The sequence below is a fragment of the Planococcus citri genome, chromosome 3 (assembly GCF_950023065.1).
Source record: "Planococcus citri chromosome 3, ihPlaCitr1.1, whole genome shotgun sequence".
NCBI lineage: Eukaryota > Metazoa > Arthropoda > Insecta > Hemiptera > Pseudococcidae > Planococcus > Planococcus citri.
This window is the reverse complement of record NC_088679.1, coordinates 78439487-78727844: the sequence shown is the minus strand read 5'-3', so window position 1 is coordinate 78727844 and position 288358 is coordinate 78439487. Positions and strand designations below refer to the sequence as shown.

General features: G+C 35.4%; 3 protein-coding genes across 12 annotated transcripts; 2 read left to right on the top strand and 1 right to left on the bottom strand.

The window, feature by feature from the left end:
- Window positions 1-53650: 53650 nt before the first annotated feature.
- LOC135839513 (uncharacterized) lies at window positions 53651-61769 on the top strand. 8 transcript variants are annotated; one of them, XM_065355582.1, is made up of 4 exons: window positions 53651-59643; window positions 59761-59826; window positions 59920-59986; window positions 60070-61769. In XM_065355582.1, exon 1 carries the CDS (start codon window positions 53705-53707, stop codon window positions 58577-58579), a length of 4875 nt encoding a protein of 1624 aa, XP_065211654.1. In that variant the 5' UTR covers window positions 53651-53704; the 3' UTR covers window positions 58580-59643; window positions 59761-59826; window positions 59920-59986; window positions 60070-61769. The 8 variants fall into 8 exon arrangements, with proteins under 8 accessions (XP_065211654.1, XP_065211656.1, XP_065211651.1 ...); XM_065355584.1 differs by having other exon boundaries at window positions 53651-59406; window positions 59518-59643; window positions 59761-61769; XM_065355579.1 differs by having other exon boundaries at window positions 53651-59826.
- A 101960-nt stretch (window positions 61770-163729) lies between these two features.
- On the top strand, window positions 163730-287986 carry salm (spalt major). 3 transcript variants are annotated; one of them, XM_065355573.1, is made up of 7 exons: window positions 163730-165190; window positions 257617-262482; window positions 272695-272828; window positions 279316-279757; window positions 279851-279996; window positions 280142-280321; window positions 285039-287986. In XM_065355573.1, the coding sequence occupies exons 1-7, from the start codon at window positions 165100-165102 to the stop codon at window positions 285348-285350; spliced, it is 6171 nt and encodes a 2056-aa protein (XP_065211645.1). In that variant the 5' UTR covers window positions 163730-165099; the 3' UTR covers window positions 285351-287986. The 3 variants fall into 3 exon arrangements, with proteins under 3 accessions (XP_065211645.1, XP_065211644.1, XP_065211646.1); XM_065355572.1 differs by having other exon boundaries at window positions 163731-165190; window positions 279301-279757; XM_065355574.1 differs by lacking the exon at window positions 163730-165190 and adding an exon at window positions 187573-188214 and having other exon boundaries at window positions 279301-279757.
- LOC135839509 (synaptobrevin-like) lies at window positions 253570-254881 on the bottom strand. Its single transcript, XM_065355575.1, has 5 exons — window positions 254657-254881; window positions 254477-254555; window positions 254311-254390; window positions 253797-253848; window positions 253570-253718 (listed from the first exon to the last, which is right to left on the bottom strand). The coding sequence occupies exons 1-5, from the start codon at window positions 254744-254746 to the stop codon at window positions 253699-253701; spliced, it is 321 nt and encodes a 106-aa protein (XP_065211647.1). The 5' UTR covers window positions 254747-254881; the 3' UTR covers window positions 253570-253698.
- Window positions 287987-288358: the final 372 nt, after the last annotated feature.

The window sequence follows — 288358 nt, the reverse complement described above, 5'->3', positions numbered from 1 at the left end:
GGTATTTCGTATTTCGCCAGTTTGCACTGCGTCAAATAAACGATTCCGTTTGATTATACCAGATACGTAGACTATTAATACTCAGGCGACAGCAAAGCGAATCAGTTAACGAATGAGCGAATCGATGAACGACAATATATACGTAGTCATATTTTGGAATAATAAACCAATAATCCAATATGGCGTTCTTATGGAAACCTCTCACGTACAGCAAAGCTGGTGAAATTCCAACTGGTAGATTAGCAGGTACTGTGAGAGGGTCAATTTTTAAAATCCTTCTCCAATATCTACATACGAGTTGTGCACTGAATTTCGGAAACATAGATATTAAGATGACTCGATCTGAGCAGTGAGTTTGAGGTACTCCACAAATAAAGCACCCAACACGCTAAAACTCGATTGTAAACCATCACTGACACATCGTCAGTGCTGAGCTCGTACAAATGCGCGCATAAATGCCTAATAACGTTTATAATTTATCATCGAAAGCGGTTCGCGGCGGCCGATTCGCCGACCTGAGACCTGTCCAGCAGCGTTCACCGTTCACCGACACCCCAGCCTCGTTATAGCCATAGCCCTACAACATATTTGAAACAATTCCGAAGTGCAAGAATAGTACGAAGATTTTCAGTGATAAACATCGCTCGGCGGCGCGGCCGCTTGTGAACAGCTGCTCTTTCCTACAATACTCGATAATTCTTTCTATGTCTCTCTCTCTCTCTCATATCCACACCTTTCTTCCTCTGTATTTTTTAATTCCATTTGTTTATTTATTTGTTTGTTTAATATAAACACATCTGGGAACGCGCATCAGCAGAGAGCTTCGAGCGAAAAAGCACAAAAAAATATATAAATAAAATTAGAGAAATAAAAAATGACGAAGAATAAAGAGGAAAAAAGCCCCGAAAAAATCAAACGGTTTTCATACGTATGTAACTACGTATATGCTCAATGTGATAGCCTACGAGTATACGTATCGTAACAAGTACCCGTGGTAGTGCATTTTACTTTACACACTCGAACGAGGCGGTATATAAATTTTGTTTGATAATTTCTCGGCGAGTTTATTATTTAACCATATGGGTGCTGTAGCTGTAGCCGTCGTGTATCTGTATATACAAAGTACCTACTGCGCGTATTGTATTTCATTTTATTTATCCGCAGCAATCATTTCTCAGAATCAATTATTTATGCTGCTGCTACCAACACGTTCGATATAATTAAAATTTTAATTCGGAGACTGTGACAAGACAAACCAGAGTTTGAATTCTGTACAGAACGAGTTACAAATGAGACGGAAGCGAGCAATATGATGCAATAGAACTGATACCAATTCAAATGACTTATAGATGCACGTCTATACATAATAATGTGGTGGCATAATATGTATTGATCTATGATACGTCTCGTATTAGCGACGAATCAAAGCATTCTGTGAAAATTTTCCACAAAGATACAAATTTTATTGTCTGATGAAATCTTTAAATCAGAATGAAGAATTGTTGCCTCCTGTAACAATTCATGTTTTTGGTGACGCTGAACACGAATATGACGTTAGATTCTTGATTGTACCCCATGTATGGAAATCATTAACTACATTATATTTGTCGGACTTCAACCTAATTGGGGAGGTTCGAGGAGTCATGGGTGAGGTCAATTTGAAAAACTAAGGCTATATTCTTGTTCAGCGATATTGAAAACATACTGTTTCATGTGTCACCCGAATGAAATCTGCAGTTTTGTAAACTTTTACCGCCTTTGGGGAAGTACTTGGGGGGGGGGTGGATGAGGCCCAATCCAAAATCTAATGTCATATTCGTGTTCAACGTCACCAAAAACATACAATTCGATGTATCACATGCACCAGATTTTTTTTGAAAGTTTTGCCCAAATTTGTTTATTCCTCGTCAATTGGACCAAGAAGTGGTAGGGGGTTGGGTGATTTTTTTGAAATTTTTCCTGTGAAAAGACCTTCCGAGGGGATGACTAATGACGCAAATCGCAGCCCTCTAGCTCATTTTTAAAGGCAGCCAGGGGGTGTCAAAGTTTTCAGTGACTTAAAACATCATCCATTTCAGCAGTGGATTACTCGATAACCGCGATACCTACCAAAATGGAACATTTTCCCATAGTTAGGGGTTCTGAAAGGCTTTTTGGTGATATCATAAAAATCAGTGCTGCCACTTTTTTTCGTACAAAAAATTAGCTCAAAAAGTTTCGAAACGTAGTTTTCATATCGTTCCGACTCTCCAAAATTCTGAAAAAAATATATTATGGACAACTTTTCATGCTGAACAACATATTAAAAAATTGGGATGGTAACATGTTGCAAAGTTGATTTTAAAAAGTTTAAAATTTTGCGAAAAAATGCGATTTTTTTATTTAAAACATGAAAAAAAGTTTTGATAGGTGAAGTTGACCCATTTGACCCCTATATTTACGTATCTGTTGAAAAAGTTGAAAAAACCCTTTTACTCGATGAAATGAACTCCTCACAAAAAAATCAAAATTCGAAAAGATCCAAAAAGTGAACGAATTTTTATTTTTTTGTTGTGAGTGTAATTTTTATCAACTTTTCCATGAAATACGCCAGAAAGAGTCAAAATAAGACAACTGAATAAATTTAAATTTTTTTTGATGTTTGAAATTGAAAATTGAATTTTTTTGAATTTTGATTTTTTTGTGAGGAGTTAATTTCATCGAGTAAAAGGGTTTTTTCAACTTTTTCAACAGATACGTAAAAATAGGGGTCAAGTGGGTCAGCTTTACCTATCAAAACTTTTTTTCATGTTTTAAATCAAAAAATCGCATTTTTCCGCAAACTTTACATTTTTTAAAATCAACTTTGCAACATGTTACCATCCAAATTTTTTAATATGTTGTTCAGCATGAAAAGTTGTCCATAATATATTTTTTTCAGAATTTTGGAGAGTCGGAACGATATGAAAACTACGTTTCGAAACTTTTTGAGCTAATTTTTTGTACGAAGAAAAGTGGCAACACTGATTTTTATGATATCACCAAAAAGTCTTTCAAAACCCCTAACTATGGGAAAATGTTACATTTTGGTAGGTATCGGGGTTATCGAGTAATCCACTGCTGAAATGGATGATGTTTTCAGTTGACTGAAAACTTTGACACCCCCTGGCTGCCTTTAAAAATGGGCTAGAGGGCTGCGATTTGCGCCACTGGTCATCCCTTCGAAAGGTCTTTCCACAGGAAAAATATCAAAAAAATCGCCCAACTCCCCTTCCACTTCTTGGTCCAATTGACGTGGAATGACCCATCTATATTACCTATAATAGATTTTCAAATCTATTTTATTTACTTCTTCTGTTTATTTTTATTACCGATGCGTTTTTTGCAGCAATGTCATCAGTTTTTTGTATAATTGACGATTTTGGTATTTTTTTAGCGTTTTCTTCTCATTTTAACAGCTTTTTAAATCACGTTTCAAACATTTTTGGCTAAATTTTTACAAGTTTTGGTGTGCAGTGAATTTTGTCGAATTTTTGATGAAATGTCGTCACTTTTTAGTATGTATCAAGTTTTAACCCTTTGGAGGTTCTCCAGATTTCCGTTAGGGGGGACAAATTGCTTTGAAAAGTGTACTTAATATGGCGCCTTGCCCAATTGGCCAAATCACAAAAAATTGAAGCTTTAAAGAAAAATCATTTTTAAAGATGAAAGTTTTGAAAAAGCTCAAATCCTTAATTTCTAGCAAAACAAATGAATAGAAATTGTTTTTTTTTTCAAAATAATTCAATAACACGAGTGAAAAACATTTGTCACGTCAAAAGAACTTTTTGAAAACATGTGTGATTTGAAAAGTAGAACAACCTCAATTTTGATAAAAGAATTAGGTTTTTCTGATGTCGACTTTTTAAAAATTTCATCAATGGTTTCTTACGCGTGCGAAGAAGGGAACCAAATCGAACCGAGCAAAGCGAGGGCAAAAGCGTCTCAAAATTAATTGTAGTTTCAAGAAGTAAACAGCTGTGATTTTGATGCAAAAAGTCAGTTTTTCTATACTGACATTTTTTAAAGGTTTGAACAAAAATACTTTCCGAGCGTAATTTATTTGAATTATTTGAGAAATAGAAAACAACGATCTAGTCCGAGCCAAGCGAGGACGAAAGCTTGAAAAAATAAAGAATTTTGAGGGTAGATCGGCGAATGGAGGGGGGGGGGGGGTATCTCCTCTTTGAATCCGCCTTTGCATTTCATGTGATTACTTCCAATTTTTCCTGTATTTTTTTGGAAATTTCACAAGTTTCTGGTAATTTTCAATGATTTTGAATGCTTAAACGTGTTTCTATAATGTTCTTTGCAATTTTCTCAAAATTTTGTGAAATTTTCATACAACTCAATTTCGTCAGTTTTTAATTTCTTCGAATGGTTTTATGCTATTTTGGCATGTTTTAACGACGGACACTCTATGCGATTTTTTGCGAATTCAGACACATTTTGATAAAATTTTTATTATTTTTTGATGATTTTCAATCATTTTAATAGGGTTTCAATCATGTTTTGCGCAATGTTTGCAAATGTTTTATCAAACTTTATGTTGCTGAAATTTTATAATTTTTTTTGTCCAAATTACAGGTATTCAACAATGGTCCATCAAAATCCCCCCTCCTAAATCGTGGCGACTCTACGCATTAACGATAAATTTTTAGCATTTACCTATTACTAATAAAACACATGTTGAATGAAAAATTATTCGATTGTAGATTCGATGTTAAACATTGATTCGTGATTCTAATCATCTTTTTCGTGATTTTGTACTCAACACTGTGCTTTATAGAACTGAGACTTTTCAACAAATGAATTCGGTAGGTCAATTCAAAAGTTGAAAACGACAATTTTGCAGGTCTTTTGACTCGAATTAATTTTTTGATTTTTTTTTACCAAAATTGAGCCAAAATTTTGCAGATTATCGAGTACATAATTATTTATTTGAGTTTTTGTTCTTTGCAACTTTTAAACGTTTTGTTAAGAGCCATATAAGAGTCCAAAGGGTCTCGAGTTGCTCATGAAAATTGAAAAAAATGCCGAAAAAGCAACGCGAAACTCGTTGTGTAAGTGATAATGCCACCATTTCAGCATCATCATACAGTGGACTGGAAACGATTACGACGAGCAGGATACGTTTGTAGTACGCCGATAATAGCGTAAAAATATGCAATTAAGACCTCCCATTAGGGAAATGAATTAAACTAAAGGCGCTCGTCGCTCGTCGACGCTTCGTGAACCGAGTAATGTAATCTGAGCGCGGAAAATGTTTCGTATTATGTGTCTTATTAAATATGCGAAATGTGCCCGGGGATCGGGATACGGACGGGCGTACACATAAGAGAGAAATATGCTCGAATAGCAGATATATTCAGTAAGTATTTATATGAGGGTGCGCTCGTATATGTGAGAGAGAGTGAGAGACGTTCTAAAGCCGGAATATTATTAGCATAAGGAGAAAGTGGGAGCTTTACGCGACGCGGATGACAACTCAATTTCGCGAATAGCGCTAAAATTATCAACTTAATTCGTGGCTTTAAACTGGAGATGGAGATGGAGATGTGTGCGAGATGAATCTCTCACTCAGCCTCGTCTATATTTTGCTGGGTTTTCATCGGCATCGGCATCGACGGCGCAGATATAACTGCATTGCTCGACTGCTGCCATTGCCTGTGTAACTTCACACGTTAGATTGGGTGTAGTAGGTACGAGTATAGTATGTGTAGTATAATCGTAACAAGTTTACAACAGAATCGGCATCAACAAAAAGGACATATATAAACGCAAAACGTAGCCATACGTTGTGAATAATTTATGTAGGTATACGAGAGAATGTTTGACGATGTCGTTCCCCTTCGTTCGTTGCCGAATCCAAAGTATATCTCTATGTACGATATAGGAGGAAAAGGAACGTAGCGACCGTACGTACTACATCGACGACCGTATTGCCGCGAATATCATATCGACGATGCCCGAAGGCAAGGAGGCGATGGCGGTGGGTTCTGCGTTGATGTCGTCGACGATGTCGCCCTGAAAGCTTCAGTTTTGCTTGCTCGTAGTAGTACATATACATTTATAGCGATGAAGCGAACCATCTAAGCGTATGTATGAACAGGACAGAGAATACCAATTCCAGTTTCGAGCTTGTTTTAATTATGGAAAAGGTCGATACGAGGCGAAGAGGAAATAACGAAGAAAAGCAGTAAGGACCGATGTGCTACTACTGTTTACCGATGTAACCCTTCAATTCCACACGTCCCTTTCTTATATACTCGCCACCGTCACCGTCGTTGTCGTCGTCGTCCTTTTCAACGTCGACGTATTTAAATAAGCGCCGCTTAAATCGTATTAATCCGCGTCGGCATAATGCTCACTTCAAACGCTGTTTCTACGCATCCTCAGCCTGTACGACGATGATGTACTATGTATGGGTCGTACTGTCAAGCTGCATGCTTAACTGCAAGGTGAATTCGTTGAACCATAAGTACCTACCTACGTACACTATATATGAGCTCATATACTATCTATGTATGTAATGTACCTGCCCAAGTGCCCACCTAATATTTATAGTACGTATCTATATACGTCGAACATAGTAGATATCCATGTCACATACACTCGAGCATCCTTTGATTATGTATTGCGCGCTGAATCAATACCACATTTTCCAGAATGGCTGCACTTCATCCTTTTCTGCGTCAAAGTATCGCTTTCTGCCAAAGATACCTATCAATGCAGCAAAAAATCTAGTTCTTTGTCAGAATTACCAAAATAGCCTTGTTTTTTGATGCTAAAATAATCACTTTTTTGTTTCAAAAAATTCCAAAAAAAATCGCAAAAAAGTCAGGTACATTCCCGCGTACTCCTCCTCAAATTTGGGAACGGGAGCTAAAAATCATCTAGAAGGTGATATAGTTTGTTCTGGAATTACCTAGATGGTGGGAATAGTTGTATTTTATTCCTACTGGATCGGGATAATAATTATTCCCTAAGTGGGGAATAATTACCACTTACCTGGATAGCTATAGAGACGATATGGGTAGATAATCCTTCCTAACTAATCACGTATGTACTCTAATAATAATAAAACACATTCGTGGAGACTACTAAAATGTTTTTATTAAATATTAGTTACATATAAGAAGGTACGTAGAGGGCAATTACAAACTACACAATTGAACATAATGAAATGGTCAGGCGCATTACCTGCCACTTACGACCTGGATAAATATAATTATTCCAACCATTTACGTATTAAGTGAGTACCTAATATGTAACTGATCAGAATGTCACAAATAATTGAGATGTAGTTACAATTATTACAAGTTAATTTGGGTAGGTCTCGTAAATGTAATATTCCTACTTCGACTAACTCAATTAATTAATACTAAACTATAATTAATTGAGGGAACCATCAGGTCCAAATAAGTATTTCTCAATACTTACCAAAGACACTGTACAATTGTACATATTACCTATCCAATCGATGTACTCACTAAATCCTGATACTTGATAGGTACGTACTACACGAGGTTCGATATATTGCGAGAAATGCCTTTGATGCCCGGGGTGATCAAATATGCATCCAAAAGAACCATATTGATTAAGTGGAATTAATCAATATGTTCAGGGAAACACTAATTACCACGTTAGAAGTGGGTTAAACAGGATAAATGGTACATTGTCTTAAGGACCATGCACTTTCACATTTTCCAGTGCCGAAGCGAGAATACATATTTACAACATTGACTTAGGTCCAGAGAGCTCGAGATTCCAGTGCTAAGTGAAGAGCCTTGCTCGTGATCTTGCAACAGTTGCCGGATCCACGAGCAGAGAATCCCCCACATTCCCCATACTTCCAGTATAGATATAATTTTAGAGAGAGTAAGTAACGAAGTCTCTCTCTATAAATAGATCGAGTAATATTGTGCAAAAAGGGAGTTATACTAATAATCGCCAAGGTGGTTACGGGCATCCTGCTCCTCACAAAGGATTACATTCTCGATGTCAGTGCACATCCTTTTCGCTTTTTTTTTTGAACAAAAAAAATAGAGTGGAACAGGGGAATTGCCCCCCCCCCAATTTTAGGAAGTAGGTCAACTGCCTGGCAGCGTCTAAGTGGGTCAATTTTGCTTTTTTTACAAAAAAATCGACAAAAAATCTTGCTTTTTAGCAAAATTGCAAATTATTGCTTTTTTTTGCAGAAATTGCCAAAAGTGACCAAAAAGCCTCGTTTCATAATAATTCCCATAAATTGTTGCTTCATTTCTGCTAAAACCGTCAAATTTTTGCTTTTTAACAACAATTTTGCTTTTTAGCCACTTTTGCTTCAGGTTTTCACGTTTTTCCCCAAAAAATTAATGACCGCATTGGGTGATAATCTGCCTAGCCCAGCTGGTTAATTGACGTTTCTTGATTACACGCGTGAGAAGGCGCTGTTCAGAAGGCAGATTGGTGCACCGTTTTTAAAAACACCAAAATTCAAAATTTGTAAGTATTGGGAGAACATGTTGAAATTCCTGCTTGCATGTTTATAGCCGCAGACTATTGGCAGATTTTCCTGCAATGGGGAAAAGTCTCACTTTTGCTGGAAATTGCCAAAAAATGACAATACAGTAGACTTCCGCTTATCCGGCTTCCGCTTATCCGGACAGCCGTATTATCCGGACGAAAATAAATTCTCCTTATTATCCGGACTTTTCGATTATCCGGACAAAATCCGTATTATCCGGACAAGTATACATGAATTACATACGAGTACATGCTCAAAAATTATTGTTATCTTTGTTTTTGGTTTGTTTTTCTCTATTTTGTGAAGAAATAAAATTCATTTTTTGCACCTTTCATTAAAAATTACACAAATACACCATTATCATAAAAAAAACAGCCATTTTCGGCCAAAAATTCAACCTAAAACATATTAATCCGTATTATCCGGATTTTTGCTTATCCGGACATCCAAATTCCCCAGTTAGTCCGGATAAGCGGAAGTCTACTGTAATTTAAATTTGAAAACTGTCAAAATTGATCCGTTTTTTGAAAAATTTACATAAATTTTTGCTTTTTAGCCTAATTGCTGGAAATTGTAGTTTTTTTTTTGCTGAGAATTCCAAAGATGTCTCATTTTTTTTCAAAAAGTGTCCCAAAGTTTTTTTTATATGATGTAGCAAAAATTGGCAAAAAGTCTTTTCTTTTGCCAAAGTCGTCGACGTTTTGCTTTTTGCGAAATATTGGTTTTTGTTCCAGAAATTGAAAAAATTCTTACTTGGTTGTCAAAATTTCTCCTTTTTAAATGAAAAGCAGCAAAATGAGGAGTTAAATGCTCTTAGAAAGCCAGACGACCACATAGATAACCTCAAGAAGCCAGACAAGCAGACATACTACCATGAGAGGATAGACCGGTAGATCAATGACCTTGAGAAGCCAGGCAAATGGCCACCAATGACCTTAAGATACCAGATGGGTGTACAGACGACCTTAAGAGGCTAGACAAGTTGATCAGTGACTTTCAGAAGCCGCATAGATGGACGGACAGATAAACAGACAGACAGACCACCTTAAGAGACCATACAGACGGGTCAATGACCTTCAGGAACCAGACAAGGTGACAAACGGCCTTGAGAGGCCAGCCAGACAGTCAGACATCCATTGAAAAGTTGAACAGACGACAACGAGAGACTACAGACAGGTCAATGACCTCAAGAGGCCAGTCAGATGGCCAGACGACCTTTGGAATCCATACAGGCACGCATAGACTACCTTGAGAGTCCAAACAGGTTTTTTTCCATAAATCTACCTCGTGCTAATACCATTGGCTTTAGTTGGAATAAAGCGAGATAAATAAAATGGGATTCTGCGCCAGGAGGACCAGTAATTGATTGTTTTATTCTGAAATTCCTACTTTCAATTAAAACTAGATAGTTCCAATGCATCAGTAAAAACTAGAGTTGATTCGTTCGCAAATGATTCGCTCAGAAATGATGATTTACTCGATTTGAAGTATTATTTAAATTCATCATTGAAACTGGTGGTGAATGTTGCATTCGCAAACGATTTACTCGGAGAGGAAATGACGTTCGCGAACGAGTGAATCACTAAAAAAAAAAACAAACAAACAAATTAACTATTAAGTACAGCTGTGCTGATACGGCATACCTTGACAGTTTTGCTGAAGTTTGCAAAAGTTGGACTCAATTCGTTCACGAATAATTTGTTCAAAATCAACGAATCATTTTGGGTGAGGGGGGATGCATCCAGGTCGGAACTCAAAACAGCTCTATCATTGCTAGATTCTTTAAACATGATTTTCATAGATTTTTGCTACATTGGGTATAGGGCTATCACTTCACCAGCCCTACCTGCAGATTTTTTTAAAAAAATGTGACAAGAGAGAAGGGGAAGTGTTCTATGGTCAAGATTGAGCGCTCTAATAAACATCTCTGTATCCTTTAACATGATTTTGCCTGCACAAGCGCAGATAGGGCTATCGTTTCGCCAGCCCTACCAAAGGGTTTTTTTTTCAAAAGAGGGGGGCTGGGCTGGTTTGGCGTCCGGACTATAGGTACTTCAACTTGCTCCAACGATGCTAGTATATCTCTTCAAGAAGCTACCCCCCCCCTTCCAAAAGCTGATTGGGCCGGCGAAATCCATCTAGAAATTTGCCATTTTCCAGCTAATTTTTGTGGTGTTTGGAAGGGTAGTAATTCTGATTTCTATCACATCTCCAAAAAAACGCTTCTGTACGCCCACAAACTTGCAAAGGTTGGAACCTTTGTATCAAATTGACCTCCCTCGAACTTCATGATGTCCAATTTTCCTCGTAACTCTGAGCACCCCTCCACTCCCCTATCTCTTCTGCAAATGCACTTTGAGAACTGCGGTTTGCGCCATTCGCCATCTCTCATCGAGGTCTATCCGCATAAAAAATATTGGCCCAGTCCTCGAAGTCGATCTACGTATTTCTTATCACTACCCGGGGAAAAAAGTTCAAACTTGGCCATACATGATCATGTATGGTGGATGAACTCGAGCATACATGATCATATATAAACCGAAGTTTCCATACATGCTCATGTTACAAAATTGTCCCCCACATGATCATACATGTCATATATGATCATGTATGATCAAGTATGATTCAGTGTAACCATGATCATGTGTAAATGCGGGGATTTTTTTTAACATGAACATGTATGATCATACTTAAAATTCGAGAATTTATGAATTTTTATAATAAAAATATTGTCAGTATAAAATATATGGGATAATTTGCTGAATGGTATAAGTACATACGATGTGCTAAGAATGCAAGACAAATGTGGATAAATGAATTTCAGACATTTTTCCAGATTATAGACACTTTTCTAGATTATAGAATAAAATGTATGATATAAAACATGCAATTTCATACAAATGATCCATACATGAGCATGTGGGGGACAATTTTTTAGTATGATCATGTATGAAGTCGTCATACATGATCATGTATGGCCAAGTTTGAACTTTTTTCCCCGGGTACTTACTTCATCGAATGCACTCTACATGTTCCGTTGTTCTTAATTTTGTATTACAGCGGTCAAATCAATATGAAGTTATGATTGCGACGATTTTTTTGCGTCCGTCTGTCCACACCTGTCGCATATGATGCTGATACGTATGTGTAGGACGTCAGTCAGTGCATTAGGCTTTTTCGAACATTTATCCGTAATGTATCTTCCGCAGACAGCTACTGCTCCAGTATTATGCTAAACCATGGGTAAGTCTATTTTTTACTCGAACCTAATAATTTGGAGGTTAGCGTAGGTACCATATTTTCACCTATATCAATTATCCAATCCAACCCGATCCGCGATCCGACGTAGCCTATAATTTAATTTAATAGATAACACAGTCCGGACCAAACTACTCGTATCGCTACAGAAAAACGCATGTTGAATGTTACGAAGTATGGTAGCATGGTACTTATAAGAGGGAGGCCTCATCGTTTAGATGATAAAAGATACATAATGTCAACAAATTGCTATAAGATACTTTACTGCAAGGCGTCGATATGGTAACTGGCGCGTATATTATATAGTCTGTTATACGGTATATCAGAGTATAACTCTGCAATATGCGTCTATGTTACTATGTTTATGTACGGTGCATACTGCATGCATATATAGAGGCGACGAGATGAGTTCGATGATTAATTCCCCTCGGCCAAGTGTACTTATATTACTCGTGTCCGTACAAGGGTGCTATAAACTATAATAATGTGATATACATAATATGTCAGTAACGCGACTTTGAATCGTATAACACACTGTATAATTCGCTTCTCTTTTTTTCCCTCGCTCACCCAAACCCCAAGTCGCAGTGACAGAGTGAGAGTATACAGTACATATACACACAGCATCCGTATGCATTGCTAGTGTATGTATGTATGTACTTGTTGTACAATAACCCACCCGACACAATAGCATAGCGGCGCAAACGCTTCCACCAAGATAAGGGGTGGCTGACCTCGATCCGCCAATCCGCGCATATTTTTTCCATCCAGAATTGACTCGATTATTTGACACTTCTCGTGTATAAGTTGTAGTTTTAAAAACGATTTCGCCTCCTCTCGTCCTTCCCCCTTTTTTTTTGCCATGGGTCGTCTTGTCCTCCTCCTCCTCGTCTCGTCGTCGTTGATAAGAAAATAACTCTCGCATCTCAGGGCATCGGCGTCGTCGTCGGCGCATACAGGGAGGAGAAGAAAATAATGAAATACGACGAATAAAAACCTCTCGGGATATTATAACTGCACTGCGGAGCTACTACCCTTTAACCTGTTTATATTATTTAGTTAAGTGACAATCGAAGGGGTGGAATAATAGCATCGAATAAAACTAATAAATAAAACGTCTTTTTTTCGAGTTTTTTTTTACTCCGTTTTCATAAATTTTATTTTATCGAAGTTGTCGCGCGTAGTTTTTGTGTAAACTTATTCGTCGTCGTCGTCGTCGCCTCGAAATCCATCCACGTGAAATATTGCCAAATGAATGGAGACGGGTTAATTGAATGATATTGTGTGGTGGAGGTTCGACGAGTGCGGGTGTTGGGAGTCTTTTTATAGGTGTGAGTTGCTAGGAGCTCGATATCGAGTGGAGGTAATTTTGTTGTAGGGAAGAAATGCAGAACAAATTGTAAAATTGTAGGGATGCTCAGAGGTAGGTGTGAGGGACCTATACTGCGATGATGGAGGTATGAGACAGATGTGTGTGAAAAGAGATTTTCATCGTGACGATGAGAATTTTGAGCAATCCACAGCCCCCTGTACCTTCCCAACGGGGGTAACAGTAAAAAAAAATGGGTTCATTTGTGTGACACATGATAGAGTATGTTTTCGATATCGGTGAACACGAATATAGCCTTAGTTTTTCCAATTGACCTCTACCATGGCCCCCAAAACCTCCCCAAATGGGTAAAAGTCCGAAATAAAATTAGTTTCATTTGTGTTGAGGGCCGTGCATGGTGTCTAATCAGAAATCTGACATCATATTCGTGTTCAGCGTCACCAAAAACATACTATTTCATGTGTCGCACGAACAAAACACTTTTTTGAACTTTTACCCCATTTGGGGAGGTGCTAGGGGGCCGCGGATGGGGTCCAATCAAAAATCTGACATCATATTCGTGTTCAGCGTCACCAAAAACATACATTTCGATATATCACATGCCACAGATTTTTTTTGAAAGTTTTGCCCAAATTTGGGGGAGGGGGTGCTTCCCTTCCATTAAAAGATTTCAACTCGACAATTGAATATTTCGAGAAAGCATCAGAAGGTACATCTATGGACATTTTTTTCAGAATTTTAAATGGTAGCTCCCACTTACAGCGCCATTTTGAAATTTGAACTTTTGATTTGAAAGTTCAACTTTCAACTTTTTAAAATTTCAAAATACTTGAAAAGTTCAAAATACAATGCCCTTTTAAATTGTGAAATCAGTTTTGATCCAATTATCATAGCTTTGGAGGAATGTGCTGCTGAAGTTGAGTACTTCAAGACAATGTGAAAATAATTGCAGCCCTCTCACCCGCCCCTGAGGGGGCTGGAACCACCACAAATGGCGGGTTTCTTACTGATTGGATGGGTAGACATTGTGAAGAAAATTTGAGCGAAATCGAAAGACATGAGTAACCTTTTTTTTTTCGGAAAAAATTGAGTACGAGTCCTGTAAAAAATTTCAACCCTCCTTTCCCCCCTGAGAAAATATTGGAAACCCCTGCGGCCGCTGGAAAAGTGAAAAATTCAGGTGTAAAAAATGTGCTGCCAAAAGTCCTGCTGAAATCCTGCTTTTCATTTTGAAATCTTGTTAGACATTTTGTGCTGGGGAGAAAATTAGTAGGTATTCTCAAATAACAATTTTTAAATTCTATCTTCACTTCGTTGAAATTAAAACTCATAATTCCAATCATTGACCGAAGAACCACAGCAGTCTGCTACCACCTGAAACCGATAAAAAGCCAGAACAAATTCGAACATAAGAGAGCTCACAAATAAAAGGTTTACACGTGTACTGTACAATCTTTCTCTGCTGATACTTGTACACAAGTTGGCGAAAATTGTATTATTAATACAGTAGTAGAGCAGAAGAAAATTTGCAAACAACTCTTTCGCGATGTTTACATTTGGCCAGGACAAGTTGGCGATTGGTTGACATTCATTCTTTACGCAATGTTATCCATTTCGGTAAAGATTAATCAAAGTGCCCGTGCCCTAAGGTTTGCAAAAACTCGTTACTTTATTGTAAGGTACAGAATCTCAGGGGAAAATGTATAACGCTTGACCGGTCAAACGTTTCTATTATTTGATCAGTATACCTATTACGAAATAATGATCTATTCTCATGTTAGTACACCCAGACCCAGACGCAATCGACAACTACACCACTCACTTTCAGAAAGCAGGAGTTATAACAACGACGAGGGAAAAGAAAACAAAACAAATATACGAGTATTTTAGTGACAAAATAAAAAAAAAAGAATAAAGAAAGGAATCAATTGGTTATTGATATCGATTGTCGAGTTACACTCAATTTCATTTTCTACGTACCTACATAACTATAATATGCACATTTTCCCACCAATTTCAAGTCGGAATTTAATTGTACCTACCCTTTCGGATTTTCCATACAGCAATCAAAAAAATTTGAGCTGCTTTAAAACGACTTGCACTTGTTTCACCGTATAGATTTCAGCTCACTCGATACTCTCACAATCATAACAATCGCCCACAATTGAACAAACCTGTCCGCCGCGCCTGTCAGCGCTATATTTTCATTTCGTCACTTGATAATTCAATTAATTATCATTAAAAAATAAAAATATAACGAACGGAAAGGGTGGTGTGGAAAAATTCGATTAGCTTCAGAATGTAAATTAAGCTTAGATTAAATTGGAAAAAACAGCTGCTCTTCGTATTCCAGATGATTTGTCGCTAAAAGCTAAAATGAAAACGAAAAGTAGCAGCTTCTTAATACTTTGTTATGATAAGCCTCGAAGCGTTAAAATGAACCCTCGTGTCCCTTTTTTTTTGCCTGGCCTTTCTGTCTTCTTCACCCTTCGCGCATCCTTGCTCGGTGCTTTTTTTTGAAATTATTATTATTATTAGGCATGTACTTTTTATTCAGCGATCTGTTCCGCCTCGTCAACTTGGTGAATATTGTGATTGTGTTGTTACCTACTACGTGCTATTTGAAATTATTTTATGGATTTAGAGGAGTAGGAGGAGTGATTAGGATGAATAAGGGATTTGCGAAATTAACCCTTTGAGAGCCGAGAAAAATCTGACGAATGAAAACTGAAAAATTTCATAATTATGTATGTATAGGAAGGAGTTGGTATAACTTTGAGTAGATTTTTGTAAAAAATTTAGGTTTACTCCAAATTTTTTTTTGGAAATTTGAGGAAATGCTCAAAATGGGCATTTTTTTCTATCCCAATTTCCAAAATAAATTTTTGATGTGGGGATATGAAATGTTTCTCTATAGGTAATACCAACATGAAAATCAGAAAATTTTGAATGATATCTTCTTCTTGGTGCCGTTTCACCCCTAAGGGAGGTATTGTGAAGTATGATGCAACCGCCGCCATTTTCATGATGCGATACACCAGCTCCCTCCAACTATCTCTGTTTAGAGCGCTCCTGATTAGGGTGGTTTATGTAACATTTTTTGTTTTTTTTTGAAATCTCAAGGTCTTACCCTTTAATTTTGTTCCTTTTGGTAAAAAAATGACACCATAAAATTGTTGTTGAAAAATATTAATATTTAGAGGTCGCGCACAAGCGTTGAATGTTGAGAGCTAAATGCGCGCGCAAGCACAATACTTCCCATGACAGTACCGAGGGGAACGCAACGAAGCTTGACGGGGTTTATTTGGTGCAACTATACTGAGAGCAGCATCCCATCCCCACCACAACTTATTAAGTGATACCAATTTTTCTTGGATTTTTAAAACAACCATTCCAAAGTATTGATTATGATTTTCCAGCTGTAGAATTCGTTTGAACCTGAATTATGAAATTTAGAAATTGAAAAATTCCATTTTTATATAGTAACAGCTTTAGACTTAATAATAGTCAATAAAACATCAACTTGAAGTGCTGAATCTTAGTTATAAAATATTCATATTTGAATGTAAATTTATCCTATACATTTTTTCCCTTCGGTTACCAAGTAGAATAGAATAATACAACCTCAAATTCATATGTTTTTCTTTACTTTTGAAATCTTTTTTATTTCCACCTTCAATAAGCTTCAGATTTGAAAAATTATCATTGACTCTTCGTTAACCCGCTGACTCCAACATGGTGACAATTGTCACAAACCGGTTTCTTCCTGCGATCGCTCCACAGGAACAAGTGATAGGGTAGTAAGGACTCCTGGTACACCTGTGTGTATGCTCTGCCGTTCATTTGCCATGTGGAGAAGGTTGCCTACTTTTTTATTTTATGATGCAGAATTTTTTAAAAGAATTTTGTACAGGCCAGAAGCTCAAAATTTTTCACCCTTTAAATAAGTTAAATTAAAAGGATAGGCAGATTACTGTGCACAAGCAAGTTGGACATGGACATACAATTATCAGTGGAGAGTCAAAATCATTCCACCTGTTTTTAATTTTAAAAAAAAAAATTAAAGAAATGAAGAATCGATAAATGTGAAAATTACAAATTTAAAAAAAAATGTTTTCCCCTTAAAATAAAAAAATAGGCAAAATGCTCAACATGAGAAATTAATGATGCAACCTCTATGCACCCCCTGTAGATATCCCAATGCCATACCATATTTCGTTCTGGCGCAGGAAAATTTATTAGTCAATGACATTTTTGTAAGTTGGGGAGGCGGGTTGATAACATCTTAAAAAGCCCACCATGGACTAGCCTTACTCATCATACATTGTAGAGGGGATAGCATTGTGTAATACTGCTTCAATCAAACGAGGGAACACAACGCTACATTCCTCGGCGCTCAACCATGGGAAGTTTTTGCTCAACCCGCTCCTACCTTTTCAACATTCAACTCTCCTGCGCAAACTCTAAATATTATTTTTTTGACCTGAAATTTTTTGTGAAGTTTTTTCTAACTAAATGGAACACTTCTAGGGGTAAGCTCAAAAAATGAAAACATCAAGTTTTTTCTATTGCTCTTTGAACCACGCTACTCCTGATGCATGTTGGTAGTGGTGCAAAGTTCTGGGGAAATTGGGCATTTTTACAGATGAAACAACAAAATTTGTATATTACCAGCAAAACTGCATTTTTCTTGCTGTTTTCATGAGTCAAGTACAGTACACTCTCGATAACTCAAAATCCAAGGGGAATGGTGATTCATTTGGCTTATAGAGGTTTTCAAAGGTAATTAGTTTTGAGTTATGCAGGTAAGATTTTGAGATTGTTCGAGTTATAGAGGTCTTACAAAATGAATGAATTGAGAGATATGTAAGTTCATAGAAGATAGAAGTATGGAGTGAAATATTCGAGTTATAGAGCCTAGAGGTAAACGCCCAACAATGTACGACTTATAGAGGCTTCCTCACTATTTTTGGCAAAAGTTTAGCTTCAAGTCACAACTGAGATGTGTAAGTACATAAAAGGTAGAAGTATGAATTGAAATATTTGAGTTATAAGGTAGACGCCCGACAATGTATGTCTTATAGAGGCTTTCTCGCCATTTTTGGCAAAATTTAGCTTTGAGTTATGACTGGTGTGTGTAGTCAATTTCGACTTATTGGAGTAAAGTTAACATAGAGTGTTACAGAGATTTCAAGGGGAATGGAGGTTGGTTCGGCTAATAGAGGTTTTCAAGTTGAAGAGTTTCGAGTGAGAGCTTACTGTACAATTTTTCTATAAAGATTTCTAGTTTTCATAAAATTAAGTCCAAATTGCAGTTCAAAAAACCGTTTTTTTAAACAAATTTTTGTAATTTTAATGTGCATTGATGATTGAAATGTTATGCTGGGAAGGTGCGTCCAATGGCCTGATGGAGTCCGCGCCCTCTTGTTCCCTCTACCTTGCCCTGCATGAATAGGGACTCCATCACATCTGCCCTTGTGACATACCTGAAGTATTTGAGGATTCGGTGGAGTACCACTGCTGACAACCTCTTCTGGACACTGATTTCCCCCAGGATGGACAATATATTAGTCCTTTTCTCCATCCATGGGATCCAAAGCATTTTCCTCCAGCACCACATCTTGAGCGCATCAATTTTTCTTATGTCTCCCACACTTACTGTCCGGGTTTCTGATGCATAGAGAAAAACTGAGAAAACCAGAGCGTTTACAAGCCTTATCTTCAGAGTCTTGCTCACTGCTGCATCTGACCATATCTGCTTTAGGTGAGACACAGCGCTTTATATGATTTGCACTCTGGGTCTTATTTCCGCTTCACTGCCTCCCTTGTTATCAACAGTGGATCCCAGGTACACAAATTGATTCACCACTTCAATTCCCTCAATTTCCTGGATTTCAAGGTAGTTGTTCTCGGACCAATTCACAATCATGATCTTCGTCTTTGCCTTATTTATCAGCAAACCATATTTTGCGCTAACCTTTTCCAGACATTTCAGAAAACTGGTCATATTTTAGACACTTGAGGCGATGATGGTTGTGTCATCACTCGTCAGTGTATCGAAGGTTTGACATTTGTACACCTCTGATCGATACTGCTTCCTGGGACTCATAGTCATTGGCGCTTTCTGCTACGATTAGCTGCAGTGTCTCACAAATTATATATTATTCTCCATATAGATTAAACATTAAACAGAAGGGGGGAAAGAATGTAGCCTTGTCATACTCCTCTCTCTTGTCTAAAATTTTTGAAGCCAAAATCCGAAATTTTGAGGAAAAATATCCCCACAAGTTGTGACAATTACAATTGTGGGAGCGACATGATTTTCAAATCGTAAAAATTTTTGTTTAAAAATGGAGACTGGAGAGATTGGCAGTGAGGATTTTTAAAAGTATTTTGGAAATTTGAGTTTCAAGGCCGTTCCATGAAAAATATCATTTTTTGTAAAAATGAAATTTTCACAAACATTTTCTTGATTTGAAAATCATATCACTCCCACATTATTGTGATTTGTCACAACTTGTGCGGAAAATAATTTTTTTTTCTCAAAATTTTGGATTTTGACTTCGAAATTTTTTGACAAGATATACCTATTCAAAATTTTCTGATTTTCATGTTAGTAGGTATAACATGGAAAAAATTGTTGTATCCCTGCAAACATCGAAAACATCCGTCAGATCAGTACAAATTTTCGATTAGGCTGAACTTAATTTTTTATTTCAAAATGGTCAATAAAGCTCAAAGGGAATTTAAATATTAACGAATAGCAAATTAACAGCTGAATTTGTTCATCGCCTTTCTATAAATAGTTTGAAGACATCTAGTTCATTATAAACGTATAAACAGTACAGCGTACAGGCCAACGCAGAGGCGAAGCTAGGTCGATTTACAATAAAAATGCTAATGAAGAAACGAGATTAAATTTCTAGTTATCGTTTAATAAAGTTTTTTCTTGGCCGTTTTAAAATTCGTTTTTCTTTTTCACTATTTTTTTCTGCCGTGTCTCTTGACGTTTTTCGTTTTGTAGGTTGTACGTAGCTCTAGCTACGTACCTACGGTTCGATGCGAAGTAATATAGATAGGTCGATGTAGTAGATGGGTTATGTTGCCTTTTGGCTGCGGATTTGTTTTTGTTGTGTCGTCGTCGTCGTCGTCGTTTAATGTCCTTTGACAAAAACCAATATAGTATGGTATATAACACAGTATATACAGAAGAAGAAAATGATAAAGGAAAACAAAAACACAACATATATTAACGAGACGCAGCGACGATAAAAACAGGGGGGAAAGTGAAGGGGGCGGACAGTTTGACAGGTAATATTATTATCGATGACTTTATACCGTCGCCCAATATTAAATTCTATCGACGAACGAGCGCTCGGAGCGGGGTTAAATTCGCGTGTAACTTTCAAATTCATTTATCTGTCACCGGATTTGGCAAACGATTAACTTTGCGACATCTCGGGAAAACGAAAAACGATGGTTGCTTGATTCGGGGAGGAGTCGAAGCGGGGACGCAATGAAGAGTCGTTTCTCGTAATATTGACGAAACTCGCTGGCGATCCAATTTGTTAAATTCGCAATAAAACAAAACTCTAGTTTTCCTTTCTCTTTCTCTCTGTATCTCTCTTTCTCGCAATTACGAAACAAACAAGTTTTCGAAAGAAGATATTAAAATAGGGGGACACGCAGGCCACCCGCAGCATCACTATTCGACGACTACGACGACGACGACACCGCAGACGCCTTCTTTTTATTTTTTTCTCCTTTGCGCGATATTTTCGATTCTCTTTTCGCCCATATTATACCTATTTATTATTATTATCGTGTGATTTTTTGTTTCGGATCAAATGGATTTTTTGCCCCTTAGCAGGAGAGATACGCGGACTTGGTCCATTTTTATCAGAATATCGCAATTATACAGTTTTGACGTCAAGCCCCCCCACCCCACTCAAACGATGACAATATGAAGCTGTGGCAAAGACTCTCCCTTCTTTTTTCAAAAAAGAGAAGGAAACCAGCATTATTTGGAAGAATTCTGAAACAGACATTTAAATATTTTCAAATGTTAGCGCTTTTTCATATTTTATTCAATTCTTTCAATTTTGGCTACTTTGGGGCTCCCTGAAAGATGGTAAGAATTTTTTGGGGGGGATTGTGAAAGTTTTTTTCCTTATTGAAAATAGGGGGGAAGCATTTAGAAAAATAATCTGAAACAGAAATGAAATGTAGGAAAAAAATCACTTGCTTTAATTTATTCAATTATGTATTTTGATTTTTTTCAATTTCAGAAGAGTTTTGACCAAAAATAAAAAGTTTTCAAGGACTTGAATTTTTTATTTTATTTTTATTTTTTTCATTTTTACCAATTTTGGAAAGCTTTATAAAAAGGTACCAACATTATTTTGGGAGGTAGAAGAAATTTTTTTGAAAGAGGACGGTGGAGGGCTATCTAGAAGAATTCTGACGCAGAAGTAAACATTTTCAAAAAATCCAATCTTCTATTTTATTTTAGGAATTCAATTTTTTCATTTTTTATGTATCTAACGTTTTTGGACTTGGGAAAACACTTGGAGACATCACGAACTATTTTCTCATGAAATCCAACGAATTCACCGGATGTGAACAAAAAATGCAAATCAAACTGCATACAAAATGAGAGCCAAGCAATGTCCAGGTTGCCTGCGTTGAAGGCTTGTACTCGATTTTCTGAGAAGTGACCAAAAGGAAGTGACAAAACGCGAGCTAAACATTTTGTTCTGAAATTTAATTTTAAAAGGTTAAACTTGGGCAATTTTTGGCAAAAAAATTGACGTTTGAACAATTTTAGAAAAAAGTAAGACTTTTTGGAATTCTTTACAAAAAAAAAACAACAATTTTTAGGCGATTTTGCTATGAATCCGAAGTTTTTTGACAATTATTGGCAAAACGCAAGCCTTTTTCGCTTTTCTAATGTCTTTATAGACATTCTATGAATTTTTTGAAAGGAGCATGGAGTCAAAAATACTTTTACTATTTGAATTTTCTGTGAGTGAAGCATTCTGGCAAACACTCCTGTGATTTTTTTGGAAAAGGAGAAGGGTCTAAAAATTTTACACCCAAATTTTTCACTTTTTCAGTGCTATGAGGGTTTCCAATATTTTTTCTCCGGAATAGAGGAAGATTGAGAATATTTTTACAAGGCTCGTACTGAATTTGTTTCAAAAACAGACAAAAAAGTAACTCGAATAGCCAAAAAAAAATCACATAAAAAACGTTAAGAGGTAGGCACAAATTGAAATGAAAAGTTGAACTAGCATTTTGCAATTTTGCCAACCAAGTGAAAATCTTTGTAATTTTTGGCAAAACGTAAAATTTTCTGACAAAAAATGAAACTTTTGGACAATTTATGGAAGAAAGTTGGATTTTTGAATTTTTTTTCAATGAACGGCAATTCTTAAAAATTTTACTAAAAACCGAATAAATACTTAATTTTGTTAATTCAGAAAAAACAAAAAAAAAAAAAAAAACAAAAGGTGTCTAACGCCTCTAACGGTCTTGCAAGTCCTGAAGTTGTCCTGCTTTTCATCTCTTCTTATCAAAAAGCCCTGCTTTTTTCAATCAGATTTCAAATCTTCAATTCATTTCTGCTTTTCTTTTTTTGTAATTTTGGAAAAATTTTATTGAAAAGGGCTCATTTCATTAGCCGCCGATTGTTTATAACTTAAATTACATAATTTTTGAGAGCTATTGTCTTCACTTCGTTCGGGCTGTTTTCTCTTCTTTTTCCAGCTAAACAGAATACTTATCATTCAAATTCAAGAAATCTTCAAAGTTTGAATCAGATAAATAAACTCCTCCCTCCACGAAGAAACTTTTTTTTTACGTATCAAAACATGAATTTTTTAAGGCTTTTGGCCTCGCTTCACTCGGACTCGTTTGCTTTCCTTTTTGAATTTGACCTTTTTTTTTACAATGAAGTCGTCATTCAAGCAAAAATATACAGAGTACAGAATACAGAATATTTATATTTTAAACTTCTTCATCTATCACACAAAGAAATATCGTTTTTACACCTTTCAAAAAAACTTGATGATTTTTTTTCAATTTTTAATTTTTCAAAAAAAAATCCAAAATTTTAAAATTTTGAAGTAGTTGATAAATTTGCTTTTCTTTTTTAATTTCGAATTTCGCCACAAAAATCAATATTCGAATCGAATTAAATGATGATAACCTGGGTAAGCGGCTTTACCTAAATTCCCCCCCCCCCGCTCATCTATTCATGGGACGCAACAGGGAGCTCCTAAAGTTCGACCCAATAAGTTGACGTTATGAGTGAAATTTTAAGATAAATGAAAAAATAAAACTATACTATCTTGTAGAAAATTTTATTTCCAGCAAAGAAGGCTCTTATCAATTTTCGTCCATCTTCAGGTGCGTTACTGTCGCTATTCGAAGAATTCAAAAAATGTCAGAGAAACTGCACTTTTTCCATTTTTTTCATTTCAAGCTTGCATATTTCCAGTCAATTTTTAAAAAATAAAAATAAAATGAGGTGACCATTGTGTAGGAAATTCGATTTTCTATTTTAAAAAAGTGATCCTCTTCATATTTTCGATATCCTCGAAACTCAAGCAGATAGATCGAATTGAAAAACAAACCAAAAATAAAAATGAGAGTTTTTCTTTCTTTAGTGTTCTTGTTTTGAATGATCAAATCGATCTATGTATCTGCTTCAGTTTTGAGAATACCTAAAATGTGAATAATACCTTTTTTGTATAGAAAATTGAATTCCCTACACAAGTTCACGAGCAGCTTGAGACGTTTGTTTTGAAACGTGCTCTTTCTAAAAAATCTCACATGGAAATCGAACATTTCACGTGTTTTCCTTCTGACTAATGATGTTTCATATTTGTCCGTGAAATTTGAGTGGTCTATATTGGTACGCGTCACTCGGGCGGCCACGTAACCGGTTCGACGAAATTTTTCAAATGATGAGCATACCTACATATCTGCATTCCTATCCATTATTAAAAATCTTACGCTTGTAATATTTTAAATCGTGTTTGCGATAATAAAAATGCTTGACATTTCGTGGTGTAGTCAGAATTCGATGAATTGGCTTGAAAAAAAAAGGAAAGAAAAAAAGCGCAAGCATATCATTAAAAATGAAGTAAAAAGTATTTTTAAACGAGTATACGACATACGTATTGTACATATCATACGTACACTCTAATAATACATATTGGCAGCAGTCGAGGTGCTTTAATTTATTGTATGTACTGTCCATAGTGGAATGTTTTCATTCAATCACAACTGTGGACATATGAACGGAAACAACCAAAAAAAAAAAGAAGCATTGCAGGCAGGTAGGAAGGTACACGCGTCCCAGAAAAATCAAAGATCTATACTGGTTATCGAGGAGAAAATTTTTAGCATTTTAACACGCGGTCATCTGCGGATATTTTCGATATCCATATACCAACCCGTAGACTATACTATTATTCATAATTTTACTCGTTCGTGCGCGTGTGTATTAGTAGGGTATTTTTTTTCCTCGCTGAATCTTTTTTATACCTTATGGTATTTCGTGCATCTACTTTTATATGTAGCATATTAATACGAACAGGTAAGAATTGCTATGGCGCCCGGCGCTTTCTGGCCGTCTATGTCTGTAGGTACATCTTTGTGTGGTCCGAAAACGACGACAACAACAATAACGAGTATTACGAAAAATGATAAACGTTTCTTACACAATGACGAGAATGGACTGGAGACTACCGTTTGATTAATGGTTCCGCATCCTCTTTTGGCTTTTTCTAGTTTTACATTTTTTGCCGTTTTTTAAGCAAATGACTCTAGCGCGCTATTTTTTTTTTCACCGACTCAAAACTGTTTGTTGCATTTTAATTAGACACGACTCATATACCGATCTATACGTAGTATGCTATACTATATGACTTTATTCATTCTCTTATGTCGACTTGTTTCTCGTATAGATCGATGCTAGCTGCTGCGCTACTATGGTGGTTGTTTTTTCTCCTTCTCCGCCCCTCACTCTCCCACCTGCATCCGTTCTATGCGTTGATCGCAGTAGCCTTCTAGTTGCAGTATTTTCTTTCTCGTAATGTTTCTTCGAAATTATTTTTGGTTTTACAAGGCTCGCTTATTAATTATTAATGACGATGGCACCACTTTGACGAGATTATTAATCAATGAGTAACGAGATGCGTGAAATATATCGAACACGAACGCGACCTGTCTTAATTCTTATTGATTGGTCTGTCTGTGAGTGATCTCTATTCTTCTTATGAATTGTGTAGGTCTATAGCGAGTCGTTTAATTGAAGCGGAAGTAGCGGTTTTCGAGCCATATGGTAGCGTGATTCTGGTCCTTGAAAAATTGCAGTTTTCGACGAAATATTCTACGAGTTTGTTCCATCTATAAAAAATCTTGAATGTGTACTTTTGAGAACAGAGAATTCATCAGAACTGTTATAAAGTCGATGAAATTCAACATGGTGAAAATAAGCACCTCCCCCCCCCCCGGCAGCTCATTGAGCTCCAAAAGTTGATTTTTACTAGGAAGCTTTGAAAAATCAAACTTGGACAGTGAAAATTCAATGCTTTTTACCAAAATGTTCTACGATCAGACTTGAAATTTTCAATTTAGGTATTTCTATTTTTCATGGAATTTTGTTTAGATGTTGTTGTTCTTCCTTTCTGACTGAAGACAAATTTTATGTAGCTGAATGGAAAAGTACAAAAATGTTCAAAAACTCGCTTTCTCGACAAAAATTGGTTTGAAGAAATAAATATCTACAGAAAGCTAACTTTTTCTTCAAAAATTACTTTCGTCAAAATTAGTGAAAAAGTTTCTTGTTTTTTTACCTAAAATTTCAAAGAATCTCAAAAATTGTCAAAAAATCTGGCTTTTTAGTAAAATTACTGAAACAACCTCATTTTTTCAAAAATTGCCAAAAAGCCATGTTTTATACACCAAAAAGTTATACAAAAATTTGGCAAAAAGTAACGCGAAATTTCTACCTTTTTAGCTAAATTGAAAACAAAAGTTTTGCTTTTTTACCAGAAATTACCTAAAGTTTTGCTTTCTAGCAAAAATTAACTTGTGTTTTAGCAAAATCAGGTAGTAGCAACATTTTTCCTTAGAAAAGCGACTTAGCGACTTTCAGCAGTGAAACAGTTACCAAAAAAGAGACCAATTTTTTTATTCCAGCGTTCAGGAGAGCAAAAAATCGAAAAACAAAAGCAAAAAACGTGGGAGGGTGAAAGCTTTCGAAAAATTTGTATCGGCTTTAAAACTTGATTTTTTTAATAATTTTGAAAAAGAAAAAAAACAAGCCCGAGCGAAGCGAGGGCAAATACTTTCGAAAAATGATGTTTCCAAAAGTAAAAATTTGTGTTTTTAATAAAATTCTGGAATTGTTTAATGAAGAAAATTCGCATAAAATCCGTTGAAAATGAGTAAAAAAAAGATAATTTGGATGAAAAACATAAAAAGTGACTTTTTTTGGAAGAAAAGTAACCAATAGTGACCTTTTGATGAAAAAAGTGACCCTCTACGATGCCTGCAAAATTGCTGCGGGGTCACTTTTTTACCCAAAAGTCCTGTTTATTGTCAAAAATTCTCTAAAAGGCTTGCGTTTGGCAAATAATTGTCAACAAATTTTGGATTCATAGCAAAATTGCTAAAAATTGTCGTTTTGTTTTTGCAAAGAATTCCAAAAAGTCCTACTTTTTTCAAAAATTGTTTAAACGTCAATTTTTTGCCAAAAATTTTCCAAGTTTAACATTTTAAAATCAAATTCCAGAACAAAACGTTTAGCTCGCGTTTTGTCACTTTTTTTGGCCACTTCTTAGAAAATCGAGTACAACCCTTGAACAGGCAACCTGGACATTGCTTGGCTCTCATTTTGTAGTTTTGCATTTTTTGTTCACATCCGGTGAATTCGTTGGATTTCATGAGAAAATGATTCGTGATGTTTATAACTGTTTTCCAAAGTCCAAAAACGTTACATAAAAAATGGAAAAATAAAATACCTAACTTATCTAAAATGAAATAAATTCCACTCATAACGTCAACTTATTTGGTCAAACTTTAGGAACTCCCTGTTGCGTCCCATGAATAAATGGGAGGGGGGAAGATCTTGACTATTTTGCTTCAAAATTTTAAAATTTGGATTTTTTTAAAAATTCAAAATTCAAAAAAAAACAAGTAAGGGCAAAAGCTCTCGAAAATTAGTTTTTCGAAGGGTATAAAAACGATGGTTTCTTGCGCAATGGATGAAGAAGTTTATTATTTTTGATTCAAAATTTCAAAATTTGAATGATGACTTTTAAAAAAAGGCCTAACTTGAAACGAGACCGAGTGAAGCGAGGTCAGAACATTTCTTGAATTTGAATAATAAATGTTGTTTAGTTGGAAAAAGAAGAGCGAAAAGCCCGAACGAAGCGAAGGCAAAAGCTCTGAAAAATGTATAATTCAAGTTCTATAAAAAATCGGCGACCAATGAGCCCTTTTCAATAAAATTTTTCCAAAATTCCAAAAAAAAGGAGAAATTAATTGAGAGGACTTTTTGATAAGAAGAGATGAAAAGCAGGACAACTGCCGGACTTGCCGGACCGTTAGACACCTTTTTTTTATTTGGTTTTTAGTAAAATTTCTAAGAATTTTCGTTCATTGAAAAAAAATTTCAAAAGTCCAACTTTCTTCCATGAATTGTCTAGCAAGTTTCATTTTTTGTCAAAAATTGCCTGAAAGTTTCACTTTTTGCCAAAAATTACAAAAATTCTCACTTGGTTGGCAAACTTGCAAAATACGAGTTTAACTTTTCATTTCAATTTGTACCTACTTCTTAACGTTTTTTTTTATGTGATTTTTTAATGCATTATTATTTTGCTCTTGTTCTGTCATTTTTTTTGATTTTTTTTTTTTTTTGGTTATTCGAGCTATTTTTTTTCTGTTTTCAGAAAAAATCAAGTACGAGCCTTGTAAAAATATTTTTAATCCTCCTCCCTTCTGTAGAAAAAATATTGGAAACCCTCATAGCTCTGGAAAAGTGAAAAATTTGGATGTAAAATTTTGAGCCTTTTCTTTTTCCAAAAAAATCATAGGAGTGTTTGAAGAATGCTTCACTCATAGAAAATTCAAAATGGTGAGAACATTTTTGACTCCTGCTGCCTTCAAAAAATTCATAGAATGTCCAAAAGGAATTGGAAAAGCGAAAAATTGACCAGTAAAATGTGTAATCTCTTTCCTCCCTCCCCCATAAAGGAATTAGAAAGTTTTTGAAAAATGCCTTGCCAAAAGTCCTGCTGAAATCCTGCTTTTCATTTTGAAATTTTGTTTGACATTTTGTGCTTGGTAGAAAATATTCTCAAGTAATAATTTTCAATTTTTGGAAAACTGACAAAAATGGTTTTATGCAGTGGAGAACAGAAGTTCGTGCGCACAGTGAGGGCACAGTGTTGTCTCGAGACGCGTGTGTTTCAAAGTACATACCAATAATGAATTTAATCAGTTTCTGTATTCATTTTTTTTTTTTTTTTAGCAATTTTTGGTAATTTAATTATCGTTATCACTTCAGAGTATGAGATAATGAGAAGGTAATAATGATATCAGCCTAGAACATTACTTCATTTTCATTTTTATCTTCTTCAATAATTTTCCCTCGAGACATATTGAAGTCGAAAATTCATCACTTACTTATTATTACTCTTCTTATGGCATACAGCTATTGGAAAACTAATCAACGAGTACTTATTTTCTCGCTATAAAGATAAGAATATCACCAATTCACCACTTATCGACCTCGTTACCACACAATCTATAGTTAGATACATAAAGAATCGTTCGAAAACAATAACCAAAATATCTAATTAACGAACTAACAAAAAAAAAGAGGATAAAAGATGAGGAAAAAAGCAGTAAATTAAGCAGAAAAAAAATACTGTAACGGAATAATATAAGGATGAAACATAAATAATGGACGTAAAATACGTTGGTGTGAGCCATTTCATCTATAAATCAAGTAACGATCGATTTACAAATCTTTGGGGAAATTGGAAAAAATTCTACTCGAATCGTTGAAAATAAAAAGGGAATATGAAAGAAACTTATCTATAGCGAAGTTAAGCAATCGGCCGTCGTCGTCGCAGCAGCCGGCTCATGTGGAAGGTGAACACACAAACCGGAGGAAGAAGGCACAAAAAACCAGGAAAACGAAAAAGAAAAACGACAAACGATGAATATCGCATTCGCAGCGTCAGTGCAATCCCTGGTGAGATGCTGAATGAAGTCCGTGCCTGATTTTCTTCTTTTTTTTTTCACTTCTCTCGACTTGAATTCATGCACAGGCTTGCTCACAACATAGGTAGTGAGGTAGGTGTCACTTTTCGTCTTGGATTTTTGTCTGCTGCTTTAGCATAATACGACGAGCACATCGAATGTGATAATTCAAAAATGAAAACGCTAGATTATATTTCTGGTGCAGCAAAACATCAGTTTTTGGATTAGATCAAGGAAGATGAGGTCAGGTCATAATTGACATTATGATTTTTTATTTACAAATGAAAAAGCAAAGACGTAGAAACATTGATTGGAACTTACAAGAGAACCCTTTGAGCTGGGACTATTCGATTTGAACGAAATCGAGTTAAATAGAAAGAGCATGTTTTAAAACTCCCATAACCACAATTTCAGATGCCAAAGTTCATTTTTAGAGTTTTAAAATTCAAAATTGTTTTGTCGAAGGCAATTTTTTCATTTTTTCGTGAAAATAATGCAATTTTTTTAAAGCAAAGTGAACCAATGTGTGGATAATTCCTTCATTTCAACACACAAACATCAAATGCGTACTACATTTTGAGCCATTCTGAAGCCTCCAGCGATTTTCTAATGTTCTCCAAAAATTTACAGTCGCTCTGGAAAGACCAAAAATGAACTTGAAAACTTACACATATAACTTTGTTCAGCACTTATTGTGCAAATGTGCAGTTGTGCACCCTCTCGACCCCTTCAGGTGATTCCTGCGAAATTCGGGGAGTGTGAGTTCAAAAGTGAATTTCTGGTCAATCTGTTATTAAATTCCAAAAAAGTGAAAAAAATAAAATTTTCATGATATTGCTTCAGTAAATTTCACATTTTCTGGAATTTGAAAATAGTTCAAAAATTTACTTTTGAACTGCAGGATGGTCCTGCAAATTCTATACAGTTATCCTGTTTTTCAACAATTTTATCAAAAAGTCCTGCCTTTTTTCAATCATACTTGTAATTTTCAATCTATTTCCTTTTTACAGATGGAAAAAAATTGTGAGGAAGTATAAGTCTTTAATAGCTGATGGAAAAATTTCTTAAAAAAGGAAAATTTTGCGTTGAAACTTCGTATGTTGAAAATTAATATTTTAGTACCTCTCAAATTGTGAATTATCGGAAAATTTTCTAAAAATTCTGCCCCTTCGCTTCACTTGGCAATAATATTTAATGTTTTCGTCTCTATTGAGATTCAATTTTCAAAGATCAAAAACTGAAAAAGAGCGTGAAAAAAACACGTGAAAACAAAACAAGGTGCGAATTTTTGATTTTGGATTAACAATCAACAACTCTGAATTAAAAATGTTTTTTGCTTTCATTGAATTGAAATACTGAAGTTTTCAATTTTTTGTTTCATATTTCTGGAGGGTAAGTACTTCAATTCATATATTTTTTTATGCCAGAAAGGAAACTGTTAAAAGAAAATTTCCTTTGAAAAAAATGTAAAAAAGTGTAAGTTTCATCGAAAAACCTGGTTTTTTCATTAATAAAATTGAAGAGCTCTATTCCAAAGTGGGTTGAGTCATTTTCAAAAAAAGCACGTTTTACAGAGATTTTTACTTCAAAAGTGGGCGAAGTTATCGATTTTTCAAAGTAAATTTTTCTACAAGCAATTGTTCAATGTCCAAAGAAAGGAAAGGTGCTCGGAAACAGAAGTAATTTCAGCATCAAAAATTTTAAACGCATTTTTTGGGGGAAAAAATGACTTAACTCACTTTGGAATAGAGCTCTTATTCAATTATAGAGGAAGAGGACGCGAAAAAAGTTCGCTCTGACATGACACCCTTACCGAAAAAATCGTAGACTGACCAAAGACATTTGAAAAAAACGAATAATTGACATACGTGTAAAATATTGACACCTCTTTCCCTCTCCCCCGCCTCCCCCGAAGTTGTAAAGTGTTTGAAAAAATGTCCTTCTGAATTTGTCGAACTCGCAGTTGAGCGACGACGTGATGACGGAAAATAGGGAGAAATAACAAATGATCAACGTTTTCTCTCAAGTATTCTTTACTCTTCCTCATTCCTCAAAAAATTGGAAAAAACGAAAATGTGTAGGTCAAAAAGCACAAAAACTCGTCACAAAAAAATCAATTTGTGGAATTTTTGGGTTAAATCCATATTTACTTATACTCTCAATTTCGCTGAGATGACATTTTGAAAATTTTGTACTTCAATCATATTCAATAATTTGCATTTTTTGTTTTTTCAGAAACAGGCGAAATTTTGGAAAAGAAAGAGTAAATTTAGTACTTGTTTTGAACCAAAAATTAACCATTTAATGCACACTTGAGGGGTTATCATAAAACTCGATACTTGTACTTCCGATATTTAAAAGTAATGATAAGTTTTAATTGAAGAGAATTAAAGAATTGAAAAAAAAAATCGTTGAAATATGCAGTGTCTACGTCAAGTGCATGGAATTCATAGAAAACTTAATACACGAATATCTTCTTAGGTAAAAAAAGTACACCCAATGTCCTTGTAAAAAAAAACAGTACGTTTTTTTTTCCTAAAAACTTCCAACTACGATGTTTAGATGTCGCTGGCGATCTGTGGTTTAAAAGAATCACGCGAACGAAAAAAAGCGAGACTTGGAGTATTTTCTGTACGAAAACGTTTCACAGCGGAACATTCCATCGAATAAATTCCAAACTCTAGCATTTGAGAGTCGATAATTTGTACAAAAAAAAGAGCATATTACGTCAATAAAATTGCGAAAATTAAAGTTTAAATCAGACTTCCTATTTTCTATCATTTAAATGATGAGTACTACAGTAATGCTTATTTTAGTAGTTCACGAACCTTTGAACATTTTTGTTACAAAGATGACTTTTTTGGCACAAAATAACCATTCTCAAGAGTCAAGAACGAACCAATACTTTTTCATATTTGTCAAATGAAAAAATAATTATTTTTAGGCCAAAAAAAACATACATATAATAAATTTCAAAACTTGACATTTTTGAGCTCAAAATAAGTTATATTTCTCGATTAATTGCTTGCTTTTTTCATTTTTTGCTAAAAATTAACAATTTTGATCCCCTTCCCCCTCCTTAGTCTGTCCAAAGAATTGATCAAACCATATTTCACCACTTCCACTATAAACCATGCCCATGGCTATGATTTTTTTTTCCAAAGAAATATGAAAATTTAGATACTAATCGTTCAATAACTAATATTCCACGGAAAAATATAACAAAGAAACGTGCCACTTTGTCATATTACATGCTCTGGTCACACGACCGACGTCATTTTCTCCATCGATAAACATATCTCTAATCAAATTACCAAATACGTTACGCGTATGAAGAAGGAGAGAGAGAAAAAAAAGGTGTTGATAGTTTTTTACGTTTAGTAAACGCGCGTTAAAACCAAAACGAAGGTACCCCGTCGAGATAATCGCTTTTCAAATGTAATATTTGACCTCCCGCTATTTTGGCCACGCGTACTAACAACACTTCACGTACGAGCACGTTCTCGAGACATTCTTTTTTCGATGAATGCGCCTCTCGGCATGGGCAGCAGGCAGCGGTTGGGATGCTGGTGCTAGCCTATAGCTGTCCCAAGCTACATATTACTATATGTGTATGTGTAGTGTAGACATAAACCAAGTATAGTATTAGGTAAAGTAGGCGTACCAATCGGTCTAAAGCCCTCTAATAAAATAAGTATTTTAATATTCGTAGGTTACCTAGCTCTTCATGGTATACGTGGAGAGGCTCTTGTTGCAATTTACAAATTGATTAATGAACCGAATCATTTTTCTCGCCACGTGTGATTTGATATCCCTAGACCTGCTTATACTGTTGATGTGGGGTTTTCATTTAGCTAAATTAATAAATCGATGGCTTTTGGTGAAACGTTTCTCAGCTCCCTCTCTCGATCAGGGCAAAAAATAAGAATAATTTCTGCAAGGGTGCAAACTAGGTATCTATGAGATAACTCATACGAGTTACAACTAAGTACTCCAAAAAAGACTCGTATTGTATCAAAATGCCAATTTTGTGCCAAAAATTGTCATTTATGATGAAGTTGTCATTTTCGGCACAAATGATCATTTTTTGTACAAATAAGCATTTTTTGACCCAAAATAGACATGCTCGTACTGCTTTTTACAAAAAAAAACTCATTTAGTGTCAAAATTCCGATTTTGTTCCAAAAATGGTGAGTAATTTATGACAGAATTGTCATTTTTGGCACAAATGATAACTTTTTGCACAAATAAGCATTATTTGGAACAGAATGAGCTTTTTGGCACAAAATAAGTAAGGTTTTTTGAGGCATTTTATGGGATAAATTTTAGGCACAAATTGAGTATTATCACTTGTGACAGTTGCAGGGTATCCAACAGGTAGTGAAAAAGTAGTCAAAAAATAAAAAAAATTAATTGATGCGTTCATTTTGTATTTTTTTTAAAATATAATTTTGATTGAAATTAAAAAATACTTTGTAAATCTACAAATTTTCTTCCAATTTCAATCTTTTTGAAAAATTTCCTGTAAAATTGACTTTGTTAATTTTTTTTGCGTCGGAGGGGGGGGGTGTTGAGTGGAGAGCTATCTGAAAATTTGGCTGAAAAAAGGTAGTGAAAAAAATAGTGATTTTTTCGGTCGACAAATCCGTTGCTGGATACCATGATTCAACTTCTGGTAATTTTCAATTATTGAGATAAGGAGGAGGAGAAGGAGGAGGGGGGTCATTTTGACAAATTTTATGACACTTTTTGCAGTTTTGACAAATCATCATTCAATTTTGAGAATTTCTCATTAATTCTTGGTATTTTTCAATAATCATAAGCACTTGAGCAATTTTTACAAAATTCTACCCAAGTGAGACATTTTCTTGAATTTTGATCGTTTTTTGATGGACCATCAATTTTTGATATTTTTGAGTGATTTTCACAATCAATTTTACATTTATAATTTTTATGATACTTTCTTTGCGAATATTCTTTTCTAGCTTTTTACTGAACGTCGAGATCGTTAGAATTTTTACTTGGGGCTTCGACTATTATTATTTCATCGTATATCTGTTGATTGATCAATAATTTTATAACTAGGCTATAACTAATCCACCTAAATTTTTCTTTGTTTCAGGTGAGTACAAATTTCCTTCAAAAATGATAGAATATGAACTCGCGTATGAGAATGAGTAAGTAATTTTATAATCCTTATTAGAAAAGTTACGTAAGTCACTTCTACACCTGTGTCCTTTTATTTTCAATGGCAAATCAAAAAAAAAATTCTAAAATCACAGAAGAATTTGAAAATCAGCTGAAATAATTGTCCATTAGGTTTGAATCGAGGTGATCTGATTTTCCGAGCATGGATTTGGAAACAGATCAAATTTTTGAGATTACAAACTATTTTTGATTTTTAACGAATTTTTTGAAAAATTAAACTTGGGTTGAAAATGTAAAAAAAATCAAATTTTCACCAAATGGACAGAGAAAACTGGAATATGGCGTGTGCCCTGTTTTTGACCCTCCAAATCGATTGGAGACGATTTCGAACCATTTCGAGTGAGTTCCGGAGCACACTAACAGTTTATTGAAAATAGAAATTTCCACAACATTTTGCCCAATTGAGTTGTTGAAATGAAATTTACTTAGTACCGCATTTCTAATATGCTGAGTCGATTGGAAATGGTTTTGGGCTGTTCTGGAGCCTTCGGATGTATTTTGGAAATTTCAGATTTTCTAAAAAGTGATCTAAAATCCATCCAAATCAACTTTAGCGTCATTTTATTTATTTTTTTTCAAATAGTTACAGGGTATCTTAAGAGGTGGTGAAAGTAGTGAAAAAATAGTGATTTTGGAAATGGGTAGTGAGAGTAGTGAAAAAGTAGTGAATTCAGTCCCTGTAAAAAATTTGACTTTGTTAATTGTTTTTGTGTGCGAAGAGTATGGGGATGTCGAGGGGAGAGCTTTCTAAAAAATTTGATTGAAGACAGATAGTAAAAAAAGTAGTGATTTTTTTCAAAAAAAATTCCTTTAGATGCTATTTTTATGACGAAATTGTCATTTTTTGCACAAATGATCATTTTTTTCATAAATGGTAATTTTTTGCACAAATTATCATTTTTTGCACATATTATCATTCTTTGCACAAATGATCATTCTTTGCACAAATGATCATTCTTTGCACAAATTATCATTTTTTGCACAAATTATCATTCTTTGTACAAATTATCATTTTTTGCACAATTTTTCATTTTTTGCACAATTTTTCATTTTTTGCACAAATGATCATTCTTTGCACAAATTATCATTTTTTGCACAAATTATCATTTTTTGCACAAATTATCATTTTTTGCACAAATTATCATTTTTTGCACAAATTATCATTTTTTGCACAAATTATCATTCTTTGCACAAATGATCATTCTTTGCACAAATGATCATTCTTTGCACAAATGATCATTCTTTGCACAAATGATCATTCTGTGCACAAATGATCATTCTTTGCACAAATGATCATTTTTTGCACAAATGATAATTTTTTGCACAAAATGATCATTCTTTGCACAAATGATCATTTTTTGCACAAATGATCATTTTTTGCACAAATTATCATTCTTTGCACAAATTATCATTTTTTTGCACAAATGATCATTTTTGGAACAGTATGAGATTTTTTGCACAAAATGAGGTTTTTTGACCCAAATGAATGAACATTTTGGGCATTATTTGATAAGTTTATAGGCACAAATTGAGTAAGTATTATCACTTGTGACAGTTGATTAGATTTTTAGTGAAAAGTGAGAGTGTTTGTTGAAGAAAATGTGCATTTTTGGCATAATGTAAATTGTAAACATTGGGTTTGTTTTTTACACGGATTTTGGCAGATTTAAGATTTAAAATAAAATCCACGAGAATCTGCTAGGATAGTAACTTTTGAAAATGGATTTTGGATTTTACTCGAAGAGAGAAAACTTTTGATGTTCCGAAAGTTTGTGGTGGGGATCTAAAAAGTGTTTAAAAAAGAGATTTTTAAAACGTCCAAAAACCAGATTTGGCTGAAAATATTTTTTTTTTTTTTTTTTGGAACAGAACGAGCATTTTTGGCTTGAAATTAATAATTTTTGACTTAAAATGAGTCATTTTTGAAACAGAATGAGCATTTTTGAAATTAATGAACATTTTTGCCGAAAAGTACATTTATGAATTTTGATCGAAAAATGAGCATTTGTAAATTCCATACTTGAAAATGATTTTTTTGTACTTCGCAAATTGTAAATTTTCTGATGCTTTCGCCCCGATTCCAAAAAGTTTAGGCTCAAAGTTATATTTTTGAATTTTATTTTCAAAAGCTAAAAAGTCACGAAAAATAACACGAAAAAATTTGCGAATTTTTGAATTTGGATTATTCAATTCAAATTTTTAGTCACGTATACAAATAAAAGCATCGTTTTTGAACATTTTAAAATTATTCAACATTTTCGCCTCCAACTCTCCCTTCCAAAATTTGTTCGAACCATATCCGCTAATTAGCATAAAAAATACTGTAGAAGGCGGTGGGGGAGTCTGGGTTGAAAATTTAGAAAAATCTAGCGAAAAAAGTTGAGAAAATGTCAGTCTACACCCCCCTTCCTCACACACATCACTTCACCAAGCTCCAGCAGCCAATCATTTCCCAAAATTCACCAAAAATTATCTCAAACAGCCACACAAATACATCCAAAAACCTCGAAAAACATTTCACCCTTTCTTACTTTTTAAAAAACCACAATTATGCCATCCATATCGCCATTTAAAATCTCATATTACGCCGCTTCATACCTACTTATATTCTAATCGGATTCGCGCGAAACTTTCCGTATCATTTATTCGACACCCTGTGAATAAAATATTTAAATTACCTTTTATGATAAAATTAGGATAAAAATTTGTTCAACACGCAGTCATACTGGTGCAAAAAAAAAGCCCCCGAATAAAAGAAAAGGAAAAAAATATAACGAAATGAAAGAAAAACGAAACGGGGAATGAAAAAAACCTACATAGAACGTACAATACATAATAGAGAGAAGAAGAAAAAAAAAGGCAAGAAAAATTAATAGGGCGTAAAATAGGGGTTGAACCGGGTCACGTTAAAATAATAAAATAATATTCGTCTCTCGTTGCCATTTTTTTCCCTTCGCTTTTGCATGATTTCAATCGAGTTCAACAGTTCGAAACGATTATAGCACGCTTATAGTTAGTATAGTACGTATAACGAAAAAGGAATATTTTATCGAGAGTCTATTTCCTGTGTGCTCTGCTGTGTGCTCGTTGCGGAAAAATGTAAATGCAGATGGGGGTGGCGGCGGCGGGAGAGCTCACGCCGCGAAATCGAAAACCCTGCAAATCGAACGCCGAACAGCTCCAAAGACAATCAAAAAATACTCTGCGAAAGATTTCTCATCCGTCGTCGTCGCGTTCTGTTCTGTTTACGTATTACGTATATATGTTTGGTTATTAAAATGCGTAAATTGAGACACGCGCTCGAATCGTACACCCCTCGAAAAGTTGACGGAAATGCAAAAACGTCGCCACGTGCGCCAGCCTACTACAAGTTTTCACTATAACTTTATCGGTTATGAAAGTTATTACGAAGGCGGCACCAGCCAAAACAGCCGGTAATTAAGGCTAATACGCTAGTTTATTGGCGTTTATTTTTTACTTCCAGTTCTGCAGCCATACCCCTTTGACTACAGCGTGCTTTTTCACCCTCTCCTCCTCGTCCCCCATCGCGGGAACATTCTCTTTACCGTTTCATCTTTTGTATACGAATAATTCCACGGGTCATTGAAAATTATGCATAGTTTACAGCACACAGTGTCATGAAAAAGACCCTACCATCGTACTTTTTTCTCTTTTTTTTCGCCTCTTTCATTAGATATTGTTTTGATTTTTCGACATTTGCTTTTCAACTTGACTAATTATTCGTGATTAATTACGAAGGACGGGTGCTTTTTCAAATGTCGTCATATTTTGCGTCGTGATTACATCGCGGCGGCGTAATCCTCGCATTTCTCTGGGGTAGCTGATGCTGTATAGTGTATGGGACCAATGACAGCTCGGTCGTAATATTTCATTAGGTATTTCTAAATTTAGCTGTAGGTATTACTGCGACTACTTACTCGTACGAGTATGTCCGTGTGTGTAGATCTCGTAAGCATACGTATTCATTCTGGCGAGAAGATATTCAGCTAACTACCGGGGACCATCCATGTAACACCTTTTTCACCCTCTTCAACGTGCTACACTTCTCGGGTAGGTACATCGACCAAGAGGGTAATTGAATTCGACATTCCACAGCGAAAGGTCCTGCAACATGAACATATCACATTAACAAAGTCAAAATATTACATGTAAAATACATTACCAACAATGAACCCTACATAAATGTATAATTATAGGTATGTTAAGTACAAATTTTCACTTCATAATTTCGCTTTCATTGCTTATTATTTAACAATTACAAAAACATCACTATAGCAGGTAAGTAGGAACGGGAACAAACCAAGGTTACTCTGACATAATTGAAGTGACCAACACTAATAAAAATTATAATTCCAGCATAAGGTACCACATAATTTCTTCTCAACTTTCCCATGTTTCCAAACGTTTCCTCAATTCACCCAATTTTCCCCGAAAATTCGCAACTTTTCTCTTAAATTGTTCTTCGTGGGGGATACCTTTCCTCGGCCCCTCCCCTCTCCGTTTGAAGGGTATTTCACAGGTTGTGAAGTACATAGTGAGAAAGTAGTAAATTTATTCAAAAAGGTAGTAAAAAAATGAAAAAATTCAAACGCGCAACAAAAATCTTCAAATTATTGATGGAAAAAGTTCATTTCTGATGGATTTGGCCACAGTGTTGAAATGTGTGACGTCATTTTGAGCGGTAAATTTTCTTTCAATTTCAAATTTTTTTACAAATTTTTTTGTGAAAAATTTGGCTTTGTTAATTTGGTGTGTGTGTGTGTGTGTGTGTGTGTGTGTGTGTGTGTGTGTGTGTGTGTGTGTGTGTGTGTGTGTGTGTGTGTGTGTGTGTGTGTGTGTGTGTGTGTGTGTGTGTGTGTGTGTGTGTGTGTGTGTGTGTGTGTGTGTGTGTGTGTGTGTGTGTGTGTGTGTGTGTGTGTGTGTGTGTGTGTGTGTGTGTGTGTGTGTGTGTGTGTGTGTGTGTGTGTGTGTGTGTGTGTGTGTGTGTGTGTGTGTGTGTGTGTGTGTGTGTGTGTGTGTGTGTGTGTGTGTGTGTGTGTGTGTGTGTGTGTGTGTGTGTGTGTGTGTGTGTGTGTGTGTGTGTGTGTGTGTGTGTGTGTGTGTGTGTGTGTGTGTGTGTGTGTGTGTGTGTGTGTGTGTGTGTGTGTGTGTGTGTGTGTGTGTGTGTGTGTGTGTGTGTGTGTGTGTGTGTGTGTGTGTGTGTGTGTGTGTGTGTGTGTGTGTGTGTGTGTGTGTGTGTGTGTGTGTGTGTGTGTGTGTGTGTGTGTGTGTGTGTGTGTGTGTGTGTGTGTGTGTGTGTGTGTGTGTGTGTGTGTGTGTGTGTGTGTGTGTGTGTGTGTGTGTGTGTGTGTGTGTGTGTGTGTGAGAGAGAGAGAGAGTGAGGATGAGGGGGGAGGGGGAGGGGGTGGTTTGAGTGAAAAAGTTTTCCGAAAATTTAATTGAAAACAGATGGTGAAAAAAACGGTGAAAAAGTTGTGATTTTTTCAAAATAAAATTCCGTTTGATATCAAGATTTAGCACGCCTCTGATGATTGGAAATCAACTATCAACTTAGCTCTTACCATAGCCCATTTTCAAGTTTCTCAAGCTTCAAATCGGAGTGTTCAATTCATAAGTCAGTGTGTATCTAACAAAGGAACCCGCCTCCGATTTGAACGGGACCGCGATTTCTGGAAAGAGCATGTTCTAACCCCCAAATCCAAATTTTCAGCTGCCCAAGTTCATTTTTCGAATTTTTGAAAATCCAAAATTGACTATTTTGGTGATTTATTGTTTTTTTTTAAATCAAAATAAGTCTTAAAACTGATATTAACCCCCCAAATCCAAATTTCGCCATTTACAGCTATTCTGGAGGCTCCAGCGCGATTTTTCAATTTCTCCAGAATTTTCAATGTGCTCCAGAAGGCGTGAATATGAAGTTGGGCAGCTAAAAATCGAGTTGTGTGTTATACTCGAACTGCAGGGTGTCTAACAGGTACTGCAGGTACTGCAAGTACTGTAAAAGTACTGAATTGAAATCCTCGGTACTGCAAGTACTGCAAAGTACTGCATTTTGCCTGAAAAGTACTTACTGTATTTTTTCTCAGAATCATTGATTTAAAGTTTTTTAGAAACCTCAAAATGAATTAATTAGTGAAAATTGAAGAAAAAAAAATGTTCATTTTGTACCTCAAAAGATGGCAACACTTGTTAAATTAATACTTGTACAATTTTTATTATTATCGAAAAATTCCAACCGGTTCAAAATTTTTTTTTCTGGGGGGGTCGATGTAAGCTGGATAAAAAAAATAAGGTAATGCAAAAGGTATCTACTGTAAAAGTACTGCATTTCTTCGGAGAAATTTTGTTGGACACCCTGAACTGTTTAACGAATTTATCCACATTTGAGCCGATTCTGGAGCGGACACCTCAAGAGTGGTTTTTTGACCAGCTTTTTTTTCAAAATAAAAATATCCAAAAACCAAAAATTCCTCGTTTGCGAGAAAATGTTCGAAATTTGCGCGAATCGCAGTATTTCGTCATGAACTAACCCCTCGTCGAGGGCGAATTTCGCCATTTACAGCTATTCTGGAGGCTCCAGCGCGATTTTTCAATTTCTCCAGAATTTTCAATTTGCTCCAGAAGGCGTGAATATGAAGTTGGGCAGCTAAAAATCGAGTTGTGTGTTATACTCGAACTGTTTAACGAATTTATCCACATTTGAGCCGATTCTGGAGCGGACACCTCAAGAGTGGTTTTTTGACCAGCTTTTTCTCAAAATAAAAATATCCAAATACCAAAAATGCCTCGTTTGTGAGAAAGTTTTTGAAATTTGCGCGAATCGCTGTATTTCGTCAGTAATTAACCACACGAGAGCGAATTTCGCCATTTCCAGCCTTTCTTGGGCCTCCCTTTAATTTTTGGATATTTTTATTTTGAATTTTAGAAAAGAAAACCATAAGCGCTATCGAAGGGAGGGCAAAAACTCTCGAATATTAATAATTCAGAAAATCATTTAAAATCATTTTTGATGTGATGAGTTTATTTTTTCAGCTCTGACCTTTTTTTAATTGGAACAATTTTTTTTTAGAAATTTAAATTCTGGAATGAAAAAGAAAATCGCCCTGAGCCCAGCGAGGCAGAAACTTCGGAAAATGTGGGATTCGAGAAGTAAAACGACGTTATTTACATAAGAAAAAAACAGTTTCTTGGACTATTTTTGATATTTATAAAATTTTAGTCAAAGTCCATTATTTTCTTATCTTTCAGATTACTTTATAGTCCAGTAGAATTAGCATCGAATAGTGAATCTCTAGGTGGCAAGCTGATTTTTGGTATACTGGTCCATTTTGATGTCCTGAAAACGAATCCGAGGAGTCCTCTACTGTCCCGGGTGTGCTTTCCCCCAAATTGTGGATCTTAGCCCCCCAAAATCGGTTTATGATCAATTCATCAAAAAATATTGACTCTAGCGCAAAAATGGTTCAAGAATGTTGTTCTACGTCAAATTTCCCAACAGATGAGCCATGTATCGATTTTCCAGCCCCAAGGGGGGTGGACCTACGGCGCTTTGAACATAAAGGGGTCTGTATAATAGCGCTATTATACATTGATTGTTAATACTTATTGGTCGTAATATTTTTAATCGTTTAAAAATGATACGGGGGTACTTCTTTTTGTTTTTCTGAGATACAGAACGGACTACAGCGTCACCCCCTCCCCTCTTTCCCTCACCATTCAGTTATCTGTCGATATAACGTACGTCCGGTGAATTGAAATGTATCTACAAAAAAGTGTAAAAATGTCAAATGGAATGTTGATATACGCGTTTCAAACGCCAATTTTAACGAAGCGTAACCAATTCTCCCCCTTTGTGGATCCCAAGCCCCCCAAAACTTTTTTCAATCCATCTTCTTCAATATTGGTCAAATTGAAAAAATTCTACAATTGTTATGTTCTAATCCATAAAATTTGCCATAAAATGAACCTTCGTTCATATTTCTCGCCCCAGAGGGAGGAGGAGTGAACCTAAAACATTGAATAGGCACCTACTTTCTCGTTCTCACAATGTGCAGATCTCTAGGTATGAAATTTCCAATTCAATCGCAATAGGAAAAGTAAAAATTTGAGATTAGATGGGTACCTTAATCATTTAAATCAAATGTATGTACGTACAAAAGCCAAAAAAGGTCTTCGCAACATTTTTTTCAATTTTAGATTTCAACTTCAACGTGTTTCCCTGAAAGTCCCAATTGCAAGAAGATTTTCAAATTTTAATCACTGATTTAGAATCTCTTATGTAATTCTTCTGAAATCCCTTACTCAGTTTTGCTTCAAGTTCACTCGCTACTCATTCTTGAGAAACGAGCCTCCAAGGTTTGGTTGTTTTGCAAAAAAACGAAAATATGAAGTGTGAAGATAACAAGGATTTCCCTTCCCTCCCTTCTCCTCCAAACTTTTAGGTGTTTGAGATGAAAATTATTTTTTTTAGCAAGACTGTTGAAGGGAACACCTTTAAAAAGAGGTAAGTACGTAGAGGGCATTTCTGGTTCAATGTCACGAAATGAGATAGGGCCTCTCAGATAAATTTGGGGTGGTGGGAGGGGAGGAGGGAGTCTTCATCATAATGTTTTATCAGACGAATTATTTGACTTCTGTTACGAGATGTATTTTCCAAGTGTTTAGATAACTCTTCAATCCTTCTCTATCCCTTTCTACCTCACTTTTTCACGTGAATGTGATTTTATGTCTTCGGTGAAGACTCCCTCCTCTCCTCACACCCCCCTATCAAATTTATCTAAGGATTTATAAAATTACTTATCTACCTAATTTCAAATTTTAACGTTTCGTATTGCGATTGAATTGGAAATTTCATACCTAGAGATCTGCACATTGTGAGAACGAGAAAGTAGGTGCCTATTCAATGTTTTAGGTTCACTCCTCCTCCCTCTGGGGCGAGAAATATGAACGAAGGTTCATTTTATGGCAAATTTTATGGATTAGAACATAACAATTGTAGATTTTTTTCAATTTGACCAATATTGAAGAAGATGGATTGAAAAAAGTTTTGGGGGGCTTGGGATCCACAAAGGGGGAGAATTGGTTACGCTTCGTTAAAATTGGCGTTTGAAACGCGTATATCAACATTCCATTTGACATTTTTACACTTTTTTGTAGATACATTTCAATTCACCGGACGTACGTTATATCGACAGATAACTGAATGGTGAGGGAAAGAGGGGAGGGGGTGACGCTGTAGTCCGTTCTGTATCTCAGAAAAACAAAAAGAAGTACCCCCGTATCATTTTTAAACGATTAAAAATATTACGACCAATAAGTATTAACAATCAATGTATAATAGCGCTATTATACAGACCCCTTTATGTTCAAAGCGCCGTAGGTCCACCCCCCTTGGGGCTGGAAAATCGATACATGGCTCATCTGTTGGGAAATTTGACGTAGAACAACATTCTTGAACCATTTTTGCGCTAGAGTCAATATTTTTTGATGAATTGATCATAAACCGATTTTGGGGGGCTAAGATCCACAATTTGGGGGAAAGCACACCCGGGACAGTAGGGGACTCCTCGGATTCGTTTTCAGGACATCAAAATGGACCAGCTTGCCACCTAGAGATTCACTATAGAGCCTATTTTTTTGCTAATTCTACTGGACTATTAGGTGTAAGTAACTTACTTTAAAAACGAGGCTTTTGACTCAAATTTCAAAAATATCAAAAATAGTCCAAAAAAACGGATTTTTCTCATGTAAATAACGTCGTTATACTTCTCGAATCCCACATTTTCCAAAGTTTCTGCCTCGCTGGGCTCAGGTCGATTTTCTTTTTCATTCCAGAATTTAAATTTCTAAAAAAAAAAAAATTGTTCCAATTAAAAAAAGGTCAGAGCTGAAAAAAAACTCGATCACATCAAAAATAATTTTAAATGATTTTTTGAATTATTAATAATATTCGAGAGTTCTTGCCCTCCCTTCGATAATGCTTATGGTTTTCTTTTCCAAAATTAGGTATTCAAAAATTACTGTTTAAATTTAGAAAATGTCGAGGACTAGCACAATCGACTTCTCGCATAAAAAATAATGCTATTCATGTTTTAGATTAATGAATTTTCAAAAACCTGTTTCCTTCGATTCGCCGAGACCAATTTTCTTTTTTATGTTCAAAATTGAAATTTACCAAATAATAATTTTCAAAATTGAAACAATGCCAGTGCCAACAAAATCAATTTCTGACATCAAAAATGATTTTGTTGGTGATTCTTGTCTGAGAAACTCTGTAAGATACTGACCCCGTATGTTGAAAATTCCTAAACAAAATCTTCAAAAATGAATGAACAATTTGACGTTTTTTGGAGCCTCTTGCGAGTTCTCAAGTAAGGGCTGAAAACATCTAAGAAAAATTTAAGAAATGAGAAAAAAACGTCGTAAATATGAGTCATTTTTCTGTATTTCAGTATTGACGGTCATAACCGCGCCTATTTCTTATACTTTCTCGACCACCGTCGTCGGTATCGAAATATACTCGAAATAAAATTCGTTGCGATTGTGGAGTAAGAAATCGATGATTTACGACGTCGTTATAGGTATAAGAATCCGGCACATAAAAAAATGCTACCTATATTTTTCGTCGATATTTTTCAACTTATGGTACACATTTCGCTTATTATGGGTTTCTTCTGTATTTCGACATAAGCTATATACCTACCTAGCTTACCTAGCTTACCTACCTACCTAGTCGAATAAGTATCATGAATGCGACGATAACTTACGACGCCAACGTAAAAATTGAAAAAAGATTTTTATTAAATTTCATACGAGTTTCGGTTGGTCAGATTTCATTTCTTTTAGTTTTTTTTTTGAAAAAAAATAAAATACAATTTGTAATAGGGACCAATGGTAAAGTAAAAACGATTTCCTGCGAAAGAAATATCGTAAATTATGCAGTAAAAATCGTGACCGTCCAGTACGGCGATATTAAATCGTTGTTACGTCCTCGCAAGTTTTTTCGACATTCCCCCAGGGATTAGTGTTTCACGTCCCTTTTTTTTTTTTTTTTTTTTTTAGTAAAATGCGGCGAAACGTTTCTCAGTATCGACTTCGGCGTTTATTTGTTTTGTTTTTCCGTGTAAGTGTATGAGTGTTTCCATACACGTATATGTTTTTTTTTGTTGTTGTTGTTGGCGGGTATTTTTTTCGTTTTTTTTTCTTTTTTTTCGCTTTCCTATGCGTGTATATTTTATAGGTATAAACGGACATTCGTGTTTTATTCATGCGTAAGCATTTATAGGTGGTGGTGTATACAAGCGAATATAACAGCGATGATAAGAGCAGGATGCAGTACCTCGTACTACACACAGATGGGGAGGGTGGTAAAGGATGCGAGAGAGGAGCAACTGGCATATAGTGGGCGAATTACGACACGAGTTGGTTTTTATTTTGGCGATGAAATTTGTATTTCGAGTTGAACTATATATTTTGTAAGGTCGCGCCTTGCCGCCGATATAGTTTTACGTGCATTTTGATATCGAAGAAGTCAATTTTCACGAACGGTCCTTTTAACATTTCGGACGAGGGTCTTTATACCTCCGGGGAATTTCGTTGATAGATTTATCCTTACGTTTCAAATTATTACGGGCCAGTGTCCGTTTTTCTTTGCTATGCTTCTACGCCATATACCCGTATGCACGCGGTGCTGCGTCGGTCACCGCTGCCGCCGCCGCCGCCCAGCAGCCCATGTTGATGTTGCCTCGGCTGCTCGGATGCTGCTGCTTCTTTTCGCAAAATAAAATAGCGCATTAACAGCAAACTTTCGCTTCGCTACCATTTTACCATTTACTTGTACAAGCTCACGTTAGCCGTGTTAGCCAGCCGCTTACGTACTTACCGTAGTTTTATTTAATTATTTATTTCATTACGACGTGTTTTCTCCTTTTTCGTGGTCAATATTTTTACGTACGAGCGGACTTTTCGTATACCTGTGTGCGATAAATCTATCGAGCGTCTTCATAATTCTTAACCGCGCACGTGTAACGTGAAGTACCCCCTTCCCCACCCTTGAAATGATGTATTGGTTTATTTTGCATATTCCGGGTGAAATATTTTTAGGTGATTTTTCGTATGATTTTTCGGAAAAGGAAGATATTTTCTTTAACCCTGCTCTAGTTTTTGGTGAAAGGTATGCTTGCAATGTGATTTGAAATGAATTTGGTGTTCTTATTTCGAAACTCTGCGTGGATATTTAAAAATGCGTTAAAAATTCAGAAACGTTGTCAGTATGATGGATTTTTTTAAGATGATTGAGTTGGGTGTCAAAATCTACAATTCTACATGTTTGGCTCTTCACTATAGGGTGCCTTTTATTCAAGCTGGTGAATTTTTTTGTGTGTTTTTTGGATCCTACGGTCCTACGTTTCAATGTTGTTGGTTTTTATGATGAAAAAAAAATCAACTCCGGATCAACTTGACCCTTTCACTCGAGGCTAAGTCGTGCCAGAAAGCCCCCCAAATACGAGTATGTATCTAAGTACCAAAAAAAGGAATTGTAGGTGGCCCATGGATGAGTTTTCTTGAAAAGTGCTTTATTTAGAAATGACGAGCTTCAGTTTTTTCTGTTTCATTTTTCCAAGTTCGAGGTCCTCTGATTCAAGAAACCAATTGTTTGGAGAATGGAGGGATTTTTTTTTTGAAAAATATTTTTCTGAAAAATTATTTCTGACGGTGACGCAGAAATACAAATACTTGTATTGTAAATTTTCAACATTTTTTACCGATTCCGATTTATTTAAAGTTTCTTGACTTGTTCAACTTGAGAGAGAGAAAATGAATGATTGATCTCGTTGCCTCAGTGGTGTAGTGGATGCACGCTGGACCCGACAATCCGGAAGGCCTGGGTTCAATTTCCAGGCTGGGCACAAATTTTTTGTACGTTAGTTGCATTAGAAAGCAGGTAAATATAGGTTGGTTAAGAAAAAGAGACTACTTCTTAATTTGATTTACCTAGCTCTCTGGCCTAAAAGTAATTCTCTCGCAGGTTGCCTATCTGTTCTTTGTAGGATTCAGTGTCTTCACACTATTAAGCGTTGCTCTCTGATGTACCTAATCTTTGTACTGGTCATGGAAACATACACCTAGCTTGATATTGAATCTAAAACGGCGATTAATCTTGTTGCCTCAGTGGTGCAGTGGATGCACACTGGACAGACAATCTGGAAGGCCTGGGTTCAATTCCCAGGCTGGGCACAAATTTTTTGTATGTTAGTTGCATTAGAAAGCAGGTAAATATAGGTCGGTTAAGAAAAAGAGACTTCTTCTTAATTTGATTCTACTTAAAAGCAAAATTGAAAATTTTCAAAAAATACAATACGAGTTTTAAAATCTGGATTTTGGAGGCGCAGGATTCATTTTTAAAAGACCAGCTCAGCTGTTAACCACACAACCCGCACAACAATTGTCGACGTCGACATTTACATCGACTACGTTTTTTTTCAACATAATGATGGAAAAGCGATCAATTAATTATTTTGTAGGAATCTTTTGTCCGTACAAAAGCCAGGTAAATGAAAAGTTTCAAAATTTTCTCATTATTTCTGATACCTCGACATGCCATCTCGACATGTAGATGTAAAATTCAATGCTCGAAATTTACATCTACAAGTATGTCGACCAATTTTTCAAAATTAAAATTTCTGTTTTAGTGTTTGAAAGTTTAGTAAACATTCAAAGATATGATCTTGTTCAATGAGGAAAACAAATTTTTTAGGGCATTGATGAAATTATGCACTTTTCCACAGTTTGAAGTTGTAGATGATATGATGTTGATATTGTGGATGTACCGGGTGACTTAAAAGTTCAGCAACCGAAAAATTGGGTTCTTAAAAAAATATCAACAGCCAAAAAGAAATGAAATGGCAGTCGTTGCATAGCAGAGACTCCAAGTGATTCGCAGCTAATAAACTTGTTCCTTTGTAATGATTCTTCCACAACATTTTTAGAAATAAGTAAAAATTTTCGATTTTTCACCAAAAAATTTCAAAAGTTTTTTTTCCTGAAAAATTAAATAACGATCAGCGAATGGCGGGGGGTGCATCTTCTGGTGAAGACCATCGTGTAGCGTTGCATAAGCCACCCTAAAATAATCCGACGTAGACAACCTTTCGTACACCTATGATAATTGTCTGCTTGGTACTCATTATTCAAGTATGCCTAGTCTGCCCCTGCAAAATGTGCGCTATGCAATTTGAATGGGGGATGAAACTTTAATTACATGGGGGAGTACCCTCCTACTATTAATAACAACGCAATTAAAAAGGCCTGCTCATGAACGTATTTTTTATTTTGAAAAAAATTTTGGGTTGCGTAACTTTTGGGTAGAGATGTGCACTTTTCAGAAAAGTAATTTTGGTGAAATGAAAAGTGAAAAGTTCATTGAAAAGTGTGAAAAGTTGTGAAAAGTGTGAAAAGTAAATCGTCTGAATCTCATATTAAAGCTCTCTGTAAGAGCTTCGAATTGATGTATTTTTTGACTATCTAAAACACACAAAAAAACAAAATCATTTTTTTCCACCTAATTAATCGAATAGTGGTAGTTTTGAGCCTTTCTAGACGCTCTGACATTTTTGGGTTTTTCAGTTTTGAAAAAATGTTGTGAAAAATATCAAAAATGGGAACTAAATTGCGAAGGTGGAGGAGTGGAGAGAGTGAAACTTGATATTTGACTTCAGCAATGAGGTTAGTGATCTCTGATGAGTAAATTGATTGGTCACTCGCTTTTTTTTAAAAGTGAAAACTGAAAAGTGTAATGAAAAGTAGGAACTTTTCTTTTCAACTTTTCATTGAAAGAAAAGTACTTTTCACTTTTCACTTTTCACACTGCACATCTCTACTTTTGGGTCACCCGGTATTTGTTGATGTCAAATTTCACATCAACATTAACATCGACATGTCAACATGAAAAATGGATTAGTTTACTACTCTTAGATAAAGTATTGCACCATCTTTGATATAAAGAATTTCTGTTGAACTATTTGATTGTACAGACTTTTTGTCTGTATGACATGTCTGTAGAGGGTACTTGGGACTCCATGTTACCACTCTACAGTGGTAATTTGATGCCCAGGTCGGAGGCTGCACTGAACCAGGTGCAACGCCATCTGGTGGACTGGTTCAGGGAAGCTGACGGCCGAGAGTAAGTTACAGAGTTGCTTCGCAGTTTTCCAATCTTCTTCTAACGAGCAAGATAGAGCTTTTACGCTAGCTTGGAGAACGTTCATGCCTTTAAGCAGAATCTTTCGTTGTTATATGAATGGTAGCAATTGTACATTGTAGCAACATGTACTATAAACCTTGTTCATGTGCTTGAATAAATATTCAGAGTAAATCACTTTGGTCATTTATTGCGTTGTTATATTTATGAGAGTATTTGGTATATGGTAGAACGGAGTTAGGTATTTGATACCGTGAGACTTAGTCGTTAGTAGGCCTCAGAGCCAGATGGTATAAGTAGTCTGAGGGCTAACAACGAGTAAGTGTAGGATTTACCATTACATTGGCGCCTTATGCGTGGTCTTCTTCCGAGTAGTTAAAAGAGTAGTTCTGTGTAAACGTGCAACTCTCAACCAACGGTCGGACAAGAACCAGCGTGCAGACAGGTTAGTGTATGTGTATTTATCTCGCTTTTAATCTCGTTATTTTTATCTCGTTATTCGCGTTGAATCGTATCCGCGAGTGTAAAAATTGTGTGTAAAAATCACATACCTGTCCAAGATTTTTCCTGCTTGACTTCTGTTCACGTTTGAACCTGAAACAGGAACGAGCAGACGTAAGCTAAGCCGGATTTTTCGTATATAAATTAGATTTATATACAAGAGTTGTTTTAAAATGAGTTCTAATCGTGGTAGCCGAGGTGGTCGCGGCTCTTCGAGTTCTTTGAACAGGAGTAATTCTGGTTCTGGGAACAATTTAGAGTCGTTAGAAGACTATAGGCGAAATATAGGGTCCAATTCTGCTAGTGGTCAACAGAGTAGTCCTAGGGCGTCTCAGATACCTCAAAGACAGCCAAGAGATGCTGCGGTTGCCTGCACTCAAAGGATTCACGATACCTTTCCGAGGCGCAGGAACGAGAACAGTAACACGAGTTCGGAGGTCCCTAGGAAACAGGCTAGGCTAAATGACGACGAGGAAGTAGCTCAAAACAGAGTAGAAATAGGCGAGCAAGCAAGCCTAAACATGCAGCAAGCTATTTCGAATCTGGCAGCCTTGAGCACGAACGAACCTGCTCAAGGTATGCAAAACGAGTCTGAACCTCCAGTGCCGAGTGCGAATAGCGGTGCCAACCCTATGCAGCAATTATTGGATGAACTAGACGCTATTGCGGCAAACCCGAATATTTTAAGACGAATCCCGAGTAATGAAAACTTAGCCACTGGTCAAAATCTGCAAAGTGGCGCAATACCGAACGCGTCAAGTGATCCGAGAAGCTTGAGTTCTAGAGAAACTGTTCGCGTTGAGACAACAGTTGAGGAAATCGAGTTAAGACGTGTGTCTGGCGGTAGCCAGGGGGCAGGATCGAGGCCTATGTCGAGACGTGTCAGCCCCCTCCCCCCTCGAACGAGTAGAGCTAATAGTGAACCACGTTCCAACGTGACGATCGAAGATGTCAGTGTTGATATTGAAACTGAAGCTCAAGAGCAAATGGCGCAGAGGTTTAGCGAGTTGAGAATGGACAATACTCGAGCTAGACCTCAAGAGGTGTTGTTTGGTGGTTTTTTGCCATCTGATCGCAGGCCCAGGGACCCCAACGCACCTCCTCCCTATTCAGTCAGAGACCCGCGTGCGAATGCTCAACAACCGGTAGGCACTGCTAGGCAACCTCAAAACCCAAGCTCGGAATTTATTAGAGAAATAAACAACATGACAACAGGCGCAGCTACGATGCCACGTCCAAGCGTGAACGTGGCCGCGCGAAGGTACGATTTTAGATCGGTTGAGCTTGGTGTTGAGCACCAACTCATACGAATTGAAAATAGGCAGCCGGAAGCCTCTTTGGACGTGTACGTCGACGCGCAGGTGTCCAATTTGCGTGATAATTGCGATATTTTAAACCATAGAGCCGAATGTATCGAAAGTGGCCTATCTCGCACGCGAGGCGATTTGGAACGCATTTACCGAGAAGTTCAAGCGAATATCACCGAAAGAGATGAAGCAAGTACCGCTAGAATGCGCCGAATGGCTGAAATGTGGGGTACTTGCCACACTGGTTTGATAAATAGAATTGGCGACCAAATTAACAATGAAGGCCTACGTGTAACACAGACAATGGATGCGGTCACGGAATTAGCAAATGAGATACGTGTCGAAAGAGAAGCTCGCCAAAGAGATGCTGGTTTAATCCGTATGTTAAATCAAAGAGTAGTTGATCTTGAGAACGAGCGTCAGGCTGAGGCGTCGCGAGGCGGGAGGCCACGCTCACAAGCTCAAGAAAGCTCAAATATACCCCAAAGTGACCCAGTGCCACCGGATGGTCGTAGATTCGGATTCGACAACCATTTTCAGTGGCAGGACGTACCGGAAAGATGGCAGCAAGGACCTGCTTTTAGACCACCTCAGGGTTTAAGTCAAGATGTACGATTTGATAGACCTGCAAGCAGAGGCGCGTCACTCGGACGCATGAATAACATTCAAGAGAGACCTCAAGTGCAAGTGCAAAATCAGAGGAGCGAAGCTGAATTGCTTAGAGCTGCTGAGTGTGCTGAATTGGGCTTGAGAATCGCGTACGAGCCTCTGAACGATAATATCAACTATGGTGCAGGAAATAGCGTGGCTAAACTGAACACGTTGCAAATATTGAAAGTAACGTATACGACCGAGAACGAGTACGAGCCGCACCTTTTTGTACGTCAATTTGAAAGTGCGATGAAAAGCATGTTTGCAACTGAAGAAATTTACATAAGTATGTTCAAACAGTTGGTTGAACATCCTGCGGCGCAAACATGGAATGCAAACACCAGCACGCAGACATCGTACACAGCCCTGAGACAGTCGTTTTTGCAGACTATGTGGAATGAGCAGCGCCAAGAGAATGCCTTAAATCATGTCAGAACGTTGACACTTCCGAACACGTCATCAACGGACATGGCTAATACAGCGCTGCGCTGGTTAAGAGTGGTCTCGAACGTGCAAATTAACGAGTGGCAGATGATAAACGCGATATATCCGAGACTTGATAGGTTATTGAGAGTAAGAGTGTCAACTGAGGAGCGCAATGATATTGTGCTGTTTGCGAGACGCTTGCTGGAAATGACTAAAAACGAGGAGTTTTTGGATAATGCGCAAAACCAGAATCAGGGTCAGAACCAAACAAGACGTAGAAACCAAGCCAATGACAACTGGCAAAGAAACACCAACAACAACAATGGTGGAAGAGTAACGTTCGATGATAGGCGCACGAATTCGAATAACAGGCGTGATAATTATAGATCTAATGATCGAAGAGATGATAGAAATAGGTCTGACACCCGAGACACTCGTGATACGCGCAACAATCGCGACACACGCGACAATCGAGACAATCGCAATACCAACCGCGACCGAGATACGCGCAATCGTGATGATAGAGACACGCGCAATCGTGACACCAGAGATACGCGCAATCGCGACGATAGAGATGCGCGAGATTCGAGAGACAATCGCGATAAAAGAGGAGATTCGCGCAAACGTGACACTGATGCGAATAAGAGCGGCGCTAACAAAGGCGATAATGATCAGAGACGCGATCGTGATCGTAGGGCTAGAGATGGCGGTACAGCCAACGAAGCTGAAGGGGATTATAGAGATATAGATCCTGGGGAGTCGTTGGAATCAGAGGAAGAAGGGTCGGTAAGGTCTGATACGTCGTCTTTAAACGACGACCAGACGCAGGCTTAACAAAACAAGCCACAGCCCCCACGCCCGAGCCAGATCTCCCCTACGAGCAATATGACTTAGTTGGCGACGCTTTCGCTCAAATTTTAAGTAGAATTATCGAGTCGGATGGCGATTATTTAGTCACCACCAAAGAGTCAATTGAAAAAACGAAAGCGAAAATGCCAGAGAGTAGCAGGCCGATAGCTCAAATTATTGAAGACCTAACCAAGATGGAAGTGAAGCTGTCTCCGGATTGGCAGAAAAAAGTCAAAATGGTCTGTAAAGCGTGGAAGAACAAGCAAGGTCAGCCAATGGAAGAAACCTCAAGCGATGAAGAAACAACGAAATCGAGCGATGGGGCACCAGCCAATCATCATGAAGTCGCAGTCAATCAGGCAGCTGCAGATCAGAGTAGCACACCAGAGAGTGACGTCATTGATGAGAAGCGGACCGATCCAAACACTGTTGAACCGTTAGTGAGAAGCCAGATAGAGAATTTTGATCAGGCCAAGACCTGTGTGGTACCCCTGCGGTTCGCGGATTTAACCTTATTTACTCAGTTAGATTCTGGTGCTACACCTAATATCATGTCAGAAACTTGTGCCAATAATCTAATAAATAATTATAAAGAGAAAATTGAATTTATTTATTTAAAACGAGTACTTCAGTGTAGATTGGCTAACAACCAAGTGGTAAGAACGTGGAAAAAGGCAATAGTAGTGCCATTGAAATTTGGCAAGCATAAGATCAAAGTGCCATTTTTTGTGATGCCTGGTGACAACAAATTGCTACTGATTGGCACGAAATCGATCGAGAAGCTAGACATAAAAACAGACGTAAAGAAAGGTACTGCTACGTGTAGGCCACCTGGCACTCACAGAGCTGAAGAGGTTGTATTTGCAAAGAGAAGCGAATATCGGGTTGAAGACATGTATACCAACCAAATACAACTTGAAGAAGAGTACCAAAAAGAGACAGTAGAAATAGTTTCACGAGCTGATTTACATAGTTTTTTTAGAAAGGATGGAAGGCCTAAAGACGATGGGCCTGAAATCTTTGAAAGAAACCTGAGAAGGTACCTAGGTGAAGCAGTTCGTGAAGGAAGGATTACGAAAGCCGAGTCTGAGGAGGCACTCGAGGAGCTGCTCAAATTCAGAGATGTGTTTAGTAGATTTCCGGGTAAATACAAAGGAGCTATGGTGAAATTGAAGTTTGTTGACCCTAACAAAATTCCGAACTTCGTAGGGCCTAAATACAATCCGTCAAACAAACAACTTGACAAAATTAGACGTGCTTTGGCTGACATGGTTGAGCAAGAGGTAGCAGAGCCGTCTGACACGACTTACATAAATCCATTAGTGCCCAACGAGAAAAAAGACGGAAGCGTAAGACTGTGTTTAAATCCAGTAGAGTTGAACCCGATATTACAAACTAATTACAACGAGGCGGGCCTCTTAGATAGAATAATTACCTCAGATGGAGAAGCCCGTTTCTTCACAACGTTAGATTTCACGACAGCCTTTTGGCAGTTGGTACTGGATCCAGAGTCGCGCAAGTATACTGGTTTCAAGGTCGATGGTAGAGTCTACCAAATGATAAGACTCCCATATGGCTTGAAAATTTCATCTGCGGAATTTGTAAAAGTAATTAATGAAGTAATACCGGATATGCCTGGAGTTACGAAATACGTGGATGATTTGTTGCTAAGGTCACTCACCTTCTCAGAGATGCTGAGGCTGTTGAAAAAAGTACTTGAGTTGTTGCGTGAGCATGGGCTCAAACTTAACCCGAACAAGTGTAAATTCTTTGCCAGTTCCACCGACCATCTTGGCTTCAATATCTCAACTAGAAGCATAAAAAAACAGAGTAAGAAAATTGAAGGTTATTTAGAGTATATACAAAAGAAGACGTTAAAGAGAACTGGTAAAGTTAAATTAGGTAACGTAAGAGATGCGTTAACTTTGATAGGGTTAACTGGTATATATAGTCGCTTCATCCCTAATTATCAAGATATTGTGAAGCCACTCTACGATTTGACTCGTAAAGGTGTACCATTTGTATGGGGCACCGCTCAAGAGGAAGCAGTAGAGAAGCTCACAGTGGAATTTACGAAAGAGTTTGAGCTTATGTCACCAGTTGACGGAGAAGATTTATACCTAGATACAGTGTCTACTGAGCATTCGCTCAATGGCGTCTTATACCAAAACATCAAAGGTGAAGACAAAGTAGTAATGTTCGTGAGTAGCGCGTTTAAACAACATCAGCAAAATTATACGTTAATTGAGCGCGAAATGTTCGCTTTGGTAAGAGTAATAAATAAGCTCCAGCTTTGGCTCCATGGTAGGCGGATACACGTGAGAGGTGACCTCCAGTCAGTCGTGCACAAGTTTACAACTCTGGCTAAGGTGCATAGAAAAGCGGCTGGCTGGATCACAGAGTTGAACTGTTACGACCTCGTGTATGATTTGAAACACAAAGTGAGAGGTCAATGGTACGGAATTCAGGCGCCTGAGTTGACAGTTTACGATACAAATTGGACAAACATGGTGCCATTAGATGTGTCATTTGTAGAATTGGTAAAAGATGAAGTCTTGGATCACCTGAGACGCTTGGACATCTTCCAGAGTCGTGATAGGATGTGTACCAAAATAGTGCGCAAACTGAACGCCTCAGAGCTTGATATGACTGCAAAACAGTTAGAATCAAAGAGAAGAATGCAAGCTAAATATGCAGTGATCAAAGAGAAAGACAAAGAATTGCTATTCAGAAAATTCAAAGATGGCTCAAGAATTCCAGTGATGCCTGACGAGTTGTTCAGGGATACCATTTTTTACTTGCACGAGATGTATGGCCATATTGGAGCGCATAAACTAGAAGCGGTCTTTAAACGATTATATTATTCACCAAATATTGTGAAAACTACACGAATTATTACGAGCGAGTGCATCACTTGTAGAAAGACCAAAGGTTATAGCGAGAAGAAGCGCTTGCAATTTTCACAAATAGAAGCGTTTAACATAGCGGATGTCATTTCTGCGGACCTGTGTGGACCAATAGCGAACGAGTACGGAGAGCCTAAGTATATGTTTGTCGCAAAGTGCGTATTTACGTCGAAAGTGTGGATTATTCCACTGGAGTCAATTCCAGCTGAGACAGTAGTGCATGCGATGGAAACTGTGCTCAATGATATAGAGAAGCTGGGCCACAAAGTTCGCAAAGTAATTACAGACAATGGCAGCCAATTTAGGAGTGAGGCGTGGAACGAGATGCTCACCGCGAATGGTATAAAAATAGGCCATACTACAACTTACAACCCTCAGTCTTCTCTGGTTGAGCGCACGATGCGCATAATTGGAGATAGGCTGAGAGCAAAGTTGAACGATGAGCCCGAGAATGACGAGTATACTCACCACGGTTGGCACGTGCATGTTAAGAAAATAGAGTCTGAAATAAACAATACCCCTACTGAATTTGGCATAAAACCGAATGAGGTATGGGGCATCGAAGATGAGTTTTCTGCCAACATGCCAACCAAATTGGCTAAGTTAAATTCTAAGTACCTGCTCAAGAAGCTGCAGCAGGACCAAATCGAGAAAAATCCTAAATCTGTGACTACCGAGACGCTCATGGAAAAGCCTATGGAGCTCTCAAACCTGATACGTGACGAAGATGGTTATTACTGGGCAGCCGTTGATGGAGCTTGCTCAAACAACGGTTCCAGTGATGCCATAGCAGGTATAGGGGTGGCTTGGACTCCTACTGGAGAATTTAATATATCCGAAAGAGTAGACCACCCTAGGTACCGGAATACCAATAATTTGGCCGAGGCGATAGCTCTGTGCAAAGCTATGAAAGTGATGCTCAAACTAGGTGCAAAAAGAGGAAAAATATTTTCGGATTCATGCTATTTAACAACAGCAATAAATTATAATGTAGAGAAATGGAAGATCAATAACTGGAAGAATGCTAGTAAAAAACCAGTTGTGCACCGAGAAATTTTTCAAGAAATTTTAGAATTGAAAGAAAAGTTTGAGAAGTTTGAGTTAAAGCACACACCTGCGAGAAGCTTCGATCGTAACAACCATGCCGCTGATAAGCTAGCGCGTAAGGCGGTGTATACACAAGAGTTGGTAGACCTGCGAGTTGATGAAATGACCGAGCAGCAGGCGTTAATTTCATTTATTCGAGAAAAGAGAAAGCTACAAAGATCAAGAGATGAAGTAGCATTTTATAAAATTAAGGGAGACCCAATTTGTTACGAGGAGGGGGAATTAGTTATGCTTACGGAACACAGACAGAGCTCATATGATAAAGGAGTCTCGAAAAAATTGTTTCCTAAGCGTTTTGGGCCTTACATGGTCATGAAGCATGTCGGAGATAATGCATACAGAGTAAGAAGCATAGCTAACGAGTCTGATGAGCAAATTGTCAATGCTAGGCAAATGACAATTTATTTGAATTTAGAACAACAAGAGAAGCTCAAAAATGATCCGAAATTAAAGTCAAAGACAGACTCAAGGCCCTTAATTGAAAAAATTAAAGAGAAAGTAACGCCGAAAGAGATAGAAAGGTCAGAAGTTGACGAGGAGGTCGAAGAAGAGGTCATTGACCCTAAAATACACGATCAAGTGGCAGAAAGAGCAGCTAGGCTATTGGCTAGAGAATTGCGAAAGAAAGAGCTAGAACAAGCTGAGGAAAAGAGAGGAAAGAAACTGCAAGAATTCCAGAAACTCAAAAAGCATGCGAGACGCAAGTTAGATGATAAAGAAAACGAGAAGATTGCTACGTGCATTAAAAAAGCCGTTGGTTTGACAACAAAGGCTGGAGAAATACTTGCGAACGCGGAAAAGAAAGATAAAGATAGAAAAAGAACGAAAAAATTGAAGCCAGGTGAAAAAGCACCTGGGTCAGACGATCCGGATTATGTACCACCTACAAGCACGAAAAGAAGGAAAAAGAAAACAGTAAATTTTATAGCTCTGGAAAAATTAGAATCTCATCACCGTGTGATGTTCGTAGAGTTGTACATGAATTACGAGGACGTCCTGAAATAAAAAGAGAAAAAGAGTAGCTGGAATTCGAGGTACTGGTTGGTGCCTGAATTTTAATCTGTAAATAATTTTTTTTTATTAGTTTTAAATCTTATTTTATTCAAATTACTCGTAGCAATATTTTAACCTAGTTTTAAAAAACCAAAAAGAGCAAGCCATCGAAAGTAAAAGCAAGTTCTATCCGAGTAGCATACGAGCTGTATGAAGAGAAGTAGTACTAGCGAGTAGGCGGGGGGTAGAATGGAACGAACGCAACGAGAACGAAAACGAGCGGCTCCCCGCAACCTGTAGTACGAAGCAGAGAGTAGTCTGCACGTTAGCGAGTAGGCGGGGGGTGGTAAAGAGTCGCACGCATCAGCTGATAAAACTAGATCGGTTGAAACGAACCAACGAACGAGAAAAGTAATGCCAAGGACGTTGCAGTTTTGATGTATTATTGATGCGTGTGATGTAATAACGTGAATGTTTGTTGAAAGTTTGCAATAAAGTGCGTAATTGTAAAAGTTGGAATTTTGGTGCTTTCGTGGTGAATTTTGCGCTAATTGGTGACCGTAAAAGCTCACGTACGCGAGTATATATGCGAAATCGGTTAATTTGGTGTAAAAAGTAAAAAATCGGGTAATTTATTTGAGAAGTGAACAATTGCGGCATGTTTGTTTCGGTAAGGTCTAACAAAGAAGCCTAAAATCAAAATGGCGTAAGTCTATTGAATATGGTTTTTAATTCGCTCGTGTTGTATTTTTCCGTTAGAAAAGTGAATAAAAATTCGAAACGTGTTGATTAGAAGAAAAATTCCAGTAAAAGAGTAGCTCCTCGTGTATTTCGACTGGGTAAGTTGAATTTGTTTATCCTCGTGTGCAATTAATTTCATTGTGTTACACGATACGTCATGCTTAATTAGTGAAAGATTATTAATTTAGTGTGGTATTTTTTGCACACAGCCGAAGAAGCTACCGGCTATACGAGAAGCGACGTGGTTTTTTGTCTTGTTTCAACGAGTTGGAAAAACGATAGTGGTCAAGTGGTGGCATGAAATTTTTCGACGAAGTTTTGTTTTATTACAAAAGGTAAGCGAAATGCACAGAGTAAACTATCGTATATGTGAACGTAGTGCTAATTGGAAGTACGTGTAATTAAAAAATGAACTACGAGTAGCGTATTGAGATGTTTATTACCTGTTTCAGCTGATTAGTTGGACGTTTGAGTGGTAAATATTCGTTTGACGAGAATTCTATCGACGCTGAGATTAGGTAAGCTGGATTAGAAGTACCTACGAGTAGTTTACACGTACCTACAAACAAAGTAAGATAATACGAAAATTAATTACCTGTCGATGCTTTCAGTAATAAGACATATTGGATCGCAGTAAATCGATTCGAGAAGCTGGAAGTTTATTTTAGTCAGACAGAGGTAATTAGGATAAATAGAGTAGATTACGAGTAAAATACGAAAAATGCATTTGTACTTACCGTTGTGCCGTTGATTTGCCACAGCTATTGACGTAAAATGGATGGCGCGGACGAAAGAGAAGATATACCGAGACGAGCGTTTGTTTGGGATGATAGCAACAGCAGCACTTCCGAAAGGTAAAGATCTTCGATACCTGTAAAATAGAGTAAAAATTAGATTATTCTCGAGTAGCATCGATAATTAACAGAGTACGGTGTAATTGTTATTCAAATTTAGCGAAGAGGAGAAGACTGTAAATTATGTTATTTTTATAATTTTTTGAGAATGTAATTGTTTTTTTTTGTTTTCGTTTGCCAAGAGAAAAGCCAGAGAAGCAGTGGTTTTTTCTATGTTATTTTACAAGTAGATGGATTGATTAAGTTTAATTTTGTATGTTTTTTTTTAGTTTTGTTTAATTGTTTTGTTTGCGAAAGGTATACCAAATAAAGAGTAGTGTACCAAGAAAGTGAACAAGAGTGAATCGATTTTTTGTGTTTATCGTCCAATGTGATATTTGTGTTCCATTTACGTGAATTCTGTGGAATAATTTCTGTGTTAGGCAAACGAGTAGAAAATAAGAGAATTGAATTTTTTTTTTATTTATATTGTTGTATCATCGAAAGAGTAGCCAGAATACGAGGTGAAAAATGTGATATAGAATAAAACTTACGTAACGAGCATTGATGTTTTCATTTCGCGAACCAACGTGTTTGAACCGGCATGGTAATAATGGGTAGCTTTGAACACCAGCGAGATACCTGTAAAAAACAAAAAGAGAAACAAAGTACAAAGTTCTTTTTGGTAAAAGCAGTAAAAGAGAAGTAAAAATATTACATCCCGTGACAGGTATCAACGAGTAGCTGCGTAAACAATCCGAGTAGCTGGAGTTAGCGTGCGTGAACTGGTCTAGACGTGTTGGAATTTCAGCACCTGCGAAAAACAGAGTGTTAATATTCAGAGGTAGACTATGAGTAGATGAAAGAGTAGTTACCTGAATCTGGAAGCAGTGAAGCAACGAGTTGAACTCAAGTGAAAAACCTGGAACAGAGAGAAAGAAAAGAGTTGAATTATTCGAGTAGCTCACCTGAGTAGTTTCACAGGGTTCGAGTCAAGAAGAAGTTCCAGAGTTCCAGCCAAGTTCCGGCCCAGACAATGGTATGATGTATAAGATTAACATAGTGATAAAATTCGATTGTAATATTATTATTAATACAAATGTTTAGATATGTTAATCTTAAGATCGCGAAATTGTACAAAGATTCTGCAAGAGTAGCCAGATAGGGATGTAGGGCCATATAACGAGCAGGCCACTTCTGGCATACGAAGCGGGGCAGGAGGAGCCCAAGTACTCTACGAGACGCTGAGTAGGCCTCTTTTAGGCTGCGTATCCAGTCGGGCCCCCGAGCTATACCCAGCCGGGGCATTATGTAGAGGGTACTTGGGACTCCATGTTACCACTCTACAGTGGTAATTTGATGCCCAGGTCGGAGGCTGCACTGAACCAGGTGCAACGCCATCTGGTGGACTGGTTCAGGGAAGCTGACGGCCGAGAGTAAGTTACAGAGTTGCTTCGCAGTTTTCCAATCTTCTTCTAACGAGCAAGATAGAGCTTTTACGCTAGCTTGGAGAACGTTCATGCCTTTAAGCAGAATCTTTCGTTGTTATATGAATGGTAGCAATTGTACATTGTAGCAACATGTACTATAAACCTTGTTCATGTGCTTGAATAAATATTCAGAGTAAATCACTTTGGTCATTTATTGCGTTGTTATATTTATGAGAGTATTTGGTATATGGTAGAACGGAGTTAGGTATTTGATACCGTGAGACTTAGTCGTTAGTAGGCCTCAGAGCCAGATGGTATAAGTAGTCTGAGGGCTAACAACGAGCAAGTGAAGGATTTACCATTACATGTCCTCGGAAGTGGACTTTATGCCGATGCTGTTCTCAGCACGAGCAAGAGCAATAGCCACATCAGAGGAAATAATTTTTGGAAAAAAAATTTCAATTTTTAAACTCAAATTTTATAATGTTACGACGCAGGAGGTCGACATAAATTTCGATGTGAATGTGGATCCATCCACATCCGTCACTTTTGGATGCCACATGTCGATGTGAATTTCGACCCTGTGTTGAGCCAATTGTCGACACAAATGCAGATCAACATTAGTTGACAATTACATCGACAATTAGCTCGACACAGGGTCGAAATTCACATCGACATGTGGCATCCAAAAGTGATGGATGTGGATGGGTCGACATTCACATCGAAATTAGCATGGCCATTGTTGTATGGGAATAGGCTCATAATAAGGGAAGGTGAAAAATTGTAAGTTGAATAAAAGATATGTAGGTACAATAATTAGATCTTCACATGTGTTTTCAAGGACTCAAAATTCATTTTTGAAGACCAGTTGACCCCATACACCAAAATTGGCTTCAAAAGGGAGGTACAAAATTGAAAATTTTCAGCGAGTACAACATTTTTTGTGTCAAAATGTACGTAGGTAGGTTATTGATAGTACAGAATTAATTTTTGTAGATCATTCAACTTCAAAGCCCAAAATGAGCTCCAAAGAAGAGGTACAAAAAACCAATATGTAATAATGTTTGCCTTGAGAGGGCACAGGTTGTTGTCTCTAGAGGTTTGGATCATCAAGAGAAGCCAGTCCCCGAGGACAGATGAGAAGGCGAAGACAACACCAAGGGTATTCTGCGCATCCACGTCGTGCGGGGTGGTAACATGTTGCTGTTCGATGGACTTGGAATCAATAAACATGGCCAAAGCAGAATTCTCCAGTTGGTGGAACAACGAGGAGGAGCGGCAAGCCGAAGGACAAACCTCTACATAAATACTGATAACAAACAAGAATGCATAAGAGCTGCAGAACACCAACAACTCACTCGTTCCAGCCCCAGAGAAGCTTAAGAGCTTCAGAGTCAGAAGGCGAATACCAGCATCTAAAAACTGGCAAATTCGGCTAAGAGAGCAAACCCCAACAGAAAACCATGGTGGAAGGCAATGGGAAACCAACACCATTATATCTCCCTAGAATTATATGGACATCAATTCAGCAATGGCCCTAAGTCTCCATCAGGCTGATCCTCATCTGCCAAAACAGCAGGATAGGGTGCGAAGAATATGCGGAGTTGAAACAAGGTGGAACAACATCAACATTGCAACCTGGAATGTGAGAACTTTGTACAGAATTGGAAAACTTGCTAATGTACATAGTTATGGAAGCCAGGAGATTACAAATCGACGTATTAGGAATAATAAGTGAGACCCGATGGACTGGAAACGGTAGAAACTGGGTAGATAACGATTATGAAATGATCTACGCTGGAAAAGACACACATGAACTAGGTGTGGGTATATTAATACATACCAGAATCAGCGATAAAATCAGTGCCATAATTCCAAAATAAATCAGAGAGGATAACATTTTGTGAGATTGGAGGTCAAGCCAAAACCAATTGTGATAATTCAAGTTTAAAGAAATTGAATCACGGATTGGAATGGCAAAAAGTGCTTTCAACAACCTAGCCAATGTGCTGGGAAATCAAACGATGAGTCTAGATCTGAAAAAGTGAATTATGCGATGCTACCTATGGACCATTCTGTAGTATTCCTGTGAAACATGGACCATGAGTGCAGAATGCGAGAAGACAGTATCTGTTTTTGAAATGTGATGCTATCAAAGGCTACTACGGATCTCATGGAAGGACTTCATTACCAACAAGGAAGTATTGGCAAGAATAGGAGAGGAGCGGAAAGTCGCAGTAGAAGATATCAAGAACAGAAAACTAAAGTATTTAGCACATGAAATATGAGAAAACAATATTTTCATTCTAGTGATACTGGGGAAAATTCAAGGAAGAACAAGAGGGTGGGAAAGATTGGAACTACTCGTACTAACAACAAACTCACTGGTGAACTCTCCTTGTAAGACCTTAGAAGAAACTATCAGGCATGCTAGAAACCGGCTAGTATAGATGGAAGTATACGCTACCCCGACAAACCATCTCGACTTTCAGTTTGAGGTCGAGTTTTGATCGAGTAGAAATTGGCAAATATTTTTGATCATTTTTTTGACGATTTTGAGAATCGACAAAAAATATAAAAATAATCGACTGATAGTTTTCAATAATTTTTTTACAAATGTAAGATTGATGGAAACTTGATCCCAAATCATCCTTTATTGTAGTACTTGAATAGATCACAATTTCATGATGAAAATTCAAATCGATTTCAGGTCGATTTTTTGCTGAGGACCTAAACTTGACTGCAAATGTTTGTTGATTTTTTTTTCTCTATAGGCATCAATTATGCAAACAAAAGTTGAAGTCAATTACAGGACGATTATTACCAAGTCATAAAAATGATGTGAAAATCGATTAAAAATTGTTCTAAATTTGTGGTATCATAATCGATGCCTTTTTTAAAATTTCAATGCTGGATCGATTTTTTACCAATTTTTTGCTCGAATGAAAATATGTAAAAAATTGATTCAAAATTGTTGCAAAATGGTAGAAAAATTGATTACTTTTTAAATCATAAGTTGGATCTATTTTTCATCAATTTTTTGTCAAAATGATAAAACTATGAAAACTTGATTTGAAATATCTATCGATTTTGCCTTGAAAATAGACATTAATTTAGCACATAAAAGTTGAAGTTGATTTTAAGCCGATTATCACTTAGAAATGAAAATGGCGTGAAAACTGATTAAAAATTAATGCATATTTGTGCTGTTGTAGTCAATTGTTTTTTTAAGCTTCAAAATTTGAATCAATTTTTCATTAATTTTTTATCAATTTTTTGATGAATTGAAAATAGTCAAAACTTGACACAAAATATTCATCAATTTTTTTCTTAAAAATATAAAATTTTTTCTGCACATTGAAGTTGGAGTTGATTTTGACTCATTTTTGCTGAGAAATGAAAATAGTATGAAAATCGCTTCAAAATTTTATGGTTGATTAACAGCACAGTAGTAGTAAAAGTAGACCAAAAATTGATAAAAAATAGACATCAATTATTCATCGCTGGCATCAATTCACTACTCGCAGATAAAGTGTGTAGCAAAAACTATAAGTAGTTTTTCAAAAAACTTCAAAGTTGGAGAAAAGAACTGTTATAACATTTCGGTTCATTTCTAAGGGGTCATCTAGATCCAATTTTTGAGTCAAGAAAGAGTCGAGGTGCAGGGATTTTTCCCATCAAATCATCTTAAATATCAATTCACAATGTAATATGTAATTGCAATTAATATGCACTAGAATATGAAGAGTAATTTTCTGAAGATTTAAGGTCGTTTTTCATAAGCTCGACACAAAATTGATCAGAAAAATGTGTCGATAGAATGTACTCAAAACCATTGACACAGATATTGAGTCAATTTTGCATCAAATCACAAAAAAGTGTTGAAAAATCAACTGAAAAACTACACACACTTTTCAAATTATCGACACAAAATATGTGGCGATACTCAATATGAAATATGCTTGATGGTAAATTTGGGTCAATTTTATACCAATAATGTTCGAGAATAGGTCGATTTTATGCCGAAAAAATGATGAAAAGGAAATAAATTGGTTCAAATTCGACTTAAAATTTGAGTCAACTCGACCCTATTTTTTTTTCAAGATTGTGTCGAGGTGGTTTGTCGGGACTCCTGTAAAGGAGTGCGACCAGGACGACAAATAATGTTCAAAAAACACAATACTGGTATCAAATCAACTTATACAAACAAAAATCTATTTGAAAATGTCATCGAGAGGAATTGAAAAATACACATTGGTTCTTGAAATACCTACGTAGAGTTGTAGAAGTCATCCGGGTACCTCACAGGTAGTGAAAAAGTAGTGAATTTATAGTCAAAAATGTAGTGAAAAAATGAAAAAAATTCAAACGCCCAACAAAAACTTTCAAATCATTGGAAAAAAAGTTTATTTTTGATGAAAATATTGGCAAGAGTGTATTGCAAAATTTTCTTCCAGTTTCAACTTATTGAAAAATTTTTGTGAAAAATTTGACTTTGTTAATTTTGTGTGTGTGTGGGAGAGAGGCTGGTTTGAATGGAGAGCTTTGTGAAAAATCGGTTGAAAAAAGTAGTGATTTGGTCAAAAAAATCTCCGTGTAATCGGGTGCGCTGATCAATAATCAATGGTACCCCAAAACCATAAACTACCCATGAGTCGGACTTCGGATACCCTAAATTAATCAAATGCATCCATACAGGTATCAGGTAGGTACCCCACATCCAGCACAATTTTTCGAACCTTGCAAATCAACCAGGCACGCGGGAGTCGTCACGCTTGAAAAAAATCATCAAACGGCGCAAAAAAAATATGCTTCATTCGCAAAACGCAGAAATCAGACAGGGTGAGGTACTCCGACGATGGAATCTGGTGGCTTATTATAGCTCACTAGTGGTCCGTACGTTCGTAGCAAATTTCATTAATAACGGTTCGTTAAACTTTGTTCTTTACTTTGTTGTTAGAAACATAAATGAGTGAACGAAAATAGCGAATACTATACGAAAGAACGAATCTGAATCTTGTAAATGAACGAACCAACCCGCCATAGTCTTCTGTGCATCCGATCCGATGGAATGGCCAACCAAGCGACCACCTTATACTCGTGTACTGTACCACCTAGCCCAACGAACGAATCAACCAACCAACTGCACCATTTTCCACGTGTATCTTTGTGTGCGTGTGCACGATTATTTCTTCTTAAATACTATACGAATACGAGTATACGAGCCGAGCATTAAGCCATAATACGATAGGTATATATGTACCAGCACAGCCGAAGAAAATTACCTATTTTTGAACTATCGGTCGATATTACGCGCGCTGAATACCATACAAAAGGTTGAAATTTGGTCATTTTGTGTGAGATATTCGAGGGGGCTTCGTATCATTGTCTGGCCTGGCCGAGCTGGTCTTCTCGTTAATAAAGTAAATTTTCATCAGCGCGAACGTGTTTAGCAAGAATTGCACAGTCGATTTCTGCACCGAGTACCTCACCTAACTCTTACAGCACCGCAAAAGTACTCGTACAAGACAAACGTTGGGTAAATGAAATCAAAACTCGTCGAATCGATCCACGTGAACGGACGACGGAATATTAAACGATGAATTACTACGCTAGAATGTTGCTCTTATTGAGTCGATTGCGGGAATTACAAACTTTATACAAATGTAAATGGAGTATTGAAGATGAACGCTGGTCTGCGTAATTAGGCTATTCAGATTTCTAGGAAAAGTTCTTCTTCATTGGGACATTCATTAGAAGGCGACACGAAGACCATAAGGATTACGAGAACCACCGGTTTCAAGAGGATCACAAGGCACGGATCGGAAGGACCATACACATGGAGAGGATCATGAGGACGACAGGTCAACACATAACTTTGTGTTTCAGGAGCCAAGACGCCAAATATTTCCCACCTCCTTTTCCTCCCAGCATACCTCTCCTGATTTCAAAATTTTAACACGAGCATTAGTCCGGCATATGACAATAGGAGTAATTGCACCCCCACCCCCCCCCCGGCCGATCCTCCGAGACAACTTTTTTCTTATAAGGGACATCCTAAGGAACATCTTGAAGCAAACTTGCCCAAAAAAAAGTTGGCCCTACTTACAAAATGGCGGCCATTTTGATTGACAGGTCAGCCGAAATCGCAGATTTTGCGTTTCAACATAGGACTTCCACGAGATTTTTTAAACCTTACAAAGGTAGATCGAAATATCATGCAAAAATTCATCACCAGTTAAAATTTCAAGTGCTTAAGTGCGTTTTTCGATTTTTGGTGAATTTTTGAAAATCCAATTTAGGCCCAAAATGAAGGAAAAAGTCCAAATTTTACCAAATTGACCAAGAAAGCAGAAATTTGGGATATACCCTATTTTCGACATGCCAAATCGATTGGAAACGGGTTCAACCCGTTTTGAGCAGTTCTGGAGCCTCCAGTAGATTTTTGAAACTCAAAATTCTCACAAAATTCCATCAAATTGGAGTTGTAAAGCTAAAAATGTATTCTGAAAACTAATTTCAATACGCTGCGAAGTACTGCAGATGAATTTCAAGTCGTTTTGGAGCCTCCAGCGACTTTCTGAAAATTCCTGGAGCCTCCAGTAGATTTTTAAAACTTGAAATTTCCCCAAAATTTCATCAATCTGAGATGGAGAGTCGAAATTCATTCTGCAAACTAATTTCAATACGCTACGAAGTCGGCTGCAGGTGGATTTAAAGACGTTTTGGAGCCTCCAGCGACTTTTAGAAAATTACTGGAGCCTCCAGTAGATTTTTGAAACTTGAAATTCCCTCAAAATTTCATCAAACTGAGATGGAGAGTCAAAATTCATTCTGCAAACTAATTTCAATACGCTACGAAGTCGGCTGCAGGTGGATTTCAAGTCGTTTTGGAGCCTCCAGTGACTTTTTGAAAATTACTGGAGCCTCTAGTAGATTTTTGAAACTTGAAATTTCCCCAAAATTTCATCAAACTAAGATGTAGAGTCGAATTTCATTCTGCAAACTAATTTCAATACGCTACGAAGTTGACTGCTGGTGAATTTCAAGTCGTTTTGGAGCCTCCAGCGACTTATTGAAAGGTTATATGGAGTTTTTTTGGAAAATTGAAATTTCCTCAATGTAGCTGGAAGCTTCAAAACCATTTGAAACCACCATGTAGATGTAGTCTGCGAAGTAAATTTCAGCTTGCCAACTCCATTTGATAAATTAATATTGCGGGAATTTCACGTTTCAAAAATCTACTGGAGACTCTAGTAATTTTCAAAAAAGTCGCTGGAGGCTCTAAAATGACTAGAAACTACCTGAAGTCGTCTTCAGAGGGGGTTAAAGTTGAAGTGAAATGTAGAATTTCAGCTTTACATCTCCATTTGATGAAATTTTGTGAAAATTTGAAGTTTCAAAAATCTGCTGGAGGCTTCAGGAATTTTCAAAAAGTCGCTGGAGGCTCCAAAACACCTGCAGTACTTCGTAGCGTATCGAAATTAGTTTTCAGAATACATTTTTAGCTTTACAACTCCAAATTTGAGGGAATTTTGTGGAAATTTCGAGTTTCAAAAATCTGCTGGAGGCTCCAGAACTGCTCAAAACGGGTTGAAACCGTTTCCAATCGATTTGGCATGTCAAAAATAGGGTATATCCCAAATTTCGGCTTTTTTGGTCAATTTGGTAAAATTTGGATTTTTTCCCTCATTTTTGGCCTATATTGGATTTTCAAAAATTCACCAAAAATCGAAAAACGCACTTAAGCACTTGAAATTTTGACGGGTGATGAATTTTTGCATGATCTTTCGATCTACCTTTATAAGGTTTGAAAAATTTCGTGTAAGTCCTATGTTGAAACGTGAAATCTGCGATTTCGGCTGACCTGTCAATCAATATGGCCGCCATTTTGTAAGTAAGGCCAACTTTTTTTGGGCAAGTTTGCTTTAAAGTGTTCCTTAGGATGTCCCCTTTAAGAAAAGTGTTGTTTCGGGGGATCGGCGGTGGAGGGGGGGGGGTGCAATTACTCCTATTGCCATATGCCGGACTATATATGGGAAAATTGAAAATGAATGAAAAAGTTTTGAAAATAAGATTATTCAACTAAGGGCAACATGCAAAAACAGAGCTTCAGGCACGAAGTTTTTTTATGCTTAAGTTGAAGGGAGTGGAGTGGTCGGATCAAAATTCATCCAACGCAAAATATTTCTTTTTTCATAAAATGTACTATTTCTTTGGAATGTACCTTTTTTATCTGACAATTTTATGTGCTCAAGAATACGATCTTTCTAATCACTGATCCAATGAGAACCTTCCCTTCCATCAAAACCAAGCGTCCGAAATTACCTATTATAAATTACAGCCATGTCGCAGAAGTAAAATTATAGCTGTAGTTTTTGCAATTAGATTTGGCCAACTTTTAACGATAATCAACCCTTCGAAAAATGACCGCCGGTTAGTTTTACAACTACGCCGACGCATCCTGATGAATTTATATGTAGCCGTATGTATAGCCTACTACATATATGCGAGGATGAGATGAACACACAGTACAAGTACCTACATTAATACTTCTACCAAAAGGGATATTGATAGACAATGATACATACATACATATATACGTAGAGATACAGCATTCAATACGTACATAGACGTGTTATATTTTAATACCCATACCTACTGGACCATTACTGCAGAGATGGAAGTGAAACAAAGATAGAACGAGAAAGATTTGCGCGTATGATAGAGAGGCGGGTGGGTAGGTAGGTAACATGTGCATTGTTAGCCGAGCTTGTAATCATATTGAGCGCGTCATCAGTCATGGCATCGACAACGACGAAGGGTTGTGGTAGCAATGGTTATACTGTATATACTCGTACATCTGCGAAAGGGAGGAAATGTAATTGACCTATTCGGAGACAGCTATCCATCGAATCAAGTATCCATCTGTATATGTTTAGACTTACAATACATTCTATACTATAGCTGTTGTAGGTAGGTAGAAGTACTCGAATATGTACATACAATGCTGTGCGTATATGTACGATGCCGACAACGACGTGATCCACGTCCAGCTTCCAATACGTTCACGATATTTCCTATTCCTATTACACACTTTACTGTATATCTATGGGCCTACTACACACGTACGTGGTACTCTACTAATACGTTACACTGACGACGACGACGACGAGGCAGGCGGAAGAGACTCGTACATTTTCTCCCTTTCTGTAATTTTCAAGTGGTCATCCATTATGTGTCGAATTGGCAAATATTCGGCCATCATGCACTGACTCATCTCTCGTTATTTTCATTAGTAGTATACGACGGGTTGGTGGACACTGGACAGTATGATGTGTACTGTGTATTGTACACAATGTAACAGAATGTTCAACTATACTCGCCCACAGTTACATAAATTCGTATTGTAGTAACGCACGGTAGCGTTACAAATTCACAAATACAAAAATTAATGTCCGACAAGTGTTCTAAGGAGTGGCTTCATTTTGAAATATTTCGAAGAGGCAGATAGAGGGTTCTTGCTCTTTTGAAGAAACGAGTTTCCATGATTTTTTCGATTACTTTTAGGTCAATTTGTGAAATTTTTCAGATCTTTCGAGTATCAACCAAATTTTAAAATGGGGGGGGGGGGGGTTAAAAATCGTGAATGGCGACTGGTAAAATATCATCAATCAATCTACGTAGGTACTTTTTCTTATTCATGAAGCTACACGTGAGGGGGGGAGTACTGTGAGTCGGATGAAATATTTCGTTGGGCAAACCCAGACTTTTTGCACATACCTACACGGATGGTAAATCAATTTTATGGAAAAAAAAAAGAAGGAACTTATGGTCACTTTGAAAGTTTGATAAACTAGCCGCAAAATAACCAAGAAATTTATTAAACGTGTGCAAAATATTTTGATGCAGAAAAAAAACACATTTTTACGTTATTTTTTGTCGAAAAAGTCAGACTGTTCCGCAACTTTTTGACCAAAAAACTCAAAAAAGTGAGATTTTTTTGAAAACTTTTCAGAGTAAAAAGATCAACGTTTAGAAATTTTTTGCAAAAAATGTTTGATTGTAAAATGTGCCCAAGGTGTCTTACCACTAAATGGCATCATAGGGAAGCAAAAAATCGATTTTCTCGAGAAGGGTCGTTTTGGATTTTGGAAGTCTATACACCTCAAATCTGTCTACAAAAATTGGAGTTGGTTCGTTTGCGGACGATTCACTCAAAAACTATAAATCATTGAGAACGACTGAATCTCTTGAAAATAAAATCAGATGAAATACTGGTCAGAGAACGATTAAGAGCTGTGAATGATTCGTTCGTGAACGATTTGCTCGGAGAAGAAAAATCGTTATCTCTGAGTAATCAAATTGCCATTGGGTGAAAATGACATAACGATACTTTACAGCTTTAAGCCTGTCGTCAAGACCATGGTCTCAATTCGTTCGCGAACGATTTGCTCGGAATTAATTGACAAATCATTCGAGAACGACTGAATGACCACTAAATAAACCTACAGTGAAATAGAACGTGACAAAATTCGACCTTCAAATCCAGTGACAAGAATTTGAAGCTGATTGGTTCGTGAATGATTTGCTCAGAGGTGAAAAAATTGTTTGGCGATGAATGAATCACTATAATAATTCAGACCCGATCAAAGATTATACCACGTGGCTCAAATCAAAATTTGAGATTACAAAATCTATCAACAAGAATCGTAGTCAATTCGATCAGAAACGATGAATCATTCGAGAACGACTGAATCACTTGAATATGAAATCATTCTCTTCTCCTTTATGGCAATAAATCCTGTGAAGTATTTGTTCGTATACGTTTTACTCTTAAGAAAAAAAAGTCATTCGCAAATAAAATGAATCATTGAAGAATTTTTCGTTCGCGAACGATTTGCTCGGAATCAACGAATCATTCGAGAACGACTGAATCGCTACTGAATCAATTACTCCAGTAAATGAGAACGTGACAAAACGTGATTTCTTCAAATCCAAAATAATGATTGAAGTGGATTCGTTCGTGAACGATTCGCTCAGAAACGGACGAATCATTCGCGAACGACTGAGTCATTTACCAGAAGTGAAATCAGATGAAATACTGTTCAAGACAAAACATTATTTAATTTGCCGATAAAAGTTGTGACAGATTCGTTCGTGAACGATTCGCTCAGAAACGACGAATCATTCGAGAACGACTGAATCGCTACTAAATCAATTAATCCAGTAAAGGAGAACGTGACAAAATGTGATTTCTCCAAGTCCAAAATGATAATTGAAGTGGATTCGCTCAGAAACGGACGAATCATTCGCGAACGACTGAGTCATTTACCAGAAGTGAAATCAGATGAAATACTGTTCGAGACAAAACATTATTTAATTTGCCGATAAAAGTTGTGACAGATTCGTTCGTGAACGATTCGCTCAGAAACGACGAATCATTCGAGAACGACTTAATCACTTGGATATGTAACCAGATAATGCAAAAAAATCGTTCGCAATTGCGGATGAATCACTAATATTTCATACCAGAATGACAAAAGATTTTACGTTGAATTAATGAAATCATGAAATTAAGAAATTACAGATTCACCTGCTATAATTGAAGTTGATTCGTTTGCGAACGATTCACTGAGAAACGATGAATCATTCGAGAACGAGTGAGTCATTTAGAAGTGAAATCAGATGAAATATTGTACAAAACGAAGCATTCTATTTCTTTAATATGCTTATAAAAATTGCGAAAAATTCGTTCGTGAACGATTCGTTCAGGAACGATGAATCATTCGATAACGACTGAGTCATTTGAAGTAAAACCAGATGAAATATATACTCCACAAAACGAAACATTATTTAATTTTGCCAATAAAAGTTGCGAATGATTCGTTCGTGAACGATTCGCATAGAAACAATGAATCATTCGAGAACGACTGAGTTATAGAAGTGAAATTAGATGAAATACTCTGTAAACAACGAAATATCGTTTAATATGCTTATAAAAATTGCGAATGATTCGTTCGTGAACGATTCGCTCAGAAACGAAGAATCATTCGCGAACGGCTGAGTCATTTACTAGACGTGAAAGGAGATGAAATATTGTACAAAGCGAAACATTCTTAAATTTGCTGATGATAGTGGCGAATGATTCGTTTCGTTCGTGAACGATTCGCTCAGAATCGACGAATCATTCGAGAACGACTGAATCAAAGATTCCTTGAACTGCCCACATTTTCCAAAAAAAAAAATGAAAATCTTGTGGCTTGCACCTAACTATACCTACTCATCAATCCACATCTGACAATGTTACCTACATCTTCAGCCAAATTCCACTACTGTGTTTCACAATCATTACGAAATCACGAATAATTTCATTATTAATCAAATTGTGGGGAAAAAATCGCATTTGCCAATTAGCAAAAACAAGATTCATATACGTGTAGGGAAAAAAAGCTTGTTTTAAGGCAACGTATAAATTTCAATCATCCTCTCCTCAATACATCCACACTATAGCGATAAATCACCCTCGTATCTTTTCGTTAACCCCTTTTTTTTCAATACTGGTGAAAATATGACATCCTTCACAGGTTCGGTTCCGGAGAGTTCAGATCCATTATACGGAACATATTTTTAAAAATGAACACCATCGCGATAAAAAATTAACCTCTTTTTTTTCAAACGTTTCAATCGTGCGATGATGAATTTCAACCCCGCCAGTTAGATATCGAAATCCACCATCCTAAACCTCACACCCCTCATTTATAATAACATCGCATTCTCTCGAATTCACCTACAAAAAAACAACAACCCATATATAGCGATACATAATGTAGAGAAACGACGACGACACTTGACATACTCGTATACGTACACGTAGGTGGATCGAGACAGGGGTTGGTGAAGGCAATCAACGTTGAACAGGGTGCGCTAAGAGAGTATACACAAGGTAAAAAGAGGCACCTGTATTCATAAATGTACGTTCGTTCAAGAAAGAAAAGCAACAGCGGTATGGTATAAGGTACCTAACGGGGAAGATTATTTAATTTTCATTCAAAGGTTTAACTTAACGTTACACTGCTGTATATGGATGGGTGGTTGTATTTCATTTATAAATTTGACCCCTATTGCATTGTACAAAGCAGTTAAGCATTAAGTGGTGCGCCCTTAACGTATAAATTAATCAAATTAATGTTGCAAGATATTTGCATTACCGTTACCCCCTTTTTCTTGTCGCGTTGCCTGTCGACCTTTTCCTACAGCAATCTTTTGTATATACGACGATACGGAAGATTGTGCTATAGCTTGTTATAAACAAGTGTGACGATGGCTGCAGGTAGATGAAGGTAGGAACGAGATTATAATAATGCTGACTCGAGTCGTATATTATGATGGAATATTTCGTTCGAAAAGGGAAATGAATACCACCTTCGAATGATTCCATTACTTTAGTAGAAGTTGCTGAATTGTCCCATCTCAGAATGAGTCGATTTTTAATTTTTTTTTCCAAAATTGGAGAAAGCCTTCATTTTTTGAAATTTTGAAGAAAAAAAAATCATAGTCTGAAACTCGAAGCTTAGTGGAGTGGCAAATGAAAAAAAAAACTGCATTTGATGAAAGAAGCGTGAATTTTGGTATGATGAATTTTTGAACCAAAATGAAGTTTTTAAGACCGGGAGCCACTCGAGCTCCCCCCTCCTTTGAGGGGGGGGGGTGAGGCTTACAATTTTTAAAATTTTCCTGTGCATAGAGTTTTAATTAGAAATTTAATATTATGGTGTCTGCTGTTGGATATTGATCAGCACTTTCTATTTTCACCATTGAAACCATCGTCCCCCCTCTCCCCCTTGCGTGGGGCTCAGCCCCCCAAATTGTGGATCTGGAAGACGTTGAGACTCGGAAATGTAATTTGGTGAAAATATACCAAGTAAAATGTACAAATAATTTTGGTGGTTCATTTTTTGGCTCCTTCCCCCCTCTGCCCCCTGTGGCACCTCAAAACTTGAAAAACACGCAAAATTGCCACTTTAATGCCAAAACATGGTGGAAACGGTGAGCTAAATGCTAATTCTTCTTGAAACTGGTAAGAAACATTTATTGAAAGCAGTACGTAACGCAAAAAATGATGACTCCCCCCTTTACGCGCCCCCATCAACCCCTAATTGCGAAAAATACCCTACTGGTCAAAATTCCATCAGAATTGAAATATTAAGCCAGTTACTGTTCAATATTGATCGATATGTTCCGCTAAAAGTGTCAGAATCATCGCATACCTCCCACCCCCTCATGGGGGCAGACCCCCAAAATGTGGAGTCGATGAAAAACCCACTTACAGAACTGAAATTCTGTAAATATGTACTTCTCTGGTCATGGGGGGAGCTCGAGTGGCTCCCGGTCTTAAAAACTTCATTTTGGTTCAAAAATTCATCATACCAAAATTCACGCTTCTTTCATCAAATGCAGTTTTCTCCTGTATTTCGGCTGTTTGCCACTCCACTAGCTGGAAGCCAGTAAAGGGAACTAGGGAGAATCGGTGGTCTACACTCATTCGATGATCTCTAATTTTGGCCAAGTTCCAATAAGTATATTTTGAAAAAACTGAAAATCAGTCCACCCCCTCCTACCTCACTGCTCACTATCATCTCGAGCATTCCAAAATCGTTCTCTGCTGATGCAGTACTATACCATATAGGCACGTACATCAACTTTGATACGCTGCAAAAGCTCATCCGAAGGCAAAAGCGATGCACATAGTATCTACCGAGCCGCGGAGGCAAATAAATATATACACCAGTCAAACAACACGAACGTGAAAAGTCAATATTTTGGTTATTGGTTTTATTGCAAACGTCTCGACGTATGAAAATAAATATTAGATCTGCGGGTTCTTGTCTTGGTCGTCTCCAGTTCCATTTCGACTCGTATGTGTAACAAAGCAGACGACAGACGTCAATTTCATAAGTAGGTCTACACAATATACGTATACACACATACTCGTTCTACTATGGCAAGTGTAGTAAGCGCATTCAAGCGCTGTGTTTAGATGTTTTATAGCCTGTGGTAGTTGTACCGAGTACACGAACATGAAAAAGGAAAATCTTGTAAGAAATGATAGACAATATCGAGGGTCTATATTTTTCTCCCTGCGGGATTATCTAGGAAATATCGTTTTCCGACTTACTTTATACTTCTTATATATGGTATATGTGTACGTGAGCGTATATTTGCCGTTAGTAACAAACGTACTAGTATTGCAGTTTTCCTATCTATCCATCTCTATCTTCTGTATAGGTATACTATACCTACGCCATAAGAGATGCCAAGCCACCCCCGTGCCGCGCCACCCTTTTGCCGTCGAAGATTTCGCGTCTGACGTGTATTTATGTATCAGCTACCTTTATAATAGATATTTATATTTCTCTATACCTTTTGGAAACATTATCATCATTACGTATTATTTACAACGTTGATACTGATTCGTTTGATTTAAGCGTTACGCCAAGTCATATTGCCACCCTTTTTAACGTTTGCCCTTTTTTCTTTTTTGATGGGAAATTTTAGCCGAAGTTTTTGACCTATTTTTTTTTCAGACATGTGTTACGCGCTTATGTAAAGTTAGGAAATCAATGGGTTGCCATAAGTGAGTAGTTCAAAAGGAATGGTTTTTGAACAATTCAACTAGTAGTGATTTTTTTTTGTGTGCAGACTCCCTCATACGAGTAATTTGACTACATATATTCAACAAAAGTTGCATTTATCAGAAGAAGCGCTGGAATGGAATTGAAAATTATAAAAGTTTTGAAATCATGATTTGAATTTCTTATTTTCAGGATGTTTAAGAGGGTGAATAATGAATAACAAATGTTGGAGGATTTTGACTAAATTTATTGGAGATTTTCATTTTGAATTGAAATTAGCTCACAAGGGAACCTCTTGAGGTGCCCGCCTCCGATTTGAACGGGACCGCGATTTTTGGAAAGAGCATGTTCTAAACCCCCCTAATCCAAATTTTCAGCTGCCCAAGTTCATTTTTCGAATTTTGGCGAATTTTTGAAAATTCACTGTTTTTGGCGATTCATGTTTTTTTAAAAAAAAGTAAGTACTTGACCAATAAAAATGGTCAAAATAAGGTTCAAAACTAATATTAATTCCCTCAAATCCAAATCTCTTGAGGTGTCCGCCCCGAAACCGACTCAAATGTGGATAAACTCGTTAAACAGATCGAGTATAACACACAACTCGATTTTTAGCTGCCCAATTTCATACTGATGCCTTCTGGAGCAAATTCAAAATTCTGGAGAAATTTAAAAATCGCGCTGGAGGCTCCAGATCGGTGGAAAATGGCGGAATTCGTTATCGGGAGGTTAGTTGTGGACAAAATACAGCGATTCGCGCAAATTTCAAAAATTTCCTCGCAAATGGAAAACTTTTGATTTTTTGGATTTTTTATTTGAAAAAAACTGGTCAAAAAACCACTCTTGAGGTTTCCCTCCCAAAACCGACTCAGATGTGGATAAATTTGTTAAACAGATCGAGTATAACACACAACTTGATTTTAGCTGTCCAACTTCATATTCACGCCTTCTGGAGCAAATTCAAAATTCTGGAGAAATTGAAAAATAGCGCTGGAGGCTCCCTATTGAAAAAAGTTCCATTTTGGTAGGTTTAGGTAGCGTTTATCGAGTAATCCACTGCTGAAATAAATTATGTTTCAAGTTCACTGAAAACTTTTTACACCCCCTAGCAGCCTTTAAAAAAGGGCAAGATGGCTGTGATTTGCGCCATTGGTCATCTCTTCAAAAAGTTTTTCCACAGAAAAAATTTCTAAAAAATCGCCGACCCCCCCCCCCCCCCCACCACTTATTGGTCGAATTAACGTGGAATGACCCTCAAGTGAGTCACGTCATGAAATTTTCAGCCCCTCCCCCTCAATTTTACAAAATATGAAAAATTGAAGTATCAGACAAATTTTGTGTTAGTACTTCTTCTCAAAATTCCTTTTAGTCCTACTGAAGTCCTACTTTTCAACAATTTTATCCAAAAGTCCTATTTTTTTTCAATACCTAAGATTTTTTCAAATTTTCAATTTTTCCTCCCTTTTCCCGGAATTTTGAACAAATTTTAAAGAAAAGGGCATATTTGTCGACTTTTTTAGATTTTGAATTGAAAGGATCGACTTCAGCATATACGAACTGATCTTCGTCGAGATTTTATCACGTACTTTACTCGATTAAATTCATAGATGGTACATTTTTGCCAAATAGAAAATATATTTTTGGCAAAATAAAAAAAAAGTATCTTACTCGAAAAGTAGGGTGGCTTTTATTTATGCCTGTGAATTTTTCTTGCTCTCGTCCCTCAAAATCGTTGGTCTTCATGAGAAAAAATTCCCTGAAAATGTCAACCCTCAAACTTGAAATTAATAAGTCAAGTCTGGAAACCTACACATTGGAAAAAAAACTGCAATTTTAAAACCAAAATAGGTATAGATTTAAGTTTGATATAGTTATGTGAGGCTACTGCGTTTGAAAATGAAACTTGCTGGTCAGCTCGGAATATAATATAGTATCGTAGCCCTGAGGAGCATTTACGCGTTGATGGCCTATTTACAACACACACGTACCTACAACCATCAATCAACGCAGTGACCAACAAATGGCTCATAGCGCGGTCACCCCTCGTCTGACACGAGTATCGTATAGGCTATATTTTGTGTCATTTTTTATAAAAGGAAACCTTAATGGAATTTCTCTATAAACTGTCAATTTTCGAAAATACTTCTTTTCTTAATAGATTTTTCTAAAAACTATTAGTTTTCATGCCGAACAGCTGCAGACGCGATCGCTCTGTAACAACTTCTGTTTTACGCTTTAAAGTTGAGAAAAATTCCAGTAGAAAATATATTGCATGAGTATTAATAATTTCAGATCGAACGATACCTTTGATTATTAAAATATACTTACTCTAACTTTTCCAACATACTGAACCAAAGTTGACCCATTGACTTTCTATTTTATATTAGAGTTCGTTTGACCACCATAATAATCTTTCTCATATGTTACGAGTCTTATGGTACTACGTGTACATGAATAAAAAGTCGAAGAAAAAAACCACCCCGCGAACCTCATCCCGTGTACTACACGCCAAGAAGGCGAAGTTATTGAATAATGTGTTAAAAGCTTTTCTCTCTATGATGGATGGAATATAAAAGAGACGAGAACAAAATGATTTATCCTTTGGGGGCGAAATCTGCGGATTATGACGTAATGGGAATGGACTGATGGTCCCAAGAGGCGAACAAGACGATATGCCTTCGCCAACCAATCCTTCCCTATCGTCGTGTAGTTGACACCGTATAGTTATACTACGGATTGCCATTAAATTGTATGCTTTACTCTTTTTTTATTTTTTATTTCGTTTTGTTTTTCGACGCTTTTTTTTGGGGACTCGCGCGTGCGCCAGTGTTGATCGAGGAAGCCTTATATGTATAATATGTAATACATATACACATACGTTCGTCATACGAGTATATAAGACCCCTATTTTATCGGCAATATGGACTAATAGTGTGTGAGTATGTTAGGCAATAGTATTAGTAGATCTGTGCATAGTGTAGCATATACATTTTATATGTGTATAGTGTACGACGTTGTTATATCGCATTTATCGAGTTGTATACGAAGCAGTGTCAGCTATAAGCCGATTATTATATAACGTCGTACATTATTAAAACAGATTTACTACCGCTGTACCATTCTTTCTGCGTTAAGTGATTTAACTTAACATTAGAGGTCTCACCCTTCACCTTTTTTAAACGTTATTCGCGCTGCTCTTTTTATTCTCCCGCTTTCTTTTTTTCGTATCCTCTCTTCGTCTTTTTTTTTTAAACCATCGTTTCCCTCCTCCTTGGCTTATCTCTACGCGACCTCGTAATTATAATGTTATTTGTTTACTTTTTGCAAAAATCTGTTTGATCCTTGTCAACTTATTCGTTATTTTTTGCTTTATACCCCATTTTTTCCCCACTACAGATGTACTAAACCAATATCGGTTTATAAGCTCGGCGTGGGAAGTGGTTTCACATGATCCTCCATCTGAATCTATCCATATCCAGTTTATTTTCGAAATAATTTACGAAGGAACGAGTGACGATAGAGTTTTGCTCGAGGAGTACAAGACGATTTTGGGTCATTTCACGTCAATTCTACCAAGAAGTGGTGAGGGGAGTCGTCGGTGATTTTTTGGAAATTTTCCCTGCTGAAAGACCTTCTAAAGGGATGATCAATGGCGCGAATCGCAGCCCTCTAGCTCTTTTTTAAAGGCTGCTAGGGGTGTCTAACAAGGGAACCTCTTGAGGTGTCCGCCTCCGATTTGAACGGGATCGCGATTTTTGGAAAGAGCATGTTCTAAAACCCCCAAATCCAAATTTTCAGCTGCCCAAGTTCATTTTTTGATTTTTGGCGAATTTTTGAAAATCCAAAATTGACTATTTTGATGATTTATGCTTTTTTTAAAAAAGTATGTACTTGATCAGTAAAAATGTTCAAAATAAGTCCTAAAACTGATATTAACCCCCCAAATCCAAATTTCGCCATTTCCAGCTATTTTGGAGGCTCCAGCGCGATTTTTCAATTTCTCCAGAATTTTCTATTTGCTCCAGAAGGCGTGAATATGAAGTTGGGCAGCTAAAAATCGATTTGTATGTTATACTTGGTCAGCATGACGAATTTATTCACAGTTGAGCCAATTCTGGAGGGGACACCTCAAGAGTGGGTTTTTGACCAGCTTTTTTCATAATAAAAATATCCAAAAATTAAAGGGAGGGCCAAGAAAGGCTGGAAATGGCGAAATTCGCTCTCGTGTGGTTAATTAATGACAAAATACAGCGATTCGCGCAAATTTCAAAAAATTTCTCACAAACGAGGAATTTTGGATTTTTGAATATTTTTATTTAAAAAAAAAAGCTGGTCAAAAAACCACTCTTGTGGTGTCCGCTCCAGAATCGGCTCAAATGTGGATAAATTCCTTAAACAGATCGAGTATAACATACAACTCGATTTTTAGCTGCCCAACTTCATATTCACGACTTCTGGAGCAAATTGAAAATTCTGGAGAAATTGAAAAGTCGCGCTGGAGCCTCCAGAATAGCTGGAAATGTCGAAATTCGCCCTCGTGGTCTCAGTTCATAACAAAATACTGCGATTCGCACAAATTTCCAAAATATTCTTACAAACGAGAAATTTTTGATTTTTGAATATTTTCATTTTGAAAAAAAGCTGGTCAAAAAACCACTCTTGAGGTGTCCGCTCCAGAATCGGCTCAAATGTGGATAAATTCCTTAAACAGATCGAGGGTAACACACAACTCGATTTTTAGCTGCCCAACTTCATATTCACGCCTTCTGGAGCAAATTGAAAATTCTGGAGAAATTGAAAAATCGCGCTGGAGCCTCCAGAATAGCTGGAAACGGCGAAGTTCGCCCTCGTGGGGTTAGTTCATGACAAAATACTGCGATTAGCGCAAATTTCGAAAATTTCCTCGCAAACGGTAAAATTTTGATTTTTTTGGATTTCTTATGATGAAAAAAGCTGGTCAAAAAACCACTCTTGTGGGGTCCGCTCCAGAATCGGCTCAAATGTGGATAAATTCGTTAAACAGGTCGAGTATAACATACAACTCGATTTTTAGCTGCCCAACTTCATATTCACGCCTTCTGGAGCAAATTCAAAATTCTGGAGAAATTGAAAAATCGCACCGGAGGCTCTAGAATGCCTGGAAATGGCGGAACTCGGCCTCAGGGGGTTTGTTGTGTTCGAAATACAGCGATTCGCGCAATTTTCTGAAATTTCCTCGCAAACGGTAAAATTATGATTTTTTTGGATTTCTTATTATGAAAAAAGCTGGTCAAAAAAACCACTCTTGAGGTGTCCCTCCCAAAATCGACTCAAATGTGGATAAACTCGTTGAACATATCGAGTATGACACACAACTCGATTTTTAGCTGCCCAACTTCATATTCACGCCTTCTGGAGCAAATTCAAAATTCTGGAGAAATTTAAAAATCGCGCTGGAGGCTCCAGATCGGTGGGAAATGGCAGAATTCGTTATCGGGAGGTTCGTTGTGGACAAAATACAGCGATTCGCGCAAATTTCAAAAGTTTCCTCGCAAATGGAAAACTTTCAACTTTTTATTTTTTTTTTATTTTTTTTTTAAAGCTGGTCAAAAAACCACTCTTGAGGTGTCCGCCCCAAAACCGACTCAAATGTGGATAAACTCTTTAAACAGATCGAGTATAACACACAACTCGATTTTTAGCTGCCCAATTTCATACTGACGCCTTATTCTGGAGCAAATTCAAAATTCTGGAGAAATTGAAAAATAGCGCTGGAGGCTCCAGAATGGCTGGAAATGGCGAAATTTGCATTTGGGGGGGTTAATATCAGTTTTAGGACTTATTTTGAACATTTTTACTGATCAAGTACATACTTTTTTTAAAAAAGCATAAATCACCAAAATAGTCAATTTTGGATTTTCAAAAATTCGCCAAAAATCGAAAAATGAACTTGGGCAGCTGAAAATTTGGATTCGGGGGTTTTAGAACATGCTCTTTCCAAAAATCGAGGTCCCGTTCAAGTCGGAGGCGGACACCTCAATGGGTCCTCTTGTAAGTTTTCAGTGAACTTGAAATATCATGTATTTCAGCAGTGGATTGCTCGATAAACGCGATCTATGTACCTAGCAAAATAAAACTGTTTCCAATAGTAGGGGGGATTTTGAAAGGCTTTTTGGTGTTATCATAAAAATCAGTGTTTCCACATTTTTGCGTACGAAAAATTAGCTCGAAATGTTTCAAAACATAGTTTTCATATCGTTCCGATTCTCAAAAATTCTGTAAAAAATATATTATGGACAACTTTTCTCGCTGAACAACATATTAAAAAATTGGGATGGCATTATTTCGTCAAGTTGATTTAAAAAAATTGAAAGTTTGCGAATAAATGCGATTTTTTAAATTTAAAACATGAAAAAAAGTTTTAATTGGTGAAGTCGATTTTTACATTATCCTTTGAAAAAGTTGAAATGAACTCATCACAAAAAAAATCATAATTCGAAAAAAAATCAATTTATTCAATTCCAAACATCAAAAAAAGTTTGAATTTATTCAGTTGTCTTGTTTTGACCTCTTATTTCTGAACGTATTTCATGAAAAAGTTGATAAAAATTAATACACCAATTTGAAACGAGTGCAAAGAAGTCAACTTTCTCTGGAGGCTCCAAGTTGGCTGGAAAATGGACGACTGTATTGGGGGAATGGGTCGACTTGAGTATACAAATCGATATCACTAGGTATGTATCTAGCTTTATCATCACTTTCAAAAATTCGCCGAGAATCGAAAAATCAACTTCGACATCTCAAAATTTGACTCTGCGGTTTAGATGAGAAGATGAGATGGTCTTCAAGTGAGCCAAATTCCAACTCAATTTGATTTGAAAGCTAGCAAACACTTTTTGTTTCTCATTTCAGTAACCTTAATAACGGGACCAAAGACTCGATTCTAGTCCTGCTTATTTCATCTTTTGAGATCTTCCTTCCCAAACATATCCTTGATTTACCCTACATTTCTTTTCCACCGCAACTACGAGTATTTTAAAAGCATTTTCGAACTAGAAAAAAAAAGGTGAAAGAATCATAACAGAATAAACCTATAATACAATGGATCTTAAAATGTTTCCAATAAGTATAATATACATTTTACAACCTATACCCAAGAATGGCTCCATTAACACATTCAATACCGAGTGAAATCGTGTATCACATGTAACACTAATACAATTTAATATGGCCTTTTTCCTTTTTTTTTGTTTTCTAATACGTGTAAGTCTATAAAAAAAAAAATCACAAAAAAGACAGTTACCCACTGAGTTTAAAATCAATTCAATTTGGAATCGACCAAGGTCAAAATTATAGATGTCAACAGCTGTAAAAGACGATGAAATAAAAGAAAAAGGTATCTCGAAACCGTTAGGTATATCATCGTCGAGGATTACGTGGCCACGCACATTATTATAGATAATATATCTCACCATATTTACATAAATACCTACCTATTTCCTTGACCATTTCAATATCCTTTGAAACTTATCAAATATAGGAACTATAATCGGAAACAGGCATATAATACTATAAAAAAAGTAGGTATCGAATGAAGGATTTCATCTCGCGGAAAATTTCCATTTGAAGCAGCTACGATACGGGGAAAAAAAAAGAAAAACAATGACCTGCTAAGTGCCATGTTTCGAGTGTGAGGAGAGCTGAGCGCAGCATTAAGAAGAAGAAACACTTCAGGCTAAAAGGTGGCTCATAAATCATTATAAATACGAGTGTACGCTCGTATTACCTACAAGAATGGAAAGGTCCTGAAGGAGTGGTCAGTATAAGGTGACCAGGGTTTGAACTTTTACTATCATATATTCTTTAGTGCGAAGTAACTCGCCCGCTAGTTGATAAAAAGTTCACAAAATACAGATGCCACATGTTACAGCGAAAAAAAAAAAAAAAAAAGAAGGAGCGAAATAATATATAGATATAAACTAAACTATATGTATAGGGAAAAAATACAAAATATAAAGAAAAAAGAAGAAAAAATCTCAAACAAAAACACAAAATCCTGTGGGAGCTGGCGAGAATAGCTCATACATTTCAATACAACTTGTCACAACTATGAAGATAAAACGGCGAGGAAGTATGTAATAAGCCAAAACTGAAATATAGATATAACTTTGGCGAGTTACTTTCATTTTTTTCTTTCAACAACGTGGATAGTTGTTGTTTATAAGAGTATGGACGTAGGTATTATTATATGAGGAATTAGAGAAATTCAAGCAGTTGGGAAGATATTAGTGAAGTGAACAGTGAAAAAAAATTTCAGTTCGTTTTAATCATACCTAGTGAGAATAATATTATCGAATTTGTGTATCAAAATTTTAAAAAGTGGTATTAGGGGAAGTTTCGACCAATTTTTTGAAAAAATAGTGGTGGGGTTTTAGGATTTCAGCAACGTCCTGCAGAAGTGTGATTATGTAAAACTTCCACAGAGGATCAATGATCAATGTTGATGAAAATGTGCATTAAGGAATAATTTTTCATTCAGCCATCATCTCTCTACTTTCTTGATGCTTACGTACGAAAAATTTAATAATTTTGTTTACCCCCCCCCCCCTCAATTTATTCATTTTAATTCACACACGACAAAATTGCAATAAAATGAGGCAAAATCTGAAAAAAATTATTTTTAATTTTAAGGTTTTAAAAAATGGCATCAGTATAAGGTTATGCATACCAATGACTGATTTTTTTCGTTTGAATTCTGCCCTAAAATTTCGGGAACGTGAAAAATAATTTTATTTGACTGAAAGTAGATCTCAAATCTCGACTTGGAGCCCAGAATTTTTTTCAAATATTCCCAATGTTTCATCAGGAAATTGAGTGTAATACTTTTCTATGTGGAAAACTGCACCGTTGAAATTTCCCTCGTGGAAAAAGTTTTTGTTTTTTTAATCAGGGTTGTGTGTACATGTTTGAAACAAATTAAAAAACTAAAACGGTGTTTTAAACAAACAAAAAAACGTTTAAAACAGTTTTTTTTTGTTTTAAACGTGTTTTTTTTCAACTCCAATTTCCTAAAAAAAAACACTTTTTTTAGTTTCTTGTTGAAAAAGAAGTGGAATTGAATAAACCATAATCTTCAGAGATAAATTTTGTGTTTTGATTTCAATTTTTCAATATTTCTAGAGCGTTATAACTATTTTATGACGTCACATCTCAAAAATTGATCACTGCAGGTGAACCCAAAACAAATGAATTTGTGTTTAAAACACATTTTAAACGCGTTCAAAACTCGTTTTAAACAAGATAAAAAAGTTTTTTGTTTCTAAAAAAAACACGTTTTTGTACAACTCTGTTTTAAAAATAAAGCAAAGTATTCCAACCGACAAAAAAACATTTGAACCGGAGAAAAATATATCAGAAAAGCATGCAGACCTACATCACCAGCCAAAATTTTAGATGCTCAAATGCTTTTTTCGATTTTTGATCAATTTTTTTAAAAAACAAGTTTTGGCGAAAAATGAAAAAAAAAATCAAAATTTGGACAACGTGACCTAGGAAGCTGAAATTTGACATGTACCCTACTTTTAATCCCCTAAATCGATTGAAAATGGTTTTAAACGGTTTTGAGCGAATCTGAAGCCTCTAGCAGGTTTTTAAAAACTGAAATTTTCATAAAATTTCTTAAAAAATTAATACTTTAAAATTTTAATAAAATAATTAATTTTAATTAATTAAATTTAGTATTATTAATTATACATAATTCATTAACTATTAATTATTCTATATCACTCGTTGATTTTGGAAATCTAAAATTTTCTCTGTAGCCTAATTTCAATATGCTGATTCGATTGGAGGCGGTTTTAAGCAGTTCTAGAGCCTTCGGAAATATGTTTAAGATTCCATTACACACTATTATTCCAAAATTAATTTCAGCCATAATCACCTATCACGTTTATGTGCGTTATTTGAACAGTTCTCATGGCATAGTTTTGAAAATCTGGAATTTCTGGAAATTTTTTAACTTTTGAAAATCTGCTGGAAGCTCCAGAACTGTTCAAAAAGGATCGAAATCGTTTCCAATTGATTCGAGGAGCCAAAAATAGAGCTCAATACCAAATTTGACTTTTTTTAAAACCATTTTTGGACAGAAGTCTGATTTTTAAAAATTCACGAAATTCTTATCCGAAGAAAGATGAAACGTAGGTACAGGTAGGTATAAGTCCAAAATACCGTATTTTTGAGAAAAAAGGCAAAATTTTCAGTTGGAAAATCTCAAATTTGAGACACTTCTCCGCCTCATTGGATCTTGAAAGTAATGACTTATTGAATTCAGCGAGGTTGAATTAAATGAAAATGACGTCAAAAACGGTCAGAAAGTAATATGTTTCAAAATTAGAAGGCTGACCCCCTCCCCCCTTTCACCCCTCCCACATAGGATCGTTTTCTTGCAAGATTCTGATTTTTTTTTGAGCATGTTGCACCAATTTTGAGCTCCACAAGAAATATGTGTTATACCTTAGGGTTAGGGTGTGTCTAAATTTCTAAAAAAATTCGCGGAAAGCCCCCTCCTCGATTTTTTCTACGAATTTTGGAAAATTTTCCACCCCCTCCCCCTATATGATTTTTTAAGAAAACAAATCCACATTATATGCACCTATTTAGCTACGGTTTTTGCGACTTCTTCTTCAGTACTCTTCCCCCTACCCTCGTTCCATCCTCCAATTTTTTAAATAACTAAGTAAAAGAATCAGGCTTTCTGAAATGTAAATTTCACATATTTTTTTTGCATTATTTTAAAGAAGTTTTGAACAAATTGAATTTTTCACTCGTTTAATTCAATGAAAGAATAGAACAATTGAAGGGCTTCATTCCAAACTGACCTGAGTCCATTTTTTTGATTTCGAGAAAAACGTAAAATAACTGTTTTCGTCGCCCTTCCCCTTCAGTAATAGGTGATGTGATTGGTTGTGAAGCTTGATCTTTCTTCATGAAATTTCCTGACGAATGAGCCCAATATCATGTTGCATATTTTGCATATTTCAGACCAAATTGCATATTTTAGCATTATTTTAGGAGAAAAACTTGCATATTTCTGTATATTTAAACATTCTCTGGTAGGTATTTTTTTTGCATATTTACAAAAATTTTGCAAAAATTGAAATTTTGGAGACTTTTTTTCTGTTCAGAAAATTGCAACACTGCTAAAATGTCTCCAAAAAAATTTTTTCCGAAATAGTTTATGAATTTTCAAATGCCTTCTTTTGCCTATTTTTAAGAAGAAAAATGTATTTTTTGATCACTGGGTTTATTTTGTTTTGAATTAGGCTTCCCAGTTTTCATGTTTCATTGCTTGAAAAATTATTTTCAGGCATACGTCACTCGAACTGAAATTTTTGCATATTGTTTGCATATTTTGGGTGAAAAAATTGCATAAAATATTGCATATTTTCATCATACGAGTATTTCTGCATAAAAATCCCAGCTCTACTCGTGACTTTTCTCATCCACTCCTTCCTCCTTCCCCCCCTCCTTACCGTACTGAAATGCATCGCTGAGAACTTGCAGAAAGTAGGAGACATTCCTTCGCGAAAAAAAAAAAAGAAAACAATTCATCAACGTCTTATTTTCGGTAAAGTCAGAGAACTTACTCATCGAATGTTGTCTACACTTGTCACGTTTCTTATTAAATCGCCTAATAAATAGTCACAACTTTGTGTCTGAATGGCTGCTGAGTGTTATAAGTCTGCCTTTTAAAACTATACACAGTATAGAAGATGGATATCCTGCGTCCAGTAGGTATCATTTTTTTCCTTTTTATTTTGAAGTTTTTTCCAACAACGTAAACAATACGTTGGTATACTAAATACACAAAGAATCCATATCTAGATTTTTCGGTACTAGGTATTTTTTTGGAGCATTCGACACGTGATGTTTTCGCGTTTGTAACGTTACTGTCATGCTAAAATTTATCATCCTTTGCGCGTTTAATGATGTACATAAAAGAATAGGACGTCATATCGCTTTTACTTTTCCTTTGTAGCTGACCTTTTCCAAGTAAATCTGTCTCCTCGTAAGAAGATTTTTTTTGTTCGTTGGTATGGTTTTTATTTGTTATCGATGCATTACAACAGATTCCAGCTCGTATACCTAACAAATTTCTGTAGAATACACAAACAAAACGAAGAAGAGAAAAAAAAACACCGAACAAAACACAAAAAATCCAAGTTTTAACAAAACAAGACGTAGGGGAAAGGGGGAAGGGAGAAATTGAAAAATGAAACACACTCCGAACATCGCGGTAACATAATCATAAATTTTTTTCTGTTTAGTTTCTATAATGTTATAAGACATGCATGTATTGTCCTTTTTGGATGTCCCTGTCTCTTGTGTTCCTCTATAGGTACATTGTAAGTTGACTTCTTTAAAACCTATATTGTGGTTATGGAACAAATATATTTTCGAGTGGGTGAGGTAGGGTGTGGTATGGTGGCGGATACAGATCCGTTGGAATACTTTCTCGACGAATGATGGTCCGGTGACAATTGCTCGAATTCGTGATGGAGAGAAAAAGCAACGGTAACGGGACAGGTACCCTTTTTTATCGTACAAGGGCAACGTGTGGGTTGATCATTTCGATTCAAATGCTTTATTTAAGGATTATTTCGTCACATTTATATTTATTTATATAGAAACACCCACGTTCGTGTACGTTTTACTATACTCGACTTCGAGTCAAGGTAAATGAAATTCGCTGCGGACAGGAGAATACGGAATGGGAAACTGTAACTAATATCGGTATGAAAAAAAAAATAAAGATAACAAAAATGAATAAGAAAAGCGACAGATATTGTACGTATTACGTACGAGTATAGAGAAACGAAGGGTCAGAAGTGAAAAGAAGAAAAGTATACGCAAACGGACTACCTATATTTCAATTTTCCGAAGCATTTACCGCGGCAAAGGAAAAAAAAGGGTCATTATATCTATATAGATTTATGGATATGGCGACGAAATGATACCATCGTCCACTTCAATAATATAACGACAACAACTTTTTTAATAGATATAACGTCGATACGATTTTTATTATCCGCACAAACGGCTTTTTAGTTTCAGAATACTCGTATCATTTTATTATACTTATAGGTAAACATATCAGTTACTATGTGTATGGGGTACCATACCAAGTACCTAACCTGCAGACGAGAGCTGAGAGCTGAGCTGGTGTATCATACTCATCGTCGTATAATACTTATAGTTTTTCTTCTATAATATGAACGCGAACCTTATCATATATAATAATAAAAATCAAACAAAACAAAAACTATCCTTATACTATCTCTTCTATATGTACCTTTACCTTGTGTTGTTCAGCGATGTAGTAATATCCCATTCCCCGCACATTATGGATACCCATTATAAAGGTAGCGGAGTAAAATATTGCTCAGATTTGCTACTTTCTTTCCCTCTTGTGTCTTGTGTGTTGTGGTATACTTTGTAGTTTGGATTCGAATTGTATGCTATAAGTTGGATTTTATTTACTCGCCGGTAATATGCGATGTGTTATTGTTTTCAGATATTACGGTTCCTTGAGACGAAATGATATCCATTGCTGTGAACGAAAAGGGTGAGTGTTTCATTTTTCAAGTATTTTTCGATATTGTTTTGTTTTGAGTTTTTGTGTTACTTACCTACTTACGTATGTTGGTGTGAGATTCGTCTGGCGATTTCTCATTCATTAATGTTCGACGTTTTGGTTTCCCTCGGTTACTTTCATCTGTGAGATTGTATTGGAGGACGGCTGCTTGGTCGAAAAGTCAAAACAGATTTGTAAAAAGGAAATGGGTGAAAATTGAGCTTGGAGGTTTGGGGAGGGGGACTGGATTTGACCTTTTGAGTGGGGAGGGTGAAAGTTGAAAATGACAGAAAGATCTTTGTTTTAGAAGGGTCCTAATAAGGGGTTTAAATTGGTCAAAAATGAAATCGTTGATAAATATCTGTATTTGTGACCCACATTACTAAATTTCAACATCCCAGATCATTTCCACCTCATTTGAGATGGGAAACCTCGATTGATTTTCCCGCATTTTTGATCCCCAGCTTCCCTCTCACCAATTGCCTTAGAAGATCGAAACGTGGAACGTACAATGGAGGGGTTATTTCGATTTTTAGACCAGTCTGTGGGTTACTCCTGCCGCCCAATAGACTTATGTAAGTCCAAATTTGACACGTGTAATGACGAGAAGGTACCACGATGTGCTTTTGTGCGAGTTTTCAACTCATAAACCCTATTTGACCTCTCTTCAGGGTCAAAAAATCAATAGTTACTTTCTTTTGATCCAATTTTTCTCATTCTTTAATTAGACGAGTTTTTGCACCCTAAATTCACATTTGAAGTCCAAATTTGGCATGTGCCATGGAGAAGTGCTACAGATGTGCTTTTTGCTAGTTTCAGCTTTCAAACCTCATCTGACTTGTTTTTGAGGGTCGAGAAAGTTCGATTTTTGAGCCATTTTTTAAAAATCTTTACAAGTATAGATTAATTGATCTGCAGACCCCAAATTAGGTATGCTTAGAAGACAAAAAAGCTCATTGGTTTCGTTCTTTGGCTCGAGAATACCTACTTGCATTTCATTCAGTGGACTGATTGTAGAGAGTGAAGAAAGTTTTGAATAAATTTCGGCGAAAATTATGATTTGCTGAAAAGTGAGATTTTTCAAAAAAAAAAAAAAACAAAAGTAGCAAGTTTTGAAAATTATTTGAAAAAAGTTGACATTTTTTGCTTTTTTTGGGTAAAAAAAAACAAAACTTTTCAGTAGGTGATTTCTAACAAAAAAAGTAAGACTTCTATTTCTAAAAAAAACTAGAATTTTTGGCTAAAAGCAGGATTCTTGGAAACTTTTTGGAAAAAAACAAGGCTTCAATTTGATGCAAAAGTGAAAATTTTGGTCAATTTTTGAAGAAGCCAAAATTTTTGACAATTTTTAAGCAAAAATTCGTACTGACAATAAATTTTTTTTTTCAAATTATTTATTTACGGAACTGATACTTATACCTAAAATTATCAAAGCTATTTACAACACTATTTAAAAATTATATTTAATTTACAGTAATTTTAGAGGTTGATAAGGTCCAACGTGTGGATTCTGCTCAGTGCTCAACCTCCTTGTGTCATCACTTTGATCTAAATGAACTACAGCCTCACAATTTGGGTGTTTATGGAGCTGGTTAACATATGTGTTCGCTTTTTGGTGAATAATTACGTCCACTGGTTCGAGCCGGAGGTCACTTTGAAGTTGTTTATGTGAGACAAACCAAGGAGCCTTAGTTATGGCTCTCATGAACTTAATTTGGAAACGTTCGATGACACCCCAAATTTCAGATCCATATGACCATGCAGGAAGAAATATGGTTTTATAAATTAGCCTCTTGTTGGCTAAGCTCAATTTTGAATGACTTCCAATTAACCATTGAAATTTTCGACATGTTCTTGCCAATTCAGCTTACAATGTAGGTGTAAGCGTTGACTTTTTAGATATGGACTGCTAGCGGTACATAAGCCAATGGTCTTGAACATAGTTCATCAGTTAGTCGAGGTTTGGCTTCTGCGCATGCCGGAATCTGAAAAATGATGTCATACCAGGTGACAATGTTATACCTCCCGCAGTGCCGCATTAAGGGTTTCGTGGGCCCTAGTTCCTAACTCCTGGTAGGCCCTATGCCCTAACCCCTAATTCCAAAATTTTCGTGCCCCCCCCCCCTCCTCAAAGGAAACAATCTAACAAACAAAATAATTTTAATCCAATTTTTTAGCATTCGTTGCTTATTTGCTAATAATTTTGTTCCTTTCACATTTTTACCAACTTTCAGTGCCTGCAGGCATTGTAGCAAAATTTTTCTTTAAAAAAGTAACTTTAGTGACTTTTAGCAGCGAAAAAAGTAACCAAAAAAGTGACCAATTTTTTCTGTATTCCAGCGTTCAGGAGAGCAAAAAATCGAAAAACAAAAGTAAAAAACGTTCAATAAGAAATTGGTATTGTATTCAATGAAATCACGAACCGAGCTAATATACTTACATAGGTATCTGACCTGAAAAGTGAAAACCTTACTTTGTTCTTCCCAGCCCCACAGGAAAATCCGTTTTTTAACTTTATATTATTTTGAATTTCGAGAGGAAGCATAAAAACAATGTTCTTTTGTAAGTTTATTTTTTGGCTTTAAAACTTTATTTTTAAACAAATAAATTTTCATCTTGATTGTGAAAAAGAAAAGAAAACAAGCCCGAGCGAAGCGAGGGCAAAAGCTCTCGAAAAATGATGTTCAAAAAGTAAAAATTTGTGTTTTTTTATAAAATTCTAAAATTTGTTTAATGAAGAAAATTTGCATAAAATCCTCTGAAAATTAGTGAAAAAAAAAGATAAATTGGATGAAAAACGATAAAAAGTGACTTTTTGATGAAAAAAGTAACCAAAAGTGACTTTTCGTGAAAACAGTGACCCGCTACGATGCCTGTGCCTGTCACATGTTACCGTACTTATATTAAGATTTGAAAATGAAAATATACTTCGCGTCTTTTTCTTCTTTTTTCATTTTGTTTTTTTAGAGAGAGAGCAAAAAAAAGCTCGTCAGCTTCGTGGGCCCCCAAACCTTCGTGGGCCCTAGTTCCGGAACTATTGGAACTAATGGGTAAATCGGCACTGACCTCCCGCACTTCTGTGTAACCGTACCTGGGTGGTATAACGTCACAACAGAGCTGGCGCATGCGCAGATTGCAACCCTCGACTTACTATGTTCAAGACAATAGCAGTATGTTAAGCTTATGGGCCGCTAACAGTCCATATCTAAAAAGTCAATGGGTGTAAGCCCAAGTAGCAGGTGTGCTGTGCCACAGGGACTGGTTTGCTGTTGATAGTATAGGAACATAACCGTGCTTACAGCTGTTTGAAGACGACTTACAGCTTTCTCATAATTATCATCACATGTGTGATGAGCCACAGCCCCATTGAACTCTAAAGGTGCAATGCTTCAGATAAGATATTAGTATATCACATAGACTGCTAGGAAGATAAGCTCTTAGTTTGATGATAAGTTCCTCGTGCCAGACCCTGTCAAATGCACAACTGACATCTAGGAAGACAGTTGGTGGGAACTGTTTTTTCTCTAGTGCAGCGCCTGAGTTATTGTATTAACTGCACAATGTACTTGTTCAATGGTTGAATGCTTTGCTTAAAAGCCAAATTGGATTGCTGGAATCACGTTCTTCTCTACATATAATGACTTTCATCAGGCGCTTACGAACCACTTTTTCAAAGACTTTAGATATGATTGGTAGCAGCGAGATAGGATGATAGGAGCTGGGTTCCTCAGGGGGTTTGCCTGGTTTCAGAATAAGGATTATTTTGGCTAGCCTCCATGAGGTTGGCACATATCGTTTGACAATTTTTAAGCAAAAATTCGGACTTTTGACAATAATTGACAAGAAAATGAAATTTTTGAAAATCTATTTAAAAAAAAGCTACTTACTTACTTTAGAAACCAAAAACATTGAAAAGTAACCAACAATTTATTATTATCTACTTTTAGTGACTTTAGCAACTCAATTGACTTATAAAATTAACCGAGTACAAGTTCTGACGTTTCACATGAATTCTTTAATTTTTTCATGAAATCCGAAGGCCTGGAAAAAATGACTTGAAATTCGTTTTCAGCGCTCTTGAAAACGTATAAAACGATATATCACACAAAACTTTGACATTTTTTTTTTAGATTCGTGTCAGAATGGGGGGGGGGGGCGTACTTCACAAATCCCATTCCCATTACAAAAATTTCATAGTTGTAAATATCATAAAAATGAATATTTTGGAAAAATTTTCAATTATATTATTATAGGTACATCATTTGGCTGGCTTTTGAAAATTGAGCTCTTGATGATCAAACATATTTAGAATTTTTTTTTACATTTCAATCAATTTTTGTGATATTTTTTCTGGGAGCAATTGGTGCCTCGATGAATGTTTCATCTTTTGAAGAGCAGTCAAATATTTGTACTTAATCTTGATGATCTTGATTCATTCGTTTGCCTTTACACACTCTCTCTTAGTTTTACGATGGCTTGAACTTAGTAAATGATTGAAAAATCGTCGCGAAATTGTGACAACAAGCGAGTGATTGGGTGAGAGTGCTGCTTTTCCCCACGATTTCCTTTGTGCAAAATTATTTAAATTTTTACGTATGTTCTTTTTTGAAGATAGGTATGCAAATCAGTACATACATAAATAGATAGATGTATGATGGAGAAAATTAGGTTGTAGGTTTTTGTAATTTTGCATATTTGTTTGCTAATTACCTTTTTAGGTGTAATAAAGACGTTAGTTCTTTTTGGGTGAATTTTCAAACCAACGTGGTTTCTTTTTCTTTATCGCGCGGTGTTTTTCCTTAAAACCATGTCCGTGCGAAAAAAAAAGAAAAGAAACAACAACAACAACACGAACACCTACAACTACAAAGAAGTGCCTTACCTACGTAGGTATAGTATAAAGAAGGAAGTGAAGTTTTAAGCTCTGGTCTGCGTCTCTCGTCAGATTTCGGAATATGGCTTACGCGCCTTTAATAGGTAATCACAAAAAGGTAAACCAACGGCAGTCGTTAATTCTGACGTAATTTAACGCAAGACCGCCGTAGTGACGTTAAGTAATTTCTCTTCTTACTCTTAGTAGTATTGTTGTTGTTCTTTAATGGGACTCAAGAGGACAACGGTTGCGACGGTACACGTATAATATAGCAGGAAAAATGAGTTCGCCTCGCCTCGTCACCCTGCCACCGGTGAAATGGCGATTTAATTATACTTGTGCAGTGGCATGGACGCAAGTCGAGTAGTATAACTAACTTATACACTAAGTATAATACGACACACCACCGCCCTTTTGCAACTTTTCAAAAACACCTCATGCAGTACGGCTGTAGTATACCGCTATACAGAATACGGATACCGTAGATACGCAGAGAGAGACCCAAATGGCAAAGGCGAAGGCGAAATTGGCCCGGCGAAGGCAGGGACACGACGTGCGACGTGCGACGTACGAACTTGGTGTCGCTGTATGTTTGCGCAAAAGTCGGCCGAGAAAACTTTGCATGTGCTTTTAAACTTTTCAAGATTCAACGTGTGCGAATTAAGCGAAGCGACGAATAAGACAACCAACAGTTCTATGTATTTTATTCGTATACTCTTAGCGTATGCCATTCGTAAGCGGTAGCGTGTAAAATGAACTTGCCGTTTTAAATTAACTGCGCCAAGACGGCCGCGATGCGCGATAAATGCAACCGAGTATATTTAATGCTCACCCCAAAGTACCTGTCTAGTTTTCAATATATTTTCTAGGTGCTGGATGCTGGATTCTAGATTCGATGCGGTGCGGTGGTGCATGTGAAGGTGGAAAGTTTGCAGGATGAGTTTTTGGAATTGGCTCGGTTTGCTGGTCGAAGTTGCTATTTTTGTAGGAAAATAAGGAGGGGGGGAGGGGTTGTGTTTAGAGTCATTTATGGCTAAGGTGATGGGTTATAGGATTTCAAAGATTTAACAAAGATGCTGGACTGAGGCTATTTTTGGTGGGGGGGGGGGGGGAATCTGATAATATAATCATTTGTGAAAAGTTTCGAATCGAGATGGAGGAGGAATAACGACTGCATCAGGTCGATTTTTCACTGTGATTTTCAATGGGCTGTCAAAAAGGTGACTTTTCAACAGAGTCAAGCTGAATAATTGAAACCAATTTACATTGTCGTTGGTTGGAAAATGCGTGTAGGTTGTGTAGGTATTGGAAAATATATTTTCTCAGCTACATGTACGTAAAATCTAATATCCAATTCAATTAATTCAACTAAGTAAGTTGAAACCGTAAATGTAAAATTTATGCGCTCTATAGATTGAAGGTTTATAAGTGTCTGAAAAATGCCTATTCGTCCATAATTTCGTGCACCTTCACGTACGCTTTCATATATGTAGGTATAGATATACCCTCCTATACGAAGTTAATTATTGATAGGTGTTTTGATCACGTAGTTCCTGCATTTCTGGAATTTTGAAAAATAGCTTCCTATATCAACGCAACGGTAATAAATAAAAATGTAAACTCATAAAAGTTATATGCGAATGCTGGTTCATTGGGTTAAAATGAAAGAAAGCGTGTATAGTAGCGAAAGTAAGCTCGTTGCGAGTATGAGAAACAGAGAAGAGAGAGAACACTTTGTGCGTATTACGTATAGCGATAAAGTACTATCACGATTTTACGTGGGAAATCTAAATTTAACTGGAAAAAATTTCATATAGTCTTTCAAATTTATATGAACGTTTACGTATATGAAATTTAGGGAGTGTGGAAAAAGCGTTGTCTGGAGGGGGAGAGGATTCAATTGGACTATTATTGATTCTTAGAGCAGGTGAATCCCAATTCCCAAATCAGAGATGACGGCTTGAAACCTGTGTGCGCCTTTTTTTAAAAGAAATTTCCTACCAAAGTTTAAATTCTCAAATTTGAAGAAAAAAAATCCAAAATCGTAGGTATAGGTATTTTTGACGAAAATTATTCAAATTTTTCTTTGCTCTGGCGAATCAACCAGATGAATTGATTGTAGGTTGAGTATTCTCAAGCCGAAGGACGAAGCTAATGAGCTTAGGCACTGACACCCCCCCCCTCTTCCCCCTTCCCCCGAACCCAATTGTAGTTGGAAAATGCTTTGGATAGAAAAAATTGAGAAAATTATCTAATTGTAAGTACATATACTTACTTAATTGAAAAAAAATGACAATGCGAACTTTTTGACAATTTTTCTAATTTTGAGTCGATTTCCTTGCATTTTCCCAACTCGGTGTCAGAAAAATGTAATTGAGTTGAAATGGGTCATTCTATATCAAATGAATCCGATTGATGCAATTTAGAGAAAATCTTTTTTGCAAGGTTTAGAGGTACTCGAGAAGTTGATAAAAATGTTTGCCAAAAATTTCAATAGTTCCAAGTTGAGCTTTTTTTGAAGGCTCGATTTTCAAAAGCTTATCAAAAAGTTTAACCCGTATCTAATTGAAAAATTTTGCTGAAAAAATCCGAAAAATATAGATTTTTATGATATTTACAACTATGACATTTTTTTGATGAGAATGAGATTCGTGAAACCACCGGGTGGGGGGGGGGGGGATACAGAGCTTCTTAATTTTGACCAAAATCTGAAAAAAATTTGAAATTTTGCATGTTGTAAACTTATTGTTTTATCTCGTACGTTTTCAAGAGCGTAGAATACGAATGTAGAGTCATTTTTTTCGATTTGTCCCCCTCCCCCACCCATCAAGACCTCCCGGTTGGCTTCCAGATTTTCTAAAAAAAAATTGAAGAAATCAGGTCATATTAGAGCTTGTACTCGGTTAATATTTTATGCAAGTTTTAGGTTACTAAAGTTACAATTTATTTTTTTTACAAATTTTCGAAAATTCAATTTTTTTGTCAATTAATTTCCAATTGTTTAAGATTTTTGCTAAAAAATTGTCAAAAATCCTCGTTTTTTCAAAAATTGACCAATTTTCTCGCTTTTGAAAAAGAAGTCTAATAGTCCGGCTATGACAATAGGAGTAATTGCCCCCCCCCGCCGATCCTCCGCGACAACTTTTTTCTTGAAGGGGACACCCTAAGGAACATTTTAAAGCAAACTTGCCCAAAAAAAGTTGGACTTACTTACAAAATGGCGGCCATTTTGATTGACAGGTCAGCAGAAATCGCAGATTTTGCGTTTCAACATAGGACTTGCACGAAAATTTTCAAACCGTACAAAGGTAGACCGAAGATCATGCAAAAATTCATTACCTGTCAAAATTTCAAGTGCTAAAGTGCGTTTTTCGATTTTTGGTGAATTTTTGTAAATCCAATTTAGACCAAAAATGAGGGAAAAAATCAAAATTTTACCAAATTGACCAAGAAAGCTGAAATTTGAGATATACCCTATTTTCGAAATGCCAAATCGATTGGAAACGGTTTCAACCCGTTTTGAGTAGTTCTGGAGCCTCCAGCAGATTTTTGAAACTCGAGATTCCCACAAAATTCCCTCAAATTTGAGTTGTAAAGCTGAAATTTATTCAAAAAACCAATTTCAATACGCTACGAAATACTGCAGGCGAATATTAAATCGTTTTGAAGCTGCCAGCGACTTTTTGAAAATTCCTGGAGCCTCCAGCAAATTTTTTGAAACTTTGAATTTTTACAAAATTTCATCAAATGGAGTTGGCAAACTGAAATTTACTTCGCAGACTACATGGTGGTTTCAAATGGTTTTGAAGCTTCCAACTACTTTCAGGAAATTTCAATTTTCCATAAAAATGCCATAAAACCTTTCAAAAAGTCGCTGGAGGCTCCAAAACGACTTGAAATCCACCAGCAGTCAACTTCGTAGCGTATTGAAATTAGTTTGCAGAATGAATTTCGACTCTCCATCTCAGTTTGATGAAATTTTGGGGAAATTTTCAAGTTTCAAAAACCTAGTGGAGGCTCCAGTAATTTTCAAAATAGTCGCTGGAGGCTCTAAACTGACTTGAGCCCACCTGAAGTTGTCTTCAGATGGTGTTAATATTGGAGTGTAGAGTAAATTTCAGCTTTCCATCTCCATTTGATAAAATTTTGTGAGAATTCAAAGTTTCAAGAATTTGCTGGAGGCTCCAGGTATTTTCAAAAAGTCGCTGGCAGCTTCAAAACGACTTAAAATTCGCCTGCAGTATTTCGTAGTGTATTGAAATTGGTTTTTTGAATAAATTTCAGCTTTACAACTCAAATTTGAGGGAATTTTGTGGGAATTTCGAGTTTCAAAAATCTGCCGGAGGCTCCAGAACTGCTCAAAATGGGTTGAAACCGTTTCCAATCGATTTGGCATATCGAAAATAGGGCGTATCTCAAATTTCAGCTTTCTTGGTCAATTTGGTAAAATTTTGATGTTTTCCCTCATTTTTGGCCTAAATTTGATTTTCAAAAATTCACCAAAAATCGAAAAACGCACTTTAGCACTTGAAATTTTGACAGGTGATAAATTTTTGCATGATCTTTCGGTCTACCTTTGTAAGGTTTGAAAAATTTCGTGCAAGTCCTATGTTGAAGCGCAAAATCTGCGATTTCGGCTGACCTGTCAATCAAGGATCGGCGGGGGGGGGGTGGGTGCAATTTCTCCTATTGTCATATGTCGGACTATAAGTCTTATTTTTTTTCAAAAAATTTCCAGGTGTAAAAATTCTGTTTTTTTTTGTAGCAATTGGAAAATTTTCCAAAAATTACTGAAAAGTGTCGTTTTTCTTTACCTAAAAAAAGCAGAATAGTCTCGCGTTTCAGCAAAATTTTGGAAGATTTTCACTTTTTTTCAAAAATAATTTCAAGTGTAAGTACTGGATAGTGGAGTTAGCGTAAAAAAATACTTACGCGATTTTGATTTTTTTCTTCTATCCAGAATTTCAACCATCAAGATTTACCCTTTTGACATCCATTTCCAAAAAATTCGTCAATAATCCAAAAATAATCTTGGCCGGTTCAAAATTTAGTCCTGAAGAATGTGTACATCATGCTCTTACAGTGACAGTGAGTCAAATTTCTGCTCAAAGTCAAGATTCTCTCATCAGAAATTATCAGACCTCCTTGGAGAAAAAACGAAGTAATTTGAGCTTATGTGATTTTTGACTCGAAGGATTGGAGACTTTTAACATGCAAATACGAAAAATGTTACGTTTTTGTAATGTAGCAGAATTTGGGACTTGGATTAAAAATTACGACCGACGTCTCCAAATTCAGACTAGGTTCAATGAAAAAGGCCATACCCTTAACAAATTATCTCTACGTGATTGAAGATGTGAGAATAATACTTATTGTATGGGTTTGTTGAAATATGATGGGTGATGTTATTATGATTATTATTATTGCCATACAACGTAATAGGTTCGTATACTATACGAGGTAATTTTGAAGAAGAAGAAGAAAAAAAAAGGAAAACTCGACGCAAAGGCAAAGGGTAGCCAGACCTATAAGTTTATTGCGAGAAAATGTTACGGTTTAAAATCTGCGTCGGTGTCGGTGGCTCGCTTCGATGTACCAATATGTTGTACTCGCATCTCGTACATATACTCGTATAAGTATGGTACGCGCCCAAGTATATTAAGATACCTATAGAGAGCTTTGTTGCTGGCTGGTGGCTGGTGCGCGTCGTCGACGACTTCGACTAAGGGTGAGAAACGATAACGGTAGCCTACATACACTCTGGGGCCTTATCAATAAGTCGATGCCAGAAATGGATTTTTCATCCGGCTGCAAAATAAATGGGCCGAAGTCGAGACCATTCCCCCAGGAGACCTATTCTATGAACGTTTGAATTATAGCCGAGCTTTACGTTTACCGTTGCCAATATGGATATAGGTTATGGATGTCGAGAAATTTTATGACAGCTCGGTCAGTTTCTCGCGAAAAACATACTTGCTCGTAGCTGTACCTCTTTGCTTTCGCCTTTTCACCCTAATTTTTCATGTAGTATCAATATCGATGTGTACACTGCACACATATGAGTTACATAGGTACTTTGTATCGTGTTGTTGTGATATTTGTATTATTCAATGCGTGAAGCATGTTTACTTTTACTAGGAGTACTGGATATTACGATGCATGCAGTTCTATTAATTCAGGAAAAAAGGATGAAAAATGAATTCCTCGTTCGTAAAAAGTAACGACCTTTGAACATTTCAAAACACATCCAGAAATAGCCCCTTTTTCATCTCGTATAATCTCGACGAATTAATGTTAAAAAATGATTAATCCTTTGTAAACATAATGAAGATGAAGAAGAAAAAGTAAAGAAAAAACAAGCGAGAAAAAAAAAATGACTGATCCTTTTATCGATTCCGCCCTTATTAAATTCATCTCGCATCTCTCAACTCGTCGAGCTTTTACTTCTTTCCATCATCCGAAGCGTTAAAATTTCACTTCTTTTTTTTCCTCCTTAGCCGTATTATCCCTCCTGTATAAGAATATAAGGATACTTATTTATAAGATGAAGAAGAAAAAAAAAAATTAAAATAGCAGGAAAAAATTAGGCGAGTAAAAAATATTAACTTTAAAACGTAGCCGGAATATCCGTTTGATGAACGTAAACGCTTTAATTCCATTATTTGCATTTTGAGTGGTAAAAAGTAAAAACGATAAAACTGGTGTTTTAGCGAGGAAAAAAAAAGAAAGAAAAAAGGGAAAAAACACCGGCGAGTGGCAAAACAAGCTAAAAGTTGAAAATTTCAATGAATTATACAAAAGCAAGAAGAAACCTACAGTAGGGTGAGAATTAAAAAGCGGAAATATCATTAAGTGAAATTGAAAATAAAATCTACCGTCGATAGGTATTTTTTTTTCATAGGCAATAATCGATTGAGGGTGAAAAAAAAACAAATTTTTATTAAAATCGTAAAATGATACAAAAACGATCGTGTTGCGAAAGTAGAAGAAAAAAAGGGATGTGGAAAAAACCGTCGACAGAAATGAGCGCCTCGATATAGAGGAATAAAAAGAGAGCGAAAAAGCTAAAAATTCAATTTCAAAATATTTCAAAGAATGAACAGCAGAGAATTAATCGAACGAGTTGGGGAAAAAAAGAGGAAAACAGGACTCGAATACTCGAAAGGAAAAATTAAAGGAAGCAAAAAACATAGGTATAGAGTTGATGGTTGAAAACACGATTTTTTTCCCAATTCAAATTCGACGTTATTCGCATTTCAATCGGTGTGTTATTTTTTTGTGGTATTATTAGTTGGGGTATTTTAGGTTTTTTTTTTTTTTTTTTTTTTGAAATGGATTATAAATTTTACGAATCTCAACAGGCCATCTTCACAGCTAACATTTTTTTTGGTGACTTGTCATTCAAAATGAACGTCTTTACGGAATTTATTCAAAATCATTCCATCATGGTCGACAGAAATCTTGACTTACATTATTATAGATATGTGATCACTGACTCTGGACGTCTGGACTCCACGTTTTTCTATAATACATATGTATCTTGTATCCTGTGTTGAAAGTTATTCGCGTTCGCTATAGAAATTTTTGAATTTACCTACAGATGTAGAATAATAGTCGACCATTGTCTCTTTGTTTATTGCCCCTCTCTTTACGATTGTAAGACTAGGTATTTCATTTACCCCTCAAAAATGTCTTTTGTGCTGGTTTTTTTCTTCTTCATTCATTTCCACTTTCTTCTACGAACAGTGTCTGATGTATTGACAGTTTTTGTCGAATTGCGATGAATAATCGACGACACCTAGATAATAATAGTACCTGTTGTCGTCTCCAGGACTCCTACCGTATAAGTAATGATGTAGCGGTAACATTATATGAAGTTTTTCTTGGAATGATTTTGAAAGAAAATTTCGAAAGCATGAGAAATATTGGGGAGAAAAAAAGCAATCAACTTTTACCAAGAAACATATTTTACTGTGAAAAATTCCACCTATTGCACTCGGCTGTGTACTCAAATGATTATAATAAATGGTATAATTGTTTATATATGTATAAAACATAAGTCGACGGAAATAAAGCGAGAAAAAAAAACAAAACAGAAAGAGATACAACAGCGGTATAAAATAATTATACCCGAGGATAGATTATGCTTATATTCATAGAATACGGAATGAGTTTTGCGTAAATTGGGCTATTTGTTTTATATTTTATCGCAATGTGCAATGGCCATTGTTATTCGGTGTAATAATAAACAAATAAATACATACGAAAGATGTGTTATCCAATTAATCCGACACAGAGATATAAAAGATTAACGAGTGGAATATATGCATGCTTACGAAAGTGAATTCAAAAAAAAAAAAAAAGAAAAAATGAGAAGGAAAGAGTAGATGTAATGTACATACATACAGTAAAAAGAAACGAGAATAAGACGTGTATTAACTTTGGTATAGAAAAAAGCAACCGTGTGTGTTCGCGTTCGTTGAAAAATACCTAATCGAGGAAGTTGAGCAATAACCCGAAGCATTTTGTTTAATTAATTTAATTTTTATTCGTACGAGTTCGTTGGTTTTATATATTTTCTTATCGAGTGGATACGATGAATTAAATTTTACTACATGGAATTTCTCACTTACAGGGTGATGACGATGTTTACACCCCTCCATCCCTGATCCTTATATAGCTTGCAACAAGGATTTCTGAATGGTTTTTTTTTTTTTTTTTTTTGATCAGTTATATGCTCAGTTATGAAAAAGGGAAATCGTAGAAAATTATGAAAAATTGATCAATAATATCGAAATGAAATGACATCGTGAAAAAATAGAATGTGTCATCATTTCTGAAATTTTGAAAAATCTTTACAAAATGAAGGTCTCTGCTGGATTTGGCCAAAATTCCCACACTTTTTTTTCGTGATCCACTCAGACGACATTTTCCATGAATTTTTTTGTTATTTTTAGTTTTGCTTTTGATTTCGATTAAAATTTTATTGCATTTAATTGAACATTTTTTTGCCTACTTCTTTTTGATAATTTTTAATTTCGGAAATATTCAAGAGCAGTAATTTTCTTCTGATTGTGAATTCAGCGCAGGCTTTTATTTTGAGTTGAAAGTTACTCAGAAAAAATTCCAGCTTCGGAGATGCCTTCGGAGAGGAGAAATGAGCCCTCAAAAATTGGAGCGGGGAGGGTCAAAATTGAAAATAACAGAAAGGTAATTTTTTTGGAGGGGCATCACATGACCCCAAATGGATGAAAAGGGTCCAAAATCATACCATCAGACAGTACCCTATCTGTGATCAACATATCCAAATTTCAGCTTCCTAGGTCATCCCCACCCCATTTAAAGCGAAATTAAGGTGAAAATCCCCTTATTTTGCCACTATTTTCGTTTTTTTTTTCATCTGTAAAGGAGTGGGGATGACCTAGGAAGCTGAAATTTGGATATGTTGATCACAGATAGGGTACTGTCTGATGGTATGATTTAGGACCCTTTTCATCCATTTGGGGTCATGTTATGCCCCTCCAAAAAAATGACATTTCTGTAATTTTCAATTTTGACCATCCCCACTCCAGAGGTCAACTCTAGCTCCCAAAAAAATCCCATTCCCCAAGTTTGACTTCATTTTATCAATTAGAACCGGTTACCAGACCCATGTCATAAAATGTAAAATTAATAAAATCACGTCACTTTGAGGGGTTGTAGCGCCACCCCCCTTGAGGCTAGGGACGTAGGGAGTTGGTCGATGGCTCATTTGATAGGTATTGGAGAGGAGATGAAATGATCACTGAGCTCATTTTACTCGAAATTCAGTATTTCAGGAGTTCTTGACGAAAAACTGATTTTGGGGGGCTTTGATCCCCTGTGGGAGGGTTAGCTCGTGGGGTAGGGGCGGGGACTTTTAGTATGTTGTTCAGCATACCACCCTAGACAACATTCACCAAAAAAAACTTTGATCGCAATAATGTTTGGGTTCACCTATTTTTTTCTGCTATTTGACTGGTCTACAGTGTCAATGAAAATATTTAAGATTTGTTGCCAATTTCGAAAAAATTTAATAAGTTTTTGTTTTCTTAATTTTTTGAGCTTGGCAATAATGACCAAAAAACTGACACTTTCAGGATTGATAGGTATCTTTCAAAATTAGTAACTTAGTTACCGAAAAAGTAGCTAAAAAAGTGACAAATGCAGAAGTTGATTTTGTAACTTTTTGAATGAAAAAAAAAACAATATTTTTTTGCACTTTGGGGCAACAAAGTGAGAATTTTGCAGTTTTTGACAAAAAGTGACATTTTTGACAGTTTTATCAAAAAAGGGGATTTCTTAAAGCAATTTTTGGTAAAAAAAAAGAAAATTAAAATAAATTTTTGAAAAAAATACCACTTTTAACATTTTTTTGGCAAAAAATGAGACTTCTTGAAAATTTAGGCAAAAAAAGTGAAACTTTCTGCTCTTTCTGCTACTTTTGGCCGAAAACAAGACTTCAATTCTGGAAAAAAGCAAAGCTAGCAATTTTTGGTAATTTTATTAAAAATCGGGAAATTGTACAATACTTTCACAATTTCAGCAAGAAGCAAGATTTTTTTGGGAATTATTGGCAAAAAGTGATACTTTTTTGTAATTTTTTGTCAAAAAAGTTGGACTTTTTGCAAATTTCGGTGATAAACGAGAATGTTTAATTTCAGGCAAAAAATCCTAATTTTGGAGTACTTGGGATTTTTTTGGCAATTTTGCTAAAGAGCGAGATGTTCTGTCAATTCTTTGTAAAAAGCAAGAGTTTTCGACAACCATTGGCAAAAAAAGCGATACTTACTTTTTTTTCAATTTTTGGCATTTTTTTGACAAATTCTACCAAAAAAAGGAAACTTCTGAGATGTTTTAAAAATATGTAAAAATGAGAAAGGCACAAATTGAAAATTTTTTTGCGAGAAACGAGGCTTTTTGGCAACTTTGAAAAAAGCGAAACCAAATTATGTACCCAAATTCAGTAGAGACCTTCCTTCGAGGTCACAGTCATCCGCGAGAAATTTTCGCTCCGGAGGTACCCCTGCGAGGGACCTTTGAGCCCTCAAACCAATTATTATTCATTTTTGCCAATTGCAAAAAATTGAAAAAAGTAGACAAAAACTTATGATTTTTTCAATTTTTTGAAATTGGCAAAAATGATTTAAAAATTGGCACTACTGCGTTCCAAAATATTTCCCCAGTTTCAGAACTGATATCTTTTAATATTTTGGCGTAATTATTGCGAAATATCTGCGAAGAAAAACTTTTCAGAACACGATTTTTTCTGATACTCGTATGAGAGTGATTTGCAAATTTTCAACTGCTCAGCAGAGCTTTAAAATTGGTTTTTGGATTTTGACGGCAATACAATAGATCGACGCAGAATCTCAAGTACTTTCATTTGGAACTGAGTCATTTTTTCCAGAACAGGTTGGACAGCAACAGGACCGAAAAAACCACGATTTTTTTTTCGAAAATACTCCCTTTTTGAGAGCTCATCTCTCCCCTCCAAGGGCATATCCGAAGCTTAAATTTTTTCTGAATTACTTTCAACTTGAAATGAAGGTATCTGCTGAATTTTGTCATTTTGTCAATATCTCCCCCCTTCCTTCAGGGGTCCAAAAATTGGGGGGGGGGATTAACGTAGCTAGACTCATATTATCTCCTCTGTATATTTTGAATGAATTCATAATTTTTGTTTTTTCGCCATTGTGGGCAAGGACGTGTTGGTGGGGGGGGGGGGGAATTTCGAGTCTACAATTTTTTTCAAAGGTTTCCAACATTGTTTAATTAAAATTTCAAAAATCTGATTTCAGGGGCATTTCACCCATTTTACCTGAGAGTACCCTTTTCAATGGATTTGCCAATTAGATGCTAACCTGTACAACATTCCTTTTTCAATTAATTTTATTTATATTTGGTTCAGTTTTCACAACTTGATTACTCCGTCAGATTGTCTCGTAGTCCAAAGGGTTAAACGCCTTGTCCCTGCCTTGTTATTCCTTCTTAATTTTGTTCTCAAACTGACACCTCTCCTGCTCAATCCAACTCACCATCTCTACTATAAAAAAAATTCAATTGTAATAAATCATCAGCATTGTACACACGAAGCAATAACAAATAATTTGTATAGCAGCTTTGTTAAATGGTTGATGGGATTGCGAGTACCTCTAAGTGTACATTTTAGCGTTGCTATAGGATGTATGATTAAACATTTTGATAAGCGTTAAAATTAGTGAAACGATATGTCTAATTTCCGGTTTAATAAGTTATATCTATTGTTGGGTATTGTCATTGGGTGCTCTCGCCTTCGTTCGCCTATTATTATTATTGAACTGAACGCGTGTACATGTGTATCTATCTACTGTGTAGTGTACTGCTGGTTAGCCTACATTGCAGCTTTGGTAAAGCCAATGAAAGCTCATAGGCATAAAGTACGAATATGTACTGTACTGGCTCGACCACAAATTTACGAGTGAAATAGTAGGTACAGTACCTCTAACTTATAGGTATAAAATATCCTTGTATACATATTACCAGCTAATCGATGCCGATATATAGCCTATAGTATTGTATATGTTCGTTACACTTTACACTTACACACATATGTAAATGTACCTAATATATTGATGTAATACCTACATGACTCGTATCTAATACACCTTTCTTCACCCCTTCGCCTGTGTGCCTGTATATTCGGACGTTTCTTTGTTATATCGCATCGTACGTAGAGAGGTTTGTATGTTTTATTTCATTGGTCGCGGCGTCTATGGAAATGTTATAATTAATTTACGCTCGACTGACTCTACAGGTGTATCGCGTTATATTTTCGTACACATATATAACCGGCGGTATTACATATTCGACGATTAATTGATATATCTTGCTAAGTTTTAATTTCAATTCGTTATCGTATAAATTTACGAGCATAGTACTAGGTATATAGACGACGCGAACGAATAAATTAACCATCGAATATCGAAACAAATACCCTATACGAGTACCTTCCTACCTATTTTAAGTACACCATACTCATCAAAATACTAAATGGCTAACAACTATCAATTTATATGTACTACAATACACCTTATGTATAGTGAAATTCACGAACGAATCCATTAACGTAGCGTATTAGCTTCCTTCAACGCTCAGTCACTCATAACGCACCTCATATCTTACCTACCTGGTACACACACAATTCACAATATGGAAGCACTCTTTAAAAGGTTATCGATGTTACTCCGAAACAATTCCTCTTTTGAATAATTTTACTCGAGTGAAAAAGAAACAAAAATGAATGTTTAGGCAAACATACGAGTATAACCGAAAACATTCCCATCGATCGCTAATGAAATGCCCACCCGATATACTCTGATACATTTATCAACGTGATATTGTGTAAAAGTTGGCATAACAGCGGGTAGGTATTGTTAGCAGCGAGGTATTTTGAAAATCAACAGCGATGCATTTAAATGAGAGTGAATGTGAAAATGTTTGTTTTTTTTAGAGGGGGAGGGGACAGAGAGCTATTTGCGAAGTTATATTAAACTGCTTCTAAACGCGATAGTAACTCATCATAAGAGAATCTTCAATCTTCAGAAGAAGAAAAAAAGAAACAAAATCACATACAAATAATTACTTATTTATGTACTTACATACGCAAAATAAAAAGGCAGAAAGATTGAACAAAAAAAAATTATTAAAACCAACTAGCTACAAAAAGTGGGCAAAAATTAGTTCTAATTAAATTATCGCGTACGAAGAAGAAAAGGCGGAACTAGATGTAATTAGTATATTATGTATATGTATGTTTTTCAAGCTATATAATTATACTGTTTGTTGCTGCGGCGTCCAACAACGCGAGCATTTAAAAATTATAATCGTACACAAAGTTTTATACGAATTAGCCTAATTCATTTTCGAGCTAAATAAATAAAAAAAAAATTCGAAAGTAGGTATAATAAAAACGACAGGTACACGACTACACGTGTACCTACTTATTTTATATACTCGTACCTTGCATTAATGACGAGGTATGTAATGTATGGCATTATGTAGACGCGTAATTATTTTGCACTATAATATACTTTTATTTATTCGCGGTTTATCATAGATATTTGATAAATAGTGAAAGAGGTGGGGAACGGAAATCGATCAGATTGACACTAGGTAGAGGTTTAAAAAAGCCACTGAAAAATTTTCAAGAATAATTCCATATTGTACCGACTCGTGCTTCTGCTCAATCTACGTTGAAACATTTCCCTAAATAAAAATTTTATTCTTTTAATAAATTGATGGAGGGAGGGGGAGGGGAGTTTCGATTTTTGGTGAATTTTTAAAGATAGTATTTAAGCTAAAAATGAGGGGAAAAATCAAAATCTCACCAAATTGACTTAGAAAGCTGAAATTTGAGATGAACCATATTTTCGACCAGCCAAATCGATTGGAAACTGTTTCAAACCGTTTTGAGCAGTTCTGGCGCCTCCAGTAGTTGTAATTGAAACTTGAAATTTCCACAAAATTTCATCGAATGAAGTTGGAGATTCGAAATTCAGGCTGCACTCCAACTTGAACACGTTATTTAGTCGTGTGCTGGTGAGTTTCAGTCATTTTGAAGCCTCCAGCGATTTTCTGGAAACTACTGGAGCCTCCAGCAGATTTTTCAATGTTCGAAATTTCCATAAAATTTTACCAAACAGAGCTGAAAATCCAAAATTTTACATATAAAATCGATTGGAAACGATTTCGAACATTTCTGGAGCCTCCAGCAAATTTTTCAAACTTGAATTTCCATAAAATTTCATCAAATGAAGTTAGAAAGCCGAAATTCACTCTGTAAACTAATTTCAATACACTATGAAGCCGATTGCAGGTAGACTTCGAGTCATTTTAGAGCCTCCAGTGCCTTTTTGGAAGTTACTGGAGCCTCCAGCAGATTTTTCAGTGTTTGAAATTTCCATAAAATTTTATCAAACAGAGCTGGGAATTCAAAAGTTGACATGTAAAATCGATCGGAAACGATTTCAAACTATTTCGAACATTTCTGGAGCCTCCAGCAAATTTTTGAAACTTAATTTCCGTAAAATTTCATCAAATGGAGTTAGGAAGCCGAAATTCACGTAAACTAATTTCAATACACTATGAAGCCGATTGCAGGTAGATTTCGAGGCATTTTGGAGCCTCCAGTGACTTTTTGGAAATTACTGGAGCCTCCAGCAGATTTTTCAATGCTCGAAATTTCCATAAAATTCTATCAAACAAAGCTGAAAAGTCAAAAGTTGATATGTCAAATCGATTGGAAACGATTTAAACTATTTCGATCATTTCTGGAGCCTCCAGCAGATTTTTGAAATTTGAATTTCCATAAAATTTCATCAAATGGAGTCGGAAAGCCGAAATTCACTCTGTAAACTAATTTTAATACACTATGAAGCCGATGCAGGTAGATTTCGTGTCATTTTGGAGCCTCCAGTAACTTTTTGGAAATTACTGGAGCCTCCAGCAGATTGTTCAATGCTCGAAATTTCCATAAAATTTTATCAAACAAAGGTGAAAATCCAAAATTTGACATGTCAAATCAATTGGAAACGATTTAAACTATTTCGAACATTTCTGGAGCCTCCAGCAGATTTTTGAAATTTAAATTTCCATAAAATTTCATCAAATGGAGTCGGAAAGCCGAAATTCACTCTGTAAACTAATTTTAATACACTATGAAGCCGATGCAGGTAGATTTCGTGTCATTTTGGAGCCTCCAGTAACTTTTTGGAAATTACTGGAGCCTCCAGCAGATTGTTCAATGCTCGAAATTTCCATAAAATTTTATCAAACAAAGTTGAAAATTATTCATAAGCTGACAAGTCAAATCGATTGGAAACGATTTAAACTATTTCGAACATTTCTGGAGCCTGGAGCAGATTTTTGTAACTTAATTTCCATAAAATTTCACCAAATGGAGTTAGGAAGCCGAAATTCTCGTGAACTAATTCCAATACACTATGAAGCCGATTGCAGGTAGACTTCGAGTCATTTTGGAGCCTCCAGTAGCTTTTTGGAAATTACTGGAGCCTCCAGCAGATTTTTCAATGCTCGAAATTTCCATAAAATTTTACCAAACAGACCTGTAAATTCAGAAGTTTACATGTCGAATCGATTGAAAACGATTTCAAACTATTTCAAACATTTCTGGAGCCTCCAGCACATTTTTGAAGCTTAATTTCCATTAAATTGCATCAATTGGAGTTAGGAAGCCGAAATTCTCGTGAACTAATTCCAATACACTATGAAGCCGATTGCAGGTAGACTACGAGTCACTTTAGAGCCTCCAATGGCTTCTTGGAAATTACTGGAGCCTCCAGCAGATTTTTCAATGCTCGAAATTTCCTTAAAATTTTACCAAACAGAGCTGGAAATTCAGAAGTTCACATGTCGAATTGATTGGAAACGATTTCAAACTATTTCGAACATTTTTGGAGCCTCCAGCGAATTTTTGAAACTTAAATTTCCATAAAATTTCATCAAATGGAGTTAGGAAGCCGAAATTCTCGTGAACTAATTCCAATACACTATGAAGCCGATTGCAGGTAGATTTCGAGTCATTTCGGAGCCTCCAGCGATTTTTTGGAAATTACTGGAGCCTCCAGCAGATTTTTCAATGCTCGAAATTTCCATAAAATTTTACTTAACAGAGCTGGAAATCCATAGTTCACTCTGCACTACAATTTTAAAACGCTATCAAGTCGCCTGCAGGTGGGTTCAAGTCGTTTTGAAGCTTCCAGCTACTTTTTGGACTTTCATGAGCGATGAGATACCCGATCTTTTTTACAAAATCGGCGTACTTATTCCGGTTTGAAATATATTTTTGTCCATCAATTTCATACTTCTTTGTAAATGTGAAAAATTACCTTTCCGCCTCTGTTTGAGGCAGAAGATGAAATTCAGTTTATACCCTATTTTTGACATTAATTCCGAGATGTTGTTCTTCCAGCATTTTCCTATCATAAAATTTGTAAACTTTTTGGATTATTGTACTACTCGTGGTAAAAGGTGGAGAATTTTGACACAATTTTAAGTAAGATGGCAAAATGCTGAGGTTGCGTCACAATTTCCGGAAAAAATTGGAATAATTTTTGGGGATTATCGCACAATTTTGAAACATTCAAAACTCGGGATTAATGACATCATTATGTGGTAAAAATCGCAGAATTTCAACATAAATTTTGGATCAAAATAAGCGCAACACAATATTTTCAAAAAAATTCATCTCATGCTCCTCATCAGATCACCATCCCAAGGGTCAATACCACAGAATACAAATGAAAGAGTGAACTGGTAAGTAGGTAAGCACGACTAAATAGAGGCATGTAGTACTATGAGAGTACCGTACATGTAAAAATAATAACGAAAGAAATATTGACAGAATTTATATTACGGTCGTACTGCAGTCTCAAGACACCGCGATGAGCGAATGATTAACTCGCAGAGTTGTGGCATGGCACATTTAATCGTGCTAGTCGGGCGCTCAGTCTGAATGAGTATAAATAAGCTATTTGCTTTGAATTGATACGCGCTTACCTATATAACCCTATACTCGTATAGCAATAATTAGATTGTTGGCAGTTGCGATGAGCTAGCAGTATACGTATAACTTTGACGTTTGTCTGCCTGCGCTTCCCATTACTACCTATATTGGATAGGTACAGGTAGCTCTGGCCACATGTAATACTCGTATATAATACCGACGTTGGTTTTCTTTATACATATCGTATCCATAAAAATCCTATCTATTTGCTATAGGTATGTACATCGAGTCTTTTTTGTCGCCGCCAATGCCATTTTATCAGCACAAGACACGACAAAGTGTAGGAGAGCAACGCAGAAGAAGGGCACATCATCAAAAATCTTCAACCAGACTCACATTAGTTCAAAAGCTATAGCAAAGCTCAGTTACTATGTATCTGTATTCTGTACCTACGAGTACATATAGGTAGGCAGAGACCCATAAAGCACGGTAAATGAATGAGGGAAAACACCATAAGCATGAGTTCGCAGGCAAAACGGGACTTTGAAAGAAAAGGCCATAATACTCGAATATACCTACCTAAATGGTACAGCACGCTGGCAAAAGCGTAGGAAAATTATATGACGGTTGGGTTGGGTTGGATATAAGGTGCACTGGCGGAGGAGGTAGAGAGCGATTTATTAGGGAAAGAGAAAACCATTCTTCCATATTAATTACAATTTACAACTCTATTCATATACGATGACGACGACGAGCACGACAATTTCTGCGCCAAGGCGAATTTCTCGCCGATTATTCGCTTAAAAGTCCGCAAGTTGTACGACGCGCGCGTGCGTTCCGTCCGTGCACACCGTTCTTCGTACGTATATCTAGTCGTAGTGTATACGTATACTCCACTACCACCAATATCCTTCTCTTCGTCAACCCTATCGCAATCGCATCTCTCATTTAAATTTATTGTCTACAGTTCTCTCTTTATATAATACCATCGGAATTATCAAACTTTACGTTCTTCGGGCGAGAGCTTGATTTTCTCTCTTCGTCCAGCATCAGTCCCACTTCCAGTTGTTATTCTGTATATATTTCGATTCCACTTCACTCCGCATCAACTTACCTACTACTGTCTTTTACTTCGACATTCAGACATTGTGGGGGTCTTTGAGACAGGTATCTATTGCTCGTGTAACCGGCTCATAAACTAACCATTTTCGATTCCACCATAACGTAATTAACAATTACTGTCATTATTATACAACTGAATATCGACATTTTATTTTCCTTCTGTGATTGTTATGTTTGCACGAATTGCTTGCTGCTTATTACGTTGAAGAACGAAAGCAAAGACTGTTAATTGTAACGTTCTTTCATGCATTTTTTTTGAAATCTTTTTTGCGAAGTTTAAAGTCAGTCAAAAGTCCAAAATTAATTTTGATATTTACTGAATTTTTGACCTGCCTACCTCCCACTGCTGCGCCGGAGTCACATTTGGTAATTTTTTCATAAATTTACAATTTTCTCAAAATTTTGAAATCTTGCAATTTTTTAGTAGATATTTTTCAAAAATGATGTCAACTTCAAAAGTATCCAAACATCTAAGAATTGTGCGAGAAAACACTAAATTCTGCAAATTCTCAGTAAAACTCCGTAATTTTCACCACAAAATACTGTAAATTGGTGCCGCAATCCTATTTGCAAAACATTTTAGGCCAAAAACTGTTACCTGGATTCAAGAATTGTACAATACCTGTGTAGAAACATCAAAAATACCTCGATCATGATGGCAGGCCTACGTCATTGCTATCCAGAAGCCAGGCAAAGACCCAGATGACCATAAAAGCTACTGCCCTACTCTGTTACTGTGTCATGTGTATAAGATATTTGAGCAAGTGGTAATAGCTGAGCATATTCACAAGAACCTAATCAGTCAGCAGGCAAGTTTCAGATCTGGGAAATCTTGTACTGGCCAGGTCCAGAGTCTGACACAGCACATTCGGACCTCCTTGTTTCCCAGAGTGCGCTAGTGTTGCAGTACGTGATTGGCTAGTGATAACTGGTATTCTATGCTGGTCGTTGTTTATATTTCAAAACAGGACTTTCTTATCACAAAATTTGCGTTTTCAAATTTGATGTTATATTTTCATTAATTTCACATTAAATATACCTAGTGCTAAATTTACATGTAGTGAGTTGTTTTGCATTCTTGCTATCAAGTAAATGTGGTGGTGAATAAAAATAACTCTTTTAAACAACTTTAAATTCATTTAATCATGCAACTTCATTTCAGCCTTTTAACCCTTTTGTGCTGGCTGGGACAGCATATGTCCCAGCAACTTTGAACAAATCTGCTGGGAACTTCTGGGACACATTTTTCCTGCAGACTGGGTCCCATCAGTGGTGTAAAGTGTCAGGAATCGATTGAGACCACTCGCAATTTTTTAGCTGGTGTTATAGCAACACTGTGAATCATTTTTTCCACAAAAAACGTGTTTTTCAGTAAAAATGTAAAATCTGAGCAACTAGTTGGTAGTAATTAAAAGTGTATTGCAAACACAGGGAGTGATTGTGCCCGGCAACAAATTTATGTTTGAAAATAGATAGAATAAGTTACATTTTGGTATAAAAAAAATCAATTTTGATTAATTTTTGAGGGAGCAAATTCAAAAACAAAATTGTAAATAAGTTTTATTCAATAATTTTCTGATATTTTTGAGCTGTTTTGGGTGTTACTTTTCCATGAAATTGAAAAAAAGGACAATTTCAGTCTGTCAGGAATGTTTTTCTGCATATTATGTCCAAATGAAGAGTGCACAGAAAGAACCAGGTAAGTCACTTTTTTTCAAAAATGAGTTTAGGGTTGACTTGAATTCACACTGAGGAGTAGAAAAATGTAGTCCATTTATATTTTGAAAAAAATCGATTTTTCGTGGTTAAAATGGCCTTTAAAATAAAGAGGAGAGCAGAAAAATGAGCCTAGACCAAATGTGAGGCGACAGGAAGAAAATTTCAACATCGTTAACTATTTAGAATATGAAAATTTTTCATTATGTCATCATAATAATCGATTTTCATCGAATTCAATTTGTTGCAAAACACTGATTTTTTGATTTTTTGCTTGATTTTTTCAGGAAAAGAGTGACTTTTTAAGTCGTGACTGGCGCATCTCTTCATTTTTTTTCTACAAAGCCTCAAGTTGTGTTTGTGGAATGTTGTGATTTCTTTCCAGTCATTACCTTGATGAAATTCAAATTCCCTACAAAATTAGAGCATTCTGATACTTCAAAACGCCGTAACTCAAAAGTTTGAAAAAGTGACTTACCTGGTTCTTTCCGTGGACTCTTCAAATTTCATTGAATTTGATGCATTACTCGCAGAAAAATCCTCTGTCAAAGGAAATTGGTGTCTCAATTTTGGAATTTTGGTAAAATTTCATAAAAATGTCAATTTTTTGAAATTTTAAGATTTTATTAGCAAAAGTGTGTTTTTTTGAAATTTTTTCTCATTTGAAGAGTGATATTCCAAAACTCGCTTTGTCTATTTTTATCAAAGTGCGTTTTTCAGCGGTACCTGGTAGATGAAGTAAGTATTAACTCACATTCCTACATCATCAACCTATCAAAATGAGGTGTTAAACTCACCTAAATAGCCAATTCACTAAAAATTGAAAAAAAATGATTTCCCAAAACACGCTTTGTCCATTTTTATTGAAATTTTTTTCAGTAGTATCTAGTGGATGAAGTGTATACTTACACTCCTACCTCATAAATCCACCCAAATAAAGTGTTACAACTCACCTAAAAAGCCGATTTACCTGTTTGAAGGGAAACTGTTTTTCCTCTTTCCTGAAAAGTTGTGAAAGTGGACAAAGCGAGTTTTGGAATATCACTCTTCATTTGCATCCAAAATACAAATTTTTCACATGACTTTTTTTTATTATTGGTATTGTCCCACTTGTCCCATCAATTTTTGCAAATTTTAAGCACTGATGGGACATATGCTGTCCCGGGACAAATTTTCAAAGTCCATGGCTGGGACATCCGTGTTCCCACTTCAATATCTTGAGTGTGAGTTGAGGGAAAAGTCTGTAACAAACTTAAGTTGCTTATAGAGATGCCCAAGGAACTATTTAATGTAAAAAAATTGGAGGTGGGATGCGAAACCAATATTCGGTGTGAAAGGGTTAAGCTCACTAAAACGGTATAACTCGATGTAATATTTATTATCCACATAATTATCACGATATTAGAAGTCATATTCATTAAAAACACTAAAAAACACCACATAAATTACAAAATTGGTGAAATATCATTGAAAATATGCAATCACCAAAGTTTGTGATAAGAAAGTCCTGTTTTGAAATGTAAATAAGGAATAGCACTGAATCTCACTAGCCAATCATGTACTGCAACACTAATGCACTCTGGGGAATGTGGAGGTCCAAATAGAGGATGGGTTTGAACAGCGAAAGGTCACTGGTGCTGTGTTTGTGGACCTCAGTGCAGTGTTTGACGCAGTGTGTCATCAGATACTTCAGTACAAGATCTATGAACTGACCATAGACTACAAATTTACAGAAATCATTACGACACTGGTTAAAGACTGGAGGTTCCATGTGACTTTAGATAGAAAGAATAGCACTTGGAGAAGGCAAAAGAACAGCTTGCCGCAGGGAAGCATCCATCACCCATTCTTTTCAATATCTACACCAATAACAAACCATTTGGAAGTCCTACCGGTCACTTCCTTTATGCAGACAACTTGGCGCTCACAGCACAAAGTGACACACTTTGCAAAGGTCGAAGACACACTGAATCAGGCAATAGAAGAACTTGAGGCATACTACAGAGCCAACCACCTGAGGCCAAACCCAGCTTAGACAGAAACTTGTTCATACCACCTGCAAAACTGTAAGGCCAAGAGACAGCTCAACATCCAATGGGGAAACACTGCACTAAATCACACCGACCACCCCAAATATCTACAAGTAACCCTGGAAAGATCATTCACCTACTGGTAACCCTGTGAAAAAATGAAAATGAAAGTAGCTGCTAGAACAAACCTGATCCGAAATCTGGTAGGGAGCAGATTGAGAGCTAAACCACAGGTCCTGCGTACATCAGTGCTAGCGCTGTGTTATTCAGTCACAGAATATGCATGCCCCATATGGGGACGATCAGCACATGCTGAAAAAAGTAGATGTACCCCTAAACGAAGCCTGTCAATTGGTGACAGGGCGCCTCAGACTGACTCCACTCACAGCTCCGCATGGGCTCACAATTTCATCCAGGATTGTGCCAGAATTAGGTACAACATTCTGTAGTATTCTCTAAATTCTGCAGTTATCGCTGCAAAATACTCCTAGTGTCATAATTCCAAAAATTTGCAAATTTCACGTCAAAGTTGAGTTGTGTTCCCAAAATTTGGTGATTGTCACCAAAGAATGGTGCAAAATCACAAAATTTCATCAATGTTGTCCCAGAATTATGCCAGAACCTCATCATTTTGGAAGTTTGCCTCAAAATTATCTCATTTTTGAATTTGTTATTGGGAAAGTTTTGACGTTTCGATGCTGCGACCTTGCCGACGAGTTTGTGCATGATATTGTGACCTGCGACAATTAATTGTTGGAAAGAATTTAGAAACTCAAGCAGACGATTCTTCGAGTTCACCATGTTAATGTTTTGTATTTGTATATTACGTTCACATTATTGTATCAAGTGATACCGCATATAAGGAGGTAAAACGACCGCAAGGTCAAAGGTATCCTAATGTAAGATTATAAAAATGCAGCGGCATCGCAGCTATATAGCGTATTATAGTATTACGAGATACTATACATAGAAATTTAAGCACACCAAAATGTGAAAAGGAGGCACATACGAGGCGATGTACGACGACAAGTACCCGCAAAATGACCAGTTTGAAAGTATGTAGACGCGACACAATGCCCAATCTCATTTTCAGATTAGGGCCACAGAAAGAGAGGCAGATTATACTGTATAGTTATTCGAATACACGATGGTATTATGGTGTGTAGGTTATAGGTATACTACGCGTATTTTGCCCAAACTTGAATTAAAAAAATAAATTATGTCTATACGATTGGTTATTTATGTAAACAGAAATAGACGAGGCAAAGCCAGGAGAGAGATGCCGCCGGTCAGTCTGCGAGTTGATGCAGTTTTATCTTTTCAATCATTCGTTGTATAAATCTTAACGTTGGTCGTTTGATGTTGGAAAAATGCGGATGAACAACTCATTCGATCGTGTTTATTCTCGCGTTCGCGGACAAACTTAAAGCAGCAATATGATAATGATGAAAATAATAATAACGATAAACATCCATTCTTTGGACGCAGAAATATTTTCTATTTTATTCATTCAACTATCGTCATTTTAAAGTTTTCTTCTTACGTCTATTGTTTTATCGCATAAATATAGCTATGTAATCGATTCCCCACCTTTCCAACCCTTCATCTCTCGACTTGATGGTTGTTTTTTTCGTTTTATTTTTATGTATGTTTTTTTTAACGCTTGGCTCGTCCTTTGATATAGAATTACTCTTTGTTTTATTTTGCTTAATATAAGATGCCTGTATCCATCTTGGTTGGTATACTACATAATATTGCATAGGTTTCTTCTTATAATGAGGAGATATTTGAAGTCAGTGTTGATGACAATGTGGGTAGCATCATCCAGCACTTGACGAAGAAAGTACACATCCTCGACAATACTCACTCATTTACTCTGGTGTAAACGATAGTATGGTTAGATAGGTAGGTACGTTAGGTATAGTATCGAGCAGCAAAGTTGAATGCTGCACTAGGGAGTCGTTGTTGACGTATGTGAGGCCAATTATCGGACATCGTGTAAAGAAAAGGGAAGCACATCTTGCAAGTTTTTATATTATGCAGGTGCGGGGGGTACGAGATGAGTATTGAGTATGGGTAGTGTTTTCATTTGTTCATGATGCCAACTAAGCTTGGCTCGTTTGGCGAGTAAATGGCAACACATTAACATTAACATTATACGTGCGTGTGGAAAGTGTGAAAACCGATGAAATCATTACATGTTGCGATCATATAATGTACATGGTGTTGTTGGCCGAGCATCATCTATATTATTGCCACTGTACAGTTCGCCATTTGCGGCCGCAGCGCGATCGTCATTATTTTAGACGCAGCTTTACAAGCTTCCGAATACGAGTAGGTAATAATAGACTAGAGGATGAAGGTGTATACGTGGCCGGGTGGTTGTGGTATATCGATAAAGTTTTATATCTTTTATACAAGTTGCACGATTGTGACTATTATTATGGCGAGGATGCGACGCGTACAGATTATTGGCGGGTGTACTACTCATATCAACCCTCAAGTGTGCTTATAGTGATATAACCTACTGTACGAGTACGAGTAAGCGTCGTGAATGGGAATGGGGAAAGTTTTAAAAATTGGTATAAAAACAAAAAATTGAAAGTACTGTAGGCTATCAGTCAGCTTGGGTTCTGTGTATCCTGTACCTTGATTCTTGAAAGGATAATACACTTTTCTGGACATATAGCCAGTCATGCACTGAAAAAGTGAAAGAGACTGGGAAATACTGTGACATTCAAATTGACGATTGAAAAAAGATCTGGAATTTTTGTAATTATTTTGCTACTATCTACTCAAAATAGGTTCTGGAATATTTTCAATCCCTCCCCCCCCCCCCCTCCGAATTGAAAGTTCATTTTATTCTAGTGTGAATTTTGATTGGAAATCGTAATCTGGTTAATTTATTTCTGAACAAACTTATGTTACTATTAAATGAAATTTTTGTTTTTAGATGCTTGATTTTGTCATACGTACTATAGTATGTTCTGTTCCATGTGAATCTTCAAAATGGCTCTTCAAAATTCGTTTAAGAATCAGAATGGTGAGTACCTTTGCTTCAAGTATGTTTTCTTTGAATGTTTCCTGTATTGCTGAAGTTATTTTTCTCGTATGTATAAGTTGACAAAGTGCTTCAATTATTGAGATGAGGTTGCACTAGCAAGCAAATGGACGTTTACTATTTCAGATCAACACATTGCTTTTTGTTGCTATTTATAGAAAAGTGATGATAAAGATGGTATGGATAGAATCCCTTATACCTGACGTGAGAAGTGTAGGTAAATTTTTGAACCGTTTAATGGGAAATCGAAACAGGACCTCAAAATACCTCAGCCCTGGATTTTTATTCATCTTTCAATTTTGGACAAATTTTCAAACATTTAAATTTGGTTCATTTTTCATGAAAAAAAAAGAATTAAAATTTAATTGAATTGACGTAACATTGTGGGCCTATACCTTTGTTTTGACCTCCCCAATCAATTGGCGATAGTTTCGAACCGCTCTGGAGCCTCCAGCAGATTTTCGAATCCTCCAGTTTTCAAAAAAACAACAACAACAACAACAACAATGCAGGTGATGAGTGGAACGGTTGAAAATAGATTTCAGGACCTTCAAATCCATTTCAAGCCATTGACCCGTCTGCCTGGCTTTTCGAGGCCATCTGCCTTCCTGTCTGGCCTACTCTCAAGGTCATTGAACTGTCTGTCTGTCCTCTGTCTGGTCTCCTAAGGTCATTGACCCAGTTGTCTGGCTTCTCAAGGTCGCATATCCTCTTGTCTGGTGTCCTATGAACTTCCTCTCTGGCCTCTCAAGGTCATCTGGCTAGCCTCTCAAGGTTGTCTGTCTACATGTCGCACCTCGGGAGTTATAAGGTCACATCTCAAAAAAAAATCGATTTTGATGTTTTTGCATTTTTGGGGTTTGCATGACCCCCTGCAACCAAAAATAACACTTTGAGTCGGGTATGCTGCTTAGATCATGTAAAAAATGCAAAGGGCCTAACTCAAAATTTCTACAACATTGCAAGTTGTTTGGAGTTATAAGGTCACATCTCAAAAAACTCCTCTTTCTTTGAGTAAAATTTGCACATACAAAGTGTCAGAAACCAGTTTCGATAGTGTTGAACATTTTTAAGATGTAAAATAATCACAAGGAGTGTATTTTTTGTAGGTTTGATCCAAAACAAAAAAAATTTAAAATAGAACATTTTTCAGAAAAATTAATTTGCATATATATTAAAATTTTATTTTTTTGGGAAAAACTCAAAAACTAAGCACTCTAGAAAAAAACTAACGACATTATGTCGATTGGAAATTTAATTCTCTACAATTTTGTTATCATGAAAATTTTTTTGGACCCTTTTTTTCGCTTCCAGATCACTTTTTATGAAAGGTTATAACTCAAAATGTTTTCCAAACATTGAAATATTTCCTCTTTAAGATTTTATTTTTCAAAATATTCTTATGCTAAATGAAGGTAGGATACCCAATCTTCAAAATGACATGCTATTCATTCCTCACAATTGATTATTAGTTGATGAAAATAATGAATCAAGTTTTTTTAAAAAAGAAAATCACTCTCCTGTAAAATTTCACTTTTTTGAGATGTGACCTTATAACTCCCGAGGTGCGATGTCTGGTCTTTCGAGACCGTGTGTGTGCCTGTCTGGCTCTTCAAGGTCGCATGTCTGGTCTCTGAAGGTCATTGACCCCACTGGCTGGCTTCATAAGGCTGTCTTTCTGTCTGGAGTTCTAGCCTCCTAAGGCCATTGATCCATGTGTCTGAATTCTCGAGGTCACTGACCTACTTGTCTGGTCTCCCACGATCGTCTGTCGGCCTGACCGGTCTCTTACGACCATTGATCCATCTGTCTGGTCTCCCAAGGTCACCTGTCTGATTTCTGAAGGTCATTGACTCATTAGTATGTCTTCCCAAGGTCGTATGTCGGGCTGTCCGGTATCTTAAGGTCATTGATCCATCTGCCTGGCCTCTTAAGATCACTGACCTTCCTGTCTTGACCCTCATGGTAGTCCAAGTTTATCTGTTTGTCTGTCTAGCTTCCTAAGGTCGTCTGCTTGACTGTCCTCTCAAGGTCATTGACCTGTCTGTCTGGCTTCTTTAGGTCATTGAAACGTCTAACTGGTCTCTCAAGGTCGTTTTTCTAACCGCCGAGCCTCTGCAACAATTTAGTAAAGGCAATTAAGGATCAAACGCTTACCAAATTTCGAAGCCATAATTTGAAAATTTGAAAAAATCCAGGAAGGGGGCATTTTAATGATATTTACAACTATGAGCTTTTCACGATAGGAGTCCTCTCAAAGTGGGGTGAGGGTGAGGGGGAGGGGGAACGGGACCCCAAAACTTTGGTAAAAAATCTCCAGCAATGTAAAATATTGTGTGACATATCGTTTCATACGTTTTCGAAGGCGCAGAATACGAATATCGACTCATTTTTTTATTCGATCCTTCCATTCCACCCCTTTTACCTCCTCCTCCCCCGAATTTTATGAAAATTCAATAAATCGTGTTACATTTATGTTTTATTAGGTTTTTGGGAGAGCATGAGTACAAAAATATCATCTTACTTTTTGAATTCGATCCGTCCACTCATCCCCCTCCCCCCACCCCATTGACTTCTCTTTCCTGAAAATTGACAGAATTCGTGCAAATTGCAAAATGCTTCTTTTATTAGGTTTTTTGGCGCGCTGAATCTAAATATTGACCCATTTTTTTCTCAATTTTAACCCCCTCCCTTAACTGTATCTCAAAATTTCCTGATTTTCCCTGCTGTTACTGTCTATTTTTTGTGTCAAAACATGATTTACTTATTCTTGCTTAGAGGGTTTTCTTATTTTGTTTCATGATATAATTATGGTATGAAGAGAATTGTGCTAGGTATCCTACTTGAAACACCGACCTCTCAGAAGTTAGACATGTTAAAAAGTGCATCTCATCTATGCTGATGTTGTCCGTCTACTTTAGAAATTTTCATTTGACGTTCAATTTTTTTTTTTGTTGTAATAATTCTAATGGGCTTATTGCTTTGTCATGATCTCCATCTTCTTCGCTATACTAATCGAGATCACCCTCATAATACGTACTTGAAGTCTTCGAATTTCAATTCCATTCTTGTCCCTAAGTTCGCATTATTGTTAATCCGCTTCTCAAATGACATTTCACCCCGTTTGGTCAATTCCACTATAATAATAAGAAACACAGCACCACGAATCTGCAGTTTATCTGTGATCATTTAAATTCGTATACTTGAGTATACTTACTTACTTCCTGGGTACAGTGCGCGATTATACTTCTAAAATTAGGTTTTGTGTTTCAATGTCTGAAGGTCCTTCTTCATGATTTTCCAGAATTCTCTATAATCAGAATAATTGTTTTCCAGTTCATGATAAAAGCTCTATATTAAAAATGAAAGAAATTGATAGCATGCTTTATATCTACATAATATGTACGCGAACAAAAGGAAGTAATTATAATCCATACACATTCGCGTACGCTTTATAATCGAGCGATTATATGCTCAAGTAAACTGGCGCACGCGTCTGTTTATGCCGGTGCCGCCCCCTTGTAAAAATGAATTATTGCATTTGTTATACTTGCTGGCTGCTGTTGTTGCTGCTGGTATTATGAAAATGAAGACTTGCTCGAGCTCGTATGCATAGTGTTAAGAGTATATTATAGTCTGGTCTCGGGTATGAGTATTAGGAATGGACTGCCTTCTATGATTTACGAGTGTGCTTGTGTGGTGCAGGTAGAGTATATCAAAATTAATGGAAATTTTTTGTTATTGTTGTTGTTGATTTTTTTTTTGAGGTTGGGAGTAGAATTTAGGTGGAAAATTATCTCTGAATTGATATTTAGGAGATACTGAGATCACATGCAAACATTTTTTAATTCAAAAGTTGCAAAGGTTATGAAAAATGATAAAGTTTTCGAACAAAACAAATTTTTTTACTTTCTACAACTTTTCTATGAGATATCACATCTCAAATGAATAGGTGAATAAAAAGATGAGGAAATAGGATCATGAAATTTTTTTGAATATTAGGAAGCATAGGAGAACCATTGTAAATCAACAAATTCATCAGAAAAAAATCCTTATTGCTGTATTTATTTTCAGTGGTTCATAAAATTTTCATTCAACAGCAAACATGTAATTTTTTCAAGATGGCCAACTCGTAGAGAAAATGAGGAAGTAGCAATGATGGCAGTGAAAATGTCTGTCTCACTTCTTCCATAAATTTCAATATTTTCGTTTTTTAGTGTGCATAGCACACTATTGTTTTTTGTATCTTCTTGAGATTTTTTGATTTTTTTTTCGTTGATACTAAAGGTCATAAAAATGGAATCCTCGTGGAGAAAATTTTGAAAATTTTCAAGAAGTTTGAATCCAATTTTGGAGTTCTTGATTGGCGAGAATTTGCCACGTAGCTCTCGTGTTGTTTGTAGTCCGGCATATGACATTAGGAGTAATTGCACCTTCCCCCCCCGCCGATCCTCCGGGACAACTTTTTTCTTAAACGGGACATCCTAAGGAACATTTAAAAGCAAACTTGCGATAAAAAAAGTTGGCCTTACTTACAAAATGGCGGCCATTTTGATTGACAGGTCAACTGAAATCGCAGATTTTGCGTTTTAACATAGGACTTGCACGAACTTTTTCAAACTTTACAAAGGTAGATCGAAAGATCATGCAAAAATTTATCACCTGTCAAAATTTCAAGTGCTGAAGTGCGTTTTTCGATTTTTGGTGAATTTTTGAAAATCGAATTAAGGCCAAAAATGAGGGAAAAATCAAAATTTTACCAAATTGACCAAGAAAGCTGAAATTTGGGATATACCCTATTTTCGACATGCCAAATCGATTGGAAACGGTTTCGACCCATTTTGGGCAGTTCTGGAGCCTTCAGCAGATTTTTTTGAATCTCGAAATTCCCACAAAATTCCATCAAATTAGAGTTGTAAAGCTAAAATTTATTCTAAAAACTAATTTCAATACGCTACGAAGTACTGCAGGTGAATTTCAAGTCGTTTTGGATCCTCCAGCGACTTTTTGAAAATTCCTGAATCCTCCAGCAGATTTTTGAAACTTTAAATTTTCACAAAATTTCATCAAATGGAGATGGAAAGCTAAAATTTACTCTACACTCAAATTTGAATACCCTCTGAAAACGACTTCTGGCGGATTTCAAGTCATTTTAGAGCCTCCAACGACTTTTTTGAAAATTACTGGAGCCTCCAGTAGATTTTTGTAACTTGAAATTTCCAAAATTTCGTCAAGCTAAAATGGAGAGTCAAAATTAATTCTGCAAACTAATTTGAATACGTTACGAAGTTGTCTGCTGGTGAATTTCAAGTCGTTTTGGAGCCTCCAGCAACTTTTCGAAAGGTTGTATGACGTTTTTTTGGAAAATTGAAATTTCCTAAAAGTAGCTGGAAGCTTCAAAACCATTTGAAACCACCATGTAGTCTGCGAAGTAAATTTCAGCTTGCCAACTCCATTTGATAAATTAATGTTGGGGAAATTTCAAGTTTCAAAAATCTGCTGGAGGCTCCAGTAATTTTCAAAAAAAGTCGTTGGAGGCCCTTAAATTACTTGAACTCGCCTGAATTCGTCTTCAGTGGGTGTTAAAATTGGAGTGTAGAGTAAATTTCAGCTTTCCATCTCCATTTGATGAAATTTTTGTGAAATTTAAAGTTTCAAAAATCTGCTGGAGAATTCAGGAATTTTCAAAAAGGTCGCTGGAGGATCCAAAACGACTTGAAATTCACCTGCAGTACTTCGTAGCGTATTGAAATTAGTTTTTAGAATAAATTTTAGCTTTACAACTCCGATTTGATGGAATTTTGTGGGAATTTTGAGATTCAAAAATCTGCTGAAGGCTCCAGAACTGCTGAAAACGTGTTGAAACCGTTTCCAATTGATTTGGCATATCGAAAATAGGGTATATCCCAAATTTCAGCTTTCTTGGTCAATTTGGTAAAATTTTGATTTTTTCCCTCATTTTTGGCCTAAATTCGATTTTCAAAAATTCACCAAAAATCGGAAAACCCACTTTAGCACTTTAAATTTTGACTGGTGATAAATTTTTGCATGATCTTTCGATCTACAATTGTAAAGTTTGAAAAAGTTCGTGCAAGTCCTATGTTAAAACGCAAAATCTGCGATTTCGGCTGACCTGTCAATCAAAATGGCCGCCATTTTGTAAGTAAGGCCAACATTTTTTATGGCAAGTTTGCTTTAAAATGTTCCTTAAGATGTCCCCTTCAAGAAAAAAGTTGTCCCGGAGGATCGGGGGGGGGGGGGGGTTGTGCAAACTCCCATTGTCATATGCTGGACTATTGGGTTGCCTTCTTAGATGGAGTGGCCGATGTTTGCGAAATGGTAGCAGAGCAGTGTGAGCGAGCAAAGCGCGTTCATTTCACGCCGTATACCTAGAGTGAGCAATGAGCATCTATGAAGTTGGGTACACTCTACACTGTACGAATAGAAAATGTACATAGGCTACGGTACGGTATAGCTCGCTATATCGCAGCACAGTGTAGTATTATATTGTAAGTTTATATACGTATCTGGTTGAGGCAATTTATTAGCGAGCGTATAATTACTAACGAATGAGATTTTCATCCTCATAAAATACGTATACGAGTAAGATAAAACGTAAAGAAAAATAGCTAAATGACACGCCCATTTTATCCGACTACGCGCAATTTATCGTTATTTCCTCGCCTCCGCTCGCCGCTCGCCTCGGCGAACAAATAAAATAATGTAGCCGGATCCGGCGGAGGGCGGCAGCGGAGAGTGAAAAACGTACGACAAGGAGAACGGCGTCCGGGGGCCGCGGCGCGACGCAGAAGTGGCGGCGGTAAACAGTAATATGCGCGCTGATACCACTTATGAATATTCATACAGCGAACTATGTAGCAGAAAATAGGGGGAGTGCGTGCGTATTTGCTCTCATTGGGGACGCGTCAGCGTCAGCGTCGCCGACTCTTTCTTCCATAAAGTCGAGGTTAATTCTTTGTTTCGTTCGACGAATTTGCATTCGCGCAAACTTACTCTCCTCACAGTGCTCTCTTATTGCCGCACCTCACCTCGAAGCCTCGCCGCCGTCTTCCTCATCCATCGAACGCCGCGCCGGATGCCTTGCGTCGTCGACGTCGACGTCGTCGTCATCGAAAAATTTCTCTTCTGATGTAAATTTTTCGCACATTTTTCTCGCGTTTTTTTGTCCAGTTTGCGGCGGTGTAGTTTTCTCTCGACGGGGTTCGAAATCGATGTGGTGACTGGTGGGTGCTGGATGAAGTGTAGTTGAGAATGGTCTTTTTGACGATTTTGGTGCTTTTTTTGACGTCAACGAAAGTATAAATTGAACTATGCTCTCAAAAGCCCTCATGAACTTGTGTTTGATTATTTAGAAGTGCGTGAGAAATACCTGAAGTACGATAGAAGTATGTAAAAAGTAATTTGCCCTGTTACGAGAGGGTTCAGGAGCCTCCAGACTTATGCGTGGATCGCTCAAAAATACAGTGGGCGGATTTTGGTCAAATTCATCAAAAACGTTCATTTTGGGTTGAAAGTTGCTCAGAAAATTTTTTAGCTGTGAAAGAGGCGATTTGGAAAAAATCGTGTTTTTTCGCTTCTATCGCTACCAACCTGTTCTGGGAAGAATTACAAGTTTTTTGGTCATTTTTCTCGAATTCCCAAAAATTTTCAAGCGCTTGGTAGGGGTTAAAAATGGCATTAAATTTCAAATTCAATGGATCAGGGAGGTTCTGAAACTCAAATCGTAACTTTTGAGAGGGAGGGGGGGTGACTAAAGGATTTGCACACGTTGATTACCCAAAATGCCCAAGAACTACGATTTTTTCGAAAATTACTTTATTTTGAGGACCTCTGGCTCAGATGCCTGAACAGCTAGATGACTCAAAATTTTTCTGGATAATCTTCCACTCAATGTAAACTTTCCCGCCAATTTTCGTCCAAATCCAGTACGTAGGTACATATAAATGTTTTTTTTATCCACCCTAATCATTTACTACGTTGGGATGGGGAAAATCTTGCTAAATTGAAATTTCTGTTTGAAATTTTTATTTGCTGGAAAATTTTTAGAACATTATTCTCTCTTATATTTCTTTGTTCTGAAGTGCACATCCCAGGTACAGTTTCAATTTCCCGAAATTTTCTAAAAAAATTAGCAAAACTGAAATTTTACTGGGATGATTGCTATCTGCTTACATTTTGTACAGCGATTTTGCAACCTTTAAAACAATTTTTTGAGAAACCTCCGATTAAAAAACGAGTTGTCTAAGAAGCCGGCTGAAATCAGAACTTTTTACAAGGCATTTGGGATAGGGAGAGTCAAAATTTTGCATTTTCGAGGAGAACGAATCCAACATTCTGAAAAAAGAAGAAAATGTCAATGCAAAATTTCACAGTTTGAAAAAATGAAAAAAAATTATATGTACAGCACTGCGAACATTTTTGGAAAAAAATCAACACATCTTGATAATTTTGGCAAAAATGTAGGATTTTAGTAAGATTGGCAAAAAACAAAACTTTTGACAATTTGGACAAAAAAGCAACATTTTTACGTCAAATTGTAGGTATACTTAAATACTCTGAAAATTTTGATGAGAAAGCAGCAGAATATTTTCAGCTAGAAACTGAATTTTGTTGGAAAAATTTTAGGGGAAAAAGAGCAAGACTCATTGAAAATTTTGGGGAAACAGCATGATTTTTTGACAACTTTGACAAAAAAGCAGGATTTTTTAGCAATTTTTAAAATTAAAAAAAAACAACATGATTTTCAGTAACTTTGACCAAACGTGACTTTTTTTTTTTAGCGAGTTTGATTAAAGATAGCGAGATTTTTCGACAATTTTGATTACAAAAAAGACTTTTTTACAACTTTCAACCAAAAAGCAGAATTTTATTGTGACTTTGGCCAAAAAGCAGGTTTTTTTTGCAATTTTGACGTGTGAGCAGATTTTTTTTGAAAATTTGACAAATATTAACATGATTTTTTTAAAAAAAAAAAAAACGGTTCAAACATTTCAAGAAATGAAAAGGCAAGACTTTTTGAAATTTTTTTTGATAACTAACACGAATCAAGCGTTGATTTCTTATAAATAGAATTTTTAATGATTGAGTGCTTTGCGATTTATCAATCATCAAGCGCTTGGTGAGGGGCTAAAATTGGGTTGAATTTTGAATTTGATGGGTTAGAGAGGTTCACAAACTCAAATCTCAACTTGTGGGCGGGGGGGGGGGGGGTACAGGTGACCGAGGAATTTCACAGGTTATACCACTCGAAAGAGGCCAAAAACCACGATTTTTTCGAAAATGACCCACATTGAAGACTCCTGGCTCAGACGTCTGAAAAGCTGGAGGGCTTCGAAATTTTCTGGATAGTCTCTCACTCAAAGTAAACTTTCCCATCAATTTTTGTCAAAATCCAGGATGTTTTTTTTATCTACGCTAATCAATCAGATGAGGATGGGAAAATTCATTACCTAATGAAAATAATTGCGTTTCGGAATATTTTTCAACCCTGAAAATAAAATTTATATTTTTGAGAACCCTCTCAAAAATTAAAAAATTAAAAAAAAAACGATGTGTCTAACAAGCAGTCCGAAAACAAAACTTTCCGCAGGGCATTCATGTTTCGGACCAAGAAGAGGGGGGAGAGTCAAAATTTTGCATTCTCGAAGAGAAAGAATCCAACATTCTGAAAGAAGAAAAAAATAAATGTAGGTAAGTAACTATAATTTCTCAGTTAAATCGAAAAAATTGAAGAGAAAAATACAGTGCTGTAAGCATTTTTGGCTAAAAAATCAACTCATCTTTATAATTTTAGCAAAAATGTAGAATTTTATTACAGAAATATAGGTAAAAAGTAGAATTTGTTGATAATTTTGGCAAAAAAGCGAGATTTAAACGTCAAGTTAGGCAGAAAAGGTACTCTGAAAATGTTGGTGAAAAAGCAGCGGAATTTAAATTTCAGCAAAAAACCGAATTTCGTTGAACAATCTTAAGAGAAAAAAAGCTGGACTCATTGAAATTTTTTTGGAAAAAGCAAGATTTGGCAACTCTGACCAAAAAGCAGCAATTTTAAAAATTTTGACAAAACAGATTTTTTTTGAAAGTTTTTTCAAAAAACAAGATTTTTTCTTGAAAAAAAATTGCTGAAAAATTTCATTTCAGAAGAAAAAAAGGAGGACTTTTTGAAAATTTTCTCATTTGACCATGAAAATAAGATTTTCAATAACGTTGACAAAAAAAAAAAAAAAAAAATGGTAACATCGACTAAAAATCAGGTTTTCTTGGCAACAGTGGGTATCTATAAATGCTGCAGGACTTTTAAAAGCAATTTTGATTAAAAACGCGAGATTACTTCGGCAATTTCGCCAAAACATGGGACACTCTGGCAAACATCAGAGTAGAAAGAAAGGTGTTTTGACAATTTTGACTTTAAAAATACATTTTTCAAGATTTTTGGAAACCAAAGCTGATTTTTTTTTTTAAATTGTCGAAAAACTAGACATTTTTCGAGAAATTTTAGTATAAAAAAAGGAGCACAGGAGTTATTCTGATTTTGGAAAAAAGGAGTTTTTTTTTTGACAACTTCGAATAAAAATCAGTGAATTTCTAGTAACCTTAACAAAAATATTTTTTTTTTGACAATTGTGACAAAAAAATTTGGGTTTTTTGTCATTTTTGGAAACAAAGCAGAATTTTATTTGGAAAGTTTTCTGCTTTTATAAGTGTTTTTGAAACGTTTTGAACACGTTTTCACGTATTTCCAACAACCTCTACCAAAATTTCATTATTTTTTGGCATTTTTAAGTGTTTTTCATCATTTTTTTAAAAAAATAATTTCAAATGAATTTAATGTTTTATCATGTGCTTAGAATAGGTATATTTGAATGATATGTAGGTATTTCAATTTTTTCTGAATTTTCATAGAATTCGTCTTCATAACTACCTACTTGTGCAAATCGATATCAATAATGAAGAAAACTTTCGCGTTGAAAAGTCAAATGCAAAGATTTGAGAAAAAGCATGGACTCGTTTCTTCTTCTGACAGCTCGCTAATTCTAAACCAGTGTGTGGCATTGCTGGTTTTAGCAAGGTACTGGACACATGTGTGTGAGAACTGCCCATCGATCCAGTTTATACGCGGAAGAAAAACACCAACTTGAAAACTATATTACGAGTAGCTGCAAAGTTCCTACTACCTACTTAGTTTATAAGCTGGTATATCGGAAGACCAATACTACAATGTAATTTATAAGAAAACTTTTATCTGGAAGAAACACGCGCCGAATCGAGCAAAAATTAATCCAACTTTTAGGATTTTCATCCGGCTAGTGGTAATAATGAAAAAAGAAGAAAAAATTACTAAGTACAATATGACGACCGAAGCGATTAGCGTTAATCTGACTCGCGAAAGAGACTAACGCCGTTATCAGACACGTTCGAGAGAAGAAAAAGAATTCAGCTTTTGTTTCCTTTTCGTGCTTTGTAATGTGTGTGCTTTCAAGTTCAAGCTGTAGAATAGAGAATCGTCGAAGTTGATGGGAGCGCTATCATCAATACTACACCTTAAGTACATATATGGTGTGCAGCCCAACTGGTGATGGTGAAAACTGTTACTCCCTTAGCTGGAATGTGTATTAAAATTGTTATAGATACCCTGGCACCAGCATCATAAAGGCAAAGGCCGATTTACAAAAGAGAGAAAAAAAAAAGAAGCAAAGAGGGAGTGAAACGAACGTTAATAAAAAATTAGCCGAATATATGTATAAAGGCGGATAAAATTTGACAGGCGTTTACCCTTTCTATTTGTATTGCGAAACGAATAGGCTGCAGTATACGTATTACGCGTAGAATATTGAGTTTGACGAGTTGCATATCTGGCTGGTAGGAATGGCCACCGTACTCGGTATGGTATAATAAGCAAGAACAGCGTTTGAATAACGAATAGAAATTAGTTGTCGTGTTCTTTCCTTTCTTTCATACTCGTAGTACGAAATTCGAGTCGAGTCGAGCTCTTCGAGAAGCGCGTTTAGTCAAATCTGGACGGGAAAGTGCAAAGTTATTGCTTGGAAAATGAGCGTCGGCAGAAGGGTCGTCTCGCAACAACAATGGTTCAATGGTTAGTGCAGAGTGCACGTCGCCCTCGCCCTCATCCGTCTGTCCATCGGCCCGCGATCTTATTTCTTTTCCCTTCCAACTCTATAGGTCTGTCTATCTGCTGGACCGATGTAGTATATATATTTCTCACTCTTGCTCTTCTCTCGATATTCCTCCTATATTGCTTGCTCTCACCACACATACACACGTACACGACGACGTCTATCGTACGTACACGTATAATTGGAATGCTTTTCGTAGTACATACGCGAATCCGCTGTATAATTGCTACGGTCAAATTTGATGGACAGCCGGCGATTATTTTACTGGCGCGCACGCATTAATGCCCCGTTTAATGGGGTGTCCGGACATACGGTGTTGTACGAGGCCAATTTCTTCATATGATCGCACGTCTAGTCCATTCTATACGAGTACAACAGCTATAGTAACTGGCATTGATGATGATAATAATAATAATCTTTATTTCAATAATAATAACAACCATCTCGAATTGGCGTTGTTTTACTTACTTTAGTTAGGAGTACAAATAACCAAGTTCTCAAAGTGAAAGGCTCCGCGATGCAGATAGGTGCAATGTGCAATATGCACCCAGACCACCACCATGTACAATAAATACTCACATAATGACTCCACGGTATATATTCGAGAGAAATAAAATGATCGCTTATCGCAACATCACTCACAGTATTAATGAGACTGATTAATTGACACCGACATCTTATTATCTCATACGTTGTCGTTGGTATGTAGGTATTTGATAAATATGTACGTATGTTTTTACAAACAGCTGACTTGGCCTGCTTTTGACACGAATAAAACATCCATTCCACAGCTATTTCAATTTGAAAAATTCTTAGCACATTTTCCAAGTCCAGAGGCACGACGAAGTGATGTGTCGAGGAGGGGAAAGGTGGAGACTGAAAATTTCCCCTATTTTGCTGACTTTTTACCCCAGACTCATATTTTGCATGCCAATTGTCGAACAAATTTTAGAAAGGGGCAGTTGAAAGAAAAAATGTCGAATAATTTTAAATGCTCGAAAACGATTTTCACACTTGACAAAAAATTGGAATTCGTCTATTGCAAGTTTGGTATGTAAAATGAAAAATTCGCAATTTTTTCGTGATCCAGCGACTTTTTTGAAAATTACTGGAGCCTCCAGTTGATTTTTGAAACGTGAAATTTCCCCAAAATTTCATCAAACTAAAATGGAGAGTCGAAATTCATTCTGCAAACTAATTTCAATACGCTACGAAGTTGACTGCTGGTGGATTTCAAATCGTTTTGGAGCCTCCAGCGACTTTTTGAAAGGTTGTATGGCGTTTTTTTGGAAAATTGAAATTTCCTAAAAGTAGCTGGAAGCTTCAAAACCATTTGAAACCACCATATTGTAGTCAGAGAAGTAAATTTCAGCTTTCGAACTTCATTTGATGAATTTATGTTGCGGGAATTTCAAAGTTTCGAAAATCTACTGGAGGCTCCAGTAATTTTCAAAAAAGTTGCTGGAGGCTCTAAAATGACTTGAAATCCACCAGCAGTCAACTTCGTAGCGTATTGAAATTAGTTTGCAGAATAAACTTCGACTTTCCATCTCCGTTTGATGAAATTTTGGAAAAATTTAAAGTTTCAAAAATCTGCTGGAGGCTTTAGGAATTTTCAAAAAGTCGCTGGAGGATCCAAAACCACTTGAAATCCACCAGCAGTACTTCGTAGCGTATTGAAATTGATTTTTAGAATACATTTCAGCTTTACAACTCCAATTTAATGGAATTTTGTGGTAATTTCGAGATTCAAAAATCTGCTGGAGGCTCCAAAACTGCTGAAAACGGGTTGAAAGTGAAACCGTTTCCAATCGATTTGGCATGTCGAAAATAGGGTATATCCCAAATTTCAGCTTTCTTGGTCAATTTGGTAAAATTTTGATTTTTTCCCTCATTTTTGGCCTAAGTTCGATTTTCAAAAATTCACCAAAAATCGAAAAACCCACTTTAGCACTTGACATTTTGACAGGTGATATATTTTTGCATGATCTTTCGATCTACCTTTGTAAGGTTTGAAAAATTTCGTGCAAGTCCTATGTTGAAACGCAAAATCTGCGATTTCGGCTGACCTGTCAATCAAAATGGCCGCCATTTTGTAAGTAAGGCCAACTTTTTTTGTGCAAGTTTTCTTTAAAATGTTCCTTAGGATCGGCGGGGGGGGGGGTGCAATTACTCCTATTGTCATATGTCGGACTAACATAGATAAAAAAATTAATCAATCAATAGTTCGACATCTCAATTTACTATGTACTAATCTCTAGATGAATTTTAAGAACGTGAAAAAAATTACCTTTGATGAGTTTTCAACATTAGGTAGTTATGTTGGACTTGCAAACACTGAAAAAAATGCATATCAAACTTATCCAATCAAAGTTACCCCCAAAAGTAATGAAATTCAAGTAAAACCTATCAAAATTCAGAAAAAATTTATTGAAATATTTAAAATATATTCTAAACACTAATAAAAGCATTAAAATTATTAAAAATTGTCAAAAAAAAAAAAAGGTGATAGGTAAGTATAAACCACTAAAAAATACCAAAAAATGATGAAATGTTGGCAGAGGCTGCGAGAAATGTGTGAAGACGTATTTGAAACGTCTCAATTGATGTAAAAACACTCAAAAAAGCAGAAACCTTTCCAAATAAATTCAGCTTTGTTTTCAAAAATTGCCAAAAAACTGAATCTTTTGTCAAAATTGTCCAGTAGTTTATTAGATCGGTTTTTTCCAAAATTGTCAAAAAATCTACTGTTTTCTTTTTTTTTTGGAAAAATGTTTCAAAAATACTTTTGAAAAATGTCCAGTTTTTTGGCAATTTTCGAAAAAAATTCCACTTGGTTTTCAAAAATTTCAAGAAATCTTCCTTTTCTCTCTTCTAAAATTGAACTATTTTTTTTTAAATCGTTTTTTGCCAAAATTTTCAAAAAAATGCGTTCTGTCAAAATTGCCAAACAAATCTTGCTTTCTGGTCACATGTTGCTTATAATGAAGCTTCTGCTTTATTGTCAAAATATCTTGCTTTTCTCTCCAAATTTTCAGCGAGTTTCTGCCCTTTTTCTCCTTAAGCTTTTCAACAAAATTCGGTCATTTACTAAAAATATTCTTCTGGTTTTTCACAGAAATTTTCAAGGTACCTTTCTCATCTAAATGAACGTAAAAATCTCGCCTTTTCCTCAAAATTGTGGAAAAAATATTTCTAAGAAACACTGTTCTACATATATCAGGTTTGCAGGGCTTTCCAATGATGTAAAAATTTCAAAATCTAAAAAAATAGGCTTCCGTCCTTTTTGCTCTGGAGTACAGAATCCTACATTTATTTTCTTCTTCTTTTAGAATGTTGGATTCTTTCTCTTGAAAAAATAAATGCAAAATTTGGGTTCTCCCTCTTCTCTTATGTTAGCTCGAAACACGAATGCGCCTTTAAAAGTTCTGCTTTTGGCCTGCTTTCAGAGGGCTCTCAAAAATATAAATTTTGCTAGTTCAGGGGTTGATAAATCGCTGTAAAAAAGTCTCAGCAGACAGCAATCATCGCAGTCGCATTTTGGCTTTTTAAAATTTTTTTAAAAATAAATTTCATTAAATTGAAATGTGCTTTACTTGGGCTGTGTACTTTGAAACAGAGAAATGTATGTGAGAAATTGTAACAATTTTCCAGCAAATGAAAATTCCATACAGCAATTTTAATTTGGCAAGAATTTTCTCATCTTTATCTGAATGATCACTGATCAGTGTAGATGAAAAAAAAAAAAAAAAACATTTTCCAGTCTGTGTAGAAGAAAATGATAACAAGTACAAAGCCTTGAATACATGCATTTAGAGAAATTGTAGGAAAGACAGAGAAGCCTACCTGAACAGATGTTGTGAAGAAATTCAAGAATATGCTGACCACAACAAATCAAGCTCACTAATCAAGAAGATAAAACAGATCACCAGATGTTTTAAACCACAATCACGTGAAATCACAGCTGAGGATGGTACAGTTGCATGGGACTCGAATAAGATTCTAGAGAACTGGAGATTGTATTGCAGCAAGCTGTATCAGAGTGAACCACAGAACCCAAACAACAATGAAACACCAGAAATTGAAGTAGATAATGTAGAAAAGCCAGATATCTTACTTACTTGAAAAAGTAAGAGATACCATCAAGGCGTTGAGGAAATCCAAAGCGCCTGGATGTGATGGTATTGAGGCTGAGATACTACAGTCCATGGGTAAGAAAGCAGAGAAAGCGATCTGGAAGATATGCAACAACATATGGCGCAAAAGAGAATGACTGGAAGATTGGTGCAAATCAGTATGAATCCTACTGCACAAGAAAGGTGATATGAAAAATTGTGCTAACTATAGCACAATAGCTCTGATTCCACATGCCAGTAAAGTGATGCTCCAAATAATCAACAACAGGATCAAGGCATACTTGCATAGAGGTGCAAGAGAGCAGATTTTGAACATCAGACAAATGATCGAAAAATTCCGTGAATTCAACATCCCTATGGTACTATGCTTTGTTGACAATGCATAGGCCTTTGACTGTGTCAATTGGACAAAGCTATATGAGATCATCAAACCTCTTATTCTCCTCATCTGGACCGCGATTCCAAGGGTACATTTTGATGCAAACCTCTCAAATCAAGCTTGTGAAGATTGAAGAATGCCTCTGCACATTGAGCGAACTTGTCTCTTACCTTACCGGCTTACCCCACCACTGACTGCGCATATGATCATAATCGCATGGTCAGTGGGGTAAGGTAAGAGATGAGTTTGCGCAATGTGCAAAGACATTCTTTACAAGCTCGATTTGGGAGGTTTGCATTAAATATTTGCTTGATTTCCGATTGGAATACCGGTCCAGATAGGGAATAAAAGGTCGATGTATGAGATATGTACTATGTGAGATGGGAGTTCCAGAGCACCTAGTTGAGCTGATCAAATTGCTGTATGACAAGAATGAGATGATGGTTAGAGTAGGAGGAGAAGAGTTAACCCCATTTCAGCCAGAACAGGGAGTACAAAGGCAGGGCTGCATACTCTCTCCTCTGCTGTTCAACATCTATGGAGAGTGCATCATACAAAAAGCCTTGGAGAACTGGGAAGGCAACATCAAGATAGGAGGAAGAAGAGTCTCTAATCTCCATTACGCTGATGATACCACCTTAATAGTTGCAAATGAAGAGGAACTGGCAGAACTGATCAGGCAGGTCAGGATGGTCAGTGAGGACATGGGACTCCTCATAACTGTTGGGAAAACCAAGGTCATGGTTGTTGATAGAGCTGGATACTTACCAGAATCCGAAGCCCTGAATGAATTTGAAAAAGTGAACTCATTTATTTATCTGAGTTCACTTGTGGATGCCGATGGAGGATCAGCCAAGGAAATTAGAAGAAGAATAGCTCTTGGAAAAGCAGCGATGTCTCGGTTGAGAAAAGTCACCACCAACTGGAAAATCTCCATAAAAACAAGGAAGAGATTAATCAGGACACTAGTTTTTCCAGTTTTGTTATATATGGAACGGAGACCTGGATGTTGAAGCAAGATGATCGAAAAAGAATTGATGCTTTCGAAATGTGAGTATGGCGCAGGATGTTGAAGATACCATACCCTGCTCACCGAACAAATGAAGGGCTAATTGTGAAAGTCGCCTTAGTCAGCAGTGATTTTTGTACAAATCAATGAAAACGTTGTTGTCCTGCTTCAGTGATAATGTAAAAACTTCATGGTCAAGTATTAAAAAACATCTTCAACTATCCCAGAATGCATTACAATACTCATTTTTCCCTTTAAAATTTATGAAATATGAAAAAAAATGTTTAAAGTTGTGAGAACAAAAAAATGACTAAGGCGACTTTCACAATTAGCCCTTCAAATGCATCAATTGTGAAACAACTGCAAGAACCAATGAGCTAATAAAATATGTGAAACCAGGATAATGAGTTATTTTGGACGCATAGCCAGAAAAGGACTGGAAAACATTGAAGAAGGGATTCTCTTTGGCAAGGTCCCCGGAACATGAGGGAGTGGAAGATCTCTGACAAGGTGGACTGATACAGTCTGGAAAATATGTAGTTGGCTCAGTTGCGACTGTGGCCACACTAGCCCAAGACAGAGCGGAATGGCGGTCGTTATTGGGAGCACACTAGTCGCTTGGGACGATGACGTTGATGATGACTTGAAGCAGTACTTTTCTTAATTTTACATTTTTTTGGAGAATCATAATCAATTATTGATTTAAAATGTTATTTTTGCTATCCATTTTTACTGTCGCTTTTTTTTCAACAGTATTTTCGTTTTTTGGAGGGGAGGGTGGAGGAAGAGGAAGCTTTTACTGCTCAGTCAGACTTCGACAATTTTTTTTTTTTAATATTTCGAGTAAAAAAGGCTGACTGTTTTTTGCTGCTTTTGTTGGATTATGAAGCGTAGGAGGAACACCTGTTGATAAAAAATAAATTTGCAATTTCGATTGTTTTGCTTCAAGTAGGAGAATTAGTAGCGCGTTAAAATAGGTAGGTATTTCTTAAAACATAACGCAATTAATTACCTATTCAATACACGCATGAACATTTTACGCTGTTGGTATAATTAATAAATTGACCAAGGTGTTCTCATTAAAATGCCATTTAGCAGCGTACAATACGCGAATGCGAATATAGTACATGGTGTAGGTAAAGGTATACCTAATCCTATGTAGCTGGTATAGGTATTGGAGGCACCTCGTGTTACCTACCTCTGGGTGCTGTGCTGTGCGTTCTTCTGTTGTATACCCAAGTGAGGTAGGTAGGTAGGGTATATTGTAACGCTATAATTATGCCAGCTCCCAATATCTCATCATTAACGAAAATTTTCATCACGATTCCAGCATGGCTTATTGTTTTATTTTATCTGTGTTACTGGTTGCTGCCGATGCTGCTGTTGCTCGTAATATACTCTATCTGGATATGTATAGGTAGTGTTGGGAGTAGTAGTAGTAGTGGTAATGATAGTTGTTGTTATTTCTTTTTTTTCTTTTCTTTTTTCTTCTCGTTGATTTTTTTTTCTTCGCTTGCAATTCTCGCGCTCGTACCGTGGTCGTCGTCGTCGTCGGTCGCGGAAGATTGCAACTGCTTATTATAAATGCACAGCTCAGTATACGGTAACGAGTGATTTGAATTATTTTAATCGAAACACTTGGAGATGGGCTTATCTTTTACAATCGCAGACCACGACTATTCGAAAAAACGTATAAATAATACTCGCGTACATGCACGCGATGGAATTTCACCCAACTAACTATTTATATAAGTATATATTTTCGCATTATCTATTTTTTTGCCCCCCTTGTTCTGCACTTCGCACTGCGTTTGGCCAAGAAGCATAAATAGTACATACGTATATTTATTCTCGTATTTGTATGTAGTGTTCCTTTTTTCACTTATTTTAGTATATTTTTTTTTTCGTTTCGTTTCGTTTGTTAACCACCGATTTGAAGTTTTGGAACGTTGTCTATTGGTTGGTTTGTTTGTGTTGTAGTTTGCCTTTGCCTCTGTGCCTCTGTCTCTGTCTCTCTCTCTCTCGCGTTCTTTTTCGAAACATTTATGTAAATTTAACAATTAAAATATACCTAAGACTGGTACCGGTTAAAAATCCGTAGTTCTTCTCGCTCATCGTTGCCCGTCCTCCTCCTCCTGCTTCTTCTCTCTCTCGCCATCTCGCCACATTTCACATCCCTCTTCGTCGCGCGTACTATTTCTTTATTACGTCGGCGATGCTGGTGCTGTCGTCGACTCTTGCATATATACTGTCCCGGGTGACGACGATCTTGCTCTCATAAATCAATCGTCCATCGCTGGACTCATTATTTTATAAAATAGTAAAACTACCTTCGTTTCTTGCGCCGCGCCACCTATCGCCCTATCCTATCCTATCCTACTATTCTGTGTCCCAAGTATAAAACAGAGAGACGCAAACACCGCGTTAAACCAATCCGTGAAAAAAGATAGCTATAGATAGATACTTATACCTACTAATACTTACACATACGCACACACGAAAAAAAAAAATCAAAAAGATACGAAACACGGGAGAAAAAATAACAATTTCAACAAACGAAAAGAAAAAAAAAGTGGATAAAAATTAATGAATCGTTTTCAATACGAAAAAGATTTATTCGATTAGTTGATTTACTATTCTTTATATACGATGAAACGCAATCGCAGTTAATAATTTTAGTTTTTTTTTTTTTTTGAAAAAAAATTTACATATCGATAGTGTGATTCACCTATAGTCGGCGTCGGCGTTTTCTTTTTTCCTCGAATGGTGATTTTTATTAAGTATTCGAAAATTTCTACTGTTTTAAGGTACGAGGTATTTGGGAATTAGGTAGTTATTGTAAATATACCTACTCGACTATGAATTAACTTACTGTAAACAAAAAAAAAACCAACAACTTGAAACGCGAAGAATGAATTAATAAATCAGTCCGGTCAATTTAGCCTATCATTTCGCGAATATTTACCTATTTTCCAATATGTTGAACGAGAATGTACAGGTACTCTAATTATGATCCCAAGTTTGCCTGATGGTCGTCTGGTCACATGGTGTTGGTGGTTTTAAGGTATTTGGGCGGAATTTCTGTAATGGCGGAAATTTTTGAAGAGATAGCAATAAGGTTGAAACTCGTGTATTTCAACGAGGGCATATTCTAAAGAAAATTTAAAGCATGTGCAAATAATTTTTAGAAATTCTCACCCTCCCTGTCTCTTGATATGTGTGTCCTAGAATGAGGTTTGGGTGTTGGTGACCAAAATTTCGGTTTTCACTTTTTTTCGGATTACAGGATGTCCACAAGCCTGGAGAACATGGAAAAGTCACGGAATTTGGTCACTGGTCAGTCTGGAATAGTCAGGAAATTTTGAAAATTTATAGCATTTTTTACTTTAAAGTCAGGGAATTTTATAAAAGATTACTTCAAACAGATTTTTCCATTTCTCATAACGAAAAAATTCACCTTTGCTTGCTCAGGCAATTTTTACGCTGGTCAGTTTTGTCATAAATTGCAAAATTCCCAGAAAATCTTGTTTTTTGCAAAAATGGTCGAAGTCTTGCATTTCATCAACTTATCAGTTCCCGTACAACAATGACCATGCTAATTTCGATGTGAATTTTGACCCTGTGTTGAGCTAATTGTCGATGTAATTGTCGACTGATGTTGATCTGCATTGGTGTCGACAATTGGCTCGACACAGGATAAACTAATCCATTTTCATGTTGACATGTTGATGTTAATGTTGATATGAAATTCGACATCAACAAATACATCCACAATATCAACATCATATCATCTACAACTCCAAACTGTGGAAAAGTGAATAATTTCATCAATGCCCTGAAAAATTTGTTTTCCTCATTGAACAAGATCATATTTTTGAATGTTTACTACACTTTTAAACACTAAAACAGAAATTTCAATTCTGAAAAATTGGTTGACATAGTTGTAGATGTAAATTTCGAGCATTGAATTTCACATCTACATGTCAAGATGGCATGTCAAGGTATCAGAAATAATGAGAAAATTTCGAAACTTTCCATTTACCTGGCTTTTGTATGGACAGAAGATTCCTAATAAATAATTAATTGATCACTTTTCCATCATTATGTTGGAAAAAACGTAGTTGATGTAAATGTCGATGTCAACAAATTGTTGTGCGGGTTATCAGTTTCAGTATCATTAATAAATCTCACTCTTTAACGCTAAAATGTTTTGCTTTTTTGATAAAAATGATTAAAAAGCCCTGCCTTTTACTGAAATTATTGTGGAAGTCTTGTTTTCTGTCAAAAATAGCAAAAAGTCTTGCTTTCAGCCTGAATTGTCAAGAATTTTTTTTTTTTGCGAAAAAGATGCTAAGAATTGTGTTGTTTTTTGCATCCGAAAACACCCATTCTTTTCCAATGATAGTTCTAATGTGTCGTTTTTTTGCCAGAAATTGCTAAAAAAAAAAAACTTTTTCTTTAGCTGAAATTGTCAAAAGTCCTGTATTCATTGACAGAAATTGCAAAAATTCTCAATTTTTGGTATAAAATTATCAAAAAAAATTGCGCTTTTTTCAATCAAAAAGTTTCCAAATATTTTGTACTTACAATATTAGTCCAACTTTCTTGGCAAAAATTGGAAAAAGGAATTGCCATTACAATATTAGTCCAACTTTCTTGGCAAAAATTGGAAAAAGGAATTGCCAAACTGTCCTGCTTTTTTTTGGAATTAAACAAGTTTCTATCTAGTTTCATTTTTAGATTTCAATTAAGTAAGAACAAAAAGTTCTGTTTTTTTTTTTTGATAATTTTTTTTGCATTAAAATAATGTATTGCCTGTGTTTTGTCACTTTTTTGGTTACTTTTTGGTTGCTTAGGCGTGGAATTTCACAAATTAAAAAATATATTTCTTCATGAAGTCATGGCCTCTTAGGCCAGCTTGAGGTAAAGTACAATCTATGCTACAACTGCCAGTCCCAGGAGTAGAGAAGACAAACCTTGAGAGAGGTTTGGAGGGTCCACGTCGCAGAGGCTGGTAACTCATGTGCCCAGCGTCAAAGCTGCAACCAAATTGGGCTACAACATCAAGGCATCTCAGGAAGTAGGCGAGAAAAGAAAACAATAGGAAAATATCCCTGAAGCAGCAACAAGAAGAGCAGCAAAACTTGCAAACCCCAATACTCAAGAGTCATAAATACTGCTAGTGCTAGGCACAAATCTTGTACAAAAGTGAGAATTCAGCGCTATAACCAAACTTTGGGAAAGTCGGTTTGACGACGCAGAGGGCAGCCCCCTCATCAAGCTATACTTCTTTGGGCTAGAAACCCATAGAAGCGAACAAACAATTTCTCGAGAAAACAAAAATAAGAAGAAATTGGCTGGAAAATCAGGGAACCGTGTTCAGCAGCAGGCAAAAAGGTCCGAGCTATGGAAGACACTTCAACTGGCAGGAGGAGCAGAGGAAGGCCAAAGAAAAAACTTGATGATACATTGGCAAGCAATTCTTCTACTGTTTCCCAAACAGGCTGAACAGCTTACCAGGTCAAAGTTCAATGATGATGATGATGATGATGATGATGATGATGATGGAGTTGTCCTTTTTTTTGGGATTGTAACACTGTTCCAGAGCTTTTGCCCTCGCTTTGCGTGGGCCATTCAACATAGAAAAGATGTTGAAAAGATGAATAGATGAATAGATGGACAGATGGACTGATGGAAAGACACCCATGTGAAAAAATACCAATCGTTACCTTAATGCCAAATCCGAGTATGTCCATCCAAAAAATCATCGTCGTTTTGCGTCACTGATAAGACTCTGGGAAGCCCTGAATTGAAAAATTTGCATCCGAGTACAGTTAAAATGCACCACCGAAGATGCACGAAGCTGACCGATGTTCAATCAGAACTGAACGAACCCTTCCGAGCATATCCGAACCATATCAGTGATGCGTAAAATCGTACTTTTTTTGTATAGACATACTCGGATTTGGCATTAAGGTAACGCAATAGTTTCAAAAAACCGGTAGGCATTTTTGTCATATGTACCTATGGTTAACCTGGCTAGTGATGTATGAGCTATGTACTTTGTAGATATCGTAGAAAGCAACGGGAAACTACTACGTGAAAGCTCAAAACAACGTCGATTCCCCAGAATAATCGCTGTGGCATAGGCATTCGCCTCACCCTGTTAGGGTACCTCTGAAATGCGATTTATAATGTCCTGTAAACGACATGGAACCACGACGACGACGAAGCATTGATAACCTATGGTACTTATTTTAAAAACCATTGGCAATTTTTCACTGGGACAGAAAGACAGAAAGACTGGATGAAAGAATGAATTAATAAAAACATAAAATAAAACGAAATAAAATTTCAGCATTCAGTTCAGTTCAGTATTCTGTCCAGTTCATCATTTGTTTCAAGTTCCAATGAAAGATGTTTGAAGGTTCAAATGAAAATTTTAAAAAGTTTTTGAGCTCAGCATGTTAAAATCTTGATTTTTCCCACTAAAAAAAATCAATTTCCCACCAAGTTTAAATAAGGGCCACCCTATTGAGCGCACAGCCATGCTTGGAAAAAAAGTGCACAGCTGTACGTAGATCTATGAATGATATTTGAAGCTCATGATGTTTGAAAAATTTGACACACCCTCCCCTCCCCACCTGATCGCGTGTGTAAATCATTTTTCAAGAATCTGTAAAGTTGAAGAAATTAGTCTGGAAAACCTGGAAAAGTCAGGGAAAATCATTTCCAGAAATGAGTGGGCACCCTGTTGTTGAAAATATTGCAAAAATGTTTGGTACCTATCTTTTTTTATGGTCTGGAAATTGAGGAAAAATTTCAAGAGGATGGAGTGAATTTATGTTCAAAAGGTTAAGTATTTATAATATGCTTGTAATGTTTAAATTCATGAAATCTACATAAGTGTAGAGGTTTGAGGAATTTCGAAAAAAAAATTGAAGAATAGGAATGGATTTTTTTCTTTATAAAAAAAAGTTTAAAAAGTAAACAAAAATCTCTTCTTTTGATATTCTGAACTTTAACTTTTCCAAAAAAAATTTTTGGGGGGGAGGGGCGTTGTTACTTATGCTTCTTTTACCTTTTTCAAGTCATTTTTGATGTACCTGTTGACTTGAATATTTTTTTTTAAATGCTGTTTTTTCCTTCTTCAGATGTCGAAGCTTTAAAGTTGTACATATCATTTTCGAAATTAATCAGTTGTCAAATTTTTTCAATATTTGTCTTCTGAAACGTCGATTCTGCTGAATTTTTCAATAAGTGACTTGTTTGTTGCAAAAAAAAAGTTGATGTAGGAAAATTAAAAATTTTAGAATTCAGATTTTCCGGAGAAAAATCAACATTTTTTATTCTAAACACTGAAACTCGATTTTAGAAAATTGATTTCCCCATCAGGAACAACTCGTGATCTTTGCTCATAGTGCTCAAGTTTACTAGCCAGCAGGTTGTTCGTAAAGTCGAATTGTCGAAATGTATCATAGCCTACCTAATGTAGGCACTACGCAGATTCTATTCTTTGTGAGGAAAAAACTACCCTAGAAGTTTCCTGCACATAGACCGACTAGAGAGTATTTTATTTTCGAAATTTACATATCGACATAGCCCTGTACCTAATCTATCTTCGGCGTTCTTTTCCTCCCAGAAAAGGTTCATTTCAATCATTAACTATTCAAAAATTTTACCATTCGAAGTTATTTGGGAATTATTTTGAATACACAACGATGAATTAATATAAAAAGGAACAAACCAAAAAAAAAAAAGAAAGGAGAACGAATTGAAACCGAAAAGAATGAATAAATAAGTGTACTAAAATGTAAACTTGACGAATGAAAAAAAAAAGGAAGATAAAAGAATTTAACAGAAAATGAAAAAGAAAAAAAAAGTTCTGATCGTAATAAAGTTGAACATGCTATTTTGTTCGAGTTGTCCGGTATTTTTTTTTCTTCCTTTTTTTTATATTATTATTTAAAATTAGAATTCGGAAAATTAAGGGTGCGAGATAAGGGTTTTTTATTCGAATTTAAGTATCGAAAAATCGTTTTAAAACGGTGTACCTTTTTTCCCCCTCGTTCACATTGGTATGGCTGTGTTCTTTATCCGCGTGTTTCTGTTTCTCTTTTGCCCGTAATAAATAGGAAAAAAATTAACTTTTACAACGTCAACAACTATACTATGTAAGTATGCATAACGATCAGACGAACAATACTCTGTCGAATAAAATGTAAATGGGATTGGAAACTTCTTCTTGTGTTTTTTCTCGTTCTGGATGCATTCTGTTTTTTTTAGGAATGCTTACGAGTATAAGTGCTTATATACCTTCGACATTATAGATAGTTTAACGTTTTATTAATATGCTTTTTTTCTTTAGCTTAGCCCTTCATTAATGTAATTAATACCATCAATTGAGAAGCGATAGATAAGCTAAGTTTTTCAACGAGCGATACTTGATTCGAATTGGGAAAAGCGTTCGCTAAACGGGCATTCCCCTTCGGGATTAATTTCAAATGAACTGTATGTTATTGTTAGATCACCAACGATGGATCGAAACTTTTTTTTTCACTTCGTTTTGTAACTTTGCAGCAGAGAGTGTGGGTTGGTGTATTGGTAAGTACACGTTTTATGCTGCTGTACGTTGAGAACAACTTGACGTGTAAAAACTATCGATGTTCTCGTCAATTTCAACGTCGTTGTCGGATGTCTTTCTTTTTCGGAATCGGAATGCCGCGGTGAACTGATTTAATTAAATCTTTCGCTTCTTTCGTTTATCGTGGTTGTCATGTATCACTCATCGAGGTGCATTGTAGTACATCGTTATTATTTTAACGTGTCATAAAAATGTGGTCAACGGTTGAGGTGAGGAGTGGTGTAGGATTGGTGATCGATTTTCAGTTATTGTCGAATAACGTGCGAATCATTTGCTGATGGAGGTGGTGGGGGAAGTGAGGATTTGAATGCCTCGAAATTTTGTACGTCGGTTATTTAAATTTTGAGATACTCCTTATCAACGTGAAAGTACTCGTATGTTTTAGGCAGTTGTTGCCAAGTTTCATCTTAATTTTACAGAGTATTTTATCAACTTTTAGATAGTTGCTTTCAGTTATTTTCATGCCAATTTTGCAGTATTTATGATGCTTCTTGAAAGTGATCTTTGTCAAATTATTCAGTCAACTTTAATGATTTTTGGTCAAATTGATTGTCTTATAATCAGTGCAATTTTCATGAAATTTTGATAAAATTCTGAGATTGGTATTTTTATTCAATCTCTGATCATTTTCAATTTTTTTAAAGGTCATTTTCTCAAGTTAAAGATGTTGCTTCATGTAATTTTTGCTCAACTTTTTCATTTTTTTTTTTTTTTTTTTTTTTTTTGGTGATGATTTTCTGCAACTGTTGTTTCAATTTTGCTGTGCAATATTCGCAAAACATTCATTCAATTGGGATGCATTGATCAATTTTTTGTAATTATTCCAAAATTTGTTCGATATTTTGGACATTTTAACGCTATTCTACTCAAATTTCAGGATATTTCATCTGATTTCTGCAGTTTTTTGCTGCTATTTTCATTTCAATTCAACGAATTTTTGAGCAAGTTTAACTGATTTTCACGCAGTTTTGAAAATGTTTAGTCAATTTTTAGCTTAATGATTCACATTTTGAGACATTTTTGTCCAGTTTTGGCCATTTTTCAAAGTTTATATCATTTTAGAAAGTTTTAACGATGTATTGAGGAATTATTACAAAGTTTTGCTAATTTTATAGTTTTTGATTTTTTTCGTAATTTTTCATGCAATTTTTTTTCAATATTTGAGCATGTTTGCGATATTTCATCAATTTATAATTTATTTTTACTGTTTTCATAGAATCTTGACCGATTTTCTGCAAAAGTTTTCTCAATTACGCTGATTTTTTTTTCGTTATCAAATTATGGTAATTTTCAAAACCTTGAGAAGTAAATGTAACAAATTTTATTAGAATTTCTGAATTTTTGAAAATAATCTGGTTAATATATTCCTACTTAATTGGTGATTCACCGATTTTTAATCAATTTAGCAATTTACCTATTTGTAAACTTTCACCAAAATTTTGAGATATTTTTTTCAACTATTGCCGGTCGTTTCACGATATTGACAAAAATTTCATCAGTTTTTCATGTCATTTTATTAATTTTTTGGTCATTTTAGTAGGGTTTTGACCAATTTTCAGCAGTTTTTGGTAAATTTGTGGTATACTAGGTTGTTTTTAGCTTGTTTTTAAATTTTCAAAAATTCAATTTTTCCAAATCTTTGGAATCATGTCTTGGAAAAAAAATTGTCGTTTTTTTACCGAATTGCAAAAAAAAATGTTATTCCTAAAAATCACAAAATTTTTCAAAAAGTGTTACTGTTTTGTGAAAAATTGCTAAAAAGGTTTACTTTTTCACCAAAAATGACTGTAAATCATTCCTTTTTCGCAAAAAAATCCAAAATTTTTTTTTCAAAGAATTGCTTGGAAGTGTCGCTTTTTTTTGCTAGTAAAAGATTGCCAAAAAGCTCTGCCTTTTGCTAAAATTGTCAAGGTCTCGACTTTTTTCCAGAAATTAGCAAAAATTCTCCCTTTTATGTCAAAATAACCATTTTTTTTTTGCCAACAAGTGCAAAATAATCTTACATTTCTGATAAACATTTGATAAAGCAATTTTTCGTCGCTAAAAATTGCCAAAAAGTCCTGCTTTTTTGCTAAATTTTTCAAAGTCTCTACGAGTTTCACGATTATGTTTCAAATAATTCTTTATTGTTTCATTATTTACTCGTAACTGAAATATCTTGGCGTTTCTTGCAATTTTATTACATTTGCTCGCTTTTTGTAACTTTTTTGATCAGTAGAAATACCTTTTTTTTTTTTTTTTGAAAAAATTGAGTTTGAGCCAGAGTGAATTGTTTTTCAACTTTTTCACTTTAACCCTTCGTCTCGGATTTGATGTTGATTGGAAAGAGCATGGTAGAAAATCCAAAATTTTAGTTACTCAAGTTCATTTTTTCCCTTTTTGACAAAGTCCTCAAAATGTCCAAATAACTCAAAAATTGATGAAAAAAATTAATAGCTATCCATTCCTGAATCCATTTTTTATTGCTGAGGTAATTTTCAGTTTTTCAATAAAGTTGGATGAAAATGTCGGTAAATTACTGGGGTAATTTTTGGTAAATTAGTAAATTTTAGTAAATTGCTGTGGTAATTTTTGGTATTGTTGAATTAGTGGGGTAATTTATTTTGTTGAATTGGTGTCAACCTTTGGAAGTAAATTACTGGGCTGGGGTAATAAAAAATTGGTAAATTAGTGGGGTAATGTCTGGTGAATTACTGCGGTAAATGTTGGTAAATTGGTAAAAACCTTTGGCAGTAAATTACTGGGGTAATTAAAATAAAAAGTCGGTAAAAAATTGGTAAATTAGTGAGAAAATGTCTGGTAAATTACTGAAGTAAATGTTGGTAAATTGCTGGGGTAATTTTTGGTAAATTGGAAAATTGCTAAATTAGTGGGTAATGCCTAGTAAATTACTGAGGTAAATGTTGGTAAATTGCTGGAGTTATTTTTGGTAAATTGGTAAATGTTGGTAAATTGGTAAATTTTGGTATATTGGTAAATTTTGGTATATTGGTAAATTTTGGCAGATTTTGGTAAATTGGTAAATTTTGGTAAATTGGTAAATTGGTAAATTGGTAAATTGGTAAATTTTGGCAGATTTTGGTAAATTGGTAAATTTTAGTAAATTGGTAAATTTTGGTAAATTGGTAAATTTTGAGGTAATGTCTGGTAAATTACTGAGGTAAATGTTATAAATTGCTGGGGTTATTTTTGGTAAATTGGTATATTTTTGTAGCAAAGTCGGTTAATCTTGCGAACTGCGCAAGATGTTTTTTGATGATATTTTAGTCATTTTAACATTTTTAAACTAAATTTTGACTTTTTCGGAGTTTTTTTGTCATTTTAAATGTTTTTGAATACGTTTTTATGTGTACTTAGTTTTCATTAAATTTAACCAAATTTCGCGATAGTTTTATAGTATTTTCAATTCACATTCTTCCCAAAACTACCTACCCTTCAGTATTTCGATACAAATTTCATTGCATTTTTCCTGAAGATGAAAGTTCCTTTAGATATTTAGTTGTCATCATCCCCTGGTTAGAGTTATAATAATTATGGACTTTTTCAAAATTGTTCTGAATTTCTAAAAAAAAGAAAGTCTAGATACCCAACCCATCTTTAGGAACCTCTCAAATCCGAGTACACGCGCATTTATCACGAATTAAACAAGACTTTATTTATAATAATATCTAATAATGAAGCAACCTATCGATGAGGCAGGTAGCGGGCCGAGAAGAGAACCGAGGAGAGTGATGCGTGGAAGGGAACGGGGCATCGGCGTAAAAATACCTGTACCTACGCGTATGTAGGTAATTGAAAAATTATAAAACAAAGACAAGAAAAAAAATTAAAGTAACCAGATTAGACGAGACAAAAGCGAAACAGCGAAGATGTTTGAAAAAAAGAGAGAAAAAAAATATACGTAACGTACACACGCTGTTATAACTAAGGAAGGATTGCCACTTAAACGACTATGGTGGTCATCGTGACCAATGGTAAGTATGGATTAGACAAGCACTGTTATTTATGGTTAACTAACTAACTTGGTCTTGGTTGTCGTAATTAAACAGTTTAAAAGCCGAGTGTACATGTATTAATAATCTTCACGTGCAATAACCACGACAACAACGACGGCGACGACCGCGCAACTACACATAGGTATATACCTTTACCTGCAGCAACCACCGTTGAAGAAGAAAAAAAGAAAGAAAAAGTATACACTGGATTGTGTCTTTTTCCTGTAATAAGATGGATGTAACGATACGTGAGTTTAGGGAGAGGGGGTGTTCAACAAAAGACAAAAAAAGATGCTACGAAATTGTGAAAATTTCCCGAAAAATTCACCCGTTGATTTTTAAAAATTGATCTTCAGCATGCATGAGGACATTTTTTTTCTCGAATAAATTGTAATAATTTGGGCAATTTTATTGAAAGAACGATTTATTAGGACGGTGACTAACTAAGCTATAGGTACGAATTCATTATTAAACAAAAGCGCGATTATTTGAAGTAAAATATGCGTGGGTAGTATAGGTTTGGGTACCTCTATATAGCTACGAGCTGTAGCTAAATGTACGTGTATTGTAAGGCTAATTCATGCAAATGAATTTTCAAACGATAAAATAAATTTATTTCAGCGTGAAAATTAAATACACGAATGAACCTTGGCGTCGTCATCGTCATCATCGTCGTCGTCGTCGTCGAATATAACGCGTATATATCGAAATTATTATCGTCAAAATAAGCGGGCCATAACGCACCTGCAGACGCCTGCTATTATTCTACAAATTTATACTCGATATAATACAGTACAATGTACATTATACTATTTTACTATTATGCTTGCATTACATATCATCAAATACGAGTACGCACTGCCCTATACCATATCGTTCCTATTTAATTGCTGCTTATCCGCTATTTATGAATATTAATAGGACTATACCATTACAATAATAGGTTTTTGTTTTGTATTTTTTTTTTTTTATTCATTTGTTGTTTCGACGAACAAATGCGAATATCTAATTTGAAAAATAAAACTATACGGAGTACTTTTTCACATTTTATCTATAGTTACATTACATACATATCCGTATTAGAATATAAATTAGGTATGCACGCGAAATACGAGTAAGCTGATGGTATTTAATTGCGTAGGTACTAGGTACCTACTTAGGTAATTAATCGACTAATATATTCCGACGAGGAAAAGTTAAGTACAAGGTACAAATTCGAAAGCTTTAAAATATCATACTGCTGAAACCAATTTCATCGATTTCCGCGTAATAATTATGCTATACTTGTAACTCGGATCGAGGTTTCGTTATAATGATTTTTCGCAGGGTTGTATTCATTCGTCGCGTATATCTACTTATCGCTGAGGGGGAGTTTTCACCCTTATATAGCTCACGAGTCGGTATAAAATTGACAAATTACTTGGAAAATTAGTACCGTAGTATATTTCTCTACCTATACTATACATAGGGCTGTTTCAAATACGGAAACTCTACTCGACACTCGAGAATTCGCATAATTTAAAAATACTTGATTGATAAATAGGTACGTCTAATCGATAATTAAGTTTTTTTGTGTGTTATTGTTGCGTCGTGCAAGTATACAGGGGATCTGCTTCCTTTTATATTATATGTATACCTACTTGGTCCTCATTACACAAGATATATGGTAAAGGAAAAGAGAGGGGGAGACGGGGCTCTTATTTAGAAACTTCGTTTCTTTTTGTGCTAATACCATTACCTAAAAAAATGCAAAATTTTGTGAGAAAATAATTTCTCATTTTTTGATTTTCCTCCAAGTGCAAAAAAATTGTACCAAAAGCCCCTCTCACAGTTCAAAACATCAAGAAATTTTCATTCCTGCGTCAAAAGTTTTAAAGTTCACCCTCCCATCAAGAAAAAGTCTTCCTCAGTCTTTCAAACAGTGTTGGGAGCCAATAAAGGCGTCGCAGGCACGTCGAATCAATAAAACTAGCTAATATTCGTGTTCAGCGATTTCGAAAACATAATAAACCATACCTAACACGATTTTTTCAATTTTCAGAATTTTTCGCCGGTGTGGGGGGGCTATTGAATCAACAAAATAAATCGATATCCGTATTCAGCGCTCCCAAAAAAACCGTGTAAAGCATGCCACTCAATAGAGTGTTTCGATTTTCAGATCATTTTGGGGGAGGGGGGGGTCATCGATGTGGGCATTTGAGGGGCTCGATCAGAAAAGCATTACATGTCGATGTCTGTATCCAGCTCTCCCAAAAACTTTGTGAAGCACGTGTCACTCGATTTTTTTTTCAATTGTCAGATTTTCGTGAGTGAAGGGGTCTTTGATGCAGGCATTTGAGGGGCTCGATCTGCAAAACAATTCGAAATTCGTTTTCAGCGCTCTCAAAAACCTAATCAGTCGTGTGTCGTACGACTTTTGTAATTTTCAAGAAATTTGGAAAGCTAATTGGGGGGGGGGTTAGATTGAGTCTTATCAGAAAAATTAGCGGATATTCGTATTCGGCGCTCTCGAAAACATAATATTATAAAATGATATTATGTCGCATGATATTTCACACTTTTCAGATTTTTACCGAAAGTTGGAGGATTCGAATCCCCTTTCCCTTCCCCTTCTCTTGCAATGGTTTTGCGAATCTCCTCACGAAAAATTCATAGTTATTATAATATCATTAAAAAATGTATGCTTCTTAGATTTTTTCAAATTTTCAAAATTTCACATTTTTTAAAATATTGAACTTTCAAAAATCGACTCAACTTCGAACTTAGAAATTTTGGCGAATATTATCAAATCTGCTCTCAATTGCATTTGAAATGCTGCAAACAGATTTTCTCCAAGTTACAGAAGTCCTCAGCGATTGAATTCAGAAATGTGAGAATTATTACGAGAAATTTCAACATCTGCTGAAAAACCCCTCCCTTCCTGCCACAAGCCATATAGGTGGTTGAGGGTCGCCAATCATAGTGAATCCTTAACCAGGCTGATTTGACATGAAGTGACCCACCCCCCTCCCATAGTCCAGGCACCTATATAAGAGCAGCCCTCTAAATCGAAGAAGAATAAAAATAAAAAATTAAGTCTCTGAATATTTTTCGAAAATTTTCCATTTCTAATCAGAATTATTTTTCTGAATGCTAAATAAACCATTTTTCTGAATCCTGAATGAATTATTTTTTCAAGAAAACCCCTCCTTCGCCACCATTCTCAGCTCTCTTATGAACGATTTTTAAGGTTAAGAAAAATCAAAAAATTTTAATATGTAAAATAATTTTCTTCATTAAAAAACTTTTTTTCCAGAACCTCCCCTGCTCCTACGATAATGTTGGCCCCTTTGTTCAGAACCTCAAAAAAATGGAATAAATTTGGAGTCGGTAAAACTTTTTTCTAATTTTTTTTTTTGTTAGAATTTTTCAATCGAACTGGGTATTTAATAACTATAGTCGATCGTATCCATTTAGAGAAATTTCGAAAGGCTCAGATTTCACTTTTCCATTTATAGAGGTGGGGGGGGGGGGGGGTCGGTAATCGAAACGATTAAATTGTGCTTTGATGAAAATGAACCAATGCCAAAGATTGGAAACGTATGTAAAAGCGCAGGTATTTCAATTTTTTGGATTGTCTTTCTTTTAGAACTGAGAGGAAGAGGAGGGGGAGGAGAGGGGACGAATGGCAATTTCTAATGTACAGACCATAATTTTCACAGAATTTTCGTTTATAAAAATCAACAACTTTCGGAGATGGAAGTGCAAACAATTGTAAAAAAATTCACAATGTTTTGGACCATCTTTTTTCAGAACTGGCTGGAGGGAGGTGAGGAGAGGGAAGGGGAATGGAGGGGAGGGGAAGTACGGCAATATCAAATGTATAGGGATCATCATTTTCTTGGAATTTTCGTTCATAATAACCTCAACAACCTTAGAGGATGGAGGTGTGAAAAATTGCAAAAAAATACGCAATGTTTTGGACCACACCGGTTTTTTTTGAATTGTGAGGGGGATGGGTAGGGAGATGGGAAGCAGGATAATTTCAAATGTGGAGACAATAATTTTACACGACATTTTTATTCTTAAAAGTCAACAACTTTAGGGTTTTCAGCAGGGGTCAGGCTACCATGGATTAATCTGTAAAGGTACATTGTAGGGAGGCGGGATGAGGGGGGAACAGTGGGCTGTGAGCACCCTCAAAACGGGCGTAATTCAAAAACTTACAATAAACCCAAAAACAATTGTGAAATGATATCCTCCCACATGTTTTTGCGGTCGCAGAATACGAATTTGACAATATTTTTTTGGTAGGGGTAGTGAGTGGGGGAGGGGGTGAGAGGGGTCAAAAATTCAAAATTTGGCCATATAATGACGTGTGATATGTCGAAATGTATATTTTCGAGGGTGTAGATCACGAATCAAATTTTGAATTTTTCGCCGTTTTCATCCCTTCATCCCCCAATATTCACGCCCACGAAAAAAATTTTGTCAAATTCGTGATCTACACCCTCACAAACATACATTTTGACATATCGCACATTATTATGGTCAAATTTTGAATTTGTCACCCCCTTCATCCCCCACCATTCACCCCCACGAAAAAAATATTGTCAAATTCGTGATCTACACCCTCGAAAACATACATTTCGACATATCACACGTCATTATAATCGAATTTTGAGTTTTTCACCGTTTTCACCCACTTCATCCCCCACCATTCACCCTTACGAAAAAATATTGTCAGATTCGTGATCTACATCCTCGAAAACATACATTTCGACATATCACATGTCATTATGGCCAAATTTTGAATTTTAGACCCCCTCCCCCTCACCCCCTCTACCCTACCAAAAAAATATTGTCAAATTCGTATTCTGCGACCCCAAAAACATAAGGGAGGATATCATTTTACAATTGTTTTTGGGTTTATTGTAAGTTTTTGAATTACGCCCGTTTGAAGGGTGCTCACAGCCAGCTGTGAGGGGGGGGGGTTAATGGGATCGATTATTTTGAAAGTTTGAATTTTATAGCTCCGATCGTCAGATTGTCTCATTTCTGGGGCTATCGGGATCTTTAAAGAGGCGAGTCTGTAGCTTTGAGAACAACGTGAGCTTTTCCTGTAAAATTGAAATGTCCTGGAGTAGAATTTAATCTTTTCTCCTCTTTCATCAAGTTTCCCGTAATTTTTTCAACCGGTTATTCGGTGTACTGAATTCAGGGACGAATAAAATTACCATATCAATTTCATGCATTCTGCTTAATCACATTTTTAAAATGATTATAAAAGAGAAATTCAATATTTTCAAAATGAGGAATAGGCACAATATACCGAAAAATACCAACGCTAAAAAGTTGATTTGGTACTGAAAACTAAGCTTTGCTTCAACCCTCTCTCCCTCCCTCCCTCCTTCCCTCCTCAAACATTTTATTTTCAAAATTTCGATCTTGAGATGTTTAGATAAATTCTGAAAAATCTCAGAGCATTCCAATATAGATATAACCATACCCATTCATTTCTCCTCATCATAATTCGCCTGGCAGCAGATCCTTTACCATTGAAAAAATAAGGAAAAGCTGCGTGCAAAAGTGAATGTTTTACGCAGACAGCAAAAGAAAAGAAACAAACACCGCAGCAAACTTCCTTATTTCCCATTGACAGCATTTACGTATACACAATTACCTATACACGCAGAGTTAGAAATAGCAGGACAAGGACCTTGAAAGAAATTCGTATTATGCGACTACGCGAGTCTCGCTATCGCAGTTTCGTCGAATGGATTCGAGTTTTCGCTTCCCATCGTATCCATCCAACTTCCACCCATACCCATATACACATGTTACTTGCTATACATACTACAGTCAGTCGTTCAAGTGCACTAATTTTTTTCCTCGAATGTTTCACATTTCATTAATTCTTATCTGCAAAAAACCTGTTGATTTTTTTTTTACTCGATTTCTCAATTTTTTTCTACTTCTGAAAGTACATTATATTTTGAATTTAATTACCTACGTATACTGCAGAATTAGTATTTTCAAACTGCGTTTGACTTTTTAATTATTTCTGTTTTAGGTCTGTATTATGCAGGTTTCTTATTCGAAAGATATACCTACTGGAATATGTATTCGATTTTCATTCGACGCCTATTAATCGTCGTCGTCGTCGTCGTCGTCGTTCTTGGATTCTGGCCTGAGAGTTTGAGGTCATTTTTACTTACCTATACGAGAATGAGACGTCGTCGTCGTCGTTGTGGCACTGGATGAAGTATGGAACACCTCCTTGCACTCGGTTTCCTACGCGACTGTGGTAAGATGAATAATGAAGATTGCATTATTGGTAAGTTTGTATACTCAAATTTTTTCGATCTGGGGATTGATTTTCAATTTGTGAACTCCTCCCCCTCCCCCTCCCCCTCGAAAATCACATGGGAAAATATGGGCTCTTCCTTATGATGAAGCTACTCCATTAAGTATGTACTGTTAATAATATAAGCATTTTGAATGATTAAGCAGTTAAACGAACTGAGAGGATAATATGATAATCAACTAAAAGGTATGCTAAACATGCACGTTCTATAATAAATGCGTTTAAATGGTCACAGGTGCTGCTACCCATTATTATTACCATAGCTGGACAAGGGATATGTATATCTATACCATGCAACAATTTATAAGGTGTAAAAAATTTGTCATAATTAGCCAAAGATGGTATAATAATTACTCGCTGCGTTTGTAATAACGTTATTATGCCAACAATACCACCTGTGAGATATTTCAGATCAGCCTATGGCCTATGGGTATAGGTAGGTATAGGTAACTCGCGGTTTATGGCGATAATAGTGGTTGTATTTAGCGCGTCAAACAATATACTTATAGAGGTCATATTGCTATTACATAGGTAGAGGTACGAAAGAGACGACGACGCAACGCAGAGGCGTTGTTCATACGAACGGAAGCATGTGTAAATGTTATATCATTATCAAGCTTTATTGAATATATTGTAATAATGAAACGGACGACGGAAATAAGGTAGCTTTTAGTTTTCATTCGAATAAATTATTACCATCCATCGGATCGGAATAATGCAACAACTATACATTTATAATACCTACGTGTATTTTGTGTATACCGTGTATCTACGTATACGCTGATGTTTATAATATTATGTACTATAGGTATGAATTCTGTACGAATGCCTATTTTATTAACAAATCCCAGGTACCCTTATCCTACTTCCACTTTGTTTTAAACATAAATTATATTATAATCATGTATCATCTATGCATTCATAATTCATACCTACCTATATGCTCAAAAGGTGGAAATGTTCCTCCTTCCTCAATCCTCATTGTGCATTGCTACATTACGATGGATCGCGAAAAAAAATGTTGGAGAATTTTGATCAAATTTAGTGGACACTGTATAATTTCAGTTGAAAGGCATCTAGAATAAATGTTGGCTTCGGAGTTAACTATGCAGGGGAGGGACAGATCCTCAAAGAGGGAACATTTTTGAAAAATCTCGGTTTTTCGCTCCAGCCCCTACCCAATCCTCAAATTTTGAGAAATTTTAGGGTTCCACTGAACATGTTGAAAATTTACGTTGTTTTAAAAATTTTTTTCTTCTCAAATACATACGTCATAATTCGTAATAATCAAGCCAAAACAAGGGAAGATATCATTTCTGAAATTTGGGAAGTATTTTGAAACACGCCACAGTATACCTAGTGCCAATGTTTTAAAAACTATTCCGAATTTCGAAAAAATTGTCGACTTAATTTTTTGGATGTTTTTCCTGAAAAAAGATAGATTTTGGATGAATCAAATAAAATTTTTGAAAAAATGGTAGAGAGATGAAAATTTGTCTAGAGATATTTTTCGAAAGGTGGCGATAAAAAGTAGTGATTTCCGATTGAAAAATTTCTGTAGACATCCTAATGATCAGATTGAGGGAGGGGGGGGGGGGGGGGTTGAAGGAAAAGTTATGAGATGATGTCAAAAGGCTTGAAATAAAAAAAAAATCGCATAGTCTAGGAACGTAGCCCTAGACGCGAACTAAATCGGTTAAGGGCCTCTATGGCGGATGCACCAAATGGAGCTCTCAAAATTTTACCCCCTCCCTCCCACCCTCCTTCAGAATTTTTCTCCTTTTGTTTTTTCTCAAATTTGGCTACTTGAATGCGAGTTGTGCAATTGATGAATTTATTTATTTTTGTTTGCTCATTTTGAGATACCAATACAAAAATTCATCACAAAATTAACTTCGTCTGCTTAAGATTTGATTCTGAGATGAGGATGATGAAATTTTTCAGTGGGCCTTTCTGGAAAGCTGGTTAACACTTTCTGAAGACGACTTCAGGTGGGTTCAAGTAATTTTGGAGCCTCCAGCGACTTTTTGAAAATTACTGGAGCATCTGGTAGATTTTTTTGAAACTCGAAATTTCCACAAAATTTCATCAAAATGGAGTTGGAAAGCTGAAAATTATTCTGCAAACCAATTTCAATACGCTACGAAGTCGACTGCTGGTGGATTTCAAGTCGTTTTGGAGCCTCCAGTGACTTTTTGAAAGGTCGTATGGCGTTTTTTGGAAAATTGAAATTTCCAAAAAGCAGCCGAAAGCTTCAAAACCATTTGAAACCACCATGTAGTCGACTTCATATCGCATTGAAATTAGTCTGCGAAATAAATTTCAACTTTCCATCTCCATTGATGAAATTTTGTAAAAATTTAAAGTTTAAAAAATCTGCTGGAGCCTCCAGTAATTTTCAAAAAGTCGCTGGAGGCTCCGAAATGACTTGAACCCACCTGAAGTTGTCTTCTCAGAGAGTGTTAAAATTGGAGTGTAGAGTAAATTTCAACTTTCCATCTCCATTTGATGAAATTTTGTAAAAATTTAAAGTTTAAAAAATCTGCTGGAGGCTCAAGAATTTTCAAAAAATCACTGGAGGCTCCAAAACGACTTGAAATTTACCTGCGATACTTCGTAGCGCATTGAAATTAGTTTGCAGAATAAATTTCAGCTTTCATTCAACTCCATTTTGATGACATTTTGTGGAAATTTCGAGTTTCAAAAATTTTCTGGAGGCTCCAAAACTGCTCAAAACGGTTTGAAACAGTTTCCAATCGATTTGGCATGTCGAAAATAGGGTATATCCCAAATTTCAGCTTTTTTGATCAATTAGGTAAAATTTTGATTTTTCCCCTCATTTTTGGCCCCCTTTAAGAAAAAAGTTGTCACAGAGGATCGACGGTGAGGGAGGGGGGTTGCAATAATTCTTGAGCGGGCTCCCCGACGTGCAAGATACGTACTGAGGTACAAACTTGAATGCTAAATTTTAGATTTAGATTACGAATTTTCATCGTAATTCTGATCTCGTTTTTGCACTTTACTATTCTGATAATTTAATATTTTTTTTATTAAGTTATACCAAAATTTATTCATTTTTTCATTTTTTTATAATTCGTTCATTTTTTTAGGTTTTAAGGAAATTTTTCGATAATGTCGAACTTTTCTTTGGGGGGGGGGACGGCGTCCCTCTGCGTCCCCCCACAAAAAAAGCCCTGTCTATAAGAATTTCAAAAAACTCTGTAAATAAGGACCTGAAATCTGGTTTGGAAATGATAACTTATTTAATTAGATGAGTGCCTACTGAGGACCTTCTGGGCTGTTTTTACCCCTCCTCTACCTATCGTGAAATTTCAGGAGTACCTATCTGTTGAAAAATAAATTACGAGAGTCACTAGCAAAGTAAGGTTCCCAGCCCTGGCGTTTGCGTAATAATTATGTTAGACAAAATCTGATTGAACCATTTTATTCTTCAGACTTTCTTGAACATTTTTCTTTAATAACCATTAAAGTTTAAGCACTTGGTGCACCTCAAAATTAGGTTTGAAACCGATGTCTTGGAAAAAATCACCGTCCGTTTCAACTCTTCATCGTTTTCGTGTTTTTCACTGGATAATCTTGTTTCAAAACTGGAAAAAGTGCGTAATCACTTGGTGCAAGGTCGGGCCTTCATGATGGATGGGGAATAATGGTCCAAATAATTTTTTTGACCTGCTCAGTTGTCAATTTTGGGGTGTGGGGGCGTGCGTTGTCGTGCAGAAGGTGGATTCCTTTGGAAGGTTTTCCTGGGTGACAAATTTTTCAGGGCTTTTCGCAGGTTTTCAAGGGTTTACGATCATTAATGGTGAAAACTATCGAAAACCCTTTGAAAACCTCCCAAAAGCCCCGAAAAACCATCGCCCAGGGAAACTTTCCAATGAATCCAGCTATAAGTGTGAGGGAGAAAGCAGAAAGCTTTCAAAAATTCGGATTTCTGAGATGTTAAAAAAGTGTGTTTTTTTTTGGTTATGAGTCTATTTTTTCGACTTTGATTAAATAGGTAGGTATAGGGAATTGAAAATTTATAGTTTGAAATAAAATGGTGAAGTAAGGGCAAAATCTTGCGAGAATTCACGTTTAGAGAAAGTGAAAATAGTATATTTTTGGTTTAAACATAGGGCACCGGGGGCCCCTTGTCGTCTCTATTTAAAAAGGAACATTAAGGTAGATTTTTGTCATTTTAAAGGGGGGTGGAAGGTAAACGAAGTCTATCTTATATACAAAATATCATTTGAAAAAAAGAGAAAAAATCGCAAGTCGAAGGAAGCAAAATCAAAACATTCATGAATACTTAGTCATTTTTAAAGTCTATTATTTTAAATTATTCATTTCCCATCCTTGAAAAGTTAAAAAATTGAATATGGAAAAGTTTTTTGCCTCTTTTCGAAAAAATTGTTAAAATGTCTGGAAAATTTGAAAAACGAAAAATTGAAGTTACAAATTCCCCCTTCCCACCCACCACCTGAAAATTTGATGAACTTTGTAAAAAATGTCCCACTAGAGTCCTGCTTTTGCATCTTGAAATTTTTTTAAGCACCTGTATTTTATTGGTGACAAACGGAGACGTTTGCGTTTGAGGGGTCAAATCGAAAAAATAAGTTTATATGAGTATTTTTTTGGCATGTTGACCAAAATTTCGGGGTTTCGTACTCTCATGGTTTTGGATATGAATCTCTTCGTGAAAACTTGATAATTGTGAATAGGTAGCATTAAAATTGAAAAATTATGCATGCTTTCTGAATTTTTAAAATTTCAAGATTACCTATCTTAATAAGTTCCGAAATTTGACAAGCTTTTTGAAAATTGAACTAAACAAAGAAGCTCGACTTTGAATTTCAGAAATTGTTCGAAAATATTTTGGAAAATAATCTCTTCAATAATCGCGTTTGAAACGCTGGAAAACCTGTTTGCTCCATGTTTGCATCAATCTCGAGCAATTGAACTCTTGTCAAATGCCAAATTAGCGTTTTAAATAACAATAAAAATTCAAAATTTCAAAAGCTTTCACCCTCGCTTCGCTCGTCGGGCTTATTATTTTCGTTTTTTTTTTGCCCAAAGTTTGAGTCTTGAAGGTAGAAAAATTGATTTCTCACATCGAAAATGATGTTTTTCACTTCTGAGGAATTGTGAATTTTCGTCTTTCAAGTGCTTTTGCTCTCACTTCGTTCGGGCCTTTTACGAGAAATACCTAGTACCTATTATAATTTTCTGGAAATTATTGTTAGATTTCTGGAGGAGCAGGACTGTCGAGAGGGGGGAGGGGCAAGAAGTAGAGCAGTTTATCCCTCCAAAAATTTCCTTTCCACAAAAAATGCGAGCTTTATTGGAAAGCTAGTTTTTTTTTCGTTGAAAAATGGAAAGGGTACTGAAGAAAAAGGTCGCGAAAAGTCGTGATTTTTGGATACCAAACTTTGGTAGACACCCTGTATCATTTATTCCCATAAATTATGCCTCATTGAGTATTGATGTTAATTAGAAGTGATATTTCCTGCAGTTCAATAGGTTTAGTACTTATCTGTCTATAAGAAATACCTATGTATTATAATTTTTTGGAAATTATTGTTAGATTGCTGGAGGAGCAGGACCGTCGAGAGAGGAGTACAAAGAGGGCAGTTTACCCCTCCAAAAACTCCCTTCCACAAAAAATGCGAGCTTTATTGAAATCCTAGTTTTTTTTCTTTAAAAAATGGGAGGGAGACTGAAAAAAGTCGCGAAAAGTCGTGATTTTTGGATATCAAATTTTGGCAGACACCCTGTATCATTTATTCCCATATCATGCTTGATGAGTATTGATGTTAAAGTTAATTAGAAGTAATATTTCCTGCAGTTCAATAGGTTAAGTACTTAATATCTGTCTATTAATTATTAAAAAATGTATATTTCTGCAATCTTCCCCAAAAGCAAGAACTGCTGCAGTAGATAAATCGTAAGTCTAACATGACAGATATCCTGCTTTCACATCACACATTCAAACAATAACCAAACGTTAAAGAAAATAAAAAATAGAGGAGCAAAGACCATATAGACATGGAGAAGCGAAGAAAATGAAAAAAACAAAACCCAAATCATCGAGAGGAAAAAGAATATAGGTACATAACACCACCACCACCCTGAATTCGTGAATTCAGAGATGATAAATACGATTACGTTATATGTATGTTTAGGCAAGGCAGGAGCGTAGCCGTAGCCGTCGCATTGCGCCTCTCCTTGTCAGCATCCTGCTGCCAAAAGAGATGCACCTCGTGTAGGAGAAATGAAATTATTACCCCTGAAAGCGATTGCATTCGCCAGTCATCGCTCCCCACTCCGAGGTTTTATTATCACGTTATTGGTGTAGGACGGACACGCCTTCATAAAGTGTTGGTGTTTTGGCGGCCGCTAAGAAGTACTAGCTTTCTTGGACGGTAGGTACAGGAAAGCGTCGTCCTACCACTACGAATACCGATAATGAATTTACGTTAGTTTAACTCGTTGTAGTCGAACCTCGACAGCGTGTCTGTGCGCGCCTGTAAATATTTTTCATATTACACTTTTATTTATAATAATAATAATTGCGCGAACGATAATAATGATAATGAAAATATGACGTCGGATATACGCGTTTTGTTTGATTTTTTACGCGGGATTGTTTTAATTATTTTCAATTTTTAGTTTGTTTTTTTGGTTTGGTTTTTCTTCGAGTTCGATTTCTTTTTCTCTTTTTCATTTGTTGAATCGTTTTATTATATTATTGTTTCTTTTTTTTTGAGTTCATTTTCATTTTTTTTTTCATTTTTTTTTTTTTTTTTTTTTTTTTTGGAAAGAAATCAAGTTTGTCAATCTCGTGTTGTGGATTTTATATAAGATCATATTGATCAATGAGCACGTTTGACTACCGGTTTGTTGTGGTTTTTGAGCGATCGAGATCACGATGACAGTGGCTTCGCAGATGCCAAATTCGATGTTATCATTTTGATGGTTCAAACGTGGAGGAATTACAACTTTGCAAGTTTTGTGTACGTGCTTTTTCGATGCAAATGTGCGCGGTTTAATGAAATTTTATCATCTATGATGGGTATTTTTCTATTTTAAAGACTCGGTGTTGTGCAGTATTATGAGTCGTTTTATCGACGAAGCTGTAATATTGATCGCGATTTAACGTGTATGTGTCATTCGATCATGTATTGGTTCTGGCCATCACTGAGCAACAGCGACTCCATCAGCTGAAATAAGCATATTGTAATTTCTCTGCTTCTCGAGATCACCGAACGAGTCGAAATATCTGGAAAGATCAAGCATGTCTCGGCGTAAACAAGCTAGACCTATCAAAGTTCTAGAGTCAGAAGAAGGATTCAATACTGATATGACGGCGTTAAATTTATCAAACAGTAAGCGATAATTTGGAAATTTTTAATTTTGTTGTGCTTGCGAAGAATATTAGTTTAGTTATCCCAAAGTATATTCGGTATTACTACCTATATATGGTGTAGTAATTATTGCTTAGTAAAGTTGGTAACTAGCACTTGCGGTAGGGAAGAATAAGTAATCGACGAATCACTAAAATGTGACAATAATTGCTCGAGAGGACAATAATTAATTCGAATAAGGGAATTCGCGAATAATATTACTACAAGTTAGCGATTACTACGTACTGTAGGTAGCAGCGCTTATCTCCAAGATAAGAATTATTGCGATATTTCCGGGAATATTGATAAAGTGTAGCAATAATTCGTTATCAAGTTAGTAACATTCGGTGCAAATTAGTGAATTGTTACTACATTTCGAAATAAAGTAGTGCTTTTTACTACATTGAGTCACTAAAATGCAATAATTATTACCTTGGTGGGATTGTAATTAATTCGAATAAAGGAATTCGCGATTAATATTACTACAAGTTAGTGATTTAGTTGGCAGTACTTATTGCAAAGTTGGAAATTATCGCGAAAATTTCTTGGAATTAAAATGTAGCCAATTCAGGGTATCTAAAGTATCAGTTGAAAAAGCTACAAATTCACGAGAAAAGTATGAAATAGGAAAATGACCTACCTACAACAAGTAGGTATATACCATAAAACCGTCAAAAATGTAAGATATTTTGAAATGATTTTTTAACCGAAGAAAACCCGTGTTCATCTACTGGTTGAAAAACTACGAATTTACGCGAAAAGTACAAAATTAGAAAATGACCTTTATAAAAGGTAGGTACAAAAACCCGTCAAAAATGTATGAAATTTTGTAAGGATGTTTAAAATTTAAATAAATGAAAATGAAATGAAGAAAAACCCCTATAATTACGAGAAAAGTACGAAGTAGGAAAATGACCTACAACGGCTACAACAAGTACCTAGGTACCAAAAAACCGTCAAAAATGTAAGAAATTTGTTTGAAATTTTGAAATGATTTTTTAACTGAAGAAAACCCGTGTTTGTCTACCAGTTGAAAAACTACAAATTTACGAGAAAAGTACAAAATTGGAAAATTACCTTCAATAAAGGTAGGTACAAAAACCCGTCAAAAATGTATGAAATTTTATGAGGATGTTTAAAATTTAAATAAACAGAAATAAAATGAAGAAAAACCGTGTTTGAAAAATTTTTGCGTGTCGAGTTTTTTCTACCAAAAAAAAGTGAATATTGTCGGTTTTCATAAGAGTTGGAAAGTTAAAATGTGATAAGTCCATATTTTGAGTGGATTGCTATTAGCTCAATATTTCTATGTATTAGGTCTATCATTTGAAATGGGCATAGCAATGCAATGATGTATGGTATTTGTTGAAGGAAGGAGGGAGGGGAGGGGTGTAAGTCTGGACCACTTCCTTGATGTTGGCAACAAAAGATGTGTGAAATGATCAATGATCATTTATTTCTTTTTTGAAGCTGTTCTGCTGCTTTCACATAGTGATGAAAAGTTGTAACTGAAACTAGCTAAACTGAAACCGATACTTAACTGAACAGTGAAATGAAAAAAGCAAAACTGAAGTTTAGTGGTTAATTTTCATTTTTTTTCCAATACATTTTCAAAATAAGGTGTACTACTTACTATCTACCTATTACAAATTTGATGAGGAAAAAAGTGGAACTAAAACTAGAACTGAAACTGAGAAAAGTTTAACTGATTTTTGGTAGTTAATTTTTATTTTTTTCCAATAAATTTCCAAAATATTAGGTATGAATTTGATGAGAAAAAAGGTGGAACAAAATTTGAAGTTGAAATGAAGAAATTGAAACTAAAACTGAAACTGAAATGTAAAAGTTTTGCCATCGCTGATGGGCTTTCAAGTTCAGAAACCAAAGTCAAGGGTTAGGTATGTGCAATTCCTTTTGTAATTGTTTTTTTTTCATGTTCGATTTCATGGTCTTATTTTTATTTGAATTACTTGATGAAGAAAATACGTTTTAATTCTCCAAACATCCTGTAGCTGAATCTCGAGCTTTTGATTCCAACCTCAGCATAAGCTTCTTGTTGATTTTTTTTTCGAGGGGGAATATTAATGGTAATTCAGCGAAACCATAAAATTTTCAAAAGAAATCTGTTTTTTAATCGTTTGCGGAGGGATAATCAAAGGCAGCAAACGAGTAATAAAAGTGTGAAAATATTCGCCATCTTATCCAACATCCCTAATTATGTATATAGGCATCATAATAATGTTTACCTTGCTAATCACATCGCAGGTGTTGAAGATTCGCACGACGAGGCGAGAGGCTTCGTTCGCGCCAAACAAACTTTGCAACTAATAGGGCGAGTAAATTACTGTAATCTTGTTCATATTATACACTGTGTTGCGAGTATTTTTAGGTAGGTATAAATGTCGATTAGGGAATGAAAGTCTAAACTACGAGGTATTTAATATAGCCGAGAGAAAAATTCACGCCACCCCTGCAACTTTTGTATGTCGGTATTCGGATTTTCTTCTTCCCTTATTATCTATATAGGTACGTGCTTACTTACGTTATACACTTGTTTCGCTAAATTAGGTGTTAAATTTGGCAAAAATTCGACCCATTTTGCGTTTTTTTCCCCCCTTCATCTGTCTGTTTTTCGCTGTCGGAAAAATGATATTTGAACGGGATGAATATCGATGTCGTGTTTGAGGAAAGAAAAACTGAAAAAGGAGGAAAAAAATATGTACGTTGCGAAGTGCTCGTGTTGTGTACAAACTACTACGAGTATATAACAAAGCCTATACCTATTTTTATTTTTCTAATAACTGTCAAAATATTTCTTTTCAAGACTCGTTTTAGAGACGTCGCCGTTTTTTTTTCTCTTGTGAATAAGCTTTGTCTGTCTTCTTCTGAAAATACTCGTCTCGGTGTTGCAAATTTCAGTATATACGTGGTGGATTTCTTCTTCTATACACAATAGGTATACTTTTAAACCACAGTATATTGGGAAACAAAATGATGAAAATAATGCGCATACCAATAGGATTTTGATAACTGCAGTCAAAGTAGTCTATTCGTGTATGTTTTTTTTTTTTTTTTTTTTTTGGTTGATATTTAAATTGAGGGAGTGGAAAACATAGTTTCATGTAGTTGATTTTGCATTTTGAATGTGATGTGTGCGGATTGTGAGAGTGAAAAAAAACAATAGGGAAAGAGAAACGTTGATACCTACAGAAAAAAATCTTTTCAAAAGTGATGTACCTGAATTTTTATTCGTGAAATATGTGAGCTGTCTCTGAATGGATTATTTATGCTCTACCTATTTGTGGTAGATGTGAATTTTTTTTTCCTAAATTGGTGTCAATTTTTTTCAATTCTCTGGTACTTTTTTTTACTGTTTGACAGGGCTGTTATTTGAGAAAATTTTCGTATTTTTTTCAGCTCCAACTAAATCAAACTCTCTCCAATTTTCGTCACAGGTTGAAAAATATGTAGAAAAATGTTTCTCTCGAGCTGAGCACAAATGAGAACTATTTTTAAAAAATAATTATCAAGTATTTTGAAACTGTAGCTTCTTGGATAAAATTTAATGGCAAGTAGACGATTGCGAAAATGTAATTTTCCGTCAACTTCACGTCTTATACCTAATGTTTATCTTGGAATTTTTAAATTCGTGCCTCTAGAGCATTTTGACCTTTAGAGCAGGCCCCATTTCAAAATATAAATGAGATAATTCGCAGTTTTTCGACAAGTTCTCGAAAATAAAGTTTTCTATAGAAAAGAACTGTATAGCCAACCCAATTGGATGATCAGAAATTGGATTTTCTACAACTTTGGTTCTTATACATATTTGGAATTTTGTAGAAAAACTTTGAAAATGCATAATTTCACATTTTCTTCCACAGTTGTTTTAACGTTTTCGAATTCGTAGTTTAAATGAAATTATTTTTGAAAGAAAAAAGTTTTTACACCTTATAAATATTATGGTATCATCAGATTTCTAAAATTTCCCCCCTCATCCGCAGTGACGGTATTTTGCCAAAATTACCTGTTTTTAATTTCAGAAATGTAGGGGAAATCGCTTCGATGCCAAATATTTATTTTTCATTAATTCAGTATCGTTTATTTCTAGAGATTAGATCAGAAAATAGATGAATTGCTTTGCAAGTAGTTAATACTTGCGAACTGTGGATGGTATTTGAAAATATTTCAGTACGTAGAATTTAGTATTGCTCTTTTGAATATTGAATATTCATTTTTTTCCTTTTTTTTTCAAGTATCGGTTTTTAAATATCTACTTGAAATGAATTTCGTTTTTTTTGCCTCAAGTTTTTGTGAGACCCGAGGAGAAATTTAATAGGTATCTATTATACCAAAAAAATACAGCATTTTCCCTTGTTTTGCCAACTTCGACAGCTCTCGAGGAAAAATTTTCATTCGCCTCAAAATTGAAATGAAATGAGGTTAAATTTCGCTGGATGGAGGGGGGAGGGTTCCATTTTGAAAAAAACATCGGTTTGAATTTTTGGAATATTGTATAGTTGAAGTAAGAAAAAAAATTCACCCAGTATTTTAATTTTCTTTTTGGAATAGACCCTACTATTGAACTGGAGTCAGAGTGAGGGTAATGCAGGGATTTTTCCCCGTGTCCCTGAGGTTTGAAGCTCACAGATGTAATAAATTTGAAGAGAAATTTTTAAAAAACAGAACCTAAGAGCTCCATGTTTTTCATAATTATATGTATTAGGTACATGGAGAAATATTTGTCGAAAAGCCCAATTCATGGGAATTGAAGAATGTCTCAGAGTTTCAGTTCTGTGAGGTGACAAGGTTTAAAATCCGGGCTCTTCAAGGCCAGAAAATGTAATAATTTTTTTATTATTAATACTTTTAAAAAGTTTTAAATTAATGTACAAAAACAATCGTGAAAAATTGCAATAAATTGAGTCATACATACTTACTTTTGAACACTTCCATATTCGCCGAAAATGATTTTTCGATATGTCAGGTGCCTGCAGGGCTCTAATTCCTGAAAGGTTTTGAAATCTTGTAAAAAACATCCAAAGGGAGCTATTTTTCAAAAAAAAATCGTCAAAATTTCATTCATTAGAGTTTTTGCGCGGAGCGCGAAAAAACTCTATTGTAACCACTTTTTCACAGTCGTCAACGTCGTCATCGTCATCGTCGTCAACGTCGTCATCGTCATCGTCGTCAACGTCGTCGTCGTCGTCGTAGCATTTTAATTATTAAAATGCTAAGCAATATGCATAAATAATTGGCTACGTTTATGTTTTTATCTGAATTTCGAATCAAGTTTAAAATATTATTGTTGTTGTTTATCTTTCATTTTTTTTTCAACAACGAAAAACAAATCGAATCGGTGAAGATCATGTGAAGATTGTAATTTTCCAAAATAAAATATAACGATATTTCGTGTAGCAAAATTCCAAAGATTATTTTGAATTTAATTTTATAAAAATCGGGCATCTTTCTAAGTATCTATACAAGAATTGAAGCGGTAAATTCAGAAAAATTAATAATTTTTCAAAATAAAATAAATTACGATATTTCGTCTATGTCTGAGGTGAGATTATATTGATCATACATCAAGATTTGTTGAAGAACTATTCAAAAGCATACAGCATTAGAATTTAGATCACCCAATAAGCAAAAGGTAAATGCAAAAACTCTCTTGCAATCAGCGAATAGCTGATGGCTTGTTTTGTTTTTCAAATTACTTACGGTGGTTGAAATTCTTTTAGAGAGAAGGTAGGTAAGTACATCAAAATGGCAATTTTTTCTGCATCAAAAATCTAAAAAATTCCAAAAATTATCCAGGTATTATTTTTTCAAAATTTTACCCTCGCTCGCTCGATCATTTAATAATAATTTTTCTTCCATCAAGTTTTTGGAAAAATGAAAGAAAATATTATAGACTTGATTTCAAAATTTTCAGAACCTAACTTTGTTTGAAAAATGGCACATTTTTTACTTGAACTGTTATTTTTCAGAATTTTTTTGAGGAAGGTAGGGAAGGGAAGAATCGCTCGAAGCGTCATTTCGACAAATTCGTAGTAACTATTTTGCCCTATTAAAGTATCTAGGTACATATTTTCTCGGATCACAAAAACTTAAATGTAGGTTCGAATTTGAATTTTGATCGTTTTTATAAATTTAACTATATACCATTTTTTTGGGAATTTAATTTTGAGAATCTGGTAAATTTATGAGTTTTTACCCCAAAATAAGCCAATGGTCTTCTCCAAATTTTCAATATTTTTGCACTTCCTTGTGCTCAGGCATAGGTTTCATGAAAATCTTTTCAAATTCCAAAAACATTAAAATTTTGTCAATTGTTGAAAATTTTAGTATTTTATCAGATTATTTCAAAATTTTGTAATAGAATGTTTTCAAGATTGAAAATCTGGCAGGCATCGTAGCGGGTCACTTTTATAGTGACTTGGTCACTTTTTTCACGAAAAGTCACTTTTGGTTACTTTTTTCATCAAAAAGTCACTATTGGTCACTTTTCTTCCAAAAAAGTCACTTTTTGAATTTTTTTTTCGTTTTTTAAACAAAAAAAATCGTTTTTTTATCCAAATAATCAGTCTTTTTTTACTCATTTTTAAAGGATTTTATGCGAATTTTCTTTATTAAACAATTTCAGAATTAAAAAAAAAATATCGTTTTTATGCCTCTCAAAATAGGTACATTTTTTCAAGAGCTTTCGCCCTCGATCAGGCCTGTCTTTTTTCATTTTCAAAAAAACATCAATTCAAATTCTAAAATTTTAAAAATAAAAAAATGAACTACTCGTTCTCACATTAAAAAAAAACGGATTTTCCGGTGGGGCCAGGCGAGAGAATAAATTAATAGTTTTTAGGTGAGATATTGAACGTTTTTTTGCTTTTGTTTTTCGATTTTTTGCTCTCCTGAACGCTGAAATTTAAAGAAAATTGGTCACTTTTTTCACTGATGGAAGTCACTAAAGTCACTTTTTTTTTAGAAAAATTTAGCTACGATGCCTGAAATCGCCCACGATACTTTTTATCCTGTTTCATTCCATTTTTCTCATGATGTGAAAATTTCAGCTTGTGAGCTGCCAAAGTTGCTGGCAAGTCCCAAAAAACTGATGATTGAAAATTTTTTCAGGCGGTGAAATTTTACAGCAAATTTCCATCGATTTGATGTTCCTCTGTTTACTTTAGGTAAATTATGCTTTGGAAATTAACGTAATAATTTTTTTGAGGAAATCGCTGATTTTCAAATAGATCGAACGCTTGAATTTATAGGTACCTATTTTATTTCATTTTTTCAAACATCGTATAGGTAATCTAGTTGTAATTAGACGTCGAAGGGTTAGATGATGAAGATTTCTGTCAACTGTGGGCACAAATTGTCGCCAAATCGATAATTTAAGCGTTTAGTAAATTTTAACGAGGATTCAGTCAACGATACTTCGATACATTTTCATAATTTTCAAAGTACACGTACATTTTATGGCTCAATTTGTCCTACGCAATACAATACGTTTATATCATTCTAAGTTAATATATTATAAGCCTAAATTATGCAGATAATATGTAGGTACCTTGATACTGTACATCATAGTCGTATTACCGACCCCAATCGGTCTGCTGGGTACATATTTAGACGATGAACTCGTTATAATTGTAATAGCTATTGTCAAAATAATCATATATCTCTCGGTGGTAGGTTGAAAATAGGTGATGCGCGCTGATGCATTCAAAATATAGCCAGCTTCTTGTCCCTTACGTGTATTATTAGGTGTAGTATAGGTACGATGAGTAAGTAAATAAAAGGTCGACCGAAACCGAAACACACGTACGAGTATTTGTTATCAATATTATACCAGTAATATGGGGTATGTTGGGTTGGGCTGAGGCTGGGTTAATGGGTAGTCAGCATTTTGCAATGATATTTTTTCCTTAGTCTTACGTTAGACCTACATTACATATTGCTAATGCTAATGCACTAATGTTACTACTGCTTGATATATTGCCTTGCTTCTGTTTTATTTTAGGTATTGATTTTTCTTTAGCTGTTTTTTCACTACTGAGAGATGGGTTATATTTGATGCGAAACCTACGTGAAATGAAAGGCTTCTCTGAGACTTGTATTTTGTTACAATATAGGCTATGAAAATGTTGGCGTATATTTGCGAAATTCTTTTCTATTAAAACAAAACAAACTATGCATGGGGATCGGAGATCATAATATGTAATTTCGTGTACGTAGCCTATCTATCTATGTATGTATAGTTTTGGTTTAGTCGTGTTTTTACTATTTCATCATCGTGGCGAGCAATGGTCGCGTATCAGAAATGATTTTTCATTTCTTAAATAAGACAATTATAATCGCGAAGCGATCTAACTAGATATTCTACTCGATAAATATGGGCTAACAAGTTGCATTCGTTATACCATCTATACGAGTACGTGTGGTTTGGTATGTGTCTGCAGTAATCTGTAGTGTATAGTATTGGTATAGGTATAGGTAGTAATATACCTAGTAATGGAGTCGAAGCATTTATACATATCTATATAATTTCGCAATATTGTAATTTCGCGAAGTGAATTGAATTTTTTTCTTCCACAATGTCGAACGATCGAACGATCGAACGTGCGCTGCAGACTGCAGAGACCAGAGACTCTCGAACGATCGTGAATCATCGATTCGACGAACAAATGGAAATATTTATATGTACTCAACTAGGTACTCATGCTACTGCACAAATGCACGCTTATGAAATTATAATTTCATATTTATTGCGGTATTTGTTTATGTATAATAAGCTAAAGTGTACTGAGTGGTAGCGAGACGATGGAGACGCACCTGTACGACCTTGTTGTTGCGTGCAATTTTCCAATTATGCGTTGCTGTTGCACTTTTGAAATCATACATATAAAGAGTGTATACAATAATATGCGTTTGCGTACACTGTAATGCAGTTTATTGTATAATATTTCATTTTATCGCGTCTTACGTGTATAATATTTGACGTATGCTGTAGGTACTAGGTAGTCACAGTACTATGATTTTTTTAAATCGTGTCAAATGCTTAGTTCAAGTACCTAAACTTGGTATTACGAGTAGATAGGTACATACTCACAATTAGCTGTAAACTTGTTCGCGATATATGAGGTGGTCTCGAATTCGATTTCTTTCTCGAAGTCGTTTCTAATGGAATGGAATTTTTCGTCGTGATTATTAAAGGTCGTAATTTTTTCCTCAGTATGACCTAGTGTAGTTGTAGATATTCGGTTTCGATTGATTGTTTTTTTTTTGGCAGGCAGATGACGCGTTTTAGTTCCGAAAATTATTGCGTGTGAGGTCTTTTTCGTCTTTCATCGTTTTCTCTGGACTGGAAGATGGTTTGCTTGTGTAATGAATGACTCATTTTTGATGATATTCTAATTTACTATTTTCCAGTGAAAAAATTATGGAATTGTGTTTCGTTTAAAGCGTATTAAAAATTTTATATCGATATTTTCACCTGTGACGCATTTTTTTGTAATTTTTTTTTACGAAGAAGTAACTATGAATTGGGGTTTTTTAAATTTATCAATCTTGAATTTTTTGAGTGAGTGATTTGAGATTCTCGATATGAAGTTGGTGTGGCTTTTTCTGACTTTGTTGTGTTTTCTGCTTGCGGAAATCAAATTGAATAATTATATTCGAGTTCCAGCTCCCTCCCCCTTCACCCTTCTCCTGAGTATTTTGTTCGATGTAGAGGTGTGACTAAGGTGTGTGTCGGGGAGGGGATGGGGGGGGGGGTAAAACTGTAATTTTCTCACCTTTTTTCGCCAGATTTTTTCAGCCAATTGGCCAATTTTAGAAGGTGCAGATGGAAACAAAAAATGTTAAATAATTTAAAATTTTCAAAATCGATTATTTTATACAAAAAATTTTAATTTTTTTATTAATTTGGTTGTGTTTCCAAAATTTCTCAAATCAATAATTTTTCTATTCTTGAAATTTTTGTTGAAAAATTGTGCAGCAGAATGAATTATGCTCGAACGAAGTGAAAGCAAGAAGTGCGAGAAATTGATCATCTGAAGCTCAAAATAACATCACTATGGATCCAAAAAATTGATTTCCACAGTCTCATATTTTCAATTTTCGGGAAATTGTCACATTTTTAAAAATATAGGATAAGAATAAACCTCTCGAAAATTCACAATTCTTTAGAACCAATTTTGACAAAAATGAGACTTTTTTGGAATTTTAGCTAAGTTGGGATTTTCATGGCAATTTTGACTGAAATGAAGATGAAGAAACGTTCTTTTGGGAAATTTCGAGTAAAACTGCATTATTTTTGATGTGAGAAGTCAAGTTTTCTACTCTTTAACTTGAGGTCAGAGAATTTAAAAGGAAAATGATCTGGCCCAAGCGAAACGAGGGCGAAAGGTTTTGAAATTTAATAGGTACCTAATTCAAGAAGTAAAAATTCACGATGTTTGGTAATTCTTTGATTTTTCTAACCTACCCAAATTCTTTTCAATTATTTCCAAATTTTTCAACTTTTTCCAACTTGCCAAATCTTTCCCAAAAATTTCCAACTTTTTGCCAATGTTTTTCTGTGGCAGAGGGAGGGGGAGGGGGGGCTTCTGATTCGATGTTTCGAAATTCGAGTTGTTGGCTGCATTTTTTTGAAGGAAAATTCTGATTTGTGAGTAGATAGATATAGATATAAGGTAGATAAAATATGAAAGATGAATATTTGAAATTCGCGGTTAAATCATCGCGAAAACATGGGAAAATTCGAACGTGATTTTTTGATTGGTTTGGGAAGTTCCAGGGCTTCGAAAGTGCTGAAAATTGGCCAGAAAACGAAGATTAAAAATGGTATGATGGATTATGGAGGGGGGGGGGTGTTGAAAAATTTCAGAATAGATTTATTTGAGAGTTGAAAACGATTTTTTTCCTTCAAATTACGTATTATTTGGTTTGAAAATTCCTTACCAAGGAACCTCTTGAGTTGTTCGCCTCTGATGTGAAAATGACTGCGATTTTCTGAAACCCCCTTGACTGAAATTTCAACTACCTAAATTAATTTTTTGGGAAATTTTTGAAACTGCAAAATTGACTATTTTCAGCGATTTATGCCGTATTTCTATTTGAAAAATGAATTTATCGAGTGAAATGATGAAAAGTTAGTAGTAGACTGGGATTAATATCGACTCCCAACGTGAGCGAATTTCATCATTTTTCAGTCATTCTGGAGCTTTCAGTGAGTTCCAAAATTTTTAAATTTCTCCTCAAAAGGCAGAGATTCATTCGAGTAGTTACGAATGATCTACCTTCAAACAGGTCGAGAATACGTGGAAATACTCGATTTTTAGCGACCTAAAATGCTCTAAAATGACTGAAAATGATGGAAATTCTGTTCAAGAGAAATGATTGAGGTTTAAAGTACCTATTAGTTAATTTCAAAAGTAATTTCATCGGAATGGATTTTCTTTTTTTAAGGAAAAAAATGGTGAATTTTGGATTTTCAAAATTCTCAAAATCAATTTAGGCTGCTGAAATTTTGGTTATGGAGTTTTTCTCCATGCTCTTCCCAAAATTATGGTCGATCGAGAGGCTCCCTTATCAGGCAATTTTACTACAGTTTCTCGGTCAATTTCCCTATAGTTTCCTATAGTCAATTTCAATGATTTTTCTACAGCTGAAATACCTCACTGCTCGAGTGTTTTTTCATCGACTAACCTAAGTATCATCTTATATGTAATTTCGAACCAAACAGCAAAAAAATTAAACGGAAGAGTAGGTGGCGAGGGAAGAGGGGAAGGAAAAAGAAGACGACGACGACTACGACGACAACGCGCACACGTTGCCAAAATGTTATTTAGAAAAATGAAACCTTAATTTAATCGTATAGAGTGTAAAAATATTTGACGATTAATTTTCATAACTCGTTCTCCTTCGTGACAGCTATATGTACATTCTCGCATAGTTACGTAAAAAAAAAAACTGCGTCTGTCGACGCCGCCGCCGCATTGCACTAATGTACGTACATAAGATCGCAAATGTGACCATCATAATAAACTATACATACAACTCTTCTGTGACTACAGATATTAGTAATAGATTATATTATGGTACATTTGGCTGCATTTTTGCAGAATGCATAGATAATTATGTACACCAAGTTACAACAACGTGGTCCAAAGCATCGAGTCAAAGCTTAACCAGTATCGTCACCAATTCTATATACGTTGGTATTCCATCTGTTACCTATCCAAAATCATCCCCCTCCTACCCTATAATAAATACATAAGTATTTTGGAAACAAACAAAAAATCAATAGGACGCCCTATTAGTGTCTCGTCGATGAAAGATAAATGATTTCTTCTTTTTTTCTCTTCTTCGTACGTATAGAAGACTTCGTTGTCGTCCAGAAAAAAAGAAGTAGAAATAATGAAGGCACCAATTTCGAATAAAAACATCTATTTATGAATTAGCATAAATATACAGAATGACGGAGAGTGACCAAGGCTATTGTGAAAATTGCATTTCGTATACTTATATTTCGGTTATAAATGCATACGTACATAAACACAAGACGACGACGAATAGTTTTGGTAAACAATACACATCACCGGTTGACAAATCTTCAACATTTATACAAATGACCTTGGCGAATTTTCGCAAATAATACACGACGTATAGGTTGAGTATAATAGATGGGATAATGTTGAAAGATGTGCAACGTGCAGCGTGCACCCTCTTAATGATGCTTACTTTTGAAAGAGGTGTGTGGACGGCATGCAGTTCATTTTTATTTTGACAAAGCCGCCAAATACCCGTACCGGTCGTTGAACTGACGTCTTTATAGTGTAGGTAGGTATATCTTTTTCCTGGTGGTGTGATTTTTTTTTTTTTTGACTCGTAGGGAGGATGGGATAATTATTTGGAAATGTGGTACTTTTTATGGCAATATTGACAGGAAGTTTGGTTGTTGGAGTAGACTCGAAGTTTGAGTTTTTTTTTTTTTTTTTTTTTTTTTTTAATATGAAGGGTCGTGATGATCAATGATTATTATTCTCTCTGAATTCTCAACAGTTGCTGAGGGATTTGGCCACATTTTGCAAAATATTTATTCAAGTTAGGCAAGGATTAATGAAAAACATGGGATGGGTGGTTTATTCCAAAGATGTAACTTTGAAGCTACAAATCACCTGGAATCGAAACTTTTGACAATTTGTGGGTTTATAAAAACGCTTTTTGAAGATGTGATGAAAATCAGTGTTCCCACCTTTTTAAGCATTAAAAATTAGCTTGAAAATTTGAAAACTCATCTCTCCATCGCGTCGATGCTGAAATATCCTGAAAAAATCATTCCAAGCACAACTTTTCATGCTGATTAACATATCAAAAAATTAGGAATGAAGTTTTCTCGTATTCTCGATTTAAAAACTTCCAAAAATTACGAGAAAACAGTATTTTTTTCTTGAAAAGTACCTAAAAATTTCGTAAATTGACTTATTTTTATCGATTTTTTTTGCATTTGAAAGGAAAGTTGATGAAATCAGTCCAACTCTACTCAGCACCCTTGATACGTTATTGTCAGAAGCAGAATTTATAAAGACTTAGCATGTTTTTTCCAACATAATATTTTTTGGGAGGAAATTTCGATTTTGAAAAAGAAAAGAAAACAAGCCCGTGTTTTGAAAATTCATTTTTTGAATTTTTTTTTCATCGCGTGCCCTTGTTTTGCCGGACGCTCCAGGAACTGCGAGCCCGGGGCAAACTTCCCCCTTTTCCCTCCTCTTGATGGCACTGGTCATCACGCTCAGTTTTCAAATCAAGGAAACACTACTCTTGGAACGAAAATATTCCAAGCTTGACGAGAAAATACAAAGAATGAAGATTTTAAAAAAAAATTTATAACATAAATTGGGGTTTTTGAACGAGATATTTCTTGGCAATTATCAAATAGACCTTTCGCACACGAAATGATTAAATCAAGATGTCTAACAAAATTTCAAAAGGCAGGATTTTTTGCAAGACGTTTTCAAACATCAAACACTGGAGTAACGACTTCTTTTTTTTGTTGGGGGGGGGGGGGTCAACTTTGGACATTCTGGTGTGAAAATGACTTTTTTTAGCAAACACCCCCCCCCTCCCGTCCGAAATTTTTTAAATGAAAAAAACTCAAGAGTTTCTGAGAAAATTTACTCTTTTTTATTTTTACATAATATTTTTCTCAGGCAGTATTGAAACCACCTACTGAAATACTCTCAAGAAATATGAAAAAAATTGAAACTTCAAAAGTTTAATCGAACGAAAGAAAAAAGCATTCTTAATTCAGGGTTGGTAGATACTGAAATCAAAAATCTAAAAATCCTCCTTTTTTCGGTGTTTTGTGCTCTTTTCGGGATTTTAATCCTTGAAAATTGAATTCAAAAAGATGAGAGAACATTTTGTTGCTGAGTAAAGCGCAAGAATACTGCAATTTTTGAAAAAAAAAAAAAAAACTTGAAAATTTACAATTACATAATGAGGCAGGTAGGGGTACCAAAACAATCATTTTTAACGCACGAAATTTCAACGCTCAAATTTCCTGATTCTGGATGGTTTTGAATAATAAATTTTGCACTTTTTTTGGTCATTTCGCGATTCGTAGAAAAATTTTGCAATTTTTCGCGCTTTTTTTTGCGATTTCTGGTAATAATTTCCAGTATACTTTCAAAACGTTTTTTCAAAAAAAAAAATAATAAATAAATCCATTTTTGTTTTTGTGGGGGCAGAAAATTTTCTCATCTTCCCAGCTGCTAAAGACAATTTTTACAGAATTTTTTTCCATCAGTTAGGTGGGGAAAAATGAAATTTTTCCAAAATTCCACCAATAAAAAAGGAAATGAATTGAAAATGTAAAGTCTGATAAATCGGAAAATCAACTCCTCCCCCCCCCCCCCACAAAAAGTGCAAATGCTCGAGGAACCCGCACATCGAAATCGTAGTTAACCCACCAACGACTAAAAAAATAGTGATACATTTCTCTTTCAAAGTTTCAAAAAGATGATAACCGAGCAAGTGTATAATCTCGCGACTGCACCGCAGCATCTCATGGCTCTGCGCGTAATCTTGGCTCAAAATAACATAAAAATCGCGCCGAACATGGCACCACCGCCATAATTATCGCGTAAAAGCGACGGAAAATATTATACGCTCGAAACTAAATCATAATTTTTTTTGGACTTTTTTCAATTTTTGAATTCCTCGCCTTCGCCAGATGCGACTGCCATTGCCATCTCTTTGAGCGAATACTATATCAAATTTTTCTCGAGGTATTAAATTTTTCTCGACGTGTTCCCTCTATATTTCGCGCGTAAAACATGTAAAAAGTTTGATGAACTTTGAGCATGATAGAAAATAACCCAAACACAATTGTCAAATATAAAATGTACAATTTTTTTTCCTACGACGAGTTCAAAATGATTCGACTGCGAGACATGGTATAATAATGTAGGTCTAAGTACATGAGAAAAGTACCATAGTAAATTTTCACTCGAGTAAAGTTAGGTTTTAGGTAGCTATAGCTACTCGCTGAATGTAGATTTGTTTTTAGATTGTCCCCATATAAAAGTCTGGCTGACCCAGCTTATATAGGACTCGAATTCGAGTGCATCTGTGTACCTACTCACTACTGCATTTCATACAGGAGCTCATACGTGCGGCTATATTTGAATTGTGGATGGAGAAGAGATGAAGGCGGCGGCGGTGGTATTTAAATTACCCGAACGCGGAGAATGCGGGTTTTTCTTACATAAATATACCTATATAAAAATGAAGAATATTTCGTGCGCGAAACTCTTTGATGTTGGCCGGCGTTATTTCAAACGCATTTATTAACATACAACTTGTCATAATCTGATCAATGCGTCTTGATAACAACTGTAGATATTATATTTTCTCGTATATAAATATGTGCAGACGCGATGTATGGGTAACCTATAGCTCTCTGCTCTATCTTCGGTCTCTATAGCTCTATAGCTCTATACCCAACCATAAGCTATATATGTAGTAAACGTTTATGAAGTTATTTATGTGGAAGATAATTTTTGAGAAATTATTAAACCAGATGAATGTGCCATTAATATTTTTGCCAAATATGCTTATCTTATGTATAGCGACCGAACGATGGTAATTAATTTAGTAGTTGTGATGGCTAATAGGTTAGGTTGTGTAGATTTAAGGGGTAGTTGTGTTCGAGGTGTAGGTACGTACTTTTTTTATATGATCTTTTTATTCGATGCTGGCAGCATAGTCTGCTGGCATAGGTGCTTGACTTCTGTGATAAGTTTACTCTTATATTATGTAAGTCGTCGTGTAAAAGCAGGTAATTATGTGAGGTCTGATTTCTGCAGAAATTCAAACCGAATAATAATATAATATATTTACATCTTAATTTAAGTTAGGTAGGTATTTAGTGGTTGAGAGTAAAACCAACGTGTAGTTGGGATTTTAAAAATTGAAAAAAAAAAAACACACCAACAAACAAAGAGGGAGAAAAGTGCCAAAAAAAGAACGATTTTATCAATTTCAGTGGAGTTTAATTCAAAGTAGGTTTTTGAAAAAACAGCTGTTTTTATTCTATATGTAGATCATCTTTGGTAATGTACTCTTTGCTTCGTCTACGCCCTTTGATCCTTTGGTTCCTTAGTTTTACGCGTATATTCAAGGAAATATTGTTTTAGAAGTTGTCTGTTTATTGTTGACTTTTTCGCACTCGCGACTACCTGACTATTTTTACCATATCCCTAGTGACCCGTCGCGTCGAAGGAAACAACTTTGTGAGGAGAGGAGAAGGACCGCAGGGTGTCTAACAAGTTGTGCAGGTAGTGAAAGTGGTTCAAAAAAAGTGATTTTCAAAATAAGTAGGGCTATATTGATGAAAAAGTTTCAAACTTGGTGGTGAAAAAAATGAAAAAAGTTGCTAAGATTTACTTTTTCAATTTTTATGTTTTGATTTAAAATTTATAGGTAGAGGTACGTTTGGGTAGAATTTTGGTTATTCGTCGTTTCATTTCCAAATGTTTTATGACGATTTGTTTTCCTAAATGGGACGACGATAGGGGAAAATATTTATTTATTTCTACGTTTGAAGAATTTTCAGAATTTATTTGAATTTTGATCGAAGTTTCAAAAACTTTTGAATGAGAATTTCAATTTTCTCCATTTTAATTTTTTATCTGAAATACGTACCTACGGGTGATTTGTGAGCCCTTGGAAGTAGGTATTTTTTTTTGGAGATGTGGTGAAGAACTTTTAGCTACAAAATCAAGTCACGATTTTTTATTGAAATATTTCGACAAAAATCTATTTTGAGCATTTTTGAAAATTTTTCACCTCAGAAATCGAGCCACAATTTTCGATACTTTGGAAATAATGTGCAATACGACTCATCAAAATGGAGTCCATCACCATTCCTATATGATGTCGAACTTTCACCATGATCCAAAAGTTTGTATAGCTTTCGCGCGCAATCGCAAACTATAAAATTGAGCTTTTTGTAATTTTCATGGGGTGACTTTGCACAAAATTCATTGCTGAAAATTGAATTTCTCAGGACCGGCTGAACCGATTTTGATCAAATTTGAAATTTCACAACTAGACTACTAGCCGCACATTTCACCATCATCATCAAATTCCAAAATCTCAATGCTTCCAAGTTTATCAAGCGACAAATTTTTTTTAAAACTCTGTAAAGAAGTGAAATGTAATATTGAGGATAGGTAATTTGGATGATATAATTTATAATAGTGAGTGTGACAGAAATATTTTCCTAAGGGGTGAGAAATTGCCTATGCCTGGTTACATATCTCTATGCAACCTAAATTACATGCTCAACTATACACACTAAAACCATTCTCGTAACTTATAAATAAATTACGAGACAACCATTTTAAATCATTTATTGATGTTTTAAATACCAATAAAATAACCTAATTAATTGTGCAAATAAGAGAACATTAATTATCGTAAGGATAATTAATGCAATTACCATAAACAGGTGAATAGACCTAGATTTACATTAAGTATATTAAACTTTCACCTCAGGACGAATCCTGGTCTAACGATAGTTACATGAGTAGAATTAGAGCAATCTATTCCTTAACATCTAATTCATTCATAGCTCAATGTAGTTAGGTGCAAATGCTCCGCTACATTGAGTCATATCTATCATTTAATTACGGTATAATTATAATTAAAATGATGATCGTTTGGAGCGTGTTCCAACACTTACCCAACTGTTCACGTTAATCATCTCCTTGGGGGCTCACCAATACTAGGCCCAGCGATGATTATGAATAAAATCTCTGAATACATTTTGACACAAGTATACACTCCTATGGTCGACAAATAGGAGGCATACCAAGATACCGATTAATCGCGATGTCCGATTCGAAACATACCGCGAATATCGTTAATATACACAAATTTAACCGAACAAGCGGGTAATTATTAAATTATAAAATGTAAGGAGCCACGAGGGCTAAAATGACCGAAAGTTGACTACATAACCAAGAGCTCGAGATCTAGCAAGGTAGTGAAGAAGATATTCTTCGCAATCCTGGTCCAGACCCAGGATCGCGGTATTTTTCACGTAACCTTGTACCTTCACCTACAAACTGGTTATTCTAATAATAACCACCCTAGAGTAAATTACATTAGAACTACCACAGGCAGTTAGGGCATGTCTGCTCATCACAACTCATTACCTAGAAAATGGCTGAACCGATTTCGATGAAACTTGAAATCTCACTTTCTAGGCCTGCACGATTCCTGCAAAGTACTAATACGACCCTCAATTTTTAGTAATTCATGCATGAACGAATTGATCAATTTTTTGAAAGAACCATTCGCCAACGAATCGATCAATTCTTTAATTTATGAATCAATTCGTTCGCGAATGATTCATCTCAAATTGAGTAAATGAGTCGATTCGTTCGCGAACGAGTCACTTATACGAATCGATTCGTTCGCGAATGATTCACAAACAAAAGTCAATTCGTTCGCGAAAGATTCACAAAAAATGATTCAATTCGTTCGTGAATGATTCATCAAAAATTGAGTAAATGAATGATCGTTCGCGAATGATACATCACAAATTGAGTGAATGAATCGATTCGTTCGCGAACGAGTCACTTATACGAATCGATTCGTTCGCGAATGATTCACAAACAAAAGTCAATTCGTTCGCGAAAGATTCACAAAAAATGATTCAATTCGTTCGTGAATGATTCATCAAAAATTGAGGAAATGAATGATCGTTCGCGAATGATACATCACAAATTGAGTGAATGAATCGATTCATTCGCGAACGAGTCGCTTATACGAATCGAATCATTCGTGAACGATTCACTTATACGAATCAATTTGTTCGCGAATAAATGTTTTTAAAAAAGTGAATCAATTCGTTTGTAAAAGATTTTTATTTTACAAAAAGTCGGTCTTTTTTTTTTTTTTTTTTGAAGAGTTTCAAAGAATTTTTTTTTTTTTTTTTTGAAGAGTCAAAGAACTTTGAATCCAAAATGAGATCATAATTTTTAGGATTTTTGAAAACCAAAACAATTACAAATTTTTTCTTCGCTTCAGTATCCCTCTCCCCCCCCCCCGGCACACTCCTCATCAAAGCTCCTCGGACCATCTCGTAAGATTAATTCCTAATTTGAATAAAGGATTGTCTCTTAATAGTTAGCACAAAGGCATAGATAAGAAATAATCATTCGAGTTCTATAAAAATATTATCAACGTACTAATGTAAGACAGCTTTCGTTTAAATTCAGTATAGTTATCCAGATCCTATAGAAGAATGAACTCGTTTTAATCGAGATAACATCACCGAAGTCGTTGATGTCTGATGGTAATAGGTGAATATCACCTATTGATTTTCTCAAAGATATCTATGTCAGGCATTAAAAAGGCGATATTATAACCCTGATTCGTACCTATATTATATAGGTAGGTATAAGCAGCATATACAAAGACAACCTCAACCGATTATATAAATCTTAAAATGTGGAAAAAAATTAAAAACTAAGATAATGGCTTGGCTAATAATTAAAAAATTTGGGAAATTCAAAATTGTCGTTTCACGTCAAAAATGAAACATATTCACGATTATAAGATACACGAGTATAGGTAATAGGTATGGTATAAAAATGAAATATTCGTACGGGTATATACATATATCGCATACCTTTCGAATATAAAATTACTCGTACATATCCATAATATTATCATGGCGGCAACTACACACAGACACACTTATACCATAGATAGATAGGTACCATAGTAAAGTATTGGGTAAATTTTAGGTATCTAAATCTATTGGTAAAGGTATAAAATATATGTATGTATTATACCAATATACGAATACTTTTTTTTACGCATATCATATTAGATGGTTATATAGGTAAGGTATATTAGGATATACAACATAGTACAACGTGTGTATAAGTTGTTGGCTTGTTCGATCGTTATAATAAATATACCTACTTATATCAAGTTCGACATTAATATGGTTGATTTTTTTTCATCGGTAATATGAAATTTTAATTTTTACCCCGCGCATCTCTCATTCTTTCTCTATTTAATTTGGTCTTCTTTCAAATATAGCGATTCGCGCATTAATTTGAATAAATTAAAGGTATCTCCTAATAAGACATGATATGACGATCGAACGACATCGAATCGAATGATATCGAATTAAGGCCGCGCACTACACCATCATTTTAATACATATTTTACATTTATTATATTATGAGCGGTGAAGAGGGCACAATTATCTAATATATTGTTCCATTAATTTTGTTTTCTTTTACGTTCGGTATCGGAGAGCATCATACATTGTGGGTTCATTAGCAACGAAAAAATAGACTGGCACGAAAACCATCCGAGTATAACTTTTCAACGAATGAATGTGTTCTCCAAAGTCATCACCACTCACCAGAGCCGTCGAGAGTCAATATGAACCCGGGGCAAATATAATGTGTCCCCATTTTTAGGGATGAAACTATACAGAGGGCTTTTGGATGGGGGAGGGGGGAGGGGAGGGTTTTGGATGAAAGTTTTACGACTGATATAGAAGAAAAATACCAATTTTTTCGATTGACATCATATTCAAGTGAGGAGCTTCATGGAAAAGGGGCCCTAGTTAATTTTTTTTTCACTGATTTTTTAAATACTTATACCTATTCAAAAGTGTAAAAATCAAAAAAAAAAAAAATTGACTAAGGCCCTTTTTCCACGGAACCCTTTGAATGACTTCGTGGCTTGTTGAATGAAGAAAACAAAAAATGAATTTCCAACTTGTGGTGTGAGATCAGTTTTTTCGTGCTGGTTTTATTTTAAAGCTTTTCCAAAATTACCCCCTTTGCTTTCCTCCCCACTCGTCTGAAAGGGGCGAAATTGAGATTTCTTTTTAAACATTTCCATCTTTGGCAGTAAAAAAAATGATAGTGTCACGATCCTCCTCCTCTCTTACCATGAATGTGGTCAATTTTAATATGTAGGAAGAGTTTTTTCGTTCTCAATAAGTTACCTACCTATATCTGTCATAAAATACGCCCAATTACACCATAAATATGAATTTATAGACCAAATAAGCTCACGTTAAGTTTTTCTGAAAATAGATTCGCAACATTTTGTGAACCCCTGACTCCTTTTTCCTGCAATGGCCGATCTGGCGAAAATTCTCATTCTAAATTTTTCGTTACTTACTCATTTTCATCGTTTTTTTTTCTTTTTTTTTTCAAGTGCACTCACGCCAGGTAAAAAAACTCGAAGATATTCATTTTTTCTGAAATTTTAAGGGGGGGGGGATTGAGGTGTCTGTCAAAATTACCCTTCAGTTGCAGATTTTTTTTTTTTGAAATCAACAAAATTATTCACAGGGTGGTTCGTGGTCGAAGTTTCAAAAAAAATTAGAGATAAACTATTCACAATTTTAAGGTTGACATTTTGTTTTTTTTTTCATTTTTTTCGTGCAATCCTTGATTTCAGATTTTCCATAACTATAACGTTCAATCGGAATTTCGGGAAAATTAGAAAAAGAGATTTTAAGAAAAAAAAAATTAGAGACACGAAATTGTGAAGAATACTGTTTGATAGATCGATTTTTTTTCCCCCGAAATATACTTACTCGTAATCTGCAAACTCGTTTTATCTCGATATTAAGATATTATAATGTGAAAATTGATAATTCTGATAGAGATGCAATGTTTAGGCTCTTTTTTCTAATATTTCTTTAATTTTTATCATAAATTATTTGAAATTATGACGAACGTGATTTTGTATCTAATAATTATCTTTTCTTCTATTTATTTTTACTTTTTTCCTAGCTTACAACTTTGTATAGCACGAAGCTTATCAAACAGTATGACTTCAACAGAAAAAAAAAGAAAAAAAACAATTTTGCCTAAAACTCGAATACATAACCCAAAAGTATTACTTACATGACTAATATAGAATAGATAAGATAACGATGACTTTTTAACAACGGTGATATCGCTATATTCTAACATACACAAAAGACTACCTCAATAACGTTCTATGGTCTGGTTTTCTCAATGATAACTCGTCTTTAGTGTATTCGTAGCTATTGGTCGAGACAAGGTGTGAAAAAAAAAAGAAAAAGAAAATGAGAGTGCGCCCACACCGTAATTCTCTTGCAAACAGACATCTCATAAACGATACTGGATTTGTGGATTGTGGATTCGAGTTCGACATTCGAGTCGAGTCGCGTCGTTATAATTTTTCTGCGGCTGTGATTTTATTTATTTATTTATTTTTTCGAACTCGTTACGCGATCTGCGATCATTGTGCTGTATGTGTAGTTGTGTAATGTGTACCAAGTTATATCGTATGTGTAGTAAAGTTGTGAAGTTTACTGTGGCGCAAAAATTGCAGCCTATAAACGTGCAAAACGTCCTTTTTACTCGCTTCATCGCGTAACTAAAAGCATATTCGTTAGCATCCAACGGTGATGGGTAGAGGTAATACTGTCGTATATATCGTATTTTTTTGTGCTTGTATTTTATATACTATTTCACGAGTATTAACTTCGGTGTTGTATAAGTAATGTCATTAGGTCGGTAATTTCTCGACAGTGTGGTTCTATTTTATTATTTACATCGCTCCTAGTCCCATCAAGGTATACATATAGAGGAACAACGTAGTACTACAAGGTACTCACTTACTCCAGTCTATTCCTTCTATTCCTGTACATTTCTTTTGTAAATTATACGTAGGTACGAGTGTGTACGAATGGGCAAGTAGATGTCCATTTGTTGCATTTGTATGAGGCAAGGCTCGCGTATTTATAAGCAAGTTGACGAGTTTGTCTTATAAACAACAATATTATGTTGCAATTAGGTGTATATTTTGATCGAAAGTTTTGAGACGTGTGTTTGATATTTAGAATGGTATATTTTTATGAAATTAAATTCTCAAAAATTGACATAATTGTGTCTCAAGTCAGGGAATTTCGTGAATAAAGTACCTAGATACACGAAGGAAGAAAGAACATGATAATAAGATAAGACTCCCCCCCCCCTCCACCCACAGACATTGTGGTGCCGGTTTGGTTTCAATTTTTTTTCTCAAAAATTGGAGGGTTTTATGTGTGTGTGTTTTTTTCATTTAAGGATCAGTTCATGTTGACTTTGAAAAATGAGATTTTGTGATTCAAAAACTTTAAAATTTGTACGAGGGAGAGTAATAGATATTGTCCTCACACGAGGCTCATTTTGAGAGCAAATTCTTCTGATTGCTGAAGATTTTTCGACATGGAAAATTGAAGAATATTGATACTTTATTCGAGTTCGGAATGCGAGGGTTTTGAAAATGGAGGTGGGAGAGGGGGAGTTGAATACTCCAAAAGTTTAAAAATCTGTTGTTTCTCAGTTTTCGAACATCTCATCGTGTTTTTACCCTATACTTTTCAAGCAGTAAAAAACTGAATGGGAGGTTACGCGTGCCCAAAATTTTTTAAAACCATAAAAATACGTTGTCTAATTGAAGGATCTTTGATTTATGAATTATTCTAATGAATTAATTCGATTTGGGGAATGCGAGACTTGTTATAGACGGGGAATGGGGGTTAAAATGCTGCATATTTTTTGCTACATTTTTAGGGCATAAAAAGGTTATACCAAATGAGATGGAGAATTGAGGCGTCAATTACTTATAAAGGTCAATGGGACAGAAAAATTGTAAAAAAATGAATGAAGTATTGATTTTTTACATACCCTTACCCTCCCCTCTCCTCCAAAATCTACCATCGTGGCCCCAGATTATCCATAAGTTGCATTTTTTAATCGAAAAAACTGTCACAAAAACCGGACGAATCTTCGCTATTTTCAAAGATTCCAATTCGCATAAATACCTCAAATTTGCCCTGTGGGGTGAAAATTATTCTTCGAGGTCTACTTTTTAGGTATTCCTTGGGTTTTGGGGTCCGAATACGGCAGTGCTTTGCCAAAACATTGCCTTCTAATTTTGCGAATTTTTAAGGATTTTTAACCCCTCTCCCTCTCACACGAGGAAATGATCAGAAGTTAATTATCACCAATCGCGAATATAACGTTGCCTATGAATTCTATACTCAGAATGGGAGGGGGTAACGTGCCCCTGAAATTCGATTAATTTCATTAAATATTCGAAAGCTCTTATCGTGCCCTTCTGGCAAAGTTTTTCGATACAAATAAAAAAAAGTTCTTTTGAAAAAATTGCCTATCTTCAAATCTGAAGGAGTTTTAAGCGATTAAGTATGTTTTGAAAATAAAATACATACTCGTATGATTTTTTTGAAATGATTTCCACAAAACTTTTGAAAGTTGAACTTTTTTGTCGATTTTTGAAGTGCTTGTGCAACCTTTCATAACGAGAAAAATTGATATTTCGTGGAATTGCTTTTCTTTAAAATCAAACAAGATAATATGGGGAATAATTAATGGAAATTTCTGGATTCCCTTTTGTCTAAAAATTCGTGAAATTGATGCATTAAACCTTTGGGGGGGGGGGTGATAAACTTTGTAGTTCGAAGTCAAAAGTCACCCTATACCTCCTTCCACAGAAACGATGGTGTTCAAATTGATAAAATTAATTGTGAACGAATTTTTAAAGGAATTGACCCCCCTTCCCTCTCTCTCCTAGTCTTTTTTCTCTAATTTATATGTTGATAATATTTTTGAAATAAGCAGTTACAAAATTGAAAAAAAAATGGTTTGGAAAATTGAAGATGACCAGAAAAAAACATTCTCTGTGAGACTAAGCAGGAGGGAGGGGAGTCATTTTTCAATTTTTTTTTTTAGATTTGATGCAGGCTTGCCGAAAATGATGGCCAAATGACCTCAATGAGATGCTGGAAAAATTTCAAATTTTAATGTAAATTAAATGTCAATTCTTCACCCCCTTCTCCTCCTCTTCTAACAGTTCAAAGGAAAGCCGATCAATTTTTTTATGTTCAGGAAATCTTCCTCACGTCTTTATAGAGAAGCTCAGAATTATTTTTGTCGAGTTCGAGAGTTTTCAAAATATTATCACGGAATAGTGGGCATCTAGACCCAGACATCTCCTGGACGAAAATCAAACTTTCGGCTCTTGTTGGGAGAAGGGAGCGTGGTTGAACTTTGACCTTGAAATTTGGAATTTTTAAAAAATCTTATTGAGAGGTTATTTGGTTATTATTTTTTACTATGGTATATCAAATTTCGAAAAGAAATTCAAGCAACCCACCCTGCCAAGTGAAAATTAATCACAACATAATCGTACTTAGTTTCATGAAAATTTTCAAAAATAAGTATATATTGGGGGGAGGGGGTGGTGAGGTAAACTTGAAATTGAATGCTAAAATGTGTACATTTTTTTGAAGTAATTCGAGAAGAACTTTGGGCTATGAAGCTGTATGGAACACTTCAGTGCAATGGCACCCTTACCTACATCTCTCTCTTTCTCTTCAATTTTCCAACACACCTCTCTTCACTTTTTCTCTATGTTAGTGTACAGAAATATCATTTCAAAAGCAGGTCGACAGCTTCTTGAATTTATTCATCGAAGATATTCGATTAATTTCGACGATGGTTACGTGATGTGGATGTATACGTATTTTTGAGAGCATGAGAATATTTTCACATTTTGGCTAAACTATCTGCGCATACTGTAAACTAAACTATACATATACGTACGATTGGTACGTTATGCATAATACAGCTCTCAATACGTAGGTACATTCATCATTGTCTGAAACAGTAAACGATATATCATGGTATAGTTAAAGAGATATTTATAAGATCGCCCAGCATTTATACGCGGCGATTTGCAAATAAAATAAAACTGGCCAGAATAAACGAGGCGAAGGCGGCGACTAGAAAAGAAATGTGCGAGAGAGAGACCTACCTATATAGCTAGTAGTATGCCCATCCATGCCATGGTAGGTCTAGGAAGAGGTATACATATATGTGGAAAAATACGTACGATTCGCGTATTTATGGGGGTATCGAAGAAAGAAAAAGCGACGAAAAAATTAGTGAAAATTATTAGCATATAAGCTGCGGCGGTATGGTATTGCGGTAGTAGATCTTGTATGTACTCTGTATAGTGTGTTGTAGCAAGTTTTTGATGGACGAGGTGTGTGCTGTGCTGTGTGGTGTATTATACACGCTAGAGTAGGTATATGGACCAGGAGGACCGTGAGAGTGTGAGTATGGAAAAATGGTAAAAAAAAAAGAGCATCTTTGTGGGTAGCAGGGGCAGGGGTCAGGGGGTGCAGATCGTAGACGACGAACATACGATACACACCACAAAGAAGAGAAGAAGAAAAGAATGTCGTAAGATTTAATATAAATATCTGGTTATTTTATCTTATTTGTTTATTAAATTGATAAATATCTGCGGCCGTTAAAAAAGAAGAAACAAACGTTCACAAGCCAACGTATGTGTAGCTATATCAGCTATGTGTTCGGCATATTATAGCTTCCTATCAACCGCTAATGTTTTCCCAATCTTATACTACATTATGGAGAAAGAGATCGTCGGGGGCTATAAGGCAAAGCGCGGCAACTTACACACACACACACACACACATACACGTACATAACGCTATTTCTCGAAAAAAATAAAACAGTATTAGAAAAAAAAAAACGAGTTAATAAATAAATACATATTTTTGTATTCATGTTCGCGCGCTCATCGCGACGATGAGAGAGTAGCTAATAAAATATGAATCCAACTTATTGGTTAGGTTTTTCGTGGCGTTTGATAATTTTTAACGATAATGCAGCCTTGTGGAAGGTATATATGAGGGAAAAAAACCGCGCCTTGTCGAACGTTTTTTTAGAAAAAAAAATGTATAGCTTTAGGTAGGTGTATTTACATTATTATGTGGACAGAAAAAAAAACGCGAGAAAATAAAATAATAATGCTATCTATCAATAAGTATTATAAATGTGCTGAAAAGTGGGGGGGAAAAGGTAAAAACAAGAAATTAAATAAACCACCTTGGAAAAATATGCCCGTCATAAAAATTATAATTGGACGTAACGTTTACGTAGGTATGTAGAGTAGAGTGTATGTGTATAGTACGATTAAGTACCTACATACATCTATAGACTCGTAATTTTAGTCTGTTATAGGAAGGTAGAGATTTGTACCTCTACCTACGTATACTTAGTCAATGTAGTATATTAAACGACGTGAGAATTTTACTATCAAAATATGCTAGTTAAATTTTTAATATTCGGTTCTTATAAGTATTATTAGTCTTTAGAGTAATATTATAGCTGTGGTCTTGGCCTGTCTGTCTATACGAGTATATCATATCGTGTGGATACATCTAGGTGGTAATATTCGAGTAGTTTACCTATATTTATAAACGTCAAATAGATATTACGAGCTGTGTAAGTTTTGAACTGTTGATTTCGTCAGGTATTTGGTAGATACCTACCAAAAAATAGCTACGCGTGAGAATTTTGTATTTTTTTATTTTATTTTTTTATCCTGGTGTTGTGTTTTTTCCCTGGTGATAATGAACGCGATAGTTCTATTTTTAAAAAATAATTACGTTGTTTTTTGTGTATAGTAGTCTTATCGTTGGAGTGGGTATGATCCCCTTCAGGAGGGGCTGATATTCGTATTTCTTCTCGTTATTTCAAAAGAATTTGAACTTGATGATGTTGAAAATACAGGCCTATTTCTTTAACTTCTGTCCCATGTAAAATTCTAGAAAAAATGGTTATGAAACGTCTTACTTGGTGTATTGACTCTACAAATTCCCTCAGTTCTTTTCAGAGTGGCTTTCGGAAAAAAGATCTACTCTGGACCATCTTTTTAGTCTTACACAGGAAATCAATACTGCCTTTCAAAATAGAGAATTTGTACTCTCAGTCTTCTTTGATCTTGAAAAAGCTTTTGACAAAGCATGGAGATACAAAATACTTCAAAAAATACATTCTATAGGGATTCGAGGGCATTTAGCTTACTTTATTCAAAACTTTTTATCAAATCGTACCTTTAGAGTCAGAATTGAAAATACATACTCTGAACTTTTTGATATTGAAAATGGAGTCCCTCAAGGCTCTGTGCTTAGCACCATACTATTTATACTCCTAATTGATGATATCTGTAGTATTATTCCTCAACCTCTTTCCTCAAGAATTTTTGCAGATGATATAAACATTTCAATACGTTCAAATAACATCAAACTAGCCTCAGAAATGATCCAAAAAACTATAAATTGTATCGAAAAATGGGCTGAAACAAATGGACTAACATTTTCTGAATCTAAAACTCACTGTATACTTTTTACCAAGAGAGATAAAACCTACCCAGAACCTATCCTTGAATTCAAAGGACATCCTTTAGTTTTTAAACCAACTACCAAATTCCTTGGACTTACTTTTGATAAAAAACTTACTTGGACGCCTCATTTTCTCAACATAAAAGCTTAACTTAACAAACGTCTAAATTTACTAAAAATTGTTAAAAATCTAAAGTATAACCCATCACGCCAAGTATTACTTCACTTGTACAAAGCTCTGATACGTAGTAAAATTGAATATGGAAGTCCATGCTTTACAAACCTGTCAAATAAAACTACTAACATTCTCAAAACTGTTCAAAATTCCTCCTTGCACATCTGCATAGGTGCTCTCTATTCGTCTCCAATTGATAGTATTTATTGTGAAGCTGCAGAGCTTCCTCCTGATTTTAGGAAAATTCTCACGACAAACAAATTCTTAACAACTGTTGCAAATAATCCATCTCACCCTCTTCAAAGGTCACTCAATGTCTACAGCTCTCAGCATTTCCTCCATACTTCAGGTCCAATCCCAGAATTTATCAAAAATATGAACAACCTACAAATTTACCTAAAAAACCTAATACATCAACCAATATCTTATCCCCCTTGGTCTCTCAAACCTATACAGATGGAATTTTACTTAAGAAACAACCCAAAACATGATCACTCCCCATATTATTAATCAAGAGTCATTACTTAGAACTGTTATCAAACTATACTGAATATAACTTATGCTTCACAGATGGTTCAAAAATTTCTAATATTCATACTGGTTAGTGGTTATGCTTACTCAATTAATGACAAAGTTCTCAGTTTCAAAATTCACAACTGTGCCTCAATTTTTACTGCTGAACTCACTGCCATAAAACATTGCCTAATAGATATAATTTCCATTCAATCAGAAAATAAAAAATTCTTAATCCAAAGCGACTCACTAAGTTCACTGCTATCCATTCAAAACATTTTTTCTGACCACCCCATTGTCCAAGACATACATAAGTCCCTTTTTAACCTCCAATATTATGATTACTCAATTAGCTTCATGTATGTTCCCAGTCACATAGGTATCACTGGAAACGAAACTGTTGATAGATTAGCAAAAACAGCCGCTTCCCCCTCCCCTCTTACCACTCTCACTCCTGATGACATTAAATCTCTAATCACTCACAACACATTTCCTGACTGGCAGAACTTTTGGTCACAACAAACTTCAAACAAACTCTTCCAACATAAAAAAACTACCCTCCCCTGGAAAAATCTAGGACACCTGAACAGAAAAGAAGAAATCCTGATTACCAGACTAAGAATAGGCCACACAAAAATTACTCATAACCACTTATACCAAAAAGAACCAAAACCCTCATGCCAATTTTGCAGAAACTAACCCACATCCATCCAACACATACTTTTCAACTGTCCCCAACTAAAACAAAACAGATTTACACTACAGATAAAAGAAAACCCACCTACTATCCCTGACGAACCCTCAGAAATACAAAAATTCATCTCCCTAATAAAAAACATCAACCTCACAAACCAAATCTAACCCCCCCCCTTACGGGTGTAATAATCTTGCAATTATAAACACCCAAAAAAAAAAAAAAAAACTTGCCGATATTCGAGTGATGATTTTTTGAAAATATTGAGATTTATTTTCCCTCCCTCAAGAATGTAGAATATTTTTTTGATGAACTAGTCCTTAATCTTTTTAGAGAAGGAAGAGGAGGGGAAGAATTGGAAAAAAATTGTTCGTTATTTCAATTTCAACACTCCTCTGTTTTGATGAAAATTTGACAAAATTTCCAAGCGTCGATTTCAGGGTTTCAACATTGGCTTATTTTTTCGATCCAAACCCATTCATTGCACTTCATCATCAAAGGGGCCTTTATTAGCATGTTCAAAATGTCAAGAAATTGATGCAACGGTGTGCGATGTTTGTCAAATTTTCGAGGACACTGTTCAAGTTTCGAAAATTTGAAGGAAACTACCGAAAATGCTTCAACGCACGCGAAAGTATTTGAAGTTTCCTGCGTTCGTTCGAATATGCAACTTCGATAACTTGTATAGTCGCGGTCCGTGCTTCCATCAATGATTATCCAACGTTTACTTAGGCTGGAATTTGATTAATTGAACCCGCAAGCGTTCAATTTCCTATCACGATATTTTGCCCGGAAAATGGAAATTAAAAAATAATTTAAAACGATTGAAATGATTTCAGAAGTTAAATTAGTTAAACCTGTAACACATACAATTCGGGTAAAAACAATAAAAAAAAAAAAATTATCAGTATAAAATTATCAGCAGAAATACGCGTTCAAATGGAATAAAAAATATATGGCACGTATTCGGTTGGCTTATGTATAAGATAGGCACGAGATATGTGGTTAATTGTTAAACAAAAAATAATGAAATAAAAAACTCGCAACGAGAACCAGCGCAATGAGTAGGTACTCGTATTTCCGCAATAGCTCGCAAGCAACTCGCTGTGCACAAGGTATGCCTTGGCTTATAATGCGTACTAAAAGCGGAAATGTAATAATTTGTTAACGTTAATTTTACACGTTTTATTACAAACAAACCTAACTATACGATTAAGATCAGCATTACGCTTTTTACACCCCAACAACACTGACTCACACTCGCAGACATTATAAGTACAAATATCTTCTTACACACACATTTGTATATGACATCCAGATCTACAGTACCATGCAAATTGAATGCCAAGAACAGGTGAGCTGTGGGCTAGGGATAGGGGAAAAGTTCACCTATAGTAAACCCTGCCCCTTTCCTACTCCCTCGTCTTTCTAGCTTTCAAAATAGGGTATGCGATACCCAGTATAGGTACTTTTTACCTATACGCTTATTGTTCATAAACCGTCTGTATGATATACCAGTTTACTTAATGTACAACAACAACAGCAACAACCAGCGGCTAAAAAAATCATATACAGAAGGGGGGATCATATGTACTACGACTGCAAAGAAATAGAAGGAAAAATATCGAGTAAGCATAAATAGAGGAGGGTTCATACGGTGTACTGTACGCCATTTTATCAACGCGAACGAAATTTAAATACGAAACGATTAATCGCGTTAACCGGTTCGATGATTAACCATAATACGGTGTTTAATTCGCGCTACCGTTGCTGTAGCTGCCGCTGCTAAAATTACAAATGGAATTTCATCCCCATCCCTCCGCCGCTATTTATAATAATCAGCGCGAAGGGTTCATTTGTAACAATTATGTAAAATCAACCCCTTTCGCGATACATTTTACCTTGTAATCTTGACGATGATGATACAGATGCGATCCCTCATTTTCCTGCCTATCTCTGTGCCTATAACTTTCCTCTGCGGATACGACGATTCAGATTCGCACACTGAACCAGAAGAATGAATTAGCCGCATCCGCATCGTCGTCGTCGTTTTCGTGCCAATCCCTGCGAAAATTTTCCTTCTCGATTTTCAAGCTACTGTAGTTTTTGACGGGGTCGTGCTTTAAGCTGCTGCGGACTGATGGTGGTTTTTTTCCAGCTCGACGTGTATTATTTTAATGTATATTTACTGCTTGGTCAGGTCAGCGAGTCTCCCTTTTATTTGTGAAATTACGATTGGTGCGAATAAACCGTACATTTAATCTTTAATTACTCGATTTATAATTTTCACTGTATATGAATAAGGGATGTAGGGCAATATGCAGAGCACGACAGCACGAGTTCTCCTTCTCATGTCAAAGGGAGCATGCCCTTTCAATTTACGCACTCGAGTTAGCTGTGTTTATGTGTAGTTCTCATCTTAATCCTTGTAGAAAAAGGGAATGGGGGTGGGGGATTGAATCGGATATTTATTCGTGTTTATGTTTATTTTTTTTTTAAATTAATGAAATTTTCTCCACGAAGATGGTCTTTGATTTTCGATCGAAATTTCAGTTATTTACCAATTTTTTTAAAATTTTATCGCAAATGTGAAAATGTCTACATGTTCGAAAAATAATGATGAAATTTTGTATTAAAATTTTTCATTTGCGGATCGTTGAAAAAATTGAGTGATTAGGGAAAATTCCCTGCTTGTAAAACTTTATTAAAAGTGAATGATGACTCGAATAATTTTTTTTTCGATATAATAACCTAATTTTTCAAACCGATTTCTCGTATGAAAATTATCGAAACCATTCATTGAATTACTCCGGAGCATTGCAGGATTATGACTCGTATGAGTGACTCGTTCGCGAACGAATCGATTCATTCAATTAATTTTTGACGAATCATTCGCAAACGAATCTATTCATTTAATCAATTTTTGGTAAATCATTCTCAAACGAATTGACTCGTATGAGTGACTCGTTCGCGAACGAATCGATTCATTAAGTTAATTTTTGACGAATCATTCGCGAACGAATTGATTAATTTTTGGCGAATCATCCGCGAGCGAATTGATTTGTACGAGTGACTCGTTCGCGAACGAATCGATTCATTTAATTAATTTTTGACGAATCATTCGCGAACGATTTGATTAATTTTTGGCGAATCATTCGCGAAAGAATCAATTTGTTTAAATAATTTTTGGGGAATCATCCGCGAACAAATTGATTTGTACGAGTGACTCGTTCACGAACTAATCGATTCATTTAATTAATTTTTGGTGAATCATCTGCGAAATTTTAGTGTGGTGCATTATTTCCCTCAAATGGACGTTGTGAGGTAATAATTCTGCGAGGTAACCTTTACACATGATATTTTTTTTGTTTCTGGATCGAAGAACTCCCGGTATATGATGTCTAAGCTAAAATGTCCAAAATAATTTTCAAAATTTTTGAATCATTAAACCCCCCTCCCCCTCTCCGAAGTTTGTTTCAAGATCTTGATACTTCGAGTATAATAATTTTCAATTTGTAAGCAAAAATAATTCTCGAAGTGAAACTGCTTTCTTGTTGTGAGGTGGTGGGGGGGGGGGGTTGATAAAGAAGTTTTTGAGGAATAATTCATCTGGATAGACCATTCAGTTTGAATAGAAAAAGTAATCTCTGTTAACTTATAGAAGACAGATCTTATTTGTGTTTTAGTGTAAGATAATTTTAACCAAGTATGTCTACTAATCAGATATTTTTTTTTCTTTGTTTTAGGTGAGTACCAAATTTTCATCATATAGAATACAAATTAAGCTCTCACCAGTATGGGTAAGTTATTTTTCCAATCCTGTGACTATTACAAAATACGTTACGTGAACGTGTTATTGAAGGGGTAGGGGAGGGGGTCGCTTTTTCGATGAAAATTTTATTGATGCGTTTGTTTGGTCATCGAAATTTCTTGTTTTCTAAATACCTCCTCATATAATGCTCTTTAGATTTTCGTTTGAATTTTCAAAAAAATACAATTTCAAGGGCTCAGCTGGTTTATTGGACTAAAAATTGAATCAATTTTGAACATAGGGTACTCGAAGTACCTACTCGTTTCGAGAAATTATACGCTACGCTGATTCGGACTTTTTAAACGTGCTGTTTTTGGATAAGTGTGTCATTGCTTCCACCCCAAATTTATATTATCGTAAGTACGAGTAGAAGGAAATAAATATATCACGCTGGAGGCTCGGTAAACGAGTAAAAATTAGGAGGGTGGGCCAACTTCATCGTTTATTTTTGATATACTAGACACTAGGTACCTATAATATGTTAGTAGCTATAGAGGTAGAGGTACATATCTTGGGAGAAAAATGTGTACTTGAGGCCTCTATGTACCTACCTACGTATAAGTACCGTGAGACTGACATAGGTATATATGGCACATATAAGACATACACAGTGTCGTGTTTGGTGTCACCTCGCCGCCGTCGTCGTCGTCGCCTTGGTCGTGAAAATGAAAATGCGCGCAGCAAATCTCTCGCAAATGCGTGACCGTTGTTTTGACAAAAGAGAGAAAGACAGAAAGAGAAAGGAAGAGATATCGCGAAATGGTCTCGTTTCCGAGACGAGTGTGTGGCAAAAAGCAATACGGCTTTACAAGCACTTTATTATTATGGCAATTGACCCCAAAGGAATGCGTATACGTTACGTATACGCCAGCTCCTAAAATACAAAACGATGACGAATCCGATTTACAATTCACCATCGTCCAGTTATTACGAGTTAACAACATTTTCGTTATGATGTTATAGTTATATAGTATAGTGTCTTTTCGCGAATCGTCTTCGTTCTCTTCTGTCAATATGACTATCTGTGTATCTGTACTCGGAGATACGAGTACATGTACGAAAAGATGAACAAATCAATCCCCTTCACCCCCGTTCACCATATCTTATTCCTATGGCCAGATATGTGGTGTGCATCTCCTACGTAGTATCGATATTACGAGTATCATCGTGTTTTTGCTGGTTGCGTTTTCGAGCCTTTTTTTTACATCTCGTTTTGGGTAGATTTTTCATCTCGCATGTCACATATGTGGTATGGTATTGTGTCAAATTATCGAATGATAAAAAATCAAATTTGTGAGGAGAAATGCCTTTTGTCTTTTTTTTTTCTCGTTTTGTTTTGTTTTGTTTAGAAATATGTCACGATATGCGATGTGATACTGTTTATTGCCTTAATCTAAGATTAGGAATTCATCGTTTTATCTTTTGTTTGTACGAAGCTATTCATCAGTAAAATGAAGAATCTGCTGTTGATTTTACGATAATTTAGTTTTTTCTCGGTTTCTGTATCAGGATTTCTCTTTATAGTATAAGGGTTCAATTTTCATTTAAATCTGGATAAATAATCACTTTGGATGGTTTGTTTTATGAGTTATAATTTTTGTACCAGCTGATTCTTCGCAGAGGTATGCCGAACCGGGAGGGGGGGGGATTCCTCCCTGCCAAGACAGACAAATTTAGGCGAAAAGTTGAGAATTTCGGAAAACATTGGGTTGATCTGTTTTTAAACGAATTGTTTACGTAGCTACTTATAATTAATTCATTTTTCAGTAAATTGTTCGTGAGAGTATCAATTCATTTAAGGGAATCATTCATGAACGAATTGATTATTTAATTTTTTGAAAGAACCATTCGTGTATGTACGAATAGATTTATTTTTAGCGAATCATTCGCGAACGAATTGAATAATTCAGTAATCTATAAATCAATTCGTTCGCGAATAATTCACCAAAAATTATTCAATTCGTTCGTGAATGATTCACCAAAAATTAATTAAATGAATCGATTCGTTCGCGAACGAGTCACTAATACGAGTCAATTCATTTGGGGATGATTCACCAAAAATTGGTTAAATGAATCGATTAGTTCGCGAACGAGTCACTCGTACAAATCAATTCGTTCGCGGATGATTCGCCAAAAATTATTCAATTCGTTCGCGAATGATTCGTCGAAAATTAATTGAATGAATCGATTCGTTCGCGAACGAGTCACTCATACGAGTCAATTCGTTTGCGAATGATTCACCAAAAATTGATTAAATGAATCGATTAGTTCGCGAACAAGTCGCTCGTACGAATCGATTCGTTCGCGGATGATTCGCCGAAAATTAATTAAACGAATTGATTCTTTCGAGAATGATTCGCCAAAAATTATTCAATTCGTTCGCGAATGATTCACCAAAAATTGAATAAATCGATCGATTCGTTCGCGAACGATTCACTCGTACAAATCAATTCGTTCGCGGATGGTTCGCCAAAAATTAATCAAACAAATTGATTCTTTCGCGAATGATTCACCAAAAATTGATTGAATGAATCGATTCGTTCGCGAACAAGTCACTCGTACAAATCAATTCTTTCGCCAATGATTCACCAAAAATTATTCAATTTGTTCGCGAATGATTCGTAAAAAAATAATTAAATGAATCGATTCGTTCGCGAATGATTCGCCAAAAATCAATGATTCAATTCGTTTGCGAATGATTCGTCAAAAATTAATTGAATGAATCGATTTGTTCGCGAACGAGTCACTCATTCGAGTCAATTCGTTTGCGAATGATTCACCAAAAATTGATTGAATGAATCGATTAGTTCGCGAACAAGTCGCTCGTACAAATCGATTCGTTCGCGGGTGATTCGCCAAAAATTAATCAAACAAATTGATTCTTTCGCGAATGATTCGCCAAAAATTAATTGAATGAATCAATTCGTTCGCGAACGAGTCACTCATACGAGTCAATTCATTTGGGGATGATTCACCAAAAATTGGGTAAATGAATCGATTAGTTCGCGAACGAGTCACTCGTACAAATCAATTCTTTCGCGAATGATTCGCCAAAAATTATTCAATTCGTTCGCGAATGATTCGTAAAAAATTAAATAAATGAATCGATTCGTTCGTGAATGATTCGCCAAAAATCAATCATTAAATTCGTTCGCGAATGATTCGTCATAAATTAATTGAATGAATCGATTCGTTCGCGAACGAGTCGCTCATACGAGTCAATTCGTTTGCGAAGGATTAACCAAAAATTAATTGAATGAATCGATTCGTTCGCGAACGAGTCACTCATACGAGTCAATTCGTTTGCGAATGATTCACCAAAAATTGATCAAATGAATCGATTAGTTCGCGAATGAGTCGCTCGTACAAATCGATTCGTTCGCGGATGATTCGTCAAAAATTAATTAAACGAACTGATTCTTTCGCGAATGATTCGCCAAAAATTATTCAATTCGTTCGCGAACGATTCACCAAAAATGAATTAAATGAATCGATTCGTTCGCGAACGAGTCACTCATACGAGTCAATTCGTTCGCGAATGATTCATATAGAAATCGATTCCAGTCGTTCGTGAACGATTCGATTCGATTCGATTCGCTTTGCTTTGCTTCGTTTGAAAACAGATTGATTCCTATGTACATACAAAAGTTTCACGAAAACCGAATCAATTCGTCATCAACTCATCAAGAAAAAAGAACACGTGACCTTTTCAATTGTCCATTTATATCCTTGGTACCGAAAAAAAATTCTGACATAAATTTGAGCCCTCCTCTTCCTCAAATTGAAACGTCATTCTATTCCTGCTTTTGTCCTCCGCTGCAGCATATTACCCATTCTGAAATACCTAATTATTGAAAAAAACTCTCAAACGTGATAATACAGTTATCTTAAGTTGCTTATAAATGTACTCGTAGTTATTAGAATAGACTCAGACATATTTTTCTATTCTCATAAACATTTATTATACGTTCGAACGATATGTTGAAAACGTCCCTTCCATTTCATCCATGGTCATAAGCTCTCACAACTGTGAAATCAATTTCGGTAATTAACTCGCTAAAATGTTGAAATTATAACGAATGACATTTTTCATTATGTTCCATACATGTTGACAAGACGTCAACTAGATGTAATATGAAAAACAAAAACACAAAAAAGCCTTTCTATCCATTCGCGATGTGACATATTTGTAAATACTACCGCAGATATAAATGGATATAGATGGAAAGATATACCTACAATCGACACTTTGGCCAACGAAAATATAAAGTATTAAAAACAATATCTGCGCGTATGAAATTGACGACTGATGACATTGCAGACAATATAATAACGTGAGTTAAAGCTCAATGTCTAATAGTCCGTAGGGAGTTCATTATTTGTGTTATTGTTATAAGTAGCTTTTTATGATTATAACGTCATGGCCTACCATTTTGAAAAAACATTAGCTGGAGTGAAAATAAACCGAAATTTGATCGAAGATGTCCAACTGGTGAAGTCTAATTTTATGCATTTTGAAATATGGAACTTTGACGAGCTTCGGATAAGGGTAGAGGTGAAGGAGGAGCAAATTGAAAAGCTTCTCTACTTTTCTCGTATTTTTGAGAAAATGTCACAATAATTTGTCAACCGGTTTCATTTCTAAGTTCGAGAAAAATTGAAAATTGATCAAACAGACACATATCATTATGTTCAGGAAGAAGAGGAGGGGGGTGGAAAAATTTGATAACGCAAATCCATAATGTCCCATCACATCGATCTCTCCAGCTCCGCGGCAGTAGCATTAGAAATGAGAAAAGATTACACTAGCGGTGTTGGACAAGACAAGGAGGGGGTAAGATGAAGAGCGAAAAGGTGGCGATGGCGCGCGGTAGCGACTTCATTATTTATCAGCGTAAATGTAAAACGAGTGTTAACCCTTTTAGCGCGTAAGCAAAGGCAAAAGCAAAGGCGAGATGATAGGCGGGATAAGCGTAGTAGTGTACAAGTTTTTAAAAACTTAATAATATAAAAGAAGGGGGATATCGTTAACAAAACGCGGCAGGAAAAACATCGCTATCGCAGAAGTGAAATCTGTGTTACGACTTCTCAGTAGTCCTTCGTCCTCGTCCTCGTCCTCGCAGTCGCAGTAGTACGAGTAGTAGTTATATAGTACTTAAAACTGTTCGGCTTATAACGGATTTGAGCGCGCGGCAGCGACACGACAAGACAAACAGTACGCCCATCGTCGTTCTCATCATCGCGATAATAATAACGCATATAATAATAATGATAATAGCGCCCTCGCGAGGGTTTGCCCCCACGCCCCGCATCCCCTTTTCGGCTTCGGCAAGGGTTTAATGGCTTCGAAAATTACGATGGCGCTGCGCAAGGCGCGCCGATATACATTTTTTACGCGCGATTTTGCCTGACTGCTTGGCTGGTTGCCTTCTTCGCCTTCTTCTTCTTCTTCTTCTTCAAAGGCAAAGACGCGAGGAGTCGAGCTGAGAAGCGACACCCCTTTTTAAAACGCGAATTAAATTCCTTTCTCAAGAGTAACTTTTAAATTACTTTTCTCTTTTTAGGTTAGAGTATAGTAGACGAGGTTTTTTTTTCCATGCTTTTCTTCTTCTTCTTCTTCGTCCCGCTATCTCTTTCTCTGTCTCGCTTTCTTTCGAGATACACTATTATAAAAGCTTCGCGAGTATATGCGATCATTATATTATGGTATATTTTTGGCTGCTCTTCTTATTCTACTACCCCTTTTATGCGTTCTTTTCCCTTTTACTTCTATAATATCTACTTACCTTATTCTTTTTACTAATTATTACTACATAACGATAAAAATCTTACTGACTTAAAATACGATAGTAAACTCTAAATTATAAAAAGGGAAAACTTTTCCGCTTCATTTCGCTTTTTTTTATCGCGACTTTTCGCCTGATTAAGCGATTAAAAGTTTTTTCTCTTTTTTTTTTTTGGTTATTATTCCTTCTATAACGTTGAAATGATGATTTCATATCCGATAACTTTATCAAAAGCTCTAATACAGCAAGCATAGTAATTTGGACCAGTTTAGACCACCTCTCCCCAAACATAAGGATTTGAACTTTCCAAAGTGGATTTTAAGGTCGTTGACCGTCGCGTTGTAATGCCGGGTCATTGTCTTCTGACTATATTACTTCTACAAATTACATACTCGTAATGATCAGAGGCTTGACGAAGTGATGACGTCGTCGGGGAGAGGGGGTGAGACTAAATTTTTCCCGACTTTTCCGTCAGATTTTTCCAAGTTTTTACCCCTAAACTCCCCCTAGCTCTCCTGTCTACAGTATTTTTCATGCTACGTAATTAGCCAGATGTTCTTCGAAAAAATTTTGGAGGAGGGAATTGCAAGCAAAATGTTCAAAAGCAATGCTTTTATACTTGGCGAAAAATTCGAATTGTTCTATTGCAAGGTTGGTAGGTACCACTGAAATTCAGTAATTTTTTTCGAGTTTTTTTTTTAGCTTTTTGACCTTTGAAAATCAAATTCAAAAAACACTCACGCATTATGTAAGAGAAAGCCGACTTCTCGTCGAATAATGATTTTTTTCTACGAACGAATTGATTCACTTTGTGTGAAACAGATGGAATTGATCTGTTTTGCAAGCGAAGCGAAGCAAATCATTCACGAACGACTGGCGATCGTACAAATTGATCGATTTCTAGATGAATCATTCGCGAACGAATTGAATAATTTTCGGTGAATCGTGCGAGAAAGAATTGATTCGTACGAGTGACTCGTTCGCGAACGAATCGATTCATTTAATTTTAATTTTTGGCACTTACTGATTTTTACAAAATTTATCAAATTTTTGCTTGAAATTTTTTTTCTTCAAAATTATCTTGAAGCCTGGCTTACGTATTAAGGTATTTGCTAGAAATTGCCATCTCATCACAAAAAGATCGTTTTTTTTTTTGTTGAAATATTGTCAAAATCTTACCTTTTGCCAAAAAAAAATTGTAAGAAAATCCTTGCTTTTTAACATAATTTCTAAAAATAGTCGTTTTTAAAGAAAATTTTGAATTTTTACTTTTTATAAAAGAATTTTCCAAATGTCTCTTTTTTTGCCAGAATCTGTCCGAAAGCCATTCCTTCTGTTGAAATTGTCAGATTTTTACAAGAATTACCTACCTTTTTTGTCAGAAATTGCCGAAATCCTTACTTTTGCTGCCAAAAATTGTCAAAATGTCTCAATTTTTCCACAAAAAGTTTCAAAATAGTTCAGTTTTCCTAAATTAAATACATTCTAATTTGTAATATTCTGTTTTTTTTTTTTTTTTTTTTTTTGGTGATTTTTGTTCTGTATCACTTAAAATGTTTTGCTCGCATTTTATCACTTTTTTGGCTATTTTTCGATTACTTTTTGGTAACTTTGTCGAGCTTTTTCGGTAGCAAAATTTGTTTTTTGAAGATTAAAATTGAGTAGGAGCTCTACCACCGCTTCACTCGGATCCATTTCCTTTTTATTTACAAAATTAAAATTAAAAAAAAAACTCATCATTCAAATAGATCAAAAGAAAATAAAAACATATTTTTTTAAAAAAAAATTTCACCTTTCGAAACCCGAATTTTTGAATGCTTTTGTCCTTGCTTCGCTTGGCCCAATTCTTTATCACTAAACTAAAAATGATGAAAAAAAGAAAACTTCTAGTATTCGAACCTGAGAAAAAAATAGTAATAAAAATATTCTTGGACGGGGGGGGGGCGTAAAAAATTTGGAGTTTTTTATTCAGTGCATCCGCCAGGGGCCTCCAACTGACCCAGTCCGCCGCGCCTGCTCGTTCCTCAATTTTCAGTTACCTGTGAAATCAATTGTTTTGGTTTTTGACGAATTTTTTGAATTTTTTGTTCTTCAAGACATTTTGTCTTATGTATAAGATGGTTAAATTGAAAAATGTGCCATACCTTTCAACCACATGAATTTTAGTATAGTTGAAATTTTGGCCAAAAAATGTGTGCTGGATACTTGATCCGAGTGAGTGATTCTACGTACCATTGATCGGATCCGCGGTATTCTGGTCAGAAAATAAATTGTTTCTCGCTTGATTTTCAGAACAGTAAAAATTCGCCAAAAAATCTAAAAATCAACTTCATCGACTGCAGAAAATGAGCTCCGATGAGGACCAAATTTTGAGAATTGAGACATATTTATACAATTTTGAGTATGGTGATGATGCTGAAGATATTTCGCAAAAATCGTCTCGAAGCTGAAAAAATACGCGGTAAGTGGGGTCGTATCTCGCTTTCATATCGTTCAGACGCACCCTTTAGACTGGAAAAGTGGCAAAAACAAACACACCGTTAAAATATCCAAATACATATTCGAGCAAGTAGGTAAATGATACGTGCTCGTGTCATGGTAGCAGAGCTCACACCGTTCGGTACAAGGAGTAGTCCTTACACCCAAGCCTGCCCAGCCGACAAACACTTTTGTTTGTTTAACTTTCAGCCTATATGTATAGCTATATAAAGTTAGCATTGTGGGCTGACGGTGTTAACGCGTGCTTCTCAATTTTATTATTAATTTTGAAAAGGCTGCACACACCGGTGTGGTGGTGGTGGTAATGGGCACGAGTGCGAGTGCGGAGGAGCGGTGCATAACTTATCAAAGCTACGTTATCTGTTCAACATTTTTTTAATGATCAAACGCGAAATCGCGTGCTTTTAACCAATTAGCCACGGCTGTTTCCTTCCCTCGAGTGTTATAATTCGAGTATATAGTGTTCTGGTTAAGGTCGCGGTTTTAAGGGCAAGCGCCACCCTTTCATTTATTTACTAGGTACTCGTACTAGAGGTATACTCGTACTTTCAGTTTTGTAGGTACATATCGTTCTCAGTGTGCGAGCGTTTTTTTCTCTTTCCTTCTTTCCTTCCTTCCTTCTTCGTCGTCGTCTTGTTTGCGGTGGTGGTTTATCGCGCGCACGTTTTTAATAATAACCGCATCGCGAGTATAGTGTGAGCATTACACGGGTGTATATCTATCTATCTAGTAGTACGTGTGTACATAACACTAAATTATGTATTTATGTAGATGTACCATAGGCTATAATATACGAATACATAACAGCAGGTTATTAAACGAATAGGTTAACTGCCACCTTATTATCGCTGACATCATTATCGTGTTGATCGCAATAACAATAACCTAACGACGAGCTCAATTTAGGCTCACTGCACACGTAGACGGAGCGAAAGAGGTGCTCTGCTCATCTAGCATATGCGCCAATAGTACCAATATAGACTTGTAATCTTCTCCCTACGATGAATGAAAACGCAGCCCACCTGATGCCTCTATATAGACGAATGACGTGTTAATCGTTTTAGGAAACCTCAAACACGTCATTATGTATGATTTATCGGTATATATCGAGTTGTACGTAGGTACATATTTCATCCCCTTTTTAAATCATAATTTCAAAAACGACAGGTTCTTCCAATTTTTGAATTTGTAGGTAAGTATATATTCACTGAATATAGGAAATGGTGCCAATTCTCTCATTATAAGGTTTGAGATAAGCAAGGACTCTCATCTGGGCCACCTGCAGTTCAATCAGATAAACCTCATCGCCAAATCATTCGATTTCATTTCTACTACTACTACCGCGATAATCTGCTCTAATTAATTTCACTCGAGTTCGAGTATATCTATACATATAACAAGTTCGCGATAAATTGCATCTCCTATCTTCTCATTCACTACTGCATCGTCAATTCATTATTCAATTTCTTGTTCATTACGTATAAACTACCCATTCAATCACTTAGTAACTATAAACTTGTGCTCGCCAAACAGGCTTATATGAAATGAATAAAACTTGAAACTAGACAAGGGGAATTGGAAAAAATTGAAGGAGGAAAAAAAACGTGCGCGGCTAGCTCTACTAAAATTTTAAATTAAATACAAAATACGTTTTATTTTATTAATACGAGTATTCGAATGTATATAGGTAATAGGTAGTAGGTACCTGTTTGTACCACTTTATATTCATTAACACGCGCACCATCGAGCAATTAATGGTACTGCATATCGGCACATTATCGCATTCGATTGGTAATAACAAAAGAAATTAACTCGCAGCAATACACTTGGCTGATGAATACGATATGACACGCCCTTAATAATTACTTACCAAGAGGGTATGTTCGTAATACGAGTGAATTTCTTCCTACGGTTTGATCATGCATGTCGAAACTTATTTCAACTTTTTGCAATCATTTTTTTAGACTGCGGTGAAAGCGTTGATTAATTTTCCTGTTTGTTTTTTTTTTCTTTCTTTTGCCTGAATTGCTTTATATAATTTTTCGCCCAAATGCCAAAAATAGTCCGATGTTCTACCGAAATTGGCAAAAAATATACTTTTCTTGCTAAAATTGTCATAAGTCTTATTTTTTACAATTATTGTTAAAAAAAGCTTGATTTTTTCAAAAATTGGAAAAAAGGTCTCTTTTTTGCCAAAATTCTTTAGAAAATTTCATTTGTGTCAAAATTGTAAACATTTTTAGAAAAAGTCATATTTTTTGCCGAAATTGTCACGAAGTCCTACTTTTTTGCTAAAATTGAGATTTGAAGAAAAAAGTCCTTTTTTTAAATCAAAATTGTCATGAAGTTCCACTTTTGCCAAAAAAGTTTTGTAAGTCCAAATTTTTTTTAACTGTGAAAAAGTCATTTTTTGCTAGAATTGTCAAAGTCCTAATTTTTTGTCAAAAAAAGTATTGATTTTTGCCGTGGCTCTTCAAAATTCTCGTATTTTTCTATAGTTCTCAAATTATAATGGTCCTTTTTTTGCCGAAATTTCTTGAATGGTCTTGTTTTTGTTGTTTTGCTTAACTTACCGAAAATAAAAGTCCAAAATTTTCAAAAAGTTGCTGCTATTTACCAAATCTGTAGAAAAAGATCCTTTTTTTTGATATAAATTGTCAGAAATCGTCAGAAAACAACCGGTAAAAAAGTTACTGTTTGTCTGCCAAAGCACCCGCAAACGAGCCAACCGTACAAATCAATTCGTTTGCGGATGATTCACCAAAAATTATGTAATTTGTTCGCGAATAATTTACTTAAAATTAAGTATACTTACGTACATTTTTTCACGATTTTTTTTTTTTTTGAAAAGTGAGATATTTCATTTTGCAACTCAAGTATGGCAATTTTACGTAAAAAATCGAAAGTTTTCAACTGCGAATAAAAAGTTAGCATTTTTAGCAATATGGAAAACATTTGGACAATTTTTAGAAAAAATGAAACTTTTTAGAATTTTTTGCAAAAAAAAAAAAACGGAGAATTTTGATAATTTTTAGCAAAAAGCAAGACTTGACTATTTTTGGGAAAAGGTACAAATTTTTGAAAATTATCATTGGCTAAAAAAAATTGTACTTTTTTACAATCTTCGTTGAAAATGTGAGATATTTTTTGGTTATTGACATTTTTTTAGACAAAAAAGCGGTAATTTTTAGGTAGTTTTTAGAAAGGGGAATGGATTGGATACTCTTGAATTTTGTTTGCAAATTCTGGCAAGAAACGAACCTTATTCCCCCCTCCCTAAAAATTCCCAAAAATCTCACTTTTTTGCTCAAAATTGCCAAATGCAAATTACAACGTCAGGGATGCTAATGAAATTCGATTTTAAGCCTGATGATGAACACTTGGTGTTTGAAAAGCTTTGCACTAATAAATACTTAGTATAAAAACTGAGAAGCAAGAGTTATTTTTTCCTAATTAACACTTCTCGCTAAAAGGTTCCTTACTTACCTTTGAGTGCAGTTTTTAAATTATGGCTAAATTGAGAGAGAAAGAGAATTCGATGATTCAACATTGTTGAATTTCTATGCCTGAGGATGATTTTCTCCACTCATTCAGAGTGTTTTTTAAACAAATTTTCAGAACTGTGTTTCATCTTGAGCATTTCTTCATGTCACGTGCCATAATTTTTTTCTCACAAAAGCAATTACTCAAACACGCTTCCAGCATTTTTATTAAAAATATTTCAATCTCATCGTGCAAAGTCTACTTCCTTTTTCCATAAATTCAAAGAAAGTGAAAAAAAAATCAAAAATTATGCCTATACCGATAGCCTACTGTATAGTTCATTCACCAACATAGGCTACTAACTCATTACATAGAAAATGAGTTTGACTTGATGGTAAACAGATTGCACATACGTGTATGTGCATTATATGTGCATGTAATAACACACCGTAGGTACTAGGTAGGGTACTGACATGACGTACCTATATTATATGGATACAAGTATAAGCATTCTTGATTGTTTATATGCTGGATATATACCTACATAAACGGTACAGACATTGCAGTATGTATTATAACACCCTTACATTACCAACAAAGAAGACGACAAAGAGTTAAATTCGTAAATTGATCCTGATAGGGTACGCTTATGCTTTATACTTGTCGTCGTGTGCAGTATAAATGTTGCTTGTCTTCTCACTCTCTCGATCTTCTTCTTCGGCGTACGTATAGCTAAAGCCTACATTATTCACCATCATCTCGTATGTACTAAAAACCAGCTTACCTACAGATCATAAAATACAACTCGTAAAATAATTCTTTTTTTCTTGTTTTTGGCAGATTGTTATTTCGTTGGATTTTGTTTTTTTACTATTATAATTTGTGTTAATTCGTGAAGAATATAAGGAAGGGAATTTCGTGATCTGTGATCTATGGATATTGAATTGTCCTTCATGTCATTGATGGTACAAGATGAATCACACCTATTTTTATAAAGGATCATAATGTGTAACTTCCCATTATTTTGGCAGTTTTTTATGCATGATGTTTTGCCATCTTGCATTATATCGGAAGTATGATAGAGCGTGATAAAAAGACGTTGGACATTATTTATTATTGAACCTTTTGTCGAAGGGATTCATATACCTAATGCTGCAATGTGTTATGTATATAGGTACATGTACGCCTGTTTTTATATTCGATAGACTACACGGTATACATTACGTAAGGTAGGTATAAATGTACCTCACCTTCTCCTACAGTAAAAGCAAAAACCAAAAATTATCTATAGCTGAACGTCACCCCTCCCCTCATCCCCCACCCACCATCGTATGACCATGCTCCATTCAACTTTATCAAGTTTTACGCTATATTTAATCTATATTTATTGGAAAGATGATATTACCGCGTGGTATTGCTCGTAAATTCATAACTATCGTTCGCTTACTAAAATTTCATTACCAAATGGAATTCGGTTATTAAAGCTACCTACCGAAAGTCCCTTCGCTTTTTATTTATTTACTACGCTAGATATGTACTACCCCCGCATCGTCCTTGTTACCGCTTACTTTTCGTACGTAGTCGTTCATTTTTTTTCCACGCTAGTTTTCTTTTTGTTGGTATATCTATGGCTCGGTTTCCTTGTTTTTTTACTGCTTTTTTCGTCAGATTGTCAGGATTTATATGCTCGGATATTGATATTTATACTTTTTATTGATATTTAATCATATTATGGAATAGTAATGATATTTCGAGTGAATGTGAAAGGTAGGCCGAAAGCCTACGTATAATGAATTGACGTGTTCAAGTTGATCGTTGAATTTGAGATTTGATTTCGATGCCTATGTACCTTAGGGTGAATTGTGAGGAGAAAAAATATTGGAGGATTTTGACCAAATTCAATACAGACCTTCATTTTGAGTTAGAAAGTCACTGAGAAAAATTTTTAGCTTTGGAGGTGTACCTGGAGGAGAGAGGGGATTATCGAAAAAATCATGTTTTTTTGCTCTAGCCCCTGCTCAACTTGTTTCGGAGTGATCAAAAAATCCCTTAAAAATCACCAGTCAAAATTGAGTTTAAAATCAACGCAATTTGAAAAAAAAAAGTCCTCCATTAGTCATCAAAATGTCATCCTTTTTCATTTTTTCAATTTAGTAGATAAGTAAGTATAACTCTTGAATTTCAAAAAAATTGAGATTAGCAACTGTAAACTTGGTAAATTTTTTCAGTCTTTTGAAATTGGCAGCGATGAACAAATTGACGCCACTAGGAGCGATATTTTTCGATGATTTGGCTTACCTATTCAATACAAAACATGTGAGAAGAAAATGTCATTTAAAATACAGTAGTCCTTGCCTCCTTGGTTAATGTAGTTGCAGTTAATAGAATAATTTGGATAATGGAATTGGAATGGGTTGGGACAGAACGCTGGCATCTTCATACATGTAAATTTTATAGCTTATTGTAGTGAAAAAGAGCATTGAGTTCGGTTAATAGAATTGATTAATCTTCAAAAGTTGGAGAAAATCACGAAAATTTGACAAAATTCAACAAAAAGTGCCGTGGATAAAAAAGACATGTTTTAAACATGTTAAGATGGCATAAAAACACAAAATGAAGATTATTTTGTAACGAGTGAAAATTTACAAAAAAAATGATGAAATTTTTGTAAAATTTTATAAAAATTGCCCTAAAAATTCTTCAAAACATGTTAAAAGACTAAATGTATCTAATTCAACAACCAAAAATGTACTGAAATCGACTCCTATAAATATCAAAAAGTGATGAAATTTCAACAGAATTAGGAATTTTGTGTGTTTTTATCCTTCAGCCAAATACTATCAACTAACAATACTCTGCAACTCCATCAAAAAATGGTGTTTTATCCTCCTATCGGCCTGGCAAGTAAGTAAATTTTACACAAGCATCTGATTTGCTGATTTGAATCTTGCAAACATGTGAGATTCAAACCAGTTATGAACCCATCGAATTTTATTAACTTAGACCGCTAATCATATGCGAAAAAAAACAATTGGTTATGTCACCAACTCTGTGTAATAAACAAACGCAACTGCGCATGAGTCAACAACTGATGATGTGAGTGTGTGTGTATATTGCTGTTAGTAGTTGAGTTGAGTTTACCCCGGTTTTACCGTAAACTCAACTCAACTACTAACAGCAATATACACACACACACTCACATCATCAGTTGTTGACTCATGCACAGTTGCATTTGTTTATTACACAGAGTTGGCGACACAACATAACCAATTGTTTTTTTTCGCGTATGATTAGCGGTCTAGGTTAATAAAAGTCTATGTATGAACCAACCAATCAGAGCATTTTTGATAAGCGTTAGTTTCTGTCCAGGCTGTTCAGATCGCGCTTCTGCTGCGACAAAAACGCTCAATGTATTTTAAATGGAGTTACCAGTATTGTTAGTTGATGGTATTTGCTTCAGCTTTCTATGGTTTATTTTATAGAATGAAACATACCCAGTCCCAACTCAGTTCTAATAAATAAGTAGGAGTAGAAAGAAATTGGAAATTTGTTTGTGAAAAGATGGAAATTATGCTGAAGGAAGTCTAAGCTTATTTATGACCAGGGGAAAGCCCAAATATGTACAAATAGGATTTCCATAGTACATACAAGGTTATAATATAAGCAAAGATATAGGATACAGATTTCAAAATTTGTTCAGCGTTCTTTTATTGGACCGCTTATTAGAATATCCGGTTAATAGAATTAAAAGTACCTCGGCCCAAACCAATTCCATTAAGCGGGGACTACTGTACCTACATTTATTACTTGTTTTTAAACTGGTTGACCTTGATGGAAACCTGTTTTTGTTACTCGTTTCATTTGCTTTGAAACCAGTAAACCGGGTTTTCACTGGTTTCTAAATCAGTGAAACAGGTTTTTACTTTTTTCAAAACACGTTTGACCTTGACGGAAACCAGTTTTTGTTACTCGTTTCACTTGCTTTGAAACCAGTAAACCGGGTTAAAACCTGTTTCTAAACCAGTGAAACAGGTTTTTACTCTTTTCAAAACATGTGAAACCGGTTATTCTGGGAAACGAGTCAAGGCCATTCTACTATGAGACTTGAAAGAAACGGATTTGTTTGTTCATTCAGAACTACTTCAGGTTGCAATGTAGGTCAAGCGGCAATCCCTTTGAAAATATTTGTTCTCAGAATGTTTCCGTGATCTTCTCTCACTTTTGTTGATTTTTTCTCTTCACACACACAATATGTTACATGTGCAGTGAATTTCTATGAAATGATTATAAATCGTACAAAGAACAGATTTGATCTCTTTCCCCCTTCTACATAAAAATTGTGTATTTGATTAGCGGATGCTGATTTGTTGATATTGAAGTTTGCTGCAGTTATCACGAGAATCACGATAGTAACACTAAAATAATGATAATGATGACGATTACGCGAAGAAAGATGAGAATCTAGTTAAAAATGAGAATAGAAATTTAAACAAGCGAGTTGGTATTTTTCGAGAAAGACGGAAGAAAAATATAAAATACAAATTTGAAGTGTAGGTAGTTAGGTACATAAAGGATGCGAAGAGAAAGAGAAGAGGCAAACTCACTATACACTGTCGACGACGGCGGAAAACGAATGCGATCTGTTGTTGTTATTAAAAGCATCTGCGAGACGTTTTATTTACATTTGCCTCTCATTATATTCGTTGCTCGTGTCATATATTTGCTTACGTTAGTATACTCGTACGTACCAGCTCGTTGTAAATCTAGTAAGTATGATATTTGACAGTTGCTGCGCGTTTACGTTTTGAATTTTTATCTTTTTTGGGGAAAAAGTACCCATAAACGAAAGCATGTCGGAGTACATGACACTGCAGCGTAGGTAGCTAGAGCTACCAGCTACCTCTTTTCTTATACGTTTCTCTCTAATAGGCCTAACCTAACAAATCTAAATACGCGGTGAAGTATAAACTGTGTGATGCTGCTGTTTCTCGAATTCGAGAATCTCGCCCCTAAAAATATATATTATTTGTGCGACGCGACGCTCTTGCTGTGTTTTTTCCCCATCTTAGCATTCCTTTTTCTTACTCTTTTTATCATTGTTACCTACCAAAGTGATTTTTTTTTTTTTTACATTCTTTTGCTAGGAATTTTTTGTAGGTACTATTTTCGTCTTGTTAGGGTGATGAGAGTTTATATACTTACGTACAATTGTTTTTTTTCTCTAGTTTTTGGTAGTTTATAATTTTAGGCGTTTCATCACATTGGCCTCGTGGTATCTCAAAATTTTGTAATTTTTTACCCCCCCCCCCCACCCATAAACAGCTGTCGTATTATTTGAATCCACCAAAGAGGCAAGTTTTCCATATTTTTACTCACTCCCCCTCCTCTTCACCATCTCCGTTACATTGCATTTCTAACCAATTCACATTATTATTGGGAACACGATAATTTACAACAACACTCTCGGAAACCTTAAAACTTCTCGAATAAAAAATATATATCTGAATTCTGAAAAAATGTCTGAAACAGAAGCAAACCATCGTCTTCGCTTCCGCCATTAATATACAAATTATTCAAAAAATTAATGCAGAAATATAAAAATGCCACCATTTACAAAATATAAAATAGATACAAGTATTTCTTTCATAATATACATAAGTATATCGGAAAAATGTAAAGAAAATCAATACGTATTTTCAAGGTGGTCGAATGATTATTCGAAAAGCATCTATTTTAATATATACGAATACCAAAAAAAAAAAAAAAGGAAAGAAACTAAACACATACATAGACAAGACAGTAGACACACACTCTCACACGTATTATATAGACTGAGACACCGACGACGTATATGTATAATTTTTAGTGAGTAAGTAACTTTATAGACCTGTATCTGTATAAGAAACGTATATCATTTATTCCGGTTTCGCGTCAAATTTATTCCGTTTGATTTTCTATCTCTTTCTTTGTTTTTATTTTATCATTATTATTATTATTTTATATATATAATGTTGGTTTTCTTAAATTTACGACATACTTAGTAACATTAAAATAAATAAAAACTAAGGGGAAAAAAACACACACACACGAATGAGGAAAAAAATCAATCGTACGTATCGACGAGTAGGCGAGTTGTCAAGTTTATTTGGCTTTTTTCGATAATTAATTTTTGTTTTATTGGTTTCTTTTGCCGGGTATACTGGGTAGGTAGGTGAGGTATATTATATTGTACACTGTACAGTGTAATAAGTTTATAGGCTATATCGAATACCGAGCGATTGAAAACTGGTACTTAATAATTAGGTATGGACATTTCAAACACACACTGCTAATCGAGTCCATAAAATTTAAGTATAATAAACCAAAACAAAAGAAAAACCAAATCCAGCCACGACAAAGGAGGAGGCATACAAGACGCGAGAAATGATGCGGTCATCGAAGTAATTACGACGAGTGTATTATTTTAGGCATCGCACATCTCGTTATAGGTGGTCGTAATAAAAAATTTTTAACGATTAAAAGATGCTTTGTGTAGATTTCTGGATAAATTACAATGTTCGGAATCGTTTTTCGCGAACGATGGCGATAAATTTCGAGAATTTGGCAAAGAAACGATTCTCAACTGATACGCTTATTTACAAAAGAACCTTACGAGTACGCATAATTATTCCTAAAAAGCAAGAAGATCCTTAGGGTAGTTTACTTCAAAATGTGTATAGCTTCTCAGTTGCAAAACTATCGGTCCAAAGGTCTCGAAATTTCGACTTTTTGGCCAATTCTGCCAAAAATAAATTTTTATTTGGGCTCAAAATTTTGAAAAAATTGCTCAAAAATTTCCGACAAAATACAATTGGACTGCTACAACTTTTGGAATTGTCTGAAACTATGCTTGTGACCAGGGACGAACCGAAATGGTTTCTCAGGAGGCAGTGGAGGGGAGGGGAAGGGGGATAAAATCGTTTAAAATGCCAACTCTTGTTACGAAAATTTTCAGGTTCACCCACTAAAATTTTACAAGTGTGTTTTTTTTGCAGTCTACTAATTTTTGGGCTTCAAAATTTTAGAATTTGAATAATTTTTTTTTTTTTAGAAATTTTGGTTTTGAAACTGAAAATTAAACAGGCCTGAACAAACCGAGGACAAAAGCTTTTGAAAATTCGTATTTCGAGACGTAAAAACGCACAATATTTTTATGTAAGTCTATTTTGCGTTAAATTATTTTTGAATCCGAATTAGAATAGCAGTTTTTTAGAAATTTTAATTTGGAACGAGATTACGTATTTCACAATTTTTTTGAATTCTGATTCAGTCAAAATCATGAAAATTGACAATTTTTCATTTTGAAAAAAATTTCACCCAAGTTGTAAAAATGATAAAATTTAATTTTTTTGTAGTCAGACATTTTTTGAATTTTTTTTGAACAATTTCGTGTAGGTAATTAACGCTTTAAAAGCATAAAAAAATGCCAATTTTTGTTATCAATTTGTCAATTTTTTGAAAAATTTCACTCGAGTTATAAAAATTATAAAATTTTGGGTCCAAAAAATACCCTTTCTGATGTGCACCCTCGAAATCGTACACAAACCTCAGGAAGCTCGACGTGCGACTAGAGAAGATGATTCTCAAAGTTGTAGCTGTTCTATCGCATGCATCTTTCGACCATTTTTAGGAAATTTTTTTTGTACCTAAATCGAGACCCTTAATATGAATCTTTCGAATGTGCAGACTCGAAATCGCGCCCAAATTTCAAAAAACTCAATTTGTGACTAGGGCAATTTTTCGAAAATTTAGAGCCCAAAGAATAATTTATGGGCATTTTTCACTCTTTCAAGTACATGTTTTTCTTTGGCCAGAACATAGCAACTAGAAAAGATCATTTATTCCATAAAATACAAGTCAGAGAACAAAGATTTATAAAAATTGTTCTTAATTTGAATTCTAATAGCAAAATTTCTGGCATCGAAGGTGTTGATTAGCCCGAAGTATTTGTACGAAGATTCTGAATAATAGAAGGGCTGAATTGGTAGAATATTTTTGGTGTGGCACGAGCCTTAAATAAACCAAATGGACACGGATGAGGACAGCGACGAGAAGAGATTCAGCTCCGAGTACCCTGGATAGACAGTGTGAAAGATGGGCAAGGGTAAGCATTAGTATAGGTAAAGGAGCACGAGAGGAATGACCAATGACGCCAACACGAACACAACACAACACACAACAAAAGTATACAACGCGTTGTCGCCTTGTCTAAATTATTAACATTTCAATTGCGAACGCGTGTGCCGATGGTGATTCTTGGAGTTGGACGACTATAACGGATATATTTATTAAACGGCCTATTCAGCCAGCCATAATAATGGGCTTAAATAATAATAATCGCAATCGGAATTGGAATAATAACGCGGCCGCGTCTTTTTCTACATACATACAGTATAAGAATACACATATAGCACCGTTGACCGTAGGTAGCCAGGGTAGTAGGGTATATTGATGCGAATTTTTCAAAAGCGTGGGCGATTTTCGAACGCATTAAACGAGTAAATTTCGACGATAAAACGCGTTCTGCATGTGCCTCGATACAATAGACGTTAGCCGCGTTAATGGTCAAGCTGTTTTTGCTGACCGGTCGCGGTCGTCGGTCGTCTCCAGCTCCACACATCGCGGCGGTACTCCATCACCTATGCCAGCCTCATATTCCCTCTATTGCCCAGCTACTGTGTAGCCTTAGGTCTAAATGCGCGGGTGGACCATGAGTGGTGTCGTCGTCCTCATCATCACCACCACACAGCCACCCCCGTCATCGTACGTTATACGTACTATACAGCTGCGAGTAATCTTCCCATTTTCAAATACAGCCAATTGACCGTTTTTCGAAGAATCTACTATTCGTATGGTATAAGAATGAAAGAGTGAGTTTAATTGCTTTCCATTGAAGCGTATTCATTAAGCACCCTCTATTAGAGACTGATTTCTGACCCCTCTCTCGGGTCCGCAGCATCCACTCGACGTGTTAGGTGTGCCCGGTGAGCTGATACGGTGATAATTGAGCGGATTGTACGATGTGCAATGATGTAAGATGAGAATGAGCCTTGGAAATACATAGGTACATTGATCCACATCGTAGATCTGTGTACACATATTTTTATGTTTCAAGTGTCGATTGTGTGTATGCTTCAACTATTCAGTCTTCGGTGTGGATTAGATGTGCTTAAGGATCCAAAATAGAGCATCTTGAAGTATTGAATGGTGGTGTTGAACGGTCAAGTAGTGATGTTTTGATCCATACGCTCGGTTGTGTGACCATTAAATGAATCAGTCATTTCGAAAACCCCATTCTGAACTTTTTTAAATTTTTCAGGAAATGAAAAAAACTGTTTGTGCGCTTTATTTTCATGGTATAACAGTAAACTTGTGCAGTAATCGATAGGTCTTATGATTACAAATATTTCTGTACCTTTACCAGAACTTGAAGTTTTGTAGGCTGCGAGCAATTCCATTGTGAAATGTGTGGAGTTATGGGGTTTTCGAAATGACTTTTTTTTAAAACCTGAAAAGTGACACGTAATCCTAGAAAATCCAGTAACTACAATACCCAAAATGATTGAGTATGGATTTTCATTCATTTATTGAAGTTATACCTGCAATCTACAATTCAATTGATTTAATGTAATAAAGAAGCAACAAAAATGTTATCCATTTCACGCCATAAATTGAAAAATTGAATTACGTTGATGTTCATGAAATTAATGTTCTTAGTTTGTCTTATAAAAAAATGATTTCAAAAACCCTGTAAATGCAGGAGTTATGGGGTTTTCGAAATGACAAACGCTGAAATATGCACTTTTGAGCTACCTTCAAACTTTATCCGATAGAGCTCGCAAAGCACCATCAGAATCAGTGAAAAACATAAAAACCCCTGAAATGGTGATTTATGGGGTTTTCGAAATGACTGATTCTAAATTAACTCCCTGAAATGTGACTTTCTTCAAGCTACTCTGGAGTATCCATCGAAATGTCGACTTTTTTTTTCTGTTGATGATTTTTGAATTGATGGAACTTTTCGGAGTATTATTAGCGGTTTCCGATTCAAAGGAGGCCGCAACATTTGAAATGAGTATGGTGTGAAACACCCATAATCAAAAACTCAGCTGCTCGTGCTGATTTTTCGATTTGTGGTGAATCTTTGAAAATTCAAAATTGAACATTGCCGGCAAATAAATGTGGTGGGGGGAGGAAAGAAGGGATTATATTTATAATGATTAATGTGAGTTATTCACATTTTGCCTCCTTTCCAGATGGGCATCTTTACCATTTTAAGCTAAGGGAAAAATTCAAAATTTTTTGTAAGAAAGGAAATTTTTGAAATTTTTACAAATTGCTGTGTCTTGTCTGGAACAACCCCCCCTCCCCCCAATTATAATTTCACCATTACCTACTGAAAAGTTACCGCAAATTAGTGGGGAAAAATCAGCACAAAAATTTTGCGAAAATTTCTTCAAAATCTGTTTAAATGCCATAAAAATTTGAATTGGCTAAAAATTGATGAAACGTTGTAAAAATTGAGCAAATTTCGGCAAAAATGCTTAGTTATGAAAAAAAGTTGGAGAAAAATGAAAATTATGAAAAACTGGTTCAAATATGAAATGAAATGACAATGAGATCGCGAAGAAATCACATGTAATGTAAAGCATGTTGAAAACCCTAAAACCTTCATAGGAATCACTTGAAAATTATCAAAAGTTGGTAGAATTTCAGTAAAATTGAAATATTCTGACGTGATGAAATTTTTTTCATCATTTTTTCAGTGATCAGTGCAGAGAATTCTGTAAAAAACACACATTAAAATTAAATTTTAAACCAACTCAAGTACGTAATAATTTTTGAAAAAGGTTGTCAAGAAGTGGAAATTAAGTCATTCAGAAGTCTAAAATTACCTTTTCATGAAAAGTTATTCATTCAATCGAACATAAAATTCAATGTCAGTTCAATCTTATCTTGAATGAAAATGAGATTTTGAGATGTTCAGGCAGCGGTGGCAGCCTTTGTATAGCGGGTGTAGCGAGCTGCTACACCCAGAAGCAGTTCGCTACACCCAGAAAAACAGTTTGCTACACCCAGAAAAAATTCGCTATTCCCAGAAAAAAATTATTCTCTAATTTTACATTGTTATAACTCAAGTTCTTTGCAATAACTATCAGTTTTGTTCGTTTTTCGCTAGTTGGCTATCTACACAGACACAATTTTTGTGGTAAAAGACAATAAACAGTGAAAAATCTCTCTTTTTTGTTATTTTTCAATCAGTTTAGGAACCTCAAAAATTTTCGCTACACCCAGAAAAAATCGACACTTTTTTCTTTCAATCAACCTCAGTTTCGCTACACCCAGGCAAAATCTAGGCTGCCACCGCTGTGTTCAGGTCAGTTGACTAATTCAAATCTCGAATATGATGAAAAATATCCGATCCTTTTACTCGAAAAGGATTACCTAACTCAGTTAATCATCAAAAAGATTCACCGCAATAATTATCTCGTTGGTGTATCTCATAGGGTAAGGTTGCCTAAATCGTACCTTTTTAGCCAAATTTTTGTAAAAAAAAATCCTGGCTATTGTTTTGGTTTTTAGGACCTACAGAGCCCAATTTTCATTTTTTTTGACTAATTTTTTTTAAATTGTAACTTGAAACCTTGTCTATCAAATGACGTATCAATTGAGTTATGTATTCTTCAATCTCCAACAAGTGGAGATATTTCAGTTTCTGCAGAGGTCTTCAAATAATGGTACGGTTTGGGAAACTAGTCTCCTGAATCGTACCACCAGTTCCCCAAGTTGTACTATACCCAGTCATTTTAGTTGTATTTTGAAGGAAGTAGATGAAATGAGGTAAAAAAATTCAAGAAAAAGTGTAAGGTTTTCATTTATATCCATTATAACACAAATTTTGATTTGTAAAATGAAAAAAATACTACAAGTTTGTCTTAATGTTTCTTATTCAGTTTTCATGTAGTTTTTACCTGGTACAATTTAGGGAACTCGTTGCATGTAATGCAAAATGTAATGGTATGATTTAGGAAACCTCATGTGGTACAATTTGGGCAACTTGGGCCTTTTTTGAATAGCTGGCAGCACTGTCATAAAATATACTCATAACTGACATCTGTGGCGATGAAATAGGTATAAATAAGTAGGTATGTGTTTCAAGTGATCCATTGAAAAAAAATTCCACTTCATTAATCCTATCAGGGCTCCAACACCTTACATACATCGAAAAAAAATATATAGATCACAACCACATATTTTCTTCAAATTGTGATAAGTTATGCAAACATTAAGTCAATCTGGCTGATTATTTTTGTATAGTAAGTGTCAACACTAACACAATTAACCCTATCGACAAAATTATGCTTAAAAGCATGCGTAACAATGCGTGATTTTGGACTGGTGAAAAAGCGTGCATTATCGCGTTAAAAATGTGCATTTTTGCATGCTAAACAGAAGTAATCTAGCAACCAAGTATTTTCTAAAATGCACCAGTGAGTAACAATTTTTCCAAGTCCAAAAATTGATGGCATTTATGCAAAAATAACGTTACCTTAATGCCAAATCCGAGTATGTCCATCCAAAAAAAAAATCGTCGTTTTGCGTCTCTGATAAGACTCTGGGAAGCCCTGAATTGAAAAATTTGCATCTGAGTACAGTTAAAATGCACCACCGAAGATGCACGAAGCTGACCGATGTTCAATCAGAACTCAACGAACCCTTCCGAGCATATCCGAACCTTATCAGTGATCCGTAAAATCGTGCTTTTTTGTATGGACATACTCGGATTTGGCATTAAGGTAACGATAACCTCTAATCTAAGTAATAAGCTTTGAGGTGTCACCTCCCCGCACACGGTGGAAATTTTTCAATTATTTTTTTCATTTTTTTGAAAAAATTATCTATTGGAATGTCTTAAAATTCACAATTAATCGGTAGATAGTATTGCCTGTGAGTTATGAGCAATTTTTCTGTTAAAATTTCCGCACTTTTTGTACAAAAGTCCAAATTCACACATGCGTGTGATATGCAAAAAAGCATGCATTTCAGCATGTTGTACGCACAATTTTTGTCAATAGGGAAGGTTTTTGGTTTATATTTACCTACCTGTATGACAACGCTAGCAGTAGGTACATCTAGAATTGTTACTTAATCAATATGACTATACTTACAAATTTTTATTAGTATTGAGAAACATTTTTGCCTTGAGAGGTGTTCCTTCTCTTATTGTGATGGATAACGCTGCTCAGTTCAAATTAATTAAATCAATATGAAATTTTGAAAAATTATCATCCCAATAATAAAAATGAAAACTTCACTTCAATAGATTGAAAATTCATTCCAGAGTTGTCTCCTTGGTGGGCATGTAGGTTTCTATGAACGTTCAATTAGTATAGTAAAATTTGCCTAAAAAATTTTTTCTTTAAATTATTATCTTATAGTGTTCACCTACATAGCGAGGCAACCGATCAACTCGCAACTTCAAAAGCCGTTTGGTGATTGGGACAACCAAAACAAAATAATTTGATTCAATTGCTCAGTTGCCCACTATGTAGGTGAGCACTTATACACAAATGCAAACGGTTTTAACTGAAATCGCTTTCGTATTAAATTCACGACCTTTAGTCTATCTTGGTGAGGAAGATAAGAATGTAAGTAATTTCTCCCAATGATCGCTTAAATTTTAAGATTTGTTTCTTTACCCAATACAGACTCGAAAAAAAATATTGATATCATAGAGTTGAAGAAAAAAAAAACAAAAATGTACTAATTGTTATGAATCTTTAGCTAATTTATATGCACATTTTTAACCCTTCGCTCCTCGTTGAAAACATTTTCATGTCAGAAGGCAGAATTAAGTCACTGACATATGACTTGATGGAATTTCCTCGCCGAATCAGCGAACGATTCTTTATTCTCCAACCTAGTTTTTCATTTTGTTCACTTTAACCTTATCAGTGATTTTTACCATTGTTGCTCGTTGAATCAGTGAACCTTGTTGAGTATGCGATGCACATTCATTTAATCAGGGAAAATCACTGATTCAATCAATTAGATCATTTCATCTGATCATGAACTACAAATATTAAGACCTTTGAAGCAATCTGCACTGTATGAGGAGAATGCACGATAGTAAAAATTTCTCTAAAATGAAGTACTCTGTAAACATTGTAAATATCATTATGATTGAAGAGATTACGAGACTTTCGCATATATTGAAGACCTACCATAATACTCGATACTCGAATTACGCACGTAGTATGCAGAATATAGGTACGCAACTCTGTAAGCTGTGTGTGTACTGTGTACACATAGGTACACGTATCTAGATCCAGATGTTAGATACACAGTGACTGCTGAGAGTGGTGACTCAAGTACATATTATGCGAATACGTTTGTTGTAGATGTACCTAGTACGTAGAGGTATAGAGACTTTTTGCTCTATGTACTCCGATAGTATAGGTACGTGTACTGTACATTGCAGCACGACGCTGCGGACCGGACCGGAGCGGAGTAGTGAGTACGGCAGACTCGCTCCTCGAACCGGTTTCGCCGATATACGTATGTACCAGCCTATGGAGTAGGTAATCGCTTCGACTGTAATGAAAATTACGACGCAGCGAGCGTGATATTTCGAACGCGATGCCGATGTTCTCGCGGCCGTACATACTCGTAATATGGCGGGCTATCGCTCGATTCGCACATTATAAATATTCAATCGTGTAATATATTATTAGCGTAAAAAAAATTTACAACGCGCTTCTACCTATATAGCACGGTATACCTTACTCGTTGTAGTACATACTCGACCGCAGAGAGCCACACAGCATCCATTCTCCTCCGCCTTGGCTTGGCCAGCCACACAGCAGTCTCTCTGGCTGGCTGGTCGCTGGACGCTGGTCGCATCCGCGCAGCAACTCCAATTTCCCAACTTGGTTTGTGTGTCTTGCCTGCGCTCTCTGCGCGTGTATCGGGATCGGCGTGAAGTGTTTATTGTGGGCAGACGTTTCAATAATGGTACTAATAAACTATCGCACACAGCACAACAAAACCGACCAAAGAACGCGTTACTCATAAACCTTTACCTTATCCTCGTCCTCTCTCGTTCTTCTCAATGCGACCGCCGCCGCCACCGCCATCGCCATCACCATAATAACCATCGTCGTCGTCGTCATAATACATTATACCTATCCTATACCTACAGATGCTGCTATGTATATGCGAGTGTGTGTGTATATGACAATATTACTGATACCTTTAACCTTTTTTTTTTTTTACCTTTACCTTACCTATAGCATCACACAGGCGTACAAGTATTTCCTTAAAGCGGCTGCCACGTCCTTTCTACAAATATATACCTATCAAACCCACACCTATTTTATTATAGTTACATAAATTTGTAATTGTTCTTGTCTTCGTCGTGATGATGATGGCGGTGTTGTCCATTATTGTATATGGATCCGCGCGTTCAATGTATGTACGTGTTAGCTTGGCTTGGTTTGCCCCTCACAGTCTCATTCCCATGGTGTTTTGGTGTCGTAGAGATGGAGAGGAGAGAGGAGTGTGTTGAATGAGATCGATTTTATCTGGACGAATGTCGATTGTGAAAGCATAATTATTATGAAGTTTTGGGTAGACGTGTACCACCTCAATAGCTGGAATACCCTCCACACAAATGAGAACTGATTATAATTCGAGGAATTGGAGAAACATATGAGACCTTATATTTCAAAGTACTTCGATGAACGTAATTTCTCAATTTTGCCCTCTGCACTCCTAGTTTCACTTTGAATATATAATTATTTTAAAATATTTAACCTAACCTAACCTAACCTCAGACTAATCGACTATGTATTTTGTTTCTTTGTTCTAGGTGAGTATCAAATTTTGACATTGAGATTAAAAGAGCTACTACTTTCGCACACAGTATCATTATGAGTAAGTTGAATGTATACTTATGTTATTACACTAACACATGTCATAGGAAATCTTACAGGGTGTTTAGCCTACAGGCAGTGAAAGTAGTGAAAAGGTAGTGATTTTGGAAGTCTGTAGTAAAAGTAGTGAAAAAGTAGTGATTTTCAGCAATTTTGCTTGAAGTTGAAAGGTAGTGAAAAATAAAAAAAAGTGGAAAATCCGATTTTCCCACACATAAAAAATATGAAATTAATGTAATGATGGTTTTATATGTAATCATTAGGTATTACATACCTTAATTGATGTCAAATTAATGAAAAAGTAAACTCCAAAGTAAGGAATTACAAAGTCCAAATAAAAAAAATTGAGGAAGGTCGTTTATGGAGGTGGGGCCGGTGGGGGGGATTAAAATATTTTGGAAGGCAGTGTTGTTGTTGTTTTTTTTTGAAAGATTAAAAAAAATCCAATTTTTCCTAATCTTGGTATTACTGGGTAAAGTTTTCGCGTGTTTGCAAAAACTCTCAAATGTCTCTCTCTTTTTCCTCAAAAATTGCCAAAAAGCCTGTTTTTTTTTACCAAAAATTGTCAAAGTCTTGCTTTTGTAAATATTTTTCAAAAACAGTCGCTTTTTCTGCCAAAAAGTGTTTGCCAGTGATTTTCAAAATGAATAATAGATTTGTTTTTCTTACACGGATTCTCAAAAATCTGATTTTTGGACGTTTTTTGAATCTCTTTTTTAAACACTTTTTAAATCCCCATCACATTAGAAGTCTTCTCTCTTCAAGTAAAATCCAAAATCCATTTTCAAAAACTAATATCCCAGTAGATTCTCGTAGATTTTAAATCTGCCAAAATCCAGATTCTCGAAAATCTGCCAAAATCCGTGTAAAAAAAAAACAAATCTATTGTTTTTTCCAAAAATCAAGTAAAATTCTCACTTTTATCAAATTGTGTAGAATTTTTTTTTCTAAAATTGTCAAAAACCGTCATAAAGCATCAGTTTTAGTTTTGGTTCATTCTTTACCTATCAGTTTTTTGCTTAACAGTGCTATAAAATTTCACTTTTTTACCACAAAAGCTCTCAGCTTGTCGCTAAATGGTCAAAATCTCGCTTTTTTTTACTATAAATGCTCACTTTAATGTCAAAAGTTGCCAAAAAGTTGTGTTTTAGCAAAAATTTGAGAAAAAAATCAAGTTCTTGCCAGTGATTGCCAAAAAATAATTTTTTCACATTTTTAAACGAAATGTTTTAGCTATTTGTGTGAAAACGTCTTGCTCACGTTTTTTAATTTTTTGACTTACCTACTTTAGGGTATTAAAGTTTTTTTTTCTTCAATTACGAGCTCTGTAAATAATGAGCAGGGTGTTGGGCAAGATATCGTTTGGTGGGTCTCTACACGGTCAAACGATTCAAAAACATTCGCATTACTGGAAAAATTTGGAAATTCTAAGATTTTCTGGAATTCACAAAATATGTAGGTCAAAATTCACTTTTGAACTGGCACTTCCGGAATATTCTGGTAACCACCGACAAAGCATCGACCAAAATTGAGCTTACAGTTTCTCAAGATTCTTTTAGTCCTTTCGGAGCAAATTGAAATCTCACTAAAGGCCCCAAAAAAGTCAATTGCGATTGTTTTAGAGTCGAGTGATCGTGTAGACACATCAGACGATATCTACCTACCTCGTCGAAAAAACTCTTCATTTTGGGTATTGAATAAAATTATTACTGTTATTATAATTGTTATTAAAATTTTGTTGTTTCTCATCGTGTGCAGGTATAATAAATGAATATCTAAGTAAACAAGTTACGTAGTTTCGTCGATTAAACGAAAAAAAAAACAAGACTAGAGATTGGATGTGCTATCGAAGGTCGATCGAGTAGAGATTTGATGGATGTGGGAGGATTTTTTTTGAAAGGTCGAAAATTTCGTGATGATTTGGAATTTTAAAGGTGGACTGGTGGAGGGGAGAAGAGGAGAGGTTCAAGTCTGATGGAATTTTATCTACAAAAATCCAATACCTAAATTTTTTTCTATAGTGATTACAAGGTTTTTGTGATAGGTAGTTCGATAAAGATGAGAGGAGAAGACAATATAGCCTATTATGGGTGCGTTTTTTCAAATTATGATTATTTTGGGGAGGGAGGGGGCGTTGAAATTTGAAAAACTTGACTTGCAAAAATTTTAAAAATTGGTAAAATGGAATTTTGACGGAAAATCAGCTGGGTATTTTGGTGGAGGATTAAAAAAAATCCGAGCTAATTTTTTGAGAATTTTCTACGAAGACACTTGCTCTGAAAATTTTATCTTTTTCCTCACATTTTCTAGAATCAGAAAATCATTTTTGAACTGTCAGTTCTGGAATTTCGCGATGACCTCTTGAAACGGTCAAATGAGTGTCCGACACGCACCGACCAAAGTTATTGGTTTCAAGGTTTATTTTTGCATCCTTGAGAGCGATTTGAAAGTTTTGGAGAAAATTATTGAAGAATCGCTGGAGGCTCTAGAATAGTTTGAAAATCGTAAATGTTGATTTGTGGGAGTTGAATTGAAGGAATTATTCACATTGGTTCACTTTTCTAGACAAAATTGATATTTTTATGAAAAAGTTTTAATATTGCCCTTAGAACAGGTTTGGCTTTTTAATTTTTTTAAATCTTCAAAAACAACTTCAAGAATTGAAAAATGAATTTCTGAACTGAAATTTTGGTTGGGGTGGGAGTAGCATGGTCTCTTGATCAGCCTTGATTTTGTTGACGGTGGGAAGTGCCATTTCAAAAAGCTCCCTTCTTGTCAGTAGAGCTCCTTCTAGTATCTGATGGCATTTTACTGTTGGGAAATTGAATCCTCCATCTTTTTTGTTCCAATCCATGCAATTTTGAATCAATTTAATATACATTTTGTTATAGAGATGTGCACTATTCAGAAAAGTAATTTTGCTGAAATGAAAAGTGAAAAGTTCATTGAAAATAATCGCCAGATTTTTCGAGGTCAGGGATCAGGACTGGGTTCGGACCACCATGTCTCCCTCTCCCCCCTCCCAACTACCTAATGGACTATTCAGTGATTGTTGAACACTACTGCAGAGCTATCGAGCCTATCGATACCAAACATGAAGCAACAACACTGACACCAAGTTGCTGAAAACTTATACGAGATTGATAGTACGATAATTAGGTATGCCTAATGGCACCAACATTTAACAATACAGGCATTGTAGGTTGCTCAGTAGGCTGATTGGGCACTATCCATTTAGGCTAGAGTGATTCAATTTGATGTATGTGAAGTTGAAATGAATTGATCAGTGATTGCTGAGATATTCTGAGATCAATGGCGAATGTCAAGTAGAAATGCAACCAGAGAATGCAGCTTGTGATTAGCACTTGAGGAAGCACTCAATACCAGGTACCCACTAGGCTTCATTCTCTTAGTCAGGTTTACTCGAATACGTGTAGGGAACCTTCTGCCTACTTATTCAGTCGTCTACAGCAACAACAACGACAACGACGCAACGAATGCGTGTACTAGCACAGAATAAGAGAGAGAGTCAGTATAGTGTATAGTACTGGTACCCAAAGAGTTATGATTATGATTTTATACGTAACACGAACACGCCTCGCAGTCTGTAGGTGGAGTTAAGTAAGAAATAGTTCAACCAATACGCTGAGTCGAAGCGTCCATCGTCGTGGCATCTGTAGTATTATTTAAACGCTCGCAAGCGCGTTATGACAGCTTTATATAAGTAGGTTCAGCGTATCGAAATCGACGCGACAACTTATGACGAGAGGTTGGGCCCACCACCACCACGCCACGATATGAAAGTTCATAAGGAGTAAAATTTGAAATTGGCGCGCAACGTGACTCCTCGCAAATGTGTCGATGTTTGTCGGCGCTAACGTCGTCGTCGCGTCTAGTTTGCGAAAAATACTGCTGCGTCAGCGTTCGACGTTCGTACGTATACAAAATCACACAAACAAGACACACTGTTGGTGGCAGCGAAGAGAGGGAACAGTTCGGTATGAGGAAGAGGATTGGATGGCGGTGATGGTGACGCGGATAAGTGTTGGCGCCGCTAGACGCGAATGGTAGGAGGATGGTGGAGGTAGAGAACGTACGTATATAAGAAGGAGGACACGCAGAGCAAGAAGAGTGCTACGGTTTCAGAGAGTCATATAATAACGCCTTGGCATATTGTAATAACTCATAATCGATTGTTGTCGGTGTGAACTTCGCGGCACACACCGTTGCGCGTCTTGGGCCCCCTCTGCCCCCCCGTCGCGTCGTCTTGCCCCCACATCGACACTTCTTGGCGCGGTACTACTACGAGTTTTTATCCTATAGCGTATTATTATGTGTTCTTATAACGCCGTATGTACGCCCGCAATAACCCGTTAGATCATTTGTCTTTCTTTCATTTTTTTTCCTGATCTTCATTTTTTTTTCTTTCTTTCGTTCTTTGCCTCCTTCCACTTCGAGTACGTGCGCTTATTATTCGATGACTGCGTGAGAAGTGCGCTGCCCGCTGTATAGTGTGCGGAAATGTATCTTCGCGTTTTGTGTACAAGATGACGTGATGAAGTGTGGGATGTGCTTATACCTACTTATGTAGGCAAGTATCAAATTATTCGCGGCTTTTTGATGGTTCAGGTATCTTTGTATTGTATTTTTCCTCCGAGGAAGCGAAGTTCGTTGAATTTCTCTGTGAGTTTTCTTCGGAAATTTAGACAATGGCTGAGGTGGAGAAGAAGAGTTGTTGTTGAATGTTCCTCTATTTAGGGTGGAGGGGGGAATTAATTTTTTTTAAATCTCCATCTGAATTACTGACAATGAGAAGATGATGTCAATTGATATCAAATTTTAGTTTGCATAATGGTAGAAAATTTTTCACTTTTAGTGAGAATTGAAGAAGCGGAGAAGGAAAAATTGGTACCTTTAAAAATCATTTCGTGTTACCGAAAATTGATGGAATATTAAATCCGACAAAATGTTGAGAAAATGTGTTGAAATCTGAGTGAAATTCTGGTCGAATGAATCGCTTAGATCAATGAAAATAATTGCTAAAAATTGATGAAATATTTTCGAATTTGGATGATATTGGAGAAAGTATTAAAAAAAAGTATTAAACTGACCTCCAGTTGTGAAAAATTACCGTAAATTTACGAAAAATCAACATCATTGAACAAAAGTTTTGCAAAAAGTGCTTGAAAATTTGATTAAATGTTGAAATTGACTAAAAATTAATAAAACACATCGGCGAAAACGAAACAAAATATCAATCAATCAATATTTATTTATTTATTTCTAAAAATATTTCGAAATTATAAAATATCCCCCCAAAGTGTCAGCAACGGGGGGGGGGGGATTAAGTAGGACAATCACTTCAGTTTTAGACAACATGAAGAACAGGGTGTCCACAAGACTGGAAAACCTGGAAAAGTCAGGGAATTTCGTAATTTTCACGCAAAATCCCTGGAATTTTGAAAAAACGATCAATTGCAAATTTTGGATAAGGACCTGTGATGATAGAAAAACGTTATTTTTTACTTCTCGAAAGACGAATTTTCAAAAGCTTTTGCCCTCGCTTCGCTCGGGCTTGTTTTCTTTTCTTTTTCAAAGGCAAAATTACCATTTCTAGATACATACTTAGATAATAAAAATCAGGTTTTGAAACCAAAAAATGAACTCACAAAAAAAAATCGTTTTTACACAATTAGTATGCATCTCGAAATACAAATTTACAAGAGTTTTCGCCCTCGCATGGGCCTGTTCTGTTTTCTTTGTCAAAATCAACTTCCTTCGAAAAAAAATCATTCAAATTCTAAAATTTTAAAAGCCAAAAAATACTACTTGTGCTGGCATGAAAAAACCTCGTTTTTATGCCTCTCGAAATGCAAATTTTTAGAAGCTTTCGCTCGAGCCTGTTCTCTTTTCTTTTTCCAACGTAACTTCTTTCAAAAAAACATCATTCCAATATTGAAATTTAAGAAACCAAAAAATAAACTCTTTGCATTAAAAAAACCTCGTTTTTAGGCATCTCGGAATGGAAATTTTCAAAAGTTCTAGCCCGAGCGATTCGCTCGGGCCAATTTGTTTCTCGTTTTAAAGTGAACAAATTTCATATTTTCAGGTCTCCAAAAATCCAAAAAACAAAAGAAAAATTTTTATAAGTCATATGAATATTGTATGAACTGGCCAAAATTGATGCATGTTTTATTTATTTATTTATTTTTAATTTAAAAAGTTGATGATCGAAGTTTAGCTGTTTTTTATATCCGAAGAAGTATCCAGTTCGAAGAGAAGCTTATGAAATAAAATTACACCCCCCCTCCCAAAATTCCTCTTCAATTAAAGTGTGGGGTAAGCATAGAAGATTTTAAAAAAATTGTCTGGAAAAATGGAAAAATTGGTCTGGAAAACCTGGAAAAGTCAGGGAAAATCATGTCCAGAAATGAGTGGACACCCTGAAGAAAATGCAGGTGTAATTTCTTAACAGGAAATGAAAACTTCATTTTTTATTTTGGACAGAAAATAAACTTTATGTCGTTTTGGAAGGAAATAATAAGCATGAAAACTTTATTTTTGAAGAAATTTTGCGTAAACTTCATTTTAAAATAGAAAATGCATTCTTCAGTTTTAAAAATGGAAGAAACTGAAAATTTCATTTTTGAACAGAAAATATGTAGGTAGTTAGGTATAGGTACACAGTACACACAATCTTAATTTTTGTAGAAAAACTGTAAGTAAACTTCATGTATGATGAAAGGAAAATGGAAACTGCGTGGAACAAAAGCTTGAATAGAACTTTTGTACTGAACCAAAGAAAACAAATATTTTCAAAAATTGTTTGTCGCTGATCAAAATTTGTCCTTGACCTCGCAACTTTGAAAAATGAAAACTTCAAAAATCAACTATTCATTTTTCATTTTTGAAGGAAACTTCTCATTTCAAAATACTTTTCTTTAAAAAAAATAAAACTGCTTTAGAAGAAACTTCCCTTAGAAACATTTTGTTTGAAAACGAAATTATCAATTTGAAGGGGGGGGGGGGTGGAGTAAAGCATGTGAAAAAATTTGGTTTTTGCAAACAAATTATTTTCGATTTCAATTTTCAAAAAAAGTTGTTTCAAAAGGAGAGGAGGTGTGTGAAAAATGTTCAGAAGACCCAAATTTTTTGCTGTGGACCCACAAGACATTAAAAATATAAAAATTATGTTATTTAGAAAAAAGTTTGTAGTTTTTTTTACGAAAAATTCATAAAATATTATTACCTAAAATAGAATTCGAAGTAGGTATCATAAAAACTGAAAAACTTAGCATAAAAATCACTCAGTTACCAAAAATTGGTGGAATTTTAGAAAAATTTCGCAAAAACGTTGCAATAGTTGCATGAAACATTGTTAAAACTATAGTTAGAATGGTATAAAAACGTTCGAAAACCATCAGTACTTGATGAAAATGTCCTAGAATTCGAGTCAAATCTTGCAAAAGTAGCCTAGCTGATCATTAAAAATTCACGAAATATTCTCCAAATTGCATAAATGAAATTTTCTGTCAAAAACCATCAAAACGAGAAATGTCTCAAAATTTGAGTGAAATCTTGCAAAAATAGCCTACTACGTAGATCATTAAAAATTAATGAAATGTTTTTCAAATTCCATGAAAATTTGTCAAAAACCATCGAAACTGAATGAAATGGTCTGTTGTGTAAAATTGTGCAAATTGGCCCAGTTAGATAATGTTAAACCGTTGAAAATTGATGAAATATTTTTCATATCGCATAAAAATTTATCGAACTGACTTCTCAGTTCTCAAGCATTGAAAATTAGTTGAAAAAAAAACAGCACAATTGAACAAACGTTACAAAAACTGATTAAAAATTAATGATTGAAAATACCTGAAATTTGAATAAAAGAAAAAAATGACGAAATTTTCATCAAACCTTGAAATTGAATAAAATTTTGTCAGAAATAACGTAGAAATTGGGCCATTGGAATTGAAAATGCTGAAAATTAAATTAATTGAAAAAATAATTGGATTTCCACAAATCAGATTTTCACAAAAATTGTACGAAAACACATAATTTAATAAAGCTTGTTTGAACGGTTTAAAAATATGTACTTTTAAAATGACCTAAAATGAATGAAATATAACAGCATTTCAGCAAAATTTTATTGAAATTCAAATTGTGTAAATTATGAAACATGACATGAAAAAAAAATCAATCAAGCATAATCGAAGTGGGATAAAATTTGACCATAAAATTTCACAAAGAATCCTATAAAAATGATAAAATTGGCACTAATCACGAAAATACCTAAAAATCGTCCAAAATTGACAATATGAAACATCATTCGAAAGTTGATGAAGTATCTGGAAATTCCAAGAAACGTCGTCAGTGATGAAAATGACGATGAGCAAAAAAAATGATGATTGGCGAACGTTATTCAAGGCTCATAATTTTTATTAATCACGCGAATTACAACTAAAGTTGCTAATGATTCGAATCAAGGATGGATCATCTTAAACAGATCAATATATCTGAAAAAAGGCTCAGAATCGAATGTTCTTTCCAACTTCCAAGCCCAAGGTGGAAGACCTTTGGAAATACTTCATCCTTCGTCGACACAAACCACAATGTAGAAAATGCGAAACAGAATAAAATCGTCTCCCTTCACCCTTCCCTTCCGATGCTGAAAGAAACGAACAACATTTGCGACGTCACCGCCGATGAACTGTTGTAGACTTCGCGAGGTATTGATTTTCCATCCATTGAAAAGTTTCAGCAACGAGACGAGTTGATGAACAGAAAAAAAAAACCACACGAAAAAATGAATCCGATGTTAAAATTTGCATCATTCACTTATGCCTTCGCGCCAATAATACAACTCGAAGAACTAATCATCGCGAATCGCTGAACCATATCGACGGTATGAAGAGTGGGGCCGGAGGGGAGGGTAGCTGGAGATAATTTTTTTGCATAGAAATAACGTTTCATACTCGACTCGATGTCGATGAGATGGAGATGGAGATGCGGTTTAGAATGCTCGCGATATAAATCCACCAATAACAAAGCCATGCTTCGTTCGCGTTTTGATTTAATACTCGATTAATTCATTTTTTTTCTGTACGCGTATTAATTGAAGAATGGAAAGATATACCTACGAGAAACGACAAAGCGTATTATTTATATATCTAATTATAGGTAAAATAGAAAACCACAAACATTTTTTTCTTTTTCTTTCTTTCCTCCTCTCATTTGGCCGCCTTTCTTTCTCTTTATTATCGGCATTATTTTATACGGTTGATTTTTATTAATGTTTTTTTACACGAACACACAAACTATATATACACATACCTATATACCAACGACCAAAGAACACGATTATAATGATATTTATTCGATAGCTTATAAAAATAGACAGATAAATTCCAAGTTTTCCTCGTAATAACCTTAATGACGTAAATATAAAACCGAATAATGTACTATATAGCCTATATAGTATAATAGATCGAACGATAAAAGCATAGGTTTTTAGTAAAACTAGACTAGATTTAACGTGATTATAAATTTTGTACACATTTTACCCATGCATCGGATCGGAGTGAGAGAGACGCGATGAGCAGGAAGAAGACTGAGAAACACACGATCCAACAAACAATTAAATATATAAAATAACATCAAAATAAAACAAAACCAGCTATACGATGAATAAGGGAAGATGAGGGAAAAAGTGAAAAAAACCAAGTGGTTGATTGGGGTGAAATGTGTGAGAGAGAGAGATGAGTTGACGAGAGTATGTCGATGCAACGGAAACAGTGGGGTAAAGAGTGGTGTGCTATAACGTTTTTAGGGTAAATATAAGAAAGAAGAAACATTTTGATTGCCTTTGAGAAACGTAGGTATACCTAATATAGGAGAAAGAGAGGGTAATCAAAAGCAGAAGAGGACAAAAAACGTGACCTGCGACATGTAAACGAGCGTTAATAAATTTCAACCCGGCAGATAATATGGGTAGGGGACGATTTCGGGGTAGACAGCAGACAGTATTTAAGAAGGTAGAGTATCTGATATCACTATACAATGAGCATACGAGTATATCCAGCAACATATGAGTCAATAATTGTGTATTATACTTAGTTATATTTCCAATTGGGGAATATACAAGTTAATAAGTTAGGAAAACACAAAAAATTTCAATCGTGTTCGATGACCATACGACGACGACGCGACATGATAGTCGAGATTGTATACCCAAGGTAGTAATTTATGAGTCATTTTTACACGCAATGGTAGCAGATTCGGACCTCCCCGGTTAAGACAGCCGATCATATTGCTTCGACGAGGACGTGATGTAATGATAAGGAGCACGAATGGTGCTCATTTGTGGAGAGGAAATGATGTATTGCAAGTTGAAATGGATGAGGCACTCTCATTCAATACAGAACATTTTACAAAAAAAAAATGAATAAAAATGTTGAATTTACTGATAATTTGGAAAGAAAATTATAATTAAGCTAGAAAAAAAAATTCTCAACCATTCTTCTTTTTAATCACCTGCTAAGTTGCTTAGTTAGTTGATGCTAACACACCCTCGCTCGCTTTCAAAGTGGCAAAAATTTAATTTCTATTCGCTTGCCAACAAAATTAAACGCATTCGTGCTCGAGTAATTACCACAAGATAAGATAACTGGCAGATAAGATAATTAATCCGTTAGCAGAATAGAAATACCACAAAAAGATGCAATTAGGTACACACGTGGTACAATACCATCCCATCCCACCCCACCCCACGTATACAAAAATACAGTCTTCTCTCCTTCATCATCACTGCCTCAAAAAAGACCAAAAAGTTTATCTCTGATGCGTACTTTTTAAACGCATTATATTTTTAAAACGTACATAATATATATTTTGTATGACTGAAAAACTGTCATAAAAACGTCGTATTTTTCAAACTCTCGAGAAAGATCAAAAAGAAGAAAGAAATGTACCAAACTTACTGCCTTTTACCCGTACTACCACATATGTAATGTACATATGTACGGTAGGTACCACGCGATCTACCTACCTACGTTTATTATATGCTTCGGGTATATTATGGTATGCTATAATAATATGTTTATAATGTAAAAACACCGTACAATTAAACGATGCTCGTCCTTTTTTTTATACGCTACGTAAGCTTCACGTATATACTCGTATTTGTATTTCGTTGGTTTTATTTTCTAGCCTATTAAGCTGCCTTACAACACGTACCAAAAGCTTATTATAAAGTAACGCACCCATTATTATATCAGTCGCCGCGCGCTTTTATGTATTTCTTCTTTTTTCACACTTTATTTAACGCGTTAGTATACGTTAATCATTTTCAAGATGTAAGAAGAAAAACTCCACACACGGACAGAATACGTCTTATATACCTACTTACCTACTCGTAGGTACACACGGTTGAGTGCCTAAAACAAACAGTAGGTACCTACTGAGTTCGATTATATGTATGTAGCTGTAAAATGAACAAGTCTTGTAATTGTCTGGAATATGACAATAGGAATAATTTCACCCCACCCTCCTCCCCTTCGATCCTCTGGAACAACTTTTTTCTGAAGGAGACACTATAAGGGATATTTTTTTAATAAAGCAAGTTTGTCAACAAAAAAATGGCGGCCATTTTGATTGGCAGGTCTGCCGAAATCGCAGGTTTTGCTTCTCAACATAGGGCTCTCACGAGATTTTTTGAACTGGACAAATCATAGATCGAAAAAGCATGCAAACATTCGTCACCAGCTGAAATGTCAACTGCCAAAGTGCATTTTTCGATTTTCGGTGAATTTTTGAAGATCAAATTTAAGCCAAAACTGAGTTTAGAAAATCAAAATTTTACCAAATTTAACAAGAAAGCTGAAATTTAGGATGTACTCTATTGTCCGGCATATGCCAATAGGAGAAATTGCACGCCCCCCCCCCCGCCGATCCTCCGGGACAACTTTTTTTTAAAGGGGACATCCTAAGGAACATTTTAAAGCAAACTTGCCCAAAAAAGTTGGTCTTACTTACGAAATGACGACCATTTTGATTGACAGGTCAGCCGAAATCGCAGATTTTGCGTTTCAACATAGGACTTGCACGAAATTTTTCAAACTTTACAAAAGTAGATCGAAAGATCATGCAAAAATTTATCACCTGTCAAAATTTCAATTGCTAAAGTGCGTTTTTCGATTTTTGGTGAATTTTTGAAAATCGAATTTAGGCCAAGAATGAGGAAAAAAATCAATATTTTACCAAATTGACCCAGAAAGCTGAAATTTGGGATATACCCTATTTTCGACATGCCAAATCGATTGGAAACAGTTTCAACCCGTTTTGAGCAGTTCTGGAGCCTCCAGCAGATTTTTGAAACTCGAAATTCCCACGAAATTCCATTAAATTGGAGTTGTAAAGCTGAAATTTATTTTAAAAATTAATTTCAATACGCTACGAAGTACTGCAGGTGAATTTCAAGTCGTTTTGGAGCCTCCGGCGTTTTTTTTAAATTTCTAAAGCCTCCAGCAGATTTTCGAAACTTTACATTTTCACAAAATTTCATCAAATTGAGATGGAAAGCTGAAATTTACTCTACACTCCAATTTTAACACCCTCTGAAGATGACTTCAGGTCAGGTGGGTTCAAGTCATTTTAGAGCCTCCAGCGACTTTTTTGAAAATTACTGAAGCCTCCAGTAGATTTTTGAAACTTGAAATTTCCCCCAAAATTGAATTATCAAATGGAGTTGGAAGCTGAAATTTACTTCGCAGACTACATGGTGGTTTCAAATGGTTTTGAGGCTTCCAGCTACTTCTAGGAAATTTCAATTTTCCCAAAAAACGTCATAGAACCTGTCAAAATATCGCTGGAGGCTCCAAAACGACTTGAAATCCACCAGCAGTCAACTTCGTAGCGTATTGAAATTAGTTTGCAGAATGAATTTCGACTCTCCATCTCAGTTTGATGAAATTTCAAGTTTCAAAAATCTACTGGAGGCTCCAGTAATTTTCAAAAAAGTCGCTGGAGGCGCTAAAATGACTTGAACCCACCTGAAGTCGTTTTCAGAGGTTCAGTAATTTTTGAACATTGGCGTTGAAAAATGAAAAAATATGAAAAGTGAGAATCTCGCAAGAGTTATATGGACCTTTTGAGCCTATTTCAAGAGGGTTTCTAGAAATCACACATTTTTTGAAAACAGCGAAAATTCACCTAAACTTGAAGTACATACATTATAGACAATTTTGAAGACACCAGGAACATTAATTGGTATTCACGGTGACTCGTGAGAAATGAGGGAGGAGATAGAGGGAGTCGTAATATGTACTACAAGGAACCAGTCATCTCATACGTATAATAAAGAAAAAGGGATAAATCTGCTTTCCCAACATTATCACTCTCCCTTCGCACTCGTTCAATTCATAATCCTACAAAGATACACACTATACATAAATATAAAGACTTCACACAGGTAGCAGGTACTTAGGTAGCACATCAGGTGCCGATGCCGCAGGGCTCGGGGGTAGGGTAGTACGCGGCAGCATTTTTCAATATCACTTCCTCTTCACAGGTGATACGATCGCGATCGACGAGTTCGAGTCGAGCTTAACGTATCGAATGTTTAATGAATGGTTGCTGGTTTTGGTTTTCGGTTATTAATTTATAGTATAGATACTAGTATATAAAATACCATCGCGCGGCCGCGCCGCCGCCGCCGACGCGCTGCGCTGCCTAATTTTCGTTGACTGTAAAACATTAAATGGAAATTGATTCGGCTGAACTAGTAAATGGACGATTAATCAATCGTAGCGATCGCAATTCACCAGAGGTCGTCATATTTTTCAGTGCGATACGATACGATGCGTTTCGTTTCGTTTGCATTCGATTCGGTTCGATTCGATTCAATTTGATTTGAATTTTATAAAGCTATATCGCGTCATTGCTACTCTATTATACTACGTCGACGATACTTGAAAATTAAAACAAAGTAATATTATTTATCAATAGTAGAGCATCCAAGCTATAACCTAGGTAGCAGGTACGAAAATATTAGCAATATCTATAAATTTCAAAAATCTGGCGCAGACTCCAGAAATTTTTAAAAAGTCGCTGGATGCTCTAAAATGATCCTTAAACTCATCAACACGTAAATTTCGGATTTCCAACTTCATTGATGAAATTTTTGTGGAAATTTCAAGTTTCAAAAATCTTCTGGAGCCTCCAAAACTGCTCAAAACGGTTTGAAACCATTTTCCAATCGATTTGGCAGGTCAAAAATAGTAGTCCGGCATATGACAATAGGAGACTAGGAGTAATTGCACCCCCCCCCCCGCCGATCCTCCGGGACAACTTTTTTCTTAAAGGGCACATCCTAAGGAACATTTTAAAGCAAACTTGCCCAAAAAAAGTTGGCCTTACTTACAAAATGGCTGCCATTTTGATTGACAGGTCAGCCGAAATCGCAGATTTTGCGTTTCAACATAGGACTTGCACAAAATTTTTCAAACTTTACAAAGGTAGATTGAAAGATCATGCAAAAATTTATCACAAATTTTAATATTCTGAATGTTTATCCATATGTTATCAAAAAGTTACTTTCTAAGAATTTTGACGAAAAAAGATTACAACTTTTCGCAAACTCACCAAAATTTTTTTACTATTTTGTCAGAAACATGATTTTTTTGGACAATCTGGACCAGAACAGCACTGTTTGACAATTTTTACAAAAAATTGCACTTTTGACAATTTTACAAAAAATGGCACTTTTTGACATGTGTGCCAAATAGCATGTTTGTCAATTGCGCCAAAATGGCACTTTGTCAATTTTTGTGACAAAATGGCACTTTTGACAATTTTTGTGACAAAAAAATGACACTTTTGAAAATTTTTGTGACAAAAATGGCACTTTTACAATTTTTGTGACAAAAATGGAACTTTGACACTTTTTGTGACAAAAATGGCACTTTGACGATTTTTGTGACAAATGACACTTTTTGACTATTTTGCCCAAAAATTGACGCTACGTATTTCACTTTTTTTTCTCTAAAAACAGACACTTTTTCACAATTTTTCAAAACATTCACACTTTTTGACTTGGGCAAATTTGGGAACAACAAAAAAAAAACAGAACCTTACACACAATTTTGACAAAAAAAAACATTTTTTGAACGATCACGACTGCTCTATATGTATTCTGATGCTACTATAAGTAGATAAATTGTCATAAACACTTAATAGAAATTTCTGGATCGATTTTTTAGTTTTCTGCTGTTGATATTACAAAAAATTTGGAAAAATTTATCAGGGAAACCGGAAAAATCGTTTTTCCTGAAAACAACTGTACCTATAATTATGTTCCTAAATTTTGTTTTCTTTCTTGTGAAAATGAAAATTTTAGTATTCTAAATTGGGATAATATACATAAATTGATCCTGATTTGACCTTTTCATAGCAATTTTGGTTCCTGGACGATTTCCTTCCCTTCTCTACCCTCTGTTCTAATTTTTCGGAAATCGAGTGAGTCAGACAGTTCGACTAATCGTGCTAGGTGATAAACTGATAATTTCACGAGTACGAGAAAAAATTCGTAGTTCGTGCCACGAATTATTAAGACCAAGGGGATAGGGCCACATATATGAAAGAGTATAAGGTAGATATTCCAAGTACCTGCGTCTATAGCATAGGTAGGTACCTATATACCTATACGAGCGTGAAAAATAAAACAAAAGGCCGCGATTACGGAGAGCTCGTACGTAGGCGGTGATGGGGTAATGATGAAAGGTTTGGGGGGGGGGGGGTAACGTTGGCCTCGGGCAAAGGCCGACACGACCGATGGGATTTTTTTTATTCACGTCTAAAGCGATAAAATTTTTATATATAAGATCTTTTCGTGTACGCGTACATAAACGAGAACCCAGCAACAAACGCGTTAAGTAAATGTGAAATGCTAATAAAAATATAAGCTTATATACGAATATACACAATTCGGTCGAAATAAGATGATGATGAAGAAGAAAAAGAAGAATAAGATTGAAGTAGAAGAAGAAGAAGAAAAAAACCAATTTAACCGAGAGAGGAATATGATCGTAAAATAAAAAGAAATAAACGAATAAAAATTACCGAAGAGAAGGGCGGCGGGCGCGGGGCAAAAAATCGACGTTATAAAATAATTCGTCGATTTTTTTCCGAGCAATTTCAGTCTGGACAATTGGTTTAAACAGAGTTCACCATCTTTTTATCATCATACGCGCGGTAACATTGTAAATTGACGCATAAAATCCGTCTCCGCCGGTCTCGGACCATCTCACGTCTCATTAATTAAAAATCTAAAAGCACGCATCGTGCTATTGAATAATAATTTTTTAATGACTCGACGTATAGGTACCTACGTATACGTATATCGTCCGAGTATAATACCCCTATTAAAAATTTCAACCCGAATAAACGCGCACGTTCACACACGTACCTCCGATAATATAAAAAGTACCAAAACAAACTAAATAAAATCCGGAGAAAAGTAAAAAAAAAAAAAAATGATCATAAATAAATAAATAAAAATCATAATAATAAAATCACTCCGCGCTCTTTGGGCCCAACCAAATATTCGGACGCTTTCAACGCCGCTGCACGCGAAGGCGAAGCTGGCGAATAAAAATTCTCGCCAGCGGTCAGCGTCGATGCCCAGCAGAGTATATTCACGAAGTGCCATGAGAATGAGAATTGGGTACATAAATCGAACAATCATAATCCCGGTATATTTGGGATATTTTATTTTATGTAGATTTGCGCCAAAGTAGGTACCGGGTCAGTATAATTGGAAATTTAATTCGATACCGCGTGAATAATAATATGTAATGAAAACGTATAAATGATCAGAGCGTTCTCTCGACTCGATTTACATGTGCGTTTTTGTAAGACATCTGCGGTTATTTCGCCTTTTTATATACTCGATTGCGTCCGTGTTTGTATTTATTTTTCTATTTTTCATTTTACGAGTACGTCATCGCCGATTGCATTGTTGTAGGTGTCAATTTTTGACGTATGATATCAAAAATAGGTATAATATGGGAAGACGGAAGAGTGTCGCAAACATGAACTTTGGCTCAGTTACGGTAATTTGAATCGAGGGAAAGAAAACTAATGCATGATGGGATGGAATGAGGGTTAATTTGATTCTCAGTTAGTTTCCTGTTTCCCAGTAGAAAGCTGAAGTGATTCTGGTTGATAATGAATGAGCGATGTCAGCTTTCTCAAGCTTTTTCAGACGAGCTATTTGAAATTGGTGGAGGAAATTTAAAACTTGAAATCATAATTTGTTGGATGTTCTAGATTGGCAAAAAATAATGAAATAATACATTTGGTTTGAGAACAAATTTTCACGAAAATGTTTCTGCAAAATTACTAGTCTGCTCTGTTTTAAAAATATCAAATACTGGGAAAATCTTATTTTGAAATTTTGAAAAATCTGTCAATTATAAAAAAATTGATTTGAGGAGCTGAAATTTGGTCTGCAAGTGTTTTTGAGCGTGCTGTTTCCATAAAATCGACTTATACATTCAAATTGGAAATTACAAGCTCAAGTGGTTCCCTTGAGAGCTCCAGGTTATAATAGTTGCCTATTCATATGTCGTAAGGTAGTTTATAGAGATCATCAAACATTAAACATATGTCCGTAATGTAATCAGACTCACCGACTGTTCAAAAAAGAAGTGTGGATATCGCCCTGGTTGAATCTGAGCTTTACCCTTCAAACATTGTTTTTTGAGAATATTCGTGGCTCATCATTTTGAATTAATGAATAAAATATTTCAATTCTATTTTGAGACAGTTTTCAACAAAATTGAGTTGAATTCGCAATTTTAAAATAATAATGAAATTGAGCAATGACAAACCTCAATTTTTCATTTTTTTGAACGTCGAAAAAGCGAACATTAGAAAAATGTGTTTGGAAACAATTTTTTTATAATTATAAACATGCCTTTTTTCGAGGGCACGCCGATTCTCGAAATTTGTAAGTCCATCGTTTTTTGTCCCCCTCCCCCCTCCCCACCCCAAACATCCAAAAAGAATTGATTTTCGCCTCATCTGTTTACAAAGTCCTTTTTATTTGTTTTTTTTTTTGTGAAATTTGCTTATTAAGATTTTGTTTTTTTTCGGTCTTTTTTTGCCAAATTTTCCTCTGTCAAAAAGTTTTAGATACTTTTTGGAAAAGTCGTCAAAAAGAGTCAATATTTAGAAGAAAAAATGTCAAAAATCATCAATTTTTTGACACAATGGTCAAAAAGTGCCATTTTTAGTAGTATCTTTGCCCAACAGTCGTGTTCTTGTGAAGATCGTCCAAAAAATTCTTTTTTGTCAAGGTTATGTTTTTTTTTGATGTTGTTGCCGAATTTGCCCAAGTTAAAAAGTGTCAATTTTTTGAAAAATCGTGAAAAGGTGTCTATTTTTAACAGCAAAATATGTCTAAAAACGTCAATTTTTTGGCACAATTGTAAATAAGTTCCATTCTTAGTAACATTGCCCAACAGTCGTGTTCTTGTGAAGATCGTCCAAAAACATCCTTTTTTGTCAAGGTTTTGATGTTGTTGCCGAATTTGTCCAAGTCAAAAAGTCAATTTTTGAAAAATTGTGAAAATGTGTCTATTGTTAAAAGAAAAATACATACGTCAAATAAGCTGTCAATTTTTTGGCAAAATAGTGAAAAAGTGTCATTTTTGGCACAGTTGTCAAAAAGTGCCATTTTTTTGTAAAATTGTCAAACAGTCCTGTTCTTGTCAAAGTTGACCAAAAAAATCCTTTTTTTGCCAAAATTCTCAAAAAATTCCTATTTTTTGTTGACATTGTCAAACGTGTCAATTTTTGGCGAGTTGACGAAAAGTCGTATTCAGAAAGTAGTTTTTTGATAAAATAGTCAAATAGTCGTCATTTTTGTTAAAATTGCTAATAAATTAATTGTGCTTCTTTTTTTTTTTACTAAAACGTCCAAAAAGCATCGATTTTTGCCTTGCCTGTGTAAAAAGTCCTTTTTTTGTTTCATGGTTTGCAAAACAAAAATCCTGTTTTTTTCCCTCAAAATTGCTTAAAAGCTTCTTCTCTCGTCAGATTTCATTTTGTTCCCTCAAATGCTCTCATTTTTTTTCAATTTTTATGGTGATTTTTCGATATTTTTGAAATTTCTTCTCCAGAAAGAACCCTGATTTATGAATTTTTGAGGATTTTGTAACCCTGTTTTTTCTTTGTATTTTTTTAAAGAATTGTTTTTGAGAATAATGCTATAAATATTATGAATTTTTGAAAAATTTGGCTTGATGATTTGGTAACCTCGATTTTTTTACAGTAGGGGGGAGGGGGGTTAGTTCAAAACATGAAAGCCTAACAACTCTTCATGATTGAAACATAATTTTGAAAAAAAAAATACATAAGTATATTGATAGACTTTTTAAATTCTGTTTTCAACTCTATAGCCAATTTTCAAGCAGGGGTCTCAACAGCTTTAAGGAAGGAGGACCCCAATTTTGAATCAAATGAAAATTGAAAAATCGATCATTTACTCGTATTGGACGTCTTCACTATCCCCCCCCACACCACCCCACCTCCAACCGTCCAGTGACTCCGAAAGTCCAAATATGCTCAAAATAGCGAAAAATTAAAAATCGCTTGTGATTCGTCGTTTCATCTAATTTTTTTTTTTTTTGATATGATCTTTCAGTGTCTCTTTCCTTCCCTCCTTCCGTCCCAATTTTGTGAGAAATCGTGAAAATATTGTATGATGGGTGGGGCTCGTTTTGAATAGCGTTGTGAGTTGTTTTAAATAACCTGGAGTAGATTTTATGTAGATACCTATCTTAGTTTTAAATCCTTATCTTTTATGTTTTAATCATGTCTTTTATCCTATATTATTTTTGAAGCTGAAAGTTGTATTCTATCTATGTACTGCTTAACGTAATACGATGGCAGAAATGCTGCCGCATGTATCTCAAATAAAAAATTTGAGATTGAATATTAGTATTTTCAAAATTCTAAAACTGGTACCCTCCCCTCTTTTCTTTTCTCTTCAGCTTCACTTCAAAACATCCGTTTATTAAGATAAAATACCCCTGAGCAAATCTTTCACCAATCCTTTAAAAAAAACAAATTCAAATTCGAGACCAAATAGACAAGATGACGTATTCGTTGTACCAATATTGCGAGAAGGTAAATATTACGTAGGCCTACAAATGCCTATACATTCGTAGAACGACGTATTAGGAACTAGGAAGTGCATCGTTTTATCATAAATCTTTGCCCACGTCGCTGTGTGCTGTCTCGTTGACTGCTCCAAAATAAGGGACAGGGACAACTCGATATCAGATACGCCGTCGCATCGCATGTCTCTGTCTCTATACACGTCTGACATAAGGTAATAGTAAAAGTAGGTATAAAGTAGAGACGGTAATGCTATCCTTTTACACAGTAACGATAGAGTGGAATTTCACCAAAAAGTGAGAAAAAAAATACACACGTATAAAAAGGGTGACTTCTCCTCCTCGTTTAGGGAATTCGTATGTTGTGCTGCGATACCTACTATATACGTATAATACACATTTGAGGGAAGAAAGTCCAAGTCTGCACTATATATAGGTCTCTTTAAATCGAACGAGAAATTAGAATAAGCGACTGGTGGGATTTACTATATACGTACGTAGACGTACGACGACGCGTTATCGTTTGCTCGAAATTAATGTCGACAATATGCCACTATGACAAATGCCACCAATTGCTGTTCCCCCTCCCCCTCCCCCTTCATCATTGTACGGCGTCCGCCAACATACGCGTATATATGAGAACACATCCTAACCTAACATAAGTATATCTGCGTTCTCGTAATACACAGACACACGCGCGAAACGTGTCTAACGTACTGGTACATATACTTAGCATACATCTGCCCCTGGACCCGTCCTCCGTAATCTCAGCAGCATCGTATCCTATACCTACGGTTAACAACGGTATATATTTTTATTAAAATTAGAAAACCTCTAGTCTTAAACAGCCTGCAAGGGTCACACTTGTGTACGCGAAACTCACGTGCCTACTGTATCATCATTTTTCCCCCAAAAAAGACTCGACGTACGATTAACCTAAAATGCACCCTATCTTCATCTTCTCTCGTTAGCACAGCAACAACGTTTGTCTCCTTTTTTCTTCGGTATTTTTACCCATATTATCGTAGTAATATATTTATTATATTTTTATTTTTAATTTTTTTTTCCTTTATACGTACTATATAAGTTATTATCTCTAACTCGTTTACTCGTTTGTGTCTTTTTTTACATTCACATTCGTCATTCGCATTTTACTCGAACGAGTAGATAACTAAACCTTATAAGCAATGAAAGGTAAGACGAGTGCATTGAACGACAAAAGGCAAAGTGAGAGGGAGTTATATGTACGTAGGTACGTAAAGAGTTTTAGGGTGAATTATACGCGTACTCAGCACGAAAATTATGAAAATACGGTTGCGGTGTGGCGAAGCGACCCAGACCAGACGTATTACTCAACCGCAGCACAGCGAACAGATAGATAGAGATAGCTTTTAAACGGCGAACAGGCGAATTGCTTTGATGAATCGCGTTAATTAGGTACGGTACGCGGTATTCCATTCTTGATCGAGTAGAGTATTCTTATACTCGGTATTTGGTATGACGACGACGACTCTGCGCTGGTACCAAAAACCGAACAGAATCACGGCTCATTTACATGCAACGAATGAGACGCGAAGACGAATACCTCAAGACGATGAGGATAACAAAGTAAACGGTTCCGCGATAATAATGCAGACGAATGCGGTACAATTAGGTACTCGTGTATGTACGAGTACGAAATACATCTCGTATATTAAACGCTTATAAGGGGTTCGGTTTGGCTTTTTGCTCGATGCCAAGAAAAGGTTTTTATCGTAGATTCAAGATCACTGGAGACATATAGGCAAGTAGCAAGTACATACACAGTAATTTACCAACCTAGATAGAACTCACTACCCTCACACAAACCAGTGCCTATTTTTCCAATTTCAGATCCTCGTGATTTTACAAAATGAGGGTTGGGGGGGGGGCTGAAAGAACGTACAGAACTCAAATCCAAGTACAAAATAATAAATAGGCAATGGAACCTGACACCCTCGGATTTGAAAGAATCGACATTTCATACTTGAAAATGAGCTTCGAGTTTTTTTTGTGAGGAGTTTTGTTCCGAGTTTAACTCTTTTTCAAAAAAAGGGTCTGAGAAAATTGCAGAGTTGGACCTCTCGGTGAAAAGAGTTCATTAGAAGAGTTCTTAAAATCTCCTAAAAACCTTGTTTGACGTCAATTTCGCCAATTTGAATTATTGCTTGCTCGGGCAGAGTAGCTGAAAGTGCAATGAACCTGTTTCAACCTAGACCTCGTAATTTGGGTAAATTACAAGTATAATTGGGTCATTTTTGGTAAATTACAATTTTTATCAAATATTTGGTAACTTTGGGTAAATTACAAGTATGATTGGGTCTTTTTTGGTTAATTATTTGTAATTTGGTCATTTTTGGTAAATTACCAGTAATTTGATAACTTTTGATAAATTAAATCATTAGTAATTTGGTCATTTTTGGTAAATTCTGAGTTAAATTCGGTAATTTTTGAGTAAATTACAAGTAATCAGGTCTTTTTTAGTAAAGTATTGGTATTTCATAGTTTTTGGTAAATTATTAGTAATTTGGTCATTTTTGGTAAATAATGGGTAATATTGGTAATTTCTGGTAAATTTCAAGTAATTCAATGATTTTTGGTAAATTACAAATAATTTGGTCATTTTTGGTGAATTACAACTTTTACTAAATATTCGGTAATTTTGGGTAAATTACAAGTAATTACCTGGGTTCTTCTACTTTTTTTTGGTAAATTATTGGCAGTTTTATAGTTTTTAGTAATTTGGTCAATTTTGGTAAATTACGAGTGATTTAATAATTTTTAGTGAATTACGAGTAGTTTGGTAATGATGAGTAAATTATGAGTAATTTATTGGTAAATGCTGGTAAATGACAACTTTTTATTAGAGTGATTTGGTAATTTTGGGTAAATTACAAGGAAATGAAAATTTTTGCATAAATTACTCGCAATTTGTGATTTTTGGTTAAATTTCTGATGATTTGATTATTTTTGAGTAATTTTTAATAAATTATTAGTACATGAGTAGGTACCTAATTTGGTCGATTTTGGTAAAATTACGAGTAATTTGGTAATTTCTGGAAAATTACAAGTAATTTAATGATTTTTGGTAAATTACAAATAATTTGGTCATTTTTGGTAAATTACAACTTTTACTAAATATTCGGTAATTTTGGGTAAATTACATGCAAGTAAATGGGAATCTTTGGTTAAATTACTGATAATTTCGCAATTTGTAATTTTTGGTTAAATTTCTGATGATTTGATTATTTTTGGGTAATTTTCAATATGTAAATTATTACCTAGTAATTTGGTCAATTTTGGTGAAATTTAGAGTAATATGGTAATTTTTGGTAAAGTTATTAGTTATTTGAGAATTTCTGATGAATTACGATTCCGACCCAAAAATGGAAAATTTTTAAGCAACTTTCATCGAATTTGATTTATTCTGTATTTTTCAACTTGTGAAGAGGATATCTTCCGGTACAATTTTTTTGAAATTGGAAGAGATCAAAAAATTGAGGATTATTTTTATTTAGGATCCAAGAATTTCTGGGGTGGGGGGCACTCCAACGTTACAACTTGCAATACGAGTATTTGAAATCTTGGCAGAATGTTTCTAATAGGTATTTCATCACTGGGGAAATATTATTTGCACGCAATATCTTCATTATGAAAAGTATAATGACGATGAGGGTGCAAGTAGAAGGGTATATTACCGCCAAATATAAAATAAAAGTATAAACCTTTATCAAATTATCGTTGGTACGTTAGGTATAAAATAAGGCTAGAAGGGCGGAAAAGAAGCACGTTATAGGCTAGGTACTTATACCTATAAAACCGTATATTTTTACGCGCATGCATACCTACCTACGTCTAATGTTTTTATTGTTTTATATATTTTTGTTTTTTCAATCGTCGATACTTATTGAATGAGAACAGAGGTAACGCGATGGCACCCATCACGCTTGATTAAATTTCTCCGCGTGGAAAAATCGTGCATAACCAATCCGAATATTCGGTGTGAAATATGCAGCCGACAGTAAAACAGAAGGAAAAAAACCAATGATGTAAAAAAAAAAAAACAACTTCTCTATAAAGAAAGAAACGAGGGGAAAAATAAAATAATAAAATGATAATAATAATGATGATGAAAAAAAAAGAGAGAAAAAAGAAAGAAACCTCCCCTGCGTAAAAACATGAATGAATGAGTAAGGAGGTATAATAACGGCTGTAATTGTAAGCGCGACGATGAGACAAAAAGAAGAGAAAAAAAATCCAGAATAAAAAGAATAAGGAAAAATCAAAATTATCTGTCTTATAGTTGTAAGACGATCGCTTTGCAGTGCACCTCGGTCGTGGTCGAGGTTACGACGATCGACGATCGACGATCATATTTAGTGATGCATATCTACGACTACGACGAGCAGAGAACAGATTCGTCTATCAAGTATCAATCAGCCACCGACATTGAACCGTTTTTGATTATTATTTATCGTCGTGTTTTCTGCTTTTTGTCTGCTGTTTAATATCCATCGCGCTGTATACACTTTGCTCTGCATGATTGAAATTTCTGTCGTAATGCTTTAATTCGGACACTTCCGGTGATGATTCGCTGCCGATGCGTTGTATATACGTTGATTTTTTTTTTTACCTTCGTTACTTTTTCGTGTCTTATTATGAGCGAGCTTTATGCGGAAGGTATTTAGAAAAGTACATGATTTTCCATCTCTATATATTTTGGACTTTATTTTAAGACGAGAATCGATAAAGAATGGTAAGGATGGGATGAGTGGTGGGAAGTAGGAAGTGGAAATGTATTCGAGACGCTCAATACATATCGTTCGAAGCATCCGTTTTATAATATACGATCATTGTGAGAACGATAGTGAATGCAGGAATTTGGAATATTGAAATCATAAATACGTATTTGTTTCTTCCACTACATTGGGCAATGGGCATTACTTATTTGAATCATTGAATGCAACGTGGAAGAGTAGGAACTAGAAAGACTCTGAGCGGAGGAAAAGGGCGAAATATGCTTTCAAAAAGATTAAAAATTGAAGAAAAAATCGCCAGTATTCAAGTAGGTATGTATCTCTTGTTCTAATCTATCCCTAAAGCATATTATTCGTTTGTTGATTTTATGCCTGTACATACTCGTTCATAGAAAATGAGCAGGTATTTGAGATAGATTCCCTTTTGATGGAGGGGAAGGGAAGAGGGTGCCTGAGCATAGACTCCTCGTGACCAATGAACGCCGTCTTTCTTGCACGCCAAATTTTGAAAGAAAATTAACAAAGAATTCAAAATGGAGCCATCGAAATTTATAAAGTTGAAAATTGAACTTTCCACGTAGGTAATAACTCTATTTTTCATATGAATGCCTTTGAACCCTCCTCCACTCCCTCCACCACGCTATAGGATTCAAAAATCTGCCATAGGCCCCTAACTAAAGAAGCACATCCTAACCAGCATAAATATTTTAGAACCAGACTAGGAGGAATCCAGCGAGAACCCCAAAATACACCACTAGTAAAAATTTCAGGTGCTGAAATTCATTTTTAGATTTTTGATGGATTTTCTCTGGGGGGGGGAGGGTTGAAATTATGAAAGTTGGTTTGTACATTTACCTGATTTTTGGATTCTCCTATTTTCTACAAAAAAATGCTGCAACTAGGGTGAAAATCAGATTCAGCTTTTGTCAATTTTCGACTTTTAACGAAAAAACATCTATTTCTGATTTTTTTTTTGGACTAAAAGTATCATGTTGGGTATAAAAATGCCGCTATGAGCTGAAAAATTAATTTTTGGACCAAAAGTAGTATCAAGACTAAAAATGCCATTTTTTTTCATTTATGGAATGAATTTTTTTGGGGGGGAGGGGGGAGGCTAAATGTCATTTTTGAGTGCAAAAGTCATTTCAAGTTGAAAATGTTATTTATTGGTTATTTTTGATTTTTTTAGACCAAATGTGTTGTTCAACATCTCTCATGTAAGTACATATTTGGAAATTAGAATTTTTGGACAAATGACCTCAAGTTGAACTTTGAATTTTCTCATTTATTATTCTCTTTTTCTTTCAAAAATTGAGGTTTTTACAATTTTTCTATTTAATGGTGATAATTGTAAAAAAAAAAAAATTAACTGAAAATGTCAGTGTACTTACTTAATGTTCTAAAATGATTTTGCTGGTTGAAATAGCTTCTCCTTTTCTTGTAAATCCATTGAAAAGTTGACCAAATAAGATCCATTTCAGGAAAAAACTCCCCTGTCCCCACCTTTGGTCCTTCAAGTAATTTTGGTTCTTTCGTATACGAAGCCCTTTGTCCCAAAATTGTAAAAAATCGAATAAAGTGAAATGAATTTAAAGTGGTGAACATTATTAGAAAATTTCATCATTTCTGTGCGAGAATTTATCAACAACTTGTGTAAAAATTCGTGTAATAATTACATACCTATTTTAAAAAATTCATGTAATTCAACAATAAGCAACAATAACACAATCTTTTTTAAACTCGTTCGTTGAACGTCGGAAGAACATTTACAAATTACTCGAATCATTATGTTAGCTCGAAAATGCGGTATCTGAAACATCACCAAATTATATATTAATACCTGTCACGAATTTATTGAATCGTAGAAAATACGAATTAGAATACTCACATAAAATCAGTATCAGTATAAATGCTCCAATCGAGCTCAGAATGATCATCATCTGTAAGAACAAGAAGTAGATAAAATGAATAAAAGTTCGAAATTTTACTGCAGAATTTTTTTTCAGGGTGCTCAACGGTCATGAAAGTCATGAATTTTGCTCGAAACACACCTGAAAATTTTTTAAAAAGCCCATAAAATGAAAAAAAATGAAAGACATGAAAAGTTTGTTCAAAAAATTAGAAAAATTAATAAACAGAAATATCTATTTGTCTTCAAATTTTAAAAAAGTCCCTCGCAGTTTCGAGTTATTTAATTTTTTTTTGGGGGGGAGGGGGCTATTTTTATACGGTAAAAATGTGAAAATTAAGTTAGGAAAAAGTCATGATTTTTTTGTCTAAAAGTTTTGTTTGACATCCTGTTTTTTTTTTTTTTTTGGAAAAAATCTATTTTTCAAGAAAGGATTGATACCTACCTACTTGGTAGGCTAATCCATGAACACACGAATCGTTTGATAACTTACTTTTTTATTTTTCCACCACATTTTTCGTTTCAATTTTACAGCCTTTGACTCCAGTTGTGATGCATCCGTTTGCAAAGCATCTATTTCGCAGAATAAAATGAATAAAATGTATATACTAACAAGATTATCTGATATTAATCTATTTTTCATTATTATTCCTTAATACCTGTTAGATTATCAAGTCCCAAAAGCTGCAATTCTCGTTCAAATAGCTTTTCAACATTGTTTCTTAAGATACCAACGACCTAAAGTTGAATAATACATATGAATAAATTATAAAATTAATATTACGGTTCGCAATTTCAAGTAACATCAAAAGGACTATGATAATAATTGATAATCATACTTCATCGACTTGAGCTTGCGTTTCTAGTAATTTATTCTTAGCTTCTGAGCTGTCACCTGGTCCATTTTGCGAGTTTCTTGCACCGTTCATTTCAGCCCTGAAACAACACAAAATTATCACTGCCAAATTAAATAGGTAAATAAATAAAAATTACGAGTATATTGTATGTTAATGGCAACATAAACGTCTATCAAACTAAGTAGGTGTAATGTGCATCGAGTGAGAAGCAGATAATCGAGATATTACCTACAGTTTAGTGTGATAATAACGCGATTATGTGTTCGCAAATTTCATGATTTGTACCTAATATTGAACTATGTATTGATAAACCGTAAACAAATTTAACAACGGATGAAGCTGCTGATTAATAAGTGAGACGTTGCAGTTGCTGTTATCATGATTTTTTCATTGAAATGCCCGATGTTTATTAGATTGTATTAAAAATTCTTCTCGTTATCTCTAGAATGCAATGAAAAAATCATCCGAAAATGTATGATAGGTATTTCGGTAAAAAGAACAGTAAGTAGCAGAAATGATGGAAATAGAAAATAGCCACAGCAAGAGCAAAATTGAATAGGTACATTAGTTCAATGCTAAAAATTATTTATGTGTAGTTTACATTTCAAAGTGTAGAGAGCGTGAGTAGTAGTCCGGCATATGACAATAGGAGTAATTGCACCCCCCCCCCGCCGATCCTCCGGGGAAACATTTTTCTTAAAGGGGACATCCTAAGGAACACTTTAAAGCACACTTGCCCAAAAAAAAGTTGGCCTTACTTACAAAAGTTTATCACCTGTCAAAATTTCAAGTGCTAAAGTGCGTTTTTCGATTTTTGGTGAATTATTGAAAATCGAATTTAGGCCCAAAATTAGGGAAAAAATCAAAATTTTATCAAATTGACCGAGAAAGCTGAAATTTGGAATATATCCTATTTTCGACATGCCAAATCGGTTGGAAACTGTTTCAAACCGTTTTGAGCAGTGCTGGAGCCTCCAGCAGATTTTTGAAACTCGAAATTCCCACAAAATCCCATCAAATTGGAGTTGTAAAGCTAAAATTTATTCTAAAAACTAATTTCAATACGCTACGAAGTACTGCAGATGAATTTCAAGTCGTTTTGGAGCCTCCAGCGACTTTTTGAAAATTCCTGAAGCCTTCAGCAGATTTTTGAAACTTGAAATTTTCATCGAATGGAGATGGAAAGCTGAAGTTTACTCCACACTCCAATTTTAACACCCTCTAAAAACGACTTTTGGTAGATTTCAAGTCATTTTAGAGCCTCCAACGACTTTTTTGAAAATTACTGGAGCCTCCAGCAGATTTTTGAAACTTAAAATTTCCCCAAAATTTCATCAAACTGAAATGGAGAGTCGAAATTCATTCTGCAAACTAATTTCAATACGCTATGAAGTTGACTGCTGGTGAATTTCAAGTCGTTTTGGAGCCTCCAGCGACTTTTTAAAAGGTTGTATGACGTTTTTTTGGAAAATTGAAATTTCCTAAAATTACCTGGAAGCTTCAATACCATTCGTAACCACCATGTAGTCTGCGAAGTAAATTTCAGCTTGCCAACTCCATTTGATAAATTAATGTTGGGGAAATTTCAAGTTTCAAAAATCTACTGGAGGCTCCAGTAATTTTCAAAAAAGTTGCTGGAGGCCTTAAAAGGACTTGAACCCACCTGAAGTCGTCTTCAGAGGGTGTTAAAGTTGTAGTGTAGAGTAAATTTCAGCATTCCGTCTCCATTTGATGAAATTTTGTGAAAATTTAAAGTTTCAAAAATCTGCTGGAGGCTCCAGTAGTTTTCAAAAAAAGTCCCTGGAGGCCCTAAAATGACTTGAACCCACCTGAAGTCGTCTTCAGAGAGTGTTAAAATTGTAGTGAAGAATAAATTTCAGCTTTCCATCTCCATTTGATGAAATTTTGTGTAAATTTCAAGTTTCAAAAATCTGCTGAAGGCTTCTGGAATTTTCAAAAAGTCGCTGAAGGCTCCAAAACGACTTGAAATTCATCTGCAGTACTTCGTAGCGTATTGAAATTATGTTTTTAGAATACATTTTAGCTTTACAACTCCAATTTGATGGGATTTTGTGGGAATTTCTTGTTTCAATAATCTGCTGGAGGCTCCAGCACTGCTCAAAACGGTTTGAAACAGTTTCCAATTGATTTGGCATGTCGAAAATAGGATATATTCCAAATTTCAGCTTTCTCGGTCAATTTGATGAAATTTTGATTTTTTCCCTCATTTTTGGCCTAAATGTAAATTCGATTTTCAAAAATTCACCAAAAATCGAAAAACGCACTTTAGCACTTGAAATTTTGACAGGTGATAAACTTTTGCATGATCTTTCGATCTACCTTTGTAAAGTTGAAAAAGTTCGTGCAAGTCCTATGTTGAAACGCAAAATCTGCTATTTCGGCTGACCTGTCAATCAAAATGACCGCCATTTTGTAAGTAAGGCCAACTTTTTTTTGGGCAAGTTTGCATTAAAATGTTCCTTAGGATGTCCCCTTTAAGAAAAAAGTTGTCCCGGGCGATCGGGGGGGTGCAATTACTCCTATTGTCATATGCCGGAATATAGTTTTTTTTTTGCTAAATGAATGACGAATAATTTACGATTACTAGGTTGAGCTGTTGAGATCATCTTTGTGATCATACGACTACGTAGCCTACGTAGGTAAGAAAATTGAATGATTGTAGCCTAATAAATTTAAATCATCTACGAAATGAATGAGATATGTAAACAAATAGATAGAAGTTCAGTTGGATAAATTTTATGGTTGCTTAGTCCTTGTAAAGGTACGAGTATTACATATATTGAGAAAGTCTGTAAAAATGCTTCAAGTTTAGCTTATTTGTTAGTACCTATTAGTATATTTTTTATACTTATCTAATAACGAAAATAACAAAACTTCGACGTGTATACTAATCCCCTACGTGGTAATTAATTTGTTCGCAGGTTTAGCCAACAGCGAAGCAGACAGTTGTAGCGACCATTCCTCGCAATCCGATTCCGACCCGGAAGACCTGCAGCAGCAGCAGCAGTCGTACGATATGAAAATGCTGGAAAACTCTCCGTCCAAAAACGGCATCGCCTCGAATCCGGTCTTCGAACGTCTGAAATCCACGTCAGCAGTGCAATACGAAAACTTCTCGAAAACCATGGACGTTACCAAAAAAATGGTTCGTTCGGCCGTCGTCGCAAACGACGCGTTCGTCAAAGTACCATCTTCGCTAAACGCCAGCTTCGAGTTCGACGACAACACGGTAGCAGCAATGGCGATGGCGGTTGTAACCGAAGAAGCTGACGACGAAGATAACGACGAGAACGACGACTTATGCGACGCCAACGAGTACACCAACGAAGAAGAAGCCGAACTACAAGTAAAAGTCAATCACCACGTCGAAACCGAAGCCGATAATAATAACAATAATAATAACGACGACGACGATGGTGATGGCGACGATAATAATGATGACGACGTCGTCGACGACGATGATGAAGGCAACGGCGACGATGAAGAAGATGGCGTCGCCGCTGGCAGCGGTCTAGGCGATGACGCCGAAGCCGAAGCTGGCAGCACTGATAACGATATCCAGCAGCCAGACGATGAAAAGAAACCATCACCGCATAAACGATTAAAGCAGAGGAGTAGCTGCGAAGAAAACGATAATAATAATAACAACAAGGATCGGTACGAAGAACAACAACAACAACAACAGGAAGACAGCGGCGTGACCGGAGTGACCGGAGGCGTCTGCGATAGCGAATCTGCCAACCAGTTACCATCTTCGGCTTCGGCCGCTTCGTCGTCGTTTCGATACGCGTTACCAGCTAGTCACGTGACCTTGGAGGCGTTACAGAATACCAAAGTGGCGGTAGCTCAGTTCGCAGCTACCGCTTTGGCCAACAGTGCTGATAATCCTGCCGCGTTGCAAGAATTCGCCGTTCTGCAATCGCACCTGTATACGTTGCAGCATCAACATCTGATGCATATAAATATCATACACCAGCTGCAACAGCAATTGAAAATAACCAGATCTTCCAGTACTACTAGTACGAGTAATTTGAATAGCAGTAGTAGTAGTAATAATAATAGTAATCGTAGTACTACGCATCACCATAGCAGTAATACTACAGAAGGCGGTAGTAATAGCAGCAATAATAATAATAATATCAGCAGTAGTACTACTAGTAGTAGTAACAGCAACAACAACCATCACGTTCATCAGAACGATATCGGCAGCGGCAGCACAAGCAGCAGCAGCCATCATCATTATCATAATCAGCACTATTACCAGCATCATCGTCCGCAATCCTGTTCTAGTCCTCCGTTCACAACGCGATCCGAATGCGGCGAAGCGACCAGCATCCTTTCACCTAGCAACGTGCCCATACCTTTGGTTGTAACGCGATCGTCGTCTCCGTCACCTAGCATCGTGTTAACGCCTCCAAAATCTAGTCGAACGCCGACACCGGTCAAACAAGAATCCGGCTTCCCTTTGGCTTCCGTTTCGCCACCAACGTCTCAACCTTTGCTCTCCACAGCCTCTTCGGCTGCCAGCAAAACGTGCTCCACCAGTAGTGTGGCCATCAATCCAACGCAACCAACCTCTCTACCGCCTTGCTCGATCTCTTCGTCGTTCGCTTCGTCCATCATCACGAACCTAGACCCGCCTCCATCGCCTAGCGAACCGAATACGCTGGAGATGCTGCAAAAACGCGCTCAAGAAGTGCTAGACAACGCTAGTCAAGGCCTGTTGGCCAATAACCTCGCCGACGAGTTGGCCTTCCGCAAGAACGGATCTAACGGCAAAGGCGGCTCGTTATCGCCGTACGATTCGAAAGGAGGCGGTGGCCGAAACGAACCTTTCTTCAAGCACCGATGTCGTTACTGCGGCAAAGTATTCGGCAGCGATTCCGCCCTGCAGATCCATATACGATCGCATACCGGCGAACGTCCGTTCAAATGCAACGTCTGCGGCAGCAGGTTCACCACTAAGGGTAATCTAAAGGTACACTTTCAAAGGCATACAGCTAAATTCCCTCATATCAAAATGAATCCGAATCCGGTACCGGAGCATTTGGATAAATACCATCCTCCGTTACTGGCGCAGATGAACAATCACCAAAATCTACCTCCCGGTATCGCTGCCGTAGCTGCAGCAGCGGCCGCCGCAGCTGCCGCCAATCATCACGTCAGTATACCGTTGAGCTCACCAGGGCAGCAGTTCGGCCCAGCTAATACGTCATCGTCGGCGTTTACCAATAGTCTATCGCATTTGTACGGAAGCAGCGCCGCAGCTGGAGGTGGTAGCAACAGCAGACCGGAGTCGCAAAGTGGTCACGATGCTCACGGCGGCTCTAGATTATTACACGATTCGTCTTCGTCTCCGCTACTCAAACCACTGGTACCGTTCCCGTTCTTCGGTGCTGTTGCTGCTGCGGGCCAGCTGAACAACGAACAAGACCAGCCGGAGAATCTGTGCAGTAAACCGACGGCAGCGTCGAGTAATCATTCGTATTCGCCTCCGTCGCTCTCCGAACACAGTCCTTATAAGCGTGAGCTGACCGAAGACGAAGAAACGCAAGCTCTATCCGAGACTAGCGAAACGAACACCAACGAGTTCAGGCAACGTAGCTCGAGCGCCGGAGATCGACGCCAGTCCAGACAAATGTACGGTGGTGGTGGTCGAACGACCGACGCCGATGAAGAAATGGAGTACGAGAACAGCGTCGTCCACGAAGACGATAAGATGATGACTAGCAGCGGTAAACATTCTCCGCATATGGATAGCGGCGACGAGAACGCTCAAGACAGATGTACCAGTTCGCCGTTCGAAGAAGAAGACTGCAGCGTCGCCAGCAAGTACAGCAACGACGATCAACGATCACCGATGAGCGCAGATGGAAGAGTAGCCGCCGCTGGTCTCGATGCGGCGTCGCTGATAACCAGGAGTAATCTGCTGGCAGCGGCGGCCAATCACCATCATCATCATCGAGCAACGACTGGGACGGGTGAAGACAGCTACCAGGATCAGCCGGAGAATTTGTCGAATAAAAGTAGGTCTGAAATTAACGAATTATCTCTAGATGGTCGAAAATGTCTTTCGCAGTCGTCTTTTCCTTCTCCTAGGCTGCTGTCGCCGGCCAGCTCGGTCTCGTCGGCCGACAGTTTCGATAGGTATTCGGCCTGTACGCCGCTAGGACCGTATCCCGATTCCGATCCGTCTAAAGATCCGTTCCTCTATACTAACTTCCTACCGCGACCCGGCAGCACAGATAACTCGTGGGAGAATCTGATCGAAATCAATAAAACCAGCGAAACGTCCAAACTGCAAGAGCTGGTCGATAACATCGGCCACAAGCTCACCGATCCCAACGAATGCGTAGTCTGTCATCGTATTCTGTCGTGTAAAAGCGCCCTACAAATGCACTACCGCACCCATACCGGCGAACGACCGTTCCGGTGCAAAATATGCGGTCGCAGTTTCACCACCAAGGGTAACCTAAAGACCCATATGGGCGTGCATCGCATCAAACCGCCGGTACGAGTGCACCATCAGTGCCCGGTGTGCCATAAAAGGTTCACCAATAGCTTGATTCTGCAGCAGCATATCCGTCTCCATACAGGAGAACCGACTGATCTCACTCCGGAGCAAATACAAGCTTCGGAAATACGCGAATATTTTCCTCCCCTGCATGGCGGTCCCGTTGCGGCCGTAGCAGCCGCAGCGGCCGCCGCCGCAGCAGCGCATCAAATGAACGCTTCGAATTTTGTGATACCGAAAATCTTACCGATGGCGGCGTCCAACGTGCCCTATAAATTGGCCGCCATCGAGTACGGTTGCCCTAAACCGAGCCATCATCACGAGTCGTCCGATCCTCTGCGTCTAGTCAAAAGCGAAGAAGACGAATCTGCCAACGCCAAATTGACCTCGCCTAGTCGACGATCTACGAGTAGAAATAGTCACGGAGATGTGGACGATGACGATGATGACCACGATCACGTCGACGACGACGATGATGACGATGTCGATGAAGATACACGTAACGACGACGGCGATAACGTCGACGATCGAGTCGGAAACGTGGTCGATGGCGCAGCTGGCAACGAGAGCGATCGTAACGACGTCGAAGACGACGAAGATCGAGATCAAAATGATAACGACGACGTCGACGACGACAATGGTGGCGATGGTGGCGCCTCAGCTCTATCAAATTTAAGCACGTCTCTGACGGCGTTAGAAAACCACGTAAAAACAGTCACCACGATGTCTTCGCATATGGCCATGGTCAGCATGACTCAATCGTTCGTAAACCTATGCAGTAAACTTACGCACAGCTCGCAAAGTGGTGTTGGCGTTGGTGTTGTAGGCGACGATAAAGCTACCAACACGACAGCAGCTCATCATAAAAGGACTCACAATATAGAAAGTCCGGAACATTGCGCAGCAGCTGGGCTATCGTCTCCTCTGAGCACGAGAGGGCTATCTCCGGCAGCTTTATCGGCTGCCGAAGAAGATGACGGGTCGCCGGCGACCGATGCTACCTCGTCGCTGAGTAATTGTACGGTCTCGACGCCGTTAGACTTGACTCCCAAGTCGGGCAACTCTCCGTCCATGATGGCGTCTTCGTTGGCAGCCGCCGCGGCCGCTGCTAACCTATACGCCGCGAATAACGGTCCGGTCAACGCCACGGCCGCGTTCCCGTTCGGTAATAGCTCGTCGCCTACCGCTACGTCGTCCAATAGTACGCCGCCTTTAATATCGTCCGTATTAAGCACCTCGTTTAATCCGCTCGGTCTGGCTGTCGCATCATCAGGTAGGCTACCACTACATACATAGTGAATTCGCCCAAAATACCTACTTTTTCTTAGATGCTATAATGTACCTCGTAATCTACCTACGTACTTACTATTATTCGCACCACTTTGCACAATACGTTCGAGCTTTAGAGTTTCATTTTCATTTTTTTTTTTTTTTGGTTTAGTTGTTTCCATATTATTTTTTTGGTTTTATTTTGGTTTAGTTTTTTTTTCAATTTTTTTAAATATTTTTGCCTTTCCTGTTTCGTTTTATTGTTTTATTGCATTTTGCATTCCTATTGATATGTTGTGAAATGTGTTTTCCCCGTTTTCATTTCATCATATTGGTTGCCCATGTTCATCTCCATCGTTTACTTGAATGATAAATATGAATAATCATTTCTTCATATTCACGTTTGTAATCAAATCATGAAACATGGAAGTGGGTGGATAATTCGCTAGTATTTGGTGGTCTGGTATGAATTTTTCAGTCATTCTTGCCAATTCCAAAAAAAATGTAGAAATATGCTCTAAAAAAATATTAGGTACTAATTTTTTTCGAGATTTTGAAAATTGAATACAACGGCTAAAAAGTTGGTAACACTGCGTTCCGAAAATATTCTCCGAGTTTCCGAAAATATTTTTCAAATTTCAATATTTTGACGTAAGTATGTTGTTTGAACGTAATTCTTGAAGAAGAAAAAAAAATTCAAAACACGAATTTACCCAAAAATGAGCAATTCTGCTGTAAAACCATCAAATTGATCTCGATATTTTAACGGTATCTAATGACGTAATGACCTTATAGTCGACTCAAAATTTCAAGAAGTATATTTTGGTATACTGAGCTATTTTTCCTGAAACAGCTTGAAAATGGGCTAGAGCGAAAAAAATTAATAATTTTTCGAAAATTTCCCCTTTCTCGATAACTTGATCTCGTTTCTGGGGGCACCACAGAAACGAGAAAAAATTTCTAGATTTGTAGACGACTTTCAACACAAAATGAAGGTTTTTCTTTGAATTTGGTTGCGAACCCTCCCCCCTTCAAATTTTCATTAAAAGAATGATAGTTAGGCTATATGATAATAAAATGATCGATTTTTTTTCGGTTTGATTTCGCACGAAAAATGCCAAAAAAAATTGCTTGATTAGTGGTTTTTCCCTTCCCTCGCTCCTTTTCCATAATATGATGATTTTTCTCTCCAATTTTTTAAATATTGTGATTTTTTTCTCTTATAATAATTGGAGTATTTGGTAGATTTTTTAAAAGGGAAAAGATGTCTCGAAATTACGTCCATTTTTTTGTTGTTGAAAAATTCCAAAATTGCACTTTTCTAGAAACTTAGGTGAAATGGAGGGGGGAGGAGGCGAATTCGAGTTTTCAACTACTGTCAAATTTTTGAAATCAGAATGTGATTAGATTGGATAGATTATCATGAATCATTCTGGAGTCTCAGTTTTCAATAAATTGCATTAAAAGAGATCCAAATGGAATAAAATTAACCACCTACAGTGTTGAGTAGTCCTTTTTTTTGAAGTTTTTTTCTTCATGCTCCCATTTCCTAAAGTTGTTGGATTTCATAAAAAAATAATTTTTTATTCAACAAAAAAAATTCAAGAAAACGGTGTTGAACCGTCTCCCTTTTCCTTCTCAGTTGAAAATAATAGCCTATTTAAAAAAGTTCGTTCCAAATTCTAAATTTTTGGTTTGGAACTCTTCCAAATAAGTATCTAGGTACCTTTTTTTGAAAAAACTTTCCCTGGTCCATCGAACATCGATCTTTCCAACGCTTGAAAAAAATTAAGAAACTGAAATTATTGAGAAAAATTCGGTGAAAATTATTCCAAAATTGTCTATTTTTAGGTCAAAATTGCGTTACCTCTTTTTTTTTTTTTTTTTTTTTTTCTGTTTCAAAACAACGTTGACCCTCTTGTACTGAGCCCTTCCCATCAATGTTGAAAAAAATCGAAAAAATGAAAGCAAACTAAAATCGGTGAGGATTGAAAAATTTTCAATTTCTGCTTCGTTATTATTCCGAATCTAAACAAGCCATTTTTCACAAAAAAAATTTCCCTCCATACCTCACCAGCTCTTCTCTCTCCCTGTTTGGAGCCCCTTGAAATTAAAAAAAGAAATGAGTTTTTTTCATTCAAAATATCTCATTTTTGGATCAGAATTGCTACTCGAAAACGAACTCAATTTTCATAGAAACTTCTCCTCCGGTTCTTTAAACAATGTTTGCCTCTCTGTTCTAAAACCCAAAGTTTGAAAAATGCAAAAAAAAATAGGTGAAATTTTTTAGAAACTCTTGAAATTAAAAAATGAAAAAAATTGAATTTCTTATTTTTGGGTTACAGAGTTGTTCTCCAAAAACGAACCCAATTTTCAAATAAACCTCTTCTCCGATTCTTTAAACAATATTTGCCTCTCTGTTCTGAACTCCAAAGTTGGAAAAATGAGAAAGAAATGGGTAAGTAAAATTTTTTAGAGACTCTTGAAATTAAAAAATTGAAAAATCGAAAAAAAATGATTTTTTTTTTAAATTTCACATTTGTTCCACAAAAACTAACCTCATTTTCAAGGTATCCTCCCCCCCTTCCGTTTCTCACTACAATGTTCGTCTATCGGTTTTGATTTTTGAACTCCAAAGTTTGATAAATGAAAAAAAAGTGTAGAATTTTTTCAAACAATTCCTCAGCTAGAAAAAACGCCATTTTTTAGGGACCTAGAGAGAGAACAGGAGAATAGATTTTTTTTCAAGATTGAGTTTTTTGACGCAAAACTGAAAATTAAAAAAAAAAAGTTGTCATATTTCATGTTCTTTTTTTAAAAATTTTGTCCAATCATTGGGTACTCTACTCTATGCTTGAGGACCAACGTAGTTCAGAAGCTCAAGTGAGGTTTGTTGTTAAATATTAACACCGAAATTTATTGCACATTTTGAAAAAAAAAAAAATTTTTTTTAAATTTTATTTTATTTGTTTCAACTTTGATATGAAAGGTTGAAATTGGACTGTTGACTAAATTGCAGCTTTTCTCACGAATTCAATCTAATTTTTCAGTTTTTCCATCAAAAACGAGTCCAATTAAATTATTAAATTGTTCAAAAATGAAAAAAAAAATTAATTCAACCTCTGAAATTTTGATCGAAAATTAAAAAAATAATAATAAAAAGAACTTCGAAAATAAAAAGCAAAAAATGTTGACTTTGTATTTTTTTTCCATTATTGAAAAAAAGAGTGGATAGGGAAGAGGGGAGGGAGGTTTTCATAACAAAATAGGAAAAAATTAGGAAAAAATTGTTGAAATTTTATTTTTGAAATTTAGTAGGTAAATGTCCTAACGTCCATCCTGGTTGAAGACCTGATAATCATACATTGATGGCATTTTTCACTTCAAAAATTGTCAAAATCATCATCAAAAAAAAAAAAAAAAATAGACAAACTTTGAAATTAGAAATTTTACTTTAGTTGAAACATCGAAACATAACGAAAATAAAATCCCATTTCTTTGATATTTTTTTCATCAAAACTGATCGAATTTCATTAAAAAAAATCACCACCATGGACACGTCATTTTCAATTCTGATGCATGCTGCGCAGCATTATCAGCATATCTAAAGATTTCAAACCGACTACACCATCGTCGTTGACTTTTTGACACCTGCAGAAAACAGAACGCTCGTATCTATATAGTTTGGCATTTCATCAAATATTACGAGTTTTGCATACCGTTGATTGCATCCGAACCGCCGAATAATAAGACTGAGAAAAGTATGACATATCATAGAAGAAGATAAAAATGCATACTTAACATTAGCTACCTATATACGAAAATGGCACGTGCTGGTCGTGTGTTGAAATACCATGTAAAAATACATTCGCAGACGAATGGAACATATTTGCGAGTACCTACGACGATGGATGTAGCAATCAACCTAGTTTCATTGATCTTATAGATATATACGTGTATTGGCGATCGATATAGGTACTCGTATAACGATGAGTTGATTTACCTCTACTGATGAAAAATATGTTTTCGAGTCTTATCGCTGACAATGAGGATCACTTAAACTGTCTGTATGATTTAAATTCCTAATGAAGAAAATCGATCCTGGAGCCTGCAACGAAATGATCGAACACGAACTCGTATCCTACACACACGAGTGAGTGAAAGTGATGGTGAAAAATGGTAGATATGTAAAATATCTATTCCATATGCTGCGAGTATAATTCACGCTTACAAGAACAAAGAAAACACTCACGTGTGTGTTACAAGACATCGTCATTATATCGATATGGTTTACGGTGTCATCGTCGTCTCTTTAGACGAAAAATTTTTCATTAACCGCTGAAACGAATGCGGAACATTCGTCATTCGGGCACGTGAGTCGAGACAATTTAAAAAATCGCGTCGCCTGCACCCCTATACCCCTCACACACTGTGAGTAGAAAGCAGCATCAGCAACCACCGACTCTATTATTACGTATGTATTATTCGAATAGCAGAGACGACAAAAATATCAGAAGAGAAAAGACGTATTCAAATGAGTAGGTATTCGACTCGATGAAGTGAACAAGACGAGAAAAATTCGTTCGAATTAATTTCCGAAGCAAAAATTTCAACGCTACGTTCGCGACGACGAATAAAAGTATCAACTTTTAAATAATGGCACTCATTTAGGACGACGACCAGTTAACGGTTATCCATTACTAGTACATAGATGAGCTGCGATGATGAGGCGGTGGTGAAGTCGATATTTATGTAGTGTAAAGGGCTCGAGCTCGAACTCGACGTCGACGACGATGCATGTGGTGTACGAAAATAGAAGCGAAATTTCTTATTTACCATTGTTCATCGTACGGTACTCAGTTCGGTAGTTGCTGTAATATGCGATTGATTTACGTAGTAATACACCGAAGCATTTTAGAGCTATTAACGCCTAGATTGTCTTTTTTCAATACTTACTACCTCATAATCATGGTAAATGGTGGTCTTGTCGTAGACTAGCCTGATGTATGACTACATAACCAACCACACATGTGCAGAATTTGGAGTTGAAAAGCGTGCCCGGTGTCGCAATTCATCGATTCGTCGATTTGTCTACCTTAGTATAAGCTCGTACTTGGACTCGTTTCTTCGAAGCAAGAAGCAATAATTACTTACCATTTTTTGAGCTCGTATATTTATGTATAATTGAGCGCCGCATTTCATACCTCATACCACGCAGCATCATCGCATTATCGAACATACGTACGATTATAATTCAACGAAAAACGTCCTATTACGAGTACCTATAACCATTAACGCAACAACATTACTCTGCTCTCAAGAAGAAGGACAGCGAGAGTGGACGAGTATTCCCCCGATACATATTTTTATTACCTACGATGACAAGGTTCTTTTTATCGCGACTGTCTGTCTCACAAATTACCCTTTATCATAATGCCTCTTAAAATCCATCTTTATACTCTCCTCGTGTTGCCGGCGCTTCTTATATACCTATATTATGGTTTTTCGTGTGTGTTTTGTTTTTCTTATTTCCTTTCTTATTTTATTTATTGATTTTTTTTTGTGGCTGCGAATTAACCTTCTCCTATATAATATGAGATAATTTCATAGCACGACTGCTTTTATTTATTTATTTATTTTAGTTTTATTTTATTGTTGTATTAGCTTTCAGAATTTGTTGTGTTTTGTTTTATTATTATTTTTCCTTGATGTGCTGTTCGATGTTCTCGCTCTCTGTTTACTGTGAAGAGTACCTGCGATTGAATCAGTTAGGTTTATCGAAATTTTTGATCTAGGGTACCTACCTATACTTACCGGTAGATCGTTTTTTTATTACCTAATTATTGTTTTATTATGATTTGTGAATATTTTATAGACAGAGACTTGAAGATTGGTGGAAATGTGTGGGAATTTTGCAGTTTTTACTCCGAAAATCTGATCAAAAATACATCGCAAAAGCTCGACTGGTTTAATAAGCCAGCAGAGTGATTTGACCTTTGACTTCGAATTGATATTTTTGTGCCATTTTTCGTATAGTACAAACGAATAGTGATTTTTTTTAGGGTCACAAGCGGTTTTCCTCCGCACTCGAGGGAGTGGTAGTGAGGTGGGTGGTTCATTTTTTTCTTCGAATTTTGATGAATCCTAGAAAAAAAGACATCGCCAAATAGTCCGGCATGTGACAATAGGAGTAATTGCACCCCCCCCCCCCCCACCACCGAACCTCCGGGACAACTTTTTTCTTAAAGGGGACATCCTAAGGAACATTTTAAAGCAAAATTGCCAAAAAAAAAGTTGGCCTTAATTACAAAATGGCCGCCATTTTGTAAGTAAGGCCAACTTTTTTTTTGGCAAGTTTGCTTTAAAATGTTCCTTAGGATGTCCCTTTTAAGAAAAAAGTTATCCCGGAGAATCGGCGGGGGGGGGGGGTGTGCAATTACTCCTATTGTCATATGCCGGACTAAAATGACCTTAATAACACGTGAGAAAAATTTCAATTTTTTTGGTCAACGTTTGATGACATCTTCAGTACCCGCATATGATTGCTTTTAAACCGTTAGAAAAGTTCAAAGTTTATTTTTGCCAAATGCAAGGGTTTTCAAAATATTTTTTATTTCCTTCAAAATGTGACAATTTTGTAATTAGCTCCTTGGGGTGGTAAAATTGAAATTTAGCAGCTGATTCGCATTTGTACGTTACCACCTCAGTTGAAAAATAGGTAATCAAAAAATCTTTTCTCAAAACGCAAAAAATTTTGAGCTCGTGTGGGGGGGGGGTCAAATATTGACCGAAAAATATCCCAAAATTAGGATGAATCGTCCATCGTTAAATTTTGGGTACACTGGAGTTCATTTTTGGATTTTCTTTGTAAAATTGAAAACAATTTCAAAAAAAAATGTTACCGTGGCAAATTTTTGAACAAATTTTTGAAATATTATTATTGTTTTGAAATCAACTCTTCAAACTGGGAAATGAACCATTTTTGAGCCATTCTAGAACCTTCGATAATTTTTTAATGTTCTCCAGGAATTTTTGAATTATTCTATAGTAGGGTTAAAATGGGTTCTTTCAACCCTTTGTTTACTCGTATGTTTCTTATGTTACCATGGGAAGGGAGTGGAATGTTTTACAACTTTGAAAAATTCTTCGTCTTCGAACATTCTGTTATCACGTTGGCTTTTCAAGTCTAAAACTGGGTGGAAAAATGCATGCCCCAAAATTATTGAAAACTAGAAAAATATTTGTCTAATTCAGGAATCTTTGATTTATCATCTACTAATTCCTATTTATATTTGGGACATAAGAGATTTGTGGTGGGTTGAGAAGGGGAGGGCGGCGAGAGGGGTTCAAGTACTTCCAAATTTCATCAACATTTTTAAACCCTCGTACAATATTTTTTCCGAGCTAAAAAAAAAAATGAAAGCAGCAGTAAAATTATTTGAATGTAGAATGTTTGAAAATAATCGAAGTACCGACTTTTCAAATTTTGGAATATTTCAAACACATCCACTCCCTTTCAACTCGCCGACTACCTGCAAATTATCCATTTCAATTTTTACTTAGTTGGCAATTACTGTCAGAAGAATGGTGCTTTTTTTCAAATTTTTGTCAAAAAAATTAGACTATTTTGCAACTTTTCAGTAAAAAACGAGGATTTTTTTGGGCAATTTTTGACATGAAAATGAGAGTTTTTGGTAATTTTTGGCAAACAAGCGAGACTACATATCAACAATTATTTTAGCAAAAAACGCAGCAATTTTTGACTGAAAAAATGATAATTGACTTTTGAGCAATTTTTGAGAAAAACCTGACTTTTAGTAATTTTTTGCAATAAAATACAATTTTTGGCGAAAAAGTGAAATTACATTCAACAATTTTTAGCAAAACATTTGAGCCTTTTTGGCAATTATTTTCAGATTGTGGAATCAGGCGAATTTTCGCCGTTTTTAAAAGTTTATGGTGCGTTGTGAGTCCCCTTAAATTGGCCGGAGAAGTCGAAATTATTCCTCGAGGGTTCAAAAATTACTGAAATTTAAGTATTCGACCCCCCTCCCCCCACTTCCATTGTATTTTTTCCCAAAATCCTGATATTTCAATCACGATTGAAGTATTTGATCGAATTGTTCTAGTTGAAAAAGTGTGGGTGAAATAGAACAAATTTTTCAATGTGGTTTGACTTGGGGTGGGGGATAAAATTTGAATTTTTATAATCAGTGCTCTTCAAACCACTTTCCTTCGATTCTAGTTTCATAAAGATTCGGCTAAAGTTTGTGGATAAATTGAGGAATTTTCCAACAAAATCTGTCCTCTTGCCACCTCCCCTCCCTTCTAATATTTTACGTGTTGTTGAGGTCTGGCTGATCTGAAAAATAGAAAGAATTATAAATTGATCCGGAAAACTGAGAAAAGTCCAAAAATATCATTTCTCTAAAAGACTGGATCTGGATACCCTGTCAAGGTTCATTTTGTTCCCCAAAAAATTACAGTAAAGAGCGAAAATTTTCAAAATTGGGTTTCAAAATGCTATAAAAATTGAATAATGAGTCACAATTTGCAATTTTGCAATTGATCTTTTGAATTGATAGTGAATTGCTCAAAAAAATTGGGCCTCAAAAATGATCTGTTGGCTACTTCTATCGAACGAAAAAGGTCCTCAAAACGTGATTATTTGTGAACCATTTTGCTGATTTTTTTTCAACATTTTTAGCTTAGAAATTTTTTTATTTTAGAAACTTCAAAATTTTTTACCATCCAAGAATTAAGATGAGACTGAAGAATGTATTCTAGCTCACAATTCCCAAAAACCAAAACCTGCAACAAATAACGTATCGATGTGGTCCTTCATTTTTTGGTATTTTGATCATATTTAATGGTACTGGTGGGGGGGGGGGGATCTCGAAATATTAGGATCTTAATAACTTTTTTTCAATGAGCAGCTAAATTTTTTTTTTTCAAATTTTGGAAGTGGAATATGAAAGGTTTCCGGAACTAGGTCATTCTACTTGTGAAAGATTTTCGAGCATTTTTGCTCCCTCTTCCACCTTCTTATGGGTGCTAAAATCTCATTCTGAAAATGAGTTGATAAGCAAGCGAGCGTAAAATAAGGGCTTTACTCTAATTTTTTCAAATTTATGAAAAATAGCTTCAAACGCTGTCATAATTTATTTAGGTAGGTATAAAAAAAAATTTGATTTTTTATTGGGGAAATTCAAAAGTTCATTTTCTGAAGTTTTCAGGATTCGGTTATTTTGCAAAATCATCAAAAAAAAACGAACGAACGAACTTTTATTTTATTTGAACGAAATAGTATTCGGTTCCCCTTCAATTTTCGTATCTGCAAATCTATTCGCACCTGGAGTGCTCCCTCTCACTCTCCCTTCCTTGCTTCAGAAAATGTATTGTACCGAACGGTAGCGAAATATTAATGGAGTAAATAGTTTTCGATTTCCCCCCTCAATTTTTTGAATCGTACGTAAAATAGGTACTCGCAGGTAAATGAGAGAACTGTGTCAATCCTTATCCTTTTTACCTTATCATATTTCATATTTTCATCGACTATTCTGTAATGTACCAGTTTTCCCACAAAAGATGAGTTGATTCCTCAGATTCAACAATAAATTGACGACTTGGAAGGTGAAATATTATTACTCAATTCCTCTCAACGACTGATGAAAATTTGCCATCTGTATTTTTAGAGAGGAATACTGGATATTTCCACCCTCTCTATCGATATTATTAGGAAAAAATGACTAAGGCATTCTTACGGCTATTTTTAAATTTAAATCGATTCGATATTTATAGGTGGTGGGTATTTGCAAAAATACACATACCAGCCATTAAAAAATAAAATCTACAACAACGGACGATTATTTACTCGTATCTATTGTATTGTTTTTTTTTTCAACGTACAAATGAACGATTCAATACACACATACTAGTTATCCGGTATTTATGAGTATTTCACCTTCCAAACGTGTCCATTTAATTTATGCTAGTTTTATATTTATAAACTTGGAACGCGTTGCCGCCGCCGTCATCGCCATCGCCGTATAACTTGGGCTCGGGCCTTTGATTTGGCGAAGCTTTTGCGACGACGACTGCAGCGCGTCCACGTACCAGATATTATTTTACGTATGTAATGAATGCGAATAATGCGATTAACGCGGTTAATTTATTTTAATTTCGGTTTTGTTTTGTTTTATTTTTATGTACACAGTACGTGGAAACACTACGTGCAGTATCTGCTATAAAACGTTCGCTTGCAACTCGGCGTTGGAAATTCATTATAGAAGCCATACGAAAGAGAGACCATTCAAGTGTACCGTCTGTGATAGAGGTTTCTCAACCAAGGTAAAACTAAATTTAAAATTTTATCTAGTTTTATTTGTATATGTATATGGCATGTATCATACCATATAGTATCACTTATCAGCACCCATTGTCCCTTTCTCTATAGGGTAGGTATCTCTGTATTCTCGTGTGGTTTATACATATGATAGGTACCTTTTTTAATACATATTACAGTATCATAACCTCTCTATTGAGGAAATGAGTCGCAGAAAAAAAAAATCAATTCGATCGATACAACTAGATAATTATTGTACAGTCATATATACGTACTATAAAAATAATACAGGAGTTGATACCTTGGTACGGTAACGACGATTTGAATGAGAAATTGGTATATCACTCTGCGACGTTCTACTTCGTCGAGTCGATGATAATCGTACGAGAGATGCGTCTCATTCGATAGAAGATAGAATGTCGTAGAAAATGGATTTTTTTTCGTGTATTTTTTCGGTATACTTATTTCATTTCATTATTCGAATACCTACACACAGATTGGTAGGTCTAGATCAGGTACCTCGTGTATTAGCGAAGATATTTAACGGGAAGCGCGCTTTAATAACACCGTAAAATTAGAGTATAAAAGAAATTCACACGCACATAAAAATATAGGTAGTATAGGTAAAGGTATATAGAGAAATGAATGGATAAGAAAAGAAAAGAAAAAATAAATAAATAAAATGAAATGTAAAAAAAAAAGTCTAGTAACAGAAAAAAAAAGTTATCAATGAATGAATGAAAGAATGAATCAATGAATAAGGAGGAGAGGAGAGGTGAGAAGTATATGTATACGACGATGGTGAGGAAGGAAGATGAAAATAGAGTGTAAAAAAAACTTTACTTAACGTAAGGTATAATGTTTTGTAGAAAATGTAATTCTACGAACGAGAAAAGAATCACGTTCCGGCTGATCGTAGTCATCATCAGCATCATCATCATCATCATCATCGTGTGTATACATAGTTGTGTATTCGATGAGGCATTTTCCAGTACAAGTAACGTGACTAAACGTAGCCTAATGCTATCGTGTGAGGTATAGAAAAGATAATTCACGCGTTTCATTATCTTACAATTAGTTAGTTATTGGTGTTTTATGTAGATGCAGATATTTTCACCGTAATTAATTCGCTCGTGGATGACATTTAGGTCTGGAGAGTGATAGGAGGAGGGTAGAAGTGATGAGGATGACATTACTAATGGATTTTTTGGTATACTTCTGTATGATTAGGTATTCGGATTGGTAAATTGGGATAATGATGATGAATTTTTTTTTGTATTTTTATTTTTCAATATCAGTATGACTGATGAAAATGGTAGAGATAGTTTGAAGGTGCTTGAGACAAAGAGAGGTGCAGGAGGAGGGTTTTGTATGAATGAGATCTCTTCTATTTGCGATGATTCGAGGGAATTTTCTTTCAAGAAATTTAAGATCGTGCTGGAGGCTCCAGAATGGCTGGAAATGGTGGAATTTTAGGGATTAATTTTCATCATAAGTACGAAGAAACCAAAATTTTACTAAATTGCCCTACGAAGCTGGAATATAAACTGTTTCTGATTTCCGACCCCAGCAAATTGATTGGAAACGGTTTTGGACCATTTTGAGCAATTCTGGAGCCTCCAACAGATTTTTGAAAGTTGAAATCTACCTACACGAAATTTTAGCCTGTGAAGTAGGAAAGCAAAAATTTGCATTACACCAGAATTTCAACATGCTGAGTCGACTAGAGGAGGTTTTAAACTGTTCAGGAGGCTACAGTCATACATGTAGGTATTTTTAAAAACATCTTTTACAAAATTCATCAAAAATTGAACAATGCGCTTCAGCATCTGAGATTTTGACTGGTCAAAAATGTTTCTGCTGCTTGAAATGTATTCACTTTTTTTTTTTTTTTTTTTTGAAGAAATATGCCTCATATTCCAGGGATGGGAAGCTAAAAGATGAAACTTTAGCTTTAGCTTTTGGCTCTTCAAATTAATGAAACTTTCTAATGGCTAGCTTTTAGCTTCCAAAAATCATTGACTTTCGGCTTTTATTTAGCTTTTGGCTTTTAATATTTTCACACATTGCTACAAAGCTACAATACAGAAAAGTACACCATGGATAGTTGAATTGAAATATGAGTATGTATAATTCATAATAGGAAACGTGTACTTTAATAAGAATAGAAATTAGAATCAAGCAAAACGATGAAAAAAATGAAAACAAAAATGGGAAAATGGCTATAATTACAAAAAACTGAAACTAAAACCAAACCAGATAAACATGAAAAAAAAGCTGAAAGAAAGCTGAAAAAATGAAGCTTTTGGCTTTAGCTTTTAGCTTTCAAAAATCCCAAACTTCTTTGGGCTTTCAGGCTTTTAGCTTTTAGCTTTAGGCTAGCTTTCTATCCCTGCATACTACATACAGGGCAGAACTGTGGGTCCAAAATGATTTTGGGATTGGATTTTGGTTTCAGGATTAACATTTATTCATTTGGGGATTGGATTTGTTTTACTTTTGTTCTTCCAAATTTTTATTTCAGTTTCAGGATTGGTTTGGGGATTGAAAAAATTGTTTCAGTTCTGGGATGAATCGGTTCCGGTTTTGGGATGTTCATTTCAACCGATTTTAAGCCCAAATTGACTAATAGACCCTGCGAGGGTCTAAAAAAATGGGAGGTTTTGACATGGCGAATATGATGGTGTAATTAGGTAGTTTAGTCATTTATATTGTAATCCGAATGAATGATGATAAATGATGTAAAATGACAATTTACCAGAATAAAATCTGAGGGGAAAAAAATTAAAAAATGAAATCCTGAAACCAAAACGATTTTGTTTCAGTTGTGGGATTGTTTTGGGTTCAAAATTATATTGGTTCGGGAATCGGGATTTAATCGGTTCTGGTTTTGGGATTGTTTTGGACCCACAGCTCTGATACCTAAGGTCCAAAAAATAAGGGGGTTTGATATGTTCTGATTAGCCAAAATGGGAAACAATTTCCCCAACTAAAAATTGAGAAATGGAATAACAATCGAAAAAATGTGCTTTTGAATTTTTGTTTCAATGCAAAATGAAAAATTATCTCGTGTTTCATTGAAACAATCACTCAAACACCCAATTTTTGCATGATTAAGGGTGAAGTTGCCCAAAACCGACCACTTTTTGTAAAACTGCTACCAATCGAAGACTATTTCACTTCAAAACGTGTTAAATGGCTTAAAATGTAGGTTGAACCTTCCCCTGACTCATTTCAAAATTTTGGCGTAACTGAATAATCCTTAATATGTTTTTTGAATTTTTTTCCAAAACAACTCAAAACTGATTTTTCAAAATTTGGTATCCTAATCCTGACCACCTCCTAAAAGTTAGGTACCCTAATTCCGACCACATTCGAAAGTGCAGCAACCAATAAAATACTATTTCACATGAAAATACAATAAATGGCTTAAAAGATGGATTGAACCTTCCCCCAACTCATATTAACAGGGATGGAAACTGTAACCGAAATTTTTAACCAAAATGTATTTTAACCGCTAAAATGAGGCAAAAACTGTAACCGTAACTGTAACCATAACCAAAATTATTGATTTAAAATTTTTTAACTATAACCTTAACCGATTTATTTTTTTGTTTTGGTTAAATACATAAAGTTTATTTTTTGTAAGCAAAAATCTCACTTTTTCGTGTAAAATATGACATTTATTATGATTTTTGAGAAAAAAAGGGCTCAATTTGTCTAAAATTTTCTTCAAACTCAAAAATTGGCTGTGAAATTGCATTTTTTTTCGTTTTTTCGGCTGCAGGCGCACTTTTTTGACATTGAAGTGCAATTAATTTTTGATAAATCAAAGAAAACCATAACCTTTATTTTTTTGGGTCATAACTGTAACCCTTAACCATAACCATAGGTAATAAATAATTTTGAAAAAAATAACCACTAAAAAAATAATCAATATTTTTTTTCATTTCAGTTTCCATCCCTGCATATTAAAATTTTGGGGTTATAGAATAATTCTTTATGGCCTTTTGGAATTTTTTTTCCAAGGCACCTCAAAAATGACTGTTTGAATTTGGTACTTACTCTAATCCTGACCATCCTGAATTTACATGATCTTATGGGTAGTCAGGATTAGGAGACCCATATTGTTTCACACTTTTGTACAAATTTTCTATACGTACCTGTGGTTGATTACAAAAACAGCAATACCATCAAAATCTCACTTTGATCTCGATCACAAATCATATTTAAAGGTGCGTTCATGATTGTCTGTAACTAACCGTAATAAAAGTTACGGTCTGTTACGGAAAAGTAAAATACAAGAATTCTTATGGCGTAGTTCACGTTGTCCGTAACCATAACTTTTTGTTTTACAGAAAAAATAAAGAAAATTACAGAAAAGTAAAAAATTTTTTACTTTTCTGTAACAGGCCGTAAGAGTTACGGACAATCATAAACGCACCTTAACACCACAAAATTAGTTATAACAAGTTGAAAATTTTTGGCAGTAAAAAATGGTGAAAAACAATTTTTTTGATCATGAAATTTCTTCAAATTCAATTTATTTTGCGAGTTTTGGCTTTACAGTGGCCGGGAATGTCTCAAATTAATTGTCTGTGATAGAGGAACACGTTTATATCACTTTTCAATAGGTAGTGCTAATAACAGACAAGATATACGTGGTGGTCGGGATTAGGCACTGGGCGGAATAGGGGTGTTTTACAGGGTGCCCAGAAATATCGAGTACCCCTAAAAAAGTTTTCTACTAAAATACTTCGATTGGTCACAGTGAATGATAATAATGATAGCACATGATTGGTTGATGGACTGGAGAGATAACATTCCACCAATCATATGCATCTATTTCACGTTGCCAATCTATATTTTTAATGAAAAACTTTCTTGGGGGTACTTGATATTTCTGGGCACCCTGTACCCTTACATATTCAATTTTCTAATTTTCAAGCTAGGAATTTTCTCTCCTTTTTGATAACATTAAAATCCCTATGTGAGAGCCCAGTCCGAATAGTATGCATCAAGTTCTTCCATTGCCTGATTCAGCGTGTCATCCACCTCTACAAAATAATGTGTCACACTGTGCTGTGAGCACCAAGTTGTCTGCATAAAGGAAGCGACGTGTAGGACCTCTGACTGGTTGGTCATTGGTATCGTTGTCGTCGTAGTTGATATAGATATTGAAAAGAAAGGGTGTCAGGATGCGTCCCTATGGCAAGCCGTTCTTTTGCTTTCTCCAAGTGCTATTCTTTTCATCTAAAGGCACATAGAGCCTGTCTTTAAGCAGTGTTGTAATGATTTCTGTAAATTTGTAGTCCTTGGTCAGTTCATAGATCTTGTACCAAAGTAAGTATCTGATGACACGCTGCGTCAAACACTGTAGCGATGACCACAAACACCGGAGCAATGACCACAAACACCGGAGCAGTGACCTTGCGCTGTTCAAAACCATCCTCTATTGTGCTGTATCAGCTTAGGACCTGGCCAGTGGCCAGTACAAGATTTCCCATGTCTGAAACCTGCCTGCTGACTGATTAGGTTCTCTTGTCAATATGCTCAGCTATTCGATTTAGGACCACTTGCTCAAATATCTTGTACGCACAGATGACACAGTAACGATATAGAGCGGTAACTTTTAGGGTCATCTGGGTCTTTTCCTTGCTTCTAGATAGCAATGACGTGGGCCTGCCACCATGATTCAGGTATTTTTGATGTGTCTACACATGTGTTGTAGGTACAGTTCGTGGGTCCATGTAACAGTTGTTGGCCCAAAAATGTTTTATCTGCTCGACATACATTTTATATGCATTCTAAAAATGAATAATGCAATATATTAAAATTTTACTGTGAATATGAATGATGATGATGATGATGATGATGAAGATACATATTTCATAAAATGAACAGTGAAATGATAAGTTATTTAAATCTTACCATTATAATGATGAATTGATGATGATCATGATTAATGCTTCAGAAAATTAATAGGTACCTAATACATATGTATTATTAAAATTTAACTGGCCTCTGTTTATGCTTCTGTCACTAAAAGCCTGGAAGGAACTTGTCGAAGAGTTTAAATTGAAATTGAAAGATTTTGCTTGATTTTTGGTTTAAATTGCTGCGGAATAGGTCTTGATACTCTTGATGCATCTTTGTAATGTCTCTTCTCCATCTTGTATGTATTCGGTTTTTCCAACGAAATCCTTTTTAAAAATGTCAAATACCATTTTAGGTCTATTTTGCTGTTTTTTTTTGGGGGGGGGGGATTCAATCAAAATTCGGACACTTCCATGAAATTAGAGAAGTCATCTTTGGAAACCGTCTTGAGAATGATTTCGATACCTACCCTTACACCACCACCCTTATGCACCTCTTACACACCACGTCCCAGCTCTTATAGCTTGGTCGGCGACCGACATGACATCGACACCGCAAAGTGGATTTAATTTCAGTGTTTGAATACTGCACTTGTTGCAGGGTAATATGAAACAGCACATGTTAACTCATAAGATACGCGACATGCCGTCTCATCTGTTCGAGAAGACGTCGCCGGCGTCGACGTCATCGTCGCAAGCGCATCAAGCGGTCAGCGTAGCGTCCTCGCTGGTAGACGAGACCAGCAACACCAGCAGCATCGAGAGCAAAGACGCGTCAATGTCGGCGGCCAGTTCGCAAGCGGCGGTAAATGCGATGGGTCTGCGATGTGTACCAATCGAGTCGTTGACGTCTCTGCAGAAGGCTGCGGCGGCGGCGGCCGCTGCGTCTACGTGTTCGTCGGCTCTGTCTTCGGTAGCTTCAACGGTGGCCGCGGTTCTTCCTACCACGCTGGCTAGTTCCATATCCGAAGCCATAACGGCTGCGGCTGTCGTACCTTCGGCGCAGAAAAGATCGCCGGATAATGATTCCGCTTTACCAGTTCCTAAAAGGCAGCCTAGTAAGTACTCGAGTTATCTCTCACCATCAGTATGCCCGTAGAAGATGATTTCATCTGATGTTTTGACTCATGATTCGTTTGTTTTGCCCACAGGTCTTCCTAAACATTTATGCCCAGTATGTCATAAGAACTTCTCGTCGTCGTCGGCTCTGCAAATTCACATGCGAACTCATACCGGAGATAAACCATTCAGATGTACCGTATGCGCCAAAGCATTTACTACCAAAGGAAATCTCAAAGTGAGTTCTCTTTTTCAGTATGATATAGTCAATGATAAATACGAATGATCATGTCCATTTTGTTTTTATACTCTTATTGTTGTTATTTTTTCGATCGACTTGACGTGTAGATTGTAAATTTATATGGTCTTATGTGTTTTTTTAGGTACATATGGGAACGCACGTTTGGAATAATGGAGCTTCGAGACGAGGGCGCAGAATGTCCCTAGAATTACCATCGCTGCCGTTATCCAGCAAAGAACCTCAAACTGATCTCTTTCACAGGCGTCCGGACTTATTTTACCCTTACCTGCCTACACCGTTCCTGAATGGCGTTCATCAAAAAGTAATTACATTTTTTCCTCTGTTTTGTTAAGTAACTTATTTACCCACCTCTTGATTTTTCTATTTATTTGCCTTAAAAATCATGTTTTTTTTTGAAAATAATTGAAAGTGTCGACATTGTTTGCCAAAAATGCAAAAAATCTCCATGTTCCCCTCAAAATTTCAGTATGGTATCGGGAGTGCTTTTTTGCCTAAATTCTAAGAATGTTTCTACAGTTTTTTGCAAAAATTTCAGAACTGTGCTGCTTTTTTATTTTTGGAAAGATTTTACTGTTTTGCCATTTCGTGGATGTTATAATTTTTTCTCGAATTTCAAAAAGTATATTTTTTTGCCCCCAAATTTTAGAAAATCTCGTTTTTAGCCAAAATTGTAAAAAAGTATCGATTTTTGTCAAATTTTTGAGAAATCTTTTTTTTTGACATAATTTCAGATGAGTTCTATTTTTTGCCTAAATTTTCAGAAAGTGTTCAATTTTTCTCCAGTTGTAAAGAAATTTTCATTTTTTTTGCCATTTTTGTTTGTGGGCAAAATTTTGAGAATTTTTTTTTTTTTTTTTGTTGAAATCGTGAAAAAAAAGTCCTGATTTTTGCCAATTGCTAAAACATCCTTGTTTTCTGACAAAAGAGCTCTGTTTTTTCTTGAATTTTCTTCTTTTTTTTTTAACTTTTTTTGTCTCAAGCTGTAAAAAGTCTTTATTTTTTTGCTGAAATTTCAAGAATGTATTTTTATTTTTTGCCAACTGTATAAATATTTAAATTTCATGAAAAATTCTTGTTTTTTTGGTCAAAATTTTAAAAAATTTCTTTCCAAAATTTCATGAAAAGTTCTCTAAAAAAATTCAAATTGGTGCTGAAATTTCATGAAAATTCTTGTTTTTTTTGTCATGAATTTTAAGCAAATCTTTTTCTTGTCAAAATCGAAAAAAAAGTTCTAATTTTGCTAAATTTTTGAAAATCTTTGTTTTTTGCTTAAATTTTCCAAAATAGTCTTCTTTTTGTCTAAAATTGTGAGAAAATTTCAGAAGTAGGGCCCAAATTTTTGAAAAAGTTATGTTTTTTTAATTTTTTTCTCAAAAAAAATGCTGTTTTTCTGACAAAATTTTCAAAAATCTGTCCTTTTTTGACAAAATTTCAAAACCCTGATTCTTGTGCTGGAATTTTAAGAAAGTTCTTTTTTCCAAAATTACAAAAAAGTCCCTTTATTTCTTCACCAACATCTTACAAAAAATTCAAATTTGGTCTCAATTTGCGGGAAAAAAATCCAGAACTTTGAGTTAAAATTTCAAAAAAGTCCTGCTTTTATTTGTTGACAAAAATTTTTAAAAGTTCTGTTTTTTTGACAAAATTTTAAAAAATTCATTGTTTTTTGTCAAAATTTCAAAACCTTGAGTTTGTTTTTTTTTACAAAATTTTTTAGTTTTTTTGTTTTTCTTAAAATTTTAAAAAATTTGTTTTTTTGCGAAAATTGTGAAAAAGTTTTGTTTTTTGCCAAAATTTAAAAAAATCTATCGTTTTTTGTCAAAATTTCAAAACCTTGAGTTTGTTCCTTTTTTTTTACAAAATTTTTTAGTTTTTTTGTTTTTCTTCAAATTTCAAAAAATGACAGTTTTATTTAAAAAAAAATTATCGAATTTTATTATTGATATCCAAATTTTTTCTCAACTTGTAAAAGAAAATCCTGCTTTCATTCGAGTTCTGTTTTTCTGAAAAAATTTTTAAAGATCCTTGTTTTTTTCCTTTTTTTTAACCCTAATTTTTGTTTTTTTGACAAATTTTGAATTCGATGTGTTGAAATTTTTCAAGACGTCTTGCTTTTTAGTTTTTTGCCAAATTTTTAGGATTGTTTTGTGAAAATTGTAACACATTTTTCTTGCTGGAAGTTTAATTTTGACAGAAAGCAGGATTTCTAATTTTCAAATATGTCTGCTTTTTTTGTCATGTTTTTTTCCAAAATTCTAAGAAAATTTTCTTGTTTTTTGCAAAAATTTTCAGAAAACGTTCATGTTTCTCCAGTTGTAATCAAGTTTTCATTTTTTGCCAATTTTTTAAAAAACCCTTGTTTTTTTGAAAAATGATTTCTGTATTGTTCTTATTATCTAAAAAAAAAATTCTAATTAATGCCAAATTTTCATAAAAATTCTTGTTTTTTTGGTCATAAATTTTAAGAAAATTTTTGTCTTGTCAAAATTGCAAAAAAAAATCCTGGTTTTGCACACGTTTTAGAAAATCTTTGTGTTTTGCCCAAATTTTGAAAAAAATTTATTTTTGCCCAAAGTTGTGGGAAAGTTTTGAAATTATTGCCCAAATTTCTGAAATGTCCTGCTATTCTTTTTTTTTCAAAACAGTTCTCTTTCTCTGACAAAATTTTCAAAAATCTGTTATTTTTTGCCAAAATTTCAAAACCCTAATGTTTGTGCTGGAATTTTCAAAAAGTTCTTTTTTCCCCAAGATTACAAAATAATCCCTCATTTTTTCGTCAAAATTTTCTAAGAAATTCAAATTTTTCTCAATTTAGGGAAAAGTTTAGAACTTATTGCCAAAATTTCAGATATGTCCTGCTTTTATATGTTGACAAAAGTTTTGTAATGTTCTGTTTTTCAGACAAAGTTTTGAAAAATCTATCGTTTTTTGCCAAAATTTCAAGACCTAGGGTTTGTTAACGAATTTTAAGAAAAGTTCTTGTAAAAATTCATTTTTATAATTTCAAGAAATTTCTGTGTTTTTTTTTCAATTTTAAAAAAGCGTTTTTTTTGCCATTTTCAAGAAGACAGTTTTATTTTAAAAAAATAATTTCGACGAATTTTTATTAATATCCAAATTTTGTTGTAACTTGTGAAAAAGTATTGATGTTTCAGTGAAAATTTCAGAAAACCCTGCTTTCATTTGTTGCCAAATTGATGCCAAAATTTCATGAAAATTCTTGTTGTTTTTTGGTCAAAATTTCAAAAAAAAATGTGTTATCAAAATTGCAAAAAAAAGTCCTGCTTTTAACAATTTTTCAAAAAATTCTTTGTTTTTTAACAATAACTACTGAGTTTTAGTGTGTTTTTTGAATTGAAAAAAATGCAATTAATTATGTACAAATTTCCAACAAGTTCTTGTTTTTTTTTTGGTCAAAATGCTAAGAAAACTTTTTTTGTTCCAGAATTGTGTAAAAAGTCCTGCTTTTTGTCAAATTTCTTTTAAAAAACATTGTTTTCTGCTAAAATTTTCCAAAAAAAATTGGATTTTTTTCTAAAGTTGTGAAAAAGTTTTGAAGTTATTGCCAAAATTTCTAAAAGGTTCTGTAATTTTCTTTTTTTTTCAACGTTTTTTATTTGCTGAGATAATCTTTTAAAATCTGTACTTTTTTGTCAAAATTTCATAACACTGATTTTTGTGCTAGAATTTCAAGAAAGTTTTTTTTTTCTAAAAATACAAAAAAGTTTCCATTTCTTTATCAACATTTTTTTTTCAAAAATTTGTAATTTTGTCTTAATTTACGCAAAAGTCTAGAACTTTTTGCTAAAATTTCAGAAAATTCCTGCTTTTATTTGACGCCAAATTTTCAAAACCTCGAGTTAAGAAATTTCGTGAAACATTCGTTTTATTTTCACAGGTTCGAAAAATACCTATTTGTGTTTTTCTTCAAATTTCAAAAACTTTTTTCTTTGTCCAAATTGCAAAAAAAAACTATTTTTTGCCAAATTTAGAAAAAAGTATTTTTTGATGCATTTTAAAAAAAAATTAAAATTTTGTCTCAAGTTGGTTGTGAAAAATTTTTTGTCAAAATTTCAGAAAACAGAGTTGTTTTTTTTGACAAAATTTTTAAAAATTCTTGCCTTGCTAAAATTTCAAAACCCTAATTTTTGTGTTAAAATTTCTAGAAAATTCTTTTTTTCCAAAAATTTTGTAAAATAACAATACAAAGAATCAAATTATTTATACTGCTTTTTTGACAAATTTTGATACATTTTTCAATGCATTAAAATTTTGTGAGAAGTTTTGCTTTTTTGTCAAAATTTAAAAATTGTTTTGTGAAAACTGCAAGAAATTTTTTCTTGCTGGAAGTTAAATTTTGGCAGAAAGTCGGACTTTTTTGCTGAAATTTCAAAATGTGTCTGTTTTTGTCTTCACGTTTTCAAAAAAGACCAGTTTTTTGCCAAAATTTCAAATAAGTCTTGGTTTTTTTGAATTTTTCCGATTTTTTTTTCAATTTTAAAAACGTTTTTTTAAAAAATAAATTTAAGAAAGTCTTGTTTTTTTATTGTCAAAGTTGTGATCCTGATTTCAGTGATTTCTTTCCAAAATTGCAAAAAAATCTGTTTTTTTATTTTTTTAAAAAGAAAGTCGAGTTTTGAAATTTTTCAATATTAATTATTTGCCTCCTCCGAATTGCGAATATTTTCCTCCAGCTCTTTTTTAGTAGGTAATCAGGTATTTCTGGGAATATATCCAAAAGTGAAATTAGACGTTGGTTAAATCAAGTTCAAACTTCCAGCTGATTCAATTCTCAGTTTTGTTCTGTTTCATCTGAAAACTTATTGACCTATTTCACATTTTTTTCTCCCCTAACCTAGACTCAATTAATTTAATTCGCACGTTTTCAAATTTATTTATCGTTAGATAGTTAGACTAGACAACACTCTACTCCTCGTGTAGACCAAACATCACCATCTTACACGTTAAAAACATAATTCTCATCGTGTTTTGTATTTTTTTTCTGTTGTTCTCTTTAGCTAAACGAAATGTCCGGTATGCAAAACGTAAGCGCTAATTTAACGAACGGATTTTTTCCCTTCGGCGGCGGTAATGGCGGAAGTTATACGGCATCTTTGAACGAATTGAAAAGACCCCCGTCGCCTATCTCGCCAACTTTACCAAATATAAATACCAGTAGACATTTAAATTCCGATTCTCATTCGGCCGCATCTTCGCCTTGGAATTTACACTTCGAACGTAAAACAATAGACGAAAGTGTCGAAACGTGTACACCTTCCCCGCCTCATCAGTCTCAGCATCCTACCCACGGCGAAGGATTAGCAGCCTAGTTTTAATTCTTTCTTTTCTTTTCGTATCTATTTTTTTTTCTCTCCTCTCATTTTTACGACATTCTTCTCTGAATTTATTGTATAATTTTATTAAGTGATCGTATAATATGAAAAAAATGTACCTAATTTTATGTACCTATGTGTGTTTGTGTGTGTGTGTGTGTCTTCGTCTTTGTATAAATTATTTACGCGATTTGTAATTTATTAATTTTTTTTTTTTTTTTTGAATTATTATCTCGTTTTGTGTCGTCTCGTTTGTTTTTGTCTTATTATTTTTTTTCTTCGTTTATTTATTTGTTTTGTTTTTTTCTTCTTTATATTATTATATGTCTTTTGTACTTGATTATTTTACGCACAGAATACGACGTACGAGTACATCGTCGTCTGTGTTACGACGTTCAAAATGAAATATTAGTATTTCGTTATTGTTATTTTTTTTATTTATCGTTGTGGTAAAATAATGAATTATTTATCGAGTAATTTCGCACGTTCGAGTACATGAAAAATTGATATTTATACTTAAATAGGTACATAATTACATACTTGAAAATATTTTTGTTTATTGTAACATATCGTAGAGCATTTGTAAACATATCAGCGTATTACATCTACAGTGATATCTAAAGTACAAGTTAAAATTAATTTTTTTTCATCATATTTTACCTTTAGGTATTATTTTATTTGTAATTTGATTTTTTTTCTCGATTTTATTATTTACATCATTGCCACTCTTTTTATTATTCTCTTTTTAAACGCACATTTTTTTTTTTTAAATTAATAATTACAAATTTAACGTCGTAAAAAAATCAAAAATTGAACGTTGCCTTTAAAAAAAAAATTCAAATGCTGTACTTACTTTATCTGGTAATTTATGTAATTTTTTTGATTGAAATTTTTTTGCCAAGACTTTCAATTCGAATTTACGAATAATTAATTCGAAAAATTAACGTTTTTCAATGAATTTATCTCTAGATAAAATTAAACATGATTTAATTCGATTTTAATCAAAAATCACACCGTATTGTATTTTTTGAAAATTTAAATTGCTTTCGAATTCGAAGTGAAATAATCAAAACGATTCATTGTCCAAATATCAATGACCCGTGAAACACGTCGCTTTTTTTCAAATCACATATCCGCTTATTTGGACTCGTTTTACCAATGAATTTTATTATTTTAACAATAACAACGGCGATTTACCTACCTTTTGTTAATTTTAATCGTTTGTAAAAAATATTACGGTACTTTTTACCTACCTACGTTTCGGCATTTGTAATATTAACGTGCGTTTATCGTTCGTAATCGTGGTGTGATTGAAGTTATTAATTACCTTACGTTGCAAAAACTACTTAAGTATTTAATGTGATAGTACCTATTTTGGTTCGGTTTCGATTCCACGACCATGATCGGTATTAAAAAATCTCATTCTGCCTTTTTGATCTGTTCGCACGATTAATTAGTAGTATATTCGTTGTTTTTATTTTATACATTCCTAATTTTTACGATAAACGATTATATATTGTATTTTTTTTTTTAAAAACGCGAACATGGCGAAAAAACATATTTTTCTTATCCATCCGACTTTAAAGTTCGTCCTTTCGAAATTCGAATATATCATCTTGAGGTTTTTTTTCTCTCTTTTTATCTTTAATAATTATTACGATTCGTTTGTTTATGTTTTTTGTTTATTTATTTCTTTTGTTTGAAATTTCGTACGATATGCATTTCTCATTTTACCTATTACTTCTATATGCTATTATTACTACTGCGTTTGTACAGATTTAATTTATTAATTAATTAGTATTATTACGAATTTTTTTAAATAATGATGTAGCGCTATCTGTTCCTAATTTCATACTCGGCTCTAGTCTATAAAAATTTATTTTCGTGTAGTTACAAGTTGTTAATTTAATATTTTTTTACGAGGTAAGGTTTCTAAAATAATGAAGAAAAAAAAATTGTATTATTCGAATTACGTAGCACGCGTTCAACGATTTATCAATTTACTTACTTAATCGAAATATGCTAAGTAGATATTTAAGATTGTTACTTTCATCTATGTTTAAAAAATTTTGTTTAGAAATTTGCAAAGGATTTAAAATAATATCTGAAACAAAAACCTCGGCTGCTTTCGGGACTGATATTTTGTAATTTGAATATTGTATTTTTGTAACGATTACGTCGTGATTCCAAATGTCCATTTTCTGCTTGAAATTTTTTTTTTTTAAATTTACAAAATTTCTCCAAATACCTACACTGATGTAAAACACATTTTCAGCCCGAGATTATGAAGTACCTTCGTAGATGAAATTAATATCAATAGTTGTGGTTTTTTTTTTAGCGTATAATGAAACAAAAATACATAGATTACCTAGAGGAATATTAATTTAAATACACAAATATTGCGTAACTACTTTTAAAAATATACCTATGTAAATTGACGATAAATAGCGATAGCGTTATTACGATGCTCGTTGGGAAATCCATTTTATTCACTTGTAAATAATTATCATTGATTTTTGTTTCCATTTGTATTATATTTATATACATTTGTACATAGACGGTTCTTGTATTACAATCGGAAATATTTTATTGAATTTATTACGATTGAAAATACAAAAAAAATGTTAATTTCATCGATGTTTACTTATTTTTTGAACTTTTACTCGTACGTAATACGTATCCGGAAATTTGTAATTAATGACCTCTTAATAGTTGGAAATTGAAGAGGAAATCATTAGTTGAAATTTAAAACGTCGATTTCTCCACGAATTATTCGTTATATCTCGAAAATAACCACGCCATTGAATTCCTCGTGTCGAGAAATCCCTATATCGATCATTTATTCGATCAATTTCGTGTGGTAATTATCACTATTTAAAAATTAATCACTCATACCCCTGCAAAAAACCGCGATAGGCAACTTTTTCGACCGTACCCTAAAATTGCCAATGTTTGAAATCGGACACACAGCGCCATCTATCGGAATAAAACGGAAACTTTGTTCT

Coding starts and splice junctions, on each gene's coding strand:
- LOC135839513 (XM_065355584.1), top strand. CDS start 53,705: ATGCCAGAGAGTAGCAGGCCGATAGCTCAAATTATTGAAGACCTAACC.
- salm (XM_065355572.1), top strand. CDS start 165,100: ATGTCTCGGCGTAAACAAGCTAGACCTATCAAAGTTCTAGAGTCAGAA. Junction 165,191..257,616: donor GGCGTTAAATTTATCAAACA/GTAAGCGATAAT, acceptor ATTTGTTCGCAG/GTTTAGCCAACAGCGAAGCA. Junction 280,322..285,038: donor TGAATGGCGTTCATCAAAAA/GTAATTACATTT, acceptor TGTTCTCTTTAG/CTAAACGAAATGTCCGGTAT.
- LOC135839509 (XM_065355575.1), bottom strand. CDS start 254,746: ATGAACGGTGCAAGAAACTCGCAAAATGGACCAGGTGACAGCTCAGAA. Junction 254,556..254,656: donor CGCAAGCTCAAGTCGATGAA/GTATGATTATCA, acceptor ATTCAACTTTAG/GTCGTTGGTATCTTAAGAAA. Junction 254,391..254,476: donor GGGACTTGATAATCTAACAG/GTATTAAGGAAT, acceptor TCTGCGAAATAG/ATGCTTTGCAAACGGATGCA.